Source organism: Rhinoderma darwinii, chromosome 2 (genome assembly GCF_050947455.1).
Source record: "Rhinoderma darwinii isolate aRhiDar2 chromosome 2, aRhiDar2.hap1, whole genome shotgun sequence".
Taxonomy (NCBI): Eukaryota; Metazoa; Chordata; class Amphibia; order Anura; family Rhinodermatidae; genus Rhinoderma; species Rhinoderma darwinii.
The window spans coordinates 103,469,716-103,711,719 of record NC_134688.1 but is presented as its reverse complement, the minus strand read 5'-3'; the positions used below and the strand labels follow the sequence as shown (position 1 = coordinate 103,711,719).

The 242,004-nt window shown below is 42.3% G+C and overlaps 1 protein-coding gene across 8 annotated transcripts; it reads right to left on the bottom strand.

Annotated features, from left to right (window-relative positions):
• Nucleotides 1-72,344: 72,344 nt before the first annotated feature.
• Nucleotides 72,345-224,869, bottom strand: R3HDM2 (R3H domain containing 2). 8 transcript variants are annotated; one of them, XM_075851997.1, is made up of 27 exons: nucleotides 224,455-224,868; nucleotides 221,773-221,866; nucleotides 191,921-191,975; nucleotides 133,181-133,371; nucleotides 129,234-129,275; nucleotides 128,157-128,243; nucleotides 121,888-122,005; nucleotides 121,445-121,523; nucleotides 110,869-110,928; nucleotides 109,236-109,376; nucleotides 108,326-108,434; nucleotides 107,630-107,725; nucleotides 106,089-106,120; nucleotides 105,369-105,422; nucleotides 101,758-101,987; nucleotides 100,911-101,074; nucleotides 95,278-95,370; nucleotides 86,073-86,315; nucleotides 84,175-84,301; nucleotides 83,668-83,825; nucleotides 83,315-83,469; nucleotides 82,232-82,332; nucleotides 79,391-79,560; nucleotides 78,985-79,129; nucleotides 78,799-78,896; nucleotides 77,174-77,252; nucleotides 72,345-74,140 (listed from the first exon to the last, which is right to left on the bottom strand). In XM_075851997.1, exons 4-27 carry the CDS (start codon nucleotides 133,346-133,348, stop codon nucleotides 73,791-73,793), a joined length of 3,099 nt encoding a protein of 1,032 aa, XP_075708112.1. In that variant the 5' UTR covers nucleotides 133,349-133,371; nucleotides 191,921-191,975; nucleotides 221,773-221,866; nucleotides 224,455-224,868; the 3' UTR covers nucleotides 72,345-73,790. The 8 variants fall into 8 exon arrangements, with proteins under 8 accessions (XP_075708112.1, XP_075708114.1, XP_075708111.1 ...); XM_075851999.1 differs by lacking the exon at nucleotides 191,921-191,975 and having other exon boundaries at nucleotides 95,278-95,361; nucleotides 224,455-224,869; XM_075851996.1 differs by lacking the exon at nucleotides 191,921-191,975.
• Between the last annotated feature and the right edge of the window lie 17,135 nt (nucleotides 224,870-242,004).

Below are 242,004 nucleotides of genomic sequence, written 5' to 3'. Positions count from 1 at the left end.
ACTTCTCTTCATTCATGTCCAGCTTTAGTCACAGCACAACATGATCTCACGAGATCACGCTGTGACGTGGCTTCCTCCCTCAGAAGGCAGCAGGAGGCGATGTCTGGGTATTCTTCCGTCACTCCGGTAAAGCGGGAGGAAGTCACATCACAGTGTCTCTGTGCTGTGGCTAAAGCTGGAAAGTTGGGCTTTTACAAAAATTTGCATAAATGTTAAAATGCCCATAGCTTTGTCACTAATAAATGGTTTCCTAAAAAAACAACACAGTAGTTATCTACAACACAGTGCCTATTAGATTAGGTAGGAGATAGGGAAGTATGAAACTGGTGACAGAGCCTCTTTAAGCAGTACGTAAACATTCAGTTCTTGAAGTTGATGTGTGGGAAGCAGGAAAAATTAGCAAGCATAAGGATCAGAGCGACTTTGACAAGGGCCAAACTGTGATGACTAGACAACTGGGTCAGAACATCTAAACAACGGCAGGTGTTGTGGGGTGTTCTCATTATGCAATGTTTAGTACATATAAAAAGTGGTTCAAGGAATTGGTTAAAATTGGTTTACCAGCGACAAGGCTATAGGCGTCTATTGATGTGCATGTGGAGTGAAAGCTAGTCCATCTGATCCAATCTCATAAAAAAAACTTCTGTTGCACAAATAGCTGAAAAAGTTAGAGTGCCCATGCTGACCCATTTTTACTGCCGAAAGCGCCTAAAATGGGCACGTGAGCGTCAGAACTGGACTATGGAATATTGGAAAAAGGTGGCCTAGTCTGATGAATCATATTTTCATTTATATCATGTGGACAGCTGTGTACGTGTGCATTGCTTACCTGGGGAAGAAATGGCTTCAGGATGCACTATGGGAAGAAGGCAAGCTGCCAGAGGCATTGTGATACTCTGGGCAATGTTCTGCTTGGAAACCTTGAGTCCTGGCATTCATGTGTATGTTACGTTGACACGTAACATCTACCTAAACATTTTTGCAGATCAAGTACACCTCTTTATGGCAACGGTATTCCCTAATGGCAGTGGCCTCTTTCAGCAGATAATGTGTTTCCTTCCACACTACAAAAAATATTCAGGATTGGTTTAGTGACATGACAAAGAGTTCAAGGTTTTACTTGGCCTCCATATTCCCCGGATCTCAATTTCAATAAAAAAATCTGTGGGATTGGAAGGGAAAACGTCTGATTCATGGAGGCCCCACCAAGCAGTTTACAGAACTTAAAGAGGCTCTGTCACCAGATTATAAGTGGCCTATCTCCTACATAATCTGATCGACGCTGTAATGTAGATAACAACAGTGGTTTTTATTTTGAAAAATGATCATTTTTGAGCAAGTTATGAACAATTTTAGGTTTATGCTAATTAGTTTCTTAATGCCCAACTGGGCGCTTTTTAACTTTGGACCAAGTGGGCATTGTAAAGAGAAGTGTATGACACTGACCAATCAGCATCATACACTTACCTCCATTCATGTCCATTTGTACTCAGCACAGAGTTATCTCGCGAGATAACGCTGTGCTGTCACATACACCTACATTAACTTTACTGAGGTGTCTTGAGAGTGAATAGACATCCCCTCCAGTCAGGATGCGATGTCTATTCACACTCCGGACACTTCAGTAAAGTTTCTGTGGGACTTACACAGCACAGCGTGATCTTTAACACAGTTTAAATAAATGTCCACTATATTTATTTCCAAAGGATATTCCGATCCACACTTCCCAATTGTTATGAGGGAATGACGACTTCAATAACCTGGAATTTGACTTTTTGGATCTCCGTTATATATATATCGTGAACGATTATTGCTAATGGAGTAGGTCCATAGCGCACAACATTGCCCACACGTTTGAACTGTCTGATGGCTGTGCAGAAGTATTGCTAGGGATTCTCGCATGTGATCAAATAAAATAGTTCATTATAAAATTTTTGTTGGTACATTGCCACCATCTATAGCTGCAGGCTATTGGCTAAGAAAACACCAAACAGTTTACCAGCACATAGGGGCTAGTTTATTTGTTCACATGCCCATGTCCCTCGCAATACATTGGGTAAGCCATGAGACAAATCAAAAGTTGAATACTTGAACATGTAGGCAATTTTGTGCGCAATGAACCCACTCTGGTTTCATGGCAAGACAATAATAGAATACCAGCCTTGTGAGATTTTTATTTTAGTGCAACTATTTAAAAGTCTCATGGTACTGGCCATTGACTATTGGTTAAGTGATTTTTGCTTTAGGTTTGCCCGAACAGGCAACATATCAGAACAACCCCAATCATTAGCTCTGGCATTGCAATAGGCTGACAGTTTCTATAATGACAGCCCTCCCAGCAAAGTACCCCTGGGCTCTCACTATAAAACAGTCAGCCAATTGCGATACTGGAGCCGATGGTGGGGGTTGACAATGGGAACACTCTCCTTTTGTTTTTTTCCGTGATGGGTATTGATATCGGCATCTCAAGAAGTAAACTGCTAGGATCTATCACAACGACCCGCCGTGAGTGATCGTGCAAGCGCAGCTGCTGTGTCACCTAATCACAGAGCCTTAAATGCACATTTACGGCACAGAGCAGGATGGGGTTAATAAAGTTAACACCTCTGAAGATTTGATGCTAAACCATGATTGAGTGTGTCTTATCAGCAAATTATAATTTAACAAATAACTTACTAGAACCCTGCACAGACATTTGCTTGACCTTATTTGCAGGGATGGTTTTAGGTGAAGTGTGGCCCTGGGCAAGATTACAAGAGGGGCCACACATTTTAAAAGAATGTACCAACAACATAGTTACATTCAGCTAATTCAGTAAATGAAAACAAATATAAATTTGGTATCTCTGTAACCGTATTGACCCTCAGAATAAAGTTAATATGTCATTTTTACCACACGGTGGACGCCGTAAAAACAATTCCCCCAAAAAATGGAGGAATCACTTTTTTTTTCACATTGCACTAACAAATAATTTTTTTCCAGTTCCCCAGTACATTATATGGTACAATAAATGCACTTAATGCACATAAGTGTACATTAAATAGTGCCATGAAAATCTACAACTTGTCCCGCAAAAAACAAGCCCTCATATGGCTATATCGATGGAAAAATAAAAAAGTTATAGCTTTCAAAATGTGGGGAGGTAAAAACAAAAATCAAAATCCAAAAAATGGCTGCAGAGGGAAGGGATTAATCAGGTCCCCTATTCACACTCACTGGTCTACAGAACACCAACCTCTTCTCTTCCATTACTTTACTCTGGCTGCATAGTATTATTGAAGCAATATATATTCAGACCACAGATAATATATGTCACAATAACAGAGAATTTTTAAAAAAAAAAATCAGACCCCCAAACCAGACAACTGCTGCAGGCAGGCCATATAATACTTAAATTGGTTGTTCTGGCACGGGCAACTAATGACCTATCCACAAGATAGGTCATCAGTATATAATCATGGGGGTCCGAGACCCAGACCGCACCGATCAACTGTTCCGGCTGCCTCCGCGCATCGGATGTTATGCAGTGTACGGAGCAGGAAGCAGATGGCTCCGTACACTGCATAGCGGCCGTGCTGCAGAACTGCAAATCTGCTCTTAGTCACTTAAATAGGAGCAGAGCTGCAGTACTGCAGCTCGGCCATTATTCTGTGTCCGGAGGCAGTCAGAGCAGCTGATCGGTGCAGGGTCCGGGTGAAAGACCCCCACCAATCATATATTGATGACCTATCCCGTGGATAGGTCATCAGTTGTCCGTGCCTGGACAACCCCTTTAAGGCCTCGTTCACATCAGCGTCCAGCTTCCATCCATGGGTTCCTTAGACCTTTCCATCGGAGGAACCGATGAAAGGAAAGCCGAATGGAAACCATAGCTTCCGTTTGCATTACCATTGATTTCAATGGTAATGCTTTAGTTGCAAATGGTTTCCGTTTGTCTCCGTTCCATAAGGATTCAGTTTTTTAGCGGAAACAATAGCCGAGTCGACTGCGCTATTGATTCCGCTAAAAAAAATAAAACTTTACGGAACGGAAACAAACGGAAACCAACTGCAATGAAAGCATTACCATTGAAATCAATGTTAATGCAAACGGAAGCTATGGTTTCCATTCGGCTTTCCGCTTATGGGTTCCCCTGACAGAAAGGTCTAACGGAACCCCGACGCATATGTGAACGAAACCTAAGAGTATATATGCAGCTCTCATATACATTCTTTAGCACGATATAGCCTGGCTTCATAGTATTATTGCAAAAACATGTATTCAGACAGTGTACGAATGCAGCACACTGCGATAGAATATTATCTCCAAGGTCTGATTTATTTTATTTTTTGGTCAAAGTGACTTAAATCTGGGGTTTGATTCTGAACAAGGAGGTGGTACATATAATATGTGTGTGTGTGTATGATATGTGTATGATACGTCTATGATATATATTATATGTACCTCCTCCTTGCACAGAATCAAACCCCAGATTTAACTCACTTTGATCACAAAATAAAATAAATAAATCAGACCCTAGAGATAATATTCTATGGCAGTGTGCTGCATAGGTATAAATGTATTGTAATTGGGCTCCAGTTTACTGTGCCCTGACGCTGCCCATCGTACACTACGTCATGACGCTGACAGCATCAGGAAGACACAGTATGCGTGCCAGGACTCAGAGGAGAGTCAGGTAGAGAGTCTCTACCATGAAATGAGCACGGAGGAGCACCGCGCCACTGTAATGCCGATATTATCAGTGATAATATTGGCGATCCGGCGGCACTCCTCCATGCTGATTCTTTGGTAGGCACTCTACCTGACTGTTACAGCTTTTCATCCAGTCGTCCGCTTGCTTTCACGGATGGGCAGCTGAACAGCAATGCTGAAGAAGGGGGCCCCTTCAGGGATGAGGTCCCTGGGCAATTGCCTAGTTTGCCCCCCCTAACGCCGGCCCTCCTTATTTGAATATTTCTGTTGGCGAAAATGTAATGCATTTGCTCCAATTCAATATTGTGTCGTCATCAATAAAGATTTCCTGACTCCTTCTATGCCTCATACATACACAGCCAAACCCTGTGTAACAAAGCACACATATGATATTACGTGTGAGGGCCTCTTAACATCAGCGTTTCCCTTCCGTTTTGGCTTTCGGTTCATCTGTTCAGAGGAAAGCATCGCTTCTGTTTGCAATACTATTGATTTCAGTGGTATTTTTTTCCCCGTTTGATTCAGTTTGCATCCGTTCTGCTACGTTTCCATTTTTTTTACTAAAACAATAGCGTAGTTTGCGTCGCTATTTTGTGATATAAAGGGAACCTAGCGGAACATACCCAAACTGAACCCCAAAAAATACCATTGAAATTGATGGTATTGCAAGCAGAAACTATACTTGCCTCTGATGGAACAGATGAACGGAAAGCCCAAAAGAAAGGGAGACGCTGATGTGAACAGGCCCTACGGGGATTATGAGAATTGTCCTAATTCTAAAAAGTCAAATATATTTTACAATCCCCCTTATTTATAGAAAGCAGAGACTCATTCTATCCATACTGATCCCAATCCATCATGTATTGTAACTGCCTTATACATTAAAATGTAGTACCTGGACAGTGACACATTGGGGGGAGTTTATGAAGACTGGCGTTTCATACGCCAGACTTAATACACAGAGCGTTGGAGTAAGATGCACCCAATTCATTAAAAAGGCGCACGTATCTTAATAAATTAGGTGCATCTCTGGCTGTTCGTGCGCCAGAGAGAAAAGCTATGGCAGCTATGAGCTGGCGTAGACTTGAGCTATAATTTATGCTAGTTGCTGGCGCAAATTATATTAAATTTGTCTGGCTGTGGGTGGAGCCATCGCCTTCTGCTAAGCTCTATCCACTTTTTAGAAATGTGCCGCGAGCGGCGAAAACAGCACAAAAGTCAAACATTTTCCCACAAATTGCGCCTTTTGCAACTTTTCTGTGTCAGCAAACTGTGCCATAATGTTTCCAGAAAAATAGTACATACAAGTCAGGATAATGTCACAGAGTGTCATTTAAATAGTGCATACAATCCCCATACAGTGTCTTTGTTCCAAAGCCTCCTGGGTTGGCCTGTCTGGATGTTAAGGCTGCAGGCTTTTGTGGCTTATCTGGTCAGCGAAATAATGCATTATATTGAAATATGTGTGATGTGTACCTCCATTGATATCAGTTTTCGTCTCTCTTGGCAGAAGTTGTGGACGCTGGAAATGCAGCCAGGAGATCGGAGGTTGTGCCGCTGAGGCAACCATATGATACTAGAAACCTCTCCAATAAGGCTACTATTAATTATAAGGATAAAGACAAAGATGCAGCAGCACTCTATAGGCGCTAAGATATATGCAAACATTAAATATATGGATTATTTTATGTAGCATTATTGCTATATTTACTATACTTATGAATGTGAGGTTCTTCACACATTTTCATCAAATTGCGTGAATCCACCTGCCACGACAAGGCGATCTCATCCAATGGGTCCCTACACTAACCATTATACCTGTACAATAGGAGACTCACTATTCTCTTGGACCTAGGCCTACAAAATATATCAACTAGTATACAAAACCCGTTACACGGTTTGCTAGTAAAAGGAATGATAAATATTTTTAAAAAATATTAGAAAAAAATAGCCTCTTCGGGTATTTATTAGCCTCTCCAGGCTTTTATTAGCCTCTTTGGGCATTTATTTGCCTCTTCGGGCTTTCCCCCTCTTCACCACCTCTGGCTTTTCCACCTCCCGCTCTTATCCACCACTTGACCACTCCCACTCGAATATCCACCACTTGACCACTCCTACTCGAATATCCACCACTCGACCACTCCCGCCCGAAAATCCTACGCTCCAACTCGATTGGCTACCACTCCCACTCGAAAATCCTATGCTTCAACTTCAGTAACACTTACCTGTTGTTGTTGCTTCTATCATCTAAATGAAATAATAATAAGGAATTGGAAAGAAGGAGAGAAATTAGATTTGGCGCGTATCATAGAGCTTGGTTGTATTTGGTAAGAGAGAGAGAAAAGCAGCTGAGTAAAAAATAAATAAACTGTGCCTCGGACACCATGTCCTCACCATATATATATATATATAATATTAATAATAATAGTTTTTATATAGGGCCAACATGTTCCGCAGCACTTTACAATTCAGAGACAGCATGTAGAGACAATACAAGACATTACATAGTGACAAAGTGCAATAACAACTTAAGCAAGGGAAGTGAGAACCCTGCTCGCAAGAGCTTACAATCTTTAACCCCTTAAGGACGCAGCCTAGTTTTGGCCTTAAGGCTCAGAGCCCATTTTTCAAATCTGACATATTTCACTTTATGTGGTAATAACGTCGGAATGCTTAAACCTACCCAAGCGATTCTGAGAATGTTTTCTCGTGACATATTGGGCTTCATGTTCGTGGTAAAATTTGGTCGATATATTCAGTGTTTATTGGTGAAAAATTGCAAAATTTAGAGAAAATTTTGAAAAAATTGCATTTTTCATAATTTAAATGTATCTGCTTGTAAAACAGACAGTTATACCACCCAAAATAGTTACTAGTTCACATTTCCCATATGTCTACTTTAGATTGGCATCGTTTTTTGAACATTATTTTATTTTTCTTGGACGTTACAAGGCTTAGAACATAAACAGCAATTTCTCATATTTTTAAGAAAATTTCAAAAGCCTTTTTTTTAAGGTACCTCTTGAGTTCTGAAGTGGCTTTGAGGGGCCTATGTATTAGAAACCCTGATAAAACACCCCATTTTAAAAACTAGACCCCTAAAGTATTCAAAACAGCATTTAGAAAGTTTTTTAACCCTTCAGGCATTTCACAGGAATTAAAGCAAAGTGGAGGTGAAATTTGCAAATTTCATTTTTCTTGCTGAATTTCAATTTTATTCATTTTTTTTCTGTAATACAGAAGGTTTTACCAGAGAATCACTACTAAATATGTATTGTCCAGATTCTGCAGTTTTTAGAAATGTCCCACATGTGGCCCTACTGCGCTCGTGGACTAAAACACAAGCCCTAGAAGCAAAGAAGCACCTTTTGAGTCCTCTTTTTTATTAGAATATATTTTAGGCAGCATGCCAGGTTTGAAGAGGTGTTGAGGTGCCAAAACAGTAGGAATCCCCCAATAGTGACCCCATTTTGGAAACTACACCCCTCAAGGAATTCATTTATGGTTGTTGTTACCATTTTGATCGCACAGTTTTTTCACAGCACGTTTTTGAATTGGGCTGTGAAATGAAAAAAATGTCATTTTTTCCAATAAAATGTAATTTGTGATCAAAATTTCTTATTTTCACAGGGAACAAAATACCCCATTTTGTTGCCCAATTTGTCCTTAGTGTGGCAATACCCCATTTGTGGTGATAAACTGCCGTTTGGGCCCATGGGAGGGCTCAGAAGGAAAGGAGCGCTATATGTTTGTTGGAGTCCAGATTTTGCTGGATTGGTTTTCGGGTGCCATGTCGCATTTGCAGAGCCTCAGAGGTATCAAAGCAATGGAAACCCACCAAAAGTGACCCCATTTTGGAAACTACACCCCTCAAGGAATTCATTTATGGTTGTTGTTGTTGTTGTTAGCATTTTGACCACACAGTTTTTTCACAGCACCTATTTCAATTGGGCTGTGACATTAAAAAAATGAATATTTTTCCAATAAGATGTAATTTTTTATCAACATTTCTTATTTTCACAGGGAACAAAATACTCAATTTTTGGTCCCTAAAGATTAGGTTCTTGATAATCACCTCTTGAAATTCCAGGAAAGTTCCCGTCTGGCCTGCACATCGACGTAGCACGTACGCATTGTACAATGCCATCTGTATGATGTGCCCGGCCAGCTTCTTATACCACACCGCATGGCGCTGTAGGGCTTCAGGACTTGATCTGACAAGTCCATCCCTCCCATGTACCTATTGTAGTCCAGGATGCAGTCTGGTTTGGGGGTGGCCTTTCCTTCATATAGCCTAAACCTGTAGGTATATCCTGATGCACTCTCGCAGCTTATACATCTTCACGCCATACCTTGCCCTCTTACCCAGCAGGTACTCCCGGAATTGAACCCTCCCTTTAAAATGTAGCAGGGACTCATCAATAGAAATACACTTCTCGGGGGTGAATGCTTGGGAAAACCGGGCACTGGAACGGTCTAATAGGGGTCTCCGTTTATACAAACGGTCAAAACTGGGGTCATCTCGGGGTGGGCACGGCTCATTATCAGTATAATGTAAGAAGCAAAGTATTGCCTCATTTATTTATTTTTTTAGGTTCCAGTTCAGTTCTGAAGTTGCTTTGAGGGGCCCATATATTAGAAATCCCTATCAAATACCCCATTTTAGAAACTAGACCCCTCAAAGTATTCGCAAAAGCATTTAGAAAGTTTATATTAACCCTTTAGGTGTTTCACAGAAATTTAGAGCAAAATAGAGGTGAAATTTACATTTTTTTTTGGTCAGAAAATCCTCTTTATACCATTTTTTTTATAACACAAAAGGATTTATCAGAGAAACGCAACTTAATACGTATTGCCCAGATTCTGCAGTTTGAGAAATATCCCACATGTGGCCCTAGTGCGGTAATGGACTGAAGCACCGGCCTCCGAAGCAAAGGAGCACCTAGTGGATTTTTAGGCCTCTTTTTTATTAGGCACCATGTCCGGTTTGAAGAGGTCTTGTGGTGCCAAAACATTGGGAACCCCCCAAAAGTGACCCCAATTTGGAAACTAGACCCCTTGAGGAATGCATTGTAGTTTTCTTGGGGTGCATGCGGCTTTTTGATCAGTTTTTATTCTATTTTTAGGTGGCGTGGTGACTAATAAACAGCAATTCTACTATTGTTTTTTTATTCTTTTTTTTTTACTGCGTGCACCGTGCGCTATAAATGACATATTCACTTTATTCTGCGGGGCGATACGATTACGGCGATACCAGATGTTTATAGTTTTTTTTAATGTCTTATGGCGTTTGCACAATAAAATACGTTTTGTAAACAATCATTCACTTTTTGTGTTACCTTATTCTAAGAGCCAGAACGTTTTTATTTTTCAATCAATAAAGCCGTGCGAGGACTTATTTTTTGCGTAACGAACTGTAGTTTTGATCAGTACCATTTTTCGGTACATGCGACTTTTTGATCTCTTTTTATTCCATTTTTTGGGAGGTGAAGTGACCAAACAATTGTGATTGTGGTTCGGTTTATTATTATTTTCTTTTACGGCGTTCACCGTGCGGGATAAATAACGAAATAATTTTGTAGTTCAGGCCGTTACGGACGCGGCGATACCAATTATGTATAGTTTATTTGTTTGTTTATATATTTTTATTAATAATAAATGACTGATAAGGGAAAAAGGGGGACTTTTAAATCTTTTATTTTCTTATTTTTACACATCTTTTTTTTACTGATCGCTATTCTAATACACTGCACTACATGCGTAGTGCAGTTTATTAGAACTGTCAGCTACTCACTGACAGCAAGCATAGTGGCTTCCGTCTATGGCATAGCCGGACGCCATTGTCTGGTGTCCGGTTGCCATAGTCACCATCGCAGGCCGCTGTCGCGTAGCGGGCCGGCGATGGCAGCTTAACCCCTAAAAAGCCGCGATCTCTATAGAACGCGGCTTTTAAGGGGTTAATCCGCGGGGACACAGCGATCGGTCCCCGCTGTAGGAGCTGTGACAGCTGCTGAACAAGACAGCAGCTGTCACAGCTCCTGTATGTGTCGGGAGGACGGCCGAAGCGGCCGTTACTCCCGAGACATACTATTAGGTCATGGAGCGCGAACGATACAGCTGCCATGACCGAATAGTACGTCCAGGAGCGGGAAGGGGTTAAGGAAATGGGGGAGAAACAAAATGTAATAAGAGCTTGATTAGTACAATGGTCCGGCTATATTTTATTAAAAAATAGGGTAGTACACATAAAGCTGCATGTGCCAGTCACCAGCCAGTATCTTTGTATGACACAGACAAGAAGTGCATTAGGGTCCAAGGAGTGTGGGGGATACTGCTGATTGAAGGGGTCAGGTTCTGATGAGTAATATAACAGAGGGGGTAAAGGAAAGGAGTCAGATCAGGGAATATGAAAGGCTTATCTAAAAAGATGTGTTTTCAGGGCACGCTTAAAGAGGCTCTGTCACCAGATTTTGCAACCCCTATCTGCTATTGCAGCAGATCGGCGCTGCAATGGAGATAAGAGTAACGTTTTTATTTTTTTTAAACGAGCATTTTTGGCCAAGTTATGACCATTTTTGTATTTATGCAAATGAGGCTTGCTAAAGTCCAACTGGGCGTGTTTAAAGTAAAAGTCCAACTGGGCGTGTATTATGTGTTCGTTACATCGGGGCGTGTTTACTTCTTTTACTAGCTGGGCGTTCTGACGGGAAGTGTCATCCACTTCTCTTCAGAACGCCCAGCTTCTGGCAGTGCAGACACACAGCGTGTTCTCGAGAGATCACGCTGTGACGTCACTCACTTCCTGCACCAGGTCCTGCATCGAGTCGGACGAGCGAGGACACATCGGCACCAGAGGCTACAGTTGATTCTGCAGCAGCATCGGCGTTTGCAGGTAAGTCGATGTAGCTACTTACCTGCAAACGCTGATGCTGCTGCAGAATCAACTGTAGCCTCTGGTGCTGTGGCCGACACGATGCAGGACCTGGGGCAGGAAGTGAGTGACGTCACAGCGTGATCTCTCGAGAACACACTGTGTCTGCACTGCCAGAAGCTGGGCGTTCTGAAGAGAAGTGGATGATACTTCCCGTCAGAACGCCCAGCTAGTAAAAGAAGTAAACACGCCCAGATGTAACACACATAATACAAGCCCAGTTGGACTTTTACTTTAAACACGCCCAGTTGGACTTTAGCAAGCCTCATTTACATAAATACAAAAATGGTCATAACTTGGACAAAAATGCTCGTTTTTAAAAAATAAAAACGTTACTCTTATCTACATTGCAGCGCCTATCTGCTGCAATAGCAGATAGGGGTTGCAAAATCTGGTGACAGAGCCTCTTTAACAATGTGTATTTTGGGAATTATTCTGATTGTCTGGGGTAGTGCATTCCAGAGGACTGGTGCAGCACGAGAAATATCTTGGAGACGGGAGTAGGAGGTTCAGATTATAGAGGATGTTAATCTTAGATCGCAGAACGTAGAGCACAGGTAGGGTGGCAGACAGAGATAAGGGAGGATTTGTAAGGCGGTGCAGCACTGGGGAGAGCTTTGTAGGAACCAGCTTTATTCTATACCAATTTAAAAGCAGCCTTGGACAGACGGGAGAAGTGTGTGACCAAGATGGAGGGAGTCATCACTCTCAAAACTGCAATGTAAAAGACAAATCTAATCAGCACCTCCTAAGGCCCCATGCACACGAACGTAAAAACGCCCGTAATCACGGGCCGTAATTACAGCCCGTAATTATAGGCCCATAGACTTTTATTGGCCACGGGTACCTCCCCGTATGCTTACGGGAAGGTGCCCGGGCCATTGAAAAATATAGAACATGTCCTATTTTAGGCCGTAATTACGGCACGGGCTGGCCCATAGAAGTCTATGGGGCTCCCGTAATTACAGGTGACTACATGTGTGCACCCGTAATTACGGGAGCGTTGCTAGGCGACGTCAGTGTATAGTCACTGTCCAGGGTGCTGAAAGAGTTAAATGGTCGGCAGTAACTCTTTCAGCCCCCTGGACAGTGGCTACTGATCACAATATAGATCAACATGTAAAATAAAAAAGACGTTCATACTTACCCAGAACTCCCTGCTTCTTCCTCCAGTCCGGCCTCCTGGGATGATGTTACAGCCCATGTGACTGCTGCAGCCAATCACAGGCCAATCACAGGCTGCAGCGGTCACAAGGACTGCTGCGTCATCCAGGGAGGTCGGGCTTGATGTCGAAAGAGGGACGCGTCACCAAGACAACGGCCAGGTAAGTATGAATTTATTTTACTTTTAATACGGAAAGGGCTTTCCCTTCTCTCTATCCTGCACTGATAGAGAGAAGGGGCTGCCGATTATTGCAGTGCAATTTTGCATCAAAAACGTGCCCGTAAATATGGGTGGAATACTGGTGACACCGGACCCGTATTTACGGGCACGGGTCCGTAAATACTGGTGCAATACGGGTCGAATATGTGTGACCAAGGACCCGTATTTACGCCAGTATTTACGGAAGGAAAAAAATACATTTGTGTGCATGAGGCCTAAGAATGTGAAATAAATGGGCAGCTGCAAATCTGCTGCGACTGCAATGCAAAGCAAACACACCCAAAGATACAGCAGCACTCGGCGGGTGCTAAGAAACTGTATATCCAAACATTGAATGTATGGATTATAATAATAAAGCATAGAATTAATTATGATGGTGCATTATTAGGCTGGGTTCACACGACCTATTTTCAGACATAAACTAGGCGTATTATGCCTCGTTTTACGTCTGAAAATAGGGCTACAATACGTCGGCAAACATCTGCCCATTCATTTGAATGGGTTTGCCGACGTACTGTGCAGACGACCTGTAATTTACACGTCGTCGTTTGACAGCTGTCAAATAACGACGCGTAAATTGACTGCCTCGGCAAAGAAGTGCAGGACACTTCTTTGCAACGTAATTTGAGCCGTTCTTCATTGAACTCAGGCCCCATGCACACGACCATAAAAAACCACAGTTTTTGCGGACCGCAGTTGCGGTCCGCAAAAACTGAGCCACTTTCATTGAACACTGACACCTTTCCGTAGCACTACGGAAGGGTGTCAGTGCCGTGGAAATGTTCCGGGAATTATGGAACATGTCCGTTCTTTCGCATTTTGCGGGCCGTGCTCCCATACTTTGTATGGGAGCACGGCCCGAAAATGCGGCTGTCAGCCAGCGGCCGGCCGTGCCCGCAATCGCGGGCCGTGATTGCGGGCACGGTCGTGTACATGGGGCTTCAATGAAGAGCAGCTCAAGATATACGAGCGTCACAGACGCCTCGTATATTACGAGGAGCATTTATGGCTGAAACGACGCAGCTGTTTTCTTCCGTAAAAGCCAGCTAGCGTGTGAACATACCCTAAGGGTGCGTAAAAATGTGCCACAAAATACGCAACAGTTATTACGCAGAAAATTCCACAGCAGAATGAATTTTGCAGATTTTTTGGTGAATTTTCTGCGTATTTGTGTTGCGGATTTCTGTGCAGCATTTCACATAGCATTAAAATCTATATGAAATTCTGCATCCAAAATCCACAAGACATGCAGAAACAATGCGTAAACTATTTCTGCAGCTGCAAAATCCCACATGGAAATTAAAACCATGTGCGTGTTGCAGATTTTGTATTTACTTAGTGTAAATTTCTGCAGCTTATCTTTCCTCAATGAAAATTATGCCACGTGTGAATTCACCCCTTAATAGGAGCTTTGCAGGAGAGGCTTTTGTTATCGTTTTCTTGGTAGAACTTTGCATATCAATCTTGTTTCCCTCAACCCAGCAATGCACTCCAGAAGGATGAAGGGAACCCTAGATACCGAACAAGGTGCGGAGTTTATTGTTGCACTGAGTAACCGGGGAGGGCGAGGAGAACGTATCCTGAATCTATTACAGGATTCTTGACATTGTTCTAATTTAACTGTTGGCATGACTAAATTTAAATGGCTGGAGTTGCATGGATGTCAGCTGCTCACTTAATGCTTCTAAGCAGTAGGGAACTTGGGCTTGGTCAGTCTCCCTGCTGCAAATAACAGAATCAAGTGACAATAAGAGAAATATATTTATAGGGTATTATCACCCTCAAGCAACATTTTACACTTTATATCTAGACTTGATCTACATAGAAAGTTGAGTAACTTTATAAATGCATTGCTTTGCTTATGTTTTAATGATCTTAAAGGGAACCTGTCATCTCCGTTATACTGCCCTAAAATCTGTCAATCCGCAGCAGCTGGGCGGCAGCTCATGAATGCGCTGGAATCATCTCTAGCCGAGTGCTGTAAAGAATAAGGAGTAAGTTCACCAAAACGGCTTTACATTGGCATATAAGTGACAGACCGGTAAAATTTAGCGTGTCTTTATCTACTATACCAAATTCTCATTGTATCTATTTATGTTCCAGCTATGTTCTGCGAGTTATACTCAAGTCGATCTTCAAGTTGTGGTTTGTTTTTCAATTTTGAAAAATGTAATAAACAGATATTTCAGTTTCAATAATTTTATTAGGTACATGAAAAACTTCTATAAATCAACATTTCAGTTCTACTCGCAGGCAGAAGTTATTGGTATTACGTAAGAACAGGAGTTTCACGTACACATTTTTCGTATATGTATAGGTAGAAATACAAAAAAATAAAAGTATAAGAAATACAATCTTTTTCATTTGTATGTATATGTCAAAGTTTCCAAGCAACACGAAATAAATAGATATTTCACCAAAAAAATAAAAATCTGTGTCTGTCAGTACTTTATGACTGCCCTCAGTGAAGGCAGCATCACACAGGTGACAGGTTCCCTTTAAGTTGCGACCTGAGACCTGAAAATTCCCAGCTTCTTTTAGGGCATGACCACACATGGCGGAATTCCTCCGCAACTGTCCGCATCGATGCCGCACAGAATCTGCGTTGCAGATTCTGCAGCGGATCTGCACAAAATGTGCAGTACATTGATGCGGACTAGCTGCTGCAGACTGCGGGAAAAGTGCTTCCCTTCTCCCTATCAGTGCAGGATAGAGAGAAGGGACAGCACTTTCCCTAGGGAAAGGAAACGATTTTCATACTTACCGGCCGTTGTCTTGGTGACGCGTCCCTCTTTCGGCATCCAGCCCGACCTCCCTGGATGACGCGCCAGTCCATGTGACCGCTGCAGCCTGTGCTTTGCCTGTGATTGGCTGCAGCCGTCACTTACACTGAAACGTCATCCTGGGAGGCCGGACTGGAGACAGACGCAGGGAGTTCTCGGTAAGTATGAACTTATATGTTTTTTTACAGATACATGTATATTGAGATCGGTAGTCACTGTCCCGGGTGCAGAAACAGTTACTGCCGATCGCTTAACTCTTTCAGCACCCTGGACAGTGACTATTTACAGACGTCTCCTAGCAACGCTCCCGTCATTACGGGAGCCCCATTGACTTCCTCAGTCTGGCTGTAGACCTAGAAATACATAGGTCCAGCCAGAATGAAGAAATGTCAAGTTAAAAAAGCAAGACGTATCCGCAGCACACATGACATGTGCATGACAGCTGCGGACTTCATTGCGGAACTTAGAATCTCCATTGAAGTCAATGGAGAAATTCCGCCATGAGTCCGCCACTGCTCCGCAACAGACAGAGCATGCTGCGGACACCAAATTCCGCTCCGCAGCCTATGCTCCGCAGCGGAATTGTACGCATCGTGTAAACGAACACTGCTAATTTAAAGTGAAAGTCAATGGAGAAACGGCTCCGCTGCGGATTAACGCTGCGGAGTGTCCGCAGCGGAATTTAAGTGGAATTCCGCCATGTGTGAACCCGCCCTTACTGATTCAATGACTGTTTAGAGATTGCTGGTGACTTGAATTCGGCGAAGTATCATCTTTGCACCAGGAACTACACAGTAATCGGGTGCTATAAAAACATCCCCACCACATTATAGGGGCTCAGTTAAACTGTAAGGGATTTGTGTCTGACAACAAGGTTGTTGTCTGATTCTAATGAAAACCAGCAGAATTGTCAGCGCTGTTTTAGGGACTGTTATTTAGGATCAGTACAAGAAAAGTAATGCAATAGGGTAGATTTACTAAAGTTATTGCGCCTAGACCTTGTCGTAAAATGAGCCAAAATGTGACGCATTTCTGTAGCATATTGTAGCAACTAGTGTTAGACCTATTTAAGATTCAAATGTGCCTAAAAGAACAGATATTTGTGCTTCACTAGACACTTTTCAAAAGTGTCTCAAAAAAAGGAAAAGCTTAAATGCCCCCCACCCCCAAATAAAAAAACCCCCAAAAAAACTGACATAAACTAAGCCAACCGAGAAGTGGTATAGGGAAGATAAAAGTGTCTAAGATGCCTAGCAAGATACACCAAATTTAACATACGACATGTACCACTGTAATATCTTGGCGAATCTTCTGACTGCCTGGTCAAAGTTTACACTGTCTAAATTTCATTGCTCATTCAGACCAACGATTTTCACGTCCAGGTACTGTCCAAGAGCAGACACTAAAGACACAAAATTTTTAGGCCATGGAGACGACCTGGAGAGATATTTTTGTTTGTCCTTGAGAACAAGGGATGAAGCAGTAAAAAAATCTGGCAATGTATGACACTTGAAAGAGTGTAACTAGAAGACTAGGTTCACATGTCCTTTAAGGCTGGGTTCACACGATCTATTTTCAGACGTAAACGAGGCGTATTATGCCTCATTTTACGTCTGAAAATAGGGCTACAATACGTCGGCAAACATCTGCCCATTCATTTGAATGGGTTTGCCGACGTACTGTGCAGACGACCTGTTATTTACGCGTCGTCGTTTGACAGCTGTCAAACGAAGACGCGTAAAAATACAGCCTCGTCAAAAGAAGTGCAGGACACTTCTTTGGACGTTTTTGGAGCTGTTTTCTCATAGACTCCAATAAAAACAGCTCCAAAAACGGACGTAAAAAACGCAGCGAAAACGTCGCGAAAAACGGCGCGAAAAATGCGAGTTGGTCAAAAAACGTCTGAAAAGCAGGGTCTGTTTTCCTTGAAAACAGCTCTGGATTTTCAGACGTTTTTGGGCACTACGTGTGCACATACCCTAAGTATTTAATTCAGTGTGACTTTCTGGAACATTCCGCCAAATGTATCCCCCAGATGTATACAACTGTATAGGCATAGTCTGCCATTGACTCCCATTAGAACAAGGTTAACCACGTTTGTTTGTTTTTTTGCATACAGTTGTATTAACCCCTTAGTGTCTAAGCCTGTTTTGGCCTTCAGGACCAGCCCCATTTTTGCAAATCTGACATGTGTCACTTTAAGTGGTAATAACTCCAGAATGCTTTTGCCTATCCAAGCGATTCTGAGATTGTTTTCTCGTGACATGTTGTACTTTATGATACTGGAAAAATGTCGTCATTAAATTCAATATTTATTTGTAAGAAACGCCAAGATTTAGAGAAAATTAGCAAAAATTTGCATTTTTCTAAATGTAAATGTATCTGCTTGTAAAACAGATAGTAATACCACACAAAATACTTACTAGTTTATATTTCCCATATGTCTACTTTATGTTTGCGTCGTTTTTTGAACATTCTTTTATTTTTCTAGGACGTTACAAGGCATAGAACTTTAGCAGCAATTTCTCACATTTTCAAGAAAATTTCAAAAGGCTATTTTTTCAGGGACCAGTTCAGTTCTGAAGTGGCTTTGAGGGCCTTATATATTAGAAAGTCCCCAGAAGTCACCCCATTTTGAAAACTGCAACCATCAAAGTATTCAAAACAGCATTCAGAAAGTGTTTTAACCCTTTAGGCTTTTCACAGGAATTAAAGCAAAGTAGAGGTGAAATTTACAAATTTCATTTTTTTTCTTTGAAAATTCATTTGTAATACATTTTTTCTGTACCACAGAAGGTTTTACCCAAGAAATGCAACTCAATATTTATTGCCCAGATTCTGCAGTTTTTAGAAATATCCCACATGTGGCTCTAGTGCGGTAATGGACTGAAACACAGGCCTCAGAAGCAAAGGAGCACCTAGTGGATTTTGGGGCCTCCTTTTTTTAGAATATATTGTAGGCACCATATCAGGTTTGAAGAGGTCTTGTGGTACCAAAACAATAAAGACCCCCAAAAAGTGACCCCATTTTGGAAACTATACCCCTCAAGGAATTTATCTATGGGTATAATTAGCATTTTGAACCCACAGTTTTTTTGCTAAATTTATTTGAATTAGTATGTGAAGATGAAAATCTACTTTTTTTGTGAAAAAACATAGAAATTTTAAATTTTTACAAGGAATAAAGTAGAAAAAACACCTCAACATATGTAAAGCAATTTCTTCCGATTATAGCAATACCCCATATGTGGTAATAAATTGCTGTTTGGACCCACAGCAGGACTCAGAAGGGAAGGAGCACCATTTGGATTTTGGATTTCTGATTTTGCTGGAATAGTTTTCAGTGCCGTGTCGTGTTTGCAATGCACTGGAGGGATGAAAACAGCGGAAACCCCCCAAAAGTGACCCCATTTTGGAAGCTACACCCCTCAAGGAATTTTTCTAGGGGTAAAGTTAGCATTTTGACCCCACAGTTGTTTTTCTAAATTCATTGGAATTAGTCTGTAAAGGTAAAAATCAACTTTTTTTTCTGAAAAAAGGTAGCCATTTTTAATTTTTACAAGGAATAAAGGAGAAAAAGCACCCCAACATTTGTAAAACAATTTCTTCTGATTACGTAAATACCCCATATGTGGTAATAAACTGCTGTTTGGACTCACACCGGGGCTTAGAAGGGAAGGAGCGCTATTTGGCTTTTGGAGCTCAAATTTAGCTGGAATAGTTTTTGGGTGTCATGTCGAATTTGCAAAGCCCCTGAGAGACCAAAACAGTGGAAGCCCCCCAAATGTAACCCCATTTGGGAAACTACACCACTTAAGGAATCTATCTAGGGGTATAGTGAGCATTTAGGCCCCACACGTCTTTTATTAGAATTAGGCCGTGAAATTAATATCAACATTATTTCCACTAAAATGTTGAATTTTTTCAATTTCACAAAGGATAAAGGAGAAAATGCACCCCAACATTTGTAAAGCAATTTCTCCCGAGTACGGCAATACCCCACATGTGGTTATAAATGTTCTTTCATTAGAAAGTAATTAACCCTTTACGAACGGATTCATGTTTTGCTTTTTGCTTTTTCGTTTTTCCTCCCCGCTTTCCGAGAGCCACAACTTTTTTATTTTTCCATCAATAGAGCGGTGTGAGGGCATATTTTTTGCGGGACGAGCTGTCGTTTTTATTGGTACCATTTTTTGGTACATAAGACTTTTTGAGCACTTTTTATTACATTTTTTGGTAGAGCCAGGGTGACCAAAAAACTGCGATTTTGCCGTTTAAAATTCTTTATTTTTCACGCCGTTCACCGTGTGAGTTAAATAATGGTATATTGTAATAGCTTGGACTTTTACGGACGCAGCGATACCAATTTTGTGTCTTTTTTACATTACTTTAGAGAAAAAATGTGAAAAGGGTTTCTTTTTGGACTTTAAATATTTATTTAATTTTTTCCACTGATAATAACTATTTACTTGTGTTTTTACATATTTTATTAGTCCCCCTGGGAGACTTGAACCAGCGATCGTTAGATCACTGGTAGAATACACTGCAATACTAATGTATTGCAGTATATTGTCATTTTTACAGGCTCCTGTTACAGCGTGATCGCTGTTTCTGTCCGTTATTCCCGGGTATAAGCTGTAATACACAGCTGACACCCGCAGCGTCTGGCGCGGGCTCAGCGAGTGAGATGCTCCATATATCACCCCCCCCACACCACGACATGCTATTAAGTCATGGTGCGCGAAGGGTTTAATGCGCAGCGGATGGTGCAGTGAAAATTAAAATTTTCCACTGATGTGTCATTTTAGTGCACTATATGTTGTGCCCAGTTTGTGCCACAAATACCACATAACATATTAACAGGGTTCTCCCGGGTATGGCGATGCCATATCGGTGGACGTAAACTGCTGTTTGGGCACGCTGTAGGGCTCAGAAGGGAGGGACGCCATTTGGAGCGCAGATTTTGCTTGGTAGTAGCTCTGGCGTTTTGCTGGTATTTCAGTTTATAATGTGGGGGCAAATGTAGGCTGGGCAGAGTACATCAGGGGCATAATAAGAGGGTATAATAATGCGGTAAATAAATAATAATCTGCAGATATGTGGCCAGTGTCGCACTTATAAATGGCACCCGATCCTATCCGCTTTTGGAACGCTCTGTACATTTTGCATCGCCATAATCTGAGAGCCGGAACTTTTTTTATTTTTTCACCACTGGAGCCGTGTGAGGGCTTATTTGTTGCGGGACAATCTGTAATTTTCATTGGTACCATTTTGGGGTACATGCGATTTTGTTGATCACTTTTTATTCAATTTTTCGGCAAGCCAGGTGACCAAAAACCATCAATTCTGACAATGATTTTTATTTATTTTTGACGGCGTTTACCCTGGGCTATAAATGACCATTATACTTTATTCTGCGGGTCGGTACGATTACGGCGATACCATATGTATAAAGGTTTTTTTATGTTTTGCAGCGTTTGCGCAATAAAATCACTTATTTAGAAAATAAATTATTTTTTGTGTCACCATATTCTGAGAGCCATAACTTTTTTATTTTTCAGTCAAAAAAGCTGTGTAATAGCTTGTTTTTTGCGGGACGGGTTGTAGTTTGTATCGGTACTATTTTGGCGTACATGCGACTTTTTGATCACTTTTTATTACATATTTTGGGAGGGGTGGTGACCAAAAAATAGTGATTCTGGCATTATTTTTCGTTTATTTTTTTTGCGGTGTTCACCGTGCGGGAAAAATAATATTATCGTTTTATAGTTGGGGTCGTTACGAACGCGGTGATACCAAATGTGTGTAATTTTTTTTTTACGTATTCATTTTTTTTCCTATAATAAAAGACTTATAATAGGAAAAAAAAGCAGTTCTTGTTTATATCACTTATAACTTTTATTTTTACACTTTTTTTAAAACATTTTTATTCTTTTTTTTACTTTTTTCACTTGTCCCACTAGGGGACACTTAGACTTGCAGCTCTGATCGCTGCTGGAATACATTACACTACACACGTCACAGTCACACTGACAGGAAGCCTACGACGACCACCCTCGGGGTGGTCCTCATAGGCTTCTGTACATGGCAACCCGGAAGCCATTATCTGGCGTCCGGTTGCCATGGGTACGATCGCCAGCCCCCGTGATTTCACGTGGGGGCTGCCGATCGGCGCTAAACACCTTAATTGTGGCGTTCAAAATCGAGCGCCGCAATTAAGGGGTTAACTGACGATATCAGCGGCGATGGGCCGCTGATCGGCAACGGGGAATGCAGGGCAGACACCCTGCACAGTTAACCGCCGCGGCGGTTAACTGTCAAAGCACTGACGTAACTGTACGTCAAGGTGCGCGAACTTACTGCTCACCTTGACGTACAGTTACGTCATGGTGCGTTAAGGGGTTAAAAAGCCTATTTGACTACAGTATGCTTTCAATACAGTTGAAGCAGAGGTGTTGGAATGTATAGCAGCCAAACTAATACTGAAAAGACACTCTTTTGGCAAAAGTCTGGCTAACGGTAGCCTAAGGGCATATAAAGGGAGTGTCACGGAGCGGGTTAGTGGACCCACTAGGCCGTACCGCCGCAGCAGGGAGGCAGCTGGCCAAACAACAGGACACCCCAGAAATACAATGTCCCGCACAAGGGTACCTGAATAGTCCAGATGGTGGCCGCAGCTCTGGCACAGATGAGATGGGTGCAGCATATGGCGCCAAACGTGGCGGATGACACAGGAGCCGCAAGTTGCGCCAGACGTGGCGGATTCCTCCGGACGTGGCAGATAACACAGGACGTGGCGGATTCCTCTGGATGTGGCAGATGACACAGGACGTGGCGGATTCCTCCAGACGTGGTGGATTCCTACAGACGTGGCAGACGACACAGGACGTGACAGATTCCTCCAGACGTGGCAGATGACACAGGACGTGGCAGATTCCTCTGTACGTGGCAGATGACACAGGACGTGGCACGACTTGGTACTAGGGCAAAGCACGGGAAACAGGAATGGGGAACAAGGTACGGGTAACAACAGGAACGGGAAACACTAAGGGACCATTTGCAAGACAGACTGGGAAAACTAACAACGCTCAGGCATCGAACTAGGGGGCTGGACACCTCTTATAGTCCAGGGTACTCACGGGTCAAAGGTCGTTCAAGATGTCCAGTGCGCGCACGCTCGTCCTCGCTCTTAAAGGGGCAGTGCGCGCTCCGGCGGAGGTGAGTGGATGCAAGCGCTGGCGTCTCCTGAGGAGGAGGCTGGGGCCAGCGCTTGCCGACTCGTGGCTGCGGCTGTCAGCGAGAGGCTGGAGCTAGCAGCCCACAGCCACGGACATTACAGGGAGCATGGTAAGAACCCAGTCTACAATTAACAATGATAATCCAGTTTTTGGTTTTAGATGCTGGACAATGAAGGAACTAGACACGAAAAGTATTTAAGCCTTTGTACTTTGGCACTGGCAAACACTTTTGAAAATATAGGGGAAGATTTACTAATGCTACCATTTAGACAGCGTAAACTTAGACCAGACAGTCAGAGGATGCGGCAAATTTATCACAGTGGCGCATGCTGTATGATAACGCATCTTGCTAGACATGTCAGACGCTTTTCTAATAGTTATACCAGCTCTTGGGTGGCTTAGTTTACAACCGCTTTATGTCCCCTTTTCGTTTAGCCACACCTCCTTATCGAGACACTTTTAAAAGTTTCTAGTGAGGCACAAACACCTTTTTGACGCATTTGCTTCCTAAATTAGTCTAAAACTTGATGCGACACTCTGCACTAGAAATGCACCACATTTTGGCACATTTTACGGCAAAGTCTTGGCACAATCACATTAGTAAATCTGACCCATAGTGCATAGTAATGAAACAAAACTGATCCTTGACCGAAGCAGGACTGCTCTTTCCTTTGAGGTGTAATGAGCAGATGAAGCAATATTATTTTGTGCATATTATGAGATCTATGAGATTAATGCATGCTTCCGAAGCGTACCAGTTCCAGTGGGATAGTCCCAAATTTCGGGCCAGTTCCCGCTGTCCTGGGAGGTTGTGGCATGTCCCAGTTTGAGCTGTATCTGTGTTCTCAGGATGCAGATACAGTTAAAACCTTTGCTAGAGCAGTGAACCATAAGCTCCCTGCTACAACATTTTTGACAGATGCTGTGAGCAGCTTGGCGCAGGGAGGCGCAATGCAGGAACATCATCATGCCTTCCTGTGAAGTGCCATAGACCGGAGAAAACTTGTAGACGGATCTCTTCCATTCGTCATGGGAACGAGCTAGGTGAATATTTTTATTAATTTTAGGAGGCACTATGGGGGCATTATACTATGTGTGGGGGCACTATGGGGGCATTATACCTTGTTTGGGGAGGGTCTATTGGGGCATCATACTGTGTGGGGAGGCACAATTGGGAGGCATTATGGGGCATCATACTAAGTGAACACTATGGGGCATTATACTGTGTGGGAGGCACTATGGGGGAATTAAACTGTGTGGGGAGGTACTATGGGGACATTATACTGTCTGGGGGCACTATGGAGATATTATTCTGTGTGGGAGCCACTATGGGGGCATTAAACTGTGTGGAGAGGCACTATGGGAGCATTAAACTATACGGAGAGGCACTATGGGGGCCATTATACCATGTGGGGAGATACTATGGGGGCATTTTACTGTCTAGGGGCACTGTGGGGATATTATACTGTGTGGGTGGCACTAAACTGTGTGTAGGGGCACTATAGGGGCATTATACTGTGCATGTGTGGGAGGCACTATGTTGGCATTAAACTGTATTGGAGGCACTATGTAAGCATGATATTGTGGGGAAACACTATGAAGACAGGACAAAGTACGGGAGCAATATATGGGCATGATACTGTGTGGGGGCACTGTGGGGGCATAATACTGTATCTGGGGCATGATACTGTGTGGGGGCACCAAAGCAACTGTGTTTGTATGGGTGGGGATTGACAGGGGTTAGAAGTGTGGCTTATAGTTAAAATCATTTGCACCACATTATTTGTCCCTCTTAATGATGAATAAAAGTTGAGAGGTATGCTTAATGGAAAATAGAGTTAAAAAAAAAGTTTCGCTATACTAATGTTCTCCCAGGAGTAATGGAATGTGGAAAGACACAGAGAGCACTCAAGGTAACATCTGAGGAGTCTTATACATGGGTCCTATTAATTGTAAAAGAGCACATGCATGAGAGTCTTTCATCAACGTACAGATGCCTTGGCAACTGTACCACCCAGCATGCCCCATGTAAGATCAGGCGGAGCATGCAATCATAGTGACACTTTAAAGAGGCTCTGTCACCACATTATAAGTGCCCTATATTGTACATGATGTGATAGGCGCTGTAATGTAGATTTCAGCAGTGTTTTTTATTTAGAAAAACGCTCAGTTATGACCTATTTTAGCTTATGCTAATGAGTTTCTTAATGAACAACTGGGCGTGTTTTACTTTTTGGTCAAGTGGGCATTGTACAGAGGAGTGTATGACACTGACCAATCAGTGACCAATCAGCTTCATACACTTCTCCCCATTTATTTACACAGCAGATAGCGATATAGCTATATCGCTATGTGCAGCCACATAAACACACTATAACGTTACTGCAGTGTCCTGACAATGAATATACATTACCTCCAGCCAGGACATGATGTCTATTCATAATCCTGACACTTCGCTAACTCATTTATGTAATGGGAACTACACTAGATGGACAAAAGTATTGGGACACCTACAGTTGCTTTTATAACATCCCATTCTAAATCCATAGGCAATAATATGCAGTTGGTCCCCCTTTGCAGCTAAAACAGCTTCCACTCTTCTGAGAAAGCTTTCAACTACATTTTGGAGTGTGTCTGTGGGAAATTTGCCCATTAATCCAGAAGAGCATTTGTGAGGTCAGACACTGATGTTAGACTAGAGGACCTGGCTCACAATCTCCGTTGTAGTTCATCCCAAAGTTATTCAATCAAATTAAGGTCAGGGCTCTGTGCGGGGCAGTCAAGTACTTCCACACTGGGGCACAGTCAGGAACAGAAAAGGGCCTTCCCCAAACTGTTCCCGTAAAGTTGGAAGCATACAATTGTCCAAAATGTCTCGGTATCCTGAAGAATTAAAATTTCCCTTCACTGGAACTAAGGGGCCTAGCCCACCCTTGCAAAACAAACCCCATGGCGTTCTTTCTCCTCCACCAAACACAGAACACGTTTCCACTGTTCCAGAGTCCAACGGAGGTGTGCTTTAGAGTCTAGACCACTCAATCAGACTTTTGGCATTATGCTTTGTGATGTAAGGTTTGCATGCAGCTACACACATGGAAACCCATGCCATGAAACTCCCGGCAAACAGTTTTTGAGCGGATGTTAATGCCAGAGGAGGTGTGGAACTCTGCAATTATTGAGTCAGCAAGAGCATTGGCGACCGATCTCTAACTTTATGTGGTTTGCCACTTCGTGGCTGAGTTGCTGTGGTTCCTAAATGCTTCAACTTTGCAAAACCACCACTCATAATTTATCCTGGAATATGTAGGAGGGAAGAAATTTCACCAATGGACTTGTTGCAACGGTGGAATCCTATTACAGTACCACGTTTGAATTCAGTGAGCTCTTTAGAATGGCCCATTCTTTTATAGATGTTTTCAAAAGCAGACTGCAGGGCTAGGTGCCTGATTATATACACCTGTGGCAATGGGACCGAATTAAACACCTTCAATGATTAAGAGATCTGTCCCAATACTTTTGTCCACATAGTGTATGTAGTTCCCGCAAAATGATGTACATGTACGTCATAGTGATGGTGCGAGCACAGGAGCTGTGCCTCTGCCATCATTTGCAGGGGCGACAGTATTATACAGCCGACACCTCACTTTAATAACAGGGATTGGAGAAATCAGAGACCACGCCTGCATCGCTACATAACAGAGTCAGAATGGAGACAGGGGAGTCTGCTTGTAGAAGGGGGCACTGTGTGACACCGTCTACAGGGCAAAATCTATAGTGGGCACAGCATGTGTTACTTTATATGCATGGGGTACAGAACGTGGCACTATTTTCACTTAGTACAGTGTGGAGCTTTTTTTCATGGGGCACAGTGTGTGCAGAGTCGGCGTTAGGGGAGGCTAACTGGGCAATTGCCCAGGGCCCACATTCTACTAGGGGTCCCTGCCAGCGGCTGCTATGGGGCCCACACCGCATGGCCCATAACATTTATGGGCAGGGTGGCACGGGCCCCCTCATGCCCAGTTGTGTTGCTAGCACCGGAGGGGACCCCGGTGCTAGCAACAGCCACGTTCACTTGTATCTGCATCCTCAGGACGCAGATACAAATGAATACTATAGGCTGGAGGCTACGTTAGGCCTGCGGCCTATAAGGCGCAGGGATGAATCCATGTGCAGGCCGGCGTGATGACGTCACTGCATCATGCTGGTCTGCGCAAGCGTCCCTCCGGGGAGGCTGTGCACCGCTCTGTCCATCCGTCATGGGAACGGGGCACGGTAAGTACAATTATTTTAATTTGTTTTAGTGACTGTCCGTCAATATACAAAGGGGGAGCGCTGTGTAGCACTATATACCAGGTGGGGCGCTGTGTGGGGGGCGCTGTACAGCACTATATGCAAGGGGGCGCTGTGCAGCACTACATACAACAGGGTGCTATGTAGCACTATATGCAATGGGGGGGCGCTGTGTAGCACTATATACAACGTGGGGCCGCTGTGTAGCTCTATATACAAGGGAGGGGCGCTGTGTGGCACTAGCTACAAGGGGGGGTTCTGTGTGGCACTACCTACAATGGAGGGGGCTGTGTGGCAATATACAGGGGTATTGCTGTGTAGCACTATATACAAGAAGGGGTCTGTATGGCACTATATACAAGGGGGAGCTGTGTGGCACTAAATCCAAGGGGGCTGTGTGGCACTATATACAAGGGGAGGGCATTGTGGCACTATTTACAAGGGGAGGGCATTGTGGCACTATGTACAAGGGGAGGACATTGTGGCACTATATACAAAAGGGAGTTCTGTGTGGCACTATATACAAGGGGAGGGCATTGTGGCACTATATAGAAGGGGGGCTGTGTGGCACTATATACAAAAGGGAGTTTTGTGTGGCACTATATACAAGGGAGGGGCTGTGGCAATATACGGGGGTATTGTTTTGTAGCACTATATACAAGGAAGGGCGGCTCTGTGTGGCACTATATATAAATGGAAGTGGCGCTGTGTGGCACTACCTACAATGGAGGGGGATGTGTGGCAATATACAGGGGTATTGCTGTGTAGCACTATATACAAGAAGGGGTCTGTATGGCACTATATACAAGGGGGAGCTGTGTGGCACTAAATCCAAGGGGGCTGTGTGGCACTATATACAAGGGGAGGGCATTGTGGCACTATATACAAGGGGAGGGCATTGTGGCACTATTTACAAGGGGAGGGCATTGTGGCACTATGTACAAGGGGAGGACATTGTGGCACTATATACAAAAGGGAGTTCTGTGTGGCACTATATACAAGGGGAGGGCATTGTGGCACTATATAGAAGGGGGGCTGTGTGGCACTATATACAAAAGGGAGTTTTGTGTGGCACTATATACAAGGGAGGGGCTGTGGCAATATACGGGGGTATTGTTTTGTAGCACTATATACAAGGGACGGCGGTGCTGTGTGGCACTATATATAGATGGAAGTGGCGCTGTGTGGGACTATCTACTAAGGGGGGTTGTGTGGCACTATATATAAGGGGAGGACTGTGGCACTATCTACAGGGGGCTTGGTGTGGCGCTATCTACATGGGGCACAAAGGGGGCATTAATGTTGTGGGGGCACGGTTACTGATGAACACTTTTATTGTGTTGAGCACTGAGGGATCATTATTACCATGTGGGGCACTGTAGATTACGAGTTTGTTTAGAGGATGGGGTATAGGTGTGGAGGGTGCTTGAAAAGCGAGAAATTAACATGTCTGTGTGTCAAATTCTGCAGAGACGAGTCGTGGCTGTAATAAGTTGTCACAGTGGTCTGGGCCAGATGGAGGAAAAAAAAGGGAAAGTGTAAAAATCTAATCAAATCTGTGAGTCACTAGATATAAATGTGCTGTAATCACTTACTAGTCCTTCTCAATGAATTAGAATATCATCAAAAAGTTAATTTATTTCAGTAATTCAATTTAAATAGTGAAACTCATATTATATAGATTCATTACACACAGAGTGATCTATTTGGCATTTTTTATTTTAATGTTGATAATTATCGCTAACAGTTAATGAAAACCCAAAATTTTGCATCTCAGAAAATTAGAACATTATATAAGCCCAATTTCAAAAATTATTTTGAATACCTAAATGTTGGCCTACTGAAAAGTATGTACAGTATATGCCCTCAATACTTGATCGGAGCTCTATTTGCGTGAATTACTGTATTAATGCGGCGTGGCATGGAGGTGACCAGCCTGTGGCACTCCTGAGGTGTTATGGATACTCAGGTTGCTTTGATAATGGCCTTCAGCTTGTCTGCATTGTTGGGTCTGGTGTCTCTCATATTCCTCTTGACAATACCCCATAGATTCTCTATGGGGTTTAGGTCAGGCGAGTTTGCTGGCCAATCAAGTACAGTGATACTGTGGTTATTAAACCAGGTATTGGTACATTTGGCAGTGTGGGCAGGTGCCAAGTCCTGCTGGAAAATGAAATCAGCATCTCCATAAAGCTTGTCAGCAGAGGGAAGCATGAAGTGCTGGAAAATGTCCTTCTAGACGCTGCGCTGACTCTGGACTTGATATAGCACAGTGGACCAACACCAGCAGGTGACATGGCCCCCAAACCATCACTGACTGTGGAAACCTCACACTGGACCACAAGCAACTTGGATTAATGCCCCTCCACTCTTCCTCCAGATCCTGGGACCTTGATTTCCAAATGAAATGCAAAATTTACTTTCATCTGAAAACAGGACTTTGGACCACTGAGCAGTTTGGGTCCTCTGTGTTATATCACGTCCAGACTCAATGCAGCTGTCTACCGGGAAATTTTCCTCCCTTTGATTTAAATGGGAGGCGGAGGCATTTTCGGCCATTTTTTTCACGCATTTTCCGACACGGTTTCCGCGTCAAAAAAAGTGTCCAAAAACTGTGGGAACTGGCCCTAACAGCTCACTTGTATACATATATTTAGATATAGAAAGGCTTGAGAATGTGAGATATAGCATTTAGCGGTTTATAAATGGGGGAATAAAAACTTCAGTATTCCCTGTGTGCTATGGTTCTCTTTTTCTATAGATATAAGAAAGACTATATTGGAATTTTACACTTATGTCATATAATAAAGAGCTAATTTTGAGGGCACTAGATGATAATGTAAAGCAGCTAGTGGCTTCTCCATATCAGCGTATATTTTAAAGTGAAATAAATGTTTTTCTTATTTTTAAAAAAATTCCTTTGAATTAAAAAAAATAAAAAAATCTGAGTCACTGCCTTGTAGACAATGGAACAGGTCCAGTATAAATCGTACACTAGAGGTGAAAATCAGGCAGAGATATCATTAACTCCACACACTGCTCCCACTCAGGATTATAGGGACAGACTATTTTGGATGACTGTGTAATAGGAGACTCAGAGATATTAAAAACCACGTTTGATGACTGAGAACAGCTGTACCACGCCTATACCATCTAAACAGTGCCATTAACCCATTGCTGGTCCCGCAATAGAATTAAATTATTTCTCTACAGTATATAGAAACAATTTAAAAACATAATTCCTTTGTTACCCTAGTTCTCTCTTTATTAATACACAAAAAACATACATTACAGATGTATCCAGCCTTAGCTTTTCTTAAACTGCATTAGGGCCTGTTCATATCAGCATTAGGTTCCGTCAGACCTTTCCCTCGGTGGAACCCATCAACAGAAAGGCAAACGGAAACCATAGCTTTCCATTAGCATTACCATTGATTTCAATGGTAATGCTTCCGTTGCTAATGGTTTCCGTTTGTCTCCGTCCCGTAAAGTTTCAGGTTTTTTTTGCCAGAAACAATTGCGCAGTCTACTATGAAAGGTCTGACGGAACCCATCAACAGAACCTAACGCAGATGTGAACACACCCTTTAGTTATACAATTTGTCATGATACCAATTCAATCCAATCTCGTGCCATTCCGTAAAAAAGCATACTTTTTCTAACAGTCTAAGGCTGTGTTCACACAGAGTTTTTTGCAGGAGGAAAATGCTGAAGATTTTGTCCTTCCTGCACGTCGTTTGCTGTGATTTTCGCCTCGTTTTTCGCTCGCGCCCATTGAGTGCTATGGACAAAAAACTCCGCGAAATACGCTCTCTCTGCCTCCCATTGATGGAGGTCAGAGGTGTAAACGCGCGAAGATAGGGCATGTCCCTTCTTTCTCCCACGAGGCCATTTTACCGCTCGCAGGAGAAAACCGCCCCCGCCTCCCATTGAAATCAATGGTAGGCATTTTCGGCCGGTTTTTGACGAGTTTTGCGGAGCTGTTACCGCTCCAAAAATACTCTGTGTGAACAGGCCCTAAAAGCGGTATACTGTTTTTCACATGTTTAACTTTTCAGGCCATTTATCTCGGGATATGTCGGGTTTAGAGAAGTTAAGGAAGCACACATCTGTACTTTACTCCTCTCCATTTTTTGTTTTTTTTCGTTGATTTTTCGTTTTTCACTCCCCGCCTTCCAAGAGCCATAACTCTTTTTTTATTTTTTTTCGAGTGGCGTGAGGACTTATATTTTCTGGGAGGAATTGTAGTTTATATTGTTAGCACTTAAAGTACCATATAATCTACTGGGAAACTGAAGAAAAATATTTGCGGGCTGAAATTGGAAAAAACAGCGATTCCTCGATTCCTGTATATTTGGGTTTTGTTTTTACGGCTTTCACCGTGCAGTAGAAAAAAAGGCAACTTAAACTTTATTCTGTTGCGCAATACGATTACGGTGATACCAAATTTATATCGTTTTTTTATATTTTACTACTTTGAAAGAAAGAAAAAACGTTGTTAAAAGTAATTTGTTTCGTGTCGCCACATTCTGAGAGCGATAACTTTTTTATTTTTTCATCGATTGAGCGGTATTATTTTTTAGCACATACAACTTCTTGACCACTTTTTATTAAAACATTTTTTAAGAGCTAAGTTGACCAAAAAACAGCAGTTCTGGTGTTTTAAATTTTTTATGGATTTCACCGTGCACGTTAAATAACGCCATATTGTAATAGTTCAGAGTTACCAATTTTGTTAACTTTTTTTATTTTTTACATTACTTTAGAGGAAAAATGGGAAAAGTTTTTTTTTTGAACTTCTAATATTTATTTTCTTCCCACTACTAAACACTTAATTTCAGTTGTTTTTTGTTTTTTTTTACACAGTTTATTAGCCCCTCTAGGGGACTTGAACCAGCGATTGTTGGATCGCTGGTACAACACACTGCAATACTAATGTTTTATTTTTACAGGCTTCTGTTAAGCCCTTAACAGAGGCAGAGTGAAGGCAGTCCTGGGGGCCTTCATTAGGTCCCTGGGCTGCTATGACAACCATTGCCACCCCAGATCTCATTGCGGGGGTGATGAACTATCGGAGGGGGGCCAGCCCCTCTTTTCAATGCTTCAGATGCTGCGGTCGCTATTGACCGCAGAATTTGAGGGGTTAAACAGCCAGGAACAGCGTGATCGCTGTTCCTGGCTTTTACTCCCCGGTGTCAGCTGTAAACCATATCTGACACCCGCAGCGGATGAAGCACGCTCCATACATCACCCTTCGCACCTGGACGTAATGGCACGTCGGGGTGCGTAAAGGGGTTAATATTCTATAGGGAAAATTTCTTAAAGACTGGCATTTCATACGTCAGGCTCAGGATACTTCCACACACCCCGTAAAGACCACAGAATTTCCATTCAGATATTTTAAATGCGGAAATTCTGCAGCATGTCAATTTTTCTTGCTAAAATGCTGCAGAATTTCTGCACAGAATATCCAGTCGAAATTCTGAAATTGTTTGTGGATTTACCCTTGATCTAAAGCGTGCTGGAGTAAGATGCAGCTAACACACCTCTCATAAGTCATCTCTGGCCGTCTGTGTGCCAGAAAGTTTAACTTACGCCATCATAGATTTATAGTACAATTTACGCCAATTCCTGGTGTAAATCATAGTAAATTTGTCAAGCCCCCTGCAAATTGCGACTTTTGTACTGTATGCACCATTCCTACACCAGAAAACTACCGTAGAACAAGTGATAAATCCCCCCCCCCCCATACGTGATATTGAACATACCCATCATATGGGATTGCCATGTGATAACTAGTTATGTTGGTATCGAGATACATAACAAGAGCTACTGTAATTGACCACAGCAGGGTGTCACTGCCGGAATGGGACAAAATACCAGATTTACATATAGCACTTTATCAGTCCTTTTCTGGGATCTGTTCCTGATTTTCCTTACTGGGGTTATCGGTTTTAGAAATATAATTTTCAAATACCCTATTAGTACATTTTGAGTTAAAATACATGGGGGTTCCTTCATTGAGGAGCACCATCAATTAGCTGGATTAGAGAGGGGCTACAAAGGGTGTCTCTGGAGGACCTGTCATGTCCTTGCATTACACAGACAGAGCATCGATTTTAATAAACACCATGTAACGCTTCATTTCTCCTGTGTGGCTGTGCTGCATGGGTACTTAAACACTTGCTGCCAGGTTCCACCACAGATCACAGCTGATCGCCGAGAGTCCCACCAGTGGGAGACCTCGTGATCTGCTTATTATCACCCTTCTAACAAAAGGAACGGTACAAAAGCAGACAACCTCAGAAAAATAAGGGTAAGGGAAAAGCTGCATGTAAATTATGGTCAATTATTGCTCTGGCTATGCATGGGCCGATCCAACAATTAAGTGAAATTTGGGCCATGGTTAGGATGATAACATTGTTTCATTGTAGAAGGGAAACTGCTCCTAATCAGAACACAGCAACACACACATGCGGAGAGGTAATACTTCTTCTACGGCCACCCAACATTTTTTTTTTAGTTTTTTTTTTTTATAGATTAAAGTTTATGGTGTTGATGTAAGAAATAATTTGATAAAGAAGTTACATAATAATTCAATACAGTAGTAGTTTTCCTATAGATGGAGTTCACCTTTACAATAAGACCTAAATGTGGTTAGAAAATAATGTAATGTTAGCAATAGCAGCTGGTTTGCCAATGTTGCAAATGGAGACAAATTCTGCCATCTATTATAGGAAAGAATTTTTACAGTTAGAGTAGTCAAACTATGGAACCCAGAGAGGTAGTAATGGCAGATACTATGTCAGCACTTAAAAAAAGACTAGACGTCTATTTACTGACGAACGGCATTGAGGGTTATTAATTATCTAGCAATGAATGGCGTGTAATTGATTGAGAAAGGTTGAACTTGATGGACCTGTGTCTTTTTTTCAACCCTTGTAACTATGTCTAATAACTAATTTTAACAATGTTAAAATAGAATTCACATTCTTAACGCAATATATATGGATGAACGATTGTCAAATTCTAGAAGCTTATTTAATGAATAAATGCATCTGCTAATTTAAGAGTTGACTAGAATTAAAGGCTATGTAAATCTTTGAAGGCAATTTTTTTTACACATCAATGTTTTATTTTATTTTTAACACATTCTAAATTGGGTTTTCTTAAAAAAAAAATAAAAAAAAAAGTTACTTTTTGAGATACAAGCTGTATCTTGCAGTCAAAGCTGAATCTGTCAGGTCAGCAATACTGACGGCTTCAGTGAACGCTGCTCCTGCGTGACTGAGTTCATAACTTAGATGTGATCGATAATACATGAATGGAGAGAAGTGCATGATGCTGATTGGTCAGCGTCATGCACTCCTCTGTACAACGCCCACTTGGTCTAAAAGTAAAAACACGCCCACTTGGGCATTAAGAAACTCATTAGCATGAAGCTAAAAATTGCTCATAATGTGGTTTAAAGTAGGTTGTTTTTCTAAATAAAAAGCATTACTGTCACCTACATTATAGTGCCGATCTCCTTATATAGGAGGTACGGCACTTATAATGTGGTGAGAGAGCCTCTTTAACCCCTTAACGACCAAGGACGAAAATTAACGTCATGGTCGGCTGCTAGTTCCCGCACCATGACGTTCATTTTCGTCCGCATTTCAAACTGTCACTCTGTGTAAACACAGAGTGACAGACCCGCGCTGACAGTTGTCCCCGACAGCTGAGACATCAGTCTTGCCGGACAGCGGACCATCGCCGCTGATTTCGGCAGTTAACCCCTTAAGTGCGGCGACGGATTGCCGTCACCGCATTTAAGTGGTTTGAAGCACATCAGCAGCCCCCACGAAGTGATCGTGGGGGCTACCGATGCTTGTCACGGCAATCGGAGGTCAGATAATGACCTCCGGGTTGCCATGCACGGAAGCCTCGGAGGAACAGCGTCCGGCCGTTCCTCCTCTGCTTCCTGTCAGTGTGACAGTCACGTCACAATGACAGTTAGAGTACATTACACTACACACGTAGTGTAATGTACTCTAATGTACTCTAGCAGCGATCAAAGCTGCAAGACTAAGTGTCCCCTAGTGGGACAAGTAAAAAAAGTAAAAAAAAGTAATAAAAATGTTTTCAAAAAAGTCTAAAAATAAAAGTTAGAAGTTCTATAAACACTAAATGCTTTTTTTCCTATAATAAGACTTTTATTATAGAAAAAAAATGAACACGTTAAAAAAGTACACATATTTGGTATCACCGCGTTCGTAACGAACCCAACTATAAAACTATAATGTTATTTTTCCCGCACGATGAACACCCCAAAAAAAATCAATAAAAAACTACGACAGAATCACAATTTTTTTGGGTCACCACCCCTCCCAAAATAGAGAATAAAAAGTGATCAAAAAGTCGCATGTACCCGAAAATAGTACCAATAAAAACTTCTATCCGTCCCGCAAAAAACAAGCCCGTACACCGCTTTTTTGACTAAAAAATTAAAAAATTATGGCTCTCAGAATATGGTGACACAGAATTTTTTTTTTTTATAAATAAGTCATTTTATTGCGCAAACGCTAAAAAAAAGGACCAAACCTATATACATCTGGTATCGCCGTAATCGTACTAACACGCAGAATAAAGTAAAAATGTCACCTATAGCGTACGGTGAGCGCCGCAAAAAGAAAACCTAAAAACGGTGTCAGAATTCCTGTTTTTTGCTCAGGATTGCAAAAAAATTTAATAAAAAGTGATAAAAAAAAAAATCGCATCTACCCCAAAATGCTACCAATGAAAACTACAGATTGTCCCGCAAGAAATAAGCCCTCACACCGCTCTATTGATGGAAAAATAAAAAAGTTATGGCTCTTGGAAAGCGGGGAGTGAAAATCTAAAATATGAAAGCAAAAAATGGATCAGTCCTGAAAGGGTTAATTCATTTCTAATGAAAAAACTTTTGACCACATGTGGGGTATTTCCGTACTCGGGAGAAATTGCTTTATAAAAAATGGTTGTTTTTTTCCTCCTTTATCCCTTGTGAAAATGAGAAAATGCAACATTTTAGTGGAAAAAATGTTGATATTAATTTTCGCGCCCTAATTCCAATAAACTCTGCAAAAGACCCGTGGGGTCTAAATGCTCACTATACCCCTAGAAAAATTTCTTGAAGGTTTTTCCAAAATGGGGTAACTTTTCGTGGGTTTCCACTGTTTTGGTCCCTCCACTGCATTGCAAATGCGACATGGCACCGAAAACCATTCCAGCAAAATCATAAATCCAAATGGCGCTCCTTCCCTTCTGAGCCCTGCTGTGGGTCCAAACAGCAGTTTATTACCACATATGGGGTATTGTCGTAATCGGGAGACATTGCTTTACAAATGTTGGGGTGCATTTTCTTCGTTATTCCTTGTAAATAATAAAAATTTCTATGTTGTTTCAGATAAAAAGTAAATTTTAATTTTTACAGACTAATTCCAATATATTTAGCAAAAAACCTGTGTGGTCAAAATGCTAACTATACCCCTAGATAAATACCTTAAGGGGTCTAGTTTTCGAAATGGGGTCGTTTATGGGGAGTTTCTATCGTTCTGGCAGCTCAAAGCCTCTCCAAATGTAGAGTGGGGCCTAAAACATTTTCAAGCAAAATATGAGTCCTGAAAGCCTCCGGGTGCTCCGTTCCTTTTGGGTCCTGCCGTGTGTCCAGGCAGCGCATTAGGGCCACAATGTTGGTATTTTTGAAAACAGGAGAAACAGGGTGATAGATTTTGTGGTGTGTTTCTTCATTCTCATGGTCGCTTTACAAAGAAATTGGTCTTCAAACTGATACTTTTATGAAAAAAAGTTAATTTTTTTTTTTTCACCTGCTATGTATTAAATTTAGCAAAAAACTGTGGGGTCAAAATACTTACTATACCCTTAGGTAAATACCTTAAGGGGTCTAGTTTTCTAAATGGGGTCATTTGTGGGGGTTTCCATCACTCTGAGACCTATGAGCCTCTGAAAACCCGGCTTGGTGCAGGAAAACAAAATGTACTTCAAAATTTATAAAATTATTATTCAATTTGTAAGTCCTCTAAATTGCTGAAAATGTATTTTATTTTTTCAAAAGTGCTGCCAAAATAGAGTAAAGAGATAGAAATATATATTTAATTAAAAAAATTGTACAGTATGTGTGTACATATGTGACATATTGCAGTTAAAAATAGGGGAAAATGGTAATTTTTACAAAATTTCTTCAATTTTTCTTTTTTTTTATTAATTTCCGCAAATCGTATCAGTCTACTTTTACCACTAAAATAAAGTACAACATGTGACGAAAAAACAATGTCAGAATTACTTGGATATTCAAAACTTTCACAGAGTTATTCTCTGATAAAGTCAGACATACCAGATTTGACAAATCTGGCTTGGTCATTAAGGTACAAACATGCCCGGTCATTAAGGGGTTAAGTGATCCCTGCTGCACGTTGTACGATTATGTTTACATCTGCATTGTCTTCTGTCTGTAAAAGGAAGCCACAACGCAGAGCTGGGTCTGTCGTCAAAAAATGTCACAACAGTTAGGGCGTCTGACTGACTTCTTAGACTGATAATGAGCTCCGTTAGGGTTACATTGTCTTAACAGCAAGAATAGAACTGCATGAAGAGCAAGTCTGATAGAATTGTTGATGGAGGCTCCGAATGGCAGTGTGATCAGAGGCTAACGCAAGTGATGCCAATGTAATATTCTGGAAACATTTGTCCTAATGGTTTCACAATCGTGTATATTTGGAAAACTTGTGCTATGTTAAGGGATAACACACCCTGTATGTTAATTGACAGGAGAAATGACTGGAATCCTTAAAAAAAAATCAAAAATTATATATATATATATATACACACACACACACACACACACACACACACACACACACACACACACACACAAAACCCTACTACTGTTACAGAAATCTTTGATGACATAGGCTTCATTCACTTCTGATTCGGGGTTCCGTCTGACTTTTCTGTGAGGGGAACCCATGGACGTAAACCATAGCTTTCCGTTTGCATTACCATTGATTTCAAGGGTAATGGTTTCCGTTTGTCTCCGTTCCGTAAGGTTTCAGTTTTTTGGGCGGAATAAATAGAGCAGTCGACTACGCTATTGATTCCATCGAAAATTGGAAATCAATGGTAATGCAAATGGAAAGCTATGGTTTCCGTTCATGTGTTCCCCTGACTGAGAAGTCTAATGGAACCCAGATGCAGATGTGAACAAAGCCTTAATCGTATACTTATCTATTAATGAAAGACAAAATCACAAAAGTTCCAAGGGGTTATTTAAAAAATTGCTTCTATGGCATGTCATAAAAGTCTTAGAAGTGGTAGTCTTGATGCTGGGACCACCACGATCCTGAGAACAAGCTAGGGCTGCTGCTAACCATTAATTTAAAGTGTTTATATATGCGCAAGAAAAAAAAATCAACAACAAAGATCTGATCGGTTGCGGAGGGTAATATCATCGCTAGTTCTTATAAATAACACTGCATGCACTTTTGCGCCTCTTCCACTTGTATTTATGGATGTTCTGTCTGCAATAACAGGAGCATTTGAGCATTCAAACCATGAAAGTAATTCACAAAAATTACTTTTTTAGACTTTGAGGCGTGTTAGTACAAATTCCTCAGTCTGCATAACAATCATATGCCTGAATGTTATTAGGTTAGAATCACATAATATTTATCTAGTTTTTTGTTTTAAGAATTTAAAAAATATATAATTTTGGCATATAAAAACATAATCTGTTTTAACCCCTTGGAGTCAGACCGTTTTGGGCTTGTGGACACAGGCTATTTTTTTAAATCGGACGTGTCACTTTGTGGTAATAACTTGGGAATGCTTACTAATTGAAGCGATTAGGATTTTTTTTTCTCGTGTTGTATTGTACTTTACGTTAGTGAAAAGATTTGATCGATAAATGCAATATTTGTGAAAAACACCAAAACGTAGAAAATGTTGAAAAATTTAAATTTTTCTAAATTGAAAGGACGAGTGTCGCGAAAAAAAAATTTTTTTATGTCAATTTGCTTTTAGTATTTTATTAAAAAATGTTTTATTTATTTGTGTTTGTGTTTTACTTTTTTTTATTTTTTAACTTTTTCTCGTCTATGGGGGCTGCCATTTTTTTTTCCATCTCTGTATGTGTCGATTAACGACACATACAGACATGGAATACGGCACATACAGCCCCATAGGGAATGCGAACGGGGCCCGTTCCATTCACTATGCTGTACGCCGTCTGTGTGGGAACGGCGCATGCGCCGCTTCCACATAGTCCAAATTGAAGGTCTTCGGCCGAGCGACGTCCGGCGCCATTTTCTTGTGGACCGGAAGCCGCGGCCGGACAGTAAGATTACTACTTCCGGTCGCGACTTCCGGACTGTGTTCTGAAGCAAGCACGAGGAGCGGAGGGAGCAGACGGAGCGGACGGACCGGAGGGAGCGGAGGCGGCAGGAGCAGGTAAGTTAGGTCTGTGTATGTACGTGTTTTAGTGTGTGATTACTACTGTATGTAAACCTACTACACTGTGTGTTAGCTCAAAAAATGGCGACACACAGTGTAGGAGGTTTGACCGTTCAATCCCCTCCTTTCTCCTGGCACTAGCCAGGATAAAGGAAGGGGGATTCTGTGAGCTCACTAGAGTGAGTGTGTATTCTGAAATTTTGCAGCATAAAGCAATGTGGTTGCTTTACCACATGCCAATGCTGCAATTTTGGGAATTGCTCCATCTAGTGACCAGCACTGGGAAATGTTATAAATTAGAATCTAATTTATAATATTTCCTGACTTGTGAAAAAATGAAAACAATTAGAACAATGTTTGATCATTTATACACTAACTGTTTAACTAAAAAAATATATATATTTTTCTAGCGACACATTACCTTTAAATGTATCTGCTTGTAAGACAGATCGTAATACCACACAAAATAGTTACTAGTTTACATTTCCCATAGGTCTACTATATGTTTGCATCGTTTTTTGAACGTCCTTTTATTTTTCTAGGACGTTACAAGGCTTAAAAACTTTAGCAGCAATTTCTCACGTTTTCAAGAAAATTTCAAAAGGCAATTTTTTCAGGGACCAGTTCAGTTCTGAAGTGGCTTTGAGAGCCTTATATATTAGAAAGTCCCTATAAATCACCCAATTTAAAAACTGCACCCCTCAAAGTAGTCAAAACAGCACTCCAAAAGTGTCTGAACCCTTTAGGAGTTTCACAGGAATAAAAGAAAAATGGAGGTGAAATTTACAAATTTCATTTTTTTTGCCGAAATTCGTTTGTAATAAATTTTTACGATATTTGTTGCCCAGATTCTGCAGTTTTTAGAAATACCCCACATGTGGCCCTTATTGTGGTAATGGACTCAAGCACAGGCCTAAGCATCAAAGGACCACCGAGTGGATTTTCAGGCCTCCTTTCCATTAGAAAATATTTTAGGCACAATGTCAGGTTTGAAAAGGTCTTGCGGTAACAAAACATAGGAAAAACTCTCCTAAAGACACCAATTTGGAAACTGCACCCTCAAGGAATTAATCCAGGGGTATAGTGAGCATTTTGACCCCACAGTTTGTTTTTTTTGCTAAATTTCTTTGAATTAAGCCATAAAAATGAAAATCTACATTTTTTTCCAGTAAAACATACAACGTTTTCATTTTTACAAGGAATAGAGGAGAAAAAAACACCCCAACATTTGTAAAGCAGTGTCTCCCGATTACGGCAATACCACCAGCGGTGGATTATCATATGGGCGGTTCGGGCGGCTGCCCGGGGCCAACGGCTCCGAGGGGGCCCATGGCAGACTGAACCGCACATAATTTTAAAAAAAACACATTGCAGCTCTCTAGCGCCGCTAATGGTGAGGAGGGGCGGGCTGAGAGAGAATAGGGCTGCACCGTCCGCCCTGCTGCCTCTCTGAGGGGGCGTCGGCGCAACTGAAAGCGTCTGTAGAACGCAGATACAATTACATGCATAAGCGCTGAATGGCGGGGACGTTCCGTGCCCGACCATTCAGCGCCTTACAATGACGCTGATTGCCAGGGCAGAATGAGTTGCCCCGCCAAACAGTGCCTTTCAAACTTGTTGAAAGGCGCCGATTGGCGGGGGAAGTCATTCTGCTTTGCCAATCAACGATGGTAGCGGCGCGATGACGTCATCGCACAGCTTCCATTGTTGAAGGGCGCTGATTGATGGGGCATGTCATTCTGCCCTGCCAGTCAGCTCCTTTCAACGGTGCAATGGCATCGCTCAGCCCCAACAGACCTGCTCAGAAGAGAGCAGGCCTGCATTGACACAGGAAAGCGTTGGAACGGGATCATGGTGAGTATATACATTTTGTTGTTTTCAACTAAAAAGTGTGGGTGGCATTATCTACAGGGGGGCTATATGTGGGACACAATCTACAGTGGACTATATGTAGGGTGCTATATGTAGAGCGCAATCTACAGGGGAACCATATGTAGGGGGACTATATACAGGGTGCGCTATATGTAGAGCGCAATCTACAGGGGGACTATATGTAGGGCACTATATACAGGGTGCTCTATATATAGAGCGCAATCTACAGGGGGACTATATGTAGGGCACTATATACAGGGTGCACTATATGTAGAGCGCAATCTACAGGAGGCTATATGTGGGGCACAATCTACAGGGGAGGCTTTATGTGGGACACAATCTACAGGGGGACTATATGTAAGGCACTATATACAGGGGGAGCTATATGTAGAGAGCTATCTTCAGGGGACTATATGTAGAGCACTATCAATAGGGGGGCTATATGTGGGGCACTATCTATGGGAGCACTATCTACAGGGGGCACGTGTGTGTGTGTGTGGGGGACATAGTGTATGGTGCTATTATAATCAGGGACAGTGTATGGCGTTATTATAATTAGAGGTGCAGTGTATGGTACTATTTTATATAGGGATGTATTGTGCGGCACTACAATAACTCTATCCTTGTTTATAGATGCAGAAATTGTGAAAAGTAAGAAGCCCAAGACATCTGAGCTGAAAACTGCAGAAATGGGTCGTGGCCGGGAGAAGACATAGAGGTCTGGACCGGATGGAGAAGAAAAGTGAAAAAGAAGAACTAGAACCGGAGACGTCACCGGTGAGTCACTTAATGTAAATGTTTATTCTGCCTCTAATCAGTACTGTAGTCACTGTATGATCTGCAGCAAGAGGATGGGTGGTATGATTTTTTTTGGGGAAACAGCAACTCCCAGCATATCCTTACCATTGTTCGGGTCATGCTGGGAGCTGTAGTTTTATCCATACAAACCTATACAGCAGGGGTTGCACTAAATTGAGCTGTATTTGTGCTGGTGCTGTATATATGTACTGAGCTTGGTTCTGGGGCTGTATTTATGTACGGAGCTTGGTTCTGGTGTTATATATATATATATGTAGTGAGCTTTGTTCTAGTACTGTATATATGTACTGAGGTTGGTTCTGGTGCTGTATTTATGTACTGAGCTTGGTTCTGGTACACTGTTTCCGTAAGTCCCATAGAACTGAATGGTAGTTACGGAAACAGTGTAGCTCGCATGCTACGCTGCTTCCGTAACTGCCATTCACTACTAAGAGTTATGGAAAGTCCATGGTCAGGAAGTGGCAGAGAGGCAGCGATAGCAGAAAGAGGTTGAACAGGGTTTAGGGGGCCCGGTTTCAGAGATAGATGCGAGTCCCACCTCTGGGAACTGCAAATATCTGACAGGATCCACAGGATATGTCATAAATTTCCCTCACGGGAAAACCCCTTTAAAATGTAACCAAACTTCTAAAAAACTTCTGACATGTCATAGTGAAATGTCAGAAGATTTGATCGGTGGGGGTTCCGAGCACTGTGACCCCCATAGATCGCTAAAACAAAGTGGCAGAATTGCTCAGGTGACCGCTGTGCCGCTTCGTATCGGAAAGCCGAGCAAGCGGTGTACGTATGTACATCACTCCGAGGAATGCCGTTCAGAAGCGAAGCGCCGCAGCATTTAATCGTGCGCTTCTGCCGCTTCACTTTAGCGATCGGTGGGGATCTCAGTGCTCGAACCCACCGATTAAAAGTTCTGACATATTACTGTGACATGTTAAAAGTTCAGTTACACTTTAAAGAGAGGTGTTATAATTTTTTTTTTATTATTATTATTTTCTTTAATAAAAAAGTCTATCAGTGTTTGGTGCAACTTTCGAAATACTTTTTATTAAAAATGATTTTTACTTTTTGAGATACAGCTGCTTTATATCCTGAATACAGAGCAGCTGTATCTAGTGCTAAAACCTGTATCTGTCAGGTCAGTGGCACTGACGGGTACAGTGTCAGCGGGTTGAATTGCGTGAGGGGGAAGGAGGGAGCCCAAGTTGTGTCAACAGCCCAGGGCCCATGGTACGCTTAATCCGCCACTAAATACCACACATGTGGTCATAAAATTTATCTTTGAACATACGGCAGCCCTCATAAGGGAAGGAGCGACATTTGGCTTTTGGAGCTCAAATTTTGCTGGAATGGTTTTCAGGCGCCAAGTCACATTTGCAAAGCTCCTGAGGGACTGTTGTGGGGCTGAATAGTGAATTAGCTTGTCTGTATCTCTCTCGTTTTCTCACCTGCTAGCAAGCAAACTCTTTGTAACTGTCCACTATTATTTCTACAGACAAACCGATTCAGCATTTCCCACTAACACACAGCATTACCTGCATCTTACCTGCAGGGGACTAAACCTGAATGGAGGGTGTGCTGGGTTTATATAGGATGCACTTAATTAATGCCAGGTGAGACAGAGCTACAGCCAAACAAAATATATGTATGTTTCTTTTGTATGATTTGGTTACGTGTATAGAGATTGTAAGCTCCTTTTAATTTTAAAAGGAGACAGGCAGTATGGAATATGTATAATAGATGGTCTGTGTGTAATATGTATGTTTTTGAAGTTTAAACACAAATGTGTGTCCCTTTAACCCCTTAAGGACACAGCCTGTTTTGGCCTTCAGGACAGCCTATTTTTTTCAAATCTGACATGTGTCACTTTATGTTGTAATAACTCCGGAATGCTTTCACCTAGCCAAGCGATTCCGAGATTGTTTTCTCGTGACATATTGTACTTGAGGTTAGTGAAAAAATTTGGTCCATAAATTCAGTATTTATCTGTGAAAAACACCATAATTTAGAGAAAATTTGTGAAAAATAGCATTTTTCTAAATTTAAATGTATCTGCTTGTAAGACACATAGTAATACCACACAAAATAGTTACTAGTTAACATCCCCCATATGTCTACTTTATGTTTGCATCGTTTTTTGAACCTACTTTTATTTTTCTAGGACGTTACAAGGCTTAGAACTTTAGCAGCAATTTCTCACATTTTCAAGAAAATTTCAAAAGGCTATTTTTACAGGGACCAGTTCAGTTCTGAAGTGGCTTTGAGGGCCTTATATATTAGAAAGTCCGCATAAATCACCCCATTTTAAAAAATGCACCCCTCAAAGTATTCAAAACAGCATTCAAAAAGCTTCTTAACCCTTTAGGCGTTTCACAGGAATTAAAGCAAAATAGATGTGAAATTTACTAATTTCGTTTTTTTTGTTGCCAAAATTCATTTGTAATAAAAAAAAATTGTACCACAGAAGGTTTTAGCCAAGAATTGCAACTCAATATTTATTACCCTGATTCTACAGTTTTTAGAAATATCCCACATGTGGCCCTAGTGTCCTCTTGGACTGAAACACGGACCTCAGAAGCAAAGGAGCACCTACAGGATTTTGGGGCCTCCTTTTTTTAGAATATATTTTAGGCACCATGTCAGGTTTGAAGAGGTCTTGTGGTGCCAAAACAGTGGAGAGCCACCAAAAGTGACCCCATTTTGGAAACTACACCCCTCAGAGAATTTATCGAGGGGTGTAGTTAGCATTTTAACCTCACAGGTTTTTTGCTAAATTTATTGGAAAAAGTCTGTAAAATTGAAAATCCACCTTTGTTCTGAAAAAACATAGAATTTTTTAATTTCTCCAAGGAATAAAGGAGAAAAAGAACCCCAGCGTTTATAAAGCACTTTCTCCCGATTACGGCAGTACTCCATATGTGGTAATAAACTGCTGTTTGGACCCACGGCAGGTCTCAGAAGGGAAACAGTGGCATTTGGATTTTGGAGCACAAATTTTGCTGGAATGATTTTCGGTGCCATGTCAGTGGAAACCCCCCAAAAGTGCCCCCATTTTGGAAACTACACCCCTCAAGGAATTTTCCTAGTGGTATAGTTAGCATTTTGACCCCACAGGTTTTTTGCAGAATTTAGTGGAATTCGGCCATGAATATGAAAAATCGACTTTTTTCTGAGAAAACGTAGAAATGTTTAATTTTTACTAGGAATAAAGGAGAAAAAGAACCCCAAAGTTTGTAAAGCAACTTCTCCCGATTACGGGAATACCTCATATGTGGTAATAAACTGCTGTTTGGACCCACGGCAGGGCTCAGAAGAGAAACAGCGCCATTTGGATTTTGGAGTCCAGATTTTGCTGGATTGGTTTTCGGTGACATGTCGCGTTTGCAACGTCCTGGAGGGACCAAAACAGTGGAAACACCCCAAGAGTGACCCCATTTTGGAAACTACACCCCTCAAGGAATTTTCCTAGTGGTATAGTTAGCATTTTGACCCCACAGGTTTTTTGCAGACTTTAGTGGAATTCGGCCGTGAATATGAAAATCAACTTTTTTTCTGAGAAAACGTAGAAATGTTTAATTTTTACTAGGAATAAAGGAGAAAAAGAACCCCAAAATTTGTAAAGCAACTTCTCCCGATTACGGGAAAACCCCATATGTGGTATTAAATTGCTGTTTGGAGGGGCGTGGCCAGGCGCACAGCGGGAGCAGTCGCATGGGTTGATAGCTCCGCATTGAACCCATGTTAATATCATCCTGCAGATAACATACCTGGATTACACATACCCCACAGCGACATTGAAGTACCTGGCGATTAAGGGAAGGCGATATGGGACCTACACGAGGGCAATCAGCGGCTGAAAAGCTCCAGGAATATGCAAGGGGAGAGGGGCAAGATGGCGGCCGCTCCCCTCTGCCTCAGAGAACTCGTGCAGCTGCAGCCGCTTCTACACCGGGAGAGACTGTACCCACTCTGAAGGAGGTCTCTGAGACACTGTTACAGGCCATCTCATCCTGCAAATCGTCGCTGACAGGCAAGTTGGAAGAGGTCAGAACTGATATAGGCCTGCTTAGGCAGGATATGCATAACCTGCGTGAGAGACTGACGCATGTTGAGGAACGTATATCTGGTGTGGAAGATAGAGTGGCCCCTGTACCGGAGGCGATTGCGGCATTGGAAACTGCGGCTGAACTGTGGAAACAAAAGTCCGACGACTTGGAGAACCGGTTACGCCGGGATAACCTCAGAATCCTTGGCTTACCTGAGAAGGTGGAGGGCCAGAATCCAATAGAATTTATCCTAAAATGGCTGCGCGATTTGTTCCCGGATGCGGTTTTCTCTGCTGCGTTTGATATAGAAAGGGTGCATAGAGTTCCAGCGAGATCATTACCACCGGGTGCACCTCCTAGGCCCATGTTGGCACGTCTACTAAATAGCAATGACCGGGACGCGATCCTGAGATTGGCTCGCAAATTACTAGAAATTCGCTTCAATGGCTCAGCGGTATCCATATTCCCAGATTTCAGTGCGGATCTACAGAAGCGGAGAGCCACCTTTATTTCAGTTAAGCAACGACTGCGAGATTTGAATATCTCATATTCCATGGCATACCCGGCCAGACTTCGGGTGGTGGATGGTGACCGCACTATATTCTTCACGACGCCAGGAGAAGCAGATGAATGGGTGAACCGCCAACGCCGATCTCCGCACCGTTAATTAGCTGTTCCCAGACATTCTGGAATATTCTGTGACAAGGCTGCCGAATACCACCACTAGCTGATTGCCTGACAGCAAGAACTGTGTTCTCATTGATTTCCAAAAGTGCCTTTCCATATCCTTTTGTATTCTTGGCTAAGTATGATATCGTCGCTATTACAGTATATATATTGTTGAATTTAACTGTGTGATTGCAGGTATCGATTAATAGTGAGACACATGGGTTCTTCCCCCGTACATGCCCGACCACAGTGGTGTAAGGGTCGTCACGACATTTTGGATGTCACGTCATGTTGACGGTTTAGCTCATGCTGTACTTTACTGTCTATACTTAGCTATTTTACAGGTTGGACCTATGAGAGGTCTGTTAGTTATATATTTCACCATGCACTTGTTCTATTTCTCGAATATGTACACTGCTGCTTATATGGATGTTGAGTCGCATCTCCCCGATAATTTACTTTATTTCCTGAATGGCTAGGTTTACTGTTATGTCCTGGAATGTCCGGGGGATGGGCTCTGCAAAGAGAAGAACTATGATCTTTTCGCAAGTACGCAAATATAATCCACAAATTCTCTGCCTGCAGGAGACACACTTGACCCCATCCACATCACGGGTCTTGCATAGACCATGGGTGCAGTGGTCGCGTCACTCACGCTGCTCCTCTTATTCCAGAGGTGTCTCTATTCTTGTGCATAGGTCATTAATATGGGAGGCAGATACTGTTAAGGTGGATGCAGAGGGACGCTATGTTTTCATACATGCTTTTATTAATAATTGCCCATATGTGATTATGGGGGTGTACGTTCCGCCACCGGCGACATTGAATGTGCTTCATAAGGCGGCTACATTTGCGGCCTCTTTCCCTAATGCAACACTTATTTGTATGGGGGACCTTAATATGGTAATGGATGTGGTGCTTGATAGATTTCGAACTCCCCAGAGTACAGGGCCCAGATCGTTGATTGGTTCGTCTCTCAAACTCTTGATGGCGGAACTGGGATGGATGGACGTATACCGGTTTATGCATCCCTCTACTAAGGTATACTCATGCTACTCGTTGGGTCATAACTCCCTGTCATTGACTATATATTTGGCAACTCCTTATTACTGTCACTAACACCACAGGTTGTATATAAACCCAGGAGTGTGTCGGATCATTCCCCTGTCTTAACGTATCTTCACATGCCTACCCCACCCCGACCCAGGGGTTGGAAAATCCACCCTTTTTGGTTGAAAGCTATAGGCCTGCAAGATCGGATCCCCGACCAATTGTCAGTGTTCAAACAAGCTCATAGCCAATTTGTTGATGCGGGCATAAAGTGGGACACCTTTAAGGCATATATTAGAGGGTGCCTCAAATCTACCATTTCATATTTAAAGCGCAACGCCACTAAAATAGAGGAAGATTTGGCTGCGCAATGTACGGAGCTTGAAAAAATTTATGTAGCAGATCCATCTGACCTTAATAGACAGAACTGGCTTAAAGTAGGGCAACAATATTTGATGTATTTACAAGATAGAGCGAATAGGAAATTCTTCTTCATGAAACAGTCGCACTTTGAATTGGGAAATCAATCCAGCAAATTATTGCCGCACATTGTAAAACAAAACACTCAATCTCCCTCAATACTTAAAATAAATTCGGTAAATGGGAGCGTCCTGATAGACACCTTCGATATTGCTGACAGATTTGCACAGTATTACAGAGATTTATACTCATCAAGGGCTAACTATAACGCTACTGGTTTGCACTCTTTCTTAGATAAAATTGTGTTTCCCACTCTGTCTGACTCAGATAGAACGCTCATGGATGCTGAAATTTCTGAGGAAGAGGTCTCGAGGGCCATACGTGACCTAGCTAGGGGTAAATCACCAGGACCCGATGGGATTCCTATAGAGGTTTACAGCAAATATGCAGAACATGTTGTCCCTGATATGCATGAGATGTTCGCACACTCACTGGAGTCAGAGTAATTACCTGAATCCATGAATGACGCGACAATTGTAGTACTATTGAAACCGGATAAGGATCCGTTAGCATGTGGGTCGTATAGACCTATATCGCTTTTAAACAGTGATTATAAGGTTCTCACCAAAATATTGGCAACTAGGTTGAACTCAGTCATTTATACTATTATCCATTCAGATCAGTTGGGTTTTATGCCGGGGAAGTCCACGTCGGATAACATCAGGAGAGTGCAGGTGGTCACACAAGTGGGTATAGCCCTGGACAAAGACTGGGGGATAGCCTCACTGGACGCCGCCAAGGCGTAAGACTCAATTGAATGGCCGTATTTGCTGGAGGTATTGCGTAGATTTGGCTTTGGGCCTAAATGTATACAGTGGGTCTCTATACCGTATAAATCCCCTAGGGCACAAATCCTGGTCAATGGTGTCTTATCCCCGTATTTCCAACTTGCCAGAGGAACACGGCAGGGCTGCCCGATATCTCCATTACTATTCAATATGTCTATAGAGCCATTGGCATTACTTATACGCCAGGACAGCTTGTATCAAGGGGTTCAATTTGGGGGGAGAACAGATAAAATAGGCCTTTATGCCGATGACATGGTCCTCTTTATGCAACAACCTAATGAATCTTTGCCCATAGTGATCAACTTGATTGATGAATTCGGTGGATTTTCTGGCCTACGGATAAATTGGGACAAATCGCACTTTATGCCACTGCGGAACCAGGGCTGGGGGCCCACAGAGTGCGGACTAAAGGTGATTGATAGCTTTAAATATCTTGGGATTATGATTGGTAGACTCCATGGCTCAGATTTCGATAACAATATAAAACCATTGCTAGACTACATTAAGGCTAAATTTAAGCTGTGGAGCTCACTGCCCCTGGCTGTCTTGGGCCGTATTAACCTTATAAAAATGATTATACTCCCTAAATGCCTGTACATGCTGGAACATGCAGCAGTGCCTGTACCAATGTCCTTTACGAATGCATAAGATGGGTGGTTATCGGACCACTGAGTGTCATAGGTGTAGAGTCTCTAGAGCGGATTTTTGGCATATGATCTGGGCATGCCCCAAGATCTTATCTTTCTGGATGGATGTGATAGCATTGGTATCTGATATACTGCAGATGCCGGTACCCCTTGAGCCACTGGTATGCTTATTTGGGATTTAATCCGAAGAGCATTGGTCCCACCACACTAGAATATTTTTGAGGGAAGCATTGTTCATGGCACGAAAGGCAATCACTCTCAGATGGATGGATCCGAGACCACCTTCCATTTCACAATGGAAGGCTTTGGTGAACTCAATGTTACCATATGCAAAAATTGTATACAAGAATAGAGGGTGTGAAAATAAGTTCATTAAAGTTTGGGGACCCTGGTGTGACTCTTCACAAACATTATATGATTCACAAAGGTTTATTGACATCAGAAACATAATGTTAATGCATGATACTGTTTAACGTTTATGTGATTTCATTGACTATTTGTATTCCTACCACTGAATGTTGTACTGCGATATGTAACCCAAGCAGTGCATGGTATGTTCTTGTATTCATGTGTATTTGAACTGTGCATGCTTTGTATATTGTTCAATAAAACGAGTTTAAAAAATAAATAAAAAAATTGCTGTTTGGACGCACGACAGGGTTCAGAAGAGAAGTAGCGCTATTTGAAGCTCAGATTTGTCTGGAATGGTTTTCGTTTGCAGAGCTACTGAGGTACAAGTACAGTGGAAACCCCCAGGAAGTGACCCCATTTTGTAAACTACACTCCTTAAGGAATTTATTTTGGGGTGTAGTGAGCATTTTGACTCGAAAGGTGCTTCTTAGAAGTTGTAAACACCGGGCCGTGAAAATGCAGAATTTAATTTTCTCCAATAAAGCTTATCCTGCTTTATCCTCAATTTTTTCTTTTATACAATGGTAATAAAAAAAAAAAAAAAAAAAAAGCACCCCAAAATTTGTTGTGCAATTTCTCCGGATAAGGTCAATACCCCATATGTGGCCATTAACGGCTGCCTGGGCACACTGTAGGGCTCAGAAGGGAAGGCCTACCTTATGTTTGCAGAGGCTCCAGAACATAAAGTAAGTTCCTCATTTAATAAAATTGCACCCTTCAAAGCACAGTATTCATCTAGGGGTATAAATGGGAATTTGTATTTGGGGGGGGGGGGGGTGGTATTGAGATATCAAATTAATTTGGAAAATAAATGGCCAGGGGTTATTTAAAAAATAAATGGAATGGATGTGATGTCATTGGAGTAGTAAAAATTAGATTTCACGAATATCAACAGAGGTGTGATAAAAGCGGAAGCATTCTCTGATGCAGAGGCCTGGTTTAGAGGGACAGGTCATACAGTAGTGAGTGGTGTCTTTCCTAATCCCTCTATCCCTCTGCTTGAGCAAACTCGACACCTTTTATGTTTTTTTTCTGGGGGGGGGGGGGAAATGCTGGCCATGTATTATTCTGGATGCGCAGCGGAAGTTTAAATCGTTCGAAACGTCATACTAAGCTGTGATTGGTCCATCTGCACTGATGGACCAAACACAGCCATCGCCGGCCGTGGACAGCTGTGATTGGTCCTCGGCCGGCATCCTCAACTGCTAGGCTGTCTCGGACAGCCGTCTGTTTTAAACTGCCGCCGCACATCCCGGTGCGGCGACAGTTTAAAGCGTTCACGTAACTGTACGTGGAGATGCGGGAACAGACCGCATCCCATCACGTACAGTTACGTGAAATGGCGGGAAGGGGTTAAGACTAGAACTCTGGGAAATAGAATATTGTGTATTTAAGTGCATCCAGAGGAGGGTGGGACAGGTTCAGTTCAGAGCATATGAGTTTAGGATTGGGGTGCTGCTTGATATAAAGGTAGCTGCAATTTAACCCTTAATGTGCCGGCTTTTTGTTATTTTACTTTTGTTTTGTATTTGCTCGAAATTAATACGAGCATTATTTTCCAAATCCTGAGTGAGGACTATTTATGACGGCAAGAATACCCACACCCCGACAGCGACAAAAACAGTGGAAACCCCCCCAAAAGTGACCCAATTTTGGAAACGATTCCACTTATGGATTTTATCGAAGGGTATAGTGAGAGTTTTTTGACCCCACAGTTTTTTTGCAGAATTAATTGGAAGTAGGTCGTGAAAATGAAAATCTAAATTTTTTCCCAAAATATGTAGATTTAGCTTAATTTTTTCATTTTCACAAAGGCTAAAGGAGAAAAAGCAATATTTGTAAAGAAATTTCTCCCGTTTACAGCAATACCATACGTGGTCATAAACTTATCTTTGAAAACACGGCAGCCGTCATAAGGGAAGGAGCGATGTTTGGCTTTTGGAGCTCAAATTTTGCTGAAATGGTTTGCGGCGCCATGTCACATTTGCAAAGCCCAAATCAGTAGAAACCCCCCAAAAGTTACCCCTTTGGGAAACTACATCCCTGAAGGCATTTATTGTGGGGGTATAGTGAGCAATTTGACCACACAGTTTTTTTGCAAAATTTAGCGTAATTATGCAGTGAAATTGAAAATTAATTTATTTTCTGATAAAATATGAAAATTTTACATTTTTACAAGGAATAAAAGGAGAAAATAGACACCAACATTTGAAAAGCAATTTCTCCTGATTAAAGGCTATACCCCATATGTGGTAATAAAGTACTGTTTGGACACATGGCAGGGCTCAGAATGGAAGGAGCGACATTTGGCTTTTGAAGCTCAAGTTTTGCTGGAATAGTTTTCGGGTGTCATGTCCCATTTGCAGAGCCCCTGAGGGACCGTGGAAACCCCCAAAAGTGACCCCATTGGGGAAACTAAAGCCCTCAGGGAATGTATCCAGGGGTAAAGTGAGCATTTAGACCCCACAGGTTTTTTGCTGAATTTAGTGGAATTGGGCCGTGAAAATGAATACCAACATTTTTTACACAAAAAATTGCATTTTTTCAATTCCAAAAGGGATATCGGCGAAAAAGCACCCCAACATTTGTAAAGCAATTCTTCCCGATTATGGCAATACCCCACATGTGGTAATAAACTGCTATTTGGACACACGGCAGGGATCAGAATGTCAGAAGCGCTATTTGGCATGCAGATTTTGCTGATTTGATGTTTGGGCACCATGTCGCATTTGCAAAACCCTGAGGTACCAGGGTATAGTGGAAGGCCCCAAGAAGTGACCCCATTTTAGAAACGACACCGCTGAAGGCATCTATCATGTGCTTGGACAAATGACAGGGCTCAGGAGTGAAGAGCACCTTGTGCACTGGAGGTCCATTTTGGCAATTTTCACAGCATTTGCCAACAATTGCAGGGCTCTGAGGTCAAATAGTAAAACAAACCCCATGTAGTGACCCCGTAGGGCATATTAAGTGCAAAGTAAAAATTGCAATTTTCCGCTGCTGTGCCATTTTTGTGCACAATATGTTGTGCCTAGTTTGTGCCACTGAAGACAAATACCTCAAACCGTTAAGCGGTTTCTCCCAGGTATGGCGATGCCATACGTCTGGATGTAAACTGCTGTTTGGGCGCACTATAGGGCTCAGAAGGGAGGGAACTCCATTTGACTTTTGGAGCGCAGATTTTGCTTGGCAGTTGTTCTGTTTGGAGTTTTACTGGTATTTCAGTTTATAATGTCAGGGCATATGTAATCTGTGGAGTACATCAGTGTATACGTCACCCGGGCAGAGTACATCGTGGCATAATAAGAGGGTATAATGCGGAAAATAAATAATAATTCATAGATGTGTGGCTAGTGTCACACTGATAAATGGCGCCCGATTTTGTCCGCTTTAGGTACCATTTTGGGGTACATTCGTTTTTGTTTTTTTTTTTACAGTGTTTACCGTAAGCTATAAATTACATCTTACATTCTGCAGGTCGATACGATTAGGACAATACCATATGTATATCGTTTTTATGTTTTGCAGCGTTTGCACATTAAAATCACTTTTTAAAATAATCATTTTTTTGTGTTACCATATCCTGAGAGCCATAACTTTAGCTTTTTTTTCATCAAATAAAGCTGTGTAAGGACTGGTTGTTCTTGCGGCATTAGTTGTAGATTTTATTGGTACTATTTTGGGAAACATGTGACGTTTTGATCACTTTTCATTCTATGTTTTGTGAGGAGTGGTGACCAAGAAAATAGCGATTCCGGCATGGTTTCTTATTTATTTTTCCAGTGTTCACCATGCGAGATTAATAAAGTTCTAGTTAGGGACTCGCAAGGCACTGGGGACCCTTGACGTTGGGTTGCGAGCTTTGCGTATTTTGGCCAAAATAACAACTAATATTTTTTACTATGTATACTACTTTTTTTCAGGACGCAGCCGGGTCTTATATGCTGGGAGGGCATGATGTGCTGGCGTTTGGTTTGGCATGCAGAGCAGCCCGCTTTAGCTAACACTAGCGGCGTTACAAATAGGCTGTTATTCGGCAAGATTCGCCATGCCTGACGACCAGCACATTATCCCTCCACGTATTACACATAGTACTGACACCCCATGTACTATTCACAGCACTGACCCCTATTCATCACATTTATTTATTTATTTTTATTACACAGTTCTGACACTTTCATACATACACATTTCTTTTTTTACCATCCATTCACACCCTAGCACTACACTGACACTCATTTATCGCACACCTTTGAGCACTCAGTTCGCCACTCCCCTCAAGACTAGTGGGAGGGGCTATCACTATTTAATGCACACTCCTTCTGCAGCATTTTTTGACCTGTCTGCGTCCTGCTGGGAACGGGTTTTCACCCACCCACCTACCTACCGTGTTTCCCCGATAGTAAGACACCCCCGATTGTAAGACGTATCGGGGGTTTCAGGGGGGTCGGCTAATATAAGCCGTACCCCGAAAGTAAGACATATGTCTTACTTTCGGGGAAACACGGGGGTATTGCCGCCTCCTGCCCACTTCCGCGCCGCCCCCCTCTCCATACGTCACCGCGCCGTCCTGTGATGGCGCGGGTACTGAGACTGTACCCACGCGATCAGCGGCAGGAGCACGGCTGTTATACACAGCCTGGCTCCTGCTGCAACTGCCGGAATCGAAGCGCGCGCCGATTCCGGCAGTTTAACCCATTAAATGCCGCTGTCAATAGTGACAGCGGCATTTAATGTGTTTGACAGAGGGGGGAGCTCCCTCTGTCACCCGATCGGCGCCCCCGCAAACAAATCGCGGGTCGCCGTCGGGTTTCCATGACAGCCGGGGGTCTAACAAAGACCCCCAGGTCTGTCTTCAGCATCTGCCTGTTAGGCGATGCCGGAGGCATGACCTAATAGGTTGCCTGTCAGTTTTACACTGACAGGCAATAATGCTTCGGTATACTAAGTATACCAAAGCATTATATATGCGATCGGCACATCGCATAGTGAAGTCCCCTGGTGGGACTAAAATAAAAAATGGAAAGCAGTTAAATAAAGTTTGTGAAAAAAATAAAAATAATAATTCGACAATTTTTTTCCAATATAAGACATACCCCGAAAGTAAGACATAGTGGGGCTTTTGGGGATAAAAAGAAAGTAAGACACTGTCTTACTTTCGGGGAAACACGGTAGTAAGTATGGCCTTTTTTGTGGTTTTGAGATTAATAACCGTTTCATAGCGTGGGTGGTTACGGACGCGGTGATGCCAAATATGTACTTTTTTTTTTTTTTTTACTTTTTCATTTTTTTCCTATAATAAAAGTCTTATTAAAGGAAAAAAGGCAGTGTTTGTAAAAATAAAAGTTCCAAGTTAACAAAAAGTTTATAAAAATGTTGAATAAGTATTGTTTTTTATTTGTCCCACTAGGGAACTTGAAGGCCTGCACCTCTGATCTTTAGGCCTTATTTACACGAACGTGTGCATTTTGCGCGCGTAAAAAATGCAGTGTTTTGCTCGCGTTGCAGTTCCGTGTGTCATCAGTGTTTGGTGCATGTCTGCGTTATTTTCACGCGTATGGCATCCTTATGTCACGCGTTTGACGTTTACAAAATGAAATGGGGGTGGTTTTCTTTTTCCCCTCATTTCTTGAGCAACTGTTGCGCGAATCACGCACAGAACACGGATGTGCGTCAGTGTGTTGTCCGTGATTTTCACGCACCCATTGACTTCAATGGGTGCGTGATGCGCAAAAAACGCTCAAGTATAGGACATGCAGTGAGTGTCACGCAGCGGACACACGCTGCGTGAAAAACAGGGAATGTCTGAATTCCCCTTTCACTTGCATAGGTCTGTGCGACGTGCGTGATTTTCGCGTATCACGGACGTAAAATATGCTTGTGTAAATAAGGCCTGTCTCTAACATATTGCACTACCCACGTAGTGCAATGCATCAGAGCAGTCAGTTATTCACTGGCAGCAAGCCTATTAGGCCCCGCCTACAGGCAGGGCCTAATGGGCTGCCATATGTGGCAGGCCAGAAGGCCAATGTTAGGCTTCCAGTTGCCATAGCAACTATCGGCATCCTCACGAACACTACAAACCAATTAGACGGCGCTATGGCTTTTGATTGCGGCATCTATGGGGTTAACGGTAGGGATTGAAAATTTCTCTGTTCCATGCCGTTACAGCAGCGTGTCATCTGTAACATACAGCAGACACCCGCGGCTGATGTCTCAGTTTGAGACATCTTTTTTCTGGAGCTAGAAGCCTTTTAGGCCCCGCCTCTGAGTGGATCCTAACAGGATTCCGTACTTCGCCGACAGAAGGCCATTGCTAGTTTCCCCGGTCTGCCAAAGCAGCTATCGGAACCCCGCAATTGGATTCCGATCTGCTGGTAAACCCCATAGATGCAGCGCTCGCTTTTGAGTGCTGCATTTAAGGGTTTAAATCTGTCGGATCCGAGGCTAGCTTCAGTCCTGGCCATGCAGCAGGCTGTCAGCTGTATTATACAGCTGACACCCGCTGGCGATGCCACGAGCTCAGCTTTTGAGCCTCCACCAGCAACACAACAGTTACGTTGTGTTGCCTTAAGACCTTGGCGACAGCAACGTAATAATACGTTGTATGTTGCCAAGGGGTTAAATTACTCCCCCAAAATTTACTATGCTTTCCTGAAAAACGTACCCCTAGTTAAGACTTTTTTTTAACAGACTGAAAAAAGCTGCCTCAAAATTACTTCAGGAATGGTCAACGTTGCTTGACGCTTTTCTACACTTTTTTTGCCTGAGTTTTTTTTAAGCTGTTGAAGCTAATGCAAAAACCGCTGCACAAAAACACTCCAAACGAGCGCCAGTTTTTTTCTGCCTCCGATTGGTTTCAATAGGAGGTCAAAGGTGGAAACTGCTCGTAAAAAGAGCATGCCGTTTGTTTTTTTTCTTCCCGCAAGTGGCAAAAAAGTCGCCAGGGAGGAAAAACTAATGTTTAACCAATCTACATTAAGTTTCTGTAATTTCAAGCTGGTCTAAAATATTAGTCAAAGGTTCAGTGGTTTACTAATCACTAATGTGAACTCAATCTTAACCTTTTAAGCAGCAGCATATTTTGGGCTTTAACCCCGAAGGTATTTTAAACCTTAATGACCAAGCAATTTCTTAAGTTTTTCCATAGTCGCATTCAAAGAGCTATAACTTTATTTTTCAAATCGACATAGATGTATAAGGACTTGTTTTTTGCGGGACAAGTTGTATTTTTTAATAGCAACATTTTGGGGTACATATAACTTATTAACTTTTATTAACTTTTTGGGTGGGATAATAGGAAGACTTTTTTGAGTCTTAACTTTGCGCAGTTTATCGTGTGGAATAAATAACTTTATTTAGCGGGTCTGTACTATTACGGCGATACCAAATGTAATCAAGTTTTTTATGTTTTACTACTTTTACGCAGTAAAAACACTTTCTAACTTAGTTTGTCGCCGAATTTTAACCCCTCAATGACCGGGCCTGAAAAGGCCCTAATGACCAGCTTAATTTTTCCAGTTTTTGCCTCTTTGCATTTCAGCAGCCATAACTTTTTTTTTTTCATTGACGTGGCTGTGAGGCCTTGTTTTGTGCGGGAGAAATTGTTGGTTTTTTTTGCAGCTCGGGGGTAGAACATTTTTTATTTTTACAGCGTGAATATAGGGAAAAGCGATTCTCGGCATAGTTTTCCTTGTTTATTTTTTATCCCGTTCACGTTTCACGCTAAATAACCTGTTAAATTAATTCTTCAGGTTATTACGGTCATTTAGATACCTAATACGTGTAGGTTTTTTGATTTTGTGTAATGTAGGGGAAATAAAGTATATTTTATGCAAAATAATGACTTTTATTGGGACATTTTTCGTTTATTTATGTTTTACTTTTTTTTTTTTTTTAAATCCCATTAAGGGATAACTTTACTTACAACTATTATTTATGTATTGATTACTTATTGACTCCTGTATGCTAATACGTTATACTGTGTCACTTTGACACAGGCTGCTGTTGGGGCAGCACATAGTGTGCCCAAACAGCAGGCAAACGGAAAAGACAGCCCTGGGGCTGCTCTAAGATCAGTAGCTGTATAGAGGATGAGCTCACAGGAGCGCTCATCAGTCTCTTCTACAATGACACTGAAAGAGGTCACTGTAGAGGAAGCACCTGTACCGCCTGCTGTCAAAAAACGGTGGGCGGTCGTTAAGGCGTTAAAAGCCATAACTTTTTTTTATCTTTCTGCTGACATAGCTGTAGGAGGGCTTTTTTTTGCGGGATGACTTGTAGTTTTTATTGGTACCATTTTGGAGAACATGTAACTTTTTGATCAATATTGATAAAAAAAAATTTGAAGGCAGGATGAACAGAAAACCGCAATTCTGGCATTATAGAGGCTCTGTCACCAGATTTTGCAACCCCTATCTGCTATTGCAGCAGATAGGCGCTGCAATGTAGATTACAGTAACGTTTTTATTTTTAAAAAACGAGCATTTTTGGCCAAGTTATGACCATTTTCGTAGTTATGCAAATGAGGTTTGCAAAAGTCCAAGTGGGCGTGTTTAAAAGTAAAAGTCCAAGTGGGCGTGTATTATGTGTGTACATCGGGGCGTTTTTAATACTTTTACTAGCTGGGCGCTCTGAAGAGAAGTATCATCCACTTCTCTTCAGAACGCCCAGCTTCTGACAGTGCAGATCTGTGACGTCACTCACAGGTCCTGCATCGTGTCGGCCACATCGGCACCAGAGGCTACAGTTGATTCTGCAGCAGCATCAGCGTTTGCAGGTAAGTCGATCTTTGCAGGTAAGTCGATCTTACCTGCAAACGCTGATGCAGAATCAACTGTAGCCTCTGGTGCCGATGTGGCCGTCACGATGCAGGACCTGTGAGTGACGTCACAGATCTGCACTGTCAGAAGCTGGGCGTTCTGAAGAGAAGAGGATGTTACTTCTCTTCAGAGCGCCCAGCTAGTGAAAGTATTAAAAACGCCCCGATGTACACACATAATACACGCCCACTTGGACTTTTACTTTTAAACACGCCCACTTGGACTTTTGCAAGCCTCATTTGCATAACTACGAAAATGGTCATAACTTGGCCAAAAATGCTCGTTTTTTAAAAATAAAAACGTTACTGTAATCTACATTGCAGCGCCTATCTGCTGCAATAGCAGATAGGGGCTGCAAAATCTGGTGACAGAGCCTCTTTAAATAATGTAATCGTTTGGGTCGTTACGGACGCGGCAATACCAAATATGTGTAACTTTTTTTCATAATAAAGTATTTTGTAAGGGGAAAAAGTGGGAATTTTTTATATTTACTTGGGAATTTTATTTATTAACCTTTTTTTTTTTAGTCCCACTAGGGTACTTCACTATGCGATCTTTTGATCATTTTTATAATACAATGCAATACTCCTGTATTGCAGTGTATTATGCCCTTCAGTGTAAAACTGACAGACATCTGTTAGACCAGAGGCATGACCTAACAGGCAATCACTAAAGGCACATCTGGGGGCCTTTGTTAGGCTAGAAAGGACCCCAGAGCGGTCTGCCCAGTAAGCCTGCTGTTAGGGCAGCATATAGTGTACCCTAACAGCAGCCTGTCTTAGTGACACAGTGTAATGTATTGGCATACAAGAGTATGCTAATGCATTGTAAGAAAAAAAAACAACGTTTTAGTTAAAGTTATCCCTTCATGAGATTAAATAAAAAAATTAAAAAAAATGTAACAAAAGAGTTTATTATTTTGCATCAACTGTATTTTATTGCTCATACATTACATAAAAACAAAAACACCTACACATATTTGGTATCTAAACGACCGTAACAACCTGAGGAATAAATTTAACAGGTTATTTAGGGTGAACGGAATAAGTAAAAAAACTGCCTCATATAGCCACGTCAGTGAAAAAATGAAAACGTTATGGCTGCTGAAAATGAGGCAAAAACGGGAAAAAAATTAGCTGGTCATTTAGGGGTTAAACATACTTACTTTTTTTTCCTCCAATTAGGGGACTTGAAAGATCGATCCTTTGTTTGTATTCCCTAGCATTATATGTAGTATTGCAAAACATTATTGCCTTGCAGTGTTATACGGGTCAGGCAACCCATTAGGACATGGCTCAGGAATGGTCTAATGCCTTATGCACACGACCGTTGTGCCACTCGTTTTTGACCGCATTAGAATGGCACCCGATAGTCTTCATGCACCCATTCACTTCAGCGGGTGAATCGGGTCTGTGAAAAATGGTTCGAGTCTCCGATCCGAGTAAAGATAGAACATGTCCTATCTTTCCTCGGATCCCTGACGGGACTCGGATGGCACATTTGGTTGTGTGCATGAGGTGCAAAAGGCAGATACCGATGGCAGACCTGGAGGCCTTTGCTAAGCCGCCGGTGCCCCGCAACAGCATCGCGGGGTACAATTGGCAGGACTATGGCTGTGTATTACAGCCATGGTCCTGTGCTGATCGCGCAGGCACAATGATAGTGCCCGTGCATCCAAATTGCCATAATAGTGCAGTGCAGGTCCTCGGAGGACTCCTGCCAGCACCGTAATAGTAAGTCGCTGGACGTCAAGGAGTTAATGTACTACACTGTAACTGAGAAACGTAAATATTTTAATCTTTTGCCATTTCTTAGCAAGTTTTTGTATAGTAGATCAGAATAAGGGCTCATGCACACAACTGTATTACAGCTCTGAAGAATCTCGAAGTGTACAAATCCTCAATAGGACAGCCCTAGAAGTGTATGATGCCATACATAGGTTTTTTTTTTCTATCGGATAACACATTAATCCAACAGGGGGGAAAAAATTAAATAGATGACGCCATGCTCCACACTGGATGGCATAATAAGGAGGTATTCTCCTCTGGAAACATTGCTCCTCTGTAATACAATGCCATATGAAGGCACACGGAGTGCCTACAGCTCACTAGCAGAGCCCCAAGGATTTTGTGCACTGCCATCTAGTCTCTCGGCGCACAGCTCGGATTTATACTTGATTGTTATTCGTTTTTTTATTTTTTATTAGCCAAGGCTAGTGGATACAAAAATTATGAAACGTATTAAGGAAAGTCTCTTGCACCAACTCTTATGTTTGCCTCAAAAACTGCCCGAATTCAGCCTTCGGTTACAATACACCATTCTACGGACTTTTCCCATGCCTCGGTTCATTGCTCAAACAATAAAAAAAATAATTCAAAGAAATAAATTACAATGGGGGGTGGGAGAAGTGTATTTTTTTTTATTGGCTTTTCACATATTTTCATAAGAAAAAAACAACCCCCCCCCACCCCAAAAATAAAGGCACTAATAGACTATCTGCCCTCTAATGACCGTCATCGGTATAGTTGAGGTTTGCATATCAGAAACGTGAAGGTAGCCTAATCGCAGCCAGCAGCTCATAACTGTCGCACCCTCTCAATAGGCGGGGCCAACATTGAATTATACCGCTATTCCAGTTCAGCCATTGTGGTTGTTGGTAGGAAATAGCTTTCCATGCCAGACGATGTGACCTGTATCCAGAAACCAAACATCAAGTCTTCATCCAGTTTGTATACAGAATTATTTTCTTAAATGCCTTCCTGCATTTTCCTTCCTACTGAGTTTCTTCTTCTTCAGACCACACTATGCAAACATGCTTTCATAACAAAATAGATCGTCTCTCTTTACAGCCACAATAGACCTCTTTGAAACGAGGACAAACCTCAATATGCTTTTCAATTTTAGATTTCATAAACTTAAAAAAAAAAAAAAAAAAATTGCACAAAACACACCTCATACCCAAGATATCATGCACTCGCCATATGAAAATACAGTTTAGTGGAATCATCACAATTAGGAGCCGTCTGATATCAGGGCCTCTCTTTTATAGGTCTTCATACACCTAAGGCCCCATTCAGATGGCGTTTGTGCGATCTGCCGAGCGTATACTGTAAGTTGATGAATACCTATACGAGTATAGACAATTGGCATACGCCAAACAATAATGCGTCCACACAAATCATAAAGCAAATATCAATACCTATACCAGACTGTGAAGACTACTAGTATATCCAGAAAATGAAACACATATAGCACAAGTCATGTACCATGACAATATAAAATAAACTTTATTGAAATATACATAACACATTGGCCATCAAAATATAAAAACAATATAGCACACAGTTAAAAAGGAGAGTATGGAGGAGCTGCGTGAATAATCCAATATATATGCTACCATACTATAAACATCCTGTGATGTGATAACAAATGCAGATATCTATAGAAAAGATAATCATATAGATCAAGTATTTGGACAACAGAAGCACAAATATATTTAGCACCTGACAGAAGAGCACACAATTGTGCATGCATATAAAAGTATACAGCTACAGCTCCAAGTTGCACCCAAAACAAAGACCATGCTTTATAAATAAAGGATATTGCACAAACCCATGGACTGCATGATAGGAAGCACGCAGGCACACTCCACACTGACCGCCCCCGACGCACGTTTCGCCGTCAGCTTTCTCAAGGGGTGGAGTGTTCCTGCGTGCTTCCGATCATGCAGTCCATGGGTTTGTGCAATATCCTTTATTTATAAAGCATGGTCTTTGTTTTGGGTGCAACTTGGAGCTGTAGCTGTATACTTTTATATGCATGCACAATTGTGTGCTCTTCTGTCAGGTGCTAAATATATTTATGTGCTTCTGTTGTCCAAATACTTGATCTATATGATTATCTTTTCTATAGATATCTGCATTTGTTACCACATCACAGGATGTTTTTAGTATGGTAGCATATATATTGGATTATTCACGCAGCTCCTCCATACTCTCCTTTTTAACTGTGTGCTATATTGTTTTTATATTTTGATGGCCAATGTGTTATGTATACTGTAAGTTGTTTTATAAAAACGGGTACCATTTTCTGTTTACATGTGTTTATAGCGTGTACATTTAGCGTATACTCAGACGTTGGTATAGGTTTATGAGTTTTTTTACCTAAATAAAAATGTATATTTTTTTTTAAAGTGAACACTGATCGAAAAAAAACCAAATCAATGCTTCAAAAAAAAGTATACGCAACGTAACGGCTTTTTAAAAAAAAAAAATTAAGTACAGAATAGCGTAGCAGACTACGCTTCTCAGTACTTCCAAAAACAGTATCCCAACGTAAACCATGACAAACAGACCAAAGGGATGTTATTTTGGTCTACGTTTAACCCATTATAGTCTATGTATACGCCGAACTATACGTTTCAAAATGTGTTTAAAAACTTATACGCCCGGCAGATAGCACAAACGCGATGTGAATGGGGCCTAAGCAGCACATTCCAAGGCAGTATCGTCACTCAACCAGATGGTATGTGACAGCATTTACAGTAAACTATGTTCTGACATATGATACATTATACTGCTGGAGGTAAAAATTGAGTAGTTTTTTTTTAAGCCAAACGCATACGTAAGATAGCAGTCAACCGAAATATTGTTTGACAGACATCTTTATTTCCTGTATCCCCCATAAACCTGCACATTGGGCTCAGCTGAGCGTGCATATTTCCATAGGGGAGGAAAATAACAGACAGTGAGACAATTCTGGCACCGCTTATCTCTAGGGGAAACAACTTATTGAACAGGTTACAATCCAACCTGTCTGACCCTTGCTTTCTTGTTGGGATATGAGGAGTCAGTTAGAAAGTGCCAAAATAACTTTATATTGTCAGATTATTCAGACCAAGTCAATGGGATGTCACCGATATCTAAAAGAGTGCTTGTCCATGCTTTACAGAAAAAAAAAAAAAGACAGAATCAGCTATGCTACTTTGATATTCTAAAAATACAAATATCCACTCTAAGTATTATTGTACAAAAACTTTGAAGTATACAAGAATATATATATACATACATATACAAGTCTGCCGTATAGGTGGAGCCTGACGAACACTTCAACAATGTTTCTTACCTGTTCACAGGTATAAATCCACTAAATAATGTTCAGAAGTTCATGCAGCCAAAGATCTGGGACAGAGATCACTACTTCACTCTTCACCGATAGCAAAATGATAAACTGAATGAGGAGGAGTGACAAGTGTAGAGGTGACAGGACAGCTGAGATGTTAAGGCTGACACAGAGAAATCGGAGACCTCATAAGCTACCAGTAATATGGCTGCTGTGGGCCCGAGCAAGAAGTACAGATTGAGGCGACTGCTTGAAAGCGCTCCATATCACTCGTGAAGACCATTTCACACGTTCAGATCACTGAGAACTATGAATGAATGACTGGTTAAAAAACATCTAAATAAAAACCCCAAAAAGTTTTATTTTAATGGTCTTCGGATAGATTCCATACATTCCTGTGGAAGCCTAGAGCATCTCAAAAATTGCTGTAGGCATTCGGAGGTGACATTCTGCATGGCATGTGGCAGAGGCATTCCTTTAGGTGTATAAACAGGTCACTTACAATTCACAGGCAACTTTAAGAAATGCAACGTCCTATAAGATGTAAGATCATAAACATAGCAGGTGTAGCAGAGAAGAGTTTGTAATTTGGTAGGCTGATACGATCAATCGTTTCGCTCATGCTCAGCGAGGTTTTTCAATATCCTTTTTTTACGTTCACCGTTGCTAGAGGATGACGCGATAAAAAGACTCCCAAAAAAATGAGACCGCCACTAACTATAAAAACTCTCTGAAAAAATGCAAATCTCTGTCTGCTGCAATTTTGGCTGTGAAAAACCTAGGGTAAGGTTGACGTTTCACTATTTGCTGTTGCAATTTACCGCAATGGCCCAATGTGAAGGGGATTTTTATAAAATGCTGATCACAACGTGACTGGAAAACGTGCATTTTATTTGTTGGGTGGGGTATACTAAGGCTCTGTTCACATCCTTTCTATGGCCTTTTGTACGACTTAACCTATTGACTTATAATGGGTTGTGTTTCTGTTAAAAGTTCCCATTAAATTTGATGGGAATAGCGCAGCACTATTCGTTGTCAAATCTGACAGAATTGGTCTCCAATGCGAATGTGAACAGAGCCCAAGAAGAGGAAAAACTAGGCAAGACCATCTCTTGCCAATTAAACAAAGTTCCCACATTCAGAGTTTTATAGGTATGTAAAGTTAAAACAACAAACTACCATAAGAGAAAGCCGAGAGAAAAAAAAAAAAAAGGGCTGGATATGTTACAGAAAAAAAACATTACACAAAGATCCTTAGAAACAATTCTGCATTACAACAAACACATTTCATATTCTTTTGTATGCGAGTGCACTCATGTAATGTGGAAACATTAAGGGGCTTGTCCTGTCTTAACCCAATAAAGCTTAATCGTTGCTATGCCATTCTGAAAATGGTACACGCGTGATTCATATTTTTTAGGCATCTGGTGCCACTTTTACATCTTCCTCATGGCTGACAGTCTTTCGTTTGGATGTGCAGAAGTTCATATTTAATGTTAATATTCAGAGGCTGAAAACACGTCTTCATGTAGTATTGCTCGTAGCTGAGATTGTGTTACAATGCTTCAGCATAGGCAATTCTCTGAGCTTCATGGCTCATGCACATAGCCGAGCGGTGTGCAGAGACTTCCAGTAAGAGTCCCTATGACTGTGTGCCCGGGTATGGCAGCATATATTCTCCCTTAGAAGATCGGCATCCGATAACAAATGCCAGGTTTAAAAAAAAAACAAAAAAAAAAAAAAACTCTGTGCTCCCATGTATAAAATTGGAGACCGTTAAAGTATATAACTATAGGCTTCTATAGGTGCTGTAGTGCAACTCGGAGATTGTATGGAGACATAATACGGCTGTGTGCATAAGGCCTAGTACAGCAGCAGCACAAACCCTTCATATCCTCTAAGGCGAAGTTCACACTACCGCTAGTATACGTTTCTAACGGAAAGCTACGGTTCCGTTAGAATTACCATTGATTTCAATGATAATTCTTTGGTTTCAGTTGCTTTCCGTTTGTCTCCATTCGCTAAGTTTCCATTTTTTGGAATGGAAACAAAAGTGCAGTCTGCAGAACTTTTGTTTCCGTTCAAAAAAAAACAAAAACCTAGCAAAACGGAAACTGAAACAAAATAATTACTATTGAAGTCAATGTTCATTTTAACGGAACCGTTGCTTTCCGTTTAATTTTTCGATCCGCTCTTCCTCTGACGGAAGAGAGGTAAATTTATACGAACGCTAGTGTGAACTTGGCCTTACCTATACATTGTAACAAACTGCAGTTATTTTAAAAAAACACTAGATCAGGTTTCCAGCCTCAATGAATATATCCCTTTCACAGACAGCAAGCATAAGGGTATGTTCACACGCACCAATTACGGACGTAATTCGGGCGGTTTTGCCCCGAATTACGTCCGAAAATAGCGCCTCAACAGCGCTGACAAACATCTGCCCATTGAAAGCAATGGGCAGACGTTTGTCTGTTTACACGAGGCGTAATTTACGCGCCGCTGTCAAATGACGGCGCGTAAATAGACGCCCGCGTCAAAGAAGTGACCTGTCACTTCTTTGGCCGTAATTGGAGCCGTTATTCATTGACTCCAATGAATAGCAGCGCCAATTACGTCCGTAATGGACGCGGCGTTCAAGCGCCTGCACATGCCGGTACGGCTGAAATTACGGGGATGTTTTCAGGCTGAAACATCCCCGTAATTTCAGCCGTTACGGACGCCCTCGTGTGAACATACCCCAAGTCTTGAAAACGGTCATAGAAACAAAAGTATATTAGATCGTTGTTGAATTTTTCAATGTACAATGAATAAACTTTATTTGCACAAGACTAAACAACCCATACAAAAAGTCTGGCATCCTGTGGCACAATTGCACGCATTTAAAGGGGCAGTCATGGTAGGGAGTATTGAATTACATGTCATATTCCAATTGGAGATACGCAAGCAATCCCATCTTTCAAGCCGTTGGTCATTTTCTTCACTGCTCAGTCATGTACACGGGGGCAGTAAATCTAATGCCAGGACTGTACACGAGGGATATAAAAGTGCAGGTCAAAAGCCTGAGGATCCAATTCAATTCTCTTTGCGCTTACCAAGAATTCTCGGATCAATGTGGGAATCACTTCGCTTTGGAATAAAACTCCTACCCTTGACCGGTGCCATGTACAGTCTTAACAAGATCTCACAACAGTTTTATTGCTAAATAGCAAGTGGTGAAGCGAAGGTGAATGGAAATATATTCATAAGGCAATTGCATATATAGCCATTACTTGTACTAGGTTCTGTTTTTATCCTAAAGTGACTTTAAAAGGAAGATTTTTTTTAAAGACTATTTAATATTTATAAGTCATTACTTGAAACAAACTATTTGTTCTGGGGCCATTAGGGATTTCAGGCGTGGGTACAAAACACCTGTCATTGTGGTGGCAAGGACTTTCAGGTAATGTATGTATACGGATAATAAGGGGTCCATCTGCATATGGCAAGCACACCCCTACACCTCCATGTAGGTAGTAAAATATTGCTTAAGTACAAATACGGTTTACAATATTGAAAATCATTGTATAGGGTCTGTTACCACAGTGCAGTGTATGGCCCTGTTCATACAAATTTTGTTGCCGCGGTTTTTCCGCCGAAATTGCTTGCTATTGATTGCCGTCGGAGGTGGAGGCGTTTTTTTCTCACGAGCAAAAATAACTCACGGGAAAAAGAAGCGACATGCCGTAGCCTTGACACGTTTTCCGCCTCAAAAACCGCATTGAAATCAATGGGAGACTGAAATAAATGCGTTTTTGCCACATTTTTCAGCAAAAAACGTTCAGTGGTTCCCTCAAAAAAAAAAAACACAAAAAACGTGCGTGGTGCAAAACCACTTAAAAAAAAAAAAACAGAGCCGATTTTTCCAGGCAGAATTTTCTGCCTGCAAAAAAAAAAAAACGCTGTGTGAACAAGACCTAATTGTGTTTGCCATAATTTTTTTTCTAAATATACTCTGATTCACAGTTCCCTGAAATGCACTGCATTAAAGTGGATCTTGCAGCATACTAGGCTATGAGAAATAGATCTCTATCTCTCTCATATATATATATTGCAGTTTCTCTAATAGAGCCTAACAAATACAACAGACATAGTTGAGGAAAGTGCTTCCCCCGTCCCTATAGGGCTGCGTTCAGATCTGCATAGTGGCTGCCGTTCTAGCGTATCCGTCAGAGGACCACAAGAACGGAAGTTAATGTTTACATAAAAAAAAACATTGATTTCAATGGGTTTTATTTTTGAATCAGTTGTGCTCAGTTAGGCTCCATTCCGTCAGGTTTTCATTTTTTTGACAGAAGAAATACAGTCGTCTGCTGCACTATTGTTTCCGTCAGAAATGACGGAAACCTGACGAAAAGCAGCTTTTTTTTTTTAACATTGATGTCAATGGATGACAGATACAAACTGATATGCCATCCGTTTGTATCAGTTATGCATTACATTTAACGGATCCGTTTTTTTCTGCACATGCGCAGACTAAAAATGAAAGCAAGAAAGATGCAAAGATAAAAACTGATTAGTTATACTCTGTTTTTAACGGATGACAAACAGGAAAAAAAGAGATCCGTCAAAAACAAGCATTTTACCTTCTGTTGCATCCAGTCTAGCATTAGTCTGTCAGTTTTTGCATTTATTATTTTTTTTATTTCAACGGATCCGCTAGAACGGATGCCACAACGCAGATGTGAACGAAGCCTAACCAGTGTTTGCTGGTTGCCATGTATACTTGAATATAGCAGATTCAACTTACACAGAGAAGCATAGTATGATAGGACGACAGATCCGCCTTAAATATTTACTGGAGACGTTTATATACATAAATAAGTTGCAGACTCCTACTCAGGGCCATGTAGGGCAGCACACAGGAATACCTTCAGTATTACAAAGCCAAAAGGGACACCACCGTATTTGGTGCCTCCACAAGGGACCGTATTCTCTCCTAGATACATTTCGGCATGTGTTGGAACAAGACAAATATGTAAGGGGCCAATGCAAGTTTTTTTTTCCTTTTAGAAGTAAATTTTTTAACATTGAGACACTGTTCTAGCATTATAAATGTATTGGATGACGTGTAGTTGGGTTTTATATTACATAGTATGGTTAAAAAAAACACATGTCCATCAAGTTCAAGCAAAGGATGGGAAAAATGTCTACACATAGGCACGGATATTTCTTTGTTCTAGGAAATTATCTAACCCTTTTTTAAAGCCATCTACTGTCCCTGCTGTGACCAGCTCCTGCGGTAGGCTATTCCATAAATTCACAGTTCTCACTGTAAAGAAGCCTTGTCGCCTCTGCAGCTTGAACCTTTTTTTCTCCAGACGGAGGGAGCGCCCCCTTGTTTTTTGAGGGGGTTTTACATGGAACAGGATTTCACCATATTTTTTGTATGTGCCATTAATATATTTATATAAGTTAATCATGTCCCCCCTTAGTAGTCTTTTTTCAAGGCTAAATAGGTTTAATTATTTTAATCTTTCCTCATAACTTAAATTCTCCATGCCCCTAATTAGCTTCGTTGCTCTTCTTTGTATTTTTTCCAACTCCAGGGCATCCTTTCTATGAACTGGAGCCTAGAACTGAACTGCATATTCTAGATGAGGCCTCACTAATGCTTTGTAAAGTGGTAATATTACATCCCTGTCCCGTGAGTCCATGCCTTTTTTAATACACAACAATATCTTGCTGGCCTTTGAAGCAGCTGATTGACATTGTATGCTATTATTCAGTTTATGATTTACAAGTACACCCAGATCCTTCTCAACAAGTGACTCCCCCAGTGTAGCGCCCCCTAGGACATATGATGCATGCAGGTTGTTCGTACCCAGATGCATAACTTTACATTTATCTACATTAAAGGGAACCGGTCACCAGCATTTCACCTATTAAACCAGCAATACCTGGTGGTAGTGGGTGAAAAATAATTTCTATATAACTTATAATTGTCGTCTTAGTCAGGTCTGTAGCTTTAGTATTCAGTTTTTTAGTGTTCCCACACCGTATGCTAATGACCAGAAAAGAGTCAGGTCTTCATGTGAAAAGAGTCAAATCTTTGTTTGAAAAGAGTCATATCTTCATTCCTCAAGTCTTTCCGGGTTTACCCGCCTCCTTACTTTTGATTGACCGCTCCTCGCCTTTCCCAGCACACTAAATCCTGCACTTGTACATTGATGTCCTCTTCTGGTGTGTGCGCACAAAGGGACACCGGATTATTACGATAAAAGTCGCAAAGAGTTTGCAGACCGTTATTTACAGTTGGAGGAGGAGTTTAGGAGAGGGGATAGCGGTAATGAACTTTTTATAGCAGCGTCCAGTGAGGGATAAGTAAAGTTCAATAGGTGAAATGCTGGTGACAGGTTCCCTTTAAACTTCATCTGTCAAGTGGACGCCCAAACACTCAGTAAATTGCAAGTTGATTCAGACGCCCTAACATCTTCTATAGACTGAACATTACTACCTAGCTTGGCGTCCCTTGCAAAAATAGAAATAGTGCTATTAATCCCATCCTCTATATCATTAATAAATAAGTTGAATAATAGTGGTCCCAGCACTGAACCTTGGGGTACACCACTTATAACCGGGGACCATTCAGAGTAGGAATCATTGACCACAACTCTCTGGATACGGTCCTTGAGCCAATTCTCAATCCAATTACAAACTATACTTTCTAAACCTATAGTGCTTAATTTACCCATTAGATGTCTGAGGGACAGTGTCAAATGCCTTTGCAATTTCCAAAACCACTATATCCACAGCGGCCCCTCTGTCTAGGCTTCTGCTCACCTCTTCATAAAAACATATCAGGTTGGTTTGACAACTTCTGTACTTAGAAAAACCGTGCTGGCTGTCACCTATAATACTATTTTTTGTCACATAATCCCGTATATAGTCCCTCAAACAAACATTTTCCTGACAATGGATGTCAAGCTTACTGGTCTATAATTACCCAGGGAAGATCTAGAGCCCTTTTTGGAAATAGGCACCACATTTGCCCTGTGCCAGTCCCTTTGCACTATACCAGTCACTAGAGAATCTCTAAATATTATGAAGAGGGGGACAGAAATAACTGAACTAAGCTCCTCAAGAACTCTAGGGTGTAACCCATCTGGTCCCGGGGCCTTGTGTACATTTATTTTATTTTATTTAGCTTGGACCATATCTACATTCAGCCAATTCAGTATATCAACATATATATTAACAGCACTGGCACCGGCTACATCAGCTGCTCTTTCTTCTGTTGTATATACAGAGCTAAAGAACCCATTTAGTAACTCTGCCTTCTCTTGATCCCCTGTGACCATCACTCCATTACCAATATTTAGGGGTCGTACATGTTCAGACTTTGGCTTCTTTGCATTTATATACTTGGAAGAATTTTTTGGGATTTGTTTTACTATCCTTGGCCACCTGCCTTTCCTCCTGATTATAAAAACACAATATAACAACCAAACATAACTTAATGCTTGCCATGATACATACTTCTTCCTTGATAATTGTTCTGTCCATTATGGAAAATGAATAAGTCCCCATGAACCCCCTGCAGTGTTAGAGAATATAGGCCAATTTGTATATTCTTCAGCAGAAATACCCCTGCCCATTGCTCTGCCAGCCATGGGGTAAACTCATTCTCCACCTCTAGCTCGACCCTACCTAAAATTGCACGCCAGCAGAAAGGGGGGATTTTGAGGATAAGGTTTAATAGTTTCTCTAAGATTGAGAAGTATTTTTAGTTCTCATTCCTTGGTAGGTTTAGTGTCCCTTGAACAAACAAGCAAGCATTGTATATTTTTTTATTAAATAAATTCACTCAAATACAAGACCTTATTAAAAATATATTAAAACAATATATTAAATATATGTGTTTTGCCGAGTTATCATAAAAAAGTTTGTATAAAGTAGATGTCAATTTTACATTAATACATTTTAACTTTAAATATTTGTTGCTTGCAGGTGGCAAGTACAACTGTAGCAGCCTACTTTTTTTTTTCTCTAGGATTTTGGGTGGCTTTTATTGATTTAGTTAATAAAGTGGTATTTTTGTTGTAATATATAGCAGTGCCATCGAGAAAGTATTCTATTTACAAAGGTGAAGTGTTTGATAAAACCCAGCAAAGTCATGTCACCATGTACTGTAGGTTTCTGCGGTGTCATACCTTAGTACCTATACCAATATTTGTGTTTAGAAACCTTTTGTAACCAATGCATTGTCTTATTAGAACAAAACTGAATTGCCTGTGAGCGGAGTCTGGATAGCAGGACGAATCTCAGCGTGTGTAGAGTGATCAACGGCTTGTAGCACAGTAATGAGAGAATGACACCAAGTTACAGAACACAATATAAATCTTATTTTTTTTACCAAAACTATAAAGAAAGGGACACACTTTTAATGTGACACATTTTTTTTCCATATTTAAAAACAAAATTGGATTAAATAAAATTTACAGTGAGTACAGCCCATTTGTGCAAATAAATACCCATGTTAATGTATTCTCACAAGCATAAAAAACAAACAAAAACTGAAACAAAGAAAAAGAGGAAAAAACACAAAAAACTATACAATGTTCAGGACAATCAACTCCAAAAAACAAAAACAAAACATAAAAAAGGCAAATTTTCCACTCAGGGCCAAAGGAAAAAAAAATACCATCTTTCTGTTACCCTATGGCAGTTTTATACCCGCTACAGAGCATTTCTGCTCACGATCAGAAAATGGGCCATGTCTATATGAAAAAGTACCGCAGAGGAGGGAATTAAAATTATATATATATATATATATATATATATATATATATATATATATATAATATATGGCAACACTTTCAGAATGTGCAAGAAATACAGGGAAAAGGTCAACGTGCAAATAAAAAAAATAAAAAAAGATAAAAAGTGAAGGCGGGAGAGCCGGTAATGCATTAACAGTTACATGGTGTGAGTACTGGACAGTGAATCAGAAGGTTGGCGGAGAAGGTAAATCAGAAAGGGGACAAAGGAGAGATGTACAACAATAAAGGGAACTTCAGAAAGAAACAAAAATGCGCAGAAAGTAAGTGGAGTTAGAAAGGGAAAGGCTGTATTAAGTCCAGTGTGCTTCTTTTGGGTGGAAAGGGAAAAGAGGAATAAGTGTGATGAAAAGGGAGGAGGGAGAATTATTTTAGTCCTCCAGGTCTTTGCCGCAGCCCTCTTGTCCCCTCCCTCACTTCTTCCCCCACCCATCTGTACACGCTATTGCGAGCTGGCACGTTCCAGTATGCGCAAGTCATAGTTCTTTTTGATACTGCGCAATTTAAAGTGGCTGAGCGGACTATTTTGCTGCACTGAGGCGTTTTGTGCTGCCATGGTGCTTGGGAAGACTGCCACGATGGTATAAAAGGCTGCCAGGTCGTTGTTGTGAACTTGGCGGCCATTTTCTGCAGGTCCATTGTGGTCACCATTAGGCCCTGGGGCATGACCCTGAGTGTCCCTCAGCCACTGTATTTTGGCCCCAGACATTGCCAGCTGGGTAAAAAGCTTGCCTGCTTCTGCTCGCGTGATGCCCTCTGGGAGGTCTGTGATCTCTAGGACTCTGCCAAGAACTATGGGAGAGGAAAGACAAAATGCACTTATGAGGAACGCAGTGAAATCTGAAGAGATCTTTTTATGATGGGTCTGGCATTACTGCATGCAAAAGTCAATGACCGAAGCTCAGCTTTCACATCAAACTGCTCAGGAAAAATGAAAGCTGCAATGCGATTGGTAGCTAAGGACAACAGCTTCCTGTTAGACCATTTTATTAAATAAGGACCATTATAGGGATTATCCAGGATTTTTTAATTAATTGTCTATCCGTTGTCCCGTTCAAGTTCATGGGACAACGCCGTAATATCTTACACCGCTGCTACAAAAGTAATTGCATGTGCAAGTACAAACAGAAATTAAATCTATGTAACAATTGGTGCTGGGTGATTTTGCCAAAAAAATAGAAGAATCTCGATTTTTTTCAACACTATGGACGATTTTCGATTTGAATCTCGATTTTCAGATTTTTGTTAAGTAAACTGGAAAAAAAAATACCAAGACAGGGTATATATGGTACATTAGCAGCATACAATGTACAGTATATATGGTGCGGTGCATATATCAGCAGCAGGAGAACAGTGAGACCTGAGGTAAAATACACATAAGGCTCCATTCACATAACTTTTTCCCTAAGGTTAGCTTGTACGCCAGGAAAGATCCAAACATACATGCTTAATGTGTCCTTATTACAATTAGCCCGGCGTAAATTATAATAAATTTGTTGGGCCGCAGTGGTCACGCTCTTTCCCAGAGGTCACGCCCCTTTCTACACAAGTGTCGTGGGTGGTGCAAAAAAGGGGCAAGTCGCAATTTGGACAGCAAATTCTGACGTTTGGGCCCTTTTGAGACTTTTCTGGTGTAGAAAGTTTGATAAATTACCCCCAAAGTCTGCATGTGATTTAGGACTGCTCTTTGGTTATCACTTCTGCGTCAAGTGATATACGGTCCGCATGACTGCAGTATTTCCAGGACTGAACACAGTGCAGGGAGGACCGCTACTAGCATCATAGTTATGTATAATGCCAGGAGTCACGGACTCGCTGCGGGAAAACTCCCGTACTGTAATCATGTTTTCAGCATGGGACAATAGTTCTGCAGCGAGGCAGGGACTCATACATAACTGCGATGCTAGGAGCCCGGCTAGTGTTCGGTCCGGGAAAAGCAACAGACATGCGGACCGTATATCACGGACAGAACGCGCTCGTGTGACTTAGGGCCTTAGGCTTCCTTCACACGAGCATGACAGATTTACGTGTGTAAAAATGTGTGTAAATCTGTCCGTGTGCGTTGCGTTATTGCATCAGTGTGCTTTGCCAGTAACATGTGTTTTTCACTCACTAGCAAAGCACTTTTTTGTTTAAATGGAATTGATGCGCAAATCACGCACAGCACATCCGCGCGCTGTGCGTGGTTTTCACGCACCCATTGACTTTAATAGGTGCGTAGGTGCATGAAAACGCACCAATATAGGACATGCAGTGAGTTTCACGTAACAGACACTCGCTGCGTGAAAATTTACGCATGTCTGAACAGCCCCATTGAAATCAATGGGTCCGTGTGCTGTGAGTGATTTTCATGCGCCGCACACGGATGAGTTTTACACTCATCTAAATGAGCCCTTAGATTTATTACTGCTCTTTGGACATAACTTTTGTGGCGAGTCTCTGATTTATTACCAGCAGTAGAACTAGTAAACCCCTGCTGCATTGTATATCACCAGCACAGATACTCCTCCACTGACTCTCTGCTTTATCAGAACTGAAGATAACCAAACCACTTCATCTAGCCATGCAGTTCCTTCTGCATTTCAAGGCTCTAGAAGCTATAGGGTGGCTGTAGGGTGGCTATAGGGTGGCTGTAGCTTCTTAAACCTTGAAATGCAGCAGGAACGGAATGGGTTCAGAAGCTGCCTGGGAGAACGGGACTCCGTACAAAACAAATCTCTGGACTCTCAGTATCACATACAGAGTTAAGCTTCGCTCCGATGGAACAGAGCCCTGACAGACATTGAAATTGATTTCAATGGTGATGGATCATATGCCAATGGTTTCCGTTTGTCTCAGTTGTGCAAGGGTTCCGTCGGTTTGAGTAGACTACGGTATTGATTCAGTCGAAAACGATGGAACCCTTGCACAACTGAGACAAACGGAAACCATTGGCACTGGATCCGTCACCTTTGAAATCAATGGAGATGGAAACGGATACCTATGGTTTCCGTTTGTGTCTGTCAGCGCTCCGTTTCGACGGAAAGCTCCGACAGAACGTCGGAATGGAGCTCTAGAGCAGATGTGAACGACGCCTTCGCAAACCCCAGTCCCCCTCACTGCTGCTCCTGTTCACTGTCGGCATTCATTGAAGTAGATGCGCTGTGCTGCGCGTCTGCTTGTTAATAAAGCTAGTTTTTCTCGCTGTCCTGCTATGGGGGCGGGGCCTGAAACGATTTCACGATTATGGGCAAATCGAGAATCGGGTTAGCTTGAAATGGCGAATCTATTGAATTTGATTAATTGCCCAGCCCTAGTAACAATGAAGTCACTGCAGCGCACGTATGAGTGCCATGGCCCCTTCAAACAGCTGATCAGTGGGGTGCCAAAAGTCTAAATCAAATTAATGAATTAAATACATGAAAAATTTTCTTTAAATCTCAAATAAGATTCTGAATTATATATATATATATATATATATATATTTTTTTTTTTTTTTTTTTCGAAGCATAAAAAGACATGGAAATCCAAAATAAACATATAGAAAGAAACGTTCCATAAAAGTCCATTACAAAAGCCTGGTGGAGTCCAGCATGGTTATTTTACCCCCAACCTTGAGCGAATCAGTGGAATAATTCTTATTACTAATAAAACTTAACACTCAAAGTAACTAGGGAAAATCAGCTCAATGGTTCACTCCAAAGGCTGCAGCAGAATGATACCCAGGAGCTGCACATCATTACTACTGACTGCAGTTAATGAGAGTATGACTAGTGTTAGAAGAGGAGAAAGAGCAGCAAGAAATCAGAGATGTACATCACAGAAAACAAAATGTGTTATACTTGCCTATGTCTGCTGTACCCAAGTCCGTAGATGCGGACTTCAGAGCCTGCCTTTTTCCTCGGTTTCCATGCTTCATCCCAGTCTGTCCATTCAGCAGTATAAAGTGTAAGGAAAATGTAACCATAAGAATACACATACTTCCAGATCATACCGATTACAAACCATGTCCTGTAAGTTTCTAAGCTTCACTGACATAGCAAAATGTATTTGGAAATGAAGGAATAAAACATAAAAGAAAAATAAATTGGTGTGTATGAGGTCCTAGATTAACATCAATGATGGAGTAAAAAAAAACGAAATAAGGCGTCTGACCTGGGGCCAAAGATTCAATTCAGTTTCTTCATACATTGACCCTCCCAGCCCTCGTTCTAGCCACAACCCTGGTTATAGTCGTCTCAAAGTGTGAAACAGACTTCTAGTAGAAAGTAATAGGTGAAGTATAATAAAGAGCTTAGCGGCGGCATGCTCCTCCTGCACAAAAGCATGGATAAGAAGTCTCAGCTGACATGCTTCATGGCTCCAATGAAATGGGAAATGTTCAAAGGCTGTACAAAAGTATGACGGATCTATCTCCAGGAGGGAAGACGAGGCACCGTTGTTCGTTAGCATATGACTAATTATCCGCTCACTGCCACTGGTGTTCGAGGATCTGTCAGATATTTATGCTGCTCTGTCTGAGGGCAGCATAAGGTAGTGACAGACTCGCTGATTTTATCGCATTAGAGACCAATGTGCAGTAGTTTGGCAGGTTATACTTGCAGTGCGCGTCCAGTGATGCAGGCTTGAGTCCAATGATCTGCATCCTCCCCTCGCCATCCAGACGCTGATTGGCACATTTCTTCCCATGCCCAGTATTCAGGAGAAATAGGTAAAAGCATCCGGGCTCGTGCATATCATTGAACAACTGCTGCCGTGCTGGCTGTGCGCCGTAAATATCCGAAAATACTCCATTTTGACATACCGTTGAAATCCGCGTCTGTCAGTACATTCTGCGGTCCTCAGATGTGGAAGCATGAATATCTGACAGATCTACTTTAACACTGATAACGTCTAACGCCCCATCAGAACAACCCTTTTCCATACACCCTATTATAGCATATGGTGGTCACTCATTCAGACATAATAGTAATACTACATCGCTTCCCCAGGCAATAGAAGTGGATTCCTGGGAGTTTTAGCGGTCAGTCCCGTCTACAGTTAGAGGAGCGATTCTCTTGCTGGGGCCGCTCACTTAACATTCCTATTCAGAAAAAATGCTTACAACTGAACTTTAATGTTTTATCAATCTTACTCATTTATAATGTAGTAATAAATAAAAGCAAATCAGTTTGCTTACTGGCCATCAGAGGAAATGTTCAAAAGACGTCTCATATGGACTTCCGGATCCCATTGAGTAAATACAGCTTTTTGAAGTTACTCTGACCTGCAGTGAACACATCTCATTTGTGGACTCAACCAATATTCCTGTTCTATCAATTCTACGTTCCAGGACAAATGCATCAAAATACCAATTCCCACATTATTTCTGCCTTTGCTTGTGTAGGAGACACTTTAAAACTTTGCTAAAATTCAGTACATTGAATTTAACCATCGTATGTGATAACTAATCTCCACTTCTGTAACTGTACCAGTTGTGCAGGGTAGGGAGGTTGACTGTGCAATAACGGGGGACAAACAGAAAGGTTGTACTGGAGTGGCTGTCCAAGCAAAGAGTACCGGCCATCACCTGCAAGTAAGAGGGAAGGGTTACGCATTTCGCACACAGTTAAACAGCATGTGTAACAGATAAAATCCAATAAAATATATATATGTACCTTGTCCTGGGCCAACCGGCCGGGGAAACTGGGAGATGACAGATAATGGTGAGAGTCCAGTGCAGACACTGTTCATATTGGAGCCTGGAGAAGGTGCCGGGGACTGCGCTGGAGATGTAATAGGGCTGCTCATAAGGTTACTGGGCTAGATTAAAATAAATGTAAAAAAATCCTTTGTTACAGGCATATCTCAAAGAAAGTGTCGTGTATTACAAGGAATTCTACATTCAAAATCTAACAACTTTGCAAATACTTTACTTTCTGTATCTTCTACGGATTCCGTGTTACATAAGATTTGAGCACAGCGGCCGTGTTAATATTGTTTTACGTGACCGTGACATCCACATGAAGATATTTTGCTATAACCCCCTTTCTTCTGTCAGTGAATTCTTCCATCTGCGCCTACCTGAGAGCCAGCGTCTGCACCATAGAGATGTTCAGGTTTCTGCCGTTGGTCAACACTAAAATATTTGCAGTGGTTCCATTGGACCATTGGTGGGTTTTGGGATGTCCCTTGAGGAGCATTCGGTACATTCAACTGCATCACCACCACACCCAGGTTGGAAGGGTTGACTCCTACAATAAAGGATACAACTTTTTTTTTTTTACACTGGTTTATGGTAATCCATTCAGCAATGAAAATAAGACATTAGAACATAAAGAAAGAAAATGATCCTTTAGCTGTGTGTATGTGGTTACCGTCCCACCATTAACACAGGGATTCAGAGTAAAGCAGCGGTTCACCCACAAGAGCCCAAATAGCAGCCTACGTGAGTTGCCTAAGTTGGTGCTGATAAAGCTGTCCCCTTGTAACTAGAATTGTCAACTTTGCAAAAAAATAAATAAAAATAAAGCCAGAAAAAGTATACACATAAAAAAACCCTAGCAGACAAATGAAGGCTCAGTTCACATTAGTAGAAAGGCTTCCTTGTGCGCCGCTGTTTCCATCAGAATCCATATCACCGGGTGAGGGGGAACAGGGAGGACTCAGGACCACCAATCTAGCAAACTGTGTAGGTCCCAGCGATGAGACCCCAGCAATCATCTAGTCGGTAGGTGATAAATGTAATTTGTGGGATACCCACTTTTGTAAACATTGCGAGAGGGGAAGCGAACAAATAAACAAGCATTTCTCCGTATGAGAATTCAAAAACCAACACTGGAGTTACAGATAATATCATAAATTATATAAAAATTGAGAAATAAGCTTATTCCCCATGCGATAACAAAAAGCAGCAATCTGGGAAAAGGAGAAACAAATTAACAATGCAGTGCACATGACATACACTAGGTGGCATTATACACAAGCATACTAACATTCAACACTCAATAAATATCACAGTCAGGTGTACCAGATCCTTGGTCATTAAGGCTATGTTCACACGTCGCATTCAACTTGCGTGTTTTTTTGCCACAATTTATGCAGAATCGCGTGCGAGGGGACTGCAGTGTGTGAACACAGCCTTAGAGGATACTTCTCAGAAACCAGATAAAGTTTTTATTTTTAAAGAAAAGGGTTTTTCATTTTCTTAAAAGATGTTGTACAGTCCAAACTCATTTTCATATACCCGATTAGTGAACTCTGAGTTAATACAGGGGGTTCCTGTTCAAGATACTAATCTTTTGGCCAGACTGGGTACAAAGATGGTCTCTCTCGCTCTCGAGGACATGTCCTATCCCACATTACACAGACATACCATTTATAACAATGGGCACTATGCAATGCTTAAAGGAACAGTGTCATCACAATTTTTTTTTAAATATGTTAAAGATGTTAGTGCTTTATTAAAAACGTTTATATTTATTTGTGTGTTTGTGTTTTACTTTTTCTTATTTTTACACTTTTTCTTCCCTATGGGGGCTGCCATTTTTTTTTCCATTTCTGTATGTGTCGATTAACGACACATACAGACATGGAATACGGCAGCCACAGTCCCATAGGGACTGCGAACGGGGCCCGTTCCATCCACTAACATGTACGCCGTCTGTGTGGGAACTGCGCATGCGCCGCTCCCACACAGTCCAATTTGAAATGTGCGCCGTCCGGCGCCATTTTCCTGTGGACCGGAAGTCGTGGCCGGACAGTAAGATTACTACTTCCGGTCGCGGCTTCCGGACTTGTGCACTTGGACCAGCGGCAGCAGACGGAGCGGACGGGCCGGAGGGAGCCGCGGCGGCAGGAGCAGGTAAGAGATTTCTATGTATGTTCGTGTACGTTTACTACTGTATGTAAACCTACTACACTGTGTGTTAGCTCAAAAAATGGCGACACACAGTGTAGGAGGTTAGACCGTTCAAACCCCTCGTTTATCCCGGCACTAGCCAGGATAAAGGAAGGGGGGGATGCTGAGAGCTCACTAGAGCGAGGGCTTTTTACCCAATTTTGCAATGCTGCAATTTTGGGAATAGCTCCATCTAGTGACCAGCAATGGGAAATATTATAAATTAGAATTAATTTATAATATTTCCTGACTCGTGAAAAAAATAAAAAAAATTTGAACAATGTTTAATCACCTACACACTAAATGTTTAATTAAAAAAAAAACAAAACATGTTTTTCTGGCAACACATTCCCTTTAATTTCCCCTGTGGAGGCACTGCAGGGAAATGAAACACTTACTGCCATGTCTCCCCACACATTACAGCTGATTGCTTGGAGTCCCATCAGCGGAACACAGTGATTAGCTTATTTTCAAGGGACCCTTCTAACAAGTAGGAATTATTCAAATCGGAGAACCCCTTTAACGTTATACACTTTATTAAGCATTACCACCTGCCTCTCTGCTGAAAAGCTGGCCTTGAGCAGAGCACAAATCTCGAGAACCTTATACTGTATTATGAGCATTCAATAGGAGCGAATAGGAGAAAGAATACTCACTACAGAAGTTTTACATAGAAGCTTTTTCCCAATGAAAAGGCATTGGGCTTTAATGCGGCTTCATATTGTCATTGCAGTGATAACGCATTGTCCAGCGCCACGTGACAACAGCAGCCTATTGCTAGCCGCAGTGGTTAAGTAATGTCATTAGATTTAAAAGCAATTTAAAAGGGGTTTCACACTGGAAAATCCCTTTAAGAAGAGTTCTAGAAAAAGGTATTGTAGGGGGGGGGGGGGGGGGGTAAGAGGGGAGTATAGAAACAACAGATTTCCAAGCAGTGCTAGCAGAGCATAATCACTAAAAAAAGATCTGTGTGTTGTGTACGAAATATGAATATTACATATAAAATCCTCTAACAGATCTTTTACCTGAATACTGTTGTTGCATTTGTGATGGACTGCACGGAGATGGAGACTGAGGCATCTGGTACTGCTCAGAACCAGGAGGAGGAAGAAATCCAACAGATGGGCTGAAAGAAATAGATGGCTATTCAGAATTTTTTTTAAAGTCATTTAACAAGCGGTAATTATAAACAGACACATATAGCCAAGTGGGAAATGGACCCGACTAGCACGGAGGACAGATAATCATGGGGTGAGGTTTGGAATAGCATTTTGAGCGTATCCATTTCTTAATATGGGGGCGCTTTATAGTTATCGGATCTCGGTTTTCAGATATTGAGCAAGAACTAGAAAAATTATAAAATGCTTAAACTGTATGCAGTAGCCACTAGGGGGAGCTTAGGAACTTACTGCATACGGTTTAATAGAGTTTACATTTTATCATCAGTATGCAATAAGCGCTCCCTAGTGGTGGATGCAGGCAGAAGATTCTCCTTTCACTGTCTATGCAGAGGATTTAGAGTTCAACGGACAGCACAATGATCCATGACATTCAATGATATTATTCAACCGTGTTTTTCACACATCAGTTTTTTTTTCCCACCGATTGCGAGGGGAAAAAAAACAACATGCCCTTTTCTGTTCAGTTTTCAAGGATCCAGCCACGGCCATTAGAATCTATGGGTGCGTAAAAAAAAGCCAAAATCCGTGTGATGTCCGTTTTTCACAAAACAGTTGTTAAAGAAAAGCAGGTAAAAAAAGAAACAAGTGAAACCAGGAAGTGCTTACAGAGGAGAACAGGAGAAAAATGGACAAAAAAAGATGACGACACACCGAAACCACACAAATGCAGAAGGATGAAAACACTTTTTTGCAGACACGCTTGTGTAAATAAGGCCTTAAGCTGCAGTGACTGATCATCGCTATACCCTAATGGAGCGGAAAGAAAAAACTACCAACTGAGGAAAAGAAATAAATATGCACTTCTTATAGATATGGACATATAAATTGGGATACAAAAACTGTACATTGGCTTTAATAGTTCTAGATATATATATATATATATATATATATATTTTTTCTTATATGAGATAACGACCATCAGTTTACCTGGAGCCATTTTGTTGTGCAGGTGGTATAACACTGTAGTATACTGGCATTCCACTCGCTGGCATGGCTCCCTGCACTGACTGGTTGGCTGGTACAAGTACAGATTGCTGATAGGACTGTGGCACAACTCCCTGTGATTCATTTCCTACTGGAACCTGAGTGAAAGTGTAGAGTTAAATTTAAGAACTTCACATAATGAACACAGTAAACTGAAAACAATACAATAATACCCATTTTCTCACCGTTTCCCGCTAGAATGTAATTTATTCTTATTAACAAGGATAAATAAATGTGTGTAAATGGCAAACTATGCAGTAAGAGATCAGAAAAGACTTCACTAGTAACGCACTCACCTGATATGAAGGCAGCGGAGTGTACTGCACCATCATGCTCTGCATGGGATTTCCAACACTGGCTCTCTGGCTGTTTAGAAGGGCAGGACTTTGTGACTGCTGGGCACCCATCATACCCTGGTAAGCTGACGGCTGGTTGGAAATGATGGGCTGCATACCTATGACATAAGCAAAATAATGACTAATAGTGCACTCAATGTAATGCCCAAGAAGGTGGAATAACGTTATTGCTTTTCTATTGTAAATCTTTGGGTTAAAAATGCAAAGAATTGACAAGAACCTAAGGGTCCTTTTACATGGGGCCAGTATGGGCCATGAAAACAAGCGCATATCAATGAGACATCTCGTTGACCCACGCTCGTTTGCAATCAAGGAGCAATGATTGGTTATGTATACATTCTGGACAAAAGAGGGCATTATATTAAGACAGCCTGGCACAAAAAGCCAACAAACTGAGTAAAGAAAATGACAGAATCGTATATGTACTCAGTATATACAGGGTCATACCAGGCTGCTGAGGCGGCTGAGGGACCTGCTGATTGCGTTGTGAATTGTAGGCCGCTGCGTGCGAGAGAGGTCTGTATTGCTGGTTAGAGTTTGGGTACTGCCCAGTAGGGTAATAGGAGACCTGAATCTGTAAGACATAAAAAAGTGAATGTAGTTTCCCTTAAAACAGAAGATATCAGCGATGAGAAATAAACAGAAAGTTTAGCTGGTATTGTGAGGTCTTGGCACTGCCAGGCATGGTTTACACACGGAGTTCAATGACCAACGGATGCATCAAAAAGCTAAAAAAAACATTTTTTATCTAGTATGAACTGAAATGTGAATAAAGTCCGCCTATGCATTAACCCTTTCACTGCCAAGGATGCATTTAATATGTTAGGACTTTAAACGTTTTGCTGTAAATAGATTAGATCTTTGTAGGATATTAAATCCCAGAGTCTTAGCTTTCGAATGATACCAGGCTTTAGGTGAAATATTCAGGGCGCAGCACTAGTTGGAATTGGGGGAGCAGGAGGAAAACTGTTACTTCCTGGTTCCGTGTGTCTGTAAGGGAGCGGGAAGCGGCAAAAAGATCACAGCCCGCCTGTACCGGTCACCTCGCCTCTGTATAGCCTTCCAGTGACCTCAGGGGGTGGTACAGAAACTTTTCTTCATGTCGTCACCTTCTCTTACCAGCCAGGGAGGAAGTGTGTCACATTTAGGGGAGAGGGGTGTCTTTTTTCCTACTACAGGTTTAAGCAGATTAAATCGTTACACATCTAATCCCCATCCTGCGCAGGACGTTTGTCGGCTGACTTGGAAGTTTACCGGCACCTGGATCGTGCAGAGTTGGTCTCTTTACTGTAGTTCTGGAGAATATGTGGACATAGGAATAGGTGACAAGAATTCTGCCCATCCCAAACCTTTATTATTAGGGGTGTCGTGCGCCTCAGATAAGGTAAAAACAAGTTTGTAAAACGGAGACTTTCACCGATAGCATCGGCTTCCGGATACACGGAGGTAGTGGCAATAATGATGGACCACAAGCAGTGGCAATATCCAAGAAAAAGGTAGATGAAGTCCAGCACGTCCTTTATTAAAAAATGTAGCATGTATTAATTCATTTAAAATAGGACCGACATTGTAAAACACGTGAAAACGGGAATTAATATGTCAATCCTAAATCAAAGCATTTAATAAATGCAAAGGTTTAATCAAGGAAGCGCTGGACTTCATCTACCTTTATCTTGGGAATATTGCGTCTCAGGCTCTGAATGGGTCAGACTTTTACCCTCAAACAACAACTTTTATTCATGTCTGCACATTGCATTAAGGGCCCGTAATTGTAGGTGGCATTTTTACAATGTGTAAGCTCTTTTATAAAATACGTGGGTATGGGGGTATAAGGATTTATTTTATTTTAGAATTCAGGTTTTGTTTGTTTAGGTCAAAAGTGTAAAAGCTGTCGTGGCAGGAAAAGGGTTAAAGTGCACATGTACCCTTAATTATTATTTTTAAATATAAACCGGTTCAAATTCTTGTGCAGATTCATTTTTTAATATCTTTACAGTGGTCGGAACTCCGTTTTTCTAATACAGTACTTCAAACCCCCATGAATAAACCTTGATTTATAAGAGAACACGAACTTCCTGCAAATGCCACTAGAGGGATCTTAGCAGCACTGAGCACTATAAATAAAACATTAGGAATTAACCACTGAATTTTGGACCTAAAAACGTCATAAAAAGTGGATTTCAATAAAACTTTGGTTTTAAAGCTCTGTACCCTAAAAATGGAGCACCAAATTAGTCTGGGGAAGAACGTTGAAGCAGTTCACACAGTGGTCACACTCTAGACATGAAATAATAAGGCATAAAAAACAAGAAAACACAACCTGCCCGCTTGTCAGTCATACATACTTGCTGTGGAGGCTGCATGAATCCCTGTGTTGGGATGACCTGCTGTGTGGGAGAAGGGTGCCCTGAGGAGGGGTAGCCTGTTGTGGGGATGGCTTGCCCCCCAGTTGTCATGATGAAACTAGTTTGCTGCGGATGCTGGGATATAAGGGGAGACTGGTAGATGGCAGTGGAAGGATCAGGTGCCTCAGATGAGCCCTGGCGACTCAGAGTCATCTGTCCAAAGTGACTATTTAAATCATCAGCCTGTGGGAAAAAAACAAAACAAAATTTCCTCGCTTTATTTGAATACATTGTAAGTGTGGAATCAGTGGCATTTGTAAGTTTATCTCCAACAATATCCACAGACACACTAATGATATGCATACATACTTCCAATTCATGGCAGGAATGTGTTTTGTTTTTTTTATGCAGATGACCAGACATTCCCATAGTTGCATTAGTAAAGTCTAGGAATTATTAACTTCATGTATGTTGTACAGTCTGGAAGTCATTCACCTGACTCAAGGTTTCTTATTTTGTTGTACACTGCAGAGGTAAATTATGGGTGAGGTTGCGACTTCGAACCCCCTTGTTAACACATACAGTAAAGGTCCTCTTACACGGCCCGTAGTCTACTACGCTATTTATTCCATCAAAACGACGGAACCTCTGCACAACGGAGACCAACGGGAACCATTGGCACCGGATCCGTCACCATTGAAATCAATGGTGATCGAAACGGAAACCTGTGGTTTCCATTTGTGTCAGTCAGGGCTCCGTTTCGATGGAAAATTGTGTCGGAACGGAGCCCTGAAGCAGATGTGAACGCAGCCTAAATAGGATTTTTTGGAGAATTTTCTTATTGAATAGGGTATAGGCTTATTAATGGTATATATAAAGCAACAAGTTGCTCAACATACACCGTTCTCTATGTGCAGTCTTATCAAGAGTAACGTACTCTCAAAGCGGTGCAATTTGGAAATGGTCAGTCATCGTGGCACTCTCTAAATTGTCAGTCTGCAGAATATTTGGTTTGTAACAGTATTTGCCGATTGAATAGCATAGAGGAAAACATGCTGGCAACTTTGTAAATAGTCTTGATAAAATGGCGAATTGTTTTACATATACTGCTCCTATGCAAACTGATGGGTCTCCATGGTTACAGACTACAAAAGAAAGCCTTTGTAGTCTGATCCTATGTAGTCTGCACTCACCTCCGCCTGTCCCCTACTTCTTGCCGAATATATTTCACTAAAAAGTAGAGGACTGATGGAAGGTAGAAAGAATAAATGCAGAATCTAACTACACAGGATTTATTTGTAGTTTTCCATGGAGACATATAGCTCAGCAAAGGCGCTGTAAACACAAAATGGTAAAAAAATTTATCATGACTTTTTAAAGTTGCCTCAATTTAGATGTTTTGGGACAATACAAAAAAATTGGTCCTCGATGCCTCAATAACCAGCCCCATTTTTTCCAAATCTGACATGTGTCATTTTATGTGGTAATAACTCTGGAATGCTTTTGCATAATCCAAGCAATTCAGAGATTGTTTTCTTGTGACATATTGTACTTTATGTTAGTGCAAAAATTTGGTCAAAAAATTCATAGCTTATTTGTAAAAAACGCCAAAATGTAAAGAAAATTTGCAAAAATTATAATTTTTCTAATTTTAAATGTAATCTACTTGTAAAACAGATAGTAATACCACACAAAATTGTTGCTAATTAACATCCCCCATATGTCTACTTTATATTTGCATTGTTTTTTGAACATTATTTTATTTTTCTAGGACGTTACAAGGCTTAGAACTTTAGCAGCAATTTCTTACATTTTCAAGAAAGTTTCAAAAGGTTATTTTGTCAAGGACGAGTTCAGTTCTGAAGTGGCTTTGAGGAAAGAGGCGTTTCACAGGAATTAAAGCAAAGTAGAGGTGAAATTTACAAATTTCATTTTTTTTGGGGAAATTCATTTGAAATACATTTTTTTTTGTGTAACAGAAGGTTTTACCAGAGAAACGCAACTCAATATTTATTGCCCAGATTCTGCAGTTTTTAGATATATCCCACATGTGGCTCTAGTATGATAATGGACTGAAGAACCGGCCTCAGAAGCAAAGGAGAACATAAAGGATTTTGGGGCCTCCTTTTTTTAGAATATATTTTAGGCACCATGTCAGGTTTGAAGAGGTCTTGTGGTGCCAAAAAACAGTGGAATCTCCCCAAAAGTGGTTTGGGAAACTACACACCTCAAGGAATTTATCTAGGGGTATAGTTAGCATCTTGACCCGATAGGTCTTTTGCTATATTTATTGGAATAGGTCTGTGAAAATGAAAATCTACATTTTTCTGAAAAAATATAATGTAATTTTTACAAGGAATAAAAAATAAAAAGCACCCCAAAACTTGTAAAGTTATTTCTCCCGAATACAGCAATACCCCATATGTGGTAATACACTGCTGTTTGGACCCATGGCAGAGCTCAGAAGGGAAGGCGCGCCATTTGGCTTTTGGAGCGCAGATTTTGCATGGTAATAGTTCTGTTAGGGGTTTTGCTGGTATTTAAGTTTATAATGAGGGGGTATATGTAAGCTGTGTGGAGTACATCAGGGCATAAGGGGGTAAATAAATAATTCATAGATTTGTGGCCGGTATCGGACTGATAAATGGTGCCCAATCTTATCCGCTTTTAGACACTCTGCACAATTTCTGACGCTATATTCTGAGCGCCAGAACCTTTTTTTATTTTTTCTCCACCGGAGCCGTGCGAGGGCTTATTTGTTACGTTACAATCTATAGTTTTATTGGTACCATTTTAGGTTACATGTGATTTTTTGATCACTTTTTATTCGATTTTTTGGCAAGCAAAGTGACAAAAAAAAAAACCCCATACATTTTGACGATGTTTTTGTCCTTTTTTTTTACAGTAATCACTGTGCGCTATAAGTTACATTTTACTTTATTCTGCAGGTCTGTACGTTTACGGCGATACCATATATATATATCGTTTTTTTAGGTTTTGTGGCGTTTGCGCAATAAAATCACTTTTCTATAAAATTATTTATTTTTTGTGTCACCATATTCTGAGAGCCGTAATTTTTTTTATTTTTCAGTCAAAAAAGTTGTGTAAGGGCTTGTTTTTTGCGGGACGGGTTGTAGTTTTTATTGGTATTATTTTGGGGTACATGCAAATTTTTGATCACTTTTTATTCTATATTTTGGGAGGGGTAATTGACAAAAAAAAAAAAAAAAAAGTAATGCTAGTATTGTTTCATTATTTTTTGTGGTGTTCACCGTGCGGGAAAAATAATATTATAGTTTTATAGTTGGGGGTGTTACGAACGCGGTGATACCAAATATGTGTACTTTTTTTTCCTATAATAAGAGACTTATAGGAAAAAAGGCATTTTTTGTTTTTGTAGCTTATAACTTGTTTTTACACTTGTATAAAACATTTTTATTACTTTTTTTTACTTGAAGACCTGCAGCACTGATGGCTGCTATAACACATTGCACTACCTAGGTAGTGTAACGTATTATAAACTGTCAGTGTGACGCAGACAGTCACACTGACAGGAAGCCTATGAGGACCAGCTGGTCCTCATAGGCTTCCGTGTATGGCAGACCGGAGGCCATTGTATGGCCTCTGGTTTTGCCATGCAACTGACGGCAGCACCTGCAATCAGTCCTCGGGAAAGTTTGTTGTAGTAACAAACTTTCCAGTTTGTTGCTAGAACAAACTTTCCCTGCGGTCACATGATCGGGACCTGAACCAATCATGTCCCGGTCATGTCTCCGGGACCAGAGGCAGGGGATAACAATTCCAATTGAAATCAATGAGTCACGAAAAACAGCAGCGTTCTTTTTGCAAATTAAAAATCTGCAGATTTTTTTCTGCCTGTCAAAAAACTTGTGGACCAGGTCTTATGACTCAAATTACTGGTGGTCACCCAGCTGTCCTAGAAATAGCAATGCTGAAATGTTTGAATTTGAAAATAAAATACAATTCAGGGACTTTTACTCACAGGTAATGGTTTTCCCCTCTTTAACCCCTTAACGCACCATGACGTAACTGTACGTCATGGTGAGCAGTAAGTTCGCGCACCTTGACGTACAGTTACGTCAGTGCTTTGACAGTTAACCGCCGCGCGGCGCTACACGGCAGCGGCGGTTAACTGTGCAGGGTGTCAGCCCTGCTCTCCCCGTTGCCGATCAGCGGCCTGTCGCCGCTGATATCGGCAGTTAACCCCTTAATTGCGGCGCTCGATTTTGAACGCCACAATTAAGGTCTTTAGCGCCGATCGGCAGCCCCCATGTGAAATCACGGGGGCTGGCGATGGTACCCATGGCAACCGGACGCCAGACAATGGCTTCCGGGTTGCCATGTACAGAAGCCTATGAGGACCACCCCGAGGGTGGTCGTCGTAGGCTTCCTGTCAGTGTGACTGTCACGTCACAATGACAGTTGAAATGCATTACACTACGTGTGTAGTGTAATGTATTCCAGCAGCGATCAAAGCTGCAAGTCTAAGTGTCCCCTAGTGGAACAAGTGAAAAAAGTAAAAAAAAGAATAAAAAGGTTTTAAAAAAAGTGTAAAAATAAAAGTCCTAAGTGATATAAACAAGAACTGCTTTTTTCCTATAATAAGTCTTTCATTATAGGAAAAAAAATGAACACGTAAAAAAAAAGTACACATAGTTGGTATCACCGCGTTCGTAACGACCCCAACTATAAAACTATAATATTTTTCCCGCACAGTGAACGCCGCAAAAAAAAACAAAAAACAATGCCAGAATCACTATTTTTTGGTCACCACCCCTCACAAAATATGTAATAAAAAGTGATCAAAAAGTCGCATGTACGCCAAAATAGTACCCATACAAACTACAACCCGTCCCGCAAAAAACAAGCCCTTACACAGCTTTTTTGACTGAAAAATAAAAAAGTTACGGCTCTCAGAATACGGTGACACAGAAAATAAATTATTTTCTAAATAAGTTATTTTATTGCTCAAACGCTGCAAAACATTAAAAAACGTATATACAAATGGTATCGGCGTAATCGTACCGACCCGCAGAATAAAGTATAATGGTCATTTATAGCCCAGGGTAAACGCCGTCAAAAGTAAATAAAAATCATTGTCAGAATTGATGGTTTTTGTCACCTGGCTTGCCGAGAAATTGAATAAAAAGTGATCAACAAAATCGCATGTACCCCAAAATGGTACCAATGAAAATTACAGATTGTCCCGCAACAAATAAGCCCTCACACGGCTCCGGTGGTGAAAAAATAAAAAAAGTTCTGGCTCTCAGATTATGGCGATGCAAAATGTGCAGTGTTCCAAAAGCAGATAAGATTAGGCACCATTTATCAGTGCGACACCGGCCACATATCTGTGGATTATTATTTATTTACCCCATTATTATACCCTCTTATTATGCCCCTGATGTACTCTGCCCAGCCTACATATGCCCCCACATTATAAACTGAAATACCAGCAAAACACCAGAGCTACTACCAAGCAAAATCCGCGCTCCAAAAGCCAAATGGCGTCCCTCCCTTCTGAGCCCTACAGCGTGCCCAAACAGCCGTTTATGTCCACCGATATGGCATCGTACCAAAAAATGGTACCAATAAAAACGACAGCTCGTCCCGCAAAAAATAAGCCCCCACACCGCTCTATTGACGGAAAAATAAAAAAGTAGTGGCTCTTGGAAAGTGGGGAGGAAAAACGAAAAAGCAAAACATGAATCAGTTCGTAAAGGGTTAATTACTTTATAATGAAAAACCATTTATGACCACATGTGGGGTATTGCCGTACTCGGGAGAAATTGCTTTACCAACGTTGGGGTGCATTTTCTCGTTTATCCTTTGTGAAATTGAAAAAATTCAACATTTTAGTGGAAATAATGATGTGTGGGGCCTAAATGCTCACTATACCCCTAGATACCTTAAGTGGTGTAGTTTCCCAAATGGGGTTACTTTTGGGGGGCTTCCACTGTTTCGGTCTCTCAGGGGCTTTGCAAATTCGACATGACACCCAAAAACATTCCAGCTAAATTTGAGCTCCAAAAGCCAAATAGCGCTCCTTCCATTCTAAGCCCCGGTGTGGGTCCAAACAGTAGTTTATTACCACATATGGGGTATTTACGTAATCAGGAGAAATTGTTTTACAAATGTTGCGGTGCTTTTTCTCCTTTATTCCTTGTAAAAATTAAAAATGGCTACCTTTTTTCAGAAAAAAAGTAGATTTTCATCTTCACATACTAATTCAAATAAATTTAGCAAAAAAACTGTGGGTTCAAAATGCTAACTATACCCATAGATAAATTCCTTGAGGGGTATAGTTTCCAAAATGGGGTCACTATTGGGGGTTTCCACTGTTTTCATCCCTCCAGTGCATTGCAAACGCGACACGGCACTGAAAACTATTCCAGCAAAATCAGAAATCCAAATGGTGCTCCTTCTCTTCTGAGGCCTGCTGTGGGTCCAAACAGCAATTTATTACCACATATGGGGTATTGCTATAATCGGAAGACATTGCTTTACATATGTTGGGGTGTTTTTTCTACTTTATTCCTTGTAAAAATTTAAAATTTCCTAATTTTTTCACAAAAAAAGTAGATTTTCACCTTCACATACTAATTCAAATAAATTTAGCAAAAAAACTGTGGTTTCAAAATGCTAACTATACCCATAGATAAATTCCTTGAGGGGTATAGTTTCCAAAATGGGGTCACTTTTGGGGTGTTTCCACTGTTTTGGCAGCACAAGACCTCTTCACACCTGACATGGTACCTAAAATATATTCTAATAAAATAGAGGCCCAAAATCCACTAGGTGCTCCTTTGCTTCTGAGGCCTGTGTTTCAGTCCATGACCGCGCTAGGGCCACATGTGGAGTATTTCTAAAAACTGCAGAATCTGGGCAATAAATATTGAGTTGCATTTCTTGGGTAAAACCTTCTGTGGTATAGAAAAAATTTATTACAAATGAATTTTTGAAGAAAAAAAATGAAATTTGTAAATTTCACCTCTACTTTGCTTTAATTCCTGTGAAACGCCTAAAGGGCTAAAATACTTTGTGAATGCTGTTTTGAATACTTTGATGGGTGCAGTTTTCAAAATGGGGTGATTTATGGTGACTTTCTAATATATAAGGCCCTCAAAGCCATTTCAGAACTGAACTGGTCCTTGTAAAAATCGCCTTTTGAAATTTTCTTGAAAATATGAGAAATTGCTGCTAAAGTTCTAAGCGTTGTAACGTCCTAGAAAAATAAAAGAATGTTCAAAAAATGACGCAAACAAAGTAGACATATGGGAAATATAAACTAGTATGTATTTTGTGTGGTATTACTATCTGTTTTACAAGTAAATACATTAAAATTTAGAAAAATGCTAATTTTTGCTAATTTTCTCTAAATCTTGGCGTTTCTTACAAATAAATATTGAATTTAATGACAACATTTTTTCAGTATCATAAAGTACAACATGTCACGAGAAAACAATCCCAGAATCGCTTGGATAGGTAAAAGCATTCTGGAGTTATTACCACATAAAGTGACACGTCAGATTTGCAAAAATGGGGCTGGTCCTGAAGGCCAAAACAGGCTTAGACACTAAGGGGTTAAAGGTAGAAAAGCTCTTAAAACTAGTTGAGGCCTCCGTCACGCACACTTTTTTGTGTTACCTTTTTGTGGCCAAAAAAACGCATCTAAAAAATACTTATTTTTCTAGTAAGAAGGTGATTATTTTTTTTTTTTTTTTAATAGTGCATTTTACTCCCTGCGGTTTTTTTCATATTGCAAATCATGTGGTTCAAAGTTTCCTCTATGCAATAAAAGCTTTTTTTTTGAGAAAAAAAACCAAAACAGCCATTAAAAATGCCATATAGAGGGAATAAAACCTATGGAGGTCTATGGGACAAAAACAAGCACAAGATGTTCGCCACTGACCCAAAAAAGTTAAAATAAAAAAAGCCTCCTAAAAAACACCATATTTGTAGGGCATTTTATATTTCCCCATTGACTTTAAAGAGAACCTTTCATCTGCCCATACATGTGCAGCGGAATGCAGTATGTAATAGGCAGGGCTGCACAAACACCGTCTCACGCTCTCTGCAGAACCGCCTGTCTGTGTGTGGAACACAGCGCAAGCCGCCCCGACACGGTCTATAGCTGATTGGACAGTGTCAGAGCGAAGAGTATAACGCCCCCTTGCCATTTAGTTAAATAAAAACGCCCCACTGATAGTTCAGGGGTTTATTTACATAACGGGCGCCAAATATAACAGCACTGATATGTAAACAGAGGAAGTTAGAATGTTTTTTTTACGTGGGACACGGTTTGTGCGGCTCTGCCTATTACATGCTGCACATGTATGGGCAGGTGAAAGGTTCTCTTTAAGCGAACATCTGGCTCCACCAGTTTTTAGCTCTACATCCAGACCAAAAAATAAATAAATAGTTTTTCCTAAAAAAAAAACAAAAAAAAAACAAACACTGAATCCACCCTAAAAGTGTAATAAAAATTAAATGAACCAATCAGTTTTGAAACAAAGTAAAACAGAAAATACATCCCAAAGCGTAATAAAGTGGTTGTTAATGATAAGCAGATCAGTTTATCAGTATCTATAAGGCCCTGTTCACACAGAGGAAACAGCGGCGAAAAACGGCCGAAATGACCTTCCATTGTTTTAAATGGAAGGTGGAGGCGTTTCTATCCCGCGAGCGGGAAAAAACACACAGGAAAAAGAAGCGACATGCCCCATCTTGAGGCGTTTTCCACCTCGCAAACCCCATTGAATTCAATGGGAGATGGAAAAAAAAAAATATGCGTTTGACGCATATTGCAAAAACTGCTCAGTTTTTGCCTTTGCCTGTTTAAGTAAAAAGGTAAGAAAAAACACCTAAAAATTTCAAAGACCACATGTAGTGCAAAATCACTTGAAAAAAAAAACCCGGAGCGGATTTTACCAGGCAGAATTTTCTGCCTGCAAAAAACGCTGTGTGAACAGGGCCTAAAACTGTTTTTTTTTTTTAAATTGTGTAATAGATTGACTTCTCACAGATGGATTGTATGGCAAATAATCCATTTCTTTTACCTAGACCAATTATTCATCTATACTGAAATATTTTGCTTTTTGGAATGACAAACTAGCAACACATGAGCCACTCATACAAGCAGTGATTCAATTATTAGGAGGAGGGAATGGTTAAGTGAATATACCAGATTGTACTGCTGGGGAGGTGAAACTGGCAGGAGGACTTGGGGGCAGGAGCTGGCGGAGTACTGGACCGGTTGTGGAGAGGGCTGGAGGGTCTTGGAATCAGCAGAGCAGCATGCAGAGAACAGGACAAAGGGGTAGGATGATGTAGTGAGAGGAAAAGGACACAGTGGTTGAATTTTGTAAGAAAGGGTTAAAAAAAAATATAAAAAAAAATGTTAGTTCAACAGTTATATTTATAAAAGTCACACATTTACAGAGACAGGATAATGTGGCACAGCAAAGAAATCAGGAATTAATTAGTCAATCTCCAATTCTGGAAGCACAAACAGAAAGACATCAAATGAGTCACAGCAACTGCTAAGCAACAAGAAACATTTCAGGCAAAAAACAGCAGCAGAAAATATTTGTGTGATATTAGAGTGGCAGTCTGTGTGTTGTAACAGGAAGCCTTTATTTTTGGAGGGAAACGCAAATTTTCCAAAATTTGTAGAATGGACAATGTAAAAAAAATTCCAGGTAAAACTAAATTGCAGTGGAACAGGAGAGCTCAACACGATGCGTTATCTTTCCATATATTCACTTTATATTGTCCTGCTAGGAGATACTAAGAGCTGGGCTTCAGGCAGTGGGCACGTATGTCCCATAAAGACGGTCTTTAGGGAAAATTGGCTTCAAATTAAAATCACTCAAAAGAAACTTTATTCAGCATTCTTCTATGGTGAGACTATGGGGAGATCACTTATTCTGCCAACGGTATCTTAAGTATGTGGCTAGATTTCAAAACTGGGCTAAAAGGAATGCATGACGCTTCAATTTGGTCCCCCAAGAGATCGTTATCCAAAATATATTAACGCGCGCGCACACACACACAGTGGCGTAGCTATAGGGGTCGCAGTTGCGACCGGGCACCCGAAGCCAGGGGGGCCCGCGGCCCCGCATCAATAAAAAGTTACTATAGTAACATACAGTACTTACCCTCCTGGTTCCAGGAGCGCAGCGGAGGTCCTGACGTCACAGCGCTGTGCGCCGCGCACAACATCGTGATCTGGATAGAGTCAGGACAGAAGTTCCGCCGCAGCTGAAGGTAAGATTAATATCCCCATCTGCTGAAGCTGATTGGCAGGGTGCGACTCCCGGGAGCCGGCCAATCAGATGTTTTGAAGGGCCCGCAGCACTCGTACGAGAGCTGCTTCCCCTTCATTCCGGTCACTTGCTCACACTGTGAATCCGTGTCGACGATTCAGTGTGAGCGAGTAAGAGAAACGAAGGGGAAGCAGCTCTCGTACGAGTGCTGCGGCCCCTTCAAAACAGCTGATTGGGCGGCTCCCGGGAGTCGGACCTCGACACGTCAGCGATTGACGGCCTATCCGGAGGATCGGCCATCAATGTTTAGGGACTTGACAACCCCTTTAAAGGGAACCTGTCACCAGCATTTCACCTATTGAACTTTACCTATCTCTCACTGGCCGCTGCTATCAAAAGTTTATTGCCGTAATCCCCTCTCCTAAACTCCTCCTCCGACTGTAAATAACGGTCTGCAAACATTTCGCGCCTTTTATCGTAATAATACGGTGTCCATTTGTGCGCACACACCAGAAGAGGACAGCAATGCACAAGCGCAGGATTTTGTGTGCTGGGGGAAGGCGAGGAGCTGTCAATCAAAAGTATGAAAGCTGGGTAAACTCGGAAAGACTTGAGGAATGAAGATTTGACTCTTTTCAAAGGAAGATTTGACTCTTTTCAAAGGAAGATTTGACTCTTTTCAAAGGAAGATTTGACTCTTTTCAAAGGAAGATTTGACTCTTTTCAAAGGAAGATTTGACTCTTTTCAAAGGAAGATTTGACTCTTTTCAAAGGAAGATTTGACTCTTTTCAAAGGAAGATTTGACTCTTTTCAAAGGAAGATTTGACTCTTTTCAAAGGAAGATTTGACTCTTTTCAAAGGAAGATTTGACTCTTTTCAAAGGAAGATTTGACTCTTTTCAAAGGAAGATTTGACTCTTTTCAAAGGAAGATTTGACTCTTTTCAAAGGAAGATTTGACTCTTTTCAAAGGAAGATTTGACTCTTTTCAAACGAAGATTTGACTCTTTTCAAACGAAGATTTGACTCTTTTCAAACGAAGATTTGACTCTTTTCAAACGAAGATTTGACTCTTTTCAAACGAAGATTTGACTCTTTTCAAACGAAGATTTGACTCTTTTCAAACGAAGATTTGACTCTTTTCAAACGAAGATTTGACTCTTTTCAAACGAAGATTTGACTCTTTTATGCTCATTAGCATACGGTGTGGGAAGACTACAATGCTGAATATTAAAGCTACAGAGCCGACTAAGTAGACAATTATAGGTAATATAGAAATGATTTTTCACCCTCTACCACCAGGTATTGCTGGTTTAATAGGTGAAATGCTGGTGACAGGTTCCCTTTAAGTCTATGATGTTGCAGGCTTAGAGGGCCCATGAGACAGGATCACAGATTGTGTGATGCGGTCTGCTGGGCCCTGTATCTAAGCCAATCACATGGTAGGCTTAGATACATGGCCCATGTGTGATCCGGTCTGATGGGCTCTGTATTTAAGCCTATCACACGGTAGGTTTAGATACAGGGCCCCAGCACACAGTAATCTTATACTGTATAAGATTACTGTCTGATGGACCCTGTATCTAAGCCTACCTTGTGGTAGGCTTAGATACAGTGTCCCACAGACAGTATCACACATGGGCCCTGTATCTAAGCCTAACATGTTACTAATCGTTTTTTGTGTGTTTTCTTACAGGTTCTATCGTTGGACTACGTCGGATACGAGGACTACATCGATGACGGCTTTTTTTATTATCAATAAAATGGTTAATGTGGGTTGTGTGTTCTTTTTTATTTCAATAAAATATTTTTTCTGTGTCTTTTTTTTTTTTTAACTATATTACTACCGCCTTAGTAATGGCCGCCGGCTGATTGAAAGCGTCCATTGCTAAGGCGGGGCTTAGTGTTAGCCGGTGCAGAGGCTAACACTAACCCCCTTTATTACCCCGATACCCACCGCCACCAGGGGTGCTGGGAAAAGCCAGGTACGATCCAGCACTTAACCCTCTGTAGTGATGGCCGGGCAATGGGGCGGCCGCAGGCTGGTATTATCAGGATGGAAAGGCCAGAAACAGTGGCCCTTCCCTCCCTGGTAATGCTGGGCTGCTGCTGCTTTAGGGTATGTCCACATGCCCTATTTACGGACGTAATTCAGGCGTTTTTCGCCTGGAATTAGGGCAGAAAAAAACGGCTCCAAATTGTCAGCAAACATCTGCCCATTGAATTCAATGGGTCTTACGGTGTCCTGTGCAGACAGGCTTTTTTTTTACGCGTTTGCGTGTGAACATACCCTTATTATATCTGGCTGGTTATGAAAAATGGGGGGGATCCCACGTCATTTAAAAAAAAAAATATTGGAAAGAATGATGTGGGGCCCCCCCTAATTTTCCTAACCAGCCAGATACAACACAGCAGCAGCAGGCAGCAATACCAGGGTGGGAAGAGACACTGTTTTTGTCCTTTCCCAGCCTGCGGCCGCCCCGATACCTGGCTGTGACTACAGATGGTCGGGTACTGATTCGTACCCGGCTCTTCCCAGTACCCCTGGTGTCGGTGGGTACCGGGGTAATAATGGGGGTTAGTGTTAGCCTCTGCTAACATTAAGCCCCGCCTTAGTAATGGAGGTTGTCAATCAGCCAGCGGCCATTACTAAGGCGCTAATAATGAAGTTTAAAAAAATACAAGCAAATAGAAAAAATATTTTATTGAAATAAAAAAACACAACCCTCATTAACCATTTTATTGAGAATAAAAAAACGCTGTCATTGAAGTAGTTCTCGAATCCGACGTAGTCCAACAACCGAACCTGTAAAAAAACACAAACACACAAAAATAATTAGTAACACAAAGAAGCAAAATTATTATTCTTACCTTTCCTGGGTCCAGCACTGTAGCCGAAATGTCAGCGAGCTGGGCCCTATATCTAATCCAATCATGTGTGATACTGAATGCTGAGCTGTGTATCTAACCCTATCATGTGTGACACTGTCTGCTGAGCTGTGTATCTAATCCCATCATGTGTGATACTGTCTGCTGGGCCTTATATCTAACCCTATCATGTGTGTTACTGTCTGCTGAGCCGCTGTATCTAATCCTATCATGTGTGACACGGTCTGCTGAGCCAATGTATCTAATCCTATCCATAGCTTATAGGGTCGTAGTGCTATAGATATGCTGTCTCCTATACACACACACACATATATATTTTTTTTGGGCGGACACATGTATTGGGGCTATTTCTCCTGACATTTTAAGTCATTAGTGACGCCCCTGGCTGCTAGTGCTGCATTGTTGGGTCACTTAGGAGACCCAGCGATGCAACTGAAAGCTGCGGATCGTTGGCCATGAGAAGTTTGCGGTGGGGGGGGGTGGGGTCCTCCAATAAGATGCATCAGGGCCCATGAGCCTTTAGCTACGCCCCTGTATGCTTCACACACGCGCACACTATATATATATATACACACACACACACACACACAGGCCTCATGCACACGACCGTAAAAACTCCCGTTATTACGGGTCGTAATTACGACCCATAATAACTGGCTCATAGACTTCTATTGGCCACGGGTACCTTCCCGTTTTCTTACGGGAAGGTGCCCGTGCCGTTGAAAAAGATAGAACATGTCCTATTTCAGGCCGTAATAACGGCACGGACAGTCCATACAAGTCTATGGAGCTCCCGTAATGACGGGTGGCTAGATGTGTGCACCCGTCATTACGGCAGCGTTGCTAAGCGACATCAGTAAATAGTCACTGTCCAGGGAGCTGAAAGAGTTAACTCATCGGCAGTAACTCTTTCAGCACCCTGGACAGTGACTATCGATCAGAATAAAGAGCAACCTGTAAAAAATAAAAATAAAAGACATTCATACTTACCGAGAACTTCCTGCTTCCTCCAGTCCAGTCTCCCGGCCGTTGCCTTGGTGACGCGTCCCTCTCGACATCCGGCCTGACGTCCTGGATGACGTTTCAGCCCATGTGACCGCTGCAGCCAATCACAGGCTGCAGCGGTCACATGGACTGCCGCGTCATCCAGGGATGTCGGGCTGGATGTGAAGAGAGGGACGCGTCACTAAGACAACGGCCGGGTAAGTATGAATGTCTTTAACTTTTATTACAGAAAGAGCTGTCCCTTCTCTCTATCCTGCCCTGATAGAGAGAAGGGGCTGCCGATTAGTGCAGCGCTATTTTGCCGCCAAAAACGTGCCCGTAAATACGGGTGACACCGGACCCATATTTACGGGCACGGGTTCGTAAATACTGGTGCAAAACGGGTCGAATACGTGTGACACCGGACCCGTATTTACGCCAGTATTTACGGGTGGGAAAAAATACGGTCGTGTGCATGAGGCCTTACACACTTAAAACCAATGATAGAACAGGAGAGATATACAGTATATAAAGAAGGGTCAGTAACAGGTAAAGGAAGCTAGAAAAGAAAACCAAAGACAAAAGGGTAGAAAAAAACCCCGAGAGCCGTGAAGAGAGATTCACACAAAGTGACAGGACGTACAAGTTGGACTGAATGACACTTAATGGTGACTCACCTGTGACATTAAGTGGTTACTCATGGACTGTTGCTGAGGAGTGGGTGGAAGTGTCTGGTGAGTATGGGGATGTTGTTGCTGTGCAGTGCAAGGTATCATGCTTCGAGTAGACTGCTGAGAGGAGGAAGCTTGGCTGCATACTTCTGGTGTGCTCAATGGCAAACCTGGAAAGAACAAGCAATGCATCCCTAATAGTCATTTTTATTTCTTCAAAAAACAAAAAAAAACTATAGTAAAGCACATGAAGAAGAATATGAAAAATACTTAAAGCAAAGTAAATTATTCCCAGGCAGATTTGCTCATTACGGTTTCCATGGATACAACCACAAAATAAGGACATGATAAAATACTGGATGAAAGGGTATTCATAAGAGAGATCTGTTGGGTATGATCTTCAGTTTATCATCATTATTATTGCATCAGGTCAGAGAATGGCCAATTGTAGGTACACAGATGGTCATGTGAAGACACGGATATTAGAAGGCAGCACAGAACCTGAAGAGGATTTACACAAAAAAATATATAACAAACCAATAGAGTACATATATTGGCTTGTAAATAGCAAAATTATATCCAGGACAATTGCACATTTTCTGGGGACGAACCACCATTATCATCAAAACACACTTTATATGTAAAGTTAGAGACCATAAGGTCACACAGAAATGTAGAACATCCATCCGTAATTGGATTAGGGCAGTTCCATGATGTTGGTGCCACCCTTATGCCATGTGCTTTCTAATTTCTTAACTGTATAATGGAGAAAAGCGCTATATGATTTACAGTGGAATTTTACCCTCTCATTCATCTTGTCACAATTCCAAAGACTTAGACATGGAAATCTTACCTGGCCGGCCAGTACGGTTGGTCGAGCTTTTGTTACTGCCAATACTGTCTCCTCTAGTCAGGATAGAGATGCCACTGAAGCTGCTGGCTTTGGTAACTGGAGGACGCATATTGCGACAGGAGCCATCAGAGTCTGTGCTGCTCCAAGGTCTTGGATCCAGGGACTTTAATTCACTTTCAGTGCTGCTCTGACGACTGCCGGAGCCTCGATTCAGCAAGTCTCTGCTGCCTCTACAGGGTAAGATATAGCTGGTCTTAGCACATCATTCTCTTAAGTGTATGATGGTAATGGTTAGAATACCACAATGGTCATACTTCTGTCACCTGCAGCCATCTCCAGTGTTCTCCGCTGTAAGACGGACTAACACAGACCCATAAATTTCTATGGCCCCAGGCACACGACACTGATGTTTACGGATCCGTTAAAGGGCGGCAAAAACTCAGGACATGTCACTTTACATGTATTTGTAGCTCTGACTCGCTCATCGTCCCTGCATTTTTTTTTTTTGGGCAGATCCGTGTATACTGATGAGACACGGATGCACTACGGAAAGTTTTTGGCAGACAAATGGACCGCAACCGCTACGGTCGTGTGCATTAGGCCTGACAGAAATGGATCCCTGACTTTCAAGAAATGTTAGCGCTTGTTGCAACAAAGGGGAACACACGTCCGCTGTACGGGCGATTGTGAAAGTTGATGCAACTACAAGAAAACACGGTCGTTCCACTGCTGAACTATTGTACAGTTAAACTATCAGCAAATGTAATGTAGCACAGATACTGCACATGTCCATAGATCTATTTACTAAATCACATGATAAAGACACACTGGCTGTCATGCACCAAGATGGTCTCAGAGAAAGTGCCCCCGTTTCTTATTGCAACCTAAGTTCAGCCTTCATATTCTGAATACGAAGCTTATGTTGCTATGAGCAACATCACCACTTTTTTGATACATAGGACCTAGTGTGTGCTTTTGAACACTTTACGAAATTAGGTTTCCCATACCAGTCTATATGAATAAGAGGCAAGGAAAAAATACATCAGCTGAGGCCACGGACAGTGATCAATGCTTAGTGACTACAGTTTAAGCAGAACCACGGTAAATACCATAAATATCTTCTAGCTGCGGGTCCTAGCTTTGGTACCCACAGCGGTGCCAAGAATAGGGGATCCCCGACCTCTGTCCCGCCTGGTAGGACGGGCATCAGCCACCGAATCCAGTAGGAGAATGAACGGAGAGGTAGCCGTGGTCAGCTTTTTCCATAACTCCTATAGAAGTCAATGTAAAGAGCCGCTCACACGTGTGAGGCTACCTCTTCATTCTCTGCCTGGATCCCGTGGACATGCCACAAATGTCTAAAATGGGAATAACCCTTTAAGAGACTACATATGTTGAGACATTGGAAAATGCTAGCAAACATCAGTGAATATGAAATTAAACCTGGCTGATCTAAACAGATTGAAAACTGACATTCAATGTATAGTTAGAAACATTGCAGTTAGGTGTTTAAAGAGGCTGGCACCACATTAGAAGTGCCCTATCCCCTACATAATCTGATCGGCGCTGTAATGTAGATAACAACAGTGTTTTTTATTTTGAAAAACAATAAATTTTGAGCAAGTTATGCACAATTTTAGATTTATGCTAATTCGTTTCTTAATAGACAACTGGGCGTGTTTTTACTTTTTGACCAATCAGCGTCATACACTTCTCTCCATTAATTTTTAGCAGTACTCGCAACACAGCGTGATCTCGTGAGATCATGCTGTGCAGTCACGAACTCCCACATTAACTTTACCAAAGTGTCGGGAGTGTGAGTAGATATCGCATCCTGGCTGGAGGTGAGATGTCTATCAACTCCCAAGACACTTCGGTAAAGTTAATATGGGAGTATGTGACTGTACAGCGATCACGCTGTGTTGCGAGTACTGCTAAAAATGAATGGAGAGAAGTGTATGACGCTGATTGGTCAGCGTCATACACTTCTCTTTACAACACCCAGTTGGTAAAAAAGTAAAAGAAAAGGCCCAGTTGTCTATTAAGAAACTAATTAGCATAAATCTAAAAATGTGCAGAACTTGCGCAAAATTAATTGTTTTTCAAAATAAAAAACACTTGTTATCTACATTACAGCGCCGATCACATTATATAGGAGATAGGGCACTAATAATGTGGTGACAGAGACTCTTTAAGTGAAGCTGGCCATACAATAGTGTGTTTAAAGGGAACCTGTAACCAGTATTTCACCTATTGAACTCTCACTCCTCGTTGGCCACTGCGGTCAAGAGTTCATTGCCGTTATCCCCTCTCCTAAACTCCTCCCCTGACAGTAAACCGCCTGCACACATTTTTGCAGCTTTTGGTAATAATCCGTCAGTCTCGTTCGTTCCTCTTCTTATGCCAGCCCACTGCCGAAGACTGGCCCACCCTGATTGACTAAATATAATTTAAGATAGCGCGCAAATGTGCCCGTCATGTATGGAGGCGGAGTTAACTCGGAAAGGCTTGAGTAACGAAGATAGGACTCTTTTTGACTGAAGATATGACTTATGCTCATTAGCATATGGCACAGGAACACTAAAAACTGAATACTAAAGGTACAGAGCCTACTTAGAATATAATTATAGGTTACATAAAAATGATTTTTTCCCCCAATACCACCAGGTATTGCTGGTTTAATAGGTGAAATGCCGATGACCGGTTCCCTTTAAACTGCTATAAAGTTCGATTTAGACCATGCCTTCCAAGGCAGGTACCTGTAAAAAAGTCAATCTGCCGTGTTGGTCTTTTTTGGTGGCTTTCGGGTGCAGTCATAGTTTTACTTGAAAAGTCATTCATGACAAGCCACAGATGTGCACCACAAGGCACGCTTAAATCGACTGCATCATGACTAGATCAATAGAAGCCCAGGTCACAGAGCAAGGCAGTGATCGATTTGCCAATTGCAGGCGATTTAGTAGAACGAAAACCTCCACAGACCAACCATGAACAATGAGTAGCTCAGAAAATGGCCATCTAAAATCTCTAGTGTATGGCCATCTTACTAGAACACAACATTATGAGAGCGCAGTAATGGATCAAACATCTGTAAATGTATTCTTGCGGAAATTGAGATAAAACCATACAACAATACCGGAAACATGCAATTTTAATTGCCTAATACATCATAGAAAAAAAAAAAAAATGGAAATTAGTTTTCCCTTCAGAGGCGGTAAAACCTTGTAAAGCAGTCCAGGCTCCATCTCAAAAACATCGAAACAGCTAGAAAAATCAGAAACTTTACCTAGACAAAAAAATAAACAGTGGCAGGAAAAGTTTACAGCTATCAAACTGCTGAGGATGCATCATGCCCTGCTGTACCATGGGACACAACTGCTGCTCAGACCGTCATACCAGACAGAACACAATAAAACAAAAACAATGTAGCAGCCATGAATACCAGTTGTCTGACAGAAAAAAGGGTTACAGGGCACCCTACCCACATTACAGAACAGGACAATTGCAACAGAATACATGTCAAGAAGAACCGGACAAGCAGCCATGCGAGGAAGGTGTGGGCACCAGTGACCTGGACATAGAATATTTATAGTACACAACATAGAAGATACCTAAACAATTGTCTCCTTTTGTGAGAGATAGTGGAAAAGCCTTCTCGGTAGAGTCTGTTGGTTACATTAAGAGGGAAGGGAAAAATAGTATTCAGTTTATATTTTTCATTTTATGGTGGCACCGTATACAGGACACAACTGAAGCACGACGGATCTAACTAAACTGATGTGTACTGTGGCTTCAGCTTTGAAGGATTATTTGAGGGCACCCATGAGCCTATAGACAACCTCCAGATGTATCCGCTACCCTCTCGTTATACATGTCAAGAATTCTTCACAGTACGCCGTGCCCCCATGCATGTTATGTATAAATAATATCGTCCCATGCCATATACGCAACATATAAAAGAAAATCGAGTTTTGTGAATGCAGTTAGTAGATTACTATGGACGACAGGGTATATTTCATGTTTCTCCTTCTTAGGCTAAGTTCACACAATGCGCCAAAAAACTCATCAAAAACGGCCCGAAAATGCCTCCTGTTGATTTCAATGGGAGGCAGAGAAAGCGTATTTCGTGGAGTTCTATGCCAGCTGCGCTCAATGGATGTGGGCGAAAAACGCTGCAAAAAATCGGCGTGCAGGGAGAGGAAAATCTGCCTCAAACTTCCAAATGAAATTTTGAGGCAGAAATTCCTCCTGCAAAAAACTCTGTGTGAACATAGCCTTATGAAGGATTTTACAAAGGCAGGTAAGGAGGATTATGGAAAAAGCTGGCTTACCGGTTATCAGGAATATGACCATTCTGGGCAGACTGAAAAATAAAAGAGCAATGCAATCAACTACTAAAATGCAAGCGAGACGGTTTAATATATAAGACATTAATACACATTCAGGTCAGTGTAGCTTTTAAAAAGACTTTTACGGTCATTCAGGCTTTTTTTATTCACAGTGTTCCCACAATACAACTGCGTTATTTAAAATCAAAGTTTTGCATATATCAGAGCTATTACGCCATATGGATGTAATAGAGTGGTGACTGCACAGGCTCTCAGCAGGCGGACACCCCCCACCCTATCATCTCATTGTCAGAGGACCTGTTATAGCCCATTTACGTTGGTACTGTACCCAACAATTCTGTCTGGACAGCTAGCATAACAAAACAGGAAACTAATAAGGAAATATATGGCTTTAGCTTTGCACACCAAAAATTTATATTTAAAAGCCTTAGCAGATGAAAGAATAAGTTTAATAGAAGGAGGCAACAACAAAGTACCGTATATTTCAGACTATAAGATGCACCCGACTTAAGACGCAACAGAAAATAGGAAAAAATTTAATATTTTACTACTAAAAAATAATTTGTTGCACCATATTCTAAGAGCCATTTTTTGGTACACTTTTTGTTTCATTCCTTCTTTTAGTTTATTTTTTACATTGTGCTTGGGCAAAAATGGGAAAGGTTTTTTTTTGGTTTTTTTTTTACTTTTAATATTTTTTGTTACACCCCTGAAAATGTATTGAACGTTTTATTTTTTACACATTTTTTTTTAAGTTCCCCTAGGGGACTTGAACCAGCGATCATTAGATTGCTGGTACAATACACTGCAATACATGGATGAGTTATGGAAACAGCATAACGCGCTGAGCTAAGCTGTTTCCGTAACTCCCATAGTAGTGAATGGCAGTTACAGAAGTAGCATAGCATGATACGCTGTTTCTGTAACTACTATTCAGTTCTCTACCATGTACGCTGTTTTCAGTGCTACAGAGTTCCAGAAACAGCGTAGCTCGCGGTGCTACGCTGTTAACGTAACTCCCATTCACTTCTATGGGAGTTACAGAAACAGTGTAGCTCAGCGAACACGCGGCTGTTTACGTAGCTCCCAACCACCTAACCAGGAATTGGCCAGGAGACAGCGGAGCAATTAAGCTAGAACGAGATTTAGGTGGCCCCGTTCTAGAGATAGGTGCGGGTCCCAGAGGTAGGACCCGCATCTATCTGACATTTATGGGAAGACTCCTATAAATGCTGTGGTTGCTATAGACCGCGGCATTTAACTAGTTTAACGGCCAGGAACAGCGCTATCGCTGTTCCTGGCCGTTAGAGCAGCATATCAGTTGTAAAACACAGCAGACACCTGCAGTGTATGGAGCGGGCTCAGCGCGTGAGCCTGCTCCAATCATCATCCACACCCGCTCCATGATGTGCCAGTCCCTTGACTGCTGACTATAAGACGCAGGGACTTTTTAGCAAGATTTATTCTTGCTAAAAACTGCGTCTTATAGTCCGAAAAATACGGTATATAAAAAGCATATTTACCTCTCTTGCAAAAATCCTCTCTCGTACTCGCTGATATTCCTCCTCTCTCTCTTCTATGGACTTGCTCCTTCTCCCATCTTGCAAAGGAACTCTGATCTTTAAAAAACGGATACAACAAGGTGAACAGTGGAAGAAGGAACTGGGAACATTTTTGCTTAGTGCATTGGATTTGAAACGGGTGTTCGTTTTAGGGGGTGGCAAACTGGTCAATGGCCCTCACAAACGCTACCCGAGATTGGCAGAAAAACAGTCTGTGGAGCAGCTGTTAAATCTGTATAATGAAGAGTGTGTGTGTGTGTGTGTGTGTGTGTGTGTGTGTGTGTGTGTGTGTGTGTGTGTGTGTGTGTGATGGAGGGTGTGATGGAGGGTGTGTTTCTCATTGGCCCCATTTTCTATAAAACCAGTCCTGTTGAAGCTCGCATGAGACTCCCCATCATCAGCCCCGACACTCTGGTTTCCAACCTATTTCTATCAACCTTCTCAGTAGAGTTTAAAGAATCCTAAAGGTAGGTGCAGTAAAAGGGATTTCCACTAAATTAGTTTTCGCATATAGACCCAATGTTGCAAATAGCAATTAAATACAAGTGCATTGTTTGGGGACAGTTGTGAACAAGCTGAGCGGTCGGTGAATATAAAGTGAGCTTTTCACACAGAGAACACCACAAAATGAAAAACACACACAGGCAGTTTCTCTACCTGATTATCATCACGGTCCATACTGGCATCATCCCTCTTTAGGATGAACCTTTGCTGAAATTCGCAGCTCTTTTCATCTTTGATGTGCTCTGAGAACCTTTGTTCAGGTCTGATAAAAAACAAACAAGAATCCATATAACCAGGTCTAACACAAGTAAAGCTCAAATTAAAAAGGAGTCCTTTTGTACTGCTCCATTTCCCATGCTGGTACAGACACGAGGTATTTCTAATGTAGGCATGAATGTAAACATCAGCATAAGTCCAAAGATTAAACTACTTACTTTAAGTGTATGTCCCCATTTGCAACTATTTTATTACTTAAATGCATCTATAATAAAAAAAAAATAAGTAACTTTGTAAATCTTGATTAAAAATATCCCCCCATTTTGTGTATGAAGCTCTCATGGATACCTATGTGTCACCCCGGTAACAGACTACAAACAAAACTTGTGTTGTCTGATCCTGTAGTCATCTGTTATTCTCTTGTAAAATATTCAGTAAAGCTGGGAATTTATGGGAGATTACGCAGTCCCTACTTAGTGATTGGATGCTCATATAGGGAAGGCTGTCAGTCATTTGCCCAGATAGAGAAGGGATTTAAAATAAAAAATCCTATTACTAAATATCACACAATAACATATCAATCTGCTTAGCTCCTATTGTTCGACTGCATGTTTAATATGAGGCTTTAAACCTTACATTATTTTTTGAGGTAACAATCAAAGAAATAAATGAGAACGGTTCTGAAAGCAGGATCATAAGTAGCATGATCATAGAGAAAAAAGTTAGCACAATGATTTTCAAGGAAGAAAACGTAGAGATTGGAAAGACACCAACATTTGATGCATAGAATTCTATAAAATAAGAATACTAGACATTCTAACGTTAAGGTTTGCAGCAGGCCCCTTACATTCGTGTGTTACTGGTTTTATTAATGATCACGGCTTTGCCGGTTTGGTCTACATTATGATCCATGCCAAAGTAGGCAGCAGCACGGTGCAAAAGCATCCTGTGATATGAGGTCATCTGTGGAAACTTCTTAAACTGATTGCTGAGGAGAGAAAAGAAACATGGGCAAGATTTAAAAAGGAGCGGTCATCTCCCGTGATGTGTATTTTAGTAAATACTTGTGGTCCAGAATTATTTCTTCATGGGGAATACATTTTCTTAGAACTGCGTTGTGCCATTCCTCTGTTACTACTACTAGAAATGTATCAATACAATGACGACTGGGTGATATCATTCCCATTGTCAAAGGGTTGTATCTCTACAATGTCTCACTCTGATACTGTCCAATCAGTGCTGACAGTCTGTGAAGGGACACACCATCAACTGGTAACACCCAGTTGTCAATTTATTCACACATTTCTAGGAGGAATCACTGAGGAACAGTACAACGTAGACTGCCAAGAAAAGATGCTACAGATTTTTTTATTTCATTGATATTTACAAAAACACACGGCAGAATAGCTGACAGGTCCTCTTTAACGCCTAAACAAGATTAGAGCGCAACTCCATCCTAAGCCTAAATAGACACTGATGATCACCACGTTGGTTCAGATAACTCCCATGCAGTTTGCCATTATGTGTAGGGATGAGCAAAACATCAAAAATTCACCAATTTCCTAATTGGCAAAATTCTTATTAGAAAGCCATAGTTCTGGCACATAAGGGAAAAGCACACACCCAGGCAAACTTGGTCTATTCTAAATCAGCAGTATGGCCACCTATGCCACGAGAGATTATCTGCCATTTTCTACCTGTGCGACTCCCTTAAATACCCAACTTGGGTAATGGCCCGAAGAGCTAAAAAAGCAACATCTTAATATCAGAGCAGAAAATGGTACTAAAATTCCTTTATTTGTGTTTACAATTCTTTTCCTCTAAAAAAAAAAAAAAGGGGATTTTTCAGAAACTGTTCTACAAGTCTGGATGAAAAGTACCACCATTGCTATAAATGTGCATTAGGTCTCTTGCACCATTATTAAGTATATTACATTAAAAGCGATTTAAAATCAACTTTTAAATTGACTTATTAAAAAGCTTTTACCGGAGCCTTTAGTGCTTCTGACCTGATGGAATGAGCATTGAGGAAGGATACAGCTTCTATGTATACAGAATACATAGAAGCTGTATCTTAAAAAAGGAAAAAAAAACAAAAACATTTTAATAAAAGTTAAAAGCGGTTTTAAAATCGCTTTAAACATTGATTAAAAAAATAATTATTTGCCTTGGACAAAAAAAGCATTTAGAAACAAAAAAAGAATGTGAAAAAACGTATGCAATTGCATCCACGGATAAATCTATAGAAAATTTATTCATATGCTCCATTTAAATAACCTCATTTGGTAGCACCACATGAAGAAAAAAATATCTATACTTTGATGTTTATTTCTAAATAGGTCAAGAAATAAAAATATACCAACCTTTGGGATTAGCGCTACATCACATGCTGAATATATGCCGGCTGCAGCTTGTTTATTTAAATAAGGATTCGATTCTCGCCATCTATATGGCGAGGAGGATCCTGGCATCACACTTACCTATTATCATTAATAAATTCAAGGATTTCTTGTTCTAATTTTAGCAGCATCATTCTATCCCTAAGGGAATTAAACTTTGAGTTAATAACTTGCAAGATACCTATATTACCTATAATACATAAAATATCCCCATAGTATAAATAACGAACAATAATGCAGAAAATGCGAACAAAAAGTATAGTACCAAACAACTGAAAGTGAACTTGCCAAGCGCCATTTTTCGTTTTTCCTCCCCGCCTTCCAAAAGCCATAACCCATTTTTAATATGACATTCCCATAAGAGGGCTTTTTTTTTGGGGTGGCGAGTGAGTTTTTTTAATAGCTCATATAACGTATTGGTAAACTGAAAAAAAAAAGTTCTTAGGCCCCATGCACACTAACGTAAAAACGCCCGTAATTTACGGCACGTTTTTACAGGCCCATGGACTTCTATTGGCCACGGGTACCTTACGGGAAGGTGCCAGTGCCGTTGAAAAATATAGAACATGTCCTATTTCAGGCCGTAATTACGGCACGGACAGGCCCATAGAAGTCTATGGGGCTCCCGTAATTACGGGTGACTACGTGTGTGCACTCGTAATTACGGGAGCGTTGCTAGGCGACATCAGTAAATAGTCACTGTCCAGGGTGCTGAAAGAGTTAAACGATCGGCAGTAACTCTTTCAGCACCCTGGACAGAAACTACCGATCACCATACAGATCAACCTGTAAAAAAAAAAAAAAAGGCGTTCATACTTACCCAGAACTCCCTGCTTCTTCCTCCAGTCCGGCCTCCTGGGATGACGTTTTAGAAAAATGTGACTGCTGCAGCCAATCACAGGCTGCAGCGGTCTCATGGCCTGCCGAGTCATCCAGGGAGGTTGGGCTGGATGTCAAGAGAGGGACGCATCACCAATACAACGGCCGGGTAAGTATGAATTTCTTTTACTACGGAAAGGGCTGCCCCTTCTCTATATCCTGCACTGATAGAGAGAAGGGTCTGCCGATTAGTGCAGTGCAATTTTGCAGCGAAAACTTGCCCGTAAATACAGGTGGAATACTGGTGACACCGGACCCGTATTTACGGGCACGGGTCCGTAAATACTGGTGCAATATGGGTCGAATACGTGTGACCAAGGACCCGTATTTACACCAGTATTTATGGGAGGAAAAAAATAAGTTCGTGTGCATGAGGCCTTCGTGGGATAGAATTGGAAAAAACAGCGATTCCTCCATTGATTTTTAGGCTTTGTTTTCAAAGCCTTGACTGTTTGGTAAAAACGCCATGTCAACATGATTACGGCGATACCAAGTTTAACCCCTTAATGACCGGGCCTGTTTGTCACTTAATCACCAAGACAGATTTAGAAAATCTGGTATGTCTGACTTTATCAGAGAATAACTCTGCAATAGTTTTGTATATCCAAGTAATTCTGACATTGTTTTTTCGTCACATATTGTATTTTAGTGGTAAAACTAGAGACTGATACAATTTGCGTAAATTAATTAAAAAATACAAAAATTTATGACATTTTGTAAAAATTAACATTTTCCCCTAGTTTGTGTAAATGTGACATATTGCAGTTCAAACTACAATTAAAGAGCACATTTTGTTTTCCTGCACCAAGCCAAGTTTTCAGAGGCTCAAATGTGTCAGAATGATGGAAACCCCCATAAATGACCCCATTTTGAAAACTACACCCCTTACGTTATTTATTAAGGAGTGTTGTAAGTATTTTGACCCCAAAGTTTTTTTCGTAAGAATTTATGCAAAGCAGGTGTACAAAAAAATTCAACATTTTTCACAAATGTATCATTTTAAAGGCAGATTTCTTTGTAAAGCAAACATGAGAATGAAGAAACACACCCCAAAATCTATCACCCTGTTTCTGCTGTGTTTAAAAATACCCCCATTGTGGCCCTAAGGATTTGCCTGGACACACGGCAGGACCCAAAATGAAGGGAGCACCCTTTGGCTTCCAGGACACATTTTGCTTGAAAATATGTTAGGCCCCACTGCACATTGGAGAGGCTTTGAGCTGCCAGAACGATAGATACTCCCCATAAACGACCCCATTTAGAAAACTAGACCCCTTAAGGTATTTATTGTATGTATGTATTGTTTTTTTCACAAATACCTCATTTATAGGACAAGGTATTCATCTAGAGGTGTAGCGAGAGTTTTTCTTTTTTTGGTGGGGGATCTTTCCCTAATGGTATTCATGTAGCGAAATAGTGAGAACTATTATTTTTTTTATTTTGGATTTTTTCTTGTATTCCAATTTATATGTGGGCTATAGTGTAATAAAATGTGAAGTTAAAACAAAAATCAATGGATTTTATAATAAAATGGTAAAGAAAATGTGAATAAGGGCTAAAAAGAAATAAATTTCAAATCAAATTATTAATTTAGGGACGTATGGTACACCCGGAAACATTCCCTAATGCAGAGCCCTGGTTTCTCGGAGTATGGAGGGAAACCAGTTACCAATGAGACACCTGCTCAATTTTTAGAACATACGCGACATCTTTTGGGGTCAGCTTTTTTTCCACAGTAGGGGGCACTTCGGATGGGAAACTTTGCCCTGGGACAATTCTGCTGGCTTGATTTGATGATGCCACCCCTCCCCTCCAAATAATATTTTTTTTTATAAAATTTTCTTGATATTCAAGATAGGATCCCCGGTTCCACGCCTTTCTAAAAATCACAAATGAATTATATAGGGACACTTGGATGAGGTGAACGGCCAGTTTATGGTACCATATCCGGGATTTCCGGACATCATTGTACTGCTGCAGCATCTGGTCTGCAAGATCCACCCCACCCATATATTTACGGTTGTCCTGTATGCACACAGGCTTACGGACAGTACTACTACTTCTGCGTACAGGAATGTGGCTGCTGCGGTCTGGGTGAACGGCTGTTAACATGAGAACATTTCTCTTGTCACGGAATTTGACAAGCAGCAAGTCCTCATTACAAAGTGCCCTGCTTTCCCCAGCTTTTAATTTTTGTTCGACCAGGGACTTTGGCAGGCCTTTTTAATTGTGGCATATGGTGCCACAGGCCAAGATTTTTCTTCTCAGACAGGCACCTGAAGAGGTGTATGCTGGAATAGAAATTGTCCACATATTAATGGTACCCCTTATCAAAAAGAGGGTGCAAAAGGACCTATACAATTTTCCCACTGACGTTGAGTGAAGGGGGGCACATTCTGGAGTGACAATTTGTGAGTCTTTCTCTTCATACACTGTAAATTTGTGTGTAGCCCGAGTCACTCACATCATTTATAAATTTTTAACCCGAAACGGGCCCTCTAATTTGGCAAATATGACCTGAATTGAAGCCGGCATTTTGAAAGGACCAGGGACTCCTCCACAGCAATATTTTTTTAAGGGGTTTAGGTCTGTGAAAACTTGCCATTTAAAGAATTTAAAAGCAAACTATTTTTAAAAAGCCGGTCAAGGCTGGGGTCACTGCGGGGTGGGCAAAGTGTATTATCCACGAAATGAAGGAAGCGCAGTACGGTCTCAAAGAGATGCCTTATCACTTCCCTGTACATAGGGGTGTCATAAAGGGCATCAGATGTCCAATAGGACCTAATCGTAGGTTTCTTAACCAAACCCATGTTCAATAGGAGTACCCAATAGGTTAAACCGTCTGCCACAACTACTGGTCGCCACACGCTATTTTTGGCTTAATAATAAGACCAGCAATAACTTGAGCAGCGTATAAATTGGCCTGCTCAACCATTAGGAATAATTCCTCGGAGAAAAATATTAAAAAAAAAGTCCTCCTCCCTAAACCCCTCGGTGTATGACTCCTTGGGCACCCAATCAGGATCAAAGGCACTGGTGCCAGGTGGACAATCGTGCCTGCGGCGCTTTGGTTGTGGCTCCTTGGCACTAGTGGACGATGACAAAAATTAAAAATTGCTCAGTCTCACTTGCACTTTCTGTACCTGAGCAGATCATGGCGGAGGCCTCTTCTGCCGGGTATAGACGCTGAGCGATGCTAATCTTACTAACCTAACTAATTCCCCCTAACACACACCCTTGACCTAAAAAAAATACGCACGCACGTAAAGGCTTGTCGCCTCCGCAAGTTGAACCTTTATTTCTCCAGATGGAAGGAGTGCCCCCTTGTTTTTTTTAGGGGGTTTTACAAAATAGTATTTCACCATATGTTTTGTATGTGCCATTCATATATTTATAAGTTAATCATGTCCCCCCTTAGTCGTCTCTTTTCAAGGCTAAATAGTTTTAAATTCTTTTGATCTTTCCTCATAACTTAGATTCTCCATTCCCATTATTAGCTTCGTTGCTCTTCTTTGTATTTTTCCCAACTCCAGGGCATCCTTCCTATGAACTGGAGCCCAGAATTGAACTGCATATTCTAGATGAGGCCTCACTAATGCTTTGTAAAGTGGTAATATTACATCCCTGTCCCGCGAGTCCATGCCTCATTACATCCCTGTCCCGCGAGTCCATGCCTCTTTTAATACACGACAATATCCTGCTGGCCTTTGAAGCAGCTGATTGACACTGCATGCTGTTATTTAGTTTATGATTTACAAAGTATACCCAGATCCTTCTCAACAAGTGACTCCCCCAGTGTAGCTCCCCCTAGGACATATGATGCATGCAGGTTGTTCGTACCCAGGTGCATAACTTTACATTTATCTACATTAAACTTCATTTGCCAAGTGGACGGCCAAACACTTATAGTGTGCTCAAATCAGCTTGCAATTTATGAACATCTTCCATAGACTGAACTATATTACATAGCTTGGTGTCATCTGCAAAAATAGAAATAGTGCTATTAAAGAGGCTCTGTCACCAGATTTTGCAACCCCTATCTGATTTTGCAGCAGATAGGCGCTGCAATGTAGATTACATTTTTGGCCAAGTTATGACCATTTTTGTAGTTATGCAAATGAGGCTTGCAAAAGTCCAAGTGGGTGTGTTTAAAAGTAAAAGTCCAACTGGGCGTGTATTATGTGCGTACATCGGGGCGTTTTTACTACTTTTACTAGCTGGGCGTTCTGACGAGAAGTATCATCCACTTCTCTTCAGAACGCCCAGCTTCTGCCAGATCACGCTGTGACGTCACTCACAGGTCCTGCATCGTGTCAGACGAGCGAGGACACATCGGCACCAGAGGCTTCAGTTGATTCTGCAGCAGCATCGGCGTTAGCAGGTAAGTCGATGTAGCTACTTACCTGCAAACGCTGATGCTGCTGCAGAATCAACTGTAGCCTCTGGTGCCGACACGATGCAGGACCTGTGAGTGACGTCACAGCGTGATCTGGCAGAAGCTGGGCGTTCTGAAGAGAAGTGGATGATACTTCTCGTCAGAACGCCCAGCTAGTAAAAGTAGTAAAAACGCCCCGATGTACGCACATAATACACACCCACTTGGACTTTTGCAAGCCTCATTTGCATAACTACAAAAATGGTCATAACTTGGCCAAAAATGCTCGTTTTTTAAAAAATAAAAACGTTACTGTAATCTACATTGCAGCGCCTATCTGCTGCAATAGCAGATAGGGGTTGCAAAATCTGGTGACAGAGCCTCTTTAATCCCATCCTCTATATCATTAATAAAGTTATAAATTTATTAGCACAAAGGAGGGGGGAGGAGGGTAGTAAATGCGGCACTGGGGGTGATCAAAGTCTTTTTTTTTTCCACTAGTCCCTGGAGAAAAAAAGGAACAGCTCCGTTCTCAAAAATCTGACAGGAATGAGAACGACGGAGTGGTTTGCCCTGCCTCTACATGCTGTGATTGGTCAGTCAAATCTGACTGAGCAATCACAGCGATCGCCATACAAGGACCACTGTGATCGGTCCTGACAGCTCCCAGTTACGATCAGCTGTCTACGACAGCTGTTGCCAGGGATTTGGCACTGTGTGTTTACACATAGTGACAACAGTTAAAGTGAATGACTGATATATCCGTTGCTCTGCAGGAATTAACACCCGCCGGAGACGGATATATCAGTCGCTCGTCACGAACGGGTTAAATAGGGTTTTTTATGATTTACTAGTTTTACGAAGAAAAACAAATGTTAAAGAAAATTGTTTTGCGTTGCAATAACTGGCTTTTATTTTTGGGTCGATGGAGGGTTTGCTTTTGTTCTTCCTATTTTTGGGTACATACCACTTTCTGATCACTCTTTAACTACCCAAAAAAGATTTAATAAAGTGTCCAAAAACAGCAATTGTGGCGTTTTTTTATACACAGTTTAGCCTGTGGATTAAATAAAGTTGCATTGTAATAGTTTGGAATTCTAACATGGTGATACCAACTGTTTGTTTTTGGGTTTTTTTCAGTACTTCAGGGAAAAAATTTACTTTCACATTTCTTAATTATTTTGTAATTAACTAAAAACCGCCAACATTTGTTTAGATTTAATTTTTTGGTCCTTTGAGGGGACTTGCTGGTACAAAACACTTTAATACTTATGTATTGCAGTGTATTGTCATTTTTACCGGCTCCTATTATGCCACGTCTCTGGCAGGGCTTCATAGGAGAACAAAGATGTCAGGCTGCCTAAGCAGTTAAACAGTGGACGTGAAGTCACGGTGAAGCGTTGGATGTAACAGAGAGACACCCACTGAGTATTGAGCGGGCTCAACCCGTGAGCCCGCTTCAGACTCCGCCATCCCGGCCATGACGTACAGTTATGTTAAATGATGGGACAGGATAAGGTAGGGGTCAAGATGAGGTCTAGGCAGAGTTAAGACCTCTCTGATTTTATGAATCACTAAAAATATAAACAGCTGGCTGGCGTCAGTAAGCAGCGCTTGAGAATATTAGTAAAACACTGTGTGGCAAATATAACTATGCAGCTCAACATAGTTGTCAATATCAGCTGGCATATTTCGTTAAATACTTGCCTGAACATCCTTCAAATACTTATTTTTTGTTTTTAATAGCTCTAATTATTAGTCCAGATAGGCCAGTTTCAGGGAGTATTTAAATTGATGCTAAAAGGGGTTTTCCATTTTTATAAAAATAAAGCTTAATCGCTATAAAAATGAAAAGCTCTTTAACTTTCTAATATAATTATTTTAATTCCTAATCATTTTTTTTTTAAAGAGATTTGTTTGCTGTCAGTGTGTCAAAATGGTACATACTTAGTCCCGCTCTCAGATGAGAAGGAATACAATTGTATCCAGTCTAGGCAATGCTCTGTGAGCTAAACCTCCTGGACTATAATACTATATTATAATACTTTATAGCAAAACCACTGAGGTTTGTGCTGCTGATGACCTGTTTAAAGGGGACCGGTCAGCTCTCCTGACATCTTTTTTTAGTAAATACTTGTATTTCCCATAATATAACAATTCTGGAGCATCTTTTATTAGAACTTTGTGTTGTGCCATTCCTCTATTATTCTTCCTACAAATTTATGGAAAAAATTGACAACTGGATGTTACTGTACATTCGGACAAATATACTGTACAATTAATGCTTACAGAGCGACTGTGTAGGGACACGCCACTTTAACAAGAGGAACGTGAGCGCTAAGATGCAAATTTATTAATTTCTAGGAGGAATAAACGAGTAACAGCACATGCAGATTTCTAATAAAAGGTGCTACAGAATTGTTATTTTATGGAGAATACAAGTATTTACTAAAATAGACACATCAGGAGAGGTGACAAGTCCTCTTTAACTCACTTCTCAGCTAAAAAAGGAAGACATCATTGACAGCAAACAAAAATAAAAAAAGTATATTAGAATGTTGCTTATCTTTTCATCGATAGTGATTAATATTTCTTTACATAAAACCCCTTTAAGTTGAATGGAAACTTTATTGACAACTTAAGGAAGTTCACACAGAGTTTTTGCAGGCAGAAAATTCTGCCTCAAAATTCCGTTTTTGATCTGCCTGCATGCCGTTTGCCGCGTTATTCATGGCTATCGCCCGCTGCCATTGAGCGCCACGGGCAAAAACACGTCACGAAATACGCTTTCTCTGCCTCCCATTGATGTCAATGGGAGGTCAGAGGCGTAAACGCCCGAAGATAGGGCATGTCGCTTCTTTTTCCCGCAAGACTTTTTCTACTCGCGGGAGAAAACCGCCTCCGTCCCCATTGAAATCAACGGGAGGCATTTTCGGTGCGTTTTCCAACACGGTTTCCGCGTCAAAAATCTGTGTGTGAACTGGCCCTTAAAGAAAATCACAATGCTTGCAATTGCCATATTGGAAAAAGAGTTGCTCATTTTAATTATTGTTGTAAATATTAGTTTGGAGTATTTGTAGTCTAAACTCGTGTGTGTGTGTGTGTAACCTATAATATAAAATTACTGTAGTGAAGGAGCCATAGTGGAAAATCAAGTCTATAAAAGTCTAGCATAACTCATGAATCGGTTGTTGAACATGTCTCCAGGCTTCACAGCCGAGCCTGCTTTGTGAATTTCTTCCAAGAGAATAGTTGCTGTAACCAACATTGCCAGTGCATTTAACTACACTAATAATAAACAATCCACCTGTAGAACTTGGAGGAGACCGACAAAGAGCGAGAGAGCGAGCGAGCCGGACAAAGAGCGAGAGAGCGAGCGAGCCGGACAAAGAGCGAGAGAGCGAGCGAGCCGGACAAAGAGCGAGAGAGCGAGCGAGCCGGACAAAGAGCGAGAGAGCGAGCGAGCCGGACAAAGAGCGAGAGAGCGAGCGAGCCGGACAAAGAGCGAGAGAGCGAGCGAGCCGGACAAAGAGCGAGAGAGCGAGAGCGAGCCGGACAAAGAGCGAGAGAGCGAGAGCGAGCCGGACAAAGAGCGAGAGAGCGAGAGCGAGCCGGACAAAGAGCGAGAGAGCGAGAGCGAGCCGGACAAAGAGCGAGAGAGCGAGAGCGAGCCGGACAAAGAGCGAGAGAGCGAGAGCGAGCCGGACAAAGAGCGAGAGAGCGAGAGCGAGCCGGACAAAGAGCGAGAGAGCGAGAGCGAGCCGGACAAAGAGCGAGAGAGCGAGAGCGAGCCGGACAAAGAGCGAGAGAGCGAGAGCGAGCCGGACAAAGAGCGAGAGAGCGAGAGCGAGCCGGACAAAGAGCGAGAGAGCGAGAGCGAGCCGGACAAAGAGCGAGAGAGCGAGGGCGAGCCGGACAAAGAGCGAGAGAGCGAGGGCGAGCCGGACAAAGAGCGAGAGAGCGAGAGCGAGCCGGACAAAGAGCGAGAGAGCGAGAGCGAGCCGGACAAAGAGCGAGAGAGCGAGAGCGAGCCGGACAAAGAGCGAGAGAGCGAGAGCGAGCCGGACAAAGAGCGAGAGAGCGAGCCGGACAAAGAGCGAGAGAGCGAGCCGGACAAAGAGCGAGAGAGCGAGCCGGACAAAGAGCGAGAGAGCGAGCCGGACAAAGAGCGAGAGAGCGAGCCGGACAAAGAGCGAGAGAGCGAGCCGGACAAAGAGCGAGAGAGCGAGCCGGACAAAGAGCGAGAGAGCGAGCCGGACAAAGAGCGAGAGAGCGAGCCGGACAAAGGGAGAGCGCGAGCGAGCCGGACAAAGAGCGAGAGAACGAGCGAGCCGGACAGAGAGCGCGAGAAAGAGAGCGCGAGAAAGAGAGCGCGAGAAAGAGAGCGCGAGAAAGAGAGCGCGAGAAAGAGAGCGCGAGAAAGAGAGCGCGAGAAAGAGAGCGCGAGAAAGAGAGCGCGAGAAAGAGAGCGCGAGAAAGAGAGCGCGAGAAAGAGAGCGCGAGAAAGAGAGCGCGAGAAAGAGAGCGCGAGAAAGAGAGCGCGAGAAAGAGAGCGCGAGAGAGAGAAAGCGAGCGAGAGAGAGAAAGAAATTAAGAAAGAAGAGAAAGACATAAAAGAAAAAAAGATTTAGATGTTGAAAAGAACGAGGAGCAGAGAGGTAGCAGCATCCAAGTCAGCAACTAAGGACTTAGAAATCAATATCAGTGGTTATGAAAGCAGGTTTTGCCCATAACAACCAATGTAATTACTGCATTCATTTTTAAGCCTCGTCTAAGAAATCAAAGGCTGGAATCAGTTGCTATAGGCAGCACTACCAATTTAACCCTTACATTGCTGCAACAATTTTTTTTAACATTTGGCACGCATCTAAAAACGCCACCAAAAAATGTGATGCCAAAATCTAAGCTCTATTCCTTATATTCTAGTCATGGCAAGACATGATAAAACATGCATCCTCGGCAGTAAAAGTGCGCCTCGTGTCATGTGCAAAAAGTAATATTAAGCAGGACTCACTAATTGATCCATTTTCCTTCATATACTTCCTTAGTGTTTTTGGTTTTCTTCTCTAGATAATGAAGTATGGCGCCAACATGGAGAGCACAAAAGCTTTGCTCTGTGGCTTCTATTGATTGCAAACAGTTTGCAGGCGACACGCCCATTCCGAATATAGGAGCTTAGGGGACCGACGCGCCTCTCCTTCATTAGTTGAGCATCCATTTCCCTCAAAACTAGTATGTCTCCAGTGTATGGCCCTGCAGTATAACTGAATGAAACAGCTTTCATAGAGCTCTAATGAAGAGTATGGTCCAAAAAAAATATTATTTAAAAGCAGAAAATAAATACTTCTGAGATGCGCTATGACTATAATAAAATAGAAATAAAAATTACAAAATATAATATACCTTGGGTTATTCTTCAGTGTGTTCACTAAAAATTCATGTACGTCTATTCCAGTAGAGTCTGTGTACTCTTGACTAGAATCTAAGAATAAAAACAATACACAAAACAGTTACACAGAATATGATAGACAGTGTTGAGTGAATTTTATATGGCATAACTCTAGAATGAGTTGTAAAGTTCCACTGCCAGGCTAGGACATTAAGAAGTTTTCCCACTCTACTAATCGATGACCACCACCTACCTCCAGAGGAAGTGGCAGAGATGCAGTTTGTGCAGTCAGGTTAGGAGTAGCAGTATGCAAAGGGCTGCTGCTCTTTACCTAGTGCTGCAGACTTATGTAGTGATCAAAGTCTAAAGTGTGAACAATCCTTTAAAAACATTACCTGTCAAAGACCATCAAATTGTGATCAGTCGCATTCTCTACATGATAAAAATAAATACCAACCTCTAGACAACATTTTCTTTGGCCCCTTCTCTTTACTTTTTTCCTCCTTCTCAGACCCATCTTTGCAGGATTTCTCTTCCTTATCAGATGAGCAGCTGATGTGCAACTGAATGACATCCTGCAGAAGAATAAGAGTCAGAGTGCCCATGATACAGACATATCCCGCCTCATGACAGAAAGCCTAGATTTTGGAGAGCAATGCTTCACCAGCTAAAAAACGTAACCATTTGTAATTACCTGGAGTTCTGCATTGATTACTAATAAAAAGTGGTTTGATTGTTATCCAAGTCACAATTATAGACAATCTAAAAAAAGACAAACTGTTGTACTGTTCAGGTCTTTTTAGAACATCGAGTAAACAGACAGCGCAGGGACAAAAAAATGTTATTGCTTTTAGTATGTCATTAAAATAAATTTTATTTATTTGTGTTTTTGTGTTGTACTTTTATTTTTCTTCTTTCTTTTACTTCTTTATGGGGGCTGCCATTTTTTTTTTTTCATCTCTGTATGTGTCGATTAACGACACATACAGAGATGGAATACGGCACATAAATGCGCCGCTCCCACACAGACCAAAAGGAAGGTCTTCGGCAGAGCGACATATGGCGCCATTCTCAAGTGGACCGGAAGCCGCGGCCGGACAGTAAGACGACGACTTCCGGCCATATGTTCAGACTAGGAGTGGAGGCAGCAGCGGCGGCAGGAGCAGATAAGTTATGTCTGTGTTTGTTCGTGTTTTACTGTGCGATTACCACTGTATCTAATCCTCCTACACTGTGCATTCGCTCAAAAAATGCCGGCACACAGTGTAGGAGGTTTGAACATTCAACACCCTCCTTTATCCTGGCACTAGCCAGGATAAAAGGAGGGGGGGGATTGTTTGAGGACACTAGAGCGAGTGTGTCTTCTCCAATTTTGCAGCATAAAGCAATGAGGTTGCTTTACCACATGCCAATGCTGCAATTTTGGGAATTGCTCCCTCTAGTGACTAGAATGGAATATACTAACTGTTTAACTTTAAAAAAAAAAAATATGTCTAGCGACACATTCCCTTTAAAGAGCAAAATAGGTTTCCATTAACCTCTTAACGCCGAAGGACGGATATATCCGTCCTCTGCAGCTGCTAGTTCGCGCAGGAGGACGGATATATCCGTCCTGTGATGGCGCGGGTACTGAGACTGTACCCACGCGATCAGCGGCAGGAGCCCGGCTGTTATACACAGCCTGGCTCCTGCTGCAACTGCCGGAATCGAAGCGCGCTCTGATTCCAGCAGTTTAACCCATTAAATGCCGCTGTCAATAGTGACAGCGGCATCTAATGTGTTTGACAGAGGGAGATCCCTCTGTCACCCCATCGGCGCCCCCGCAAAGAAATCGCGGTTCGCCGTCGGGTTTCCATGGCAGCGGGGGGTCTAACAAAGACCCCCAGGTCTGCCTTCAGCATCTGCCTGTTAGGCGATGTCGGAGGCATGACCTAACAGGTTGCCTGTCAGTTTTACACTGACAGGCAATAATGCTTTGGTATACTAAGTATACCAAAGCATTATATATGCGATCAGCAGATCGCATAGTGAAGTCCCCTGGTGGGACTAAAAAAAAAATAAATGTCAAATCAGTTAAATAAAGTTGGTGAAAAAAATAATAATAATTACAGTGAAAATCAAATAAAACGATTTATTTAGTAAAAGTGTCAAAACAAATCACACATACACATATATGGTATCCCCGCGATCGTCACGACTTGAACAATAAAATGAACACATTAATTAATCCGCCGGATGAACGGCGTCCAAAAAAAACAACGGCAAAATTCTCTTCTCCCATTCCCCCCATAAAAAAATTAAATAAAAATTAATCTATAAGTCCTATGTACCCCAAAATAGTACTAATGAAAACTACACATTGCCCCGCAAAAATCAAGCCCACGTACGGCCACATTGACGGAAAAATAAAAACGTTACGGCTCTTGGAATGCGGCGATGCAAAAACAAGTAATTTTTTTCTAAAAGGCTTTTTATTGTGCAAACGTAGGAAAACATAAAACCCTTACATATTTGGTATCCCTGTAATCTCGCCGACCCATAGAATAAAGTGAACATGTTATTTACGCTGCATAGTAAACGGCGTAAATTTATAACGTGAAAATCAATGCTGGAATAGCCGCTTATTTTCAAAACTCTCCTAAAATAAAGTTAATAAAAGTTAATCAATATATTATAAGCATCTAAAAATGGTAGAATTACAAAATACAACTCGTCCCGCAAAAAACAAGCCCTTATACGGCTAGGTCGACGAAATAAAAAAATAAGTTACGACTCTTGGAATGCAACCATGAAAAAGCAAAAAATAATCCTTGGTCATTAACGTGCAAAATGGCCCAGTCATTAAGGGGTTAAGGAGATGCGATTTGAAGTGTTGGTTACACAGGTGCTTTGCCCATTAAATAAAATCACACAACGGCTGGTTACTGACAAATCGGTTTCTCTCTAGAAAGATTGGTTGTTGTTGGTTGGTTGTGTCAACTTTCAGAAGACCTTAGAAGACGGGTTATAGAAATGCATGAAGCTGAAAAGGGCTACAAAAGCATTGCTAGAGGCCTGGGTGTACATCAATTAATGGCTAGAAAAAAATAGTCTACAAATGGAGAAAACCTAGTACAGTTGCTACTCTCCCGCGGGAGTGGGGTACTGTTAAAAATCACTTCAAGAGCACAACGGGCAATCCTGAAAGAGGTGAGAAATAACCCACGGGTTATTTCTCATGGAACACCACCACAAAGGAAGTCACTGTTGTCCAAAGAAAAAATTGTTGCCAATCTCAAGTTTACCCGAGGCCACCTGGATGTTCTGCAATGATTCTGACACACATCACAATGTTTGGAAAAGAAAGGATACTGCACACCAATATCTCATCCTAATTGTGAAGCATGGTTAAGGGAGCCTTATGAATTTCACAGAATAAGGTACGAGCGGCAGTCCATGACCTCAAGCTGAAGAGACAAGACAATGACCCAAAGCACACAAGTAAATCAACTAAAGGATGGTTTAAAAAAAATGCTTTAAAATTATGATGATTTGTGATTTGGCCATTCCAAATCAGAGTCCTCACCTTAAGCCTACCGAGATGCTATGGCATGACCTGACGAGCATTGTACAAGTAAGGCATCCGAGAAATATTCATGAACTGAAACAAATTTGCAGGGAGGAATGGTCCAAAACGCATCCTCAATGTTGTGCAAATCTTATTTGCAGATACAGGAAAGGTTTGGCGGAGGTGATTCCAGCTAAAGGGGATCTACCAGTTAAATTCAAGGATTTACTTTTTCTCCATGCGCTGTGGATGTTTTCTCAGTGTTCACAAGGAGACATGAACTGTACAGCGGTTTGTGTTATTAGATTAGATTGTTATCCAAGTCACAATTATGGACAAACACAATCAGACCACATTTTATTAGTAATTAATGAAGAAATCCAGGTAATTCCAAAAGTCTCACTTTTTCTTGCAAGTGTATGTACGGAGCTATTCTATCTTATAAGCTCTGCTTATATCAGCAGCTCATGCTGGGCAAGGCTCGTCACAAGCTGCCTTGCGCTGATTGGACAGAGTCATAGGCAGTGAAGATGCTCCACCCAGGAAGATTTACTGTAGTCCATGCTCCGTTGGCTAACTAGAGAGAATTACCATATCGGGCGCCTAATGTACGGAGAATTACTCAGGAACGAAGGGCAAGCAGAGCAGAGAAAATAAAAAGCACTGGAAACAGGGAGGGAGCAGGCTAAAGGTAATATATGTAAATTGGACGTTAGGACCTGGTTACAGGTCCTCTTTAACCGTTTCCAGAACGAGCTATTTTGAGCCTTCAGGACCAGATACTTTTTACCACACATTAAACGGCTATAGCTTCTTTATTTGTTGGGCTAGCGACGTGATTTTTGCGATGTTTTTATTGTAGACCATGCAGGTTTCTTTTTTTTTTTATCATTTTTATACACATCCTTTTTGCTATTTTAGAATTTCTAGGCCTAAAGTTCGAAGATTATAGTAAAAAACATGCTTTTTTTAATTGTAATATACTTTTACCTCAAAATATACATTTTATTTGTGTCATCTACCGTAAATTGATATATTACACGTCTATTTTAGGCTAATTGGGTCAAGGCTGGCATTACGACTATCATTGGCGGCAGTGGGGGGGGGGGGGTTTTGGGGTGGTTATTTTATGTGTATTTATTATTAAATATTTTGCACTTTATTTTTTTATTATTATGGTCCGTCCCTCAAAAGGTCAGAAAATACTTTACTTTTTTCTACTTTTACACCATGTTTTTCCAGCAGCCCCAGTTACAGGGGAAATTAGCCCTCTTGATTATGGTCACTAACAGGGCTGTGCTGGGTTTAGTAAGACCCAGCAGCAGCCTGCCACTACCAGCATCTGGCTATCATGTGACCAGTCACATGATCACCGGTACCAATATAGGCTGCCGCTGCCTCTATTCATATACACAGTGTTCCTAGAGCGCTGTGTAGAAGAGATCAGGAGATATCTTCTCCTCAAGATCCCCGGGAGTCAGTGACTGCTGGAGACCCGACATTCAGCTGCCCGATAGCTCGAGCAGCAAGCTAAAACCCGCACCGTAAAAAGTCTATGGCCCGGGCTTTAAAGGAACAGTGTCATCACAATTTTTTTTTTCATATGTTAAAGATGTTAGTGCTTTATTAAAAACGTTTATATTTATGTGTTTGTGTTTTACTTTTTCTTATTTTTACACTTTTTCTTCCCTATGGGGGCTGCCATTTTTTGTTCCATTTCTGTATGTGTCGATTAACGACACATACAGACATGGAATACGGCAGCCACAGCCCCATAGGGACTGCGAACGGCTCCCGTCCCATCCACTTCTGTGTACGCCGTCTGTGTGGGAACTGCGCATGCGCCGCTCCCACACAGTCCAATTTGAAATTGGCGCCGTCCGGCACCATTTTCCTGTGGACCGGAAGTCGCGGCCGGACAGTAAGATTACTACTTCCGGTCGCGGCTTCCGGACTTGTGCACTTGGACCAGCGGCAGCAGACGGAGCGGACGGGCCGGAGGGAGCCGCGGCGGCAGGAGCAGGTAAGAGATTTCAATGTATGTTCGTGTTTGTGTACGTTTACTACTGTATGTAAACCTACTACACTGTGTGTTAGCTCAAAAAATGGCGACACACAGTGTAGGAGGATAGACCGTTCAAACCCCTCGTTTATCCCAGCACTAGCCAGGATAAAGGAGGGGGGGGATGCTGAGAGCTCACTAGAGCGAGGGCTTTTTACCCAATTTTGCAATGCTGCAATTTTGGGAATAGCTCCATCTAGTGACCAGCAATGGGAAATATTATAACTTAGAATCTAATTTATAATATTTCCTGACTCGTGAAAAAAATAAAAAAAATTTGAACAATGTTTAATCACTTACACACTAAATGTTTAATTAAAAAAAAAAAACATGTTTTTCTGGCAACACATTCCCTTTAAAGGACCCCGACCGCATATACACAGCCGGCAATTAAAGAGAACCTTTCACCTACCCATACATGTGCAGCATGTAATAGGCAGGGCTGCACAAACTCTGGTACACTTTACATTTTATTCCCCATCTTATTTAGATATAGGTGGCGTTATATTTGGTGCCCAATATATAAATAACCCCCTGTACTGTCAATGTGGCATGTAATTGGCAAGGGGGCGTGTAAAATCATTGTGACACTGTCCAAATCGCTACGGACAGTGTCATAGCGAAAATTGGAGAGAGGAGAGTGTGCGCGCGCAGCTCGGAGCGGTGTGCGCACGCTCTCACTCTTCAGCTCTCTGCAGAAAACAACAAGACTGTGTGATCTCCAGCGAGAGATCACACAGTCTTGTCGTCCCTGTCTGCCGAGACCTGAAGAGTGAGAGCGCGAGTGGGCAAGCGCGCACAGCTCGAAGCTGTGCACAGTGTACACGCTCTCCTCTCTCTAGCTCTTGCTGTGACAATGTCTGTAGCCGATTGAACCGTGTCACAGCAATGTTACACACCCCCATTCCAATTACACGCCCCATTCAGAGTTCAGGGGGTCTTTTAAATATCGGACGCCAAATATAAAAAGGGCACAGGCATCTAAGTAACGGAGGAGGATAGGAAAAAAAAAATTGTAAAGTATCACATGGCTTTTGAAGCCCTGCCCATTACATGATGCACATGTATGAGCAGGTGAAAGGTTCTCTTTAAGAGCTTTCCTGTATCCCAATATTACCTGAGGTTCCACAAGGCCATCCACAAATGGTCCAGATGACTCTTCACACACAGCTAAGCTTCTCACCAATTTTAACTTGGAGTTTGACTAAAGAAAAAAAATTCTATGATATACACAAAATTATACATGTTGTTCAAAGACAGACAAAAAACACATCACAAGTCTGTTATACCACAATTTGTTGGTAAAGCACAGCTCAGAGTCTAGTTTTTTTTAATGTAAAACTATAGCAAGGTAACAGGTTTGCTGGCAAAAATGGCTTTGAAGGGATTTTTCCTAGAATCAAAACTATTCTAGGAAAACAGTGGGAGTCCCGGCAATGGCGAGCCCAAAGATCATAAAAATTACAACCTGTCCTGTGGATTGGTGATAATTTAGGATTCTGGGAAACCCCCTTTAAAGAGGACCTGTCTCCTGACATGTCTGTTTTTGGTTTAACTACTGTATTCCCCGTGAAAGAAGAATTCTGGAGCATTTTTTCAAAGAACTCTGCGTTGTACCGTTCCTCTGTTATTAACAAATGTTCAAAGGTGGGGCTACAGGTGATTAAAATATGAGATGTCACACTACAAAAAGTCTGTTGTAGGACTTAAATGCGACGGCTTTATTTTTAACCGTCTCACAACTTGCATGTAACTTTTTTAGTCTATATGTACAGGTCATCGCAATGCTTCACTTGGTAGAGATAATGATGGGCCAATGGCTGTAATGCATTCTAATGGCTAATCTTCTGTTCTGAGTGAACAAGAGAAGGGTTGCGAGCCGAAGGGGCATAGCGTTCTAAGTAGCACTGCATCCCCTTTATTCTAGGGGTTACGGCAAACCAGTCCCCACTAATGACAAGCACATGTTCACATGCCTAGAACTGTTCACTTAACGGACTAGAGGATCGACTTTTTTTTCTTATTACAGAATAGTTTCATATATGGGGGGAAAAAAAGTCAAGAAACTTCAAATTTAAAAGAACATGAAGTTATGTCACGTTAAAGCGAAGGTGCTAAAATGAAATGAGGAGAAGAAGAGAACAATTATCCAGTGACTGAGATGTGGGTGGTATGAGTTTAATCTTAAGTCTACCTTTGCTCTCTTCCTGGCATGTCCGTGGCTTGGATTCCGCCTCTACACCATTTAAATAAGTCAAAGAGGATAGAGCGAGAAAAAAAGAAAAATAAATAATAAATGTAACAAATCAACAGGTATACAGCCAGTTTACACATTGTATTTGCATACATCTACCTACATAGTCTAGTCATGAGCAAGCAACCAGTGTGACAGTATTTTATTGTAGTATCAAGTTAAGAATACTTGAAAAGACGACAGCACCGTGACAAAAGTATTAAAGAGGCTCTGTCACCACATTATAAGTGCACTATCTTCTACATAATGTGTTCGGCGCTGTAATGTAGATAACAGCAGTGCTTTTTATTAAGAAAAACGATAATTTATGAGTTATGACCTATATTAGCTTTATGCTAATGAGTTTCTCAATGGACAACTGGGCGTGTTTTACTCTTTGGCCAAGTGGGCGTTGTACAGAGGAGTGTATGATCCTGACCAATCAGCATCATACACTTCTCCCCATTCATTTACACAGCACATAGCGATATAGCTAGATCGCTATGTGTAGCCACATAAACACACTATAACGTTACTGCAGTGTCCTAACAATGAATATACATTACCTCCAGCCAGGACGGGATGTCTGTTCACAATTCCGATACTTTGGTAACGTTTCTGTGGTACTTACAGCAGAGCAAGCGTAATCTCGAGAGATCACGCTGTAAATGACAGGTTACAGGGAGATTACGCTTTGCTCTGCTGTAAGTACCACAGAAACGTTAGCGATGGGTTGGGATTGTGAATAGACGTCCCGTCCTGGCTGGAAGGAATGTCTATTCACTGTCTAAACACTTCAGTAACGTTAATGTGTCAATATAAGACAGCACATAGTGAATAACGCAGTGTCACTATGCCCTGCCTAAATGAATACAGAGAGGTGTATGACGCTGATTGGTCACCGATTGGTCAGCGTCATACACTCCTCTGTACAACGCCCACTTGGTCTAAAGTAAAAACACGCCCACTTGGGCATTAAGAAACTAATTAGCATAAATCTAAAAACGCTAATAAAGTGGTGAAAATAGATAGTTTTTCTAAATAAAAAGCACTGCTGTCACCTACATTACAGTGCCCATCTCCTTATGTAGGAGATAGGTCACTTATAATGTGGTGACAGAGCCTCTAATAAAAAGGAAATAAAAAGATAAAATAATGTACCCTTAGTGGGTACCTAAAATGTATTTTACCCACGATACAGTTTGAATATATGCAGTACTTTTACTTTTCAGAGCAGCTATTTGTGCTCTAGATGGGCTTTTCCTAATGTAAGGCCATGTTCACATCTGGATTGGGGGGGGGGGGGGGTCGATTAGGTGCCTCCGTCGCATAATTTGAGAATAAATTGAATAGGGTGATCAAAAAAGGAAAAGCGATCATCGTTAGTGAGGTGCCTTTATTGGAGGAGGTATTAAATAAAAGGTTATTAAGGAAGATTAGTGCAATTAATTTAAATTAGAGGAATTGCATCCGTTGCATAGCGTTTTAAAATCGATAAACAAAGCGGTTTTAGGGATCGATTGCTACAATTTCGATGTAGGAAAGAACGATTTAAAAGATTTTTTATGCCAAAAGCTATTGCACTTTATAATGTTTTGTAGTGTGTGATGATGCTTTTTAATACATATTTTATTATATGTTGTCGATGTATGTTGTATTGTTTTTGTATAATATGTACTGTAAATGGGAGTTACAACTGTAAACCAATTTCCCTTTGGGGATAAAGTATCTATCTATCTATCTATATCAGGCAGAGATGATCAGAAACAATAACGGTTGCTTCCGTCATTTTAGATCTACTGCGCCTCTGATGGAGCAGAACAAAATGCTGAACGCAGATGTGAACAGTGTCTAACTTAACACCTGAAGCGGAATGTAAGCCCTTTTAGAACTGCCTTTAGTCACCTGGTCATTGGATATGTCTATACAGGTTTGCCTTTCCCTCTTCTCATGTTTGTAAATATATTAATTTAGGATACTCCCAAAATTTCATTTAAAACAAGCACCAGATGAATCTGAGCGATGAAACCCTAGTCGGGTATCTGGGAAACCTGTGTATTTATTTATCTTTGATGAACTTATTTTAACTGCAATTTTGTAAGTATAATAAATTGGATACACAAGACTCAAAACAAGTCATATAGCATTGCACTACTCTCCTTGCATGTTTTCAAATTGGGAATAGAAGAGCAAGGACAACAAGACAAAGATGGCTCATTTCGATTTCCACCAGCACCCATGAATGCTTACGAGCCAAGCCCCTTCTCTTCCTCAGATAATTTTTTTCAGGAGTCCGTTTATAGCTAGAGGTCTCTTATGTTAATTCTGAGTTTGGTAAGGTCCCAACTTCCGGCCAGGTCTGACCTTCCTGACAGAGCCTCATTTTTCCAATCTGACATGTGTCACTTTATGTGGTAATAACTTTGGAATTCTTTTACTTATCCAAGCGATTCTGAGAATGTTTTCTCGTGACACAATGTACTTTTTTAGTGGTCAAATATGGTCGATACATTCAGTGTTTGAGAAACACCAAAATTTTGAGAAAATTTGCAAAAATGAGCATTTTTCTAAATTTAAATGTATCTGCTTATAAAACAGATAGTAATACCATTTAAAATAGTGACTAGTTAACATCCCCCATATGTCTACTTTAGGTTTGCATCGTTTTTTTTCACATCCTTTTATTTTTCTAAGACGTCACAAGGCTTAGAACTTTAGCAGCAATTCTTCAAATCTTCAAGAAAATTTCAAAAGGCAATTTTTTCAGGGGCCAGTTCAGTTGTGAAGTGGCATATATATATATATATATTATATATATATATATATATATATAAAAAAGTCCCCATAAACCACCCCATTTTGAAAACAGCACCCCTCAAAGCATTCAAAACAGCATTCAGAAAGTATTTTAACCCTTTAGGTGTTTCACAGGAATTAAGGCAAAGTAGAGGTGAAATTTAAAAATATATATTTTATTTTTTTTGCTGAAATTAATTAATTGGACTTTGTTGAGTAGAATAAGATAGTTTATTTATTGGTCTGTAAATACAGTGAATGCTACGCCCATAGTTACATTTTTGTGCCTTCTGTGCTTTCTTGGATTAGTAAATAGAGGAATGGACAGAAAAAATAAAGCCTAAATAGGATCCAAAACACACCAAGGTATATAGTGGTGAAAACTATTTCCATTCTCTTAAAGGGAACTTGTTATTACATTTACAGCCCCTAAACCACCATTATACAGGCTAGTAATAGGTTTCTAAAAAGGTCACTCTGAAATGTCCCTCGAAGCTTAAAAGAAAAAAATAAAGTTATGAAGTAGCATGCGCTAGATGTGAAGAGTCATGGGGGCAGTTCCAGTATCCACAGGAGTCATGCAGACCTGGCTTGATAGACATCCCACATGCCAGCTCTGGCGCGGTGCACAGATATAGAGGTCAGTCAGGGCACTGGATTCCACTGGAGCTGGCTTGTAATTATGTAGCCCAGCCTGTGGGAAATCAATTAAGCCAGGACTTCATGACTTCTGTGGGGACTGGTACTGCCCCCATGACTTTGCATATAGCACGAACTACTTTATAACTTTTTCTTTCAGGCTTCAAGGGACATTTCAGAATGACATCTTTAGAAATCTATTACTATCCTGTATAATGCTATGGTGCGGGTTTAGGGGCTGCATATAGAATGACTGGTTGCCTTTAAACAAAAATCATGCAGATCAAAGCTCTAAATAAGTGTAAGCGAAAACAAGAGAAATATATGATAAATGGTGCTAATTGTATATACAGAGACAAAGGTCTAATAGAAATGTTTTATAAATAGCTGCAAATACACGTTATAGGTGTGAGATCGGTTACTGTGGCGCCATTCACATCTATAACGGCAACAACGTTTTTAAGGTTAATAACCTGGGGTTCTTGGCGGGAGTTTGGTTCGTCAGATTCCTGTTCCTCTTTACTGGGTGACCTAGATACGGACTTGCTTCTGTTTACAGACTCTTCTACCAAACGCTTTTCTGACTCCTTCATGATCTCCAGAGTTTCCTGGGTCGTGTGGCCATGGGACATCTTCAACATAGTACAGCACAAACGGTATTAACCTGCACAAAACAAAAAAAAAAAAATTTAGAAAGGCAGAACATTTGTAACATTGTTTTGGTTGTGGTCAATGAGCCAAGACCCAGAGATCCCAAGAACACCACTCAGATTCCTGCCGTCACTCTCACTGAAATCAATTTACGTATAGAAAAAAAACAACATCGCATTCGAGACAGACACTTGGGTCATGAATGATCCAGAAGACAGCGGTCAAGAGAAACCCCAAGATTTCCACAACACATGTAAGCAAGGTTATGGGGGCAAAGCAGAAAAAAAAAAAAAAAAAAAAAAAGGTATCCATAGTGTCAATATAAAACATATGAAAATAAATAATGACTCTCAAATTACATTATTTAAAAGGCGTATAAAGTGTGGTATACAGTCAGGTGGGGAATGCAGACATGGAAAGTTGTGTTTCCACTGGAGGTCGTCTTTACACTGGGAGCACAATTATTAGGCAAGTTCTATTTTTGAGGGTTATTTTTATTATTGAACTACAGGGCGCTCGGTCAATCCAAAATTTTAATAAACCTCAAACCTGAATACTGGTATTTAAGAAAGTAAAAGTGAGGTTTTGGCTTTCTTAGGAGAATATCTGTGTGTGCACTTGTTTATTTTCATCTGTTGGCGACATATTACGGTGCGGTCGCCATGGTCTTAAGGCAACACAACGTAACTGTACGTTGTGTTGCTGGTGCGGGCTCAGAAGCTGCCATTTACCCCTTATATCAAAAGCAATCGCGGCATCTTAGTGGTTTGAAGCCATGTGATCGCTGCAATGTGATCGCAGGGGTTAAAAAAATAAATAAATTTAAAAAATCGTTGCTATGGCAACCGCAGGCCTAACGATGGCCTCCTGGTCTGCCACATATGGAAGCCCATAAGGACCTGCCCAGAGGCGGGGCCTAATAGGCTTGCTGTCAATTAATAACGGACAGCTCTAATGCATCGCACTACGTGGGTGGAGCAATGTATTAAAGATCAGCGGTGTAGGCCTTCAATTACCCTAGAGGGACAAAAAAAATTAATACAAATGTTGACTAAAAGTGTAAAAATAAAAGTTTCAAATTAGAAAAAAAACCAAATACTTCCTTTTTTCCCATAAGAAGTCTTTTTATATGAAAACGAGATCTATCTATATGTATATCTATATTAAAAAAATGTACACGCATTCGTAACGACCCAAACTATAAAGTTATTTTTCCTGCACAGTAAATTTTTTGGTCACCACCCCTCACAAAACATCCTACAACCTGTCCTGCAAAAAAAAAAACAAGCCCTTACACAGCTTTTTGATGAAAAAAAACTAAAAGCTTATGGCTCTCAGAATATAGTGACGCAGCCCTGCATTTGTGGGCCAATGCTGTGAAAATCACTAAGATAGGCCTCAAATGCGCGTGGTGCTTTTCACTTCTGAGCCCTGTCATATGTCCAGGCAAATGATAAATGCCTTGAGGGGTGCAGTTTCTAAAATTGGGTCACTTCCTGGGGGCTTCCACTGTACTCTGGTGCAGAGTCTTGCAAATGCGACATGGCGCCCAAAAATCAAATCAGAAAAATCTCCATGCCAAAAAGCGCTCCTGCCTTTCTGAGCATTGCCATGTGTCCAAACAGCAGCAGTAAATTGTTTTACAGATGTTGGGGTGCATTTTATCCTTTATCCCTTGTGGAAATTAAAAAATGCAACATTTTATTGTAAAAAATTGTTGATACTCAATTTCACTGCCTAATTCAACTAAATTCAGCAAAAAAACATGTGGGGTCTAGATTCTCACTATACCCCTCGATAAATTCCTTGAGGGCTTTAGTTTCAAAATGGGGTCACTTTTGGGGGATTTCCATTAGGGATTTGTTTTGGTCACTCAGGGGCTTTGCAAATGCGACATGACACCCGAAAACTATTCCAGCAAAACTTGAGCTTCAAAGCCAAATGGCGCTCCTTCCCTCCGAGGCCTGCCGTGTGTCCAAACAGCACTTTATTACCACATACGGGGTATTGCCGTAATCAGGAGAAATTGCTTTTCAAATGTTGGGGTGCATTTTCTCCTTTGTTCCTTGTAACAATTTAAAATGGCCATGTTTAATCAGAAAAAAAATATTTTCAATTAAACTGAATTACACTAAATTCTGCAAAAAACAGGAGAGTCCAAATACTCACTATACCCTTCAATAAATTCCTTCAGGGGTGTAGTTTCCAAATTTGGTCACTTTTGGGGTGTTCCCACTGATTTGGTCACACAGGGGTTTTGCAAATGTGACATGGCGCCGCAAACCATTTCAGCAAAATTTCAGCTCCAAAAGCCAAATAACGATTCAGCCCATCTAAGCCCTGCCGTGGGTACGAACAGCAATTTATGTCCACATATGGGGTATTGCCATGCTCAGGAGAAATTGCTTTACAAATATTGGGGTGCTTTTTCTCTTTTAGCCATTGTGAAAATGAAAAAAACTTAAGCTAAAACTACATTATCTGGGAAACAAAAATGTAGAATTTAATTTTCACGGTCTACTTCCAATTAATTCTGCAAAAAATCTGTGGGGTCAAAATGCTACATGTTTTTGTCCCTCCGGGGCTTTGCAAATGCGATATGGTACCTGAAAACCATTAGAGCAAAATTTCATCTACAAAAGCCAAATGGTGCTCCTTCCCATGAGGGCTGCCGTGTGTTCAAACATAAGTTTATGACCACATATGGAGTATTTCCGGAATAAGATTTTGCATTTTTTACGGCTTAATTAAAAAAAAAAAAACGTGGGATCAAAATGCTCACTATACCCCTAGATTAATTCCTTGGGGTGTAGTTTCCAAAATGATGTCCTTTTGAGGGTTTTTCCTATGTTTTGGCACCACAAGACCTTTTCAAACCGGACATGGTGCCCAAAATATTTTCTAATAGAAATGAGGCCTGAAAACCCACTAGGTGCTCCTTTGCTTCTGAGGCCGGTGTTTCAGTCCATTAGCACACTAGGGCCACATGTGTGATATTTCTAAAAACTGCAGAATATGTGCAACAAACATTGATTTTTGTTTCTCTGGTAAAGCCTTCTGTGTTACAGAAAATGTTTTTTTATTCAAAATGAATTTCGGCAAAAAAATGTAATTCATAAATTTCACCTCCACTTTGCTTTAAGTCCTGTGAAACGCCTAAAGGGTTAAGACACTTTCTGAATGCGGTTTTGAATACTTTGAGGGGTGCAGTTTTTAAAATGGGGTGATTTATGTGGACTTTCTAATACATAAGGCCCTCAAAGCCACTTCAGAACTGAACTGGTCCCTGAAAAAATTGCCTTTTGAAATTTTCTTGAAAATTTGAGAAATTGCTGCTAAAGTTCTAAGGCCCCATGCACACGAACGTGCTTTTGCGGCCGCAATTCCCATGAAAATCCACGGGAGAATTGCGGCCCCATTAATTTCTATGGGGCCATGCACACAACCGTAGTTTTTACGGTACGTGCATGGCACGGGAGCCCGCACCGCAGAAAGAACCGACATGCCTTATTGCGGCCGTCTTCTGCGGTCGGGGCTCATTGAAAATAATTTGCAGGTGGCGATAATTTGCGATTTGCAGGTGGCTCGCGGCTGACAGTCCACAGCCGGCCCACCCGAAAATCACGGCCGTGTATCCTTGTAACGTCCTAGAAAAATAAAAGGACGTTCAAAAAATTATGCAAACAAATGAGAAATGTGAAATAGTAACGAATTTGTGTGGTATTCCTTTCTGTCTTACAAGCAGACACTTAAATTCAGAAAAATGTTAATTTTTCCAAGTTTTCACTAAATTTTGGTGTTTTTCACAAATAAATATTGAATTTATCAAGAGAAAACACTCAGAATCGCTTGGATAAGTAAAAGCATTCCCAAGTTATTACCACATAAAGTTACATGTCCGATTTGAAAAAAAATAGGCTGTGTTCACAAGGCCAAAACTGGCAGTGTCTCCAAGGGGTTAAAGTGAGAATAATAAACAAAACTCAAAATTTACAAATAAACGTTTGACATATCCAAAAAAAAAAAGTGACCAATATAGCCATCCTGCCTTCTTTTCAATAAGGCTTTAAATCACATCTGCGTCAGGGCTCTATTCTGACGTTCCGTCAGAGCTTTCCGTCAGAATGGAGCCCTGGCTGAAACAATCAGAAACCATATGTGACTGATCCGGTGCCAATGGTTTCCGTTTGTCTCAGTTGTGCAAGGGTTCTGTCATTTTAACGGAATTAATACCGTACTACGATACAGATTCCATCAGAACTACGGATCCCTTGCACAACTGACACAAACGGAAACCATTGACACCGGATGTGTCACTATTGAAATCAATGGTGACGCAAATGGAAACCTATGGTCTCAGTTTGTTTTGCCAGTGTCCCTTTTTGTCGGGAAGCTCACACGGAAAGTCAGAATGGGACCCAGACACATATGTGAACGAAGCCTAAGGGTATGTCACACGCTTAACAAAAAACGGCGGCCGAAAATAAGGAGCTGTTTGAGGGAAAACAGCCACCAATTTTCAGACTTTTAAGCTTGCGTTTATTGCGGTCGTTTTCGGAGCAATTTTTCCTATTGAGTCAATGAAAATCTGCTCCAAAAACGGCTCAAGAAGTGACATGCACTTTTTAGGTTACTTGAAAAGGAGGCGTAAAATAATGCCCCGTCGGAACAGAACGCCGTATTTCCCATTGAAATCAATGGGAAGATGTTTGAAGTCGTTCTGCTTCCAATTTTTCAGCCGTTTTTCGGGACGTTTACGGCTGCACTATATTCTTCTACATTATTCCTGTATGACAGGCACCTGTACAAGTATCAGTGGTAGTGGCTGATAGAAGTTTCTGTCCCCTCCTTGTGCAAAGCTAGTGTGGTACAGGGACTGCTGAAGCCTGTGATGGGTGACACATAGTTCTCTATAGACTCAAGTAGGGAAAGCGTGTCACCGAGCCTGATTCACACTGCTGCTAAGCAACCATCCCAGTCTGAGATATAGAGATAGAGGCAGCAAGAAAAACAACCGGTGAGAGACTCGCACATGGAATACCATGAAGAAGCACATGGGAAAGTTTGGTTTTGGCCAGAATGTTCCTTTAAGGCCCAAAAATGTAAGAGGTAACAAAAGAAAAAAAATAAATAAAGGGAGAAGAGACCGCTCTACTAATCACCAGCATAGAAAATATCTATGATTTCTCTGATACCATTCCTTAAATGAAATATGGGAGTGGGATCTACTTGTGTTCTGCCTTTATCGGCAATGCAAAACAAAAACATGGATGACAAAAGCTCACCATGTCACAATAGCCCAACATACCCTAAAAGCCATCAATCGTGCTCATTATCCACTGCTTGCTTCTGTTCTAGTTTCTTTCATTAAGGTTTCTGTAAAAGGCAGGTCATTTTTATCTGAATGAATGAATCAGCCTCCGTCCCCCAGGACAGCGTGGGAGGCTGTGAGGAGGTGGAAGACATGATCGTCTTTGACAAGAGCAAACCGACACAAGCAAACAAGCAGAGAAAGGACGACGACATATCTATTTATTTTATATTTAAAGATACTTCAGATTCTCCAGCACTTGTCATATCAGCCATGAAAGATGGACAGATACAACAACGACAAACCAATCCAAAGTTTGACAAAGTGTAAAACCGGCCAACGCCCTTAAAGAGACTCTGTCACCACATTATAAGTGCCCTATCACCTACATAAGGAGATCGGCGATATAATGTAGGTGACAGTAATGCTTTTTATTTAGAAAAACGATCTGTTTTTACCACTTTGAGCGATTTTTAGCTTTATGCTAATTAGTTTCTTAATGCCCAAGTGGGCGTGTTTTTACTTTAGGGCATTGTACAGAGGAGTGTACGACGCTGACCAATCAGAATCATGCACTTCTCTCCATTGATTTACACTGCACTAGCGATATAGCTACATCGCTCTGTGCAGCTACAAACACAAACACTATAACATTACTGCAGTGTCCTGACAATGAATATACATTACCTCCAGCCTGGACGTGATGTCTATACAGAATCCTGACACTTCTGAATCTTTGCCTTGCTGGAAATCTCACAGAAAAGATTCAGACGTGTCAGGATTCTGAATACACATCACGTCCTGGCTGGAAGTAATGTATATTCATTGTCACTGATTGGTCAGCGTCATACACTTTCTGTACAACGCCCACTTGGTCTAAAATAAAAACACGCCCACTTGGGCATTAAAGAGGCTCTGTCACCAGATTTTCAAACCCCTATCTCGTATTGCAGCAGATTGGCGCTGCAATGTAGATGACAGTAACGTTTTTTTTTTTCAAAAACGATCATTTTTGGCCAAGTTATGACCATTTTTATATTTATGCAAATGAGCCTTTCTTAAGTAAACTGGGCGTGTATTGTGTGTGTAACATCTGGGCGTTTTTACTTGTTTTACTAGCTGGGCGTTGTGAATAGAAGTGTATGATGCTGACGAATCAGCATCATCCACTGCTCTTCGTTAACACCCAACTTCTGGCAGTGCACAGACACACAGCATGTTCTCGAGAGATCACGCTGTGACGTCACTTCCTGCCCCAGGTCCTGCATCGTGTCGGACGAGCGAGGACACATCGGCACCAGGCGACAGAGCCTACAGTTGATTCTGCAGCAGCATCAGCGTTTGCAGGTAAGTCGATGTAGCCTCTGTCGCCTGGTGCCGATGTGTCCTCGCTCGTCCGACACGATGCAGGACCTGGGGCAGGAAGTGACGTCACAGCGTGATCTCTCTTAAGAACACGCTGTGTGTCTGTGCACTGCCAGAAGCTGGGTGGTAACGAAGAGAAGTGGATGATGCTGATTCGTCAGCATCATACACTTCTATTCACAATGCCCAACTAGTAAAACAAGTAAAAACGCCCAGATGTACACACACAATACACGCCCACTTGTACATAACTTTAAACACGCCCAGTTGTACTTAAGAAATGCTCATTTGCATAAATATAAAAATGCTCATAACTTGGCCAAAAATGCTCGTTTTTGAAAAAAATAAAAACGTTACTGTAATCTACATTGCAGCGCCGATCTGCTGCAATACGAGATAGGGGTTTGAAAATCTGGTGACAGAGCCTCTTTAAGAAACGAATTAGCATAAAGCTAAAAATCGCTCACAAAGTGGTAAAAATAGATTGTTTTTCTAAATAAAAAGCACTGCTGTCACCTACATTATAGCGCCCATCTCCTTATGTAGGAGATAGGGCACTTATAATGTGGTGACAGAGTCTTTAAGATGATTTTTAGGCCCTGTTCATACAGTGTTTTTTGAGGCGGGTTTTTGCCGAGGAAACCGCTGCAAAAAATTACATCCTATTGATTTCAATGGGAGATGGAGGCTTTTTTTCCTGCAAGCAAAAAAACAAAAAAAAAAAAAAAGCAGCTTGCGGGGAAAAAAGTCAAAAAAAAAAAAAACAAAGCAAAATACCACGGCAAAAAAACGCTGTGTGAACAGGGCCTTAGGTTTCTCAGTGGCGATATTAATGAAGAGTTGTGTAAACCGAACCTTTCAAGTCTGCAACAAGCACAGTAAGTTAAGGTTACAAACATGGTAATTAACAATGATTTTTGTCTCAAAAATAATTTCCCATACCACCCTCTCATAGTAGTAAAATATGGCCAGAAATAAAAATACACAAAATAAAATACACATAAACGGCGCGCTTCATCTGCTCATATGAGACACAGGGATGTATCATTAGGATTAGGCTATACTCAGATGTGGCGGTTTTGTTGCAGATTATCAGTGGCAAAAACAAGTACACTACAATGGGGCTACATTCACACAAGCGTGTCAGATCTATTGGAGGATGCTCTGCACAATGAGATCATGCACAAGCTAAACTGTAATGATCCTAGGGGCAGGAAATCCCAAAAAAGGGTCAACACCATATTTTACAGATTTGAGAGCATCCAAAAACATTTATACGTGTGTATGAAATTCTACTACTCCCTTAGGCCGGATTCACACGAGCGTTGCGTTTTTGCGCGTGCAAACAACGCAGCGTTTTGCGCGCGCAAACACTATTTGACAGCTGCGTGTGTCATACGTGTCTGATGCGCGGCTGCGTGATTTTCGCGCAGCCGCCATCATAGAGATGAGGCTTGTCGACGCCCGTCACTGTCCAAGGTGCTGAAAGAGCTAAATCTTTCAGCACCCTCGACATTGAATGCCGAACACAACAGCGAAAAACCTGTTAAAAAAAAGAGAAAGTTCCTACTTACCGAGAACTTCCCGGCCGTTGCCTTGGTGACGCGTCCTTGGTGACGCGCCTCTCTTGACATCGAGCCCCACCTCCCTGGATGACGCGGCAGTCCAAGTGACCGCTGCAGCCTGTGATTGGCTGCAGCCTGTGCTTGGCCTGTGATTGGCTGGAGCTGTCACTTGAACTGAAGTGTCATCCCGGGAGGTCGGACTGCAGGAAGGAGACAGGAGTAATCGGTAAGTTAGAACTTCGTTTTTTTTTACAGGTTCATGTATTTTGGGATCGCAAGTCACTGTCCATGGTGCTGAAACAGTTTAACTCTTTCAGCACCATGCACAGTGAATGTCTCCTGACGTCGCGGACCGGAATTTTTTTTGCCGGGTTCGGCCAAAACGAGTTTGGCCGAACCCGGTGAAGTTAGCTTCGGTTGTCGGGGTTCGCTAATCGCAAAGACACTCCGTTTGGATGTTCGGAAACAGAAAAGCACGTGGTGCTTTTCTGTTTACATTCATCCTTTTGACAGCTGTTGCGCAAACACGCAGTTCGCACGGAAGTGCTTCCGTGCGACATGCGTGGTTTTCACGCACCCATTGACTTCAATGGGTGCGTGATGCGTTGAAAACGCTGAATCAACGGACATGTCCTGAGTTTTTTGCAACGGAGCAACGCTGCGCAAAAAACGCTGCCATGTCTGCACGGCCCCATTGTCTAATATAGCTACGGGCAACGCACGTGAAAATCACGCGCGTTGCACGCGCGTATTTTACGTTCGCCTGAATAAGCCCTTAAAAACACAGCACCTTAGGGCTCGTCCACACGCTGCGGAATTTATTCTGGCCGGAATTTTGGACCGAAAAAAAACGCAGCAGAATACAGTAGCAGCGTAGCGGATGAGATTTAACAAGTCTCATCCACACGCTGCGTAAAAATTCAGAGCAGAAATTGACCTGCGGCGCGTATTTTTCGGACCACAGCATGTCAATTCCTGCTGCGGAAAGTGGCCAGAATTGCTGCGTTTTTCAGGAGATGTCACCATCTCCTAACAGTGTGAAAACACAGCAAAATACGCACCATATTCTGCCGTAAAAACCGCAGGAAATGGTGCGTTTTTGCCGCAGCGGAATGTCTGCGTTTTTCAACTGAATTGCTGCAGAAATTTTCTGCAGCAATTCCGTTGTGTGGACAAGCCCTTATAGTTGTATATAAGCATGGCAGAAATAAGAGATCTTGGGGACCAGTGCCACAGGAACAAGTGTTTGTTGCATATAGCCAGGTCCCTACTGTTTACTAAACAAATGTAATGTGTACATAAAGAGATCTATGTATCGCACACACATATATATATATATATATATATATATATATATATATATATATATATATAAAAAAGTCACAGATTTCTATATGTCAACAACCCGACCTGTAAAGTCACCTCCCAAAAGTGTGGCTCAGAGACCCAATTTTAACAATTTGGCAAAAAAACAAAACACCACCACCACCACCACAATGTATATAGTGGCCATGCGTCAGCATAGAGGGAATAACGCAATCTTAGATTCATGTAGCGGATGTCTCTGTGCTCCACAAGAACTCGTCAATTGTTGTTTTATCTGCAGGAAAATTCCAATCACAAACATGACTGAATGTTTCTAGAATCAATCACGTAACGTGGGGAAATCACAAAAAGCAGAGATCAGAATTCAGCAGCACAAAGTCCCCAGAAATCACAAACCAGAAATCCGACCGTTCTTTATACATTTGCCTTTACATCTTAAAAAAAAAAGCAACAAATCCAGCCAAGAAACACAACGCTGCAAGGTTCAAATGATACTATGAACGTTTTTAATCTCATTGGAAGAAGCAGATAACCAATCGCAACTCCAGCTCCGTGGCAACCAGTTCTGTCACCATGTGCAGCCGGCGAGGATAAGCCTCACACGCTGTATTATAATCTGTGCAGGGAAGGTGTGGAACATGGGAGCTTCCAGCTATTTACAGGCTCTTTACACGGCTTTTTGGCCTATGTTTGACACGTATGCTGGGAAAAGCTCAAGACGCATATGTTAAACGCAGTCTGAAACAGAAGAACTGTGGCATCCGTCACCAGAAAGTTTAATGGTGAACACATACGTTAAACAGATACCATTATAGTCTATGGGCAACGGATGCCACTACTAGGAAATCATTTATCGAATAGGGGCTGTATCCGTTTGACGTATACGTCATGAAAGACTATTATAAAGTCCACGGTGTATAGGTGAAATGTACACCTGTGACATATGCCAAACAGTGGCACACATCACCCATAGGCTTACATGTGATTTTAAAAAAAATAAAAAAACGTACATAGCGCGGTATACATTTTTTACGGGGATCCCCACAGGATACTAATGGACCACAATGAACACGTGTGTATGTCAGGAGCTTTCTGGAGGTACATGCTAAACATAGTACAAAAACGTGACGTGCACATCGCCTCACCCAGGAAAATCTCTCAGTAAACCAAAGACTAGTGTCTGACTAGAAATACAGATTTCCTGGATATTTCAAAAGAACCGACAAGAAACATGCCGTCCTACTAACGTACTAACCATATGTCGTACTGTGGGAGACATTTGCTGCAATTCTGTGGTAAAAATCCACAGAACTTGCTGCTGTACCAGGAAACACATTTGTATGTGAAACCGCCTGAAAACATGAGGTGACGCCATGCCCGAGCAACACTTCACTTGAGGGGTAGTCCTGCCCAATCAGAACTTCACAGTAATGAATTCAATCACTTTTTAGATGCCATTTAAGGCCCTTTTACACCGGTCAGTGCAGCGAGCACATCGTTGATTGGCGCTCCTTTGCTCCAGTCACACGGAGCTATGGATGGGGACAAGCGGTCGTTACTCCAATCGCTCGCCCCCATACATTATCATCATGTCGGCAGCGTATCTCATTGTTTACACAGGGAGATGTGCTGCCGCCAACGATAATATTTCGCTTTTTTAAAAAGATACGACCAGCAGATGACCGAACGTTTGCTCGTTTATCTGCTGATCGTTCCCCTGTTTACACTGGGCAATTATCGGCAAAGAGCCTTCTGTCAACGCTCGAATGCCCGATAATCGTCCTGTGTAAAACCCCCTTTAGGAGGTTAGTCACTTGTACCTATCAGCTATTGCTAGGTGGCTGTCTCCCTTGAAGAGAAAATGGTGGTGGCAGAATCTGGCTGTGGGGATGCTTTGCATCGGCTGGGACAGGAAAACTGGTCAGCAATGGGGAAAGATGGATGGCAGTAATACAGGGCAATTCTTGAGGAAAACCTGTTTGTCTGCCAGAGATTTGAGACTGGCACAGAGGTTCACCTTCCGGCAAGACAATGAGGCGGGGGGGATTTATTAAGACTGTCTTAATGTAAAGAAAGTTCAAGTAAAATGAACCTAAATTATTAAGATGCCAAACCCCCTTATTAAAACCGTGCCGCAAAAAAACAAAAAGGTCGCAGTTTTTACTAGAAAGTAAATAAATTCCCTTAACCCCTTCAGGACGCAGCCTGTTTTTGGTCTGTGGAAACAGACGATTGTTTTCAAATCTGACATGTGTCGCTTTATGTGTTAGAATCGTTTGGATAGGTAAAAGCATTCCAAAGTTAGAGATTGTTTTCTCGTGACATACTGTACTTTGTTAGTGAAAAAATGTCGAGAAATTCAATATTTGTGAAAAACGCCACATTTTAGAGAAAATTTGCAAAAATTAGCATTTTTCTAAATTTTTATGTATCTACGTGTAAAACAGATAGTAATACCACACAAAATAGTCACTAGTTACCATTTCCCATAGGTCTACTTTATGTTTGCATCGTTTTTTTCATGTCCTTTTATATTTCTAGGACGTTACAAGGCTTAACTTTAGCAGCGATTTCTCACATTTTCAAGAAAATTTCAAAAGGCTATTTTTACAGGGGGCAGTTCAGTTCTGAAGTGGCTTTGAGGGCCTTACATATTAAAAAGTCCCCATAAATCACCTCATTTTGAAAACTGCAGCCCTCAAAGTATTCAAAACAGTATTCAGAAAGTATTTGAACCCTTTAGGCGTTTCACAGGCATTAAAGTAAAGTAGAGGTGAAATTTACAAATTACATATTTTTTGCCTAAATTAATTTGTAATACATTTTTTTCGGTTAGGGTATGTTCACACGTGCATGTCGGTGACGGCTGAAATTACGGCGCGGTTTTCAGGAGAAAACAGCTCCTGAATTTCAGACGTAATGGGCATGTGCAGGCGTTTTTCGCAGCGTCCATTACGGACGTAATTGGAGCTGTTTTTCTATGGAGTCAATGGAAAACTGCTCCAAATACGTCCCAAGAAGTGACATGCACTTCTTTGACGCGGGCGTCTTGACAGCGGCGCGTTAAAAAAATGACCGTCAGCACAGTACATTGTAAAACCCATTCAAATGAATGGGCAGATGTTTGCCGACGCTTTCAAGCACTATTTTCAGCCGTAATTCCAGGCATAAAACGCCTGAATTACGTCCGTAAATAGTGCGTGTGAACATACCCTAACACAGAAGGTTTTACCAGAGAATCGCAAATCAATATTTAATCCCCAGATTCTGCACTTTAGAAATATCCCACATGTGGTCCTAGTGTGCTAATGAACTGAAACACCGGCCTCAGAAACAAAGGAGCACCTAGAGGATTTGGGGGCCTCAGAAACAAAAGGAGAACCTAGAGGATTTGGGGGCCTCCTTTTTTTAGGAATACATTTAAGGCACAATGTCAGGTCTGAAGAAGTCTTGTGGTGCCTAAACAGTTGAAACCCCCTAAAAGTGACTATATTTTGAAAACTACACTCCTTAAGGAGTTTTACTAGTGGTATAGCTAGGATTTTGTCTCCACAATTTTTTTTGCAGAATTTAGTGGAATTAGTCTGTGAAGATGAAAATCTACTTTTTTTTTAATGCTAAAACACAGAATCTTTTCATTTTTGCAAGGAATAAAGGAGAAAAAGCACCGCAACATTGGTAAAGCAATTTCTCCCGATTACGGAAATACCCCACATGTGGTCATGGACTGATGTTTGGACCCACAGCAGAGCTAGAAGTGAAGGAGCACCTTTTGGATTTTCGAGCACAGATTTTGCTGGCATAGTTTCCGGTGCCATGTCTCGTTTACAATGCCCTGGAGGAACCAAAACAGTGGAAACCCGTCAAAAGTGACCCCATTTTGGAAAATACATCCCTCAATGAATTTTTGTAGGGTTTTTTTGTATAACTTGGTGGAATTAGGCCATGAAAATGAATATCAACAATTTTGTCCACTAAAATGTTACATTTTTGAATTTTTACAAGGGATAAGAGAATTTCTCCCGAGTTCAGCAACACCCCATATGTGGTAATAAATGTTTTCGTATCAGAAATTAATTAACCCTTTCAGGACTGATCCTTTTTTGCTTTTTCATTCTTGTTTTTCACTCCCCGCCTTCCAAGAGCCATAACTTTTTTCTTTTTCCGTCAAGAGTGGTGTGAGGGCTTATTTTTTTAGTGGGAGGAGTTGTAGATTCTATTGACACCATTTTAAAGTAACATATAATGTCCTGGGAAACTGAAAAAAAAATTGCGGTCTGAAATTAGAAAAAAAAAACTGATTCCTCCACTGTTTTTTTGGTTTTACGTCTTTCACCATGCGGTAAAAACGACAACAACTTTATTCTGCGTCTCATTCCGATTACGTTGATACCAAATTTATATTAGGTTTTGTTTTTATCTTTTACTACTTTTACAAAAGAAAAGACTGTTTAAAAAAAACCAATTGTTTTGCATCCCCAAGAGAGCCAGAACGTTTTTATTTTTTGGTTGATTGAGCGGTATGAGGGCTTATTTTTGGCGGGACGAGCTGTAGCTTTTATTGGTACATACAACTTCTTGATCACTTTTTATTAAAAAAAAATTTTTAAGAGCGAAGGTGACCCAAAAAAAAAGCGATTTTGGCGGTTTAAATTCTTTATTTCTTACGGCGTTCACAGTGGGCAATAAATTATGTTTTATTCTGCACGTTCGTACGATTAGGGCGATACCATAGGTATATCGTTTTATGTTTTGCAGCGTTTGCACAATAAAATCATGTCTTTATAAAATAGTTTATATTTTGTGTTGCCATATTCTGAGAGACATGACTCATTTTTCAGACAAAAAAAGCTGTGTAAGGGCTTGTTTTTTGCAGGACGGTTGTAGTTTGTATTGGTACTATTTTGGGGTAAACGGACTTGATCACTTTTTAGTCTATATCTTCGATGACCAGAAAATAGCAATTCTGGCATTGTTTTTTTTTTTTTTTTTGCGGTGTTAACCGTGCAGGAAAAATAACAGTTTTATAGATTGGGTCGTTCCGAACGCAGTGATACCAAATGTGTGTACTTTTTTTTAATGTTTTAATTTTTTACCTAGGAAAATAGTCTTATAGGAAAAAAAGCAGTTTGTTTTTGTAACTTATAACTTTTATAAAATATTTTTTTGAACTTTTTTTTTTTTTTTTACCCGCAGCTCTGGTCGCTGCCAGAATACATTACATTACCTAGTAGTGTAACGTATTCCAACTGTCAGTGTGACGTCACAGTCACTGAGGCCGGATTCACACGAACACGTTGCACTTCCGTGTGTCATCCGTGTTGGCTGCGTGATTTTCACACATATGCCATGCTTATGACACACGGTTTTGAAGTGTAGAAAAAGAAATGAAGTGCTTTTATCTTTTCCTTAATTTCTTTATCTACTGTTGCGCGAATCACGCGCGTCACACGGAAGTGCTTCCGTGTGCGATTTTCACGCACCCATCTTCCAGCAGTTTTGCCTGGAAGAATGGGCAGAAATGCCAGTGTGCTGATGTGATAAGATAATAGACATACCCCAGGAGACTTACGGCAAAATTTGTCTCCACAAAGTATGAACTTCAGGGTGTAAATACTTTTAACATTAAAAGGTATTTTCCGGTCCCTAAAAATGTATGACCTATCCTCACTGTGAATCATTGACCCAGATTTAGCGGCGATTCACAGGTATTGCAGCGATTGGGAGAAAAAGGGTTTTATACTGTGAATCGCCACTACATCGGTGTCGGCGATTCAAAGAGAGCAAGTAGAAATGAAGGGGGAAGCAGTGCTCGCATGAGCGCTGCACGCCTTCAAAACAGCTGATCGGCGGGGGTCCCAGGAGTCAGACCCCGAGCGATCAGCTATTGATGGCCTACCCCAAGGATAGGCCATACATTTTTAGGGACTGGAAAACTCCTTTAACAATAAGAAAAAAAACCCTGGAGAACATTCATTTCAGAAGGCACTGTATATGCTTAACACACCTGTTTTACACAAAATATCACCTGAAATAGATACACGTGTCATGCTGTAAACAATATTTGTAGAGTATCTGTACTTTCTGCAAGCTTTGATATGTCAGACATATTAAACGTTTGGACCGGTGGGGGTCCAGGTGCTCAGACCCCTACCATCGCTGAAATGAAGGTGCAGAAGCGCTCAGCGGTGATTGGCACTCCATGTCGTGCTGAAGACTGCTTAAGGTGCAGGGTACTCAGCTGAGCGCTTCTGCACTTTCGTTTCAGCATCTGTGAGGGTCTCAGTACCCGAATCCCTACCAATCCAACCTTTTGATACGTCTCTATACATATTAAAAGTTTGCTGAAAGTGCAGTGACTCTATATACTGGGTATTTTGGCCAAGCAAGCGACAGCATATTGGTGGGGGTCTGACTACTTTGACCACCACGATTGGTACAATTAGGGGGCCACAGTGCTCTATGGGGCATCAAATCTCCGTCTGAACTTCTCCTGTCGGTTTAGGTGCGGTGCAGTTACTGCAAATCAGCCCCAATCACTTGAGAATTGTCTCTGCAAAGTGCATGGACAGTAGCAGCGACGTGCAGAAAAAATACAGACGGGTCATGGCCTAGCATAGGACGTCACTTGCTATGGTTGAAAAACAAAGGCTATATAACTGTGCTGTACACAAATGGTTCTGGATGCAAAAAGGAACAATTTATACTTCTGCCTGAAGTGGTTAAGCAAATTTATTTGTGAATGTCAAACAAAACAGAATTACCGATACTGGTCGAACGCAAACCCTCACTGGACTGATCCATCTAACCAGTAGTGGACACAGACAGCTGCCGGCCCCCTGTGCAAGAACAGTATATGGGCCCCTTGCTCTCCAACAATCAGCAACTGCCATAGAATTCATCATCTCCGGCATTTACATGCAAACTAGCAGGCAGAAGAATTGTTATACGGACAGTGGGCCCCTTAAATACAGAGCCCTTGTGCAAATGTACAGGTTGCACCAATGTCCGCCGCTTAATCTAACCGTTGCCTCACCTAAGATTATGATATGGTGTGGTGTGGTAGAGGTGGTACCCAAATTGTGGGAACTTTATTCATTCACGTAACATTAAGAGTAGACAATTACACAAGGTCATTAGATGAAGACTTGTTTCCTTCATGGTCAGAGGACGGAACATTACATGATTTCTCCATGATGGTCCAATTGAGTGGCTACCAGGGTTTCCTGATTTAACACTGTGGGGTCATGTCAAAGCACTTGCTTTCTCTGAAGATACAGGCTTTTGTTTACACACGGATTTACACGGCAGATTTTGTTGCAGAAATTGTGCGCGACTAAATATTAGTTCCATTTATCTAACTGTGGTTGTTTCTGTAGCGGGCGCATGGATTTCTACAAGTTCCATTCAGATGAATGGAATGAATTTTCAGTCACAGAAAACCTCTAACAAAATCTGTGACTGCACCCTTACTCTTCCTGACATCTGCCGTATATATTCGGTGCTGTCGGGCAGGGCTTCCCGCAAAGCACAGTACCATTACGTCACGGTGATAGTGCGGACTCAGGAGCGGAGTCCGCACTATCACTGCCGGGCGCCAGCTGTATGTTACAGTTGGCACCCTGCTCTAACGGCCAGGACCGGAGCTAGCCAGCAACGGAAGCCTCCTATGCCACGCTCTGAGGCGGGCCTAAAAGGCTTCTGGTACCATCGGCAAGATGGCGCCTTTTCACGAGCACTGGGGGTCCACTGTATGTTACAGCGGACACCTCGCTGAAACGGCAGGAACCAGAGCTAGCTCAGATTCCTGCCATTAACCCCTTAGATACAGCGATCGCTGCATCTTAGTGGTTTGTAGCAAATCGGCAGTCCTGCCACGCGATGGCAAGCCTGCCGACTGATACTATGGCAACAGGAGGCCTAACAATGGCCTCCTGCCTGCCATTACAGAAGCAGATTAAGCGCCAACCGGAGGCGGAGCCTGATCGGCTTGCTGTCAGTGAACGGACAGCTCTAATACATTGCACTACATAGGTAGTGGAATGTATTAGACCATCAAACTGTTGGACCTTCAAGTCCCCTAATGGGACTAAAGAAGTGTAAAATAAGTTGTAAAAAAAGTTAAGTAATAAAATAAAAAATACAATCGTCCTTTTTCCCTTATCAAGTCATTTATTATTTTAAAAAAGTCATAAAACCTGCGCAGTGAACGCAGTAAAAAACTAAAAACATACTGCCAGAGTTGCGATTTTTTAAGCCACCTTGTCTTCCAAAAATTGTAATAGTGATCAAAAAGTCACACGTATCCAAAAATGGTACCTATAAAAACTATAGCCCGTCTCGCAAAAAATAAGCCCTCATACAACTCAGTAGACGAAAAATAAAAAAAGTTATTACAAAAGTAATTTTATTGTGCAAAAAGGTGTAAAACATGAAAAAGTGCTATAAATTAGGTATCGCCGGAATCAAACTGACCTGCAGAATAAACATGTAACTTATGACGCGTGGTGAATGCTATATAAAAAAAACCCCAAAAAAAAACAAAACATAATACTATGCCAGAACTACCGTTTTTTTGGACACCTTGCCTCCCAAAAAATAGGATAAAAGTGATCAAAAAAGTCGCTTGTACCCCAAAATAGTACCAATAATAACTACAGCTCGTCCCTCAAAAAAACAGCCCTCATACCACTACATCTATGAAAAAATCAAAGTTAAGGCTCCAATAAGTCAGGAAATAAAAAATATGCAGTTGTGCAGGCCGAGGGGGAACACTTCTGTTTCACCAGGAGAGTTATCAAGGCCCTGGAAGGGTAGGCCCCAATCATATCAGCTGGAAGCGAGGCTGCCCGTGTTATACCAGGACACCACTCCCAGTAAAATTAACCAAACTGCAGAGGGTGCGGAGTGTGGACCAAAAGGGGGAAAAGAAAGGACACCATTTATCAGTGCGACACCGGCCTGTGCAGAAAGAATTGCTTCACAGCGTAACACACATTATTTTATTGCTTACCACATTATTACACCACCTGACTATGCCCCTGATGTTCTCTGCCCGGCTTACGTGTACCCCCACATTATAAACTGAAATACCAGTAATACGGAAAAAAAACTACTACCAAACAAAATCCACGCTCCAAAAGCCAAATGGCACTCCCTCCCTTGTGAGCCATACAGTGTGCCCAAACAGCAGTTTACTTCCACATATATGGCAGCGCCATAACCGGGAGAACCCTTTTAACAGTGGCATAAGCTGGGCACGACATGTTTCCAGCTGAAATGTCACATCGAGGCAAACATTTTAATTTTTACTTTGCACAATCCACAGCACAATCCTTTATGGAAAAGACCTGTGGGGTGAAAATGCTCACTACACCTCTTAATAGGGGTGTATTTTCCAAAATGGGGTCACTTCTCAGGAGTTTTTTTTATTATTTCACATCAGAGCCTCTGCACTTGTGAATCAACACTTTGTAAATCGCCAAATTAGACCTCAACTTTGCATGGTACTCTTTCACTCCTAAGCCTGGTCAAATGCCCAGGCAAAAGATTAGGGCCACATGTAGGGCGTTTCTAAAACCGGGAAAAACAGAATAATTCGAGAGCTGTCTTGTTATGGTGGCACAAGCTGGGCACCACATATTGGACAAAAAAAATAATCCCATTTTCACACTGCAACATCGAGTGCACACTAATTTCTGCAAACACTTGCGGGGTAAACATGCTCACTACACCCCTAGGTGAATACCTTGAGGGGCGTAGTTTCCAAAATGGGGTCAATTCTGGGGGGTTTCTGTTTTGGTCCCACAGGGGCATTGCAAATGCGACCAGAATCCAATCCAGCAAAATCTGTAATCCAAAAGCCAAATGCCGCTCCTTCCCTTCTGAGCCCTACTCTGTGCCCAAACAGCAGTTTATGACCACATATGGGGTATTGCCGTACTCGGGAGAAATTGCTTAACAAACGTTGTGGTTCTTTTTTTCCTTTATCTCTTGAGCAAATGAAAAATTGAGCCTTATTGAAGAAAAAGTATTTTTTTATTTTCACTGCCAAATTATAATAAAATCTATGAAACACCTGTGGGGGTCAAAATGCTCCCTGCTTCACCCATAGATGAATTCTTCAAGGGGTGTAGTTTCCAAAATGGGGTCATTTGTGGGGGGTTTTCAACTGTTTTGTTACTTCGGGGGCTTTGAATATGCGACATGGCCTCCGCAAACCATTCCTGCTAAATTTGAGCCGTCGTGTGTCCAAACAGCCATTTAGGACCACATGTGGGGTATTGTTTTATTCGGGGGAAATTGTTTTACAAATGTGGCGGTGCTTTTCCTCCTTTAGTCCTTGTGGAAATGAGAAAAAAAATTAGCTAAACCTACATTTTCTTTGAAAGAATGTAGATTTTAATTTTCACAGCCTATTTCAATAATTTCTGAAATAAACCTGTGGGGTCAAAATACTCACTATACCCCTAGATAATCTCCTTGAGGGGTCTAGTTTACCAAATGGGGTCACTTTTGGGGGATTTCCACTGTTCTGGCACCGCAAAAGCCCTTCAACTGGACATGGTGCCTAAAATATTTTCTAACAAAAAGGAGGCCCAAAATCCACTAGGTGCTCTTTTGCTTCTGAGGCCTGTGCTTCAGTCCATAAGCACACTAGGACCACATGTGGGATATTTCTAAAAACGACAGAACCTGGGCAATAAATATTGAGTTGCATTTCTCGGGTAAAACCTTCTGTGTTACAATTTTTTTTTTTAATTAAAAATTAATTTCTGCAAAAAATTAAATTTGTAAATTTCACCTCTACATTGCTTTAATTCCTGTGAAATGTCTAAAGGGTTACGAAACGTTCTAAATGCTGTTTTGAATACTTTGAGGGGTGACGTTTTTAAAATGGGGTGACTTATTGGGGTTTCTAATATATAAGGCCCTAAAAGCCACTTCACAACTGAATTGGCCCCTGTAAAAAGTGTCTTGACATTTTCTTGAAAACTTGAGAAATTGCTGCTAAAGTTCTAAGGCGGGATTCACACGCCCGGGTCGTTCCCGAGCCCGAGTGTCGGCCGGTAAAATCGGCCATTTTGCCCGGCCGGTTTGCATTCAGTTTTGCATCCGTGCCGGGCCGGGCAGATCCGGACAGTGACATCAGCGGCAACTCCTGAAGGGGAATCGCCATGTGTTCGGGGATTCCGCTTCAGGAGTTTCCCCTGATGTCACTGCCCAAATATGGACAGAGACATCAAGCGCTCTGTCCAGGAGCGGAATCCCCGAAAACACGGGGATACCGCTCCTTCAAGGAGCTAAAGTGCGGCTAGCACATAGCAGAGCGGGGAGATACCTCCCTGCTCTGCTATAGTGGCGTCGCTGCAGTAGTAGCAGCCGCAGCAGCTGCTAGCGGCGCCATCGAAGGTGTCGCCAGGCCAGGGTGCTTTTCAAGCAGGGGAAGGGAGCCAGCGCAGCGCTCCCTTCCACCTGCTGTACACCCCGGCCCTGCCACACCATGTACAGCGATGCCATTCGTCAGAATGGCATCAACTCCTCCTCCTCACATGCACTCTGCGCTGTGAGGAGGAGGTGATAGAGCGCAAGCGCCGGGAAACCCGGCCATCACTCGGAACACATTCCGGTGATGGCCGTGTAATACCCGGCCCCATAGACTTCTATGGGAGCCGGGCGGCCGGGTACCCGGGCGAAGATAGAGCATGTCCTATCGGTCGTGTGAGTAGCCCCATTAGGGGCCTATTATTCCTAATGCATCCGGGTGCCGGCCGATTTATGAACGGCCGGCACCCGGCCGGGAAACCCTGCCGTGTGAATAAGGCCTTAACCTTGTAATGTCCTAGAAAATTAACAGGATGTTCAAAATACGATGCCAATCTAAAGTAGACACATGGGTATGTTAATTATCAACAATTTTCTGCGGTATAACTGCGTGTCTTACAAGCAGATACATTTACAAAAAAGTTTTGCAATTTTTCGCATAAATTTTGGTGTTTTTCCACAATAAAAATATTGAATGTATCGAGAAAATTTAGCAAGTAACAAAAGTCCAATGTGTCACAAGAACACAATCTCAGAATCTCTTGGATAGGTAAGAGCATTCCGAAGTTATTACCACAAAGTGAAACATGTCAGATTTGAAAAATGAGGCTCAGTCAGGAAGGTCAAAAGTGGCCAAAGAGGGAAGGGGCTAAAGACAGAATTGTTGATGCTTGTGATAGCATTTAGCCAGATGTTTTGGTGAAAGTTAGGCTGGGTTCACACAGATTTTTGCAGGCAGAAAATCTGCCTTAAAATTCAGTTTGGAATTTCGAGGCAGATTTTGTTCTGCCTCCACATTGAGCGCTGCGGGCAAAAAACGCTGCGAAATACGCCTTCTCTGCCTCCCATTGATGTCATTGGGAGGTCAGAGACGTAAATGCCCGAAGATAGGGCATGTCGCTTCATTTTCCCGCGAACCGGTTTTTCAGCTCACGGGAAAAAACCGCCTCAGCGTCAAAAAACTCTGTGTGAACTTACCCTTAATCAGGAATGGAAGAAGAGGATAACTTTAAACACACCATAATGGTGGAGCACATATCGAAAACATTCTGTACACCTTATGGGAAATTTTCTGCTTTCACATAAAATTACAGTTAAAAGCATAACAACGAATAATGTTTACATGAAGCCATTATTTTTATGGTGAAATTCTCTACCAGTTTGATGTGTCTCACATCTACCTTCTCATTTGATCAACTAAAGTGGAGTCCAAGATAACAGCATTGAAGTTGGCTGCCATGTTGGTGAAATGGCCGAACACGTTTCCCCCTTCCACAGTTTATGTCTAAATCTAAGTCATCACTGTCTGCCAACCTGTTTTGATTCTATTTGGGTGGTATTTTTTTTAACTTTGAGACACAGTGTACGTTTTCTCTCTGTAACTTCTACTCCTGGTTTTGGCTTACAAATAATGAAGCAAAATAATGACCCAAAAAATGAAAGTGTGAATGAGGTCTTACGGTGCAAGTGACCTATACGCCGGTGTGACATTATTAGGCTCTATTCACATCTGCATTGGAGGCTCAAAAGTGCTGCATGCAGCGTCATAGGCCACACGGTGGTCATCAGCATAGCTAGGTGAATGACAATACCTAATCAAGATAAGGAAAATTATTTTTTATAATCTTATCTAATGTTTACACTGCAAAGCAGCTGTTCTGTTAGGCCACGGATGAAAACCAGTGACCCTCAATGTCACAGGCCAGCCGCTAGCTAAAGCAGCTCTAAAGTGTGAAGATCCCACCAAACTGCTCCCTATGTTTCAGCTCTCTGGATACCTGTGAAGTGGGACACGAGGAATGGGGTGCGATGTTCGAGTTCACAGCAATTTTGGATGTGACTTTCCTAGTAACATCATGTTGAAAGTCACATAGGAAGAACAATGACAAAAAAGGGGAGATTTATTAAGACTAGTTTCATATGCCAGTCTGAATTGGAAACAAGCAGGAGTAAGATGCGACAAAGTTATTAAAAGGTGCACGCCACATTGTTGCATTGTCGGCTGTCCATGCGCCACCGAATGCAATCTACGGCGGCCAGTTCCTAGCGTAAATTATAGTAAATACGTCATTCTCCATCCACTTTTAAAAAAATACTAATAATTTGAGACTAGTGGGCTGTTTGTTGCAAGGCGCTTACTGTATATGCCTTGTTTGATGCCACATTCATCACTTCATAAAATCAATGGGCAACACAAACAGCAAATGGAAAGCAATTTGGCGGATATCACAATCTAGAATGTCAAGGTCCTCTGGGTTTTAGATACAGGTGGAGGCATGGATCTGGAATTGTACAGGGCATGGGCTTATCAATCCAAGATATACATTAGAACAGCATCTCCGATCCCATTTCAGCTCGCCACATAGTTCCCCATTGTAATTCATTATGCAGTCCTGAATATTTTTGGCCTATAACTCATGAGAGGTGACGTCAGGAGTCTAAGTAACTACAGCCGATCACCACGCTCCTTAGGAGAGCAGAATAGCTACCTGGTGATCTGGAGAAATATTGGTGGCATGAGTGGACGATGCAGAACCAGAATTTATGGTGGGAAGATAGCTGTACAAGGGTAGTTTTTTTTAGTGCAGTGTATACAGGGGGACATGCAATTATTACACAGTTAACGCCTTTAAAAATATAGAGACTAATAGATATTATACTTTACTTTTTTATATATATATATATACATACACACATATATATACATATATATACACACAAAGACAAAAAAAAAAAAAAGAAGGTCAGCGAAAACTTTTATTCCAGTCCAAGTAGACAGTTCAGAACAGATGTTGTGGCACATGAACTGCACAGCAGCAACACACACCTAACACAGCTACATCATGATGCTCCCCAGGTCTTTAATCCTATAACTTCTTTACAGGGTTACAGCAAAATGCAAATATAAAAAACTGTATGAGGTATGCGGGCATTGTCTGTAGCAGCCGGCTTCATTTCATCTGTCTCCAATGGTATGTTCATGCAACAGATTTTTCCAGTGGAAAAACCCAAAGCATTTTCTGCCGATATTCCGCTCCTGATCTTCAGATGTCTGCCGCGTTGTCCGCATGCAGATGATCACCATGTTTTTGCAGCGATACAACACCCTCGAAACCTCGTCAAGGATGGACCTCGGTTTTGTTTTTTGTTTTTTTTAGCAACACTGTTTGCTATTCTGCTCACTAAAAATTCCGTCCCGTCCGAACAACTGGGTGGATTCCCATCGACATCAATGTAAACCTGGTCACCGATGGAATTTAGGCAGATTTCAACACAGAAAACGAGTCAGAATCAGCGTGAAAATTGTGTTGCATGAACAAGGCCTTAGCGTAAATACTGCAGATTTTCTGCAATGGAATTAGTTGTGGAAAATCCACAGCATAATACAGTTCAAAAAATTCCAACAGGCCAGGTTGAGTTCACACAGATAAATTCAACCTGGCCTGTTGGATTTTTTTTCGATCATTGTTAGATGCAGTCGTTGTGTACCCCATCAATAAAAGCCCAACCCATGTTACAATTCGAAGCAGAAGTCCAGATCATCACAGTTGCAAGTAGAGATGAATCGTCGATTTGTCGTTTTTAATCTATGGCATGGTCAGTCACAACAACAACCTTCACAGACCAACTGTGAAAATGGCCGATTTGGAGAGTAACTATGTGAACATTAATTATTTATAAGTTCAATATAAAATTCTCATAAATTTGTAATTACAATGACGAAAATAAAAACACGAAAAAAAATTCAATTGAGAAATGTTAGGAAATCACACCAAAAATCAGGTCATGAAAATAGACTAAAAAAAGAAAAGTGCAATCACAGCTATGAAGTGCAAACAATCACTGATCTCACCCGCTCTACAATCCACAGCACTGAAGCCATTTTATTTCACTATATGTTTGGACAAATTTCAGAAGATGGGCAGTCAATGTAACTAGAAATTTTGGGGGAATTCTTTTGGAGTTCCTGTTGGCTGGTTCCTTGTGTCTACGGTAATGTGTCCACAATATAACCTATACAGTCATAATGATAGAAGCGTATCACATGTGAAATAGCCGATATCTTTCCAGCTCTATACATTTGATCGTTTTTTTTAGTGCTCATTCACACGAGCGTGAATCTCCTCACTGTGTGGTGTGTGTTGAAATAACGCACAGCACGCGGCGCTATTGATTTCAATGGGGCTATTCACACATGCGTGAGTTTTCACCCATCGAGTGTCCGTTGCGTGAAACTCAATGTATGTCCTATATTGGTGCATTTTCACACACATAGCCGACGATTGAAGTCAATGGGTGCGTGAAAACCACAGACAGCACACGGATGCACATCCATGTGCTGACCGTGAATCACGCATCAATTACATGAAAAAAAAAGTGCTTGCGAGTGCGTGAAAAACACATGCCACATGCAAAGCACACTGATGCATAACGCACACGGACAGATTTAATGCACGTTTTTTTTACGTGTGGGTAAATCGGTCACGCTCGTGTGAATTTAGCCTTACTCTTACTGTATGATTCAATGTGCCATCTTTAGCCATGCCACCCGGGTCGTTCACAATTTTGCATGTAATTCTTAACCCCTTTCAGCATTTTCAGACATTTTGCACCTCTAGTAGCCCAGACAATGTTCACACTTTTGACATGCACTAACAAAACCTAAATTAAAATTGAAATAAAAAATAAATAAAAATCATACGTTTTATACGCCAGTCTGGTTTTCTGTCCGGTTGACCAACCGGATCCTGACCGGTCAGGTTTTCTGTGCAATGTAAGTCTATGGCAACAGGATGCTACAGGTGAGCATCATGTTACACCATACGATTTGAAATCCGTTTTTATTATTTTTTTTAATCACCCCAAGGGTAAAAAAAAAAAAAAAAGAAAAAAAAACACATTTTAACAGGATGCTAAAACATGATGTGAAACTAGCCTTAGGGCCTGTTCACATCAGCGCTTGCCTTCTGTTTGGACTTTCTGTTCATCTGTCCTGTCAGAGAAACAGATAAATGGAACGTCAAACTGAAAGTATTCTTTCTGTTTGCAATACCATTGATTTGAGGTTTTTTTGGTTTCAGTTTGCATCCAATCCGCTAGGTTTCCGTTTTCACGGAAACAATTGGTCAGGCTGATGTTGACCACGCCCTGTTGCTTAAAGAGGCTCTGTCACCAGATTCTCAAATCCCTATCTTCTATTGCATGTTACATACATAGTTACATAGTTAATACGGCTGAAAAAAGACACATGTCCATCAAGTTCAACCAAGGGAAGGGAAAAGGGAAGGAAAAATTTGACACACATGATCTCCAGTCTGGACGTCATGTGTACTCAGAATCCTGACACTTCTGAATCTTTTCTGTGAGATTTCCAGCAAGGGAAACGAAATCTCGTTTACCTCGTAATCTCGCGAGATTACGCGTGGCTTGCTGGAATCTCACAGAAAAGATTCAGAAGTGTCAGGATTCTGAGTACACATGACGTCCAGACTGGAGATCATGTGTATTTATTATCAGGACACTTGTGTATGTGGCTGCACATCGTTCTAGTAAGAACACTATGTGCTGTGTAAATGAATGGAGAGGAGTGCATGATGCTGATTGGTCACTGATTCGTCAGCATCATACACTTCTATTCACAACGCCCAGTTAGTAAAACAAGTAAACACACCCAGTAAAAAACACAATACACGCCCAGTTGGACATACGAAAAAAAAAAACACGCCCAGTTGTTCATTTCAAAGCTCATTTGCATATATATATATATATATATAAATAAAATAGCTCACAACTTGGCCAGCGTTTTAAAAAAAAAACAAAACGTTACCGTTATCTACATTGCAGCGCCGATCACATGCAATAGGAGATAGGGATTTGAGAATCTGGTGACACAGCCTCTTTAACACCACCGACTTTTCTTCAAAATTGAGTGAAAAGCAGCAAATTTAATGCAAATATGCGGTGTCAAAAATTGTGACTTTAACGGAAGAAATCTGGTGTGAATCGTTTAATAAATTCCCCCCACTCACTACTCTTTCTAAAAAGTAAAGCACTTAGCAACTGAATGCTACTTCTGCATTGGTCTCTGTAAGCAGAGAACCAAGGAAGAAGCTACATGGCTGGTAATAGGCTGCTTGTATGTAGGTTCCAGCAGCCAGAGGTGAAGTAAATAAGGGGAGCGGTGTCCCTGCTGTGACTACCGGGGTAGTAAGAGGGCCTGCTCGGATTACTGACCATGCTGTGACTAAAGTGGAAGTGCCCACTGACAACTAGGGAAGTCAGGGGGGAAAAAAAAAAAGTCAGTAGAGGGAAGCGGGCACTGCTGTAACTACATGTAATTCCAGGATTGCTCAACCCAATTGAAGGATTCCTAACCGGCTCCTAACTTTTTGGTTTCTAGACCTGACTAAGATTTATCTAAGCCCACAGAAGTGCAGTTGGTAGCCGTAACATTAACAACATTAACAGGGAAGTGTGGTAAGAGTAGGTAACAGTATACTAGTATACTGCCTGTGACTGGGTGACTAAAGCCAGCTCTCCATAGCATCAACAATGGCTGACTTAATACCCAAGCTTTCAACTCCGTGACAGTGGGGTAATAAAATCTGGAGAACAAAACTGGTGTTCTAACGTGCAAATATTGTATATTGTAAAGCAACAGAAACATTCATGTGCAGAACTTGTGTGTGGAGAATCGATTTAAATAGATTTTTACCTCTTCCGTGTTATTGACCAAACTCCTGGTTATGGCTTAGAAAAATGCCATGACTTCTACATGGCAAACCCTCACATCTAAACAGCTTCCAGCAACATGTTCAACTGTCAATGCATTTCCTAATATAAAACACCTTGTTGCAATAGGGGCTTTTTTATTTGACAAAAGGGAATGTCTAGACTTAACATGAATATCCTAATAAAAATCGATTAGTATGCCGATACTTTGTGCGAGACCACTTCAGGAAGAAATTCCCTAGCACATTTCGCTCACAACGGATCATACTGACAGCGCGGATTTATCCATTCTTCTATCTTCTTCCACCTACATTACGTTACTTAAAGCCTAAGGAATGATCATGGTAAATCACAAGAGACTGCAATGCAGACTTACTGGCAATTAAAGAGTTAAAGCTTTCTATTTTTTTTTTTCTAATTTCAGCCTGGGAACTGCTATTGACGTCACAAGACTATCACTTGGCAACAAAGACATCGGGATATCCTCCACGGGGGTTCCCTGAATGGCTTACATGGAAATAATTCTGTGTCCTTTCAATCACATCGAGATCCAGTTATAGAGCATGGCACTGAGCTGATCAAGGTCAATGCAGGGTTCTTTGTCCCCCCGGTTTTCTTAGAATCTCCCTACAAGCCAATACTGGCTTTCCCGTCCCAGTCCCACCCCTCTCCATCTTCTGCTTCACAATGCCAACCTGCGTCATACAGACGGAAATCCCAGCTGACGTAGATGCATCAGGACAGATGCTCTGCAGCTTGTTCGGGGAGGAGGAGGAGGAGGAGGAGAATGCAGATTCTAAGAGGGCAAAATCAAAGCAGCAGCAGAAACAAGAAATCAGCACTTTTCACATAACTAAAAAAAAAAAAAACGACAAAAATGACAAAATCTCCTTCCTAGAAATAACCTTATTCTTGCTCGTCAATAGTCAGCCAATAATGCAACTACAAAGAGAACGAGACTAGATGGCAGATATACATTAATACACAATGAACGTCTTATCTGAGGCAAGGTAAAGGATGCGTGGTCTCGTAATCTAAGACTTCTAATGAAAACTAATAATTGCGGACAATTAAGACGCTTTGTGGCAATTTAAGATCACACTAAACAAAAAAGCATAGCTTAAAAATAACAATATACATGCCAAAAAGTCTGAAAACAGCCCATAACTGATATAACATGAAATGCAGTAGACGGTAGAGACACTCTGGAAACCCTGAATAAGACCTTACGTACATGTCCGTATTGCGGCTGCGTTTTCTACGGAATAGGCCACCCATGTACAGCCATAGGCAACCTTTTTCTAGGAGATTAAACCCTGATCCGAAAGAAGAATAAATGAATGCAATGCTTCATTGGATGCCATAGGTACGGAGGTACTCTCCCCTAGAAGCGTTGCATTTTCACCCACATCCAATATTGCATTGTTTTACATTCTAGGGAAGCAGGCACATCACCATGTCAGAGGAGAGGCATGCCATATGCCAAACCGAGAAGAAAACAAAGACAGGAAAGCAGGTGGCCACCGGTGAATATGGCTGGAACACAAAGTTGGTTTGCAGCTTGAAAGTCAAAATTAGAAGGGTTTGTCTTACAGGTTTCCTGATTGTTTTCAAGATCGCTGATTGTTGTCGGTGGATTGAGATACAGAGGCGGAATGGTTTGATGCAATGAGTCAGTGTAGGCAATCTTCTGTGACCAAAACACTGCAGCAAATATAAGGTCTCATATCTACAGGGTGACATCGCTTACCCACACAGATACACTGTAGCAAATTCATAAAGTAGGACTAGGTGAGGATATTCTCAGACTATAGATGTAAAAACACTGGGGCAGATTTACTACTGCGTCTACGTCTAGAATGTCTCTAAAAATTGCTAACATTTTTGGTGCATTTCCTTTTCGACTAATTTAAGAACAGATGTTTGCGCCTCAAAAAAGACCTTTAAAAAGGATGTGCCGCTTAGTAGGAAGGGGTGTGGCTATTAAAATCACCAAAATGCACCAAATGAAAACCAAGCCAGCAAAGAGTTGGTATATGGAGGAGAAGTGTCTAGCACATCACCACGTGATAAATCTGTAGCATCTTGAAACTGTGTGGTCTAAATTTACACTATCTAAACCTATCAATATATGTACGCCGGCCGAACACACAGATTTTGGAGGTACTGGTTGACCATCTTATGTGTGGCGGTGTCCCGAATCCCCACTCTCAACAGATGTCAGAAGAGAGAAGAATCAGGCTTTTCTCACTTCACCATGTTGAAAACACAGAAGCTGAGCCAATCTGAGCGTGCATGTGTTCGGGCGAGTCACAGGAATAGCGGTTGGCCGAACGATCATTCGGCTTAGCGCTATCTAAAAAAAAAAAAGTGTATGGCCAGCTTTAGGGCCTGTTCACATCAGCGTTGGCTCTCTGTTCCGCGGTTCCGTCAGAGGTTTCCGTCGGGTGAGCAACGGAAAGTCAAACTGAAACCACATCTTCCGTTTCAGTCACCATTGATATCAATGGTGACAGAAACATTGCTAATGGTTTCCGTTTGTCACCATTCCGGCAGGTTTCTGTTTTAATGACGAAATCAATAGCGCAGTCTACTTATGGTTTTTAATTGCTCTACATTCTTTTAAAAAAAATCTATAGGAAACTACAACTGCAGACCTGCATCATGGCTTTTACATATATACCACATATACCATTCTGCAGTATTTTCCCCCACTGAAAATATAGCACATAAACCGTAAAAAAAAAAAAAAAGTGTCGCGAGAACCTGGCCCCTCACAAGGTTTAGAAAACGCCTGAAGCTACAAAATGTATTGGATGCTCCACGATCACTCAAGAGGCCTCAACAGACTAAATCCACGGGTAACATTCATTCACTTCGAATACATCTAGACCATAAGCAGAATGAAAACAAAACCGGTCCAGTTTGGAGAAAGTGTATGGACTCTACATGATCCCTACTGGGAAGATCAAGGACACTGGTGGCCTCATTTCCATAGCACCTTACGTGTGGCCCGTGCTACTTCTCCAGTCAGATGTCTCCATTTTCAGTTCCTCACAGAAATCCAAGGTAAATATTCCCTCGGAGTGAGGGCTGGTGGGAACGAGCTTTTGATAAGCAGGTGGCTGTGGGGGGTGTTGAGCAGGAGAAGGGGGGGGTTTGCGGAGCTGCTAACAGTTGTTGGTGTGTCTTTTTTTTTTTGCCTAATTAAAAATAAAACAGAAGCTAGACAAGGACTCCGCACATGGCAGGAGTTTAAAGACACATATGCGAGCAGGTAAAAGCAGCAACAAGGTGGGAAAAATGAAAATCACCGTACGCAATCTGTCAAATAGAAAATAATTGTCTGTTGGGAAATGTACGCAATATACAGTAAAATAACGCAGAATGGTATATCTTACCATGTGCATGATTATATTATACTGCAGGGCTTGGGAGCCTGAATAGCATATCTTCCTCAGCGAGCAGGAACATACATGTGCACACAACAGGCAGCATTTCCTGGAGCGGCTAAACAAGCGCGCTGGTCAGGGAAGGAGAACCTAAAATGCTGCATGTACATGAGAAACACAGGGTTGAAGGGATGGATTCCTTCAGTTTGGCAGTAGACCATGCAAACATCTGACGGTGGGAATCCCCTGTATGCCAAAGGCACATCAGTGACGCCATCGACTAAATGAATGGAGGGAGGGAGGGGTGAATGAATGAAAAATAATTAGCAGTCGATTTCATTAACCTGCATCGAGCTCCTTCTGCGCTAAGCACGGTTCCCTCAATATGTGACATGATCACCTATTGCAGAATACGCTCCCCACCATTAAGATATACAAGACTCACTGCAAGCTACACATACATCACACATTTCTAAGACCTTCAACTCTACGTGCAAAATTAAAACAAAAGCACAGGCCAAAAATTATGAGCATAAAAGTATACAAGCAAACGCAACACAGCATGGAGGGATCCACAGAATGACTCCCCCCGATGCGGATATACACTTCAATGTATTTATCGTCAGCAGGGTGGAAAGCATCAGATGGCCTCTTCATTGCGGACAGAGTTTATGAATGGGATAAAACAATCACTAAACAGGAAGGCACGGACAGACGACCGCTGCATACAAATCAGTTACACTCACCGTAGGGTGGGGGGGGGAAAGGGACTCAGTCTGACGAAAATCAGCTATTCCACCCTATGAAGGAGATCATCTTTGTGAGGCGCAGCAGCAGATTGATTTCAGCAATGATTCGGAAGCTGGATTATTTTCTCCCAAAAATGGCTCACATATCACCCCCTCCTCCTCCTTTTTGCTCTCCTTGTGAATGGAGTGCTATGGACTCTGGCTGCCTTTCCTTTGCCAAGATAATTGCTCTGACAAGCTGCTCTGAAGCAGGGCAGAGCCCAGCTGTTCCCATCCGCTGTCACACAGAGAGTTCTGCCAATAGTCGCGCACACAGCCACCCACACACACTCGCTCGCACTCCCTCTTGCTTCCATTCAAAACACTCTTTAATGGAACAACCTCCGCAGCTGCTTAAAGACCAAGCGTACCTTGCAGAATAGAGGAAAAACAGAAGAACAAGAACATTGTGGGCTATAAACCCTGAAATGACCACAGCGCCAACGAGACAAAGCACACACATAGGTCAACCTGGCATTGTACAAGCCTTTATTATTCTTCACCCATAAGAGATTTATGGTGGGCAATACTCTGAGGTAAACTGGCAATATACCATACTGACAGTATGCAAGTTCCAGGAACCACCGGTACCAGTCCCCAATATCAGAGTCCCCTGTAATTTGGTACAAATGTCTAAGGTATTGAGAGCAACTGCATCAGCTATGTGGCCCTCCAAAGTAGTGACCACAGTCCTCTGGACTCCTATGCAACAGATCTCTTCTGTTCCTATAGTCAAGACTGTGGGGATGCTCTGCTGAATGACAGAGGGCACACTGAGGGGGAAATCTGGAAAATGAAGCTCCGGGCTCAAAATATGTGCTCCTGGAAGACATCTAGCGGGCACAGTTCTACTTCATTCAGTATCATTAGGGCATCTGCAGCGTGTCCCATTATAAAAAAGGACCTGTCCAGCTTGCTGGTATTTTATCAAAGTAAACAAAAAATAAATTTGGCAACTGTATATTTTCTTTGATAGAGCTGTGTAAGGGCTTGGTTTTTTTTGCATGGGTTTTGAGCTGTAGTTTTTACTGGCGTATATACAACTTTTTGATCATGTTTTATTACATTTTTTTGAGAGGTCAGGTGACCCAATAGAATGCAATTCTGGCCATTTTTATTTTTAAAAAAATTCTTAACGGAGTTCATGCCGCATATTCACTAATGCTATAGTGTAATAGTTCAATCTTTTACGAATTACTAATTCGGTTTATTTTATTATTTTCTACATTACTTTAATCTCTTAAGTACACGGCCAATTTTGGCTTGGAGGACCAAACTATTTTTTTTACATTTCCCTCTTTGCATCCCGGCTCTCAAAACTTTCATTTTATGTCCGACGTAGCTGTAGGAGACTTTGTTTTTTGCAAGACGAGTTGTACTTTATGTATGCACATTTACATCATTGAATTTCTATAAATTATCTTGTCAAAAATGTAGAAAAAAAAAAAAAAAGCAGATCTGCTGCAGTTCTTAAATTTTTTTTGACACCATACACCGATCATAAATAACGTTATACATTTATTGTACAGGTTGCTATGGATGTAGCAAAACCAAATAGGAGTATATTATTTCATGTTTTGTTACTCATATTTTGAAAAGTTTATTTATAGTAAAAAAACAAAACGTATTTGTGTATTTTTTTTATTTAACAAAAAAAAAAAAAAAAAAAAAATGTATAAAATTTTTTTTTTATTTTTTTAAAATTCCAGAGAGGGATTTTTCATTTTGATTTACATTTTTGAACATTAATGTACTGGAATATATCTATATGCCAGTATATTAGCCTGTGTACTGATTGTACACAGGCAGTTAACGGCGGAGAGAAGGCGGCTGTGTATTACAGAAGTTACTGCCGTTGTCCCGCTCATCATGGCGCGCAGACACTGGCTGTCACAGGACAAGAATACTCTTCCTGATGCGCCAAGTACCCACCACTCAGGATAAGTATTCGAGTCCTGTGTCAGCAACCAGTTAAGTAAAAAAAAAAAAAAAAAAAAAAAAAAAAAAAACACAAAAAACGTATTTTCTTTTTTCCTAAAGTATTTAGTAAAATCTCGAAAAATAAAAATGTAACTATTTTATTTACTATTTTTGAGTTCCACTTGGGAACTTGAACAAGCGATTATTAGATCATTGGTACAATACAATACTAATGTAGGTCAGTGTATTTTGCCCCTCTGACAGGGTTTAATAGGAGGACAAATCGGTCAGACCTGGGGCCTTCGTTAGGCCCCCAGGCTGCTTTGACAACAGTTGGGAGCCCCGTGATGGTGTCACTCAGAATAAAGTGACGGGGGGGGGGGCTATTCACCAGGGCATGTAAGTCGCATTAGAGGCCAAGATCAGAGAACTCTGGTCCTGGACTTTTATCAAGGTATCAGTTATAACACAGCGGACATCTGCGGAATGACACCGACTGACACACATTTACATAAAATGCCGGTAAGGTGTTAAAGAGCAGAAGTCCATGCGTTTGGACTGATCAATGGATGGATATAATAAAACATACTGCATTACATTAAAGTATTTCTTCTCATACAACTTACACTGAGCCTCCTGTGTATTTTAATAAAGAATGGCTACTCATGAATGTTCGTCAAGGGTTTCACCTTCTCTAGCGATTTTAGTATCGATTTAGCAGCTCCCCTACATGCCAATAGCTGACTGGCCTCACGTGCCCTCATATACCATATTGAAAAACAATGAATGTGACTGGTTGAAAAGCCATCAAGTAGAGCTATAGACTTTAGACTCCTTTATAAACAAGCAAACCTGTAAAGGCTTATGCACTCGACCAAGCAGTGGACACAGGGTCCGTACAGCGGCACACGGAGTCCATATAGATCCATATTTTGGACTCATAGCAACGCTGTTTGCTACTGCATGGTGTTTGTGAGGCACTGTATTCTCCCATATTCTCATACACAATGGAGCTCTGTGAATAATAGTAGGACACAGCAGGCTATGGGAGCTGTATTATAGATCTGAGCAACACGGATTCATAATATTGTGTTGTGCATAAAGGCTTAACCCTTATTCACAGGACAGGGTTTCCCGGCCGTTCAAAAAACGTCCGTCACACGGCTGCAGTAGGAATGGACCCCTAATGGAGCTATTCGCACCACTGATTTTTTGACGGCCAAGGAAACCCAGCCGTCAAAAAATGGGACATGCCCTATTTTCGGCCGTTCTACCGGCCCCCATAGAAGTCCATGGGGCCGGGTAATACACGGTCATCACTTGAATGTGCTCCAAGTGACGGCAGTGTTCCGTCGCTCGCTCTCTCGCCTTCTCCTCCTCACAGTTTGAAGTGCATGTGAGGAGGAGGAGGGTATGTCTTTTGCTCCCTGTAGGAGCTTCGGCAACGCTGTTGCCAGGGATTGGGGATTCCGCTCCAGCAGAAGTCCCTGACTTCACGGTGTCCATATATGGACACAGCGAAGTCAGGGACTTCTGAAGCGGAATCCCCGGCGATGTGGCCAGGGATTCCGCTCCAGGAGAAGTCCCTGACTTCACCATCTGCATATATGGACATTACTACCTACGCAGGAAGGGGGGCCTGCGTGGAACCACCTAAGTGGGGGCGTCTGGGTGGCAACACCTACAGGGGGGGGGGTCTACGTGGCACCACGTACAGGGGGGTCTGCGTGGCACCACGTACAGGGGGTCTGCGTGGCACCACATACAGGGGGGTCTGCGTGGCACCACGTACAGGGGGGGCTGCGTGGCACCACGTACAGGGGGGGCTGCGTGGCACCACGTACAGGGGGGGCTGCGTGGCACCACGTACAGGGGGGGCTGCGTGGCACCACGTACAGGGGGGGCTGCGTGGCACCACGTACAGGGGGGGCTGCGTGGCACCACGTACAGGGGGGCTGCGTGGCACCACGTACAGGGGGGCTGCGTGGCACCACGTACAGGGGGGCTGCGTGGCACCACGTACAGGGGGGGCTGCGTGGCACCACGTACAGGGGGGGGCTGCGTGGCACCACGTACAGGGGGGGCTGCGTGGCACCACGTACAGGGGGGGCTGCGTGGCACCACGTACAGGGGGGGCTGCGTGGCACCACGTACAGGGGGGGCTGCGTGGCACCACGTACAGGGGGGGCTGCGTGGCACCACGTACAGGGGGCAGTGTGTGGCAAAAATTTACAAATGAAATTCATCCGATTTTAAAACGGACAGGGAAAAAAACGGATGCAAAATGGGTCAAAATCGGCAAATAAAAACGGCAACACGGCCCGGATGCAAACCGGTAGGGAAAACCAGACGATTTTATCGGCCGACACTCTGACCTTGTCGTGTGAATAAGGCCTTAGACCGATTCTATAGCAAGGAAAATTTGTCTATTTGAAACCTAAGGTATTCTGAAGTCCCAATTTTTCCCTCTAGCATCTAGCATTTACCTCTAGCAAAAACAAGTTTCACAAGTCCAATGCATATACAAAATATACTAAAGCTAAGGAGACTCAAAATACACAGCATAAGCGCCATTCAGATCATGTTATTGCCCTATGTTTATCTTGTAAGTCGGGTAAGCTCCTGATTTACAAGATAAGCGTTCATAGGGTTCCGTTATCCCAACGGAGACCAAAAGAGTGTCCTTTTGGCCCCTGTCAGGCTGGTATACATCTGTACATTTATTTTTTTTTGAAGGATAGAATATTGTAGAAGACTACACTATTCCATCCTGAGGGATCCCATAAAAAAAAACAACATTTTACACGGTATAGGTTTTTTTGTTGTTGTTTTTTTTTTTAACATGGAAGCCTGTGGGTGATGGATGCAACTGTAGGGCATCCATAAAAGGAACTTTTTATTCACCCATGCGACGTTTCAGCTCCTCAGAGCCTCTCTTAATGAATGCTAAAAAAAAAGTTCCTTTTTCTGGATGTGCTGCCTGAATCTCCCTTTTTTGCTATTGTAGAAGGTTGGATCCAGTCCTGTTGGGCTTGAACTCCTACCTCTACAAATTATTCTCGTGCCATTAACTCTTCATTTGTATTGACTGTATGGCAGCATCCGTCACAGGTATATGTTAAACGAATACCTCTGGGAGCTCTGGACATCACTGTGCATATATGGACATCACTGTCCATATATGGACAGTGTCGTCAGGAGCAGTGCTGTATTCGCCGGGCGGAGCGCTAGCTGATGCTCTGCTTGGGGACACTCGGTAGGAAACTCCTGACGTCACTGTCCATATATGGACAGTGAAGTCAGGAGCTTCCACACCGCTGAAGTCTCTGGGCAGAGTGCTAGTACATGCTCTGTCACAGGACTCCAGCCATGAGAAAGCTCCGCATATATGGACAGTAGCATCAGAAGTTTCTTATCGCTGAAGTCCACGAGCAGAGCATCAGATAGCGCTCTGCCTGGGGACTCCAGCACTGCTTCTAATGTCACAGTCCAAATATGTACATTGAGTTCAGGAATTGTCCCAGGGCCGGTCCACGGCCGACGTACCCCACTGTATGCCATACAGTGGGATACGTTGGGGCCTTTTGTCAAAGGTATACGTCGGGGTCTTTCCGACGTATACCTCTAACGGAAGGCCTAAACGTGATGTGAATAGGGCCATACTTGTATGACATTTTAAACCTATTAAAGCGATTATCAGGAATCAGAAAATACAGGATCCAATGAAGGATAGCGCTTAATGGATCCAGACTTTTTTCCGATTCTTGGTAGTTATTCGTGTGAGGTCTAGTATGCATGAGTCGGCAGACGGAAGTAGCGGTCACCTATACCTGCATTTCATGCCTCTCAGAGTTGCGCCTGATTGCACAACTCCACGTGGTGAGCATATTCATCACCTCTTTATTATCCTTCTACTGGGGTTTTATTACACTATGGAACACCCCTTGTGTTTTCGGGTATGTTCACACGCAGTAGCAAAATACGTCTGAAATTACGGAGCTGTTTTTCGCCTGAAAACAGCTTCTGATTTTCAGACGTTTTTAACAACTCGCGTTTTTTCGAGTTTTACGGGCGTTATTGGAGCGGTTTTTCAATGGAGTCCATGAAAAACGGGTCCAAAAACGTACCAAGAAGTGACATGCACTTCTTTGACGCGGCCGTCTTTTTACGCGCCCTCTTTTGAAAGCGACACGTAAAATTACACCTCGTGGGAACAGAACATCGTCAAACCCATTGAAAGCAATGGGCAGATGTTTGTAGGCGTAATGGAGCAGTTTTTTCAAGCGCAACTCGAGGCGTAAATCGCCCGAATTACGTCTGAAAACAGTGCGTGTGAACATACCCTTATTGTTCACATCTATCCGTGCAAAAGAGCAATAGAGCAAGAGGTCCGACTCAAGATACTGGACATTTCTACAGATCAAGGAAAAAAAACAAACACACACCTAGAGGTCCAAATCCCCAAACTGGGAGAGGTGAAGGTGCTGGGGCATTAGGCTGTATTTATAGGTTAAAAGGCATATTTGCAGTGATCTTACAAAAATATATATATTGTACAACATGCAAACAAAGCCTTGTTGTTAGCAGGTAAGATGGCTATCAAGACAGGCTTAATTAAAAAAATAAAACCGGATCGGTCAGATAAAAATGCTGCAGCTATATTCTTATATTGCTCCTAATACCCAAAAGGCACTACATTTTTTGGGATAATAGTACAGACCTGTAGCCGTAATATGCTGCCTTTACATAGGGCAGCATATTAAGCGGACAGGTCCACTTTAAAGTAGTTTGTAATACATCTAGTAGGTAAACAAGAAGTGTAGGACAGATGGCAGGGAGAAGGATTGCAAAATCAGACTACACAGGAGTCGTTTATGATCTGTTACTATGGAGACTCAGGTTTCTATAGGAGCTGTAGACACAAAACAGTAGAAAATCTTCAAGAGGATCCCCAAATTTGTTACATTTTTAGATGCACTAGAGAATTAAAACAAATGGTTGCAAAGGTGTACATCTCTCGCAGATAGATAGATAGATATATCTGTTCTTTATGCATGACCCAACGACTGGACCAATCTGCACCAAATTTGGCACCTACGAGAATCACACGCTTCCGAAGGTTTAGACCGGGTTTCAGCTCTCTATGACCTACCATTCTCAACATATTTACAAAAGCAAGTATGTCACCACTGGCTTCCACTGGCTTCCACATCAAGGACCTTCATATCACATCAGATGACCTGTATTAACCAATAGAAGCTCGCAGGTCCTTTATTCTTAGCCTCCCATACACACAGTATTAGACCAGGTTTCATAACAACCAAGTCATTTTTCTTTACTCGAAGCGTTAACTCGCCGTAAACAACCTGTACCTATACTGGATTTCAGCACTCTCAAATTGAACCCTTCATACCAGCCATGGCTCTAAAAAGAACCCTGTACTTTGACTTTATTGGATATGTTGGCTTCATATCCGTAGGAAATGACGTTTTTAACCCCTTAAGGACGCAGCCTAGTTTTGGCCTTAAGGCTCAGAGCCCATTTTTCAAATCTGACGTATTTCACTTTATGTGGTAATAACGTCGGAATGCTTAAACCTACCCAAGCGATTCGGAGATTGTTTTCTCGTGACACATTGGGCTTCATGTTCGTGGTAAAATTTGGTCGATATATTCAGTGTTTTTTGGTGAAAAATTGCAAAATGTAGAGAAAATTTTGAAAAAATAGCATTTTTCAGAATTGAAATGCATCTGCTTGTAAAACAGACGGTTATACCACCCAAAATAGTTACTAGTTCACATTTCCCATATGTCTACTTTAGATTGGCATCGTTTTTTGAACATTATTTTATTTTTCTTGGACGTTACAAGGCTTAGAACATAAACAGCAATTTCTCATATTTTTAAGAAAATTTAAAAAGCCTTTTTTTTAAGGTACCTCTTGAGTTCTGAAGTGGCTTTGTGGGGCCTTTGTATTAGAAACCCTGATAAAACACCCCATTTTAAAAACTAGACCCCTCAAAGTATTCAAAACAGCATTTAGAAAGTTTTTTAACCCTTCAGGCATTTCACAGGAATTAAAGCAAAGTGGAGGTGAAATTTGCAAATTTCATTTTTCTTGAATTTCAATATTATTCATTTTTTTTTTCTGTAACACAGAAGGTTTTACCAGAGAAACACTACTAAATATGTATTGTCCAGATTCTGCAGTTTTTAGAAATGTCCCACATGTGGCCCTACTGCGCTCGTGGACTAAAACACAAGCCCTAGAAGCAAAGAATCACCTAGTGCATTTTGAGTCCTCTTTTTTATTAGAATATATTTTAGGCAGCATGCCAGGTTTAAAGAGGTGTTGAGGTGCCAAAACAGTAGGAATCCCCCAATAGTGACCCCATTTAGGAAACTACACCCCTCAAGGAATTCATTTATGGTTGTTGTTACCATTTTGACCACACAGTTTTTTCACAGCACATATTTGAATTGGGCTGTGAAATGAAAAAAATTTCATTTTTTACAATAAAATGTTATTTGTGATCAAAATTTCTTATTTTCACAGGGAACAAAATACCCCATTTTGTTGCCCAATTTCTCCTGAGTGCAGCAATACCCCATTTGTGGCAATAAACTGCCGTTTGGGCCCATTGGAGGCCTCAGAAGGGAAGGAGCGCTGTGTGTTCTTTGGAGTGCAGATTTTGCTGGTTTGGTTTTCAGGTGCCAAGTCGCATTTGCAGAGCCCCAGAGGTATCAAAGCTATGGAAACCCACCAGAAGTGACCCCATTTTGGAAACTACACCCCTCAAGGAATTCATTTATGGGTAATGTGACCATTTAGACCCCATAGTTTTTTCACAGAACTTATTTGAATTGGGCTGGGAATGCAAAAAAATTTTTTTTTTTCAAATAATATGTCGTTTTGGCTGAAAATTTCTTATTTTCACAAGAAACAAAATACCCCATTCTGTTGCGCAATTTGTTCTGAGTGCCGCAATACCCCATTTGTTGTGATAAACTGCCGTTTGGGCCCATGGGAGGGCTCAGAAGGAAAGGACCACCATTTGGCCTACTGGGGATTTTCTAGTGCGAAGTAATGTATGCAGAAGCACCTGAGGTACCAGTACAGTTGAAACCCGCAAGAAGGGACCCCGTTTTAATAACTACACCCTTAAGGCATTCATCTAGAGTTGTAGTGAGCATTTTGACCAGAGACCTACACCCCATAAACTGTAATGTGGGTTCTCCCGGGTATGGCAATACCCTACATATGGCTGTTATCAGCTGCCTGGACACACAGCAGGGCTCAGAGGGGAAAGACGAAGGGGGATAAGCTGTGCGGAGTGCATCAGGGTAAGTAAAATTGGGGTAAATTATAAACCAAGGGATGTATGATAAATTTTAAAACTGACTTTCATACAGAGCTCTGGTTATTCGGGACACGTGTCACATTGATATATTGTGTCATCCCTTATCGCCCTCTTATAGCAGACTTTGCACCTCTTTTGACTTTTTCCCTTCTTGCCAGTTTGGGGAACTTCCCCTGGAAAGTGTTGCCGTCTTGGTACGATGCGTGTGGCCCCGCTTCCAGAAGTACTGGGTGCCCCCAATTCTTGGTCCCTAAAGATTAGGTTCTTGATAATCACCTCTTGAAATTCCAGGAAAGTTCCCGTCTGGCCTGCACATCGACGTAGCACGTACGCATTGTACAATGCCATCTGTATGATGTGCCCGGTCAGCTTCTTATACCACACCGCATGGCGCTGTAGGGCTTCAGGATTTGATCTTACAAGTCCATCCCTCCCATGTACCCATTGTAGTCCAGGATGCAGTCTGGTTTGGGGGTGGCCTTTCCTTCATATAGCCTAAACCTGTAGGTATACCCGGATGCACTCTCGCAGCTTATACATCTTCACGCCATACCTTGCCCTCTTACCCGGCAGGTACTGACGGAATTGAACCCTCCATTTAAAATGTACCAGGGACTCCTCAATAGAAATACACGTCTCGGGGGTGAATACTTGGGAAAACCGGGCACTGGAACGGTCTAATAGGGGTCTCCGTTTATACAAACGGTCAAAACTGGGGTCATCTCGGGGTGGGCACGGCTCATTATCAGTATAATGTAAGAAGCGAAGTATTGCCTCATTTATTAATTTTTTTTAGGTTCCAGTTCAGTTCTGAAGTTGCTTTGAGGGGCCCATATATTAGAAACCCCTATCAAACACCCCATTTTAGAAACTAGACCCCTCAAAGTATTCACAACAGCATTTAGAAAGTTTATGAACCCATTAGGTGTTTCACAGAAATTTAGAGCAAAGTAGAGGTGAAATTTAAATTTTTTTTTTTGTCAGAAAATCCTCTTTATACCATTTTTTTTATAACACAAAAGGATTTATCAGAGAAACGCAACTTAATACGTATTGCCCAGATTCTGCAGTTTTGAGAAATATCCCACATGTGGCCCTAGTGCGGTAATGGACTGAAGCACCGGCCTCCGAAGCAAAGGAGCACCTAGTGGATTTTGAGGCCTCTTTTTTTATTAGGCACCATGTCCGGTTTGAAGAGGTCTTGTGGTGACAAAACATTGGGAACCCCCCAAAAGTGACCCCAATTTGGAAACTAGACCCCTTGAGGAATCCATTGTAGTTTTCTTGGGGTGCATGCAGCTTTTTAATCAGTTTTTATTCTATTTTTAGGTGGCGTGGTGACTAATAAACTGCAATTCTACTATTGTTTTTTTATTCTTTTTTTTTTTTACTGCGTGCACCGTGCGCTATAAATGACATATTCACTTTATTCTGCGGGGCGATAAGAAGATTACGGCGATACCAGATGTTTATAGTTTTTTTTAATGTCTTATGGCGTTTGCACAATAAAATACGTTTTGTAAACAATCATTTACTTTTTGTGTTACCTTATTCTAAGAGCCAGAACGTTTTTATTTTTCAATCAATAAAGCCGTGCGAGGACTTATTTTTTGCGTAACGAACTGTAGTTTCGATCAGTACCATTTTTAGGTACATGCGACTTTTTGATCTCTTTTTATTCAATTTTTTGGGAGGTGAAGTGACCAAACAATTGTGATTGTGGTTCGGTTTATTATTATTTTCTTTTACGGCGTTCACCGTGCGGGATAAATAACGAAATAATTTTGTAGTTCAGGCCGTTACGGACGCGGCGATACCAATTATGTATAGTTTATTTGTTTGTTTATATATTTTTATTAATAATAAATGACTGATAAGGGAAAAAGGGGGATTTTTACTTTTAATACTTTTAAAACTTTTATTTTCTTATTTTTACACATCTTTTTTTAACTTTTTTTTTTACTGTATTACTTTGTCCCACTAGGGGACTTGAGGGCAGGAGGCCCTGATCGCTATTCTAATACACTGCACTACATGCGTAGTGCAGTGTATTAGAACTGTCAGCTACTCACTGACAGCAAGCATAGTGGGTCCTGACGTTGTCAGGACCCACTAGGCTTCCGCCTATGGCATAGCCGGACGCCATTGTTTGGTGTCCAGTTGCCATAGTCACCATCGCCGGCCGCTATCGCGTAGCAGGCCGGCGATGGCAGCTTAACCCCTAAAAAGCCGCGATCTCTATAGAACGCGGCTTTTAAGGGGTTAATCAGCGGGGACACAGCGATCGGTCCCCGCTGTAGGAGCTGTGACATCTGCTGAACAAGACAGCAGCTGTCACAGCTCCTGTATGTGTCGGGAGGACGGCCGAAACGGCCGTTACTCCCGAGACGTACTATTAGGTCATGGAGCGCGAACGATACAGCTGCCATGACCTAATAGTACGTCCAGGAGCGGGAAGGGGTTAACCACAGCTATTTTAAAAAAAAAAATTATATATTTATTTTTTTTAAATGGATATAAAAGGAAAGCGCTACTCAAAAGGAAGGGATAAGCAGGGTAATGGAGTAAATTTATTTGCAAAAACGGCAACGTGTTTCAACGCAGAACCTGCGTATTCATCATGCGAAAAGATAATAACATAACAAAACAAACAGCTCATATGCACATGTGGATTTAGGGGGAGGAGATTAAAGCAAAACCGCCAAACAAGGCAATCAATTTAAACAAAGCAACTGTAAAGAATCTGCCAGACACAACTTCTGTGTCGACGCCCATAGGTAATCAGTCTGCACCTGCTTCTATGTCTGTGAGACTGACTCCATCTTCCACCACCGAGGATGGCAGGCTTAGGAGTGGGAGAGCCTATCACAGCCTGGCCAGACGGAGCTAGCTCCCACCCTCCGTCTATTTATACCTGCCTTTCCTGTTCCTCCTTTGCTTGCGATTCTTCTCTGCTGGTTTCCTGGCCCTGCTGCAGCTTCTTGAACTTCTGATCCTCTGCTTGTGTTTGACCTTGGCTTTACTGACGACTCTTCTGGTCTGCGTTTTTGTACCGCGCTCATCTCCTGGTTTGACTCGGCTCGTTCACTTCGCTTGTTGCTCACGGTGTCCCCGTGGGCAACTTCCCCATTCCCTGGCTTCTTTGTACCCTTGTCTGTTTGTCTGTCATGCACCTATTGAGTGTAGGGACCGTCGCCCAGTTGTACCCCGTCGACTAGGGTGGGTCGTTGCAAGTAGGCAGGGACTGAGTGGCGGGTAGATTAGGGCTCACTTGTCTGTCTCCATACCCCGACATTACATAATCACAAGCCCATATACCTAGTCTACCCTGGTCCCTGACACTACTATGGACCCCCTTGAGACCCTGGCTCAGCAAATGCAGGGCCTCTTCCTACAGGTCCAGGCCCTGGCTCAGAGGGACAACCAGCCTGATGCTACCCTGGTAGTGCCCCTCACCTCACCTCTTGAACCCCACCTCAAGTTGCCTGACCGGTTCTCAGGGGACCGGAAGACTTTTCTCTCCTTTCGGGAGAGTTGTAGGCTCTATTTTCGCTTAAAGCCCAACTCCTCTGGTTCTGAGAGCCAGCGGGTGGGTATAATCATGTCCCGGCTCCAGGACGGGCCCCAAGAATGAGCCTTCTCCGCTGGCTCCTGACGCCCCTGAACTTTCCTCCGTTGATCTTTTCTTTTCTGCTCTCGTGCTCATTTATGACGAGACTGACAAGACTGCCTTTGCCGAGAGTCAGCTGGTGACCTTACGTCAGGGTAAGAGACCTGTTGAGGAGTATTGTTCTAACTTTAGGAAGTGGTGCGTAGCTTCTCGGTGGAATGACCCTGCCTTAAGGTGCCAGTTTAGATTGGGTCTGTCGAACGCCCTGAAAGTCCTGCTAGTTAACTATCCCTCTTCTGACTCCCTAGATCAGGTTATGGCTTTAGCGGTACGACTTGACCGACGTCTCAGGGAACGACGACTTGAACGGGTTTGTGTTTTCTCCTCTGACTCCCCCATGATGCCTCCTGAGGTTCCGTTGCTTCGTTCTTCCACGGAAGACTCGGAGGTACCTATGCAACTCGGGGCCTCCGTGTCCCCCCAACAACGTAGAGAGTTCTGCAGGAAGAATGGTCTCTGCTTCTACTGTGGGGATGACAAGCATCAAGTGAACAACTGTCCTAGGCGTAAGAATAAGCAGCCGGAAGAACTTCCGCGCCTAAGTGACCATCGGGGAGGTCACTTGGGCGCACAGGTATTTCCCGTAAATATGAAACCTAATAAAATCTTGCTTCCCTTTCAGGTCTCTTTTGGTGGTAGGTCTGCTACCGGCAGTGCCTTCGTGGATTCAGGGTCTTCTGCTAATATTATGTCTGTGGAATTTGCTATGTCTCTAGCGATGCCATTGATTGATTTACCTAAACCTGTCCCGGTAGTGGGTATCGACTCCACTCCTCTTGCTAATGGCTATTTTACACAGCATACCCCTGTTTTTGAACTCTGTTGGCTCCATGCATTTGGAGCAGTGCTCTGTACTGGTGATGCAGGGATTATCGTCCGATTTGGTTTTAGGCCTTCCCTGGTTGCAGTTGCATAATCCCACGTTTGACGAAAACTGTGGATCTTACCAAATGGGGTAATGAATGCATGACGTCATGTTTTTCTGTTAATTCTATTTCTCTCCCTGAGGAGGTGAACACTCTACCAGAGTTTGTTCAGGACTTCGCTGATGTTTTCTCTAAAGAGGCCTCCGAAGTGTTACCACCTCATAGAGAATACGATTGCGCAATTGATTTGGTACCAAGAGCGAAGCTTCCTAAGGGTAGGATATTTAATCTCTCTTGTCCCGAACGTGAAGCCATGAGAGAGTATATCCAGGAATGCCTGGCCAAGAGTTACATTCGCCCCTCTACTTCTCCAGTAGGTGCTGGCTTCTTCTTCGTAGGGAAGTAGGATGGTGGTCTTAGGCCACGCATTGACTACCGAAACTTGAATAAGGTCACTGTAAGGAACCAGTATCCCCTTCCTTTGATTCCTGATCTCTTCAATCAGGTTCAGGGGGCCCAATGGTTCTCTAAGTTTGATCTACGAGGGGCTTATAACCTTATCCGCATCAAAGAGGGGGATGAGTGGACGACTGCGTTTAACACGACCGAAGGTCATTTCGAATACCTCGTCATGCCCTTTGGGTTGTGTAATGCTCCCGCGGTCTTCCAGAATTTCATAAATGAGGTTTTAAGAGACTACCTGGGGGTATTTCTTGTAGTGTACCTTGATGACATACTTGTGTTTTCCAAGGACTGGTCCTCCCACATTGAGCATGTCAGGAAGGTGCTCCAGGCCCTTCGGGAAAACAAACTGTTTGCCAAGACCGAAAAATGTGTGTTTGGGGTGCAGGTGATACCGTTTTTGGGTCAAATCCTCACTCCTCATGAATTCTGCATGGACCCCACCAAGTCCAGGCTGTGGCGGAATGGGTCCAAACTGCCTCCCTGAAGGCGTTACAGTGCTTCCTGGGGTTCGCTAATTATTACAGGAGATTTATTGCTAACTTCTCGGTCATCGCCAAGCCTCTTACGGATCTCACTCGCAAAAGGTGCTGATCTCCTCCACTGGCCTCCTGAGGCTGTCCAGGCTTTTGCGGTCCTTAAGAAGTGCTTTATCTCGGCCCCAGTGCTGGTTCAGCCCAACCAAATGGAGCCATTTATCGTGGAGGTTGACGCGTCCGAGGTGGGAGTGGGGGCTGTCTTGTCCCAGGGTACCAGGTCCCTCACCCATCTTCGCCCCTGTGCCTACTTCTCCAAGAAGTTTTCACCCACTGAGAGTAACTAGGATATTGGCAACCGCGAACTCTTAGCCATTAAATGGGCATTTGAAGAGTGGCGCCACTTCCTGGAGGGGGCTAGGCACCAGGTAACGGTCCTTACCGACCACAAGAATCTGGTTTTCCTAGAATCTGCCCGGAGGCTCAACCCGAGACAAGCTCGATGGGCGTTATTTTTTACCAGATTCAACTTTTTGGTCACCTATAGGGCTGGGTCTAAAAATATTAAAGGCTGACGCACTGTCGCGTAGCTTCATGGCCAGCCCTCCTTCGGAGGAAGATCCTGCTTGTATTTTGCCTCCAGGTATAATAATTTCCTCTATTGATTCCGATTTAGTCTCGGAAATTGCGGCTGATCAAGGTTCAGCTCTCGGGAACCTTCCTGAGAACAAGCTGTTTGTTCCCCTGCAATTCCGGCTAAGGGTACTTAGGGAAAATCATGACTCTGCACTATCTGGCCATCCAGGCATCCTGGGTACCAAGCACCTCATTGCCAGAAACTATTGGTGGCCTGGGTTGCTCAAAGACGTTAAGGCCTACGTCGCCGCTTGTGAAGTTTGTGCTAGGTCCAAGACTCCCAGGTCCCGACCAGCGGGCTTACTATGTTCTTTGCCCGTTCCCCAGAGACCTTGGACCCATATCTCCATGGATTTCATCACTGATTTGCCTCCATCTCAAGGCAAGTCGGTGGTGTGGGTTGTAGTAGACCGCTTCAGTAAGATGTGCCACTTTGTGCCCCTCAAGAAACTACCCAATGCTAAGACGTTCGCTACCTTGTTTGTCAAACACATCCTGCGTCTCCATGGGGTCCCTGTCAATATTGTTTCTGACAGAGGGGTACAATTTGTTTCATTGTTTTGGAGAGCCTTCTGTAAAAAGTTGGAGATTGATCTGTCGTCCTCCTCGGCCTTCTATCCTGAAACTAATGGCCAAACTGAGAGGACTAATCAGTCTCTAGAACAATATTTAAGGTGTTTTATCTCGGACTGTCAATATGATTGGGTCTCATTCATTCCCCTGGCCGAATTTTCCCTTAATAACCGGGTCAGTAACTCGTCAGGGGAGTCCCCCTTTTTCTGTAATTTTGGGTTTAATCCACGGTTCTCCTCCGTTTCACTTGGTAGTTCCAACAATCCCGAGGTAGAGGTCGTTCATCGGGAACTGTGCACAGTCTGGGTCCAGAAGAACCTAGAGGCGTCCCAGAGCATACAAAAGACTCAGGCAGATAGAAGACGTTCTGCTAACCCCGTGTTTGTGGTCGGGGATCTGGTGTGGCTATCGTCAAAAAATTTGCGCCTTAAAGTTCCGTCCAAGAAGTTTGCTCCCCGGTTTATAGGGCCATACAAGGTCATTGAAGTCCTTAACCCCGTCTCCTTCCGACTGGAGTTGTCCACGTCTTTTCGAGTACACGACGTGTTTCATGCCTCCCTCCTTAAACGCTGCTCCCAGTCCTTGGCTCCCTCGAGGAAACCTCCGGTCCCTGTTCTCACCCCTGAGGGGGTAGAATTCGAGGTGGCCAAGATTGTGGACAGCAGGATGGTCCAAGGCTCCCTCCAGTACCAGGTCCATTGGAGGGGATACGGACCTGAGGAGAGGACTTGGGTACCCGCCCAGGATGTTCACGCTGGGGTATTGCTCAGGAGGTTCCACCTTCGTTTCCCCAATAAACCAGGTCACCTAGAAAGGGTCCGGTGGCCCCTCATAAAAGGGGGGGGTACTGTAAAGAATCTGCCAGACACAACTTCTGTGTCGACGCCCATAGGTAATCAGTCTGCACCTGCTTCTATGTCTGTGAGACTGACTCCATCTTCCACCACCCAGGATGGCAGGCTTAGGAGTGGGAAAGCCTATAACAGCCTGGCCAGACGGAGCTAGCTCCCACCCTCCGTCTATTTATACCTGCCTTTCCTGTTCCTCCTTTGCTTGTGATTCTTCTCTGCTGGTTTCCTGGCCCTGCTGCAGCTTCTTGAACTACTGATCCTCTGCTTGTGTTTGACCTTGGCTTTACTGACCACTCTTCTGCTCTGCGTTTTTGTACCGCGCTCATCTCCTGGTTTGACTCGGCTCGTTCACTTCGCTTGTTGCTCACGGTGTCCCCGTGGGCAACTTCCCCATTTCCCTGGCTTCTTTGTACCCTTGTCTGTTTGTCTGTCATGCACCTATTGAGTGTAGGGATCGTCGCCCAGTTGTGCCCCGTGGACTAGGGCGGGTCGTTGTAAGTAGGCAGGTACTGAGTGGCGGGTAGATTAGGGCTCACTTGTCTGTCTCCCTACCCCGACATTACAGCAACATATGTGAATGACATCACGGAGATTTGTTTAACCCCTTAATGACCAGCCGATTTTAAACCATAGCTGTATAAGGTCTTGTTTTTTGCGGGACAAGTTGTACTTTTTAATAGCACCATTTTGGGGGACATATTTATTGATTAACTTTTATTAAACCTTTTTTTTTTGGGGGGGGGGGGGGGGATAGAAAAAAACCTGAAATTTCGCCACTCTATTTTGCGTCTTAAATCAACGCCGTTTACCGTGTGAAATAACACAATAACTTTATTCAGCGGGTTGTTACGATTGCAACGATACCAAATTTGTATGGTTTTTCATGTTTTACTACTTTTACACAGTAAAAACGCTTTTTTTTCAATTTTATTTGTTTTTGTTTCTCCATATTTGAAGAGCCGTAACGTTTTTATTTTTTCGCCGATGCGGTTGTATGAGGGCTTTTTTTTTGCGGGAAGACTTGTAGTTTTTATTGGTACCATTTTGGAGTAGATGCGACTTTTTGATCACTTTTTTTTAAAGTCAGGATTCACAGAAAATTTTTCCATAGTTTTTTTATGACATTTTTTACGGCGTTCACCGTGCGGGTTAAATAATGTAATACATTTATAGTCGGGGTCGTTACGGACGCGGCGATACCAAATATGTGTAACTTTTTTACTTTATTTTGGTTTTTTTAATAGTAAAGCACTTTGTAAGGGGAAAAGGTGGGTTTTTCATTTTTTTTTTTAATTAACTTTATTAAACTTTTTTTAAACTTTTTTACTAGTCCCATTAGGGGACTTTAATATGCGATTCTCCGATCGCTATTGTAATACACTGCAATACTTTTGTATTGCAGTGTATTACTGCCTGTCCGTTTAAAACGGACAGGCATTTGCTAGGTCATGCCTCCGGCATGATCTAGCAGGCATTCGCTCCAGGCAGACCTGGGGGCCTTTATTAGGCCCCCAGCTGCCATTGGAGACAGACACTCGGCGATCGTATCGCCGGGTGTCGGTGGGAGAGGGAGGGAGCTCCCTCCCTCTCTCCAAAACCACTCAGATGCGGTGCACGCTATTGTGCACCGCATCTGAGGGGTTAAACGGGTGAGATCAATACTTATATCGATCTCACACGGCAGAGCAGGGACGCCCTCAGCTGCCTCTGCCAGCTGAGAGCAGGGAGATTTGACACTCCCTGCTCTGTTTACTTTATCCGGATGCAGTGCCGTAAAAAGGCATATGCATCAGAATAAAGCCTGTTAGTGGCCGCCGTTAAAAGGCGTATTGACGGTCACTAACGGGTTAAATGGAGTGCCTTGTTTGGCGGTTTTGCTTTTAATCTCCTCCCCCTAAATCCACAAGTGCATATAAGCGGTTTGTTTTGTTAGGTTATTATGTTTTGGCCTGATGAAGACGCAGGTTCTGCGTTGAAACGTGTTGCCGTTTTTGCTAATAAATGTACTCATCATTACCCTGTTTATCCCTTCCTTTTGAGTAGCGCTTTCCTTCTATATACATTTTTAATAGATATATTTTTTCAAATCTATATATTTTTTTAAATTGCTATTTTCTGCGGCACCACAACCATGATGCCGGTACCTGGATATCGAGAGCTGCAACCATTTTACTCCTGCCTACCTTCATAAGTTGTACCCGCCAATACAAGCTACCTTAGGGTAGTGCAATTACTTACCTACACTATTACCCCACCTATCAGGTTTATCTTGCAGCATTCGCTTCTATAGTAAAGATGTTTTTAGCTGTCAGTATCAGGTAGTGAACTTTACAAGATAATCCTAGATGGGAAGGTACTGAAGTGATGAATGAGTAAAACGTATCAATTTTATTTCATAACTCTCTAAAAACAGGGGTACAATCACCACTGTGAAAAAGCCCCACCGTGTGAATTAAAAACGTATTAAACACATACTCCAATTACTGGTTCATTTGTGAACCCTCTAACTGGGTATACTTGAAAGATACAAATATGGGATCAGCGTTTTAACATTGGTGTAGCAGTGGATTAGACCCTAAAACACACCAGCGTCTGCAGTTACCACTCCTAAATCACCTGGTGCTAGGGTGAACAGTGCCACTGTAACCTACGCTATGATCCCTCACTAACCTGACCCTACGCGTTTCTATACATATATTTCATCAGGGGTCTGTAACTTGGTCATTCTGGCTAGGGTGCCAGCGATATTCAAACATTAGCAGATATTCTGCTGCACAACACGGAAGCGTGCGCGCATGGATGACAGTAATTGGAGTATGTGTTTAACACGTTTTTAATGCACACGGTGGGGCTTTTTCACAGTGGTGATTGTACCCCTGTTTTTAGAGAGTTATGAAATAAAATTGATACGTTTTACTCATTCATCACTTCAGTGAATTACAATTTCCTATACCTTGTGGGAGCACAAGTGAATATATTGTAGAATACAGTGAATTAGATGGGAAGGTACAGCTGAGTGGTTACCCATAGCAACCAGATTACTGATGGCCAGGAGGAAAGCTTTTACTAGCTGCAGAGACTCCTCTTAACCAATTGCAAGCTAATCAAATGCATCATATACTGCTGCTCGAGCTGCTGAAACTCCTCAGCAAACTTGGGCTCTCTCAGCAACAGATCAGACTGGTGGCTCTCAGAAGAGCAGAAACTCCTGCCCGAACCCAGGCCAGAAAGCCAGCTGATCGAGCACATCATGTTCAGTGTGCTAATGAGTGGGCTTTCATGCATGATGCGGTTTTCAATTATAACCCAACCATATTCTATGGCCAACTGGTAATAAAACTGCCAATTGTGTGAATCAAAAGGCTCTGTTACAATCTTATGACTCCATTTTCTGCCAGTTTAGCGGTTAGGTATTTAGGAAGTTAAAATTGGAAAAAATGGTGTGTAACTGCTGGGGTATATAGGGTTACTAGCTATTTCCCTGTAAATAAAGAAAATACAAGTGCATGGATTGGCCTCCTGGGCACCCTTGGAACAAATTCAACGGAGACACAGACAGACCGACTCGTTATAGCCAGGCAGCGCCGGGTACTTTTTCTAGTACCCTAGAAAAAGGAGTTTCCCTCGACAGGACAGGGCATATAGACAGGATAGCCCCTGTCTATATGCCCTATTAGGACATTTAGACATCACAGCGAATAGGAACCCCACTCACTCTGGACCCCTGTATGAGCCAGAGCCTCTCGCTCTGGCAGACTCAAGCTATCCGTGTATTAGGGCTGATTCAGACGAACGTGATGTTTTGCGCACTCAAAAGGCACTTGACAGCTCCGTGTGCCCTGTTCATATGGATGCGCAGCTGCGTGATTTTCGCGCAGCCGCCATCATTCTGACACTCCGTTTGGATGTTTGTAAACAGAAAAGCACGTGGTGCTTTTCTGTTTACATTCATTCTTTTACTGCTGTTGCTCGAATAACGCTTGTCCCAGGGAAGTGCTTCTGTGGGGCATGCATGATTTTCACGCACCCACTGACTTCAATAGGTGCGTGATGCACGGAAAACGCAGAAATAGAGAACATGTCGCGAGTTTTACGCAGCGGACCGACGCAGCGCAAAACTCATGGACAGTCTGCACTGCCCCATAGACTTGCATAGGTCCGTGCGACCCGCGTGAAAACCATGTGGGCTGCACAGATGCAAATCACGTTCATGGGAATCCCACCATTACACTGATGGTCATTCATTTGAATGGCCACCATGTAATACTACATTTACCCTGCAGCAATCACTGAATGGGCTGATTCTTCCCCATGCAAAATCAGTTTGCCAGGGTTCTCCAGAACAGGACTCATGAAAAATCACCACATTGGTTCTCCAATGAAAGATTTTTTCTTTTTGTATACCTCCAATTTTTCTTTTTTTACACCAAGCATTCATGCAAATAAGTGATTACTGGGATCTGCTAATTTTCAACTAGGATATCAGGCTAAAAAAAAATGGTAACTCCATTATTGCTGCAATCGGTGAAGGTAAGGGTATGTTCACACGGCCTATTTACGGACGTAATTCGGGCGTTTTGGCCCCGAATTACGTCTGAAAATAGCGCCTCAATAGCGCTGACAAACATCTGCCCATTGAAAGCAATGGGCAGACGTTTGTCTGTTCACACGAGGCGTATATTTACGCGCCGCTGTCAAATGACGGCGCGTAACTAGACGCACGCGTCAAAGAAGTGACCTGTCACTTCTTTGGCCGTAATTGGAGCCGCTATTCATTGACTCCAATGAATAGCAGCGCTAATTACGGCCGTAATTGACGCGGCGTTCAAGCGCCTGCACATGCCGGTACGGCTGAAATTACGGGGATGTTTTCAGGCTGAAACATCCCCGTAATTTCAGCCGTTACGGACCCCCGCCGTGTGAACATACCCTAAATTGTTACATGTTTTAGAGTTTGGTAGTTCCATTTTGGGCTCGTGCATGTCCTAACAGTCTCCAACTGAGCGGTTTCATAGTATCTGTATTTAGGATTCATTTCACAGTAAATCTGCAGATTTTGCTGTATATTTCAGCCCTCACAATACAGTAGGTGAGATCCACAGTAGAATGGTGTACATTTTAAACCAACATCCTGCTCTCAAATAATCTACGCAGATATTTCTTTTCTGCTGAATGAGTATCAAGCTCAAGTTAGAAGCATTGTACTGTATGTCTGTTACCATATTGTATATGGACAATCAAAAAGGTGGTCAAAATTTACACATGGCACAATATTGAAGATGACAAAGAAATGCCATAGTGGAACAGGCACTATGTGACCCAAACAGGACTAACTATATGCCACTGCTAAGAACAGCAGCTGCTTTAGTTCAGTATCTGCACTATGCCCTAAGGGAACATTCATGCTTCTTCAATTCCTGATGTACAACAGCTAAAACAGAACGATCTTTCTATTATTTACTGCAGATGGATGCCTTCCCAAAATCCCCAGCTACGATACAACCCAGAGCCCACATCGCAGGACATGAACCAAATCTGTCAAGAGAACGTGGCCCCTAATAAAAATGCAAAATTATCAATCCACTGAACAATGATAAATAATTCAAATGGAGGGGGGGGGGGGGGGGGAAAGAACGGAGAAAAGCCTAAAAATAGCATGCAGGATTCTGTCTGAAGAGGGGAGGAAGCGCAGTCCCAGAAGAGCATTTTGGGGGTGACTGAGCTTTTTAGATACCCTTGGAAAACACAAGGATCTTCAGTGTTAAACCATCATACATCACCATGGTTACAAGCTGCAAGAGACAATCTCACGAATATAAGAGGAGCCAAGGTAAGGAAGCCTAAACAAAACATACAAAATGACAGGAACAACAGCTCCGAGAACAGATTTCTGCATTTTCTCCACCCGCTCCCTTTATTTCTTATTTTTATCTCAGCCAATAGGCGATCATCTCACCAGGCTGCTGCTGCTGCCACCACCTTATTAACAACCTAAATTCCTGTGTCTGCTCTTCTCCAAAGCCTCCAGAGAAAAATTAAATATTCTATCACTTATCTATATAAGGAAACCACCCCCTGTCCTCGTGACTTGCCTCTCTCCTTTCCGTACCTCTTGATCATAGGATTCACTTCATCTGCCATGTTCCAATTCTCCTGGACTTCAACCACAGCTATCAGATGCTTTTTTTCCCAGGCACAGGCTATTACAGTAATATTTCACATCATAAAATAAATTTGCTCCACTAGGAAACCGAAAAATACATTATAATACAAGCAACATACAAGATTTATTGCTTAGAGAAAGAATATAACCGGCAGATATATATATATATATATATATATATATATATATATAGCGCATAAGCATAATACTCAATGATCTACTCAAATCATCAAGAACATGGATTTAACAAAATGCAATGAACTGGCCATGAGATACTGTACAACCAAAGGAGAAATGCATTCAAATGATGTACAAGACAAAGAATTGTACATAGGAAGATGTACTGATGACTAATAGAGGACGTAGTGTAGCAGAAATTGCTTCTCTATTGATGGCCATGGCTGGATAAACCTGTGAACCCTATTAAGAAAGATTAGATTTGTGACCAAGGCTCTGTTCACACTTTGTTATTCCGTCGGATCCAAAATTAAAAAAAACTTATACCGTGGGGTATTTACCTCTGCATGGAATAACGTAGTCTGCTAGATAATTCCCTGCAGCGGGAAAAAAAAAGGGTATGCAAACACATAACGGCAAGCCAAAAAACACTTGTTACACGCCAAGTGAATGGTGGTCTATGGATACGTTCAGCGAAACGTGAACAGAGCTTAAGACTGCAGCCAATATCCCTCATCGTTTCTAATCTGTCGGGGTGTAGGGAAAAAATTAAATAAAATTGTCTACTCTTGTCCATGGGTTATCCTCATATCTATCCATCTCCCTCTCTCAGATCTATCTCCCTGAAATCCAGCATGACCCATCTCTCCCCCGATAGATGCCGGCTACTCCCATTCACATTAGATAAGCACGTTCAGCAGTCCCAATTCCACTGTACATGGTCCGCTTCAGGGAAGAATACATTGTATTATTTTTTTTATTGCTAGGCTCAGACTATAAAACAGTTGCCCCCCCCCCTTTCTAAACCTGGGTGCATCCCATCACCCGAGGCACCTTATAAAGGAATCCATACATACTTGCACAAGTCTAAAGTATAAATTATAATGTTTAAAGAGTAGACAAATAAAGCCATTAGTCTGTTGTATACTAAATGGCAAAATGAAAAAATTGAAAAATCTTTTGGTCAATTCTTTGGATGGATATTCTCCATTGTAGGTGTTCTCTCATCAGGGACATCCCGTTTTAGAACGGAGCCGTTCAGCTGCGGCTCTCTCGGCAAACAGCAGAATATGCCTGGGGAAGCCGTGGCCAGCCTGCTATACATGTAATGCAAGGACAGAACCGGAGCTGCTTTTACAGGTTGTCTTCACGAGACAACCCCTTTGACAAGCACGTATGGCTCAGCTGACCTAGAATGTTTACAGAGGCACCATTTAACCTACAATATTAGAGTTAGGGCAAAGGTTAGCTGCAAATGCGGTATTGGTACCCAAGTTGCTTTCTATGGATGACTATGAAAGTTCTTATTGCTGGTTTGATTCCTAGGGGGCATCGTGATGAAACAAGCACAGTACCCACATACAAGCTGCTCTGTAAACTCTTCATTTTGAAGTGTTCTAAGACATAGTGACATGAAAATCATATTAACCAAAGGACAGATTTCATATGAAGGTTTCCGTCACGTGACGAAGTGTTAAAGTAGATCTGTCCGCTGAATAGGCAGCCCTATGTAACAGCAGCATATTGCAGAGACCGGTCTAGTAGCTTTAAAGGCTATGTACACTTTCATTTTTTAATAAATCAATGTTTTGATTTTTAACGTTTTTTTTTGTTTAAACTTTTTTACTTTTTGCGATACAGATTCTATGTACCATGTATACATACTAGTCCTTCTCAATGAATTAGAATATCATCAAAAAATTAATTTATTTCAGTAATGCAATTCAAAAAGTGGAACTCATATTATATAGATTCATTACACAGAGTGATCTATTTCCAGCACTATTTTTTTTTTTTAATGTTTAGTATGGCTAACAGTTAGGCCCCATGCACACTACTGTATAGCTGCGGACCGGAAAACGTGTGTTTAAAAGTAAAAGTCCAAGTGGGCGTGTATTATGTGCGTACATCGGGGCGTTTTTAATACTTTCACTAGCTGGGCATTCTGATGAGAAGTATCATCCTCTTCTCTTCAGAACGCCCAGCTTCTGACAGTGCAGATCTGTGACGTCACTCACAGGTCCTGCATCGTGACGGCCACATCGGCACCAGAGGCTACAGCTGATTCTGCAGCAGCATCAGCGTTTGCAGGTAAGATCGACTTACCTGCAAACGCTGATGCTGCTGCAGAATCAACTGTAGCCTCTGGTGCCGATGTGGCCGACACGATGCAGGACCTGTGAGTGACGTCACAGGTCTGCACTGTCAGAAGCTGGGCGTTCTGAAGAGAAGAGGATGTTACTTCTCTTCAGAGCGCCCAGCTAGTGAAAGTATTAAAAACGCCCCGATGTACGCACATAATACACACCCACTTGGACTTTTACTTTTAAACACACCCACTTGGACTTTTGCAAGCCTCATTTGCATAACTACAAAAATGGTCATAACTTGGCCAAAAATGCTCGTTTTTTAAAAATAAAAACGTTACTGTAATCTACATTGCAGCGCCTATCTGCTGCAATAGCAGATAGGGGTTGCAAAATCTGGTGACAGAGCCTCTTTAAGGCCCTTTCACACTGGGCGATTATCGGGCAGACATGCGTTCATAGAGCGCTCGTTGACGATAATCTGCTGATCGTATCGTTTTAAGAAAGTCAAATATCATTGTCGGCAGCACATCCCCCTGTATAAACAGGGGGGCGTACTGTCGACATAACGTATGGGGACAAGTGATCGGAGCAACGACCGCTCGTCCCCATCCATAGCTCTGTGTGACAGGAGCAAACGAGCGCCGATCAACGATGTCTTGCTGTTTGTTTGCAGCGGATAACAGCTGCAGATCTTCACACTAGCACAGATCCAGTTAGCCACCTACATTGACTAGAAGTGCTAGTATTTTGTATTCATACCAACACTTTCAGGTGTCATGGAGAAAAAGAACCTGGATCGGTCCTGGTGCCGGTCGGTATTAGAAGTCACTAGTTTACCGCAAATTCTTCTCGCTTACGCCAGTCTCTACATACTGAGGGTATGTTCACACCTACAAAAAGCAACGTCTGAAAATGGCAGAGCTGTTTTCAAGGGAAAACCGCCCCTGATTTCAAGGCGTTTTTTGAAGCTGAAAATTAAGCTTTTATTCATTTGAAGCTTCTTTCGAGACTTTTTTTTTACACCTGAAAAAAACCTGTGTGAACATACCCAAATCCATCTGTCCCAATCGGTTTAGTCCAAGTTACCAATTCCTTGTAAAGCTGGTTAGATCTGCTATACTGACTGACCCAGTTCCCGCATTCAGAATACACCATAAAGTGTGATAATTGCAACTCTTAAAATAGTTTGGCTGCTATTTTACCAGTTCGCAGTCTCCGGCTTTTCAAGCATCAGCTCAGCATGGCGTGTCATATCTAAAAACAAGGTGAAGAAAACAAGGTGACAAGAAACAAACCTTTTCCCTGAGTGTTCAGGTCATTTCCAGTCTTTTCCGTGACTATGTCATAGACCTGAAAGTTTGTAATTGAGAAGCTTTACTAAAAAAGGACAAAATAAAAAATATTCCATGTATAGCTGAAAGTCTTTTACTAAATCTTTACACTTTACGAAAAAAAATCCCCCCCCATTTCAACCGAATTGGAATTTCCACACCCGAATACACCTAAAAAAACCCACACAAACATATACAATACAGATATAGTAGGCACGACGGCAGAACTTTAACTGCAGACAGCGAGAAGAGACTGAATTGTAGTGTGAAAATCAATGGGTGGGATTCAGCCGACAACATGGCGGTCGCCAAACTTTGCCATTGGTTCAATTGCCATTTTGGTGCAAAATGGATGTAACTGCATCAATCTCCCCCCAATTGGCATAGAGCTGCACAATTTCTAAAGCACCGAGCTTTCTGCAGATTTTTAACCCTTTTCCTTCCATTGATTTCATTTGGGTAATGAAAAAAACGTATTAACATTGGATTTGCTGTAAACTCCATTTTATCACAGCCTGAAAAAGTGAGTGACCTTAGAAAGAATTCTCATGCAAGTTGTGCAATAAGAAACCCAGAATGTACTATTTTTATATCGAGCAGTAAAACTTGCCTGCCTAAAGGAAATGGTGAGACAGCAGCAAAACAAAGTATTTTTCCATGCTGTTCAGGTAACTATGCCGATCATTCTATAGCGCTGAATTCATTGTCATGTTTACTATCCATTAGACTGCTCGATCTTATCCTTGAGGCACTGCTAAAAATATTCTCCTGCAGACGTGACTGTTTCTGTGAGGAGATGTAGACTGCCAATGACATTTAGGCATAATAGCACATCATCCATAGGGATCACTAAAATACACATTTTGAATCAACAGGTGGAGTATATATATATATATATATATATATATATATATATATATATATAAAATTGAGCCAGAAGTCTGCCACATTTGTAAAACAAAGTATATATCGCAACGGACCTGACAAGGAGGAGTGGCTTAGGGGAAAGGGACATGGCTTACGATGCGTTAACCAAGATGTGGTATAAAATGTGCAAAATGTATCATCCGGCATGTAGTCTAATACTAAAATATCTTAATATATTTTCTTGGTTATTAAAAAATTTAGGTCCTATCTTCCAGATAGGGCTTAAATATTAGAATGGTGGGGGTCCGACTATGGCACACCCCCACAGATTAGCTGTTTAAAGGGGCCGCGGCAATACCTTGTACAAATGCTATGAAAGTAATGGATTGCGAAAGTACAAACAGGAATGAAACCCATAAACAATGAAGGGGCAGCTGCGCTTGTACGAGCATCGCAACGTCTTCAAGCAGCTGACCGGCATGGGTGCGAGAGTCGGGCCCTCACCGATCTAATATTGATGGCCTATCCTAAGGACAGGCCATCAAATTTCAAAATCCCGGATAACCCTTTTAAGACAGTATTAGTAAATCTGCCCCATTGAATGTCCAGAATGATTCTCACTGATGCTTCCTATTCCCTCTGAGAATGGAGCTCAAATAGGGGATATAGAAAAAAAAAAAAAAACAGCTTTATTCTATTCTTTCTCCCCTTCAATCTATTCCTGCTTTTCATCAACAAAACAACTGCGTTAGACTGCTTTCACACTAGCATCAGAGGGATCCATTCGGCCTTATGCTTTATTCTTCAAACAGAATTGTAGAATTTGGATTACTGAAGAGTGAACAAAACAAAAAAAATAAAAATAATAAAAGATAGGTAAGTTGTCACTTGTACCCCCAAGGGATTGTCCACACGTAATGGAATTGCCGCAGAAAATTTCTGAAGCTAATTCGTTAAAAGTAGCAGACTTTCCGCTCTGACAAAAACACACCGTTACCTGCGGTTTTGACTGCAGAAAATGGTGCATATTTTGCAGTGTTTTTCTCAATGCTGGGAGATGGTGACATCGCCTCTGAAAAGTGCAGCAATCCAGTCCACTTTCCACAGCATGAATTGACGTGCTGCGGTCCGAAAAATACGTACTGCAGGTCAGTTTCAGCTCAGAATATTTACGCAGCGTGTGGATGAGATTTGTTAAATCTCACCCACTTTGTTGCTACTGTATTCTGTTGCGGGAGCGAGTGCGGTGGAGACCAGGCACGCGGGAGCGAGTGCGGTGGAGACCAGGCACGCGGGAGCGAGTGCGGTGGAGACCAGGCACGCGGGAGCGAGTGCGGTGGAGACCAGGCACGCGGGAGCGAGTGCGGTGGAGACCAGGCACGCGGGAGCGAGTGCGGTGGAGACCAGGCACGCGGGAGCGAGTGCGGTGGAGACCAGGCACGCGGGAGCGAGTGCGGTGGAGACCAGGCACGCGGGAGCGAGTGCGGTGGAGACCAGGCACGCGGGAGCGAGTGCGGTGGAGACCAGGCACGCGGGAGCGAGTGCGGTGGAGACCAGGCACGCGGGAGCGATTGCGGTGGAGAGTCAGCTCTGGATAGCTGAAACACTTAATTTTCCAGCTCAGTCTGGATCTCTTCCATGCACCAACAGCACACAAGTGTCGCACCGAATGTGCGGCAATAGGACTCTGATCATACCTTCAGGTTTTGAAGACCACAACATTAGGAAAACCAAAGCAAATAAGAAGCACTTTTTGGAAACTAAGTGGGATTCCATGTGTTGGAAGGTGCTTTACAGCCTCAATCTGACCCCGATGCATGACCTGTTGCTACAGATGATCTCAATGATGCTTCTGCAACAAATACAATTAAAAAGTTGGAAATGTTGCTCTTGTTGAAAGGAGAGGTCATCTCGCAGCCGTCCACCTCCTGCCTTACAAGTGTTCAAGCAATTCTTTCAAGAAAAATAAAAAATCTAATAGAACTACTGAACAGAGATTCTGGATTAAGGGAATTTTACTACATGTCAATCATCAGTATTACCATTTCTGCCATGGAATAGACGAGGACAGACTAAATGTGAAGCAGGGTGGACATTATATTTCTACACTGCATTAAGGACATGGACCATCATGTAAAGGTGAAGACCAAGAAGAAGGGATCAGTATTCATTTTAAATACAACTCAGATAAATAGTAAGGCTCAGTTTACACTTGCATTAGTGCCGTCAGAATTCCGTTGCAGCTTGGTCAGAAAAGGGCAGTATGCTGAGCTAGTCTATCCAGTAAGATACCCATTATAAGGGTATGTGCACACGATGAGAGGCTTTTACGTCTGAAAAGACAGACTGTTTTCAGGAGAAAACAGCTGCGTCGTTTCACACGTAAATGCTGCTCCTCGTATTATGCGAGGCGTCTTTGACGCCTGTAATCTTGAGCTGCTCATTGACTTCAATGAAGAACGGCTCAAATTACGTTGCAAAGAAGTGTCCTGCACTTCCTTGCCGAGGCAGTCAATTTACGCGTCGTCGTTTGACAGCTGTCAAACGACGACGCGTAAATGACAGGCCGTCTGCACAGTACGTCGGCAAACCCATTCAGATGAATGGGCAGATGTTTGCCGACGTATTGTAGCCCTATTTCCAGACGTAAAACGAGGCATAATACGCCTCGTTTACGTCTGAAAATAGGTCGTGTGAACCCAGCCTAAAACTCAAAAGGGGTGGGGGGGGGGGGGGGAGGGACAGTATTTTATAATGAATCATGATGTATTGTTTAAGATGACAGATTCCGGCATAACCGACATGAATCCTGTAAAAATGGAAGCTATGACGCTACTGTGTACAGCGCCTAATTTCTACTAAAACGAGAACAGATTTTTTTTCCATATTTGGAATTATAAAGAATACATTTTACCGAAAACTGAAACATTTTAAAAAGTGGAGTCACCCTCTAAGGATATGTTCCCAAACACAGAAAACACTGTAGATTTTCTGCAGCAGAATCTCAAGAAAAACACTGGTAAATCAGTTACCAAATGTGCATTTTCCTGCTAATATTGCTGCGGAAATACTGTGGTTTTACCTGCGGATTTAGTGTTAAACATTGTTTATAGCAAAGTATATGTGCAGATTTCCAGCGGTTATTACTACGTTTCAGGGGCGTGAATGCTGTAAAAATGCAACAAAACAAATCTGTTGCAGAATTTTTGCTCCCCATTGAAGTCTATGGGCCAAACACGCAGCTTTTTCACACAGAACCAGCAGAACAAATTAACTGGCTGCGGAATTGAAAGTCACACCGCAAAACACTTTCCGCATATATTTTCTGCATTTTTTTTTTCCGCAGCGTGGGCATGAGATTTTCTTAGTCACAGCCACTTTTCTGCTACTGTAAATGCTGCAGAAATTTTGTAGCATTTACGCTACGTGGGAACCCAGCCTTAAAAGCTTTTCCCCCGACACTACAGTTTCAACCATATAGCCCAAGATCATATTGTTTACATGGTGTAAATGGAAGGGAACAAAAGCGGAAAGTCCTTAAAGGGTAATTAAACGTTTGACAAACTCCTGACATGTCATATTTGACATGACAGCAGTTTTGATTGGTTAGGGTCCGCGTACTGAGACCCCCACCAATCGCTAACAAGAAGCAGCAGAAGCGCTTGTGTGAGCGCTGAGCAGCTTTGTTTCTGTTCGGCTTTTTCCGGAAAGCCGATGTATCAGAGTACAGGCTTATAGACTTTCTATGAGCCTGTCCTCTGATACATTGATTTCCGGAAAAGGCTGAATAGAAACGAAGCGTCTGAGCTCTCGCACGAGCGCTTCTGCTGATTCGTTTTAGCGATTGGTGGGGGTCTCAGTGCTCGGACCCCCACCAATCAAAACTTCTCACATGTCACTATGTCAGAATTTTGTCAAACGTTTAGTTACCCTTTAATACAAACGATAATGGTAAACGGTCATTAATTTATTAAACAAATGTATTAACCCCTTCAAGACGCAGCCTGTTTTGGCCTTGTGGCACAGCCCATTTTTTCAAATCTGACATGCGTCACTTTATGTGGTAATAACTTGGGAATGCTTTTACCTATCCAAGCGATTCTGAGAATGTTCCCCCATGACATTGTACTTTATGATAGTGGAAAAATTTGGTCGATAAATTTAATATTTATTAGTGAAAAACACCAAAAATTTGCATTTTTCTAAATTTAAATGTATCTGCTTGTAAAACAGATAGTAATACCACACAAAATAGTCACTAGTTAAAGAGACTGTCACCACATTATAAGTGCCCTATCTCCTACATAAGGAGATGGGCGCTAAAATGTTGGTGTCAGCAGTTTTTTTTATTTAGAAATACAATCTATTTTTACCACATTAGGAGCGATTTTAGCTTTATGCTAATTACTTTCTTAATACCCAACTGGGCGTGTTTTTACTTTAGACCAAGAGGGCGTTGTACAGAGGAGTGTGTGACGCTGACAATCAGCGTCATGCACTTCTCTCCATTCATTTAGTCAGCGCATAGTGACACTGCGTTATTCACGATGTGCTGTCTTATACTGACACATTAACGTTACTGAAGTGTTTAGACCGTGAATAGACATTCCTTCCAGCCAGGACGGGATGTCTATTCACAATCCCGACACTTTGTTAACGTTTCTGTGGTACTTACAGCAGAGCAAGCGTAATCTTGCGAGATCACGCTGTAAATGACAGGTTACAGGGAGATTACGCTTTGCTCTGCTGTAAGTACCACAGAAACATTAACGAAGTGTCGGGATTGTGGCTGGAAGGAATGTCGATTCACTGTCTAAACACTTCAGTAACGTTAATGTGTCAGTATAAGGGTATGTGCACACACACTATTTACGTCCGTAATTGACGGACGTATTTCGGCCGCAAGTAGTGGACCGAACACAGTGCAGGGAGCCGGGCTCCTAGCATCATACTTATGTACGATGCTAGGAGTCCCTGCCTCTCCGTGGAACTACTGTCCTGTACTGAAAACATGATTACAGTACGGGACAGTTGTCCTGCAGAGAGGCAGGGACTCCTAGCACCGTATATAACTATGATGCTAGGAGCCCGGCTCCCTGCACTGAGTTCGGTCCGGTACTTGCGGCCGAAATACGTCCGTCAATTACGGACGTAATTAGTGTGTGCACATACCCTAAGACTGCACATGCTTATCTAGCAGGATCCCTATGCGCTGAGTAAATGAATGTGGAGAAGTGTATGACGCTGATTGGTTAGCGTCATACACTCCTCTGTACAACGCCCATTTGGTCTAAAGTAAAAACACGCCCAGTTGGGCATTAAGAAAGTCATTAGCATAAAGCTAAAATCGCTCCTAATGTAGTAAAAATAGATTGTTTTTCTAAATAAAAAGCACTGCTGTCACCTACATTATAGTGCCAATCACATTATGTAGGAGATAGGTCACTTATAATGAGGTGACAGAGCCTCTTTAACATCCCCCATATGTCTACTTTATGTTTGCATAGTGTTTTGAACGTCCTTTTATTTTTCTAGGATGATACAAGGCTTTGAACATTAGCAGCAATTTCTCACATTTTCAAGAAAATTTCAAAAGGCTATTTTTACAGGTACCAGTTTAGTTGTGAAGTGATTTTGAGGGCCTTATATATTAGACTCCCCCAATAAATTACCCCATTTTAACAACTACAGCCCTCAAAGTATTCAAAACGTTTCTTAACCGTTTAGGCGTTTCACAGGAAATAAAGCAAAGTAGGAGGGGAAATTTACACATTTCATTTTTTAATGCCAAAATTCAGTTGTAATAAAAAATTTCTGTAACACAGGTTTTACCAGAGAAACACAACTCAATATTTATTGCCCAGATTCTGCAGTTTTTAGGAATATCCTACATGTCGCCCTAGTGTGCTAATGGACAAACAGTCCTCAGAAGCACCTAGAGGATTTTGGGGTCTGCTTTTTTTAGATTATATTTTAGGCACCATGTGAGGTTTGAAGAGGTCTTGTGGTGCCAAAATAGTGGAAACTCCCTAAAAGTGACCCCATTTTGGAAACTACACCCCTCAAGGAATTTATCTAGGGGGTATAGTTAGCAACATAGAAATTTCTAATATTTACAAGGAATAAACAAGAAAATGCACCTCAACATTTGTAAAGCATCTTCTCCCGATTACGGAAATACCCCATATGTGGTAACAAACTGCTGTTTGGACCCACAGGAGGACTCAGAATGGAAGTACCGTGTTTCCCCGATAGTAAGACACCCCCGATTGTAAGACGTATCGGGGGTTTCAGGGGGGTCGGCTAATAAAAGCCGTACCCCGAAAGTAAGACATATGTCTTACTTTCGGGGAAACACGGGGGTATTGCCGCCTCCTGCCCACTTCCGCGCCGCCCCCCTCTCCATACGTCACCGCGCCGTCCCCTGCACTTGCTCCTGCTGCAACTGCCGGAATCGAAGCGCGCGCCGATTCCGGCAGTTTAACCCATTAAATGCCGCTGTCAATAGTGACAGCGGCATTTAATGTGTTTGACAGAGGGGGGAGCTCCCTCTGTCACCCGATCGGCGCCCCCGCAAACAAATCGCGGGTCGCCGTCGGGTTTCCATGACAGCCGGGGGTCTAACAAAGACCCCCAGGTCTGCCTTCAGCATCTGCCTGTTAGGCGATGCCGGAGGCATGACCTAATAGGTTGCCTGTCAGTTTTACACTGACAGGCAATAATGCTTCGGTATACTAAGTATACCAAAGCATTATATATGCGATCGGCACATCGCATAGTGAAGTCCCCTGGTGGGACTAAAAAAAAAAAATGTAAAACAGTTAAATAAAGTTTGTGAAAAAAAAAAAAAAAAAAAAATAATTCGACAATTTTTTTACAATATAAGACATACCCCGAAAGTAAGACATAGTCGGGCTTTTGGGGATAAAAAGAAAGTAAAGACACTGTCTTACTTTCGGGGAAACACGGTAGCGCCATTTAGATTTTGGAGCACAGATTTTGCTGTATTGGTTTTCAGTGCCATGTAGTGTTTGCAACGCCCTGGAGGGACCAAAACAGGGGAAACCTCCCAAAAGTAACCCCATTTGAGAAACTACACCCCTCAAATAATTTTCTGGGGGTATAGTGAGAATTTATACCACACAGGTTTTATTTTGCAGAATTTAGTAGAATTAGGCTGTGAAAATGAATATCAACATTTTTGTCCACTAAAATGTTGAATTTTGTCATTTTCACAAGTGATAAAGGAGAAAAAGTCACCCTAAATTTGTAACGGAATCTCTCCCGAGTATGACAATACCTCACGTGTGGTAGGAATTGATTTTTTTCATAGAAATTAATTAACCTTTGCAGGACTGATCCTTTTTTGCTTTTCCATTTTAGTTTTTCACTCCCCGCCTTCCAAACGCCATAACTTTCTTTTTTATTTTTCCATCAATTGAACGGTGTGGTGGCTTATTTTTTGCGGGAAGGGTTGTAGTTTCTATTGATACCATTTAAATGTACCACATTATGTACTGGGAAATAGAAAATAAAATTCTTGGGGTGAAATTGGAAAAAAATGCGATTCCCCCATTGCTTTTTGGGTTTCGTTTTTACCGCTTTCACCGTGCGGTAAAAACGTCAACTTAACTTTATTCTGCGGGTCAGTACGATTACGGTGATACCAAATGTATATATATTTTTTTAATATTTTACTACTTCTACAAAGAAAAAAACTTTGATACAAAACAATAATTTTTTTTTAACAAACATTCGGAGAGCCATAACTTTTTTTCTTTTTTGGTCGCTTGAGCGGTGTGGGGGGCTTATTTTTGGCGGGATGAGCTGTAGTTTTTATTGGTACCATTTTTTGGTACATACGTTTTGATCACTTTTTATTTAGAGCTTTGGTAATCCAAAAACAGTGATTTTGGCGTTTTATTTTTTTATTTCTTACGGCGTTCATTTTGCGTTAAAAATTAGTTTTACTTTATTCTGCGGTTCGATACGATTACGGCGATACCATATCTATATTGTTTTTTATGTTTTGCAGCGTTTGCCCAATAAAATCACTTGTTTATAAAACAATTTGTGTTGTGTGTTACCATATTCTGAGAGCCATAACTTTTATTTTTCAGTCGAAAAAGCTGTGTAAGGCCTCATGCACACGACCGTATTTTTTCCCACCCGTAAATACGGGTCCGGTGTCACACGTATTAGACCCGTTTTGCACCAGTATTTACGGACCCGTGCCCGTAAATATGGGTCCGGTGTCACCCGTATTCCACCCGTATTTACGGGCACGTTTTTGGCGGCAAAATAGCACTGCACTAATCGGCAGCCCCTTCTCTCTATCAGTGCAGGATAGAGAGAAGGGACAGCCCTTTCTGTAATAAAAGTTAAAGAAATTCATACTTACCCGGCCGTTGTCTTGGTGACGCGTCCCTCTTCACATCCAGACCGACATCCCTGGATGACGCGGCAGTCCATGTGACCGCTGCAGCCTGTGATTGACCTGTGATTGGCTGCAGCGGTCACATGGGCTGAAACGTCATCCAGGGACGGCCAGGACGTCGGGCCGGACGTCGAGAGGGACGCGTCACCAAGGCAACGGCCGGGAGACCGGACTGGAGGAAGCAGGAAGTTCTCGGTAAGTATGAACGTCTTTTATTTTTTACAGGTTGCTCTTTATTCTGATCGGTAGTCACTGTCCAGGGTGCTGAAAGAGTTACTGCCGATCAGTTAACTCTTTCAGCTCCCTGGACAGTGACTATTTACCGACGTCGCTTAGCAATGCTGCCGTAATGACGGGTGCACCCATGTAGCCACCCGTCATTACGGGAGCTCCATAGACTTCTATGGACTGTCCGTGCCGTTATCACGGCCTGAAATAGGACATGTTCTATATTTTTCAACGGCACGGGCACCTTCCCGCAAGAAAACGGGAAGGTACCCGTGGCCAATAGAAGTCTATGAGCCCGTTATTAAGGGTCGTAATTACGACCCGTAATAACGGGAGTTTTTACGGTCGTGTGCATGAGGCCTTAGGGCTTCTTTTTGCGGGACGGGCTGTAGTTTTTATTGGTACTATTTTGGGGTACATGCGAGTTTTTGATCACTTTTTATTCTATATTTTGGGAGGGGTGGTGACCAAACAAAATGTGTTTCTGGCATTGTTTTTGGTGTGTTTTTTTTGCGGCGTTCGCTATGTGGGAAAAATAACATTATAGTTTTATAGATCGGGTTATTACGAACGTGGTGATACAAAATATGTGTACTGTTATTTAACATTTTCATATTTCTTATAATAAGAGACTTATAGGGAAAAAATATATTTTATTTTTACACTTTCGTAAAACATTTTTATTAACTTTTTTCACTTTCTTTTTTTACTTGAAGCTTTGATCGCTGCTAGAATACATTACACTACCTAGGTAGTGTAACTTATTCCAACTTTCAGTGTGACGTCAGTCACTCTGACAGTAAGTCTACGAGGACCAGCCAGGGGCTGGTCCTCATCGGCTTCCATACATGGCAGACCTGGAGGCCGTTGTCTGGCCTCCGGGTGCCATCACAAGCATCAGGAGCCCCCACAATTGCATGGGGGCTGCTGATGTGCTACAAACCCCCTAAAATGCGGCGATCGCAATCGAGCCCCGCATTTAACGGTTTAATTGCCAAAATCAGTGGCGATAAGCCGCTGATCAGCAACAGTGGAGTGTCAGCTGTCGGGGACAGCTGACCTCCCGGTTCCCGATGCACACTGTCATTGACACGGTCGCCGACAGTGTGTATCGGGAACGAGACAGTGACTTCTGTCAATCTTGACAGGAAGTCTATCAGGAGGCTGATCGGCAACAGTGGAGTGTCAACTGTCGGGGACAGCTGGCCTCCCGATTCCCACTGTCGCCGACAGTGTGCATCGGGAACCGCACAGTAACTGTACGTCCTGGTGCGCGAAGACACTGGCCACTCTGACATACAGTTGCGTCGTGGTGCGCCTAGGGGTCAATAGACGTGCCTTAAAGAGGCTCTGTCACCAGATTTTGCAACCCCTATCTCCTATTGCAGCAGATCGGCGCTGCAATGGAGATAAGAGTAACTTTTTTTTTTTTTTTTTTTTTTTTTAAACGAGCATTTTTGGCCAAGTTATGACCATTTTTATATTTATGTAAATGAGGCTTTCTAAAGTACAACTGGGCGTGTATTGTGTTCGTTACATTGGGGCGTTTTTACTTCTTTTACTAGCTGGGCGTTGTGTATAGAAGTATCAGCCACTTCTCTTCACAACGCCCAGCTTCTGGCAGTGCAAAGACACAGCGTGTTCTCGAGAGATCACGCTGTGACGTCACTCACTTCCTGCCCCAGGTCCTGCATCGTGTCGGACGAGCGAGGACACATCGGCACCAGAGGCTTCAGTTGATTCTGCAGCAGCATCGGCGTTAGCAGGTAAGTCGATGTAGCTACTTACCTGCAAACGCTGATGCTGCTGCAGAATCAACTGTAGCCTCTGGTGCCGATGTGTCCTCGCTCGTCTGACACGATGCAGGACCTGTGAGTGACGTCACAGCGTGATCTGGCAGAAGCTGGGCGTTCTGAAGAGAAGTGGATGATACTTCTCGTCAGAACAACCAGCTAGTAAAAGAAGTAAAAACGCCCCGATGTACGCACGTAATACACGCCCACTTGGACTTTTACTTTTAAACACACCCACTTGGACTTCTGCAAGCCTCATTTGCATAACTACAAAAATGCTCGTTTTTTAAAAATAAAAACGTTACTGTAATCTACATTGCAGCGCCGATCTGCTGCAATAGCAGATAGGGGTTGCAAAATCTGGTGACAGAGCCTCTTTAAGCCAAACAAGAGGAGGTATAAGAAAGAGAAAAGCGTCCAACATATCTAGAAAGATGCACTATTTATCTTCAGACGGACTAGTCTACGCTGTCTAAATCTTCGACAGCATTACTAAATGTGCCCTAATGTATGTAATGTGCCGACACTTCGTCCATTGAAACTCTAAGAACATTTACCATACCTACAGACCCTTTCAATTGATGCAGGACGTCTTTTATAGGTCAATCATGGACAGAACTGAAGCATTCTTACAGACCATGTCTCTTCTCCCCTAGAGAAGCTGCTTGCACGACAGGGCTAAATCTAGCAGTATTAAGGAAGAGCTGGAAAGCAAAAATTTGAATTTTCATACAGACACTTAACTGCGAGAGATTTTCTCTATGAAAAATATCCAATCCCGAACCGTCCTCAGCTCAGAAAATAGAAAGAATAAGGAGGGATCATTTGCAAAAAAATAATGACTAATTACTGTGCTTTTATGTTTGCCCAGCTCCCAAAAGTCAAAAAAGGATGCAAAAAGAAGAGCTAATCTATATAGCGCATGGTCAATTACTACAAGCGCATACAAAACCCCTCTATCCCTGGAATTCCAGGCTCTCCCCCCAGTACGGAGGATCGTGAATGTTCAAGGGGGGCGGGGGATATCGCTTGTTTGGCCGACCACTATCATAGGCTCTGTTCAGAACTGCCGGATTGGCCTATGGTAAAGCCAATATGTATTTAGTAGAGGATCTACAGCAGGAATTTGAGGCTGAAACTCTATGGGGATAATATGAATTTAAAGATTTAGGCCTTATGCACATGACCATAAGGGTGTTTACTGGCCGCAAATACAGATGCACATCCGTAGGAGTCTGCAATTGCGGAAGCGGCTATAGACTTCTATGGGAGAGTCTGTGCAGCAATTGCAGACAAGAATAGAACACGTTCTATATTTTGCGGATCATTTCTACGGCCCGGACACACATTCGTAAATATACGGAAAGGTGTCCGTGGCCTGTAGAAAGTAACGGGTCTGCAATTTCATCCGTAATAACCGGATCCATAATTACGGATGAAAACTAGTCGTGTGCACGAGCCTTTAATGTAAAATCTGCAAAAATAAGTAGCACGCTACTGCAGTGCAGAGCAAGATCCAGGCAGAAAGGTTTTGTTATGAAATTGACTTGCACTGGAGGCAGGTTTGATAAGGATCGGCGCTCCCCGTCAGGCTTAATATGGCTTACATATACCATCTATGCAAGCAGTCTTCAGCCCAACAGGGAGAGCTGATCACAGCTGGTGTAGAGCGCTTCGGCACCTACGCTTCAGTGACATCTCAGCAGCCGGACAGCCACCATTACACTTTAATACATTTAATAATTTTAAATAAGAAAACAACATCATCCGAAGTTACCCAAAAGAGCTTTTTAACTTAATGCAAAGTTCCTGAGTAATGTCCTTCGTGTTCATCCAGGCTATTCTTTAAAATGATCACAACAGCATTTTAGGTGGAGAGCACTGACCTTGTGAAAAGTAACTACCTGCCCAATCACTACACTTGCAGTCTAGTCCGCACTAACACAGCCACGTATCACAGAATAGGAAGACACACAAATCCTCAAACGAAAGGAATGCTGTGTCAAATGTTCCCTACATGAGGTGAACACATCTTACAAATCCCTCTGTGACCTGATCTATAAACACACAACGCATCTAATGTTTCATGAATAAGAGTCCCTAAACATGCAGATTTCTGCGCCAAATGCAGCAAAAGAAGCTAAGAAGGTAGGAGAGCGCGCTGGGTATTAACAGTAATATGTACAGAGGTCACGCAGGGGGTAAACAGAGCATGAAGTCTGTGTGATGCAGCTTCAAAGTGCCTGTAATCTCAGAGGGAGGCAACCAGTAGCGGATTATCATATGGGTGAATGGCACATAATTTTAAAAATAATTTCAGAGTATCATGCACTAATTGACGCTGCTGATAGGGAGGGAGGGGCGGACTGGGACGGAATAGAGATGCCCCTCGCCGTTGATGGGGAGGAGGGGGAGGGACAGCAATAGCAGGGACTGGATAGGACTAGCAGACGTGCGTATGCTAGTCGTGGTAGAACACGCCCCTCTGATGCTGCACGTACCGCCAGTGAGGAACAGAAGAGCAGGGCGGTTGGCGAGCGATGAGGAAGGTTAGTCTGCTATTCGCCTCCTGCCCCAAGCAACAATTGACTGACGGCAGACGCTAAAGAGGGATTATACACTGAGGGCTCTATGGGGGATTATTCCCCCCTTCATAGAGTCACCTGCAGTCACTTAGATGGTGAGCGACTAACTGCTAAGATCTCCCCCCCCCCCCCCCAAGACTTCAGAATCAGAAACTCAGACCTCCCCCTATAGAGCCCCCAGCAGTCAGTCAGACAATTTGACCTCCCCTTGCAATATAACCTCCCCCATACAGCCCTCAGATTTCCCATGAGAGAAATTTATGACATATCCACAGGATTTGTCATAAATGTCAGCTAGATGTAGGTCCCACCTCTGGGACCCACACCTATCTCTAGAACGGGGGCCCCTAATCACCTTACTACCTGTTTCTGCTCTCGCTGCCTCCCGGCCCCATCCTGATTACTTTTTGAGATACAGCTGCTTTATATTCTGAATACAGAGCAGCTGTATCTAGTGCTAAAACCTGTATCCGTCAGGTCAGTGGCACTGACGGGTACAGGGTCAGCAGGTTGGATTGTGTGTGAGGGGGCCAAAGTTGTGTCAACAGCCCAGGGCCCATGGTACACTTAATCCGCCACTGGAGGCAACTACTGCTGTACAGCCAAGTAATATGTAGCAGTAGTTCCTGCCTGTGGGGTCATGAAACTATAGTGCACAAAGCACTTTGGAAACTTGAATTGAGAGGAGAAAATTGAAAGAAATATTAACTGGTATGTGAAATGATCCCATCAGGTCCATGATACCAGTTAAAAATTGTATATAATTCCGTATCATTGGGTAATGCTTACCATTAGTGCACATCAAGGATCAGTGGCGGCAGCTTGGTTGCATTTTCTAATGGGAGCCTGAAGTGGTCCTCGCTTATGCTTTACACTGCAGCTCTGCTAGTTACTCACTGCTGTGTAGAAGCAAAAGCTTACTAAAAAGTTAGTGTATGTAGGACTGACAAGAAAATAGCGAGAAAAAAAAAAGAAAAAAAAAAAAAAAAAAAAAAAAAAAAGATATAGTCAGCTAACGCAACACATCTACGGAGGCTTCTACGCAGTCCGAGTCAATCCATATTGTTGTAGTGCAGCGTTTTATTCTTATGTAACACGTACCCCTTTGTCAGGCCGTCACTCTGCTCGGAGGACTTTGACAGAAGTCTACAGTGCTTGAGCAGCAACTAGGTTCACAATGTGCCCTGCTCATTATAGTGGCTGCAGGCAAAGAACTGGAAAGCCTCCAAGGTATTTCTTACAACCTGTTCTGATGGGAGCAGAGAAATGCTTAATTAAAATGGTAAAGCTATACAGATCCAGGGAGCACGCAGAGGAGAGGCTTCTGATATTAAAATAACCAGGATGCTAATAATGGCAGGGAGGAAAAAAAAGAACCGCCTTGACAGCTGATGATCTGAATGTGCTGAATGGTAAAAATCATCTATTACATTTGCAATTCCATAGAATAGAAGACCTCTTATCCATATCTTGGAAAGCAGAGTGACAGCCAATATAGTCAATTATCGGCTATAGGCGTACACACTTCATTTTGTCAGAACGTAAACCCTAAGGCTCTTAACCTCTGAACACAAAATAACGTACATGTACATCGTCGGCAGGATGCAGATCCCGCAGGATGCCACACTTGTTCGTCAGTGCTGATCGCGCAGCAACAACAGCTGTGCCCATGTGATGAGGAGCGGGAGTATGGCGGTGATTGACAATCATTTTCCTGCACTAACCCCTGTAGCATCGCAATTGTTGCTGATCGCGACGCAGAAAAATGAGAAGGGGCTTCCTTTGTCCTGTCCCGGTCAGCCCTGGTACCGAAATCGCTAGGGTTAGCTGAGTAATTGTGAAAGCCCTGGGCCTAAAAAACAGATGCCAGAGCATTGTATATGTACTGGCAGTAATGTAGTGTCATATAGAATGACAGTACACTATATTTAAAAAATAAAATAATAAATTGCTTTAAATCCCCTAATGGAACAAACAAAAGAAAATTAAAATAAACGATAAAAAAAAATATTTCATTTAATCAAAATCACAAGAATATATTGAACATATACTTAAAGAGGCCCTGTCTCCAGATTATCAAATCCCTATCTCCTATTGAATGTGATCGGCGCTGCAATGTAGATAACAGTAAAGGTGTTTTTTTGTTTTTTTTTTTAAAAACGATCATTTTTGGCCAAGTTATGAGCAATTTTATATTTATGCAAATGAGCTTTTCAATGGACAACTGGGCATGTTTTCTCGTTTTACCAACTAGGCATGTATTGTGTTTTTACCAACTGGGCGTTGTGAATAGAAGTCTATGACGCTGACAAATCAGCATCATACACTTCTCATCGTTCCCACCTGGCTTCTTTCACTGCAGACACACAACATGATGTCACCCACAGGTCCTTCAACCTTGGCGTCGGACCAAGAAGATACATCGGCTCCAGGCGTCCAAAAGGTTAATATGCTCATCTCTAGGGAGTTTGCTATGCTTACCTGCACATGGAGATGCTGCAGCTGATTCAACTATACCCTCCGACGCCTGGAGCTGATGTGTCTTCTCTCTTCCGACGCCAAGGGTGAAGGATCTGTGGGTGACCTCATCGTTCCCACCCAGCTTCTTCCACTGCAGACACACAGCGTGAAGTCACCCACAGGTCCTTCACCCTTGGTGTCGGAAGAGAGAAGACACATCAGCTCCAGGCGTCGGAGGGTATAGTTGAATCAGCTGCAGCATCTCCATGTACAGGTAAGCATAGCAAACTCCCTAGAGACTAGCATATTAACCTTTTGGACGCCCGGAGCCAATGTATCTTCTTTGTCCGACGCCAAGGTTGAAGGACCTGTGGGTGATGTCACGCTGTGTGTCTGCAGTGAAAGAAGCCGGGTGGGAACGATGAGAAGTGTATGATGCTGATTTGTCAACGTCAAACACTTCTATTCACAACGCCCAGTTGGTAAAAACACAATACACGCCCAGTTGGTAATACGAGAAAACACGCCGTGTTGTACATTGAAAAGCTCATTTGCATAAATATAAAATTGCTCATAACTTGGGCAAAAAAGATCGTTTTAAAAAAAAAAAAAAAAACGTTGCCGTTATCTACATTGCAGCGCCGATCACATTCAATAGGAGATAGGGATTTGATAATCTGGTGACAGAGCCTCTTTAATTATATATCACACACTAGTGTACAACAAGGAAAACAATTATTCCCATCCAAAGTACGCATGTGTTGGAGAAGCTAAGGCTCTGTTCACATCTGCGTCAGAAGCCCAGTTAGGGGCCCCCGTCGCAGATCCGGCAGGTTTTACCAGAGACAATAGCGCAGCATGCCCCTTACAGACCATCGTTCTAAAACAGACGATTTTTCAGCCAAGATAAATCAGTATGGTTTCCGAGTGATGCTATAAAGCTGTGAAAAGGTGACGAACAGAATGCAGTTATCAGTTTCACACGTCCGTTCCTGCTTTCTTTTCTGCGTCTCCTAGCAACCAATCGTGAAAAACAGTCTGAACTTGGATAGCTTCCGTGTGCGGTTTTATTTATTTTTTTCCACTGTCCCACTGACTTGATTGGGCGACTAGTCTGAGAATTGGACCAAACTAGTGGAGAACATAGGACATTGACTTGCCCCACTGATTTTAACGTGTCAAGTGTTCGGTTCGTGAGCTTTCCGTTCTACTATTGGACTGAACACGGACGTGAACAATGCTCGTCTGAATAGTGCCTTAAGGCCTGTTCACATGGTGTGTATTGGACGTGTATTTTGGCGTGTTTTATGCACCTAAACACGCGTCAAAAATGCGTTTATGTTAAAGCTTCCCATTTAAGCCAGTGTGAAACTGCAAAGTTAGTACATACGCTTTTTTTATGCAAGCGTATTTAAAAAAACACGGTGTAAAAAAAAAAACAAAAAAAAAACATCAGGTCAATTCTTTGACGCGCCGAAAACACACCAAATGTTTCCATAGTCAATGGGAGTCCTAATTGCAGACCGGGAAAAAAAAACAAAAAAAAAAAAAACACATGTGTAACGAGTCACTTCTATTTTGAAAAGCGCTTCACAAGAAACACTAGCGTATTTTACACATCATTGTTTTTGGCCGTCGTGTGAACATGCCCTTAAGGGAAGTGATGAAGAAAATAAACAAAATACCTCGCCTTAAGGCCTTATTTACACGAGCATATTTAACATCCGTGATACGCGCATGAAAATCAGGCGCGTCGCACGGACTTATGTAAGTCAATGGGGCCGTTCAGACAGTCTGTGATTTTCACGCAGCGTATGTCCGCTGCATAAAAAACTTGCGACATGTCCTATACTTGGCCGTTTTTCGCTCATCACGCACCCATTGAAGTCAATGGGTGCGTGAAAATCGCGCACGGCACACGGAAGCACTTCCATGTGACGCACGTGATTCACGCAACAGTAGATAAAGAAATGAAGGCAAAAATAAAAGCACTTCCTTCATTTCTTTTTCTCAAGGATGGCATATGCGTGAAAATCACACAGCCACGCACCGTTCACTGCTGACATACGGAACTGCAACGCGCACAGGTGTGAATCCGGCCTAAAACTCTCATCTCACTGCATTGAAAACTAAGCGGTAATTCAGTACTTTGGAGGCAGAAAAAAAAATCTGCATCAAAATTCCTCCATTTTTTTGCCCGCAGCCATTGAATCTAATGCAAGGACCACGGGCAATAAACGCAGCGAGAAACACTCAAAAACGAGAAAACATGCCGCTTTTATTTTCCACAAGTGGCCAAAAGCTGTGCCCGGTTATAAAACAACTGGTTGAAGCAGTAGCCCTGAAATAAGCCCGACGTGAAAACACCCATTGGGATCTCGGATGGTGCTTAGAAACCCTTAAGCTGGATTCACACGAGTGTGGCGTTTTTGCGCACACAAAAACGTTGTGTTTTGCCTGCACAAAAGGCACTTAACAGCTCCGTGTGGCCTCAGCATATGATGCGCGGCTGCATGATTTTCACGCAGCCGCCATCATTATGATACTCCGTTTGGATGTTTGTAAACAGAAAAGCACGTGGTGCTTTTCTGTTTTCATTCATCCTTTTCACAGCTGTTGCGCGAATCACGCAGTTCGCACGGAAGTGCTTCCGTGTGACATGCGTGGTTTTCACGCACCCATTGACTTCAATGGGTGTGTGATGCGTGAAAAACGCCCAAAAAACGGACATGTCGTGACTTTTTTTTCAGCGGACTCACGATGAGTAAAAGTCACGCACATGTCTGCACGGCCCCATAGACTAATAAAGGTCCGTTGCACGGACGTATTTCCCATTCGGCTGAATAAGGCCTTATGCTTATTATGAGGTTTCACTCTGGTTATTATTTTTCCAATTACCATCCATTTAGGTTTTGTGGCTGCATACTTGAATCATCTGTATTTAGACAAGGAATATTAAGCCCTGCCCGCTTTCAGTTGTCTTTCCACCAAAAATTTAAGGGACCAGGAAAAGATTGATGCCCGAGTTCTTAGGAAGATTTCTACAAGACCGCCACTCATCTGTTTACTTCTATCATTTATTTCAATGTCTTTAAAACCTTTCGCGACATTTGCCGTATGGATACGTCATGTAAATCTAGTGCTTCCCGCATTTTGCCGTATCCATACGACAGATGCTGGGCATCGGCTCAGAAGCTAAGCCGGTGCAATCATCGCCCGATGTCAGCGTTATCTTACAGCTGACATCGGCTGTAATGTCGGGGACCGAAATTAGCTTCGATCCCCATTAACCCCTTAAATGCAGCGCTTAAACGCGATCTCTGCATTTAAGCTGTTTACAGCTCATCGGAACCCCGGCAATGAAATTGCCGGGGTTCCGATGGCTGCAATGGCAACCGGAGGCCTAATACTGGACTCCCGGTCTGCCTAGCACAAAAGCCGTTCAGAACCCGCCCGGCGGCGGAACCTGAACGGCTTCCGTAGCCGCCGGCAAGATGGTGCCGGCTCAGGATTGTGGACCAAAAAGGGGATAAGAAAGGACACCATTTATCAGTGCGACACTGGCCTGTGCAGAAATGATTGCGTCACAGCGTAACACACATCTATGTATTATTTTAGTGTTTTTTTACCCCATTATTATACCACCTGACTATGCCCCTGATATGTAAGCTGGGCAGAGTATATGCCCCCACATTATAAACGAAAAAACCAGCAATACTCATACAAAACTACTAACAAGCAAAATCCGCCCTCCAAAAGCCAAATGGCGCTCCCTCCCCTCTGAACCCTACAGTGAGCCCAACTAGCTGTTTACTTCCACATATATGGCATCGCCATACCCGGGAGAACCCTTTTAACAATTTTTGTTTTGTCTCCAGTGGCACAACATATTTGCCACTGAAATGGCATATCTAGGGAAAAACATACATTTTTAATTTGCACGATCCGCAGTGCAATCATTTATGGAAGAGACCTGTGGGGTGAAAATGCTCACTACACCCCTTAATAAAATGCCTTGAGGTTTCCAAAATGGGGTCACTTCTCAGGGGTTTCTTTTATTTCACATCTCAGCCTCTGCAATTGTGAACCAATACTTTGTAAATCGCCAAATTAGGCCTCAATTATACATGGTATTCTTTCACTCCTGAACCCTGTCAAATGTCCAGACAAAAGATTAGGGTCACATGTAGGGAGTTTCTAAAACCGGGAAACATACTAATTAGAGAGCTATCTTGTTATGGTGGCACAAGCTGGGCACCACATATGGGCATAACTATGGAAAAAAACAAACATTTTCACTCTGCAATATCAAGTGCATACTAATTTCTAAAAAACACTTGCAGGGTTCACATGCTCACTACACCCCAAGGTAAATGCATTGAGGGGTGTAGTTTCCAAAATGTGGTCACTTCTGGGGGGTTTCCACTGTTTTGGTCCCACAGGCGCCCAGAAACCAATCCAGCAAAATCTGCACTCCAAAAGCCAAATGCCGCTCCTTCCCTTCTGAACCATACTGTGTGCCCAAACAGCAGTTTATGACCACATAAGGGGTATTGCTGTACTCGGGAGAAATTGCTTTACAAATGTTGGTTTCTTTTTTTTCCGTTGTTGAGAAAATGAAAAATTTTGAGCTAAAGCTACGTCCTGAAGAAAAGGGAGTTTTTATTTTCACTGCCCAATTCTAATAAATTCTATGAAACGTCTGTGGGGTCAAAAAGCTCACTACACCCCTAGATGATTTCCTCAAGAGGTGTAGTTTCCAAAATGGAGTAACTTTTTGGGCGTTTTCATTGTTTTGTCCCCTCAGGGGCTCTGCAAATGAGACATGACCTCCGCAAACCATTTCTGCTAAAAGCGATCTCCAAAAGCCAAATAGCGCTGTTTCCCTTCTAAGCCACGCCGTGTCTCCAAACAGCCGTTTATGACCACATGTGGGGTATTGTTTTACGCAGGAGAAATTGCTTTATAAATTTTGCAGTGTTTTTTTTCATTCAGTCCTTGTGGAAATTAGAAAAAGAAAAAAATAAAAAAAATAAATAAATTAGCGAAACCTACATTTTCTTTGAAAAAAAATGTAGATTGTCATTTTCAGGGCCTACTTCCAATAATTTATGCAAAAAACCTGTGGGGTCAAAACGCTCACTGTAACCCTGGATAATTTCCTCAATGGGTGTAGTTTCCAAAACAGGGTCACTTGTGGGGGTTTCCACTGTTTTTTCCCCTCAGGGGCTTTGTAAATGTGACATGGCCTCCGCAAACCATTCCTGATAAATTTGAGCTCCAAAAGACAAATGGCGCTCTTTTCTCTTTTGGGATATTTCGTAAAACTGCAGAACCCGGGCAAGAAATATTGAGTTGCATTTCTCTGGTAAAACTTGTGTTACAAAAAAAAAAAAAAAAAAAAAAAAAAAAAGGACTAAAAATTAATTTCGGCAAAAAAAAAAAACAAACAATTTGTAAATTTCACCTCTACTTTGCTTTAATTCTTGTGAAACGTCCAAAGGGTTAAGAAACTTTCTAAATGCTGTTTTGAATACTTTGAGGGGTGAAGTTTTTAAAATGGGGTGACTTATTGGGGGATTCTAATATAGAAGGCCATCAAAGCCACTTCACAAGTGAACTGGCCCCTGTAAAAATAGCCTTTGAAATTTTCTTGAAAATGTGAGAAATTGCTGCTAAAGTTCTAAGCCTTGTAACGGCCTAGAAAAATAAAAAGATGTTCAAAAAACAAAGCCAATCTAAAGTAGACATATGGGGGATGTTAATTACAATTTTGTGTGTTATAACTGCCTGTCTTACCAGCAGATACATTTAAATTGAGAAAAATGCACATTTTTGCAAATATCCACTACATTTTGGTGTTTTACACAATTAAATACTGAATGTATCGGGCAAATTTTGCTGGTAATATAAAGCCCAATGTGTCACGAGAAAATATCAGAATCGCTTGGATAGGTAAAAGCATTCCGAAGTTATTACCACATAAAGTGAAACATGTCAGATTTGAAAAATGAGGCTCTGTCAGGAAGGTCAAAAGTGGCCAAAGAGGGAAGGGGTTAAAGGACTTGTGTATGGTTGTTTTGTTTCTTTTTGGCTTGCACACAAAACGATATAAACTATAGTAACAACAATCCACACCAGCTATCTCAGACAAACATGGAGTTAAGTTATTCACATCAGCTTAAGGCCCTGTTCACACAATTTTTGCAGGCAGAAAATTCTGCCTCAAAATTCCAAAATCCGCCTGCATGCCGTTTGCCGCGTTTTTTTGCTCGTGCCCAATGAGCGCCATGGGCAAAAACGCAGCGAAATACGCTTTCTCTGCCTCCCATTGATGTCAATCGGAGGTCAGACGCGTGAATGCCCGAAGATAGGGCATGTCGCTTATTTTTCCCACGAGCGTTTACCGCTCACGGGAAAAACGCCTCCGCCTTCCATTGAAATCAATGGGAGGCATTTTTCAGACTTTTCTTGCGCGTTTTCCGACGCGGTTTCCGCGTAAAAAAAAAAACCTGTGAACAGGGCCTTAAGACTCGCTAACACTGGCCAACAATCGTCACATTTTTTCATTTTACGAACAATTATTGCAAAAACTGGCCAGGGTGAATGAAGAAGATCAGTGAAAAGTGATCAAACTGGCCACCAGAAAAATTGTTATTGGCAGCAAGACTGGTAAGTGCAAATGCCGCTTATTGTGACATCTACACCGGAAACTGCTAGAACTATTGCTGGGAGACAATGATATTCGTTGTTCAATGGGTAGAACTTTTGGTGTTAACAGGCTTTTACACAAAAAGTTGGCAATGCCGAGGCCTATACATTCAGAGATGATGGATCAGGTCCAACATTACACAAGTAGTATGGCGATTTACCACGAAAAGGAAAATACAAATGCTGCAAATGTCCTCTAGACGTTCCTGTAACTTCCCCTGGGTGTGCAGCAATAGTACGGCTACATTCTAGCTCATATATGAAAATGGGTGCGGCGCATAGAAGGTAATGAAGCTCCTCTTCTTAAGGCCTAATTCACGTGAGAGTTAAATACGTCCATGTGACGGCCGTTGAAACAACAGCCGTCACACCTATGTAATTCAATGGGGCCGTTCACACAGCCGTTGTTTCAATGGAGCATGTGAAGGGTCCGTCCAAAAATAGGACATATGCGTGAAGTGGAAAAAATAGGACATGTCCTATTTTTTCCACTATATGCATCCTTCCATTGACTAGTCTATGGGGGATGCGTGATAATGCGTCCCGCAGGAGTACAGCGCAGATGCGCCCCGGACTTGAAACGTTTTTTACGTCCAAGGTTCGCAACGTTCGTTTGAATCTAGACATTGGGGCAGATTTACGAATATGGTCTAAGTTTAGGACAGTGTAAACTTAGACAAGGCAGCGAGAAAAGGTGTTAAACGTATCACAGTGGTGCATGCTAGACCATTTTCTCTTCATTATACCACCTATCGGCTTAGTTTGCGCCAATGTTTTGCACCTAAAAGCTGGAAAAAAAAATATGGCTAAAACAGTAAATAAATGTTCTGCACAAAATGTACACCAGAATTCTGGCGCATTTTGACTAGTAAATCTGTCTAAGTGATTATGTACACAAAGGTGGTGAGGTGATTTTCACGTATGCACGGTTTTTACTTTGATGATGGTTATTTAGCCATAAATAAAAGGGCTTTATATCTTAAAAGCGGCTCTCAAAGACTGGTGGCTTAGGCCTCATGCACACGACCGTATATATCATCCAGAATTACGGACCCATTCATTTCTATTGGCCACGGACACCTTTCAGTATTTTTACTGATAGGTGTCCGTGCAGAAAAAAAATGATAGAACCTGTCCTATTCTTGTCAGTAATAACGGATGGCTACGGATGTGCATCCGTAAATAGTCTGTATTTACAAAAGAGTTACTATGCAACATGTTGGTGACATCATTTGCCGCCTGCCTATTTTTTACAGATTCGTATATACGGATCAAATACGAATGCAATACGGACCCCATTCCATATATACGGATAAGTTACGGATGGCTACGAATCCGTATTTACAGTTGCATTTACGGAAAGATGAAAATACAGTTGTGTGCATTGGGCCTTAGGCGCTATGCACACTACCGTGCCCGTAATTACGACCCATAATTACAGGCAGGGACGGCCACGGATAGTTGGCCATATTTACAGGCTGTGTTCCCATTATAAAGTATCGGAGCACGGTCCGTTAAAAAAATAAAAAATAAAATAGGACACGTCCCATTTTTATTCGGCAAGTTTCTACAGCAAGGTATGCGTTGGCCATAGAAACGAATGGGCCTGTAATTAAGGTGCGATTTTACAGTCACGTGCATGGGGCTTTAGAAGGTGCTTGGGCCCTTGTTTGCAGGTGTAAGGATAGAGATGCTTATGTAGAAGTCAAAGTTAGGCCTCATGCACACGACCGTAAAAACTCCCGTTATTACGGGTCGTAATTACGACCCGTAATGACGGGTCGTAATTACGACCCGTAATAACGGGCTCATAGACTTCTATTGGCGACGGGTGCCTTCCCGTTTTCTCACGGGAAGGTGCCCGTGCCGTTGAAAAAGATAGAACATGTCCTATTTCAGGCCGTAATAACGGCACGGACAGTCCATAGAAGTCTATGGAGCTCTCGTAATGACGGGTGGCTACATGTGTGCACCCGTCATTACGGCAGCGTTGCTAAGCGACGTCAGTAAATAGTCACTGTCCAGGGAGCTGAAAGAGTTAACTCATCGGAAGTAACTCTTTCAGCACCCTGGACAGTGACTACCGATCAGTATAAACCTGTAAAAAATAAAAATAAAAGACTTTCATACTTACCGACAACTTCCTGCTTCCTCCAGTCCGGTCTCCCGCCCGTTGCCTTGGTGACGCGTCCCTCTCGACATCCGGCCCGACGTCCTGGATGACGTTTCAGGCCATGTGACCGCTGCAGCCAATCACAGGCTGCAGCGGTCACATGGACTGCCGCGTCATCCAGGGATGTCGGGCTGGATGTGAAGAGAGGGACGCGTCACCAAGACAACGGCCGGGTAAGTATGAATTTCTTTAACTTTTATTACAGAAAAGGCTGTCCCTTCTCTCTATCCTGCACTGATAGAGAGAAGGGGCTGCCGATTAGTGCAGTGCTATTTTGCCGCCAAAAACGTGCCCGTAAATACGGGTGGAATACGGGTGACACCGGACCCATATTTACGGGCACGGGTTCGTAAATACTGGTGCAAAACGGGTGGAATACGTGTGACACCGGACCCTTATTTACGCCAGTATTTACGGGTGGGAAAAAATACGGTCGTGTGCATGAGGCCTTAGGCTGCGTTCACACTAGTGTTATGGTTTCCATTTACAACAGAGCCATGACAGCTATACCGACTTATAACCGCTTTGTCAGTTTTATGATGGGCTTCCATAATTTTAAAAAGAATATCGATGCATACTGCCCTATTCTTGGATAAAAAAAAAAAAAAGAAAACTGAAACCAGTGTGAACAGAGCCTAAGTATAGCGTACAGTAACATTTAAAATGTAAAACTTTACTTCTATACTGAGAAGTGATCAGAAAAAGTTACATCCATGAATAATACCCAATGCACTTTAACCCGCAATGCAGAACTGTGAATGGGTCCGAGTTTTCACCTTGAACCACTGAAAAGAACGTGTCTATGGGAAACCTCATCCCATATACAGCATCTAATAGACTCCGGCAGTATAAATGGCGGCCTTATTCAGTATTTGTGTATTATGGATGCCCAATATGGCTGTGTACAAATGCTGCAAGCTCCCGATTTCTGTCAAGCGTTGTGTTGTCATGGAAACACCATGGATTAATATCACTAAATACACTGATCCCGACACCACATAACCGCCACTATTCAACCCAGTGGGTAGTAGATAGTGGACATGTTGGTATCAGAATCTGTGCAGACACGTACATAAGCTATATATTCAGCCAAAGCCGGGACTGCACAAGGATGATACTGTACGTCCTGGTCCGGGGGTTAAAGTATGGAGCGGACTCACGGCCTGAGCCAACTCCATATACTGCGTAATACATCTGACTCTGATCCTGTCCGTTTTACCACTCAGATGCCCTGGTCAATAGCGACCATTGTATCTAAGCCGTTAGAATGCAGGGCGCCAATTGTAGAAACTAGAAATCCTCCTGCAAAAAATAGGCCTTCACACCACTCCATTGAAGGAAAAATAAAAGTGAAGGCTCTTGGAAGACGGCGAGTAAAAAAAACAAAAACGAAAAGTGACTGTGGGGCTAAACCAAAAGAGAGATCAACCATAAACCCCCTCTACCTCAATGAGAATCATCCCTTATGTATATCTCATATATAGGGGGAGGCACATATTAGCCCAATATTATGCGAAACGACAAATGGTGTCAACTTACTCAAATTAGAATAATCTACAATGGAAAAATGGAGTCTGCAAAACCCCAATACATTATTATATATACACACACATATATATATATATATATATTTTTTATCCAGAGATGATTGCCACAGTGTGATAGTGGACACAAAGCTTGAATGGGGAAAAATACAATATCACAGAATTGAACCAAATGGTGCATGCCTTATATTTAACAGTTTGGAATGACAAAGGAAGGGGGAGATATTGTAATCTCAATTTCCATGCAAACTCCTACATCCAATAATAATAATAGTACAGTGTTGTTCCAGTCGGACTCAAATAGTATTAGCCCATGAAGCAATACATGAATGACTACATAATGGCAACTTACCCATTACAAATGTGAATGGCTACCTGGCGTCACAACCCGACGCGCGTTTCGGATCAAAGCCTTTGTCTGGGGGTGGTGCCAGAAAGTCACAGGGATGTATTTAAATCTAAGTGGACCAATAGAAGCTTAGCTAAGGCTAAGTTCACACTACCGATGTCTCCCGTTTAGGTTTCTTCCGTCAGAGGAAGAGATGACCGAAAATCCAAACGGAAAGCATCGCTTCCGTTTGAATTACCAGTGATTTCAATGGTAATTATTTTGTTTCAGTTGGATTCCATTTGCCCCATGTTCGCTAGGTTTCTGTTTTTTTCATGGAAGCAAAAAAAAAGGGAACCTATGGAATGGAGGCCAGCAGAATGCAACTGAAACATAAGAATTCCCATTGAAATAAATGGTAATTAAAACAGAAGCGATGCTTCTCGGTCACATCCGTTGGCCGTAATGAAGGATCCGTGAAACACGGACAGCTTCCGCGTGCAGTCCGGTTTCAATGGACCAATGAATGAAATGGCCCGAGACTGTTCCGTCAAAAACGGACAGGAGTAGGACCTGTCCTATTTTTGTCGGAACGGCCACACCGTTCCGTTAAAACAACAGTAGTGTGCATGGCCCCATTGAAATGAATGTGCCAGGTTGCTATCAGTTAAAACAACGGATGGCACTGTGAAGAAAAAAAACTGAAGTGGGCATGAGGCCTTAGGGGTTAAATAATGTTCTTGGCCCCGGATAAATGTAGTAAATACAAAGAGGATTAGTAGACACAGGGCTCAGAGATGCCTCGCAGCATAATAATCTTCTAATCATATTAAATCAGGCTGGGCCAAGTATCTGATCAGTTCAATTCACAGAGCAATATTGGGCAGTATATCTAGCACTGTCCAGGACGACCACATGTAGGGCTTATATAATATGTGCACAGGGGGGAGGGGGGGGGTAGGATCCGTAAACCATGACTATCAAATTGATTGCTGACTTCATCAGTTCACCTTCCCATAGAGTAATAAAAACAAAATTCTAATTGATGTAATTTGCCACAAGTTATTCAGGATGAATGCTTAAGGCTGCCTGTACACCCAGCGTTAGAGTGTCGCACAGTAAAAAAAAATGCATGTGGTTTTACTGTGAATTGCAACGGTTTGGTGGCGACCTGAAACAGTGACATTTCAAAGTAAAAACCATGTGTGGTTTTGTCGCGCTTTTTTTGGCTGCGCGTCATACAATTGCTACGATGTTCACCATCATCGAACTTCTGACAGATCATAAGCCAATATTTTAAGCACGGATCATTAAAATCAGGGGGCCAACAACAAAACGTGATACAGATCTATCCAACTGCAAAATACATAAAAAAAATAAAAATAGATAAACAAAAAAAAATAACAGGTAGAAGTATCTTTTTTGTTTTGCGGATTTGGAGAGACCTTAACAAGGTATAGATGAGCATTCAATTGAATTGTCTAATCTTAGGCAGCTGTAAGACCTCCGGCTCATGGTCATATCACGGCTCTGTACAACCTTTGAGTTGCAGCCGCTTAATATGCCACCTGCAGAGGAGTACTGGGCCCTACTGTAATTTCCGTATACCTCATAAGGAGATTTTCTTCCTGTCCTATTCTGTATGAATCGTGGCATGCTGTATCGGATGACGTTCCGATGGGGTGGCACAAAGTGCCTAAGGCTCCTAGGTGTCCATAGTATGAAGCCGCAGAGAGTCCATACTGCAAGAGGACGAAACGCCATAACTTTGTTATACTGCACATACACCAGGACAAGACTTCTGTAGTAGAGATTGAGCTCCATATATCGGGACCGGGTTCCATAGATATTTGAAATCAGGTTAATTTGGCCCACATATTGGCAGACACGTGAGATTTATTAAACGCGCATAATAGACAGATTTATTACAAAGATTATCACATCGTGCAACGATGCAAAGCCCAAACTGGGACATACATAGCTTATGTTTAGTCCAACCAGCTGGTATTGCTGTATCGTTCCAAGACCTAGCATTTGTGGAGGCTCAACTGACGGCACAAAATCTTTGGGACTCATGTATCAGTCATTTTCAATTTCATTACTGTTGGACGACATTCACCGTGCTGATGGTGCAAAGACCCGACAAATAGATGGAAGGCAGTGCCAACACTGGGTTGCTTTTATATTAAAGCGAACTAGTACTGATGACGTCAGTACTAGAAGACACCGTGATGATGTCATCAGTGCTGGTCCATCTGAGAGCAGGGGGGAAGAGTCTCAGACTACCAAAACAAAAAGGTGTATGAGCTGGCAGCCAAGTTTTATGAATGCAGAGGGCAACGAGAATGGCTGAACCATTGCAGAAATACTAAAAAGGAGGGCACCAGGTTATTTAACTAAACATTGGCCATAGTATGGAAATTTTATATGGGGAACCAGAGGATCACTTTAAGCACCAAGAACACTGCATACAGAATTCACAACATATTCAAACAAACATGTAACAGGAGTCTATGTTGTTAGTGCCCCAGTATACCAAACACCATTGTTACATAGCTCCGAGAATACTGCATTTCATAGCCAAGGCAGTATTCCCATTACATTCAATGCCAACCTTATCAGCGGAGTCATTTTGCATTGGAAACCATTAGTTTACAAGTTAGACATGAACATTTTTTTTCCATACTTACAAAAATAAGACCTAAAGAAGTCTACTGGGGAATCCAAACAACTCTATGTAGAGACGACTTCATTCAACCCAGCGACGTGAATAATATGCTCAGCCTGTTGAAGATGAGAAAAGATGTATAAGGAGGAGGCCTAAGGGTATGTGCACACGGCAGCGTCCGATACTGCTGAAATTACGGAGCTTTTTTCAGGAGAAAACAGCTCCGTAATTTCAGACGTAATTGCTCGTCCTCGCATTTTGCGAGGCGTCATTGACGCCCATAATTTAGAGCTGTTCTTCATTGAATTCAATGAAAAACGGCTCAAATTACGTCCAAAGAAGTGTCCTGCACTTCTTTTGACGAGGCAGTCATTTTACGCGTCGTCGTTTGACAGCTGTCAAATGACGATGCGTAAGTTACAGGTCGTCGGCACAGTACGTCGGCAAACCCATTCAAATGAATGGGCAGATGTTTGCCGACGTATTGGAGCCGTATTTTCAGGCGTAAATCGAGGCATAATACGCCTCGTTTACGTCTGAAAATAGGTCGTGTGAACCCAGCCTAACTGAAATGTACAGCTCTACCAGGTAACAACCTGCATTGTCAATATCTAGAGAACGCTATTCCAGAATCCATTTATAGTCTATGGTGCCAGGCTGTGCTCAGGCGGTTTTCATTTCCCTGCACACACTCTGCTGACAATTTATATTCTAATATAATAGCTCTGCCATGATGATGCCAACTGTCCGCTCCCATTCTTCAAGGGAATCTCTCATCGGGTGCTTGTCCAGAACCCAGCAGTTTGCCAGAAAATGTATTTAAAAGGAGGACAGAAGTCCTGTGGGAACCGGCCTTAAACGCCATGTACATCAATGTAAGCAATTTTTTTAATTAAATAAATGTAGTGTGTTTTTAACCAATTTTCATATTCACTTTAGTTAAAAAATGTTTTATGATACAGCTTCTATGTATCTTGTTTACACAGGAGCTGTATCATTCTGTCTCAGTGTTTGTGTCTCTAACCCCCAGGATCCAGCTAATAATCACATCTAAGGGGCTGTTCACACCTGCGTTGAAGACACCGTTAGGGGCCTGCATCGCACATTTTACCCAAAATACCAGAAATAGCACAGCATTCTGTGCTACTGTTTCCAATAAATCCGCGGTCATCCCGACAGAACCCATTTAAGGCAAGGAGTTTCAACGGAACGCAGATGTGAACAGGGTCTAAGTTATAAATTGGCTAAGACAGAATGATACAGCTTCTATGTATACAGGATACATAGAAGCGGTCATAAAATGTTAACAATTTTTTTTATAAAAGTAAACAAAATACATTAATTTAACAAAAAAACAAAACAAATGACAGCTTAAAAAGGTGTACGTAGCCTTTAAGACCTGATAGGGCATAGGGACAAGATTTTTCCACTTGAGACAGCCCATTTAAAGATGTACTACTCAAAACTAACACCCACAGTGCTAAAATTCTGTATTCTTAACATACAGTCATCCACTAATATACGCTAAAGCCAGTGGCAGGTGCAGTCATGTGACCGATGGACACAATCACTACGGCGTTAGTGGGAGGAGCACATTTGATACACAATGTATATTCCTTGTGCTTGTAAATGAAGTTACGTTACAAAAAAATACATAGATTTCGTTTTCTCTGCCTTTATAACAAGATTGAAGTGCTTTTGGATATTAGTCCAAGGGAAATGTGCAGTAGTTGCCAACAGCAACCAATCAGGTTCCAGGGTTTCATTTCTTAACCCCTTAATGACATGACACATACGTGACAGTTGTTAAGGGAAAGCATGGAGCGGACTCACGGGCTGAGCTCGCTCCATACTTCGCGGGTGACGGCTGTGTAATCCAGCCGACACCTCACTGCAACGGGCAGACTCAATGATCACTTTGATTCTGCCTGTTTAACCCCTTAAATGCTGCGATCAATCGCGACCGCGGCATTTAAAGCTGTAGAATTCCAGGGGCGGCCCCTGAGACGTGCCATCAGCGCCCCCGCAACGCGATCGCGGGAAGCAGATGTTCGCCATGGCAGCCTATTAAAGAGCAGTGTTAAAAAAAGTTAACATAACTGGTATCATTGCGGCCGTAAAAGTCCAAACGATTACAATATAGCGGTTTTTAACCCGCTCGGTGAGCGCCGTAAATAAAAGTAAACCACCCAAATTGCTGTTTTTTGGTATTGCCGTAATCGTATCAACCCGTAGATTGAGGTGAACATGTCGTTTTTACCACATGATGGAAGCCGTAAGAACGAAAACATTTTTTTTTCAGTTTCCCAGTACAATAAATGGTGCCATGAAAAACTACAAATTATCCCGCAAAAAAACATCCCTCATACTGCTACGTCGACGTAAAAATAAAAAAAAAAAAGTTATGGCTTTTGAAAGGTGGAGACGAAAAAACAAAAATGAAAAAAATCATAGATTGGCCGTGCCCGGGCTAAAGGCCCATTTGGAAATAAAAGAAGCAATCTGATTGGCAGCTGGGGGACTACTCCACTTTGCCTTGCACTAGTGTCTCCCGGAGAGTTTGAGCCCTATTGACAATCCCTTTAATTTTCCAAGTAGACAAATAACAACAACGTGACTACCAGGCTGGCACAGAACCATGCCCATACAGGAGAACGATGCCGTGTATTATACCCATGCCCTGCACTTGTCACCTGTCACCTACCTGTCCTTTCCCTTCCAGCCTCCTCGGGCTGCGCAGAGTCCAGGGCTCCGAAGAGGGCTATGAGCGTGTTAACTAAACGTAATGAATAAAGCTGTGTGATGGGAAGCAGTGGTAGAATGACATGGATGTCTCTGCCCTCCCTCCAGCCCGGTCAGCCCCGGCTATATGAGAGAGGAGGAGGGGAGCCCGCCGGAGACACACGCGGGAGGCTGGGGGGCATCACAAAGAATAAGAGCGGAGAAAACAAGGGATGGGCGGAGAGAAAAGATGAACGAATGAAGAAAAGGAGAAAAAAAGAGAAAGAAAAGAAAAGGAAAAAAAGGAAATGAAGGAAGGAAAAAAAATGTCGAGACCCCTCCTCCTCCTCCTGGCAAGCTACGTGCTACGTTCCGAGCGTGCTGACGTCAGGCACTGCGACATACGTCACCGTCCCCATAATTCCCTGCGAGTCGCTAGTTTTTTAGAAGGAGGAACTAACTGTCTCTGACGTTATGACCATGTGACCTTGGATTGCTTATACCACGTGATAACACATTGCCAGAGATGGGTTACGATTGTGGTGCCTAAACTAGAAGTGCAGTTTCCTCATAGCGAGAGAGGGGGCGCTCTTTATATTTCAGTGCTGCCTGGTTGTTCGGTTTATGTGCAGAGAAAAGTAAAGGGAAGGTTCACCTTTTTAGACCACAGTATTTATTTTGGAGCAGTGTAGTTATAGCAGCCCCTCTCCTCATACAGCAGCCAATGAGAGCAGCTGTGGAGAATTTCACTTCACTGTCTCTGCACTTATGGATTCATATAATAAATGGGATATTGTACTAGCCCACTTATGTAACATTGTCGCCCATTTTCAGTTTAAGGTAAGGCTATACACGTCGGCACGGCCGACCTTCGGGTAGATGGCACCCTGTGCGAAATTATCTTTTGGCGCCCCACCCCCATCATTAAAAAAATGCCCCATAAAAAAAAGTATAATGCCCCCCACAGTATAATGCACTATATAGTGCCCACACACAGTATACTGCCCCTTTACCCCATACAGTATAATAATAATATTTTGATAATATAGTATATTATAACCCCTTCAAGGACACAGTATTATGCCCTCTAATTGTGCCACACACCGTATATTGCCCCCTGTGGTACCCCTACACAGTATAATGTCCGCTTAGTGGCCTTCATACATTATAATGCCCCCCTCCCTTGGCTGTTTACACAGCCCCCCTGTAGATAGTGCCCCTCTGTAGATTGTCCTATACAGCCTCCCTATAGACAGTGCCATAATCCCACACCTCCACCTTGTAGACAGTGCCATACAGCCCCCCACCTCCCCCTTGTAGACAGTGCCATGCAGCCCCCACCTCCCCCTTGTAGACAGTGCCATACAACCCCACACCTCCCCATTGTAGACAGTGTTATACCGACCTCCACCTCCCCATGTAGACAGTGCCATACAGCCCCCCACCTCCCCCTTGTAGACAGTGCCATACAGCCCCCCACCTCCCCCTTGTAGACAGTGCAATACAGCCTCCCCATTTCCCCCACACAGACAGTGCTATACAGAGCCCACCTCCCGGTTGTAGACAGTGCGCCCCAAACCCAAAAAATTGTACTCACCTAGGCCCCGTTCCCACGACGAACTGAGCTGCTCCACAACGCCGACGATGGGATCCTTGCGTAGGTCGGTGTCTTCCTGTAGCCTAGTACAGAGTTTCCCAAACTTTTTGGACTCGGGGCACCCCTGGAAAAAAAAAATCCTCAGGGCACCCCTACCAAAAATTGTTTAGAGAAAGACAGAAAACGGCTAAAAACAAGCACTACACTCTAAGGGTATGTTCACACCGTGTTTTTTGTAAGGCAGAAAAAATCTGCCTCAAAATTCTTTCAGGAACTTTGAGGCAGATTTTGAATTGACAGCGTTATTTGACCTTTTTTTTATTTTGCCTTTGAAGCTAATGCAAAAGACGCAGGCAAAAATGCACCAAACGGGTGCCGCAGGTATTTTCTGCTTCCTATTAATTTCAATTGGAGGTCAGAGGTGGAAACCACTTGAAGACTATCAGCCCGCCACTCACAGTAAAATAACCATCAGCCCCCCACTCACAGTAAAATGACCATCAGCCCCCCACTCACAGTAAAATGACCATCAGCCCCCCACTCACAGTAAAATAACCATCAGCCCCCCACTCACAGTAAAATGACCATCAGCCCCCCACTCACAGTAAAATGACCATCAGCCCCCCACTCACAGTAAAATAAGCATCATCCCCCACTCACAGTAAAATGACCATCAGCCCGCCACTCACAGTGAAATGGCCATCAGCCCCCCACTCACAGTAAAATTACCATAAGCACCCTCACAGTATAATGATGACCATCAGCCCGCGCTACTCTCACTAAAATGACCATCAGCCCCCCACTCACAGTAAAATGACCATCAGCCCCCCACCCTCTAAAATGACCATCAGCCCGCCACTCACAGATATCCCCTGTAGATTGTGCCACACCAGGGTTGCCAACCGTCTGTAAATTTACGGACAGTCTGCAAAAATGTGGGTTTTTTTCTGCCGTCCATAGCGTCCGTCAGAAAAAAGCATCGTCCAGGATTCTTCTTATTCTCCCGGAACTTTGCATGCGCCAAAATGTACATGCACATTGCAAAGGCCGCAGCAAGAAAGAAAGTTCAGGGGCGTCAGGAGCCAAGGAGAAGGCCCATTCCTGGGGGCCGTCCTGGAGCAGGGACCTAATTATACCCACTCGCTGACTCTCAGAACCTGAGGAGTGGGGTCTTAATCAGAAATAGAGTCTACAACTCTCCCGAAAAGAGAAAAAAGTCCTCCGGTCCCCTGAGAACCGGTCAGGCAACTTGAGTTGGGGTTCAAGAGGTGAGGTGAAGGGTACTACCTGGGTAGCATCATGCTGGTTGAACCTCTGAGCCAGGTCTTGGACCTGTAGGGAGAGACCCTGCATTTTCTGAGCCAGGGCCTCAAGGGTATCCATAGTAGAGTCAGGGACCAGGGTAAGAAAAGGTATAGGGCCTGTGATTATGTAATGGTACGGGGTGGGGAGACGACAGGTGAGCCCTAATCTACCCGCAACTCAGTCCCTGCCTACTTGCATGGCCCGTCCCAAGTGACAGCGTACAACTGGGCGATGGTCCCTACGCTCAGTAAGTGCAAGACAGACAACACAAGACAAGGGCACTCAGAAGTAATGGGGAAGTAGGGGCAGTTGCCCACGGGAAACCGTGAGCAACAGGCAGTGGTGAACAAGCCGAATCAAACCAGGAGAGTACGTAGTAGCAAAAACGGAGCAGGAAAATATCAGGCAAGCCAGGGTCAAAAAGGTTACAGCGGTCAATCAGGTAAATAGCAGGAGTAGCAGAGCCAGGAAACCAGAGAATCACAGGCAAGGAACATGCTGCAAGTGAGGGTATAAATAGACCAAGGGCGGGAGCTAGAACCATCAGGCCAGGCTGTGATAGGTTCTCCCTCTCCTCAGCCTGCAAGCCTGAGTGGTAACAGATCGCGTCACTCTAGGAGACCATGGAGCTGATGATGGCTGATTAACCCTGAGCGTCGACACAGAACCTGTGTCAGGCAAACCCTTTACAGTGCCCCCCCTTTTATGAGGGGCCACTGGACCCTTCCTAGGTGGGCCTGGCTTGTTGGGGAACCGAAGATGGAACTTCCTGAGCAATATACCGGCGTGAACATCCCGGGCGGGTACCCAAGTCTCCTCCTCAGGCCCGTATCCTCTCCAATGGACCAGGTACTGGAGGGAGCCTTGGACCATCCTGCTGTCCACAATCTTGGCTACCTCAAATTCTACCCCATCAGGAGTGAGAACAGGGACCGGAGGTCTCCTCGATGTAGCCTAGGACGGGGAGCAGCTTTTCAAGAGGGAGGCATGGAACACGTTGTGTATCTGAAAAGATGGGGGTAACTCCAGCCAGAAGGAGACAGGGTTGGGGACCTCAATGATCTTGTACGGCCCTATATACCGGGGAGCAAATTTCTTGTACGGAACTTTAAGGCGCAAATTTTTAGAAGATAGCCACACCAGATCCCTGACCACAAATAGGGGGTTAGTAGAACATCTTTTATCTGCCTGAGTCTTTTGGATGATTCACTGAAGTGATATATGAGTAAAATATAACATTTATTTCATAACTCTCTAAAAACAGGGGTACAATCACCACTGTGAAAAGCCCCACCATGTGTATTAAAAACGTATTAAACAATAAATACCAAGTCCTGATTCAATTGTGAACCCTCTATGACTAAGTATATTATAAAATATATCAATCTGGAATCAGCATTTGAACATGGGTATAACAGTGGTTTTGACCCTAAAACACACTGGAGCCCGCGATAACCGCACCGGAAACTCCTAATGCTAAGGTATACAACAATGCCACTGTCCCCTATGCTAAGATTCCTACATACAACCCGACCCTACGCGTTTCTATACTTATCATCAGGGGTCTGTAGCTTGGTCACTCTGGCCAGGATGCCAGCGATATTAGTTCAACAGCAGATATTCTGCTGTACACCACGGAAGCATGCTCGCATAGATATCAGCGGCATGCTTCACTACGGGACTCTGAATTACTATAAACACCTAACTCCTCCCCCTATCCTCGGCAGCGCTCTCCGAACCAGCCAATCACACTCGTCCCCCAAATTCGTGACGCCTGTCCATGTGACTCCCGGCCGTCAGCTGACATACCCGGAAGCAACATCGACCGCATCAAAACGAACGCGCAGGCGCAGTGGAAGGCCGCAGACGCATCGTCCATGCTGCACAAGAACTAACCTTGATTCAGGAAGGAGTCTAACGATATTGAAAATTTGGATAAGTATTGCGGATCAGCTCAAGCCCGCAACTGTACTACCATTGATAAAGCACCTTCCTTGTAAATACATATTGTATAGATGAATGAACGATATAATGTCTACCACACTTCGGAGTTTTTGAAACACCTGCTGAAAAGGACCATGCCTATTAACAAAAATGCAATTTGCTGTGTAAAGACCTGACACAGCGGCCATATATCTGGCTGCCTTGAAAGGATAACAGACGATAAAAATGCAAATTTAAAGAGGCTCTGTCACCAGATTTTGCAACCCCTATCTGCTATTGCAGCAGATAGGCGCTGCAATGTAGATTACAGTAACGTTTTTATTTTTAAAAAACGAGCATTTTTGGCCAAGTTATGACCATTTTTGTAGTTATGCAAATGAGGCTTGCAAAAGTCCAAGTGGGTGTGTTTAAAAGTAAAAGTCCAAGTGGGCGTGTATTATGTGCGTACATCGGGGCGTTTTTAATACTTTCACTAGCTGGGCGCTCTGATGAGAAGTAACATCCTCTTCTCTTCAGAACGCCCAGCTTCTGGCAGTGCAGATCTGTGACGTCACTCACAGGTCCTGCATCGTGACGGCCACATCGGCACCAGAGGCTACAGTTGATTCTGCAGCAGCATGAGCGTTTGCAGGTAAGTCGATCTTACCTGCAAACGCTGATGCTGCTGCAGAATCAACTGTAGCCTCTGGTGCCGATGTGGCCGTCACGATGCAGGACCTGTGAGTGACGTCACAGATCTGCACTGCCAGAAGCTGGGCGTTCTGAAGAGAAGAGGATGTTACTTCTCATCAGAGCGCCCAGCTAGTGAAAGTATTAAAAACGCCCCGATGTACGCACATAATACACGCCCACTTGGACTTTTACTTTTAAACACACCCACTTGGACTTTTGCAAGCCTCATTTGCATAACTACAAAAATGGTCATAACTTGGCCAAAAATGCTCGTTTTTTAAAAATAAAAACGTTACTGTAATCTACATTGCAGCGCCTATCTGCTGCAATAGCAGATAGGGGTTGCAAAATCTGGTGACAGAGCCTCTTTAAATAAAACAGGCATAATTTGTCTGCTCGTTTAAACCTTCTGGTTGTACACACGCCAATCTATAAATCCATTGGGCTTCTTTACGCAGAATGAGGTTGTCCCAATCCCCTCCCCGTTTAGGAGGCCTTATAAGTTCAATTGCCTGAAATTTCAAACATTCTGCTCTGCCTTAATGTTTTGCATGTACGTGTTTGGATATAGGAGTGTCTCTAGAATGAACAATATCTCCAACATGCTCTCTGATCCTGCACCGAAGCTGCCGCACCGTTTTGCCCACATAATTCAGTGGACATGGGCATGTTATCAAGTAGACCACCCCTGCTGTTTTACAATTGACAAAGTCTCGAATATCGTACTCCACCTTCGTGGCGACACTTTTGAATTTATTGCCTCTCTGGATGAAATCACAAGCTTTGCAACTGCCACATCTGTGTGTACCCGGTATCTGCCTGTCCAGCCATGTTCCTTTTTGTATAATGGGGTCAAAGCAACTCTGCATGACCCTATCCCTAATGTTTTTACCTCTACGGAACGTGACTGAGGGCCATTGTGTGATCTGATCTATCAAGTCTGCATCAGCACTCAGAATACGCCAGTACCTTTTCAAAATTTGCATAATTTCACATTGTTTGGAATCATAAGTGCCTATGAGTCTCGTGACTCTTTCCTCTTTACGTTTTCTAGGGACAAGAAGACTCTGCCTATCTGCATCCCTCGCTCCCTCATAGGCCTTCCTGATTACCCCCATGGGGAAGCCTCTATCCTTCAATCTATTTGTGAGGTCCTGCGCCTGTCTCTCAAAATCGTCCATCGAGCTACAGTTCCGGCGTACTCTCATGAACTGGCCTCTGGGAATACCGCGTTTGAGGGGATAAGGGTGACAACTGTTCCATTGGAGGAGACTATTGGTTGCTGTTTCCTTACGGTGTACTTTAGTACGTATTGTACCTTCCGCTGTTTTAATGATTTTAAGATCTAAAAAAGACAGTTCCTGATTACTGATTTCACATGTGAACCTTAGCCCTAGATTGTTTATATTGAGGGCTGCTACAAAGCTATTAAATTCCTCCACTGTTGAATTCCAAAACAGCAACACGTCATCAATATATCTGATCCAGATCCCTATTGATGAAGTCCACTTGGCGAAACTATCCCCAAAAACAATTGTCTCTTCCCACCAGCCAAGAAATAAATTTGCATAGGTGGGAGCAGTAGGACTCCCCATTGCTGTACCACGTTGCTGGTGAAAAATCCAGTCTTCAAAGATAAATACATTTTTTTCTAGCACAAAATGTAGTAATTGCAAAACGAGCTGGTTATGAGCCACAAATTGAGTACCTCTGGATCTAAGGAAATATTCTACCGCATCACAACCAGGTCTATGTGGAATAGAAGAATACAAAGCCTCTACATCCAGGCTGGCCAATAGGGTATTATGTTCCAGTGTGATACCCTCAATTTGTTTCACGACATCCATAGTATCACGTACATATGATGTAAGGCCCAATACAAACGGACGCAACACCTGGTCTATATATGTGCTCACGTTCTGGGTTAGGTTATTGATGGCTGAAACAATAGGTCTACCACGTAAGGGGGGATACCCTTTGTGGATTTTGGGCAGGCTATAGAAACATGCCATGATGGGAAATTGTGGAAACAAGAAATTAAATTCACTAGCACTGATCAAAGACCTGCTTTTTGCATCACACAAAATGCCCAAAAGCTCCTTTTTGAACAGTGCTGTGGGATTATCTTTTAAGATGGTATAACAGTGAGGATTGAGCAAAATGTCCTCACACATTCTCTTATAGTCTTCCCTGCTCATAACCACGATGTTCCCACCCTTATCGGATGCTTTTAGAACGATGTTTTGTCTTTTTTCCAAAGTGGTAAGAGCTAACCGTTCAGACCAAGACAAGTTGTTATCAATGCCCCTCATATCCTGACTCAAAGCCTTAATCTCATCTCCCACCATGTCAACAAATAAATCCACATTAGTGAAATCTCCTATTGGCGGCAGCTTCCTACTTTTAGTTTTTAAATTGGTAAAGGGGCCTAGTCCTGGGGCTCTACTTGATTCCTCAAGCAACCCTTCCAAGGCTTCTAGGCCTTCCAAATCAGATTCTTCTAAACCCATTTCCATACATTTTTTCCGGCTGTGATGTTTAAAATTTTTTATCCATTTAAGTTTACGAGCAAACAGATTTAGATCCTTAATCCAGGTAAATGAATCAAACTTCACTGTGGGGACAAATGAAAGCCCCTTCTCTAATAACATGGTCTCAGATGCACTCAGATTGTATTTAGATAAATTAATAATTTGTAACCTATCCGTACCTCTTCCCTTCACTAATCCTTTTGTCCCCTCAGCATGTAGCGGGAAATGGGGGGATTGTTGGATAAAAAATTACTGCCACTATTGGAAGAAGATCTAGCCCGACCTCTATTCCTACCTCTGGCACCTCCCCTAAATTTCTGTCTACCACCACCAGTCCCAAAGAAAGGGCCCACTCTTTCAGAGTCTGTTGTTTCACTCTCAGATGTAGAAGGGTCAGATTCTCTTAGACCCCTATTTAACTGCTGGTGCTGCTGTTGTTGTTGGTTAACAAAATCATAAGCTTTTTTCTCCCTAAATTCCTGCAGATCTCTCTGGAACTGGAAGTGCTTACGCTCTTTTAGATGATTAGTAAATCTCTCTAGAGATTATTGTAGGATTTTATCTTTTTTATCAAAGCCAGGGGTATCAACCAGAGTCTTGACCATCTCAATTTCTTTTTTTAGTTCAGCACTGATATGATCAAACTGGATTATCTCTTCCTCAACCAAAATTTGCATTAGTCTCAGTGAACTCCCTGTGATCTCCTGTTCCCACCTCTCTTTTATATTAGATGTTTTTAATCTGGAGGCCGGGACAATAGGGACTCTCAGGCCTCTAGGTACTATTTTATTCTTGAGATAGTTCTCCAGGCTCTGAATTTCCCACCAACTCCTTGTATAATCCTTATGTAATCTGGTAAGATTTTTAAAGGTGGATTTAAGGGACGCACCCTGCGTTGTATACACCAGTTCACACTCAGAGAAGACGCTTTTTGCTTCACTCATCCATCCTTCTGTACTTAAATCAGAGAGTGCAAAGGCTGCCATACCCAGATATAATATACTATATGATGAACTGTACTGATTTGTAATAATTCACTGTATTAGACGATACATATAATTTGTGCTCCCACATTATAGGAAAATAAGTAGATTCACTGAAGTGATATATGAGTAAAATATAACATTTATTTCATAACTCTCTAAAAACAGGGGTACAATCACCACTGTGAAAAGCCCCACCATGTGTATTAAAAACGTATTAAACAATAAATACCAAGTCCTGATTCAATTGTGAACCCTCTATGACTAAGTATATTATAAAAGATATCAATCTGGAATCAGCATTTGAACATGGGTATAACAGTGGTTTTAACCCTAAAACACACTGGAGCCCGCGATAACCGCACCGGAAACTCCTAATGCTAAGGTATACAACAATGCCACTGTCCCCTATGCTAAGATTCCTACATACAACCCGACCCTACGCGTTTCTATACTTATCATCAGGGGTCTGTAGCTTGGTCACTCTGGCCAGGATGCCAGCGATATTAGTTCAACAGCAGATATTCTGCTGTACACCACGGAAGCATGCTCGCATAGATATCAGCGGCATGCTTCACTACGGGACTCTGAATTACTATAAACACCTAACTCCTCCCCCTATCCTCGGCAGCGCTCTCCGAACCAGCCAATCACACTCGTCCCCCAAATTCGTGACGCCTGTCCATGTGACTCCCGGCCGTCAGCTGACATACCCGGAAGCAACATCGACCGCATCAAAACGAACGCGCAGGCGCAGTGGAAGGCCGCAGACGCATCGCCCATGCTGCACAAGAACTAACCTTGATTCAGGAAGGAGTCTAACGATATTGAAAATTTGGATAAGTATTGCGGATCAGCTCAAGCCCGCAACTGGACTACCATTGATAAAGCACCTTCCTTGTAAATACATATTGTATAGATGAATGAACGATATAATGTCTACCACACTTCGGAGTTTTTGAAACACCTGCTGAAAAGGACCATGCCTATTAACAAAAATACAATTTGCTGTGTAAAGACCTGACACAGCGGCCATATATCTGGCTGCCTTGAAAGGATAACAGACGATAAAAATGCATATTTAAATAAAACAGGCATAATTTGTCTGCTCGTTTAAACCTTCTGGTTGTACACACGCCAATCTATAAATCCATTGGGCTTCTTTACGCAGAATGAGGTTGTCCCAATCCCCTCCCCGTTTAGGAGGCCTTATAAGTTCAATTGCCTGAAATTTCAAACATTCTGCTCTGCCTTAATGTTTTGCATGTACGTGTTTGGATATAGGAGTGTCTCTAGAATGAACAATATCTCCAACATGCTCTCTGATCCTGCGCCGAAACTGCTGCACCGTTTTGCCCACATAATTCAGTGGACATGGGCATGTTATCAAGTAGACCACCCCTGCTGTTTTACAATTGACAAAGTCTCGAATATTGTACTCCACCTTCGTGGCGACACTTTTGAATTTATTGCCTCTCTGGATGAAATCACAAGCTTTGCAACTGCCACATCTGTGTGTACCCGGTATGTGCCTGTCCAGCCATGTTCCTTTTTGTATAATGGGGTCAAAGCAACTCTGCATGACCCTATCCCTAATGTTTTTACCTCTACGGAACGTGACTGAGGGCCATTGTGTGATCTGATCTACCAAGTCTGCATCAGCACTCAGAATACGCCAGTACCTTTTCAAAATTTGCATAATTTGGATATAGGAGTGTCTCTAGAATGAACAATATCTCCAACATGCTCTCTGATCCTGCGCCGAAACTGCCGCACCGTTTTGCCCACATATTTCAATGGACATGGGCATGTTATCTCCTCCAGTGGAACAGTTGTCACCCTTATCCCCTCAAACGCGGTATTCCCAGAGGCCAGTTCATGAGAGTACGCCGGAACTGTAGCTCGATGGACGATTTTGAGAGACAGGCGCAGGACCTCACAAATAGATTGAAGGATAGAGGCTTCCCCATGGGGGTAATCAGGAAGGCCTATGAGGGAGCGAGGGATGCAGATAGGCAGAGTCTTCTTGTCCCTAGAAAACGTAAAGAGGAAAGAGTCACGAGACTCATAGGCACTTATGATTCCAAACAATGTGAAATTATGCAAATTTTGAAAAGGTACTGGCGTATTCTGAGTGCTGATGCAGACTTGGTAGATCAGATCACACAATGGCCCTCAGTCACGTTCCGTAGAGGTAAAAACATTAGGGATAGGGTCATGCAGAGTTGCTTTGACCCCATTATACAAAAAGGAACATGGCTGGACAGGCACATACCGGGTACACACAGATGTGGCAGTTGCAAAGCTTGTGATTTCATCCAGAGAGGCAATAAATTCAAAAGTGTCGCCACGAAGGTGGAGTACAATATTCGAGACTTTGTCAATTGTAAAACAGCAGGGGTGGTCTACTTGATAACATGCCCATGTCCCATGAATTATGTGGGCAAAACGGTGCAGCAGTTTCGGCGCAGGATCAGAGAGCATGTTGGAGATATTGTTCATTCTAGAGACACTCCTATATCCAAACACGTACATGCAAAACATTAAGGCAGAGCAGAATGTTTGAAATTTCAGGCAATTGAACTTATAAGGCCTCCTAAACGGGGAGGGGATTGGGACAACCTCATTCTGCGTAAAGAAGCCCAATGGATTTATAGATTGGCGTGTGTACAACCAGAAGGTTTAAACGAGCAGACAAATTATGCCTGTTTTATTTAAATATGCATTTTTATCGTCTGTTATCCTTTCAAGGCAGCCAGATATATGGCCGCTGTGTCAGGTCTTTACACAGCAAATTGTATTTTTGTTAATAGGCATGGTCCTTTTCAGCAGGTGTTTCAAAAACTCCGAAGTGTGGTAGACATTATATCGTTCATTCATCTATACAATATGTATTTACAAGGAAGGTGCTTTATCAATGGTAGTCCAGTTGCGGGCTTGAGCTGATCCGCAATACTTATCCAAATTTTCAATATCGTTAGACTCCTTCCTGAATCAAGGTTAGTTCTTGTGCAGCATGGGCGATGCGTCTGCGGCCTTCCACTGCGCCTGCGCGTTCGTTTTGATGCGGTCGATGTTGCTTCCGGGTATGTCAGCTGACGGCCGGGAGTCACATGGACAGGCGTCACGAATTTGGGGGACGAGTGTGATTGGCTGGTTCGGAGAGCGCTGCCGAGGATAGGGGGAGGAGTTAGGTGTTTATAGTAATTCAGAGTCCCGTAGTGAAGCATGCCGCTGATATCTATGCGAGCATGCTTCCGTGGTGTACAGCAGAATATCTGCTGTTGAACTAATATCGCTGGCATCCTGGCCAGAGTGACCAAGCTACAGACCCCTGATGATAAGTATAGAAACGCGTAGGGTCGGGTTGTATGTAGGAATCTTAGCATAGGGGACAGTGGCATTGTTGTATACCTTAGCATTAGGAGTTTCCGGTGCGGTTATCGCGGGCTCCAGTGTGTTTTAGGGTTAAAACCACTGTTATACCCATGTTCAAATGCTGATTCCAGATTGATATCTTTTATAATATACTTAGTCATAGAGGGTTCACAATTGAATCAGGACTTGGTATTTATTGTTTAATACGTTTTTAATACACATGGTGGGGCTTTTCACAGTGGTGATTGTACCCCTGTTTTTAGAGAGTTATGAAATAAATGTTATATTTTACTCATATATCACTTCAGTGAATCTACTTATTTTCCTATAATGTGGGAGCACAAATTATATGTATCGTCTAATACAGTGAATTATTACAAATCAGTACAGTTCATCATATAGTATATTATATCTGGGTATGGCAGCCTTTGCACTCTCTGATTTAAGTACAGAAGGATGGATGAGTGAAGCAAAAAGCGTCTTCTCTGAGTGTGAACTGGTGTATACAACGCAGGGTGCGTCCCTTAAATCCACCTTTAAAAATCTTACCAGATTACATAAGGATTATACAAGGAGTTGGTGGGAAATTCAGAGCCTGGAGAACTATCTCAAGAATAAAATAGTACCTAGAGGCCTGAGAGTCCCTATTGTCCCGGCCTCCAGATTAAAAACATCTAATATAAAAGAGAGGTGGGAACAGGAGATCACAGGGAGTTCACTGAGACTAATGCAAATTTTGGTTGAGGAAGAGATAATCCAGTTTGATCATATCAGTGCTGAACTAAAAAAAGAAATTGAGATGGTCAAGACTCTGGTTGATACCCCTGGCTTTGATAAAAAAGATAAAATCCTACAATAATCTCTAGAGAGATTTACTAATCATCTAAAAGAGCGTAAGCACTTCCAGTTCCAGAGAGATCTGCAGGAATTTAGGGAGAAAAAAGCTTATGATTTTGTTAACCAACAACAACAGCAGCACCAGCAGTTAAATAGGGGTCTAAGAGAATCTGACCCTTCTACATCTGAGAGTGAAACAACAGACTCTGAAAGAGTGGGCCCTTTCTTTGGGACTGGTGGTGGTAGACAGAAATTTAGGGGAGGTGCCAGAGGTAGGAATAGAGGTCGGGCTAGATCTTCTTCCAATAGTGGCAGTAATTTTTTATCCAACAATCCCCCCATTTCCCGCTACATGCTGAGGGGACAAAAGGATTAGTGAAGGGAAGAGGTACGGATAGGTTACAAATTATTAATTTATCTAAATACAATCTGAGTGCATCTGAGACCATGTTATTAGAGAAGGGGCTTTCATTTGTCCCCACAGTGAAGTTTGATTCATTTACCTGGATTAAGGATCTAAATCTGTTTGCTCGTAAACTTAAATGGATAAAAAATTTTAAACATCACAGCCGGAAAAAATGTATGGAAATGGGTTTAGAAGAATCTGATTTGGAAGGCCTAGAAGCCTTGGAAGGGTTGCTTGAGGAATCAAGTAGAGCCCCAGGACTAGGCCCCTTTACCAATTTAAAAACTAAAAGTAGGAAGCTGCCGCCAATAGGAGATTTCACTAATGTGGATTTATTTGTTGACATGGTGGGAGATGAGATTAAGGCTTTGAGTCAGGATATGAGGGGCATTGATAACAACTTGTCTTGGTCTGAACGGTTAGCTCTTACCACTTTGGAAAAAAGACAAAACATCGTTCTAAAAGCATCCGATAAGGGTGGGAACATCGTGGTTATGAGCAGGGAAGACTATAAGAGAATGTGTGAGGACATTTTGCTCAATCCTCACTGTTATACCATCTTAAAAGATAATCCCACAGCACTGTTCAAAAAGGAGCTTTTGGGCATTTTGTGTGATGCAAAAAGCAGGTCTTTGATCAGTGCTAGTGAATTTAATTTCTTGTTTCCACAATTTCCCATCATGGCATGTTTCTATAGCCTGCCCAAAATCCACAAAGGGTATCCCCCCTTACGTGGTAGACCTATTGTTTCAGGCATCAATAACCTAACCCAGAACGTGAGCACATATATAGACCAGGTGTTGCGTCCGTTTGTATTGGGCCTTACATCATATGTACGTGATACTATGGATGTCGTGAAACAAATTGAGGGTATCACACTGGAACATAATACCCTATTGGCCAGCCTGGATGTAGAGGCTTTGTATTCTTCTATTCCACATAGACCTGGTTGTGATGCGGTAGAATATTTCCTTAGATCCAGAGGTACTCAATTTGTGGCTCATAACCAGCTCGTTTTGCAATTACTACATTTTGTGCTAGAAAAAAATGTATTTATCTTTGAAGACTGGATTTTTCACCAGCAACGTGGTACAGCAATGGGGAGTCCTACTGCTCCCACCTATGCAAATTTATTTCTTGGCTGGTGGGAAGAGACAATTGTTTTTGGGGATAGTTTCGCCAAGTGGACTTCATCAATAGGGATCTGGATCAGATATATTGATGACGTGTTGCTGTTTTGGAATTCAACAGTGGAGGAATTTAATAGCTTTGTAGCAGCCCTCAATATAAACAATCTAGGGCTAAGGTTCACATGTGAAATCAGTAATCAGGAACTGTCTTTTTTAGATCTTAAAATCATTAAAACAGCGGAAGGTACAATACGTACTAAAGTACACCGTAAGGAAACAGCAACCAATAGTCTCCTCCAATGGAACAGTTGTCACCCTTATCCCCTCAAACGCGGTATTCCCAGAGGCCAGTTCATGAGAGTACGCCGGAACTGTAGCTCGATGGACGATTTTGAGAGACAGGCGCAGGACCTCACAAATAGATTGAAGGATAGAGGCTTCCCCATGGGGGTAATCAGGAAGGCCTATGAGGGAGCGAGGGATGCAGATAGGCAGAGTCTTCTTGTCCCTAGAAAACGTAAAGAGGAAAGAGTCACGAGACTCATAGGCACTTATGATTCCAAACAATGTGAAATTATGCAAATTTTGAAAAGGTACTGGCGTATTCTGAGTGCTGATGCAGACTTGATAGATCAGATCACACAATGGCCCTCAGTCACGTTCCGTAGAGGTAAAAACATTAGGGATAGGGTCATGCAGAGTTGCTTTGACCCCATTATACAAAAAGGAACATGGCTGGACAGGCAGATACCGGGTACACACAGATGTGGCAGTTGCAAAGCTTGTGATTTCATCCAGAGAGGCAATAAATTCAAAAGTGTCGCCACGAAGGTGGAGTACGATATTCGAGACTTTGTCAATTGTAAAACAGCAGGGGTGGTCTACTTGATAACATGCCCATGTCCACTGAATTATGTGGGCAAAACGGTGCGGCAGCTTCGGTGCAGGATCAGAGAGCATGTTGGAGATATTGTTCATTCTAGAGACACTCCTATATCCAAACACGTACATGCAAAACATTAAGGCAGAGCAGAATGTTTGAAATTTCAGGCAATTGAACTTATAAGGCCTCCTAAACGGGGAGGGGATTGGGACAACCTCATTCTGCGTAAAGAAGCCCAATGGATTTATAGATTGGCGTGTGTACAACCAGAAGGTTTAAACGAGCAGACAAATTATGCCTGTTTTATTTAAAGAGGCTCTGTCACCAGATTTTGCAACCCCTATCTGCTATTGCAGCAGATAGGCGCTGCAATGTAGATTACAGTAACGTTTTTATTTTTAAAAAACGAGCATTTTTGGCCAAGTTATGACCATTTTTGTAGTTATGCAAATGAGGCTTGCAAAAGTCCAAGTGGGTGTGTTTAAAAGTAAAAGTCCAAGTGGGCGTGTATTATGTGCGTACATCGGGGCGTTTTTAATACTTTCACTAGCTGGGCGCTCTGATGAGAAGTAACATCCTCTTCTCTTCAGAACGCCCAGCTTCTGGCAGTGCAGATCTGTGACGTCACTCACAGGTCCTGCATCGTGACGGCCACATCGGCACCAGAGGCTACAGTTGATTCTGCAGCAGCATCAGCGTTTGCAGGTAAGATCGACTTACCTGCAAACGCTCATGCTGCTGCAGAATCAACTGTAGCCTCTGGTGCCGATGTGGCCGTCACGATGCAGGACCTGTGAGTGACGTCACAGATCTGCACTGCCAGAAGCTGGGCGTTCTGAAGAGAAGAGGATGTTACTTCTCATCAGAGCGCCCAGCTAGTGAAAGTATTAAAAACGCCCCGATGTACGCACATAATACACGCCCACTTGGACTTTTACTTTTAAACACACCCACTTGGACTTTTGCAAGCCTCATTTGCATAACTACAAAAATGGTCATAACTTGGCCAAAAATGCTCGTTTTTTAAAAATAAAAACGTTACTGTAATCTACATTGCAGCGCCTATCTGCTGCAATAGCAGATAGGGGTTGCAAAATCTGGTGACAGAGCCTCTTTAAATTTGCATTTTTATCGTCTGTTATCCTTTCAAGGCAGCCAGATATATGGCCGCTGTGTCAGGTCTTTACACAGCAAATTGCATTTTTGTTAATAGGCATGGTCCTTTTCAGCAGGTGTTTCAAAAACTCCGAAGTGTGGTAGACATTATATCGTTCATTCATCTATACAATATGTATTTACAAGGAAGGTGCTTTATCAATGGTAGTACAGTTGCGGGCTTGAGCTGATCCGCAATACTTATCCAAATTTTCAATATCGTTAGACTCCTTCCTGAATCAAGGTTAGTTCTTGTGCAGCATGGACGATGCGTCTGCGGCCTTCCACTGCGCCTGCGCGTTCGTTTTGATGCGGTCGATGTTGCTTCCGGGTATGTCAGCTGACGGCCGGGAGTCACATGGACAGGCGTCACGAATTTGGGGGACGAGTGTGATTGGCTGGTTCGGAGAGCGCTGCCGAGGATAGGGGGAGGAGTTAGGTGTTTATAGTAATTCAGAGTCCCGTAGTGAAGCATGCCGCTGATATCTATGCGAGCATGCTTCCGTGGTGTACAGCAGAATATCTGCTGTTGGACTAATATCGCTGGCATCCTGGCCAGAGTGACCAAGCTACAGACCCCTGATGATAAGTATAGAAACGAGTAGGGTCGGGTTGTATGTAGGAATCTTAGCATAGGGGACAGTGGCATTGTTGTATACCTTAGCATTAGGAGTTTCCAGTGCGGTTATCGCGGGCTCCAGTGTGTTTTAGG

What these genes read in the sequence shown, in the direction of transcription:
- R3HDM2 (XM_075851997.1), bottom strand. Translation starts at nt 133,348, where the DNA reads ATGTTGAAGATGTCCCATGGCCACACGACCCAGGAAACTCTGGAGATC. An exon ending in AGAGGATTTTTGCAAGAGAG is followed by an intron (nt 106,121 to 107,629) that starts GTAAATATGCTT and finishes TTTATTTTTCAG; the next exon opens with TCTGCCCAGAATGGTCATAT. An exon ending in CTCCCCAGCAGTACAATCTG is followed by an intron (nt 86,316 to 95,277) that starts GTATATTCACTT and finishes TTTTTCCCACAG; the next exon opens with GCTGATGATTTAAATAGTCA.